We start from the raw sequence: 274,435 nt of genomic DNA on the forward strand, positions 1-274,435 counted from the left end.
AACTCTCTATGATACCTACTCGATCCTCTTTGTATAAACTGAAAGAGACTGATATACAGATCTTGTAAGTAATAGCCAGACTTTTGAGATCATAATAAACAACTTTTTTTATGGGACCAATGCTGAAATTGGTGGTGGAAAAAATATTTGGTTCACGTTAGTCGAAATGTATAAAGTCAAATGCAAAGTCTACCTACACGATCTTCAATTAGTACCATTACCTCCATTTACTCTAGTAACAACATTTTTATGAAAATTATATGACAGGTAATATTAAAAACGGGGCTGTTTGTTTGTCCGCCTTTCACGGCAAAACGGAGCGACGAATTGACGTGATTTTTTTAAGTGGACATAATTGAAGCAATGGAGAGATAGATAGATAGGCCATTTTTTTTTGTTTTCTATCCTCCCCACTTCCCTAAAATGAAAGTGGAAATTTGTAAAGAGCATTCCGCAATTTTCAAATTTAACTCGAGCGGAGCCGCGGGAAAAAGCTAGTAAATTATAAAAGTGATGCCATGATGACGTCACATACCCCTCATCTACGGGTTTCTACAATCTATGTGTAACAGCAACACGCATAAGTGACTATAGATAGACTGTGTATCAAAGGAATACGGTTCAAATAGGTGTGTTAAATGGTACACCATTTTGGCTGTTCTTTTGATGGTTGTCAACTTTAGCGTATTGATTTTAGGTTCTTGAGCTCTAAGGGGAGGCTTAAGCATTGAAATCTGAGCAGTAGGAACAGTATATTGCTTAAAATCAAGAACGATTTAATACTGGACTGGCAATGCCCATATAAAAAACCGTACCCCTGAAATACACCGTGTTTCACTTAACACTAAAAACCTGAAAACTGTCTGTTCAGAATCGAGAGTAGAATCGATTGAGCTATATCTTGATGGGGGTAATATTTTTATTTAAATTGGTATGATTAGTTATTTTTTACGTGCCTATTCTATTGTATTCGTAATACAACATTGTGTATATCGCATTGCTAGAGGTTATATACCTTTTTCCGTATTTAGGGGTATTAATACTGGCTGGTTACTTGGGCGATTATTTTTTCCGCTACGAGTTTGACGTTGTTTGTCAGTTTAATCTTAATGTTTATCATAAGTCATAACAAATCGAACTCGTACCTAATTACAACCTTGTCATTCTGAATATTGGGTTTAAATTTGCTTACTGCGATTACCTGTCCAATTTGAAGTTTACTGTGACAAAGCTTTAAAGTGTTTTACAATGACATCTTAGCTGTCTATTGGTAAACCTTATGTCGTTGCAGTAACGTACACAAATAAATAGTTTTATGGTTTATTATGGTAGTTAGCAATTATTTTATTGAGTGTAGAGCTAAAAGTCAAGTAGAGCTGTACAAAAATCTAAAAATTCAATTTAAAAAAAAAGTAACCATCAGATTAAAAGATGAATACTCTAGATGAATTTAAAAAAATAAAAATCTGTTGGGGTGTCTGAGGTTTTGAGTGATACCGGAAACACGTTGTATATGGGCCTTTTTGGCTCAAAACTAGATGGCGCTGTTCGCAGCCTGGAAGTGGCCAAAATCATATTTTCCCCAAATATTTTTGCGTGTTTTTATGTTTTATAAGAACAAATGACATATTTCTTTATTTTAAATGATATCACGTCAACACACATTTTGAAAAAAAAATTGTAAGCATCATCAGTGTACATCGAGGTATGAAATTTGCAAATTATACACGGTGTTTCCGGTATCACTCAAAAGCTCAGACACCCCAACTGATTTTTATTTTTTTAAACGTATCTAGAATGTTCATTTTTTAATCTGATGATTATTATTTTTTAAATTGAGTTTTAAATTTTCTGTGCAGCTCTACTCGGCTTTTAACTCTACACTCAATAAAATAATTGCTAGCTACCATCATATACCTTCAAACTGTTTAATTGTGTACGTTACTGCAACGACATAAGGTTTACCAATAGACAGCTATGTCAATGTAAAGCACTTTAACCTGTGTCACAGTAAACTTCAAATTGGACAGGTGACTCAGTAAGCAAATTTAAACCTAAAATTCAAAATGACAAGGTTGTAATTAGGTACGAGTTCAATTTGTTATGACTTATGATAAACTTTAAAATTAAACTGACGCACAACGTCTATCTCGTAGCGGAAAAAATAATCGTCCAAGTAACCAGCCAGTATTAATACCCTTAAATACTGAAAAAGGTATACAACCTCTAACAATATGATATGCACAATGTTGTATTACAAATTTGTAGAATGGGCACGTAAACAATAACTAATAATACAAATTAAAACAAAAAATATTACCCCCATCAAGATATAGCTCAATCGATTCTACTCTCGATTCTGAACAAACAGTTTTCAGGTTTTTAGTGTTAAGTGAAACACGGTGTATATACCTAAAGAATCCTTGCTTAAAATATTATAAATATGTTCAAGTCTCACGGGAGTTTTATAGTTAAAATACGTGGACTATAGTTTAGTGCTGATTTAATTCAAGTACTTAATATGGGACTCGAGCCTTCCTGAGTATTCGAATAAGGTTGCAAAAAGAAAGGCATGGGAAGAGATAAATGAAATATTTGATATTCAGAATTTGGACAAAAAACAAATAAAGAAAGGGATGCTTGCGGTAACTTATTTATTTAATGAAATAAATTATCACAATGATAATTTCCAAAGTCATCTAATTTCGAAAGTAACATAAAAATCACCATTATTTCCATCATGTAAGTATCAAGTTTTCCCTTTCGAAATAACCCGAGCATTTCTGTGATTCGAAATTACCCCACTGCACCTTATACATTATCTTTCTATTATTCTATATATCGCTGTTTGTTCTTCTTGTTTTGACCTCTAGCGGCCCACCATACAAAAAATTGCCAAACTTTGAATCACTGGTAGGTGGATAACAGGGCTGAACTTCTTTTGTTTGAAAATCGAACGTATCAAAACAAAAAGCTAGCTTTTAAGTTTAGTCTTAGTTTCTTATATAATTGACAACGTTTCAAAATTTTCAATGTCCCTAAATCGAAAACCATTTCGAGATATACGCTTGTAGATCACATAAATAATTTATTGAATTTTTTTTTCCGTATTTTTAGTATAAAAAATCTTAAAAATAGTTTAAAGGGGAAGTGACGTCAAATAGCTGATTTAGGGCTGCCACTATAACAAAAAAAATCTTCCAGCTGGAATGTCACTTGAGTTTGACAGTGACACTTATCACAGTTCGTAGCAAAGATATTAAAAATTTCATGGCTTAGTCTATGGTTGGTATGGTTTGGTTGACAGTGAAACTTGACAGTCAGGCATAGTGACTGTTTAAGCTGACTGTTAAAACTTTTGTTTTAGAAATGATTTTGTCGTTTTCTTAGGTGTATGAAACAACACATGTGACGTCATAAAGCTGTGTCTTGACGTTTGTAACTTACGCTCTTTCTGCTAGAAGTAGTAGGTAATAAGAAGGGATTTTCTCATTAATATAGCAGTTTTTGGAAAAATATAAAAAATACGTGTATCTTTTATTAGTTCTTTCGAACCAAACAATAAAAAGTAGTACTCAAAAATATGAAATGTTGTCAATTATGTAAATAAAGAATTATCAACAAAAAAAAAGCAACTCAATTCCATTTAACATAGATTCAAATTTCATCGTAGGTATTTTGTCTTAGTATTAGGACATTGAACTCCAGTAAGATAAATAGTATTATGGTATTAACATTTTCATCAAAAAATCCTTCACTAACGCAAAAATCAAGTTTCTCCAGAATACATTACCATAGTTTTCCCTAACCCGATTTAAGGTTCGTTGAGTTCCTTGGTACTTAGTATTTCGTGAAACGGATACTTCCGAACACTTAGCGAGGTATTGGACTTACCTGTATGTGTTGGGTAGGGTGTATCGATAAATTTACTACTTATCGATATCGATATTTTAATTTATTGGCGATACCTTACACAGATCAACTTAGCCCCAAACTAAGCAAAGCTTGTACTATGGGGGCTTGTACATCGTTAATGAGGAGTTTGAAATTAAAACACCATAAATCAACGGGGTACAAATTACCATCAGCATTTTCAATGAAACTGTTTATAAAAGGGAACTTGCATGTACTTAAAATAAAATATTTTAAACCATGCATGAAATAAACCATAACATGATTATAAGAAATATATGGACAAAAGGAATTATTTGTGAATCTATTTTTTTTGTAATTCTAATCTATTTGTAACATGAATTCACATTAACTCCAAATTAGCAAATCGCTCAAATTCATTTGGACAGGTCTTAAAAAGAAGCTAATTTCACTAAGAGGAAAATAAGCCTATTATGTTGAAACCAAGAGGTCTTCGAACCAGTGTTCTCATCTCAGCTGTTTCTTAAAGTAAACGTACTAATTTTATCTTTATTACTGAACCAGTGAGCTACAACTCGGCCTTGTCGTCACTTTCCATGGTGCGACTAAGGTCATTCACTGGCCAGTTTATAATAAAAAAAAAATATCGATATAATTCACAAATCTCTGTATTGTCGCATCCCTACAGGGCCGGATTCGAGCTCATAAATAAAATATAGATCGTCAGCTGTCCGCTCCCACACCACACGGACGCGCGGACACGGCGCGGACACAGGCACGAATTAGACGAGCGAGTGTTAGATATTTTAGTATGTTGAAATTTTAGTCAAATATTAGGTATTTTCCCGGGATTTGAATTAACCGTGTATTAAGATACTAGCGGTACATATTCAAGTAATGGAATAGTTAAGATCGACAAATAGGTACTGTAATTAATAGTCGATTATTAAGTAAGGGATATAAAATATAAAGTACTTGGCGACTTTGGCGCTGAAATATTTTTGGTCCTGAAATGATGTCTCGTAATTGAAATGAAATATAATTTTTAACTACTCGAGTTCATTTTAATTGCTATAACTATAATATTTTTGAATGATTGTATTTTTAGCCATCCTGGAAAAAATAAGCATCTTACTTACATTATTTCCCAAATTTTGTTATTGTATACATCCACTTTTGCCGAGAGTGGCACTGAAACTTAGTAGTTCATGTGCTCTGCCTACCCCTTTATGGGATACAGGCGTGATTATAGCAAGCGTTTGTACATACATACATACATATAATCACGCCTGTATCCCATAAAGGGGCAGGCAGAGCACATAAACTACTAAGTTTTAGTGCCACTCTTGGCAAAAAGGGGTTGAAAGAAATCCAAATTGTGACATTGCAGTGACAGGTTGCCAGCCTCTCGCCTACGCCACAATTTAACCCATATCCCACAGTCGACTTCTACGACGACACCCACGGGAAGAAAGCAAGCGTTTATGCATTTGGCAAAGTACCTACCCAGGGTATCTAGCCAACATTACAACCGTTTATTGCCGCGAGCCAGCAACGATAACTATCAGCGATGACGTTGGCTAGGTAAGTACTGTAAGTAAGGTACCCTACTCCAAAGTAAGCGAAAAATCTAACCCGTATCTATTCAGTCTCAAGTACCGTATAGTATATTTAGCTCCGAGTGAAGAATTTACGAGATCCACGCCTGATCTCAGTCACGGTAAACGGGGGTCTATTCCGGAAGCCCTAGTAATGCAATTCGATATTTCCACTAGAATAGTTACTATGAGTTCAGAATATCGATAGCGAGAAAGGAGAATGGGCACTTTTGTATGGGAGGTGTCCCATGGCTGTATAAAGATTAGACATAACATCAGAACCAGCTACATAACAAGTATTTTGTAAAACAACAGATTTTATGTGCCATACTTTTTTTTAAATAACTCGGTCTCTGCAAGTGATCCAAAGTTGGTGTCATACAACAAAATAAGTAATGCTATTAATAAGCCCTTTCAAACGAGCCATGTCCCACCTGTATACAGTCATGGGACAAAATGCCCATTCTATGGAAAATTGTATGGAGAAAGTGAACAACACTCCTACTCTTACTTGAACAAAATATTACATTACATTTGCCTTGAGGTTCTCGCTGTCTAGTAATATACGTACTTAGTTTGTTCAGAAACTGTGGTGTGGTTAAATTGTGCCGTAGGCGAGAGGCTGGCAACCTGTCACAAAAATGCCACAATTTGGATTTCTTTCAACTTTCAAGAGTGGCACTGAAATTTAGTAGTTCATGTGCTCTGCCTACCCCTTTATGGGATACAGGCGTGATTATATGTATGTATGTATGTATGTATGTTTAGAAAGAGAAGAGTCGTGAAATGTATGGGGTGTCATACATTCCACGACTCTTCACTTTCCAAACAGACTATATGACCTCATCGGCCTTATTCGACATTCACCACTGTCAGATTTCGCATCCACGTCAAATTAACACTTGATTCCATCATAAAAGCGTCGATTCGATCAACACATGACACACTTCACACATTGATACACACAATATGGATAATCAAACTTGTCTGTTTAAGCATGTTGAATAAAGACATAAGAGGCAAGTTACTAACGGAGAAAGATACGCAATTGCATATCATTCGCCGAAGCGTTAGCGATTGGTCACTTTTCTACGCAAGTTTTCTCTCTATCGCTCATATATGTCGACTGTTTTGGCGATAGGCCGCCTATTTTGTTCCGGGGGTTTATCCTTGTTTTGCTCTTTACTGCCTTTGGTTTTGGATCAAGATATTTTTAAGAAGCTTATTGGAGATGGATTGATGTTTATGTTATCTGGTTGAGGAAAAGAAATTAATAGTGGACATCTTTCTTGATAATCTTGATGTCTTAAAATGTTGTCGTATAACATATTTTTCCGTCAAAAGGATAGGGGAAATGTGTTCAAATTGATCCCTCGATGTTAAATGATTCCCCATCTTTTTCGAGCAACTACTAACGCCATCTATCTAATTATGCAATAAACTCTTAGGGAGAAATGATAACTTTTCGTCGGTATACTTACATTTCTGTATCATGCAAGTCGTTCCCATGCATTCGTCATTAAATTTTGTGAAAGAGATCTGTATAAAGGGACTCAAGTACCTACTTAAAAAAAATGTACCATCGGCAACACTGTTAGCTGTAACCCTTATTACATCCCGTATTTGTAATCCTTATTACAAGGAAATAAAGTCTACCGATGGTTAGTTAAGGGTGTTGCTGTTTGTACTGTACCCACCTAGTAAATAATAATATTTATTGGAAAACGTATTTAATAACAAAATAGCAAATTCGATTACAAAATATCACTAAGTAGATCACAAAATATCACACTTTTTAACTGTTGAAACTTGAAAAACTCAGGTACTTATTTAAACCTGATTACTGTAGAAAATTAATGTCTAATTCCTAATAACAAGCTAGCAAGTAATAAATAATTTAACGTAAATACATAATTGGTACTTTGTAGCCTCTAAACAACAAACAAACATTTACCTATACTTAACTTGGTTGAACAAGTTATGAATTCCAAGCGATAGCATAAATCTATAGGTACAGTAATAAAACTTGAGTCATCCCTATCTTCTTCTTCTTTTGTCGTTCTCTCGATGCTAAAGATCTTGACATCATGTCATTCTGTTGAAGACTAGGTCCCTCCATAGTCATCCTTTTAGCAAAGACCTAATGTACCTACATCATATACTTACATACATAATTATTATACCAACTTTATACATTCTGCTCAGATTTACGTTTCCAATCTTCCAAAACGAAAGCCACTCCTCGCTCGCCGATCATAATCGAAGGAACATTCGTGTTGCCCCTCACCACCTGCGGCATTATCGACGCATCTATCACTCTCAACCCCGACACCCCGTACACCCGCAACCTGGGGTCCACCACCGCTGTGGGGTCATCCCCCGGACCCATCTTACATGACCCCACAGGGTGGTAAGGGCTAGATGTATATGACCTCGCCAAACACTCGAAATACGCGTCAGTCCCCCAAGAAAACTGCTGACATGCTTTCAACGGCTCCCTAACGAAGCGAGCACCTCTAGACCTAAAAGCGTGACTACTTTCCAAAGACAAAACCTCTTTCACACCCCTTATTAGCACTTCTACGTCACTCGGATCTGTCAAATATCCGGACCAAATCAACGGATGTCCGTAAGGATCACTAGCGTTCAGCAGCAAGCGGCCTCTACTCTTCGGGACAAGGTTCATCACTCTTGGAATCACTCCATCATAGAACGCAGTCGGGAAGATAGTTAGACCATCATAAACTGACGGCTCACTAATATATTCTTTCCAGCTTACACTATCTACTTGTACTTGGATGTCGGGAGCTGGCAAGCCGAATTGTGTTACATAAAAAGACACACTGTTGACTGGACCATTGCCAGATAGAGGGCCTCTTTTGACTTCCATCTCCTTGTAGTCATATATGTCCTGAATCATCTCATCCTGACTGACAGTTGTAGCACTTTCCTTTGACAATGCTACAACAAGTCCATTAAAAGTTACGTGATCATGTAGATTTTCACCAACCGGTAAATCAGCTATCACTGGTATGTCCAAATCTTCTAAATGTTCTTTAGGCCCGATTCCGGAAAGCATTAAAATTTGTGGAGAATTAATAGCTCCGCCGCTGACTATAACTTCTTTCGTTGCGTAAGCCGTGTATATGAGACCGTCTTTTATAAATTGGACACCTGAAGCTTTTTTCTGTTCATCGAACAGTATTTTGATAACTTCGGCTTCTGTTCTGATGCTGAGATTGTTCCTTTTGTATCTGATGGGTTTGATGAACTCCCTGTTGGTGGATGCTCTCTGGCCCTCCTCGGAGATGGCTTGGGCCTGCATGGTTCCGTACTGGATGGCGGCATTGTAGTCGTTCAGGGGTAACCCCCTCTCGGCGAAGGCCTCAGTGATCATGATGGAAGGGTCGTCTACGTAAGGAAACCTGGAGACAGCCTGCTCTCCGTGCACACCGTGGTATATTCGATTGAGCCCTTCGATATTCAGATTCCTTTCTGATTTCTTGAAATATGGTAATACCTGGGTAACAGAAAAAATCGTACTTAAGAGTCACTTCAGACTAAGTTGTCATCTGCAATGGGACTTTACAGCCATAGGAAAAGATGCGCCGTACTTCCGATCTCTGTCGGCGCACATACCTCGTGAAAGTCGCTGCAAAAATCATCTGTTAAAGATGCTGTGTGTGGCCTATGATATCCAAAAAGGCAACATTTAACATGATAATTTTTAACAGATTTGGTACTAACGAGAAGACAGCTAGACTAATAGAACCTGGTCCGGTCACGTCTATTTATGAACAGCATCATCAGGCATGTTACAGTGGTAGACTGATAGTGGCTGACTTCCAGACGTAGATAACAAAGAATGAAAGAAAAATACAAGTAAAAAGGTTGATGTTTGATCAAACCTCCTCGTAGCTCCATCCTGTGTTCCCACGCCGCGCCCATCCGTCGTAGTCTAGTCTGTTCCCGCGAATATACACGAAAGAGTTGATGGAACTGGAGCCGCCCATCATTTTACCCCTGAAATGTTAATCCTTAGTAAATGTCCGCAAAGTTCTGTCGCCCAAGTTTGAGGGCAAATTACCAGGAAAAGTCCTACCAAGGGAAAGATAATGGGAGTCATGTAAAGAGTCAATTTTAATGAGAAAAAGTTTAAGAGAAATCCAATGACAAGATTGATGGCTGCTTGCAGACTACGCCAGAGTTATATTATACGCATGGCTCTCGAAGTTTCCTACAACTGGTGATATCTACTGCGGCTGGCTGTTCTTTATTGTTTAAAAAACCTGGGGTTTTGGATTAGACTAGCCTAACCTGGGCCATCTGCACTGCTGATTCTCAAAGGCTAAACAGGAGTAGTCACTGGGCATGGTCTTGAACTGCCAATCGATGTTGGAGTTGAGGAGAGCTGTGGACAGACCAGGCACCGACGTGATCTCTGGTTCTTCGGGACCAGCTTCTAGGAGTAGGACCTGAAAGTTTGGGAATACTTATTTTTAAAAGCTTCTATTTACCTGTCCCGTTATGTCTGTAATCAAATCTTGCAAGTTAAATTTGACCCACTTCCTGGTTTCCGATTGAGCTAAAATTTTGCACACATATTTATATATGTCACCATCCTGTCCTCCATATGTCTACCATATGTCCTCCATCACGTGTCAATGCAATTTTATGGTATCATGGAGCTGATCTGATGATGAAGCAGAAAGGTGGCCATAGGAACTCTGTACTGAAATGTCGTAACCTCATCGAGTAAAAGGTTTTTAGAAACGTCTCGGAGAGTAGTAGATGTATGTTGAAAGAAAAGTACAGTCAGCCAAAAAAGGTTAAATTGTGGCGTAGGCGAGAGGCTGGCAACCTGTCACTCCAATGTCACAATTTCGTCTTCACGAGTAGCACTGAAACTTGAGTGGTTTCATGTGCTCTGCCTACCCTGTTATGGGATACGATTGTATGTATGTATAAAACACGTGAACTTAATTAAACATATTTAAAAAAAAACCGTTTATAAAGTACGAAACTACCGGCAGATGCTGTTTTGATTTAACGCAATAAAGGGAATTACTGTGAATCTATTATAATCTAATTGTGAGGCAATAAATAATGAAACGTAATAATTAACCGATAGCACCAATTTCATATATTTTATGGTTCGTTGACTTTATTATCTGTTCGCGAGTTAACACATCTTTGCTTGATGTTTTTTTTTTTAATTTGTGAAACTTGATATTAGGTAATTAATTCATATTAAAATTTATACTTCTTCATATACGCTGCTGCTGTTTTAGCGATAAGACCGCCTGTTGTTACCTACCACGTTGTATCTGTTCTGAATTGTGTTTCTTTTTCTTCTGTAGTGTGCAATAAAGTATTTTATTATTATTATTATACATTTAATGCTTTTCTAATTTAGATTAAATATGCGTTTTTTTAAAGTCATAAGACCAAAGTTTAAATCACAAAAAAAAAATACTCGTAAGCGCTACTAGCGCTAGTGGCCTAGTAGATAGCGGTAAGGACGAGCGACTTTCAATCCGATGGTCGCTGGTTCGAACCCCGGCTCGTCCCGATGAGTTTTTCGAAACTTTTGCGAAATGTCATTTGATATTTTCCAATCGCTTTTAGGTGACAGAAAACATCGTGAGGAAACCGGACTAATCCCAATATGGCCTAGTTACCCATCGGGTTGGAAGGTCAGACGGCAGTCGTTTTCGTAAAAATTAGATTAGTTAGTTGTCAAAGCGGACCCCAGTGGCCTATTTCAAAATAAATAAATAAATATTGAGGACACCTTACACATATAGGTATATTACACAGACAATATTGACGCTGAGTAACAATTATTTTTTTATTCGTATAATAATGACTTTCTGCTACCAGGGCACCTTGCCAATGTCAAGTAAATTACAGAGATATATAAAATAGTATAAGTAGTTTTTTTTGCAAACGAGGCCTACGCGATGCACTGGAGGATAGCTGGAGCAGCAGTATAAAGGCGTCCGGGACCACGAACTGCCGAGTGATGTCCGTAGAATTGGTTATTCGTATCTCCAAAAGAATTCTTCATTATTATGCACTCTTTGCACAGGCTATTCACTGCATAATATCCTATCAAACTTATACATTAAACAGCAGAATGCAAAAAATAAAAAAATATATCGGAGGACGATCCGCCATGTTCCATGGGTCAATCGAAAGTCGAGTAACAATATTAGAATCAACTCAGAAATAGGCACAGAATTGTCAATGTCACAATGGTGAAATAGCCCACAGGCTCCCATGAACCGTGGCAAATGGCGGGCGCAAGGAGGATGATAAAATTACTCGTAATATTGAACAGAACAGGCATTTTCAGATAACGAGCTAGTTTTCTCGCTCATTAACCGTAACCTTGCAGATCGGATAGAAAATACATAATTACTCGGACAAGGCTTGCTACACCTGACAAAACGCGAATATGTAAGGAACGCCTATATGCTTTATATAGCCTATGTATACATTCACACAATACATACACACAATCACGCCTGTATCCCATAAAGGAGTAGGCAGAGCACAGGAAACTATTCAAGTTTCAATGCCACTCTTGGCAAATAAGGGGTTGAAAGAAAGCGAAACTGTGACATTGCAGTGACAGGTTGCCAGCCTCTCACCTACGCCACAATTTAACCCATATCCCACAGTCGCCTTCTACGACACCCACGGGAAGAAAGGGGCTGGTGAAATTCTTAACCCGTCACCACACGGCTGTCACAGCGATATATATAACATACAAATACTTATTTATATACATAGAAAACATCCATGACTCAGGAACAAATATCTGTACTCATCACACAAATAAATGCCCTTACCGGGATTCGAACCCGGGACCGCGGTGAAGCAGGTAGGGTCACTACACGCTAGGCCAGACCGGTCTAGTACATTAGGATACAAGTGCGGAAAATAGCCTATTCGTAAGTGTATCGTACGATATTTCTCAGTGGGTACATTTAATGCTTCGATCTTAGAAGAAATGTCCTACTTTGCGAACTAGTATCATATCCTACGCGAGATGTCGCTGTTCTATGTAGTCAAAATCCTGAATCGCGCTATTGATATTTTTCTTTAGTTCATGACTCCAGGTTATTTAGTTTAGAAATCCCACGCTAGATGTCGCTGTTCCGTGTAGTCAAAATCCTGATTCTCGCTATTCAATTTTTTCTTAAGATGGTGACCCCAGGCAAATTCCCGATGAACTACAGTATGGGGTCCTTCAAAAAAGGAGTGTACAAGTTTCTAATGGGTCGGCAACGCGCACGTGACACCCCTTGAGTTGCGGGCGTCCATAGGTTACGGTGACCGCTTTCCATCAGGCGGGCCGTATACCTGTTTGGTATAAAAAAAAATATGTTTAGTCCGCAAAATGAAAGATAGATGTCCCTGTTCCATATAGAAAACTTACTGAATCACGCTTTTTCCTGTGCTGCTAGTCTGCTACAGATATTTTGAATTCTTGAATCTGTAGTGCACCGTGCACCAAAACGAGTAACAGATTGGCAAAGAAAAGAAATACTTATGTTGGTTTGCACTTATACACATTGCAAGATTTGCAAATGTCCATAGGTTTCGGTGTCTGCTTACCGTCAGACCGGTACCGACGTAGTATAAAAATCCTCAAGTACCTTCCATTCTTCGATGGCGCTGAGCCTGTTGGCCACCACAGAACCTGCTGCGCCGGCGCCTACCACGATGAAGTCGTACGTTTCTGAAATACAAAATAAATCTTTAAGGGGGGAATATTCGCGGGAATTAAAAGAAATAATAGAGGCGCCACCGTCTATGTCAACCGTTTTGCATGTGGCAACTATTTTGACACTTTTCTATGGGAACCACATGGGAACAGTTAAGTGTTGCTATGATAAATAAACAATATCATACATGTTCATGATTTCTTTTGCTTACCTAATTAGCTTACATATTTTTAGGGTTCCGTACCAAAATGGTATAAAAGGAATCCTTATGGCGCCGCTCTGACCGTATGTCTGTCTGTCCGTCTGTCACATTGCTAAATATCTCGAGAACTATTTATGCTACAGATTTGAAATTTGAAATAGGTAGTTATGAACATTGTTAACCTCTATAAATTGAAGTTATTTTTTTTTTGGGGCAAACTGTAAATGTCAAGTTACCTACTAGGTCAAGTGGGGCACAGATGTACCTAGTGCAAAAAAGGTTTCCTTCGGAAACGTTCGTATTTGTCATGTCATGCTAGTTCAGTAAATGTCAGTACATCTTGTATTGACACTGACTGAAATAGCATGACACGTTCGTACATTTCCGTAACAATATGAAGGCAAATCTGTTCGCACTACATCTGTATGAAAAACTTAGATCAAATCAAATTATTTTCATATGAAAATAATTTGATTGCAGCTCGGAACACTCGGAGGCCTTGGTCACTTTTTCTTTGTATATCACATTTATTTAATATTTAAGTGGGGTATCGTTAGAAAGAGCTCAAATTGTACATATCAAAACTATTGTTTATAATTTTTTTGTTGTGGAAAAAAAATAATTTTGAAGGAAAATGTAAAAAAACACCGAGAGATGGCGTTGTACACAATAATACTCATCATTATATAATACATACTGTATACAGTCTTTAGAGTTATCTGAGAAATTTGAGATTTTAACTATTGAAAATTTGTACGGAACCCTCGGTGGGCGAGTCTGACTCGCACTTGGCCGGTTTTTTTTTGTTAGTATGTTAACAATCTTTATATTCAGTAATGAACCTCCAGGTCTTATATTATCCTAGGTAATTACTTAGTAGTTTAGTACCTACATTGTAGTACACCAACTCATTTGTTTATGTGACTGTTTGTGTTCTAAATAAATTAAAAAAAAATTAGTTCCATTTGCTACTCTTTTTTTCTCAAGCTGTACTTATTTATCTTACAAGGGGGCATCTTTCTTTTTATTCTAATCATTTGTGCCAATATTTATACCCGCACGCGAAAGATTCCAATAAGAAACTAGGAGCGTAGCGAGTGCTCCAAAAGTGGAATCTTGAACGTTACGAGGGTTTCAAGGCACGAAAGTTAAACAAATTTTGCCACTAAGTGAAACATACAAGTTTTCACACACAGCACGAGGCGGTGAGATTCTTACGATGCATACAGCTTGTACTATAGGTTAAGCAAGCAGTCTAATATTTGAGCCTCAATGGTTTTTTATGATTGGCGGGAAGCAGACACAGTTGTGTCTATGAGAGATTTTTATAGACACCATTTGGTATAAAGACACTTATGCCTTTGCCTACCTTCATCCAGTGGTTCAGGTAAATCGTCCGACGCTGAGCCAAACCTTCACCAGCAAGTTGAGGTACATGAACGCTAAAGGGGTACAGGTGAGATTCGTGTACAGACAGACGAAGTAGGCAGTCTTGCGCCGTGGCTTGGGTAGACGATGGTCGCGCGACCGTCACCGCCGCGTCGCATCGCATCGCCTATCATCGATAGTTCACCGATGTCGCCCACCTAAGACACTTCCATAGAAATCGAAGGTTTGATTTCATCGCGTCCCATCGCAGTCGCGCGATCGTCGCGCGCCCGTCGTCCACGCAAGCCACGGTGTCAAGAACTGAGCGTTAAGGAGTATTTTATAACTTCTTGGCGGAAATTAGACACAGTTGTGTCTATGAGAGATTATGCAACGGTACGTCAACGGTATTACAAAGATTTTACCTCCGTCCAATGGGTCAGGTGCATCGTCCGACGCTGAGCCAAACAGCTTCACCAGCAAGTCTAGGTACATCAACGCGAAAGGGGTACACGCTGTGAGATTCGTGTACGCCGGACACAGCTCGTAGAGATTAGGTGGCTGCCACACGTTCACCATGGTTCTACGAGAGGAACGATAATAAAAGTAGACATTTAATCAAAAAGTAGGTAATCAGTAAAGGTAAGTAGGGTAAACTCGCCTCATTCAGTGACACGCCTAATTCGGTGATACAAGCTTTGAAGCACTATTCTGAAAGACGATTTTTGGTTGTTTCACCGAATGAGGCGAGTTTACCCTTATAGTCAGTCAGTTGCGGATGAAAAAAACGCACCAATAGTATCTGACATCCAGAATAACTTTTGTAAATATAAATAAATTTGCTGTCAGAAGAATATTCCATGCATATACAATGACAGATGTTGTGCGAAAAGATTTGCCTTCGTATTGTTACGGAAACGTACGAACGTGTCATGCTATTTCAGTCAGTGTCAGTACAAGATGTACTGACATTGACTGAACTAGCATGACAAATACGAACGTCTCCGAAGGAAACCCTTTTCGCACTACATCTGTACATATAATACATACACATATATCTTTTTTTATTAAATGGTAGACACAGGCATTATTTGATCAGCTACTTTGATGCTGTCCGTACATTATTGTTTTTATTAGAGCGTTAAATTTCATGATACTTGCAATATTCAATTCAGTTTTTATTACCTCGTTTTTACGCACACAGCGACTGCACTGTCATACTCGCCTTCCGGTTCATTTCTTAAAAAAACACGCATGTTCCTCTCAATGCTCTCATTATGCACCAGTCACATAATAGTATTTTATGCAACAGGCGTTTAAAGGAGGTCAAAAAAGACGAGTGGCGTGGGTAACAATTTGAGGCGAAGCCGAAAATTGTTATTAAGACGCCACGAGCGAGTATTTTTTGACTCACTTAAATACCGTTGCATACAATACTTTTTCTACGACCATGCACTTACTTTTGAATAGTTTTCTAGAATAACTTTCGTGAAATTCGCACTGTTTCCTATAAGTATTTTGACTTATCCTCTGCAATGTTTCTGCACTCACCCTGTCGCTCGCACTCCCCCGCGCCGCCGTCCGCCCCCGGCCGGCGCCCCGCGGCCCGCTATATCCCTTAAGGCTACTAACAATTAGTCGGGTAGCGATAGCTTTTGAGGTTTCGATAATATTCACGTTGCTTCTTTTTTGCATATAGTTTTTAGACTATTGATCAAATTACATACATTTTATTAAATAGTTTTGTTACCATATTTCAATAAATGAATCTGTCCATGTTTTATTTATTTAATAACAATATGGTGCAACAAATAAATAATAAGTACGTACATATTTACAATAATATACCTTTTAACTTATCTCGATTTGTAACGTGAAATCTCAATGTTTTAAACTCTTACTTTTACGATTACGAAATGGTTTTTTTTATTGACATGAACATAAGATTTTAGGTTTACACGTATAATACTTAACTATTTAATACTAGTTTTAAAACATAATACAAATAAAAAAAAAAAAAAAAACCTGATCAAATATAAAAATAATATTTTGGGTCGTCCTAGGTACCTGCTTAGCTCGAAATTTAGGTATTTCTATTTTTAAGCAGTGTTCAGTCAAAGAAATATTCGAGAAGAAATTATTTGTATCTATATAAAAACAATGTGGTTGCCGATGTACATATGCATTTTGGGTCATTTTCATCCATGGGTTTAATGATATTTTAAAAATGTCTAATATTGGCCCTAAAACACCTAACAAAATATTAGAGTTGGTAAGTGAAGTCTTATACCATTCAGGACATTATTATATATATATTTTCTTAAAGTGTGTCACATTTTATCCATTGCTTATATATAAAAATTTTTTTTTTAATAAAAACCCTGTCAAAGCCTGAAAAAAAAATTCATGTTAATAAGTTGACGTCTATATTATTATAAAATGATATCAAGTCATCATTTTTAATTTGGGTCACTTTCATCCATGGGTTTTCAATATTTGGCAGAATAAAACGCAACGCAATAGAGTAGTATTTTAAATTTTTGCGCTGTGTGGCGCGCAACCGATAGCCAATCAGGTTGGCGCATGCCGCTGGCGCGACGCCGCGCTGTGACACGAGGCGTAGGTACCTACTTCTCGTGCGCAGTCATACATAATTTAAGATTGCCAGAGGGTCGGGCTTTGGCGGGATTCTCCCGATTTTTTTGTAAGTCTTCCCAATTAAAACTTATACATAGTAGGTAACCTTAAGAACTTTATTACATTAGTAACGAAAACAGACCAATTATAAATGTCGAAAACACGTAAAGGTCTACTATCTAAAATAAACGAAGTAAACTAGCTAAACTATCGTAAATTTTTATTATGGTGCATTAGGGTAATTCCGAATGACAAAAATGCTCTGGTAATTCCGAAGAGGGAATCTTGATATGATGGAAATAATGGTGATTTTTATGTGACTTTCGTAATTAGACGACTTTCGGAATTACCCTAATGCACTATTATTTTACATTTCCCTACGAAATCCTCGAAACTCCAGAACCTTTTGTCCCGATATTGAAGTACCTAATTCGATCCGGCGCTCCTATTCATACACCGTGATTATATTATTGTAACTATTGATTTCAGTTTTTAGTTCCACAATACAGGGTGTAATTTTTATGACGGGAAATATTTATGGATGCAAATGGATACAAAACCCAAAAACAATAAATTGTAACTTGAATATTATTTCCTATATTTTCCTTAATTTTCATTTATAATGAACACGAAGCGCACGGCGGCATAATATATCTGTACACCTTATAAAACAAAGTCCCCCGCCGCGTGTGTCTCTGTGCGCGCGCGTGTGTGCAAACACAGGTGGTGAGACTGCGGTAGCCATTATTGTAATTATTCTCATTATATGGCATTAGTATCCTTTTTACAGATTTTCGACATTACCTCAATTGGTTTCGAATTTAACCCTACCTTAGAAAAATGGTAATCAAAATACGTATGTATTTTTTTTACTTACATTTATCTGTCCATACTAATATTATAAATGCGAAAGTATGTCTGTTTGTTTCTCCGTCTTTCACGGAAAAACGGAGCGACGAATTGACGTGATTTTTTTAAGTGGAGATAGTTGAAAGGATGGAGAGTGACATAGGCTACTTTTTGTCTCTTTCTAACGCGAGCGACGCCGCGTGCAAAAGCTAGTGTAATATAAAGCTGCAACACGACTGACATTTTTCAAAAAACAGCCAGAAGGAGGTTCCGCCGGTGGCAGTGTTTGGTGTGGCCGTATAGAGGTTTGTCCTGCAACCCTGTAAAAATCCGACCGTCGGTCTACCTGTTCCAGGTAAAAAAATGTTGGACGGCCTGACCAAACGGCGGGAAATAGCCAAGGGGTGTTCGACCAAATGTCATAGAGGACCCTGGGTTGTTTTTGACGCTGCCATTTTTTTTTTCAAAATGACCGTCTTTTTTAGACGATTTTTCAAGTTTGTCGTAGAGCACTCTAATTTTGGTCGTAGAATCTCCAAGCAGCCTTGATTAGAATGAAATAAAAAAAATTGAAAAATGCGACAAATGTGAGAAAACTGGCTACTTTTGTTTTGTATGGCAACTTTTAAATCGTAAGAGATAGCCGGGGGTGCTCGACCAAATGTCATACAGATCTCGGAGTAGAAAAAAGTTGTATTAAAAAAAATTCAAAATGGCCGACTTTTTTTTAAATTTCAAAATGGTCCTAGCGCGCTGAGATTTGGCACACGAGTGGACGGCCGACGGATTAGTATTCAAAAAGAATATTATTGAAAAATTTCAAATGGCGGCCTTTGTGGGCAAATTGAAATTTGTATGGAAGATTTTTTTTAATAACCATATCTCCGTAACGGTAGGAAAAAGGTCAAAAAAGCTTGAACTACACAATTTCAAAATGACCGACTTTGATTTTGGGAAATTTGACTTTGTCCCCTCTCGCCGCCGTTTTTGACTTTTCCAAAAAAAAAATTCTCATTCCTATTTTAGGCCCCCGTTTTTACCACGTGCCAAATTTTACCGCGCTCGGACCGAAGATAAAAAAAAATTCAAAGTCGGCCATTTTGAAATTTTGTAAATGCCATTCGATGGACCTAAGATAACTGTACAACATTAGTTCAAGCACTTTAACCTTTTTCCTACCGTTACGGAGCTATGGCGATTAAAAAAACCTCCATACAAATTTCAATTGGCGTTCAAAGGCAGCCATTTTGAATTTTTAGAAATTTTCTTTTTGTATACTAATCTTGGGGCGGCTATCCACCCGTGTTGCGACGTACAGACTTGCAATTTTGAGTTTTAAGTATGTTATTATAGCTTACTAGACGACGAAAATTTCTGCGTTCCGGTCTTATCCAGAGGTTCTCAAATAGGGGCCTGAAAATGCGGCGAAATGGTTCCAGTAAAGGATGGTACGGCAGTGTTGGCTTCGTGCTCGACTTGGCGGGGGTACTGCCGTGCCCCCAGATTAAATTATAAGATAGTTAAGTTTAATGAAAATGTTTATCTATTTGTATTCTTTTGCAGCAGCGTCTCAGCGAATCACAATGAGTTGTCTTGCCTTCGGCCGACCAATCGTATTAGTCTCTCGTATCTAAGTACTATTTAACGAGAGCTGTGATAGGCCTGTTTAAAATTATGGATATATATTAAAATCATAGTTCAAAACGATGGTTTTTGCCATACCTTTAACAGGCTTTAACACTGGCGTGTTTATTTTTGATAGGGGATGATTTTATTATTTCATAGTATAATTCCTCAATAAGGAAATGATGTATCTATTATTTTCGAGATACCTACAGTATCAACCATTTCAAAAGCTTTAACTGTTGTTTTGTGAAAACTTTTTATATAGTACTTTGGAGACTAGTTTCGAAGTCGTGACAGTTTTCAGACGTCCGTGACTGGCATCGCCTCGGCCATTTTGTACAACCGCGTTAAGAGCAAACGTCACCCAGCGTAAAAATCAACAAAACAAATCATGCAGTGATATCATAAAGAGATACCCAAAAACGCTGGCTACGCTAACAGGACTCAGGGTTCAGCATGAGCTAAATCTTAGGTACTACTTTCCCAAGCGCTTATCATGATGAGTCGTACCAAAACAGCGTGTCTTTATATAATCTCTATATTGTACCAAACCTGAGTTCTACTAGGTACAGCCGAGCCAGTGTCAGCTCAGTGTCAGCTCTATCTTGGATACTGCTCACCCACGAACTCACCGTGACGATTTCTTTAATTACGATGATAATTTGTTTGTTATTTTTCGAAATACATTAACTTTAATGACAATTGGCGTTCATTAATTTTTAATGGTTAATGACAATTAAACTTTTGACTGTGTAATTTTTGTTAATTACCGTTCGGCCAATACTCCTAGGCATTTCTTGCAGCCAATCAATAAATAATATCCTAAAACATCTGGACGAGCGAGCTTCGCTCGGTTCTATTTTATTATATCACGTCTTTAGAAAAAAAACTTATAAATACAAGAACAAAAAAAAAAAAAAAAAAAAAAAAAATTAAAACTTAATTTCTGGCCGGGATTCGAAACCCTGACACCTGCAATCTGTCTGCGAACATTAGACCGACCTCGTACGACTAAGCTAAGCGCAGCCGATGTGCGCGGGGCGAAATTAACGACCATATTTAACGTTTACTAACGCGAAAGAAAAACTCATTAAAACTCCATAATTCGCCGTTTTCCGGGACCTAAGGCTACGCTAGATCGATTTTCCAACCCCGAGAACCCCTACATAACAAATTTCAGCGAAGCTAATCTTCGGGTGGCCGTCCACCCGTGTGACAAATCTCAGCGCGCTAGGACCATTTTGAAATTTTTCAAAAAAAAAAGTCAGCCATATTGATTTTTTTAATGAAACTTTTTTCTACTTAAAACCCTGTATGACATTTGGTCGAGCAGCCCCGGCTATCTCTTACCGTTTAAAAGTTGCCATACAAAACAAAAGTGGCCAGTTTTCTCACATTTGTAGTATTTTTCAATTTTTTTATTTCATTCCAATCAAGGCCTCTTGGAGATTCTACAACAAAAATTTGAGCACTCTACGACAAACTTGAAAAATCTTCAAAAAAAAGTCGGCCATTTTTAAAAAAAAGAATGGCGGCGTCAAAAACTGCCCAGGGTCCTCTATGACATTTTAGTCGAGCACCCCCCGGCTATCTCCTGCCGTTTGGCCAGACCGTTCAACATTTTTTGACCCGGAACCGGTAGACCGACGGTCGGATTTTTCCGGGGTCGCAAGATCAACCTCTATACTACCACAGCCACACCAAATACTGCCACCTGCAAAATCTCCTGGCTATTTTTGGAAAAATGTCAGTCGGGTTGCAGCTTTATATTATATAGAAAAATAGAATAGAATATAGAATTGATAAATAAATGAATATACAAGAATTGCTCATTTAAAAGTATATGATATTCTTAAAGAAAATATATAAGTTATATTTAACCAAATTAACATGCAAAGAACTAAGTTATTTTATTTCATCTTTGTTTAAACGACAGGTAGGATAAGATTGGCTTAATAGTAATTTGAGGAAAGATTTCGTGTAGGGTTCCGTAGTTTTTCGTATTTTTCTCAAAAACTACTGAACCTATCAAGTTCAAAACAATTTTCCTAGAAAGTCTTTATAAAAATTTTTTTTCATATTTTTTAAACATATGGTTCAAAAGTTAGAGGGGGGGACGCACTTTTTTTTCCTTTAGGAGCGATTATTTCCGAAAATATTAATATTATCAAAAAACGATCTTAGTAAACTCTTATTCATTTTTAAATACCTATCCAACAATATATCACACGTTGGGGTTGGAATGAAAAAAAAATATCAACCCCCACTTTACATGTAGGGGGGGGGGGGCCTAACAAAACATTTTTTTCCATTTTTTATTTTTGCACTTTGTTGGCGTGATTGATATACATATTGGTACCAAATTTCAGCTTTCTAGCGCTTACGGTTACTGAGATTATCCGCGGACGGACGGACGGACAGACAGACATGGCGAAACTATAAGGGTTCCTAGTTGACTACGGAACCCTAAAAACACTACGTAACGTCACGCGAGGCAAGTCCATTGGGCGTTTAGTGTTTTGTATTCGATATCAGTTATATGACTTCACCACGTTAAATATTGCCGGTTATAAAAAGTACATCCTGTATTTTGCTTTATAATCCTGTACTTTCTACGTATAAATTCCTCACCATTTTACGATATAATATGATCTCGTACCAACGTCGATCCCCACATGTACTTCAAAATAAAATATGAATAATCGGCGGCGCGTGTGTTAGCTCATTGAATTATATATATTTTATGTATGTGGATTCATATTGAAAGATAAGCGCTCAGCTACCTGCATAGTGAGTGACACGCTTAAATATAAGTCTAAAGTACTTAGATGATAAATCGCATTATTTTATTTGGCAGTAGTAGTAGTAGATTCCACGATGTATACTAAATTTATTATTTATAAATTAAATTATTTACTGACGCATGTGGAAAATAGGTATATTAAGTTAAAATTGTTACTCTAGTAGTCTTATCAAATACAACCCTTTCAGGCTTAGCATTAAATAGCGTGATGCGCACAGTTGAAATAAATTTTGGCGTTTTGTACACAACGTGCGGTTTGTCGAATGTCGAGAGAGGTCATTGCCCTTCCCCGCTGCCGCGCCACGGCCGCGCGGTCGGTATCATAATACCTACACTACCCGCGTCACTGCGCTCGCTTGACTTGATCGAACGCAAATATTAATACCGTATTATTTTTCGAAGCATTCTATTAAACTTACCCAAATTCACGTATCTTATTTATCTTGTCTTTTTAGTTAATAAGATAAGAACTCTAGTAACTTTAATATTTTTTTGGAATGGTAAAAACCTATTTTTGCTAAATTATCGCAAATTTTATCAATCACTGGAGTAGGAAAACACAATTTCAGTTTATTGATATATTTAAAGGAGGCAATGCGACGTTTCTTATTTTTTTTAACATGAATATTTTTTTGTGTCTGTTTCGCTAGGTATGACAAATTGTCATATAGCACTCGAGTAAATTGACCCAAACTACGTATACACGCTAAAAATATCATTCTAAATGCAATACAGTTACATTTTTTCTCTCGAATATTTTTTTTACCACATTAGGTCAAATTAAAAATTATAACCACAAATTACCAAATTACTAAAAAAGCACCCTAGGAATGTGACCCAAAACGAAATGTTAAATTTATATGTTATCAATGTATTTATAAACGAAAACAAAATCGACTTTAATATTTTTTTAACTTAGGGCCCAAAATATAGCCAGCGCCGCAGGACTAATGCTTTAAGAGCTATATCGTATGCGCGGGTGCGCGGGGCGCCGCGCCGGCCGGGGGCGGGCATCTTTTATGTAGGGTTTAAACGATCTATGCACGACACGGTAAATGACGAATAACAACACGGGAGTAGAAAAATAACTATAATAATACAAGGATATAAACAAACAAGAGCTACAGCCTGGCACAAAAGAATAGGGGCGCCACCGTTTATGTAACCAGTTTTGCATATGGCAACTATTTTGACACTTTTCAAAGAGAACAGTTAAGTGTTGCCATAATAAACAATTTTAGTTCCATTTCTACTCTTTATAAGCTGTAAGCAAATTTTACAAATTATGAAATAAATCAGAATCCACCGTTATTCACACTTCGCTGCGTTACGCGGTCATGCGTTTAAATGAATCGCTTCCAACATATTACGATATATGTTACTAATTATGTTGTCCAATCCAAGTATTGAATATAGATGCGGAGTAAGTGCCAAAAGTATGTATTCAGAACCTTACCGCATAAGCAAATAAGTCGTGTATTCTGTGCACTTTATCCGCATATATTTTATGACTTCATTTAATCGATAAATGATAATTTTATCAATTATTTTTTTAAAGTTATAATACGTACCTTTGCAAGTAAGTACCATACCTACCTAATTGGCGTGACGAATTTTAACTGAGGTAATTATTTTTGTGTAACAAATGTTTCGGTTTATATGTAAGTTGACTTGGTTCATTTTCATTTGTACATTATGTTTTTCGTAATATTTTTTTTGTATTTAGGGTTCCGTATCAAAAAAGTACAAACAATCTTAAGATGCGCTTATGGTAGGTAGTTATGGTGCTACACTGTTCGTCTATATCTGTTTGTCACAAACCCATCAGTGTCTCATGAACTTCCTAAGTTATCGATTAGTGCAGAAAAATACAGAAATAATATTATCATATTTAAAAAAAAATTCATGACTTAACTGAAGTAATTAGGTAACAAATAAATTATTAATTAAAATATTTTTGCTTGTGTTTATTTTACTAGATTCTTTATGAAATTACACGAAAGATATTTGTTATTAAATAAACAATAAAAAATGTTCGATTCACATGATTGAGATTCATCATCATCATAATCATGATTGAGATTATCGGCGACAAATTAGAATAAGAAGGCAAATTACGTCTCGCACTTGTCTCGCATTTAAAAAAAATACGAGAAAGTAAAGGCGTTAAATAAAAAAAAATGTAATGCAAACTTTTATCACTGATAGTAGGTACTTATTACCTACTTATAGACGGCCAAGCAAGTTTTGTCACAAAGAAAAAGCGCGAACTTCAAATTTTTTTATGGGACCAAAAACCTTCCCCCCTAGGTACATTTCGTCGTCATAAAACTCATAACCCTACCTACCTGTTCGCACTCCAGGGTCCCAAGATGCCTGCCTGAGCCCAGATGTAGGCAGGTATACTCTGTCAAACAAGTCTGTCAGTAAATAAGAACAAAGAAAACTATATGCATCCTTTTCTTTAGGGTGCTAGAGAAAAGGATACCTATAGTTTTCTTTGTTCTTATTTACTGACAAACTTGTTTGACAGAGTATACCAATATGTTCATTTCGTGTTTGCCAATCAAATAAATAAACTTTAACTTATTTGTTCATTTTTATGAAATGGGCAGCAACTGAGCAGACGAGCCGCCTAAGTCATCGCCGGCCATGGATATATGCAACATCAGGGGAGTCACTTATGCGTTGCCGACCTTTGAAAACCCTAAATACATACCTGCTTCTTGAAGAACCCCATGTCATAGCGCAAGGAAACACCTCAGGAGGTAGCTCAGTCCACAACTTGCATGTTCTGGGCAAAAACTTACTGCCTTTTCTTACAAGATTTGTTTGGCCATCTTAAAAAAATCATGGATATTTCAGCGGCAGGAGATAAAGTGCGCGCGCAAAACATGACAGCACAGTACCTAACTGTAGTTAGGTAACGCAGGATCCAAATGTTTTTAAACACTTTAAAGGTTAACCTTGCTTCATATCATGGTAAAGAACTAGACTCACGGTAATACATAGTACATATTAGTGACTAAGTTTGAGAAATAGTTTTTTTTATTTTTCATTTTGACAATACTTTTTATCACTGATATTTACTTTTATTACGATCAAGCAAATCTTGACACTAAAAAAGGCGCAAAATTCAAATTGTCTATGGGACCATAAACCTTCGCGCCTACATTTTTCCGTTTCCCTGCTTTACATAGCTGGCTGAATAGTGAATACGCCAGGAGCGCGATGCCATTAAAAAAAATTGTTGACGGCCAGCAATTTTTTTAAAGAAAAAATACCTGGATATGCCTGGATATTTCAGCGGCAGGAGGTAAAGTGCGCGCGCTAACGCGACAGCGCACTCACTGTATTTAGGTAACGCATGGTCTACTGTTTAAACACTTTAAAGGTTCAGTTAACCTTGCTTCGTCATCACGGTGCAGGCAAAGTATTAAGTACATGCGGACAAAGTGCCAAAAATATGTATCCACAACTTTAATGTATAAGTAATAACGTCGTGTATACATATCTTTGGCATTTTGTCCGAATCTGTATTTATTACTTTGAATGTACAAGCTATCAAGAACTAAAGACACGGTAATAGTGTTAGCGGCTAGGTTAAAAAAAAAGATTACAATTTTTAATTTTTAACAAAACTATTGTATAATCACTTGTAGGAGAAAAAGATAAGCAAATAAAAAGCAAGTGCGATTTTTTGCTATTTATTCATATTTACTATCAATTGGCATAAAAAAAGTTTCCCAAAATGTATCTTTTTTTCGCACCCAGTACGTTTTTGACAATATCTTTAAACGCTAAGTAATTTTAATAAATTCTGAATCAAGGGCCGGTTTTCTATAAATACCGTTCCGTCTAGACTGCCCTTCACTGACCCATATAGGAAATCCACCATGTTTTTTTCTTTTTGACATATATTTTTTTATTGTGTTTGTCATTCGTCATAGACCCGTAGAAAAAATGATAACTTCATTGTTGCAGTAGCTTATTCATTAGGTGCGATTAATTTGCGGAACTACATGGTAATTAACTACAAAAGTATTTTTATGTCATTCCAATGTAAATAGATATTGCTTCATTAATAGATAGGAGAGGTTATGTGGGTATCCAATTATATAATTAATTTACAAATGTAACGGTATTAAACGATATGCATCGAATGTGTTACACTTTATGAACCTATTTAACACATAACGAACGTAAAATAATTATTTTCTGTGGGACGATAAATATTCGCGCCTACATCTTTTGAATTCGCCGCTTTTTTGTGACGGCAATGCCTTGCCACGCTTGATTTTTTTTTAACTTATACAGAGCATTGGCAACACGGCCATCAGCTCAAACACAGACAAAACAAAAAATACATAAACAAATTAGTAATTGCTACGCTTGATTTTAGAAACGCTATAAGGCCGGCAACAGACAGTCTTAGGCTTCCCACAGACAGTCTTAAAAATTCATACTCTTAAAAAAAAATTGTATGCAAATTGCCACTGACAGATCTGTCAGTGCCTTGTCAGTGTCAGTTTGAACTGTCAGATTGCATACAAGTTTTTTTTACGATTATGAATTTTTAAGACTGTCTGTGGGAAGCCATAAATGTCATAATCTTAAAAAATCATAATCTTATGAAATCAGATCGAGTGCACGGATTCCCATACAATTTCGCAACTGTCCACACACAGTCTTATTTTTTAAGATTATGATTTTTTTCAGATTGATCTGACAGATTGCGAATAATTTGAATTTTAAGAATGTGTGTGGCAAGGCAGTCAATCTTATTTTATAAGATTATGATTTTTTTAGATTATGAAAATTAAGACTGTCTGTTGCCGGCCTAAATGCTGGGGATGTGACGTCATCATTACCATTTTATACTAAATGTAAAATATAATAAAACATGTGCAAGCATCATACCACGACATCAGTGCAGTGTAATAGTCTGTTACCAACGTAATGAATAAGGCCGGCAACAGACGAGTCTTAATTTTCATAATCTTAAAAAAAAATTGTATGCAAACTGACACTGACAGATCTGTCAGTGTCAGTTTGAACTGTCAATTTGCATACAATTTTTTTTTAAATTATGAATTTTTAAGACTGTCTGTTGCCGGCCTAAGGCTCCCACAGACAGTCTTAAAAATTCATAATCTTAAAAAAAACCATAGATTTAGAATTATTAAACTAGATTGTTTAATTAGGTCAAAAAGTGTGTCCACATGAGAGGTAATTGTTTGGGCTGGTGTCCCTCTCGCACTTGCTGACAATGTCAACATTATTCAGTGACGTCATCACTGTCGTAAATTGGGGATACCAGTCAATTTTCAAAGTTACTACTAAATCTACTAACACCCAATTGAAATTATTTTTTAATTATACAAATCTTTGATTTACTGGCATCAAAATAATTACATTATAATTATTTTCAAATTTTTTGAAATATATCGAAACCCTAGTTTGAATATAACATTAAAATAAAATAAGAAGTTATAAAGTCAGGTAATATACAGATAAAAATACTACTAATATGGGAACCTCATTAACATTGGCAACACGTGCGAGAGGGACACCAGCCCAAACAATGCCCTCTCATGTGGACCCTTTTCGCTAGTCTGATACGATCGACTTTCTGTTTCAGTAATAAGGTTTAATTTCGTATGGCAAAAAATGTGATTGAGCTGTCCCGTGTAAAGGTCTTTGAAAAAAACTTGTATGCAATCTGACAGTTCAAACTGACACTGACAAGACACTGACAGATTTGAACTGTCAGATTGCATACAAGTTTTTTTTAAGATTATGAATTTTTAAGACTGTATGGCTCCCCACAGACAGTCTTAAAAATTCATAATCTTAAAAAAAACTTGTATGCAATCTGACAGTTCAGATCTGTCAGTGTCTTGTCAGTGTCAGTTTGAACTGTCAGATTGCATACAAGTTTTTTTTAAGATTATGAATTTTTAAGACTGTCTGTGGGGAGCCTCTGTGGGAAGCCTAAAGCTAGGAACATACTATGCGGACGTCCGTCGTAAATCGACCGCGGACGGGAATCTGGACAATGAAATTACACATAACCGTGCAAACTATCGGTCGACGGACGTGGACGTGGCCTTGAGCGCATGGACGTCCGATCGAAATCTGGCTCGCTGGATGTTTTGTTCTGTGCACACTGATCGGTCGCGGTCGCGGTCGATTTACGACGGACGTCCGCGTAGTATGTTCCTAGCTTTATGTTGGTTGATTATGATTTTGATTAATTAAATATCAGTTACTTCAATTGGTTTTAAGTCTAAATATTAACCTTTTCCTTATTATTTTTGTAAAATAAATAATACTAGACAAAATATTTTGATGCCAATTTGATGGCCGCTGTACGCATGTGGCCAACGGTTCCACCAACCCTTGGTGGAACCCCTTGGCCAAGTGTGTAGAAGGCTACTTGGCCATATGTTGGCAGTTGGCGCTTGCGCTGGCCGGCCAACTTACGGCCAAGTAGCCCTCTACACGCTTGGCCAAGGGGGTTGGTGGAACCGTTGGCCATATGTGTACAGCGGCCAAAAGGATCTTGGCGCCAATGGCCAACTGCGTTTACACGTTGGCGCTTCATTCAGTTTGTTGTCAGCCGTCAGAGAGGACAGTAGTGAAATATTTACGAAAATAATGTCGGTGCAGAGGCCTGGTTCCAAGGTTTCTAACTCTCATGTCGGCCAAAGGTATGTGATTCTAGCCAGCGATAAATAAAAAGAGACAGAATTTAAGTACTTACTTTTATTATCCTTGCGTCAACAACACAACTCACCGTTAAGTACTAGTTTTTCAGATTATTAGTATTCAATATTATTATCGTTAGTGTTCTATGGTTAAAACAAGCCTGTCTGTTCGCCATTACTGAAGTGCGCCCACGCTCAACCTTCGCCAGCCAAGCGTCCTCCTTGTCAGCCAATGAGAGCATCGCCGGTGATCCGGCGGTGCTGTCATTGGTCGACGTTATCGACTACAGACCTGTTTCAATCATTACACTTACTATTAATTAAATTAAATTGTTATAAAAGTACAAACGTATGTAAAATAATGTGTCAATAATTATATGAAGCTAACAGTCGGCCATCAACTCGATGAAACGACCTCGTGAATCTAACATATTGCACACGTATCTAACATAATCATTTAAGTTCACACTCAGTAGTCAACATAAAGTATACCTACATGTTACTTTTAAATTAAAATTCAGAACCTACCTATAGGTTGAGTAGAATCAATCAGTTAACAGTTAACACTAACATACATATTTTCCTTAGGATATCTAATATAACATTGCCATCAAATTATAACAAATTACTATTCGTAGGAACTATTGACACAGCACTAAGTTAATGAACTAAATATACAGTGTAGTTATGGTACATTAAAGTTAAATTGATCAGCTAACACTGACATTATTTCTCTTAGAATATCTATCACAATGTTGCTATCAAACTAGAACAAATTACTATTAGTAGGAACTAACGACACATCACTAAATTACTGAACTAAATACACATTGTAGTTATGGCACATCAAAGATAATACAGTCAATTGACATAGTCATATGCAACAACCATTTTGGTAATATAAGGCACGAACATGTGTTATTGCGTGGGTTATATTTTCATATGAATAGGCACTTTTTATAGCCTAATAGTGTTAAAAAATAAGGCAGACATTGTTTCATGGTCCGCAATTTCAAATATGATCATTATTTTTAAAGGCATTTTTTTCATGGCCTTTGCGATCCTGAAACATACACATAATTAATTTATTATAATTAAACTGTAATAATTACACACTAATTATTTTCAGTTGGATTATCGACCTCATCGTCTTCTCCAGAAGAGACGTCATGGGGTCTTGTATAATTCAACCAAGGCCTAATTTTATCGACGGCCACTACCGCGGAGTAATTTTTAGATCCCTTTTTTGTCATAGGGGTGTCCTCAATTAGGTACCTATCATAATCAAGGACTTTACTTATTCTATACGGTCCCTGAAATTTAGGTATCAGCTTTTTACTACTTCCGGTAGCTTGAACTTGTCTTTCCACACGTATCAAGTTACCAACGTCGTATTTTCCTGGATTACTACGTTTTGCATCATAATGTAGCTTTTGGTATTCTTGTGACGCCTGAATATGGGAATTTACATTCTCTCTAATCTTATCAACATTTTGACAGTTTGTGCTAGTGATGTCGCCGGTTAACTCTGACATGATACGACTTTCACTAGGTCCTATCAACCTCACACCAAATAGAACCTCTGCCGGTGTACAATTAATACCTTTATTGAACGTGTTATTGAGCCCCCATTGGATATCGGGCAAGTGGTCGTCCCATTTTGTTTCGACTGAACCAACGCATTTCGCTGTCAGAGCGTCTACCAGAGTTTTATTATAACGCTCCACCTGCCCGTTAGCCCTGGGTGTGGAGACAGCATTCAACACATGCTTAATATTTTTTTCATTTAAAAACAACTTGAAAGATTCGCTAGTAAAGGACGTACCACGGTCAGTAACAATTCGGCGTGGTACACCAAAAATTCCAAAGTACTCGCGAAACGTATTAATAGATGTTTGAGACTTAGTGTTCCTAACAGCCTTCAGGAATATGTACTTTGTGAACGAGTCTATTATGACCAGTATGTACACGTTGCCCCTCTTACTCCTAACAAATGGTCCAACGTGATCAGCGTGAAGTGTATCGAACGGAATGTCGACCTTCTGAATAGGATGTAGATATCCTGGCTTCTTACCTCCGCTCGACTTAGAGTATGCGCATTCAAGACAAGACTTGACATATTTTGTGACAAAACCACGCATTTTGGGAAACCAATATGAGGATCTAACCTTTTCGAGGGTTTTATCTACGCTGAAGTGTCCTATATCGTCGTGATTCTGCTTTACTATTTGCCAGCGTACCCCTTTTGGAACTACCCACCGGTCCCCGTCGCGAGTAACGCGGAATAATTTATTGTTTTTTATTTTATAGTTGGCTTTTATATCAACAACATTATCTAGCTCTGGGTCTTTAAGGATACCCATAATTCTTTGAACTTCACTGTCTGCATTCTGAACGGTAGCTAACCAATCCGACTCTACTATATTAAAAACATTAAATGATTCGCTGACTGACGGCGATGAACCGGGAACAGGATTGCGACTAAGCGCGTCAACGTGAGTCATTACTTTACCGGGCCTATACTCGATGTTGAAGTTATATTCTTGCATTTGCTCCCACCATCTAGCAACGCGTGGTAGCATGTCTCTTTTTTGAAAGGTAGCTCTAAGCGAATTACAATCAGTAACGATTTTGAAAACTATTCCTATTAAGTACACCCTAAACTTATGCAAGGAAGCCACCACAGCGAGCGTTTCGAGATCATAGGATGAATAATTTTGCTCTTCTGGTGTGGTTTGCCTACTAAAATAAGCCACCGGCTTAAGGTTACCCTCCTTATCTTTTTGGAGTAAAATGCCAGCGATGCCTATTTTACAGGCGTCAGTGTGAAGCTCGGTGCTAGCTTTATGGTCGTATAATGCTAAAGTTGGCTTTTGTGCCAGCTCATGTTGCAGCGCTCTGAAAGCGTTTTCTTGATCTGGTCCCCAGACCCACTTGACGTCATTTTTCAACAATAGTGTTAAGGGTTTGGCTATAATTGAGAACTTAGGTACAAATCGACGAAAGAAACTAGCAAGGCCTAGGAATTGGCGGACATTGTGCTGGTTTTCCGGAACCGGGAAACGTTCTACCGCTTCTATCTTTTTTGACCCTGGGCGTATCCCATTTTCAGATACCTCAAATCCGAGATAATCAACAGAGCGACCGAAAAAGAAACATTTTGAGAGTTTTAGAGTGAGGCCCGCATTACGAAACAAGTCTAAAACCGTTCTTAACCTGGACATTCCCTCGGCAATGTCCTTCGATGGTATTATGATGTCATCTAGGTAGGCCAACGCTTCTTTATGACGTATCGAGCCCAGCACTTGGTTCATGATACGCTGAAACGTTGCCGGCGCATTGGCAAGGCCAAAGGGCATCCGGTTGAATTCGTAATGCCCGTCAGGTGTTACGAATCCAGTCTTATGCCTGTCCTCTTCCCGTATAGGAACTTGATAGTACCCTGAGGCTAAATCCAAGGTAGTATAAAATTGGTTGCCTGCTAACACATCAAGTTGATCGTCGATAAGCGGCATAGGAAAAGTTTCTTTTACCGTCTTTTTGTTAAGAGCTCTAAAATCAATACATAAGCGAAGTTCCCCAGTTTTTTTTCTTACAATAACAACTGGGCTGGCATAGGGTGAAGTAGAATGACGTATAATATCGTTTTCCAAAAGCTCCGAGATCATGTCCCTTACTTTTTCCTTCTCGGTTGCGGCTAATCTGTAAGGTCTATACATAACAGGGTCATCATCTTGAAGCCGTATGGACATATGCCCTACTGACGTAGTACCGAGTTCTGATAAATCGAAAGCAAAGCATGTCCTATATTCATTAAGTAAATCTAACAGTTGTTTCCTATCTTGCAAACTTAAATCTTCACCACAACGTAAGTTAAAATCCGATACGCCAGATTCTTTCTCTGTATTATTTGTCCTAATATTCATAACATGCTGTATACAGGTCTCTTCTTGAGCTACCCGGGCCCGTGCGACTAAGGTGTCTTTGGCTAATGAACATATCCCCGGAGCTGGACAGTCTGCCATGATTTGCCCTATTCCACCAACTCCTACCCGAAACACACCGGACGATATAGTGTAGTTAATTCCATTATTTACTCTTAAGCCTCCTTCAATAAAAACATCGCCTTCGTAAACCGGATCAGTGCGTACAGTTAAAACGGTCGGGCCTGATACTTGTATATCACTATCGCAATGTAGTTTAATCTTATTATTTGCTGTCACTAACTGATCAACTTGAAATTTATCTAAATGACTGCAAGTTACATTGTTTACAGTAGTAGACAGGCCAACCTGTGGTGTATCCATGTGGCCAATGCTGTTATTAAGCTTACCGACTACTTCATCACTCCGAATTATTTTTAATTGACTGTTGGTCTTAATTATTATGATGTGAGGTTGTTCTGTATAAGTTTGCCCTACTATCATTCCAAACGGACTGCTACTATCAGGAACAACCAGTAAGTCTACATCAGCTGTTACCCCGTCTAATGATAATTGAACATTATGCCTTCCTAACGTCTGCACAGCCCCATTTCCATAGCCCCTGAGCACTGGCAATGGTAACGCAGAAGTCGAGTCTATTTCTAAATCATTTTTGATATTGAACAACCTTTTAAACTCCGTAAGATTAATCATTGAACTTTCACTACCCAAGTCAACAAAGCAATCAATAGGTACATTATTTAGCAAGGCAGTTTTAAAATATTTATCGTTAGTTCTTTGCTCCAGGGGCTCTACAGAAACTGGAGCTGCACAAAGGCTACTCTCGGTAACACGCATTGTTATCTTTTCACTAGGTAGCTTCGCGTAACACTGTTCAGTTTCGTGTCCTACTCTCAAACACCTACCACACTTCTTCAACGGTAACGTACATTGAGAGGTAGTATGACCGTCTTTTTTACAATTAGAACAACGTAGAGGTTTTTGATTCGTACGTATCTGACCCTCTGGAGTCTTTGCAGGTAGGTTTCTAGTAAATTTACGTTCTACATTTGGTCTTGTGTTTCTAGCATTTCGTAGATATGGCAACAGTTTATTTGGATCGTCATATTGTGCTGCTTCGGCGCCTAATCTTACAGAGCGATCATCAATGCCATGCAAAATGCACTCTACTGCACGTTTACCGAAAATGCCGCACCTACTTATTAATGCCACCTTCCCATAGTAATATTCTTCCAGGGAGTCAGAGAATCTGGCCCTTTTAGATAACATATCAGTAAGCATGGTACCATAATTTTCCTCGGACGGAAAAGCTAACAGAAGTTTTTCCTGCCATTCAGCCCATGAAAAGAGAACAGACGGGAGACTTTCGTACCATCTCTGCGCAATGCCTTTTAACTTTGGTAATGCAAAGTGCACAACCTGCTTCTCCGTCCAGTTGTAAATACTGGCACACTCGTTTACCTTATGTAGCCACATCGTCATAGTCTGTTCTTTTTTACATGGATCGAATTCAGGTACGGTATTATTTAAGGAGAGTTTGCCTAAGCCGTCATTAGGGACCTTAAATGACTTTAAGGCAGATACTAACTCAGCGATGGAATTGTCAGTAAACACCTCACCCGTATTCTGTGCTCGTTGCTCGTTGCGGTTACTTGTCCCCTGCTCGCTAGAGTTGCTTCGCCGGGGTGTCAAGCGGCGCGATCGGTGGCTGCGCCGGCTCTGCGACCGCCTTGTCCGGCTTCGCGAGCGGTGACTCGACGACATCAGAGCGATGTGCAGGTTGCCGTCTCCGCTACTCTGGCGAGCGCCGGTGACCCAGCCATTGCCACTGCGCACGCGGCCCCGCTGTGCGACGTTGTCCCGGTTGTTGCTGACATGGCCTCGCCAAGCGCCGCTGTCCCGGTCGATGCTCACACGGCCCCGCTGAGCGCAGTCATTCCGGTTGCTGCTCGCATGGCCCCGCTGAGTGCCGTTGTCCCGGTTGCTGCTCGCATGACCCCGCTGAGTGTGGTTGTCCCGGTTGCTGCTCGCATGGGCCCGCTGAGCGCCGTTGTCTGCACTGCCGCGCGCGTGGCTCTGCATCCGACGGGTGCGCGACCGTTGACTGCTAGGGCGGCGGCTCTGTCTCTGGCCCCGCTGAGGTTGGTCTTCGTCCGGAGAGCAGCGACTGACACGACCCCGCGAGCGCCTACTAGTACGGCTGCGCGACCGCCGTGGTGCCCGGCTGCTCGTCCGCCGCCTGTCTCTACTGCGCGACCGTTGGTGGGTCGAACGTGTACGGCTCGTGGGAGTGTAGAGTACTCGACCATGAGACCCAGTGTCCATAGTGACCTGAAACATTATACGCGAGAGTGTATATAATATATTTCATTACAAAGTGCAACATTCAGAACAAAATGTTAGTTATTATTATTTTATTTTATTATTATTATTATTTTTGTCTTCCTTTCTTTTATACGGAATCTGAGTTAAAAATACACGTATTGGTTAGTAAAGTCATGCGACTTTTAAGGGTTAGGTAATCCTGCAAGTATAGTGAGTATCATCGTGCGATCTGTTTCATTAAATCATGATTAATGTTTTCATAACCTCTCTTTAACAAAATCACTATAGAAAAGAACGAATATAATTTACTACAAGCACTTATGATCAGAGTTGATTCAATTGTTTGGGAAAAAACGACAGTACTAGGGTCAATGTGCTATTATCCGTTTATCGTTAATTTGATGAAAGAATATAAATCTTCTTTTCCACATTAATTGCAATGCTTATGGTAGTTCAAGAAAACTTCTGTCTATACATAATAAATTATTCGCATGGTATCTCATGTGAAGCTGCGATTGTTATTCCATGTGTATACACTAACTAGCACAGTGACTCTACCATAAATTTACACTGGTACAACACCAATCAACTCTTTCCAAGGTGGATACATACATAAAACATAATTATGAAATCCCAGCATGACACATACCTTTGTTAGATTTGCAAACCGATTGGTTAGTGTTTGATATTTATTCCAAAATACTGTTAGTGGGCGTAGTGGTTAGAAGAAGCCAAATAATAAAGTAAAAGTGGAGAGAAAAAAAAACTCACTCATTACTTTAATTGTTCGCATATATCCCACTGACTGAGATGTCGGTGCAGAGGCCTGGTTCCAAGGTTTCTAACTCTCATGTCGGCCAAAGGTATGTGATTCTAGCCAGCGATAAATAAAAAGAGACAGAATTTAAGTACTTACTTTTATTATCCTTGCGTCAACAACACAACTCACCGTTAAGTACTAGTTTTTCAGATTATTAGTATTCAATATTATTATCGTTAGTGTTCTATGGTTAAAACAAGCCTGTCTGTTCGCCATTACTGAAGTGCGCCCACGCTCAACCTTCGCCAGCCAAGCGTCCTCCTTGTCAGCCAATGAGAGCATCGCCGGTGATCCGGCGGTGCTGTCATTGGTCGACGTTATCGACTACAGACCTGTTTCAATCATTACACTTACTATTAATTAAATTAAATTGTTATAAAAGTACAAACGTATGTAAAATAATGTGTCAATAATTATATGAAGCTAACAATAATAAGTTTATCTATGCCAATAATAGTGTTGATTTTAGGAAATAAAATAACCTTGCAAATGTTTGATGTATTGCCTAAAAAAGATAAATGTGCTTATCAGAATATTCAAAAAAATTTTAATATTTCAATTAATTTAATTTTACTACGGGGTTATTATTTTTTAATCAAATTTTGCTGACAACGTAAATGACCTAGAATTACCTAGCCTTTTCCATTCCACGTCCATCTTTCACGAAGAGCCAATGCCAAGTGACTGATTGGTTCGAGAATGTGTAAACTGTAAACAGCGGCTCTTATCTTGGCCAAGGGGTTCCACAAAGCGTTGGTGGAACCGTTGGCCACATGTGTACAGCGGCCATGAAACGCATCTCATTCTCATGTGGCAATAGTATAGACATGGCAACATTCAACGTAAAATTTCAATTTCAAACGGTTTTCGATTGTGTAGTGTTTTAGGGTCGTTTGTCAATTTGTGAAACATTTTTAAAGTGTATTTTTATTACAATTATGTCCGTATTTGATGAAATACTGTGTAAACTTAGTGAAATATCTAACAGTTATGTTCGCTCTCTCAACGACGATGTAAAGGTACAGGGAAATTGTGTATAAAAATACGTTGTGAAAATGGTGGCTTACCGTGTATTCGTTTAGCCGTTTAAAAGCGATTTGTAATTGAAAGTGTCGTTTTAATATAGTTTTGTCATACGTTTAGCTCATTTAATATGAGGAAATGCTCTGTATTGAGCATGAGATGTGTGTCAAGTGTGGAAATATCTCGTCAAAACTTCGAATTCGAACTTTCGTTGCTCGACGCTTTTCCGCCTAAAATCTCAATAAAGTGTTCAATTATTAAGTGAAATGCAGTGTCAGTGATTACAACAATGTGTTTTGCAGGTCGCTTTCGACTGTATAGATAAGTTTGCTGAAGAATATCGCAATGGACGCGGGAAACGTGATCAGAATCAGAAGAAAGCCCTTGTGAACACGCTTATGAGCATAAATGAAGACGAAGGTACGCCATTTTAAATAATATTACCTATTTACAATTTGTACGTCACAAATGTTTGTTTTGGTTGTCTGGAACACAAACTGAACTGACCATGTCCAATCATTTATCTATCTCCAAGGCCCTCAAACATGTATTAGCTTCATCTTTGAAGGTTTGTAGAAACATTTAAAAGTACCAATAGATGTAGCTTTACTTGTAAACTCTGAATGTGGCTCTAAATATAGAAATGTCAATTGGTAAAGAATATATCAAAACAATGCAACTTCAGTCGATACCTCAATACAGAGGACAGTGATATCATACCCTGTTCCTGTCTAAAACCAGCTACTTCCATAAGCATTCCAGATCACGATAGATCAGGAATGTTTGCAGTGATATAGGCTCTATGAAGCCTCATGTAGTTTTAATATCATCAATGCAGTTATTTGAGCACTCCTAGCCTAGCAAGAGAGGACAGGTTTTGAAACTTCTACAGTTGCGGTCTTATCGCTAAAGAGTGATCTCTACCAGACAACCTTTGGGTAGCGGAAATAAAAAAAACATACTCAAAAAAAGTAGGTGCTTTGAAATAAAAAATCATAATTATTCTAATTTCCAACACACAAATTGAGTAAACATACACATATAAGAGAATATAAATAGACTTACATAAACATACTTAAATAGTAATATACAACAAGCCAGATATATAGTAACAAACCAAAAATATACAGTAATCATACCAACCACAGAGTAAAAATAGCAATATGATCACTAAGGGAGAGATAGATAATGTTCTTTAAGCATTTTTAAAAGTTTTAGGCTAAATTTTAAAAGTTTTTAAAAAACAGAGAATGCTGGGAAGATAATTATTTAGCCTAAAACTTCAGTTTAATTCTCAAAGTTGATTAATCTAGCCCTTGAAATGAAATATTTATTTTCCAAGTAGGCATATTACAACGCGCTTATGAACGTCAAATAAAGCTTGGAATGGTGGTGACAAGTTGTCAACCTTCCACATAATTATGAATAATTATGTCAATCAATTAAAATAAATCCCATGCCTCTCAGAGTCTTGAAAAGGCTTTTAATCTTTCAGTACAATTTAATTTTGACAAATTTTACTATACCTCTCCCCAGAATTCTTCACATTGGAGCAAATAACTAAAGCAAACATAATAAAATTCCAGATGAGAACTCCCCCAAAGATGTCCACAAGTCGGCAGATGGCGAGAAACGACTCTCAAACAAGCGGAGTAAGGAGCAGGTGGACGACATGGCAAGCCCTGAGCAGGAGAAGAGGCCTAAGAGAAATGCATCGGTTAAGGCTCAGAATAATATTACCAAACAGGTATGTAAATTTGTTACAAATGAAGTGGTTTCACACAGAACAAGGCAGTTCCCTTGTCCAATACCTATCTAGATTTCCAGTGATTCCTATATTCAAGTGTCTTATCAAAGGCATTATATTCAATAATATTTAAGAATATTTCAAGCGGGTCACTCGCGTATTAAGTCGATATAATGCTTGACATGTTGTGCTCCATTTCCGAATAGCTTTTTTAAGAGTAACGACCCCGTCTCTACATGGTGAAAGTGCGGCGCATACTAAAATATCTAAAATATTTTTTAAATATTGAGTCTCACGGGAGTTTTATAGTTAAATTATATTCAAACATATATGTCACTACTTTGAAAAAATCTCGTATCTCACTCTGCTCCTCAAAGTCAAAACGCAGTAAGTCTATATGCATTCCATACATACTTACTACAATTTTCTTTTCATTGACAGACGAAGATACAAGTTATTTTGTAAGTAGTGCCGATGTTTATAATTATAACGATTGTATCAACATACACAGAAAATCATCCCATTATTTCTTGCGCAGAAACAACCATTGGAGTCTCTAAATCAGAACATTTTACTCCTAAGTGACGATGAAGATGTGGTAATCTCAATTGTGTTTTTCACCTTTTTAGAATGTAGACTGTATAGATAATTCAACATCACACAATAGTCTAGTTCCTGTAGTTAAGACTCATAATTTCTCAATATTTAATACTATATATATAAAAAAAGAGTGGAAGGGTCAGTTGGAAATGGAAGACTTAGGCAAACTTTTCTCAACCAAATCGGGGGAAATATTGCGAAAAGACCAGGTCAGAAATACTCGAAAACGACGAGCGTGTATGAGAAACGTTAAGAAAGTGTGAAGCGAAAGTGGTGGAAAGAATATTAAGCTGATACACATTATTTGTGTCGCTTAACTTCAAAACTGGGTAAATCCATTCTGTTATAAGGTTAATTATCTTTCAGATCATATTATATTTTTTATATATTCAACCTTAAAGCAGATTGGATTTACCCAGGTTTGAAGTTAAGCGACACATTCATATGGTCTTACACTCTTACATATTTGTTAAAAGTAACAGCTATGATGACCAAGAAAGTGCAATCATTCAGTACCATGCAACTTATTGCATTCCATACCAAAGTAGAATACATTTTGGATTACTCAGTCAGTATATAGTCAACCCATTTGTTTGAGTTTTCCTCTTAGATTTACTCTAGAACTGGATAATGATCTGGAGGTCGCGGGTTCGAACCCCGGCTTGTACCAATGAGTTTTTGAGCGAGTTTGACATCGCATCGTGAGGAAACCAGACTAATTCCAATAAGGCCTAATTACCCTTTGTGTTGGAAGGTCAGATGGCAAGTAAGTAAGTAAGTAAGTAAGTAGTTGTAAGTATTAGTTGTCAGAGCGGACCCCAGGCTCCCATGAGCAGTGGCAAATGCCGGGATAATGCAAGGAGGATGATTTACTATTTTCATAATAAACATATAATATATGCATAAAATTGGGATATGGGTTAAATTGTGGTGTAGGCGAGAGGCTGGCAACCTGTCACTGCAATGTCACAGTTTCGTTTTCTTTCAACCCCTTATTTGCCAAGAGTGGCACTGAAGCTTTAGTAGTTTCATGTGTTCTGCCTACCCCTTTATGGGATACAGGCGTGATTGTATGTATGTTGCATGTGTACATATAACCCGCAGGTGAACGTGAATTTGACTCAGAAGCTACGACGCGACGACACGGAGAAGACAAGGCGACGTAAGGACGACGACAAAGAGAACACGCTGCCTCTAATACAAGGTAATTATGGAAATACTAGCTTTTGCCCGCGGCTTCGCTCGCGTTAGAAAGAGACAAAACGTAGCCTATGTCACTCTCCATCCCTTCAACTATCTCCACCTAAAAAATCACGTCAATTCGTCGCTCCGTATTGCCGTGAAAAACGGACAAACAAACAGACACACACACTTTCCCATTTATAATATTAGTATGGATCTGCTGTGTTTGGTGGCGTCTTGGTAGCACAGATGGTAGAGCACTGGGCTAGCGACTGGTGATTGTGGGTTCAAGTGCCACCAAAAATAGAATTATTCCACTTTTGTTTTAGGCACTGTACTGCACGGGAAGCATGGTCGCGCGATAGACGATAAAATAGCAGGCCATCCCTATCGCACTATTTGTAAGTGCGGTAGGGACGGCCTGATATTTTTATCGTCTATCGCGCGACCATGCTTCCCGTGCTGGTCTCTCGATGGGGGAGGCCTTGACCCAAAAAGGGTCTAATGCACCTGGCACCAGCATAATTAAATAAAAATTAATTAATCTCGACACAAGCACACCTCGGACACTGGCGATTAAATATATGAAAGAGGCGCGTTCCTAGCACACAGTCTAAGCTCGTGTAGGTGAACGCGTACTATGCTTGTATGAGTGACATATGACAGGTCGACTGTTCGCGTTTTTGACAGACGGTAACTGTGAGGTAACCGAGAGGGGGTGGGCGGCACTTTCAGCGGGGAGCGGGAGTGGCCATACTGTATGATAATACTCTTTATTATACTGTGACACAAGCTTAAAACTTTTGAACCTCAGTGTTGACAATTTGGCCCATATTGTTAGCTTGATATGTGTTAAAATGTCAAACATTAATATAAGTGCCATCTAGCCGAGCGTTCCCCAAAAGTTTAACGCCATCTAGGCCACCGCACCTTTCTCTCTAGGGCTTTGAGGTACGTTTTTTTCTTAGACTTTATCTGTCTATACGGAGTTACATATGTTTTTGATAGTAGGTAAGCTATGAGCGTTAGAAGCGAAGAAAAGATAGTCGCTCCCGTGTAAATAAAAGAGAGAGCGAACGCGACGAACTATTCGCTAGCGATATCATCGCGTCTCTTATTTACACGGGAGCCTCTCTTCCTCCACCAGGGACCAGGTGGGACCATTGAACAGAGTTAGCACATACTTTACTAAGAGCATAACGTAACATAGCCTTTATTTCCATGACTTTTTTTTTTTATGCTACGTCGGTGGCAAACAAGCATACGGCCCGCCTGATGTAAAGCGGTCACCAAAACCTATGGACGCCTGCAACTCAAAGAGTGTCACATGCGCGTTGCCACCCCATTAGAAACTTGTACATTCCCTTTTGCTGTGTTAAGTACACAGCAAAAAGGAGTGTACAAGTTCTAAGGAGGGTTCGGGTTGCCGACGAGTCAAAGGACAATAGATGGAACAAGTTAGTTCCGTAAGTCTTCCCGTCATCAGCACATCGCACCGTCGTTGAGCTCTGGCTGCGGTCTTCTGTAAGGCGGAGGTACTACCCCAGTTGGGCTCTGCTCTAGATTCGAGCGAGACGATATCCGCTGTGCTGTGCCCTACCACACAAAGCGGAATATCATTCGCTATGCCCTACCTCCTACAAAAACATACAACAAACTTAAAATAAGATTTAACAATCTATAAATAGTTCAATCTAAAAACATGGCCCCTGTTCGGGTATAATTAGGTCTCCTCTAGAGATGGGCCGAATATTCGGTAAATATTCGCTATTCGGCATATTCGGCAAGTTTTTCAATGTTCGTATTCGGCCGAATAATTCGGTTGCTTTGCCGAATATTTACCGAATAAACAAAAAAAAAATGAAGATCTTACGTATTCCTTTGGATAATAAGCTCCTATTTTAGTAGCTTTCTAAGCCAGCATTCCCACTTAAGCGTTGCGTGTCTCGGGGCGCGCGTAAAGTCCATATTCGGCCCATCTCTAGTCTCCTCCAGCTGCCTCCAATTACTTCTTTTTTGTGCCTTTTCCATCCAGTCTGTCCCTGCTATGTTTTTGATTTCATTGACCCAACGGTCTTTTGGTTTTCCTGATCTCCTTTTCCCGCTTGGACCCAACCATTTTGTGACACATTTTGTCCATCTGTTATCTGTGACCCTGGCAAGATGTCCAGCCCATTTCCACATTAGCCTTTGAGTGTGTTGTACTGCATCTATTATATTTGTTTTCCTGCGTATTTCATCATTTCTTTGTTTGTCTATAAGTTTTAGTCCTAGGATGCTTCGTTCCATAGCATGCTGGCCGGATCGTATTTTGTTTTTTATTTTATATGTAAGTCTTACTACTTTACTTACTACTTTTTTCTTTACTAAGAGTTTTAATGAATAATATTGTAAATGTTTATATATTTTTAGTGAAACAGGAGAAGATATCACTACCACCGGAGCCCATGGAGACGGAAGCAGCGCTAGAAATACCGCTGGTGGCGGTGAAGCAAGAGCCTAATAAGGATGACACGGCTATGCCGCCGCCGACCGCGCCCGTACCCAGTAAGGCTGGTTTGTAACCCCCGACGCAAAAACGACGGGGTGTTATAAGTTTGACGTGTGTTTGTCTGTCTGTGTGTGTGTGTCTGTCTGTCTGTGGCGTCGTAGCGAACGAATGAACCGATTTAGATTTTAGTTTTTTTGTCTGAAAGCTGAGTTAGTCGGTCTACTATGTCGCAGTCATGGGTTTTTTCAAAATTTTAATTTTGTGGTTAGGTTAGTTGTGTCAGAGCGATCGATTTCTGATGCGATAATTGACTGGTAGACAATGCCTTAAGGCAGTGGTGGGTAAACTGAGGTACGGTTCGAAAGGATTTTATCCCGTCCCTCAAGATAGTGTGTGACATAGTCAGCACTGTAGTAAAAGTGCATTTTTGGTGTAAAAACCCGAAGCCAACACGTAGAGGCCCTTTTGACACTTTAATGAAATTTCGAGAGTGTAAGGACTATTTGAGAGTTAATGGAATCTAAAAAGACCTGGGGTATTGAATGAAAGTGATGGACTAAATACAAGGCTATGGGATAAAAACCGGACGCCTGCCTAATAAAACGGTATGCAATTTTAACAAATGGTATTATTATTAATCTTATAGAGTCGCGAAAACTACCGCCAAAGGAGAAATCAACAGACAGTGAAGATGAACCATCGGGCAAACGTACTACGCGCACAAGGAAGAATACCGATACCATGCCACCACCACCTGGTATGTTTTTACTGTGGCATTTGGGCCATTTTTTTTCAAAGTTGTCTATCCCACTTTTTTTAATTTGGAAATTTGTATGTGGTTTCCACTCAGAATCGTGAGCTCTTTCAATTTTAATACGAGAAAAAAGTGTTCTAAGGTTTTTCCCATTCTGTTACCATTTTTTCATATATTTTGTATGGCGGTAACCAAGAATCTTATATACATGGATGTTGCACGCCGAACATTACTTTGAAGCCAGAAAATTTGACCTTGAATTACGTCACGCCGGTCTTGCATCTCTTTCTTTAGGGTGTCCATGATTAAGCATACATTAGGGACATCCCGCGGAATTTGACTTATTACATCTCTCGACACAGGCTTAAAACCTTTGAACCTCCGTTTTGACAATATTCTCAGCTTGATATGATATTGATGTGTTAAAATGTCAAATATTAATATTAGCGCCATCTATCTGAGCGTACCTACTCCAAAGGTGTATCGCCATCTAGCTCACCGTACCTTTTTCTGTATGGTTTTGAGGTACGTTTTTTTCTTAGACTTTATCTGTCTATACGGAGTTACATAAGTATTTGTCTTTTACTAACTGACACCTGTGTTTATTAAAGCATGCAATGGAATATATATTTTAGTGTTTTGGTCACTTTAAACCATCACAATAATATTTTGGTAGTAACTACTGGGAAAACTAATCCCAGTAGCTATCAACCCCCGATGTGGTAATTAACAATGTGGGGGAAATCCCAGTAGTTAGGACAGGTAAAAACTTGGTGGTAACTAGTGGGAATAGCCACAAAAATATAAGGGAAGTATTTGTCAATGGGGAAATAATGAAATACTAGGACGTTTTAAAACAGTATCTTTATTTTTAAGCGCCGCCCCAATCTCAAGGAAGGTGGTTCTCAATTCGTACGTATTTCAATTCTCTTCGCATGTATATATGTATCTCAATTTAATGTTTATGCCACGATATATCCGTCGTTACTGGACTGATTTTTAAAATTTCTTTCTGTGTCATAATCTTCAGGCTTAAAGTGCAAATCTGCAAATTGTCAAACGCTCTGAAACATTTCCTTTTATCGGTACAATCGACAGCCAACAGCCAGTGCTGCCTCCTTCCTTCATCTTTTGGAACACTAAAAAGTTTAATATTATTCATGTTAATTGTAAAGACATAAATTATAAAAAGTTGGTATTATTATACTGTGATATGAACTATGAACATAGAAACCGTACCAAGTTGATAGATTTAGCTCCATTCAATAAGAGTAAATACTATGCAAGATAAAAGATTGGTCACCCTAGTCGTAAAACCACACATAGCATTATTTTTCTTTAAAGGTCATATTTATCGTTCTAAACCTATTCGTGGGAATTTTGATATAATTTGAGACAATGAAAACAATATAATGATAAGAACTAACCAAGATTACAAGCAAAATAGAAGAAAATTTATTGCCAGTGAGGTTTATGAACATTTTGGTAAAATAAGTACTTACTTGTGAAATTTTACGTCGGATTTCGGTTTCCATTTACTTCCACAATGGTTCACTATGCAATACATAGCTCAGAACTTAAGTAAATCGTCGAAAAACGTTTATTTTGCAAAATAAATCTCTGAATCGGTGAATGAATTTTGACAATTCTGACATATCGGGCATATTTTTTTATTATTAGTGTTCCCATAGTACGCAGGAGGTAAATACCGGAGAAATAAGGTTTTTGATTGAGTTTTTTTTTGTATAATACCAAATACTATATAAACTCTAGAGTTAATACGTGCAGCTTCTGACGTTTCCCATACAATTGAGCGGCAACAATTTTACTAGCGCCATCTAGCGGTTCGAGTTGATCAAAGTAGTTGTTCAGACTTTTATTTGAGTAAATTAAAATAGAAAATGCTATTACTTGATCTACTTTAACATTTTTAGACGGAATAAAACAAAAAAATAAGAATTTGTAATTTTTTTTAAATTTTATGCTGTATGAAACTAAACTATTTTGATCAACTCATGCCGCTAGGAGCGCTAGTGTGCATGTTGCCAACTTTGGCACCGAGCTGCACGTATTAACTCGTAGAGTTTACATAGTATTTGATAATATAAAGAAAAGTAAGTCAATTTGATTGAAGAATGTTTTATACGTTTTTTTTATTAACTTATCTGGCAATACATCACAGTGTTGGAATGAGATAGAACATAGGAGTAAAGGTGAATGAGCCTGGCTTCAACTCATTGGTCGGCACGCACTATCCAGAGATATATATAAAATTCTTGGGCGGTAACGGAAAGGAAGGTTCGAAAAAATGTATGGAATTCTTGGAACATTTTTTTCTCCTATCAGGATCGAAAGAGTTCGCGCGAGCTGATATAACCCTGGGTGTCGTAGAAGTTTACTGTGAGATATGGATTAAATTGTGGTGTAGGTGAGAGGCTGGCGACATTGTCACTGTAATGTTACAATTTAGATTTCTTTCAACCTCTTTGCTAAGAGTGGCACCGAAACTTGGTAGTTCATGTGTTCGGCTTATCTCTTTATGGGATACAGGCGTGATCATATGTGTGTATGTGTAGTCTTTTTTTAACCCCGACGTAAAAATGACGGGGCAAAGTTTGACGTGCCTGTCTGTTCGTCAGTGGCATCGTAGCTCCCGAGCGGATGAACCGATTTAGATTTAGTTTTTTTGTTTGAAAGTTGAGTCAGTCGGGAGTGTTCTTAGCCACGTTTCATGAAAATCGATCCACTATGTCGCGGTCGGGGTTTTTCCAAAATTTGAATATCGAGCAAAAGTTGAGCAAACTGATTTTTGAAATTCGAACTATGTGCAATTTCTACAGTGTTGTTATTTCAAAAACAAATTATTTCGATTTATCGGGTTTTACCGGGAACCCCTCGATTATGGTGTGTATTATGTTTGTTTACCCATCGTGTTTAGTCATGTTCTACAGACAATAAATGAATGATGTATTGTTGTAGCGCCGGCGCCGGCGCCCGTGGAGAGAGCGGCGCGCGGGTCGCGGCGCGGCGCGGCGCGGCCCGAGCCCGAGCTGCCCCCGCCCCCTCCCCCGCCGCCGGAGCCGCGCCCCAAGCGCACGCGCGCCAAGAAGGTACAACTACTCTTCCCACTTGCTGCTCGGTGAACGAACCGCTTGATAAAAACTAATCTGTCATTTCGGCAATAAATAGTAATAAGGTCGATACGCATAAATGTGTCACGAGGGGAAGTCACGAATCATTTATTCAGCGAATAGGCCACAGAGGCACTTTTACGCGTCGATATACAAGTTGAACTGCGATTACAATTGATAATACTAATTCATAAGTTCTAACTAAAGTATTACGCTGCTACAATGATTAGAGATGTATAAGATTTCTAAACGTCAATATTCAACTAAAAACTACACATAATAATATAGAAAACTACAAATACAAAAAAAAGAAGTCTAAAATTACTTTAGAGATGCAAATGACTCTAAATGTCACAACTAAAAGTCACAATAAAGATAACATGTATACTTAATCTAATTATCGTGAGAGATGTATAGGGTCTCCAAGAATCTAAATCGTATAGGTAATCAAAATATTAACTAAAAGAAAAGAAACAAACGAAAACCGAACAAAGTGTCCTAATAAAATATAAATCAGAATGAATGTTACTTATTAAGTATAATAACCCTGTAAGCTTAAACAGACCGGTCTTCACAGACAGCACCCGTTCACGAGTATGGTGCGTATCTCAACCATCACCTCCGCGAAGCGTATCCAGTCTCCGCGTTTGGCCGTTTTACTCATTGTTACAGTACACACGATTATTGGTTAACGTATTGAACGCTCAATAAGCAATAATCATTGTTGAAACGTGCGAAATGTGAACACCGGATACGCTTCTCCTTATGACACACTTACCCGTATTGACCTTAATAGTAAAGGATTGTTAGGTAAAAGTAATTCAGGCAAAATTACAAGTGAAATGGATTATCAAACGGGAAAGCTAGACATAGTACAATTTAACACACTACAACATAATATGTGAGTGTGTTTAGTAAAACGTCCCACTTTGTCGGTTACCATTAAGGCGAGGTTTACTTGTATCTTTATATGAATAAACTGACAGTGGCTTTATAGCAATCGACAAAGTGGGACGTTTTCCCGTGCACACTCACATATACTTACTATGTTGTTTCCTGTATTGAGGTTTGCAATAAAGAGTATTTGTATTGTATAACCGACTCTCCCTAGTAAAACAAATTCACATAATCACGTTTAATAGCTAATACATATGTTCCTTTTATTTTCAGAAAGTATCAGAATCATCTTCGGCGGACACAGAAAATACGCAACCATCCATAGAAAATGGAATCGGTAAGTAATCCAAAATATTTAACAAACAAATCACTCAAAGAAATATTTTTTTTAATAAATAATCACGTTATTTTAATAAATTTGCTAAGATTTTATGCTTAGTATGAAATTATTAATTTCTGTAAATAAAATTAAACACCGTTTATACAGGTACGCCTGAGAAACCACGACCAAAGAGGACCAGACGAGGGAAAAAAGCAGCGTAAGTATAAGTATAGTATAAATATGTCTTATAAAAGTTTCGCCCCTGTATAAAAATCTCGTAACACAGACAAAGGACTAACAAGGACCAAATTTGACGACCAGTCTAACTTAGAGCATAGTGACCGTGCCTGCTAAGTCGCGGTTCTGGATTCAAGTCCCGGTATGGGTATTTGTTAGTGTTACGAGCACAGATATTTGTTCCTCAATGATGCATGTTTTCTATGTATAGAAGTGTTTGTATATTATAAGTATTATAACCGAGTGTCCACACACTATTTAATAATGTAAAACATTAAAAAAAAAAAATAATGGACCAGTTACATTTACCCCCCAGTCGAGATTTGCCCCGCTGTACCTTACTAATATCGTTGTCCGAGTTCCCACAACACAGGCCTTGAGCTTCCGTGGAACTAAGTCAATCTGTCTAAAAATGTCCATAATATTTATTTTATTAATTAATCATTTTCAGGGACGAAGAACCGCCTAAAGCAAAAGAACCAACCCCCGAACCAGAAATAATAATCCCCAAACAGGAAAGAACATCAATCCTGGACACCCAATCACCGGCCATACCCCAAAAGACCGTCAAAAAGACCAACTCCACTCTCATGACCTCAGACGACTCCATACAATCTAAGAAGGGGTCTAAGAAGAAGGGAAAGAAAGATCAGCAAGGTAAGGACACAGTATAACAAAGATAGATTTAGAGATATTAAAATAGATTGAGTAGTTAGGCCAAAAAGTGTGTCCACATGAGAGGGCATTGTTTGGGCTGGTGACCCTCTCTCACTTAAGTAGCATAATTTTGCATAAAACCAGCGTGACTCAGAGGACCGTAACCATGGCAATAACAGGCAAGAAAAAGTTGATTCACACATTTAATTTCTATACTTGTTAATTTTTCTGTGGCAATAAAGAAATTTCAATTTCCAGCTAGTTTGGAAGAGACTCAGGTGGTAAGCCATATGAATACCACGGTGACCATTAGTATGGATAAGACGGTGGTGCTGACGAATGGGGCATGTGACCATGCTGATGGAAAGATGACGGTAAGTCCTTAATGTTATACTTTGTAAAAAAAACCGGCCAAGAGCGTGTCGGGCCACGCTCAGTGTAGGGTTCCGTAGTTTTCCGTATTTTTCTCAAAAACTACTGAACCTATCAAGTTCAAAACAATTTTCCTAGAAAGTCTTTATAAAGTTCTACATTTGTGATTTTTTTCATATTTTTTAAACATACGGTTCAAAAGTTAGAGGGGGGGGGGACGCACTTTTTTTTCCTTTAGGAGCGATTATTTCCGAAAATATTACTATTATCAAAAAACGATCTTAGTAAACCCTTATTCATTTTTAAATACCTATCCAACAATATGTCACACGTTGGGGTTAGAATGAAAAAAAATATCAGCCCCCACTTTACATGTATGGGGGGGGTACCCTAATAAAACATTTTTTTCCATTTTTTATTTTTGCACTTTGTTGGCGTGATTGATATACATATTGGTACCAAATTTCAGCTTTCTAGTGCTAACGTGTGTGTGTGGATTGAGTGAGCACCTTCCGAAAATAAAAAAAAATATGCTGATCATTTAGTAAAAGTTCTAAAACAATTGTAAAACGAATCTCTGAATTTGTAAAAAGATAAATCAAAAGATACAGCCATTAACATGTGCTCACTCAGTTCTCACAAACTACCAACGAAAACAGTGAATATATTCATTTAACATATAATATTTATATACTAACATTTAGTAAAAAATAGGCCAACCTACTCCTATAAATATTAGATCACCTAGTGACGTATTAAATTTTTTACAAATAGTTTCTTATGCTCACTCAATCCACACACTTTTGAAAAGCCAAATTTTGATGAAAAACATAAGATTTAGACCGCTATTATATGTGTATAGTTTAGTAAAAGTGAAATGGGAATTTGTAAAATACAAAACGAACCACTAACGTGTCAGGTTTTTTTATAATAAATTTTTGTAAGTGCTCACTCAGTCCACACGTTTTGAGAAAGTTAAAAATGTAAATATCTTACGATTTGTAGCACCTAAGACACTCGAAAGTACTTCAACATTTAGTAAAAATTTTTACTTAATATCCACCATCTAATATTTTATATTCGTTGTCTGGTTTTAAAGATATTCAGACATAACTTTTCTCATACAAATGTATCAAGTAGGGTGACCACACTATGTCGGCTCCTGATTTTCCCCACCTTCCCATTGTCATATTGAGATTGGGGAGTTTCGTTCGTTCAATTTTGATAATATTAAACTAATACCATATTAATTCTCCATCTGCAAACTGTTTTTAGGTTATGTTCTTGGCCTAGTGATGATGTGTATTGTGTAATTTTTATCGACGTCAGGATAATAACCATATCGACATGCATGCATTAAAAAGGACATGAATAATAATTGGTAAGAAACAAAGAATATAATACTTCACTAGTAAGAAACCAGAACCTGGTAATCTAATCGCGCTAACAGATGAGCGTACCGGATTTGTAAGTGGGAGCGAGAAATAGTTATTCTTTTCTCGCTCCCACTTACAAATCCGGTAAACTATTATCAAAATTGAACGAAACTCCCCAATCTCAATATGACAATGGGAAGGTGGGGAAAATCAGGAGCCGACATAGTGTGGTCACCCTACTTGATACATTTGTATGAGAAAAGTTATGTCTGAATATCTTTAAAACCAGACAACGAATATAAAATATTAGATGGTGGATATTTAGTAAAAATTTTTACTAAATGTTGAAGTACTTTCGAGTGTCTTAGGTGCTACAAATCGTAAGATATTTACATTTTTAACTTTCTCAAAACGTGTGGACTGAGTGAGCACTTACAAAAATTTATTATAAAAAAACCTGACACGTTAGTGGTTCGTTTTGTATTTTACAAATTCCCATTTCACTTTTACTAAACTATACACATATAATAGCGGTCTAAATCTTATGTTTTTCATCAAAATTCGGCTTTTCAAAAGTGTGTGGATTGAGTGAGCATAAGAAACTATTTGTAAAAAATTAAATACGTCACTAGGTGATCTAATATTTATAGAGGTAGGTTGGCCTATTTTTTACTAAATGTTAGTATATAAATATTATATGTTAAATGAATATATTCACTGTTTTCGTTGGTAGTTTGTGAGAACTGAGTGAGCACATGTTAATGGCTGTATCTTTTGATTTATCTTTTTACAAATTCAGAGATTCGTTTTACAATTGTTTTAGAACTTTTACTAAATGATCAGCATATTTTTTTTTATTTTCGGAAGGTGCTCACTCAATCCACACACACACGTGCTAACGGTTACTGAGATTATCCGCGGACGGACGGACAGACAGACATGGCGAAACTATAAGGGTTCCGTAGACTACGGAACCCTAAAAACTGTATCTAGAAAGGAGATAAATTTAAAGTTGAAAATGCTACTGATAATATTATAGTTTACTATCATTTTCCCGCGGCTTTGCTCGCGTTAGAAAGAGACAAAAAGTAGCCCATGTCACTCTCCATCCTTTCAACTATCTCCACTTAAAAAATCACGACGATTCGTCGCTCCGTTTTGCCATAACAAACATTTTTCCATTTATAATATTAGTATGGATTTTTACTTGGCTGTCTAAAAGCGACCTTACCGGTGCTGGTCTGGGTAACAACTACTCATGCTACCTTGACTAATCAGACGCTGGTTCGATTCCAGTCCTGGCAGGCAATTATGGTCTCGCGATAAATGATAAAACATCTGGCCGTCCCTATCGCACTTACAAATAGTGCGATAGAGACGGCCTGATGTTTTATCGTTTATCGCGCGACCATACTTGCCTGCCTGGACTTTTTTATTGGTATATAAACATTTACTTCAGACTTTGGAGAAACTGAGGGTAAGTTCCTTGCTTGATATACTAATAGCGAGCTTAATTAAAAATGCTTGAATGCACTCTCGAAACATAAAACAAACAAATGTGATTGTGTTTAGTAAAACGTCCCACTTTGTCGGTTACCATTAGGGCGAAATTTACTTGTGTCTTTGTATGAACAAACTAATAGAGCTTTATAGCAATCGAGAAAGTAGGACGTCTTCCCGTGCACACTCACAAATATTGAAAACAATTTTACAGTAGACGGCCATAATGATTGCACATCTGTTTTTAACCCCCAACGCAAAACGACGGGGTGTTATAAGTTTGACGTGTCTGTCTGTCTGGGGCATCGTAGCTCCCGAACGGATGAACCGATTTAGTTTTTTTTGTTTGAAAACTGAGTTAGTCGGGAGTGTTCTTAGCCATGTTTCATGAAAATCGATCCAGTCGCGGTCGGGGGTTTTTTCAAAATTTTAATTTTGTGGTTAGGTTATTCCTCTTTGTAGAGCGTTGTCTCTTTCATGCTTATGAGACATTAGTTATCTCTTTTCAAAGACCAATGTGCATTCTTTATGGCCGTTTACTGTAAAAAGTTACTTGAGGTAATAAATAATAATTAATGTTTATTTTGCAGATTGCAATGAATGAGACAGTTGTGTTAGACAAAATCAACCGAGACACCATGGTTTTGGACAAACCACAAGCCAAGATTATGGACGCCACAGTTGTTATAGAGAAAGGTAATGATTGAAATTGAAAGGTTGAAGTCACATCGAGCCGCATTTTATGTATGAGAAATCGCTAAATACGCTTACGCATTGGAAAGCAGCAAGTATGCGTACGCATGTTCATGGTAACGAACTATTTCTCATACATGAAGCTCTATGCTGATAGATGTGACTTCACTGTCATAAGAGCCTTCTTAAAGTTCGACGAGGACTTTAGTCGCTTATAAAAGATTATTAAATACATTTTTCCCCTCACTAGCTCGGAAACACGTGTTTTGTCCTTTAATGCCAGCGGGTAAAAACGCATTTTATCCACTAGTGGATAAAGTAATTTGACCTTGAATAGAGGCAAATTTTTTGCTTTAAAATTGATAAGAGTGGGTTAATCTAGTGATCAAGATGTTTTACCACCTATGGAACTACTGGAAGCAGTGATAAACGCCTTTTTTGTGTCATACTTTCCTCGCTATAGTGAGGGGAAAAGTTTTGTGTTACACACGAGTGCAAATGTATTTTACTTCTCGTGTGTTGAAAAACTCGCAAGTTCAGGATTCTATTCTGGAACCACTCGCTTCGCTCGTGGTTCAACTATAGAATCCTTTCGCTTGCTCGTTTTTCAATTCCACACTCGGCGTTAAAATACAACTTTGCACTCTTGTATAACAAATAACTATTGTTTGCTAGGAAAATGTGGCTAACGACGTCTAAATGCTATGTCTTGTCTACGCCCATTGATAATTTATCGTCAAGACAAGGATTGCTTTTAGTTTCTACAATTCTCGTTTCTTCTTTTAATACTACATTAGAAACGCGCACAAATAAAAATGCCTTAATTGTCCGTTATAGATGGTGCGACGCCCAACATGACAGACGACCTGTCCCTATTGACTGACGACAACAGCGAAGAATACAGCACACCCACCAAGGACGACCAACCACCTGAACCCACGTGAGTCTCTTCCTTGATTGGAGCCTTTCCTGTTTGGCAAACATTTATCATTTCATTTCATTTATTTAAATCAAGCAACATGGCTCGTACATTAGTGACAAAATACTCAATAAAATAACTATACAATTTAAAAAATTAAAATAATATTTTCGGCTTTCATACTCAGTCATAGCCATCATCCTCCTTGCGTTATCCCGGCATTTTTGGCACGGTCCATAGTAGCCTGGGGTTTGTTTTAAAAACTAATCCAAATCTTTGGCGTAGGCACTAGTTTTAGTTTTGATGATGATGATGATTACGAAAGCGACTGCTATCTGACCTTCCAACCCAAAGGATTCCTCACAATATTTTCCTTCACCGAAAAGCGACTAGCAAATATCAAATGACATTTCGCACATAAGTTCCGAAAAACTGACTGGTACGAGCCGGGGTTCGAACCCGCGACCTCCGGATTGAAAGTCTCACGCTCTTACCGCTAGGCCACCAGCGCTTTTTATTCATATTGTTCTTAAAATATTACATGACAACATCAGATAATAAATTTTGGCCTCTAAACGTATTTTGGCCTCCTTTGGCAACCTTGTCAAAAATGTTGTTATAATTAGTTTTTTTTTTCTTTTTTGCAGATCCGCTGTAAAAGCCAAAGTACAACAGTTTGAAGAGATGGCCGCCAGAACCACTAGGACAAAAACGAGAGCTATGGCCAAAAAGGTAAATCCCCTTTAAACAAAATTAGTACCACTTTCACGACAAAACGAAGCGACGAATTGTCGCGATTTTGTAAGTGGAGATAGTTGAAGAGATAGATGGAGAGTGACATGGACTACTTTTTGTCCCTTTCTAACGCTCTTGCTTAAAATGGGAGGTGGGAGTTTTAATGGAGCATTTCACAACGAATTTTTAGTTTTATTTATTACTAGCTTTTGCTCGCGGCTTCGCTCGCATTAAAAAGAGACAAAAAGTAGCCTATGTCACTCTCTATCCCTTCAACTATCTCCACTTAAAAAATCACGTCAGTTCGTCGCTCCGTTTTGCCGTGAAAGACGGACAAACAAACAGACACACTCACTTTCCCATTTATAACATTAGTATGGATTCCTTATTACTACACTGAGAGAAATTTGCATTGTGAATTTAACAAGTTCTACTTGTTGCGGTTTATCCGTTTGAATCAGCCAAACGTATGTTTAAAACAAAATGTGTCAGGTTGTTTTTATAAAATCGACTTGTTGATTCAAATATATTGCCGATTCAAATGACAAGTAGCTTGTTGTTTGAACCAAAGAGCACGTAGGCGCTATTTTAACCAAAAAACTTGTGGAACGAACATGAAAACTGGTTGTATTTTCTCTCAGTGTAATAAACTATTCTTATTCTTACTTATAGTTAATCTAAAAACTATGTAATTTTGTCAGGACGCAGAGACAGAAAGCAGTACGCCGCCTGACAAGATAATATCGAAGCAGGTTCTCTCCGCGGATACTCTTGCTAAGATGAACAGCATGATTTTCAACGGCAAAACCACACAGGTGAGCGTTTTTTATACCAGTACTTAAAAGTGTGGTCCATCCAGTTTTGTAAGTTTTAGTTTAAATATTTTGATGTATTTTGTGAATTTTGTCACACGAACCCGTCGCCAAAAGCCATGTACACAAAACCAAGTGAAGTTGTGCTCTCGTTTTTAAATGTAATGTATTATTTAAAATCATAATTGTGTTCTTTGAAACAACGCCAACGTAGCTACTTACAAGTCGATCTAGCCAAGATCACATATCGCTTTGACAGTGAAACGCTTTGTCTCATTTTCGAATTATTGCGACAGTCACAGTTTCGTTCCGATCGCTACTGAGCTTATGCATCAGTGGCGACGCGTGAAGATTTTCGTTGGTAAACGGAGGGATTTTAGGGATCTGTTTTGTACGGACTTCTACCGACACTGCAGAATTTTAGGGAAGCCGTTGGGAATCGAGTTGTATCGACGCTACGCTACTCTTATGCGTATACGTAATTTGTCGAGGTAGCTATTAGAACGATTCGACATTGTTTTGTTAATAACCACGATGAAGTATCTTCATATCTATCGTATAGATTGCTAAAAATGTAATAAAACTAAAACATAAAACCAAATTGTTCAGATATCAAGTTCAGCCACAAAGCCGACCGCGAAGCTCCCGCCAGTGAAGAGCATGCCCGCTTCAGCCTCTAAAGTGTGCGCCATCAACAAGGCGCGCGAGGAAATGCTCAGCAAGGACGACGCCAGGAAGAAGAAGGAAGCCATGCTGGAAGCTAAGAAGGAACTGCAGAAACGGTGAGACTATTTTATTTTTATTCATAATAATTAACAAAGCATGACAGATAAACCAAAGCACTGTGAAAATACATATATGATCCCTATATATACATAACGGGAAAAAGTTAATATACAATAAACACTAGACACTAGTATAACATGCCAGTAAGCGCCATGCCATGCCACAGGGGGACCGTTTTTTTCAAAGTTGTCCACCCCACTTTTTTTGTAGCATGGGTATTTTTTATGCGATTCATTACTCAGCCTCGCGAGGTCTTTCGATCCTAATAGAAGAAAAAAAATGTCCCAAGATTTCCATACATATTTTCAAACCTTCGATTCCGTTACCGCCATACAAAATGTATGAAAAAATGGTAACGGAATGGGGAAAAAACTTTGGGACACTATTTCTCGTATTAGAATTGAAAGAGCTCGCGATTCTGAGTGGAAACCGCATAAAAAAATCCAAATCCAAAAAAAGTGGGGTGGACAACTTTGAAAAAATGGCCCAGGGGTGGTTGACGGAAGCGAAAGCTAGGTGGCGTTAAAGTAAGATATGGCATCGAGTCGGCAAAAGTGTGATTTGAGACTTTTTTGACTAGTAATTATAACAAACCGCGGATGGATATTTTTTTATTTACGACTAAATTAAATAAACATTTTATTTTTATTTTTTTTAGAAAACGTGAAGAGAAAATGGCGGCCGCCGCGGCCGCGCGGGAAGCCGCCGAGAAGGAGCGCCGCGCCGCGCTGCAGGCGCAAGCACGGGACAGGTACTCTGTTTATACTCATCACTCATCAGCACCGATACCATGCTCGCGCGATAAACGGTAAAACATCAGGCCGTCCCTATTGCGCTTATAAACAGTGCGAAAAGGACGGGCTGACGTTATATCGGTTGACCACGCTTGCCTAGGTCACAGGCACAGATGCGATAGTGTTTAAAACTAGTGTGCTACACCCGCAGAACTTGATTATTGCTGGGTCATACACAGGGTGTCCCTAAAATCGACGCCTAAACGAAAAGGGGTGATAGGACATCACATTAGTTAGCATTAGCTTGGCTAAGGGAAGGAGATATCAGTATGGAAAAAAAAGTGCCAATATGTCGAAAACTCGGTCAAGTTCGCTTAATGTGATAGCTAATGAACTGTCCTACCAGCCCTTTTAATTTTTCCAACCCAATCCCAAAAACGTTTGGAACATGCATGCAAAAAAAAAATTGATCTATACATAGTTTGGAACTGAAAAATCGATTCTAAAGTGTTTATGAATTACAATTACTATTTAATTTGAGTAAAAATAATATTATTTATTTCTTTTGAGTCTTATAGCACTTAATTTTTCTCTTATGTGCAATTTTCTGTTATTAGGATGGAAAAACAAGCTCATGCCGATCAAGGAAAACTAGAAAAAATGAAGGAAGTAGAAAAGGTAAGCAAAATGTTTGATATTAACGATTGAAATTATTGACAAGCTCAAAACAATCTGAGAATAAATAAATATTTCGGTATCTAGAGTAGACAACACTCTACCTAGCAACGGGAAATGTTGCTAGGCAGAGTGATGGCAGGTAGACTAAAATGTTAACGGAATGGTGGCCGCTTAAGTAAGAAATGCCTGACATCCGTTCGCTCGTTGGGTCGACGACATCTAGAAAATAGCAGGTTACAATTGGATGAGACTAGCCCAGGACCGGGAGAAGTGGCGTACTAGAAGAGAGGCCTATACTCAGCAGTGGGCGATAAAGGGCTGATATGATGATGATATGTCGTTCGCAAATGGTACCACATCGTCACTGAAGCATAAGGTCGTCGGTAAGTGGTCCTGGTAAATAGCCGGGTCCACACAGAGCTAGGCACGCCGCGAATCAAGGTGCTAACGCGACAACCGCCCAATGCGCGCATGGCTCGGCCGAGGCACGTCTACACAGCACGTTGCTTCGAGGCGTGCCTCCCTCTATGTGGACCCGGCTAATGGTAAATTGCAATGTGGTGGTACTTTTTTCTATAAAACGTCATATGTTGACTTATATCGGCCGGGATATAAGCCGTGTACACCTTTTTGATTTTTATTGAGGTCCCGATATTTCGACGCAGTTGCATGCATCATGATCACGAGAAACTGAAGACGGCGGGTGGATGTCAAAGTTGCGTAGACAGCGCGCGATCTACCCTCATTCGCGCGCGTCGGCTGCGTTCACTTTCAGGCGTTAACACTGGTCGCGTTCACACTCGTTGGTTTGTCCAAACACGCCGTGTAGTGATCATGATGCATGCAACTGCGTCGAGATATCGGGACCTCAATAAGAATCAAAAAGGTAATCACGGTTTATATCCAGGTCAATATAAATCTTATGCAACTAATCGTCATATATTGGTATTTAAAGAAAAAATATATGTAATAATGTTGTAGAAAAAGCAAGAGCTGGCGCGTAAAGTGGCGGAGACAGAAGAGCGGCGCCGCGCGGAGGAACAAGCGCGCCTGGCCAGGCTCGCTGAAGAGCAGAGAAAGGCTGATCTGGCTAGAAAGAAGCAGCAAGAGGAAAGCGAGGCGTGAGTGCCACTTTTATTACTTTTTTTTTCTACTCCCATAGTGTTATTCGTCATTTACAGGGTCGTGCATAGATTTTTAAAACCCTACATAAAATTATCATCTATTACCCAAAAACACATTCGTAGCAGCGTGTTTTTGAGTTTTATTTTTTGAGGTGACAACCTCATTCTCCTACTTTATATTATAATGAGTAGTAACGTGTTTTAGCTATGGGCATATATGGGTTAAATATATCGTCACTACTTTGAAAAATTCTCGTATCTCACGCTGCTCCTCAAAGTTAAAACGCAGTAAGTCTATATGCATTCCATACACACTTACTATAATTTTCTTTGCTTTGTCAGACGAAGATACAAGTTTTTTTTAAAGTAGTGACGATATCATTACGACCGTACGTAAAACTATAGCTGACTTCGCAACAGGTCCTGAGGTATTATAACCTAAAATAGATAGGATTCCCCATAAAGATAAATTATATTTGATTTCAGTATGAAGAAAGAGGCTGCCATGATGGCCAAAGAAATCGAGAGGAGACAGAAGGAATATCTTGAAAAACAAAAGATGAAGCAAAGGATGGAGGACAAAAGTAAGTAACACCAAAATGTTTTGAGGCCGTGATTACCTTCTTGATTTTTATCGAGCTCCCGATATTTCGACGCAGTTGCATGCATCATGATCACGGAAACTGACGTAGGCGGGTGGATGTCAACGTTGCGTAGACAGCGCGCGATCTACCCTCCTTCCTTCGCGCGCGTCGGCTGCGTTCACTTTAAGCGTTACCACTGGTCGCATTCACACTCGATGGTCTGTCCAAACACACTACACTCACAGTGTCACTACGTTTGATCAATTCTGACTTCACCGGTTTTTTACACAAACAAATCACTGGATTCCATACATTTTTGATACTAAGCCATCCTCGCGATTGAAATTTTTATATTTGTGAATCTCAATGGCTTTTCTTATCAATCACGGTCTATATCCCGGTCAAATATAAGTCTGATGAAAATAGCCGTGAATCATTCAAGACTCTCCGTAAGTTAGTTGTAAAAGTAGGAACCAAAATGTTTTGCTCTTTTTCGTTCATCCCTAAAAACTATATTTTCAATTTTTTTTTTTTTTTTTTTCACCACACCAACTGGTAAAGGCTCTCTTTGCTATTCGAAAACAGATAAATCCACAAGAATTATTACAAGAATTGCATTATATCCACAAGAGTGCAAAGTAATTTACAAATTTTAACCTGATTTTGAATCATAAATATCGAATAAATTGATGGATTTAATGTTTTATTGTCAGTTTTTTTTTGGTGTGGGTTTGGTGAAAAAATTTGAGTTTCGGTGGCAAAGTTTGTTTAACCTTCGTACCTTGAAACACTCGCAACGCTCGCGGTTCAATATTTGAATCTTTCGCTTGTAAACAATATTTTTGCCTCCTTCAGGGTGTCCACTACTAAACCCAAAAAAAATTCCCTGACTTTTCCCTGACTTTCCATGACCATTTAAGAAAATTTCCCTGACCAAATTTTTCATTTTTACCACTTTTGCTTAAGGTTGCAAAAAAAAACGGTTTTTTTTCTCTGTCTTGAAAAAAAAACCTAAAAAAAATAAGTTTTTTAGGGTTCCGTACCTTAAAAAGGAAAAACGGAACCATTATAGGATCACTCGTGCGTCTGTCTGTCCGTCTGTCAATCTAATTTTTTTTCTGGAATATGTTTGTTTTCTACTTTGAGGGCGCTACGAGCGCGACACGTAAACATACGCTCCGTTTTATAGTCAATTTAAAATAGAAAACACAGTTATATAGACTCAAAAGTGAACTAAAAGTGTTGAAAACATTACAAATATCGTGTACAAATGTTATCTCGTCGTAAACATACAAACTTAAGATTTAAGAAGTGAATTAGTGTACCAAAATACGGACGTACTAAACAATTTGTGCATCCTTAAAAACTTAGTTTTAAGTCATAAAAATAGACCAAAATACATTTAAACCTGTGAATTTGAGAGTGATTTAACAATAATAGTGCCTAGATAATATTTTTTGAATTGAACTGCAAAAATAACCTCATTCTAAATAAGCTTTTATTTGAAATCGTAACTGCCGCCATAACCGACGCTAACTTTGACACATGGTAAACAGATTTCCCGCCATTAATGAATAAGCTACTCGCCACTAGAGGGCGCGGAAACAAATATATCAGGTAGGAACTACCATGAAAGCTATTCATCACTAGAGGGCGCTGTTTACAATATTGCAGCATAATACCAGACTTCGTCAAGAGAGGGCGTTATTATCAAAAATGCTCTCAGATTGCGAAATGGAGACCAAATGCAGTAAATGTGATAATACTATTGCAAATAAATATCGCCTACTATGTGTAAGTTGTAAAAAGCCTTTCCACATGGACTGTACACATGTAACTTTAAGTCGTTTTATACTGATGGAAAAGGATAAGAAAACATTTACATGCCCAAGCTGTATGTCTAGCCCAAAAGTAGACTTTTCGTCTCCAAACTTTCCGCGCGAGAATATTACATTTAGAAAGAAAATCAAAGTTAATATTCCGACCGAAAATTCTTTCTCTGGATTGTCAGAAATGTCAGAAGACGAATTTGATGATGCATCTACTTCGAGAACACCAGTATTTCATAGCAACTATCGTGATATACGATTAAATAGCAGTTACACACATCAAGAAATGTCAAATGAAATTACCGAACTGAAAGAAAAACTGCATTCTGCTGACACGGAAATTGAGAAATTGTTAGCTGAAAATAAATCGTTAACTAAGAGGCTTACTGAATGTGAGTTACAATTAAAAAAGTTAACACCGGTTTGCAGTCCTATATCTAACATGGATAAAAGTAGCAACAATAAGGGGAAAAAAGGAAAAAAGACTAAGTTAAATTTCTCAACTGAAAAAAGTGCAGAGAATATGGAAGAAAATTTGAATAAAACTGAAACTTCTGTAGTAGAGCGCCCACCAGTTGCTGCCGCTTCCTCAGCGCCACCTGTCGTGCAAATTGAGGAAAATACATCTGAATCCACCCAAGCAATGAACTTATCTAGCAGCAACGCCAGCAACATGCAGACTCCAATGAAAATGAACCACAATAGTAATAGAATGAAATTTTCGCAAACCTCCAATAGATCTGATATATATAAAAACCAATTTCAAGATGATTACGAAAACAGAATCAAGCTTCACTTGCCAAAAAGAAAAATTGTTGTACTAGCTGATCAGCAAGGAAGAAATCTTGGCTCATCTCTAAATAGCATGTACGGTTCCTACTTCGATATAATATGCTATTCAAACCCCGGGGCTGACACTATCGACGTTCTGCGCGCATTACCAGAAAATGGACCACAGTTGACCAAGGATGATTTTTTGATTATCATTACTGGCACCAACGACTGCAACCCTAGCAAACTATTTGCGAACTTATACCATTTCATACAACAAGCATCCCAAACAAATGTTATTGTAACACAGGTAGCTTACAATAAATCCTTAAATGAAACTCCACTAAACAACATGCTAAAATATATTGTTGAGCAATTCCATAATTGTACTTTTCTGACACGTGAGTACAAGCCGTTTAATAACCACAGTAAGTTCACAACATTGAAATATTTTACAACAAGCATTTATCACCAAATAGCATGTTCACTATATACTGATTCTTACCAATTGCAACTCTTACAACGTAACATCATGAGACCTAAAATCTCACACCCTGACCGTAAATGCAGCCCCACCCCTATGACAACTCAACACGTTGACAAGTGTAACTTAGGCGAAACTGATAAACATCGCTCAACAGTCAATAAGTTTTTTCGTCGCTTCTCAGTCTGATAACATTGTAACTCAGCAAAAACGTAGTTATAATGACAGTAGTAGAAATCTGGATAAATTTATGATATTTCACCAAAATATATGTGGATTGTTAAATAAACTTGATACTTTAGAAATAACACTTAATGAATTTCAAAACAACTTTCGGAGCAAGCATTGATGTTATCTGTCTAAGTGAAACATTTGTCAAAAAAGGCTCTGAAAAGAATATAAAATTAAATGACTTTAAATTAGCTGCTTCATATTGTAGAGATAAATGTAGAGGAGGCACAGCAATACTTGTTAGGAAGTCACTGGAAGTTCAATCAATTGACATTATGCCTAAGTTAGCGTCTAACTTTTATTTTGAATGCTGTGGTATTTTAGTTACTAGCATAAATTTAATAATAATAACGATTTATAGAATACCACAACAGTCAAAATCTCATTATGGTGTATTCTTACATAAGCTTGAGAATTTGTTACAATATCTAGCCCTTAAGTACAAAAAGAAAAAAATTGTGGTCTGCGGAGATTGGAATATAGATACCCTAAAAGATAATGCCGTTACGAAAGATTTAACTAGTATTTTAAAAAACTATAACTTTACTATGCACATAAAGACTGCTACTAGAATTAACAGCTGTATTGATCAAATGGCCAGTAACATGCGTGGTGTACAATCGGACAATCTCAAACTTGACTTATCTGATCACGATAGAGCTCAATGTCTCTTTTTAAACATTAATAAAATAAAGTCTTATACGACATGGTTTGAAATTAAGAGGGATTATTGTCGTGATAATATCCAAAAATTTATAGACAGTTTAAAGGCTCTTTCATTCAGTGATGTTTTAAATTGTAATAACGCCCGTGAAGCCTTCAACATGTTCTATGACTTACTTACACTGTTTTATGACTTATGTTTCCCATCCATTAAAGTCAAAATTATTAGTAGGCAAAGCAAACTTCAATGGCTATCTAAAGGTATCCGTAAGTCGTGTCACGTCAAACGACAGATGCTTTTCCAAATTAGAAATAGCGGAAACAAGTTAGCCAGTGATTTTTCATTTAAGAGATACAGTAGATTATTAAGTAAATGCATTAATAAATCAAAACAGATCATCCATAGTAAATACATATCTAGACACCAAAATAAATGTAAGGCAACTTGGAATATCATAGCATCACAAGTGTCAAACACTAACAGTGCAACTGATATTGATCAATTAAAAATCAATGACAAGTGTTACAACAATCCACAAGATATTTGCAAAATTTTTAACGACTATTTTATTGACTTGAGTAAAGGTAACAAAAATCAGGGGCGTATCAATGTTGAAATCAGTCAACCTACAATGTTTTTAATGCCTGTAGATTCAAACGAAATACTTAAAATTATTATGTCCTTAAACAACAGTAACACTTCTGGCATTGACGATATAACAACTAAAATAGTAAAATTGACCGGATCACTTTTAAGCATACCTCTAGCACATTTGATTAACTTGTCCTTTAGTCAGGGTTATTTTCCAGAACAGTTAAAATTATCTATTGTGAAACCACTATTCAAAAAGGGATCTCGTGAAGACCCTAGTAACTACAGACCAATCACTATTGTGCCCATATTGTCAAAGATAGTAGAAAAAGCCTTTTGCATAAGATTACAAAATTTTTTAACCAAACATAATCTCTTACACCCAAATCAATATGGCTTTAGAAAAGGTCTCAATACAGAGGCGGCATGTTTTGAGTTTATTAAATACTTAACTGAATCCATTAATGACAAATCTCCGGTAATGTCAATATTCCTCGATATGGCCAAAGCTTTTGACCTAGTTGATCACTCTAAACTACTTAAAAAATTAGATGCTTATGGAGTTAGAGGCCATTCGAACGATTGGGTAAGATCATATTTAGATAATAGAAGTCAATGCACGGAAATCTCTAAATTTGTAGAAATTAAAAATCAAATACACAAATCTGTATATAGATCGCCTATTCGAAATATAGTTTCAGGAGTACCTCAGGGCAGTAATTTGGGTCCACTGCTATTTTTAATATTTATCAACGATCTTCCAAAAGCCACACAGCAAAAATCCATACTTTTTGCTGATGACACAACTATAATAATAAAGAAGAGGAGCCAAGAACCAAGTACTTATGAAGCAGATGTAAATGAAGCCTTGACAGATATTAATAACTGGATAGCTAATAATGACCTTCTTATAAACTTATCTAAAACTCAGTACATGCAATTCTATTCATATGGTGCAACCCCTCCTCATCTTAACATCAATATTAACAGTACTTCTCTTCAGAAAACCGATACAATAAAGTTTTTGGGATTACATATCGACACACATCTTAACTGGAAAGTACATATTGCATCAATATGTTCAAGGCTCGACCGCTTTGTATTTGCATTAAGAAAGTTACGCGAGACTATATCACCTGAAGCTGCACTTACAGCCTACCATGGTCATGTATCATCCATTCTTAACTATGGCCTAATCTTATGGGGCAATTCTGTGGATGTTGAAAAGGCATTCAAGCTACAAAAGAAATGTATTCGCGTAATCGCAAATGCTCCTGCAGGCAGTAGTTGTAGACCCTTGTTCAAGCAGCTTAACATCTTGCCATTGGCATGCTCTTACATATTAAAAATTTGTACTTTTGTTAAACAGTATCCAAATTATTACGTTAAGCGGTCAGAATTGTTTTGTCCTAACCCAAGGCTGCAGTATAAAAATCTCCTCAATCAGCCACGTTGTATGTCAAACATATATAAAATAAATGCTTTTAATATGAGTATTGTAATATTTAACAAGTTGCCAGTTCAAATTAAAGTACTAGAAGGCAATGAATTCAGAAAAACCTTAAGAAATTGGCTTCTTGAACGGTGCTTCTATAGTAATAAAGAATTTTTAAATAATACAGAGTAGAAATGTATATATAATGTTGTATTTATTGATAACGACTGTAAATATAATGTATAATGTCTCATTATAATATAATGATAAGTTGTCCATTTTAGTCATAAACTTTGTGTAATTACTATTTTAAGACACTTTCACAGTTTTCACATATTTGCATGCTGTTTGTACACGGCTAAAAAAGGTGAAACCAACGACTGTTTACTTCGTATAAGATCTGTAAACTATACCCTTTTTTGCAAATAAATTATTGTTTGTTTGTTTGTTTAAAGTACGAAATATTAAAATTTGCAAGGCAGTTCATACTTTTGTACCTAAGGTTAACTATTAAACTTTAATTTCTGGTTTTATAAAACTAACGTAAACGAAATCTGTAGTTGGTAGTTATCGCCATTTACTTTTGGCTATACCAGTGCCGGCCCGTGCATCATTCAGGGTAGAGAGAGTTTGAGTTTCGGCGCCTTTAGATATCCTACACCAGAAAAAAATATCTCGCGAGCGCAGCGAGCGCGAAAATTTTTCACCTTTTATACGTCCCTGGGGCTGATAGTAGTTATTATGTACATAACATAGGAAACAAAATGGAGTACCTAGTCTATCAGAGCAGAGTGGTTATGTGCAAGATTCAGATTCAGATTCAGATCTTTATTCATAAAACACAATATTTTACATGTCAATAATATACATAGCAATTTATAAATTAACTTAGTATTATGTAAGCAAGCGACATACAGTTTGGTATAATGTTATTAATTACATATTATTTTTATTTAAAGTTACGGAATGATTCTAAAAAAATCTTAAATTTTATGAAAAATTCGCGAAACTTCCACGAAAACAAAGGGAATTTAAATTTATAAAACGAAAAATGGTAAACGCGAGCGAAGCGAGCGCGAAATTTTTTCTTTGTTGTCAGCGTCAGGATGCCCATTTAGGTGTTTTGGCACTACATGCCTTTAGGTTTCCAAGCGTTTGAAGTTCTCTCATCGTCACGCTTATTATCCTCCTATGCTCCTTTGACTCATACAAATTGCGCCTCTATGTGACGTTTTGCTTTTACCATTATCTTTATGAGGAACTCCGCTTTGGATTGTCGGATAGATACTTAGAATTTGGACAGCGACGTAACTTTGTCTTTTTCACATCGTCCTAACAGAAGCACCTACCTTATGAATGTTGTACATGGTGACATTGTGGTGCAACTTTCTAGTTAATCTGAATCACAATAACTGAATTTATTCCCGACCCCCTTCGCCATTTTGGAATATGTGGGTAGGGCACGCAATGTGTAAAAAAAATGTAGATTTTTCCGCATTTACGATTTTGGGCCGGATAAATTAAGATCAGCTAGAGCATGAAGATATCTCTCATTAGCAATCACTGGGATGGAGGCCAGGTACTATACTTGTCATGAAAAGTCTAAAGAGACAATTTTAAGTGGCCTTAAAATCACTACCGGGAATCCATTTTTGCTGTCATGGATGTGGCCAACCCAAGAAATCATATTATTTTTTCAATACTTTTTGATTTTTTTTTCTTGGTGTCAAGTTTTTCCCTGACCTCCAAATCATTTCCCTGACTTTCCCTGACTTTCCATGACCACTATGAGCTTCCCTGACTTTTCCCTGACTTTCCCTGACTTTCCAGAAAGTGGACACCCTGCTCCTTGTAAAACAAATAAAATACTACTTTTTCAGTGCACACACCGCTGAAGAACGGCACCAAAGCGCCCCCTATGGAGCCGGTGTACATGCAGGACGGCTTCCAGCACCTCAACTCGGACGATGATGATGATGAAGCGCCGTCCAAGTTCCCCACCCCCGCCTGGTGCAAGGTATACTCATTGTTCCACTCTTTGGATTAGCCAGCCATACACGTACGGATTTCTCAGTCGGATCTGCCTGGCTGATGTGTCTGTTGACCACAGATTTGTCTGCCTGGGGCCTATTGCATAACAATTTACAACTCATATTACAAGCGGTAGTCCCCCTCCAATTCATTTTATAAGAAAGAGAGTTCCACTTGTAATACAAGTTGTAAATTGTTATGCAATAGGCCCCTGGTATCTGTCCGCTGACCTCGCTCAAAACCAACGGATCCGATGTGTCCGCTACTCCTTACACAAATCCGTACGTGTATGGCTAGCTATTACTTTTAATATTCTTACTTCAAGACTTGAACAGCTCAGGGTACGTACCCGAATGGCACAAACGCTCACGAAACGCTCGTAGACATCTATCTCTATCGCTCTTGCGTATTGGTGCGACAGAGCCAGACTACCTTTCGCGGCGTTTCGTTTTCGTTTCGCCATGCATTCTGCTGCGGCACCTGGTTCGTGTGATCAAAGACTTATATAACTCCGTATAGACCGATAAAGTCTAAGAGAAAAACGTACCTCAAAACCATACACATACAGAAAAAGGTACGGTGAGCTAGATGGCGATACACCTTTGGGGTACGCTCGGCTAGATGGCGCTAATATTAATATTTGACATTTTAACACATATCAAGCTAAGAATATGGGCCAAATTGTAAAACGGAGGTTCAAAAGTTTTAAGCCTGTGTCGAGAGATGGCAGTCTATGCACTGTGATTACACGTTTTACTTTGACAGTAATTCTCTATAACACTCGATCCTCTTTGGTGTGGTGTGATCCATAATCATACTTACAATTTACTTTTTAAAATCTCTTTCTCGTCCACATTAATATTTTGAGTACAAGTCATCATCCTTATTGATCTTATTATTGTTATTGTACCATCATCCTGTCTGCAGCAGTCTATACTAATCTAACCACAAAATTAAAATTTTGAAAAAAAGAAAAAACTACGACCTCGACATACAATATACTAATATCAATATAACTGATTGATAAAAAGATGATCAGGCAGGCAAGTATGGTCGCGCGATTAATGATAAAACATCTGGCCGTCCCTATCGCACTTAGTAATAGTGCGATAGGGACGGCTTGATATTTTATCGTCTATCGCGCGACCATGCTACCCGTGCTGAATACTTAGAGGTAAACTTTCGGCTGACTCGAAATTGCGTACGCAGCAATTGAGGATTTAAACCAGATACGCAACTGAGTTCCTGCGTGCGTAGCCGAATGAAAAAACGCTCACGAAACGACTCTATCTCTATCGCTCTTGCGTATTGGCGCGACCGGGCCAGACTACCTTTCGCGTCGTAGAAATGCCATTCGGCTACGGGGCGGGTAATGACATTCCACAACAATGAGCCTGTTTGTTTTCCTTTCAGTCGCGGCATCGTCAACTAGCCCTCCAACACTTGCTGCCCAACGGTCTCGTGGACTCTCTGTTCTCGGTGCGCGTGCACAACGTGGACCTCCGAGCCATCTTCCCGGCCGTGGAGCGCGCGGCGCTGAAGAGAACGTCTTCGGCCGTGTGGCGCACGCCGCCCGCTCTACACCTGTCCAGGGTTCACGAGTCTCCGGTAAGTCCACTGAACTACACTTTAATTAGGTAAAAAGTTCCTGTTGGACATGGAAAGAGCGCACACCCATCTTAGGCCGGCAACGCACCTCCAACACTTCTGGCGTTTCGGGTGTACATGGGCGGCAGTGATCGCTTACCATCAGGCGCTGTTCGTTTGCGTCCCAATAAAAAAATGTAAGTTGAATCAGACAGATATTCCGATCGATCTTAAGGGTCTCCCCAAATCTATCGACGCGAAATTGGCTTTCGTCGATCAAAAATATCTCTGCTTTCCGACGCGTAATACTGACAAACGATTTTTGATCGGCTAAAACCGATTCCGCGTCGATAGGTTTGGGGAGACCCTACGTCTGATTTCCAAAGTTGCAATTTTCATGGCACTGACGTACTCTGGCTCGTAAAGGGTTGAACAAAATTATTCTTAGATATTTCATATAATCCATATCATTGGGCCGTGCCTGCCAATTACATATTTTTGCCATTTCACTCATTTCATAATCTATTGCTAATCTATCCAAAAATAAATCGCACTTAACATTTTAATCTTACTAGATAACTGAAAATGTAGGTATAATTCTATGTATAGATAAATCGAATACCAATAGTTGGTTATTTTCGTCGACTCAGTACCCGCCTCGGTGGCGCAGTAGGCAGCGCGTAAGTCTCATAATCTTAAGGTCGTGAGTTCGAGCCTCACCCGGGGCATAGTTTTTTGCATTTATTTATATCACAAATGAGTTTTGAATTTTAATATTTATTTTCTTCTACTATTTTTAATATTAAATAGTGTAAATAACATTTTTTTTATAATTTAGAATATAAAATTATTTTTTACATAAGATTGTCTTCTTTTATCGGAAAAATTTATAATATACCATAAAAAAATTTTTTTGCTTAATTTTATTTTTTTATTTTTCAGGTATAACGTCGATTTGGGAACTGTCGCGGGCGATCATTGTAAATAGTATTATGTAATTTGTATGTTATCGTTAATTATATATGATATATATAATGCCACACTGCAAAGACCGGATCACACCCAAAACAATACTTATATTTTTCTCTCTTCCAAGAGTAAAATATGTCAATAAGATGCAAAATTATGACCAGTTGATTCAAAGTATATCTCTTTATGGAACTCATTCCACTTAATCTATATCTTATCTAACTTACGATCATTATACATTTAAAATTAATCTTATATTGCAAAGTGATTATTGTATATTTTCAAAAAATAATACTTTTGGGAGAGGTAGATCTAATCTGCACTATACTGTCAAGAAATAAATTTTCACCACACCAACTGGTAGACTGCCTTGGTAAGTAAAGCTGAGGAGATGAGAAAGTTGCTCTCAATTATCTATTTTGAATTTCTTTGGTCTAATTTTGTTTGATACTATAAAGTCGCCGTCAATAGAACTTATGAACAATTTAAACAAACCTTGCAGTCAAAATGTCTTTAATTTTCAATGTAACTCATCAGCAGAGGTCGGACGGATTTGCGACATTCTTAGTGACTTACGTCATTTTAATGACTTTTAGTATGAGATGACGCACAAAAATCCGATCTCTGCTAATCAGATACTGGCTAAATCCATGTGTTATAATAAATTTATATCACATTATGATCCTCAACCTTTAAAGAAATAAAATTGTGCTAGAATATTGATATGTTATAAAATGGTTTGTTTACATTGTTGACAATTTCTATTGACGGCGATTTTACACTATACTTTTCTTGCGGGGGTGTGGTGAAAAACTTTTTATTGTTATAGATAAATCATGTTTCTTAGGCGAATGGATACTATATAGGTGTTTCGTGTTAGCGTATTTTTAGATTTTGTTAAAACATTATGTTTTAAAATTGACGTCATAAGAATTAGAGCTAAGTTACGACTAGTGGGTACTGCATTCAATTTTAATAGACAATTTTAAGGAACTTTTGATTTTGAACTGACTCGTAGATACTAGGCTATCTGTTGCATGTACAGGTTGACAAAATGTGTGCGATTTTTTACATTGAATTTATGAATTTGCTTATTCTAAATTCAAATCTTGTCTTCTATGGTTAGATTCATTTTTAAAGAATGTATTAAATTAAAACTACGACCAACACTGATAAAGTCAGTTTTTTGGCTGCGTGCGACGGTTCCCTATTGTAAACCACAATGTCAAATCTTAGAGCACAGTATCTTAGTGACAACGCTAAGCTTTCATTTCTATTGCTACCTAAAATATGTAGTTAGATACGTATACATTCTTACTGCAAAGTTACCGTGGTCAATCTAAGGTTCGTAATTTTGCCACAGAGGGCGTTGTCGCGGTTTACAGTTCCCTCATTACGCATTTTGCACATAACCAATAGATTTAGTAGGAAAACTTGAAATCTTATTATAGCTTTATATAAACTTGAATGCAGCCGTTTCCTTGACGTACATTAGAATTTTAAATAATATATGAAGTTGTAATTGTATGTAATGTAATGATTTGTCGCTGTGCAATTGAAACGTTTTATAAAACAGCGTGAATCTAAATGAGTTTTCTTTTGTTTTTCATATTCCTTTCGGTACAAGTCAATTCACAAGAGCTGGCACGAATGAAAATATGCTGCATAGAGAGCGCTCGCTCGGCGATAAACTGCGCTATCATTGCGTCTCTTTTATTTACACGGGAGCAACTATCTTTTGTTCGTTTCTAGCTAGATAGCTCATCGCTCGTAGACCCTGATTGGGATTAACCCCGTAATTTAAAGCCTAAATTTCTGATTATATTGTAGTTAGCACCTATGGCAAAAGCTACTAAAAGCGGCTTTTTTAATTTTATGATCTTTAAAAATAATCAGAGGGTTAATAAAATTAGGCGATTGGTCCTCTTTGGACGTTTTATTACAAAGACTGGTTTTACAATGTAAGTTTTAAATAAAAATACGAAATAAATCTAAACGATACTTTATTTTAAACCACCACTTCACTGTAGATCCAACCACGATCGACGTATAACCTCATCTAATAGTGTCCAAAAATATTCACAAAAAGGTCTTAAAGCCAGTGAAGTATGTAAATGCGTGTTTTTCATAAATAAATGTGAACACCATCCGACAATGTCAGTAATATGGTACATTTTTCTATTGATTACATTTTTTAAACGGCAGTATAATATAAATAATATGATTTTTACTTTGACAACGAATTCCAAACTTTTCTGGCCCTACTCTTTCATTCTAGATGATTATACCCGCTTGGCAAAAAACCATTGTAATTTCTGTCAAATCATCTCTCAAAGGACAGTAGACGAATTTCATTCCCCATCTTTTCTATTTAAAGACAGCAGAATTTTTCCTCAGGACTGACATATTTTTTTTAGCAATCCAAATTTATCCACTGTCAGAAAGATTTTTATCTGTTCTTATGCCCAGGATACTAAAATGAATACCAATTTATTACCAAAACGACCGGATTCGAACAAAAATTTTTAAAAATACTAGTATCCAAGACAAAATCAAATTAGTATCCATTTTGTACCAAACCAACAAATTGATCGTAAAAATGGGTAAAAACACTAGTATCCAGGATACAAAATGAAATTAGTAACAATTTTGGACCAAAACGATAGAATTGGAACTAATATTGGCAAAAATCCTAGTATCCAGAACACGAAAACTTTTTTTTTTCAATTCTCCCTTGAATCCGTTGTCGTCGCGTCTCGTTTACTCCAAGGCGGCGGCGCCGGAGATGATCTCGATGAGCTCGCGCGTGATGACGGCCTGGCGCGTGCGGTTGAAGGTGAGCGTGAGCTTGTCGATCATCTCGCCCGCGTTCTTCGACGCGTTGTCCATGGCCGTCATGCGCGACGACTGCTCCGAGCACGCGCCCTCCTGGATAAACGATTAGGGGGTTCATTTCTAAATTAAACGAAAAATGGAAAAATTCACACCTCCGAGGCCAAAGCCGAGGGCGAGGCCGAAGCCGAGGGCGAGGCCGAAGGTCGCAGGTTCGAATCCTTCAGGTGTGAATTTTTCCTTTAATTTACAAATATGTAATATCGCTCGCAGACGTTTCTGCATGATAAAAAACAAATTCGGTTAATTGTTGTTAGTAGGGGAAATTGCCATCCTATACTAAAAATCAATTTTCTTCACATATAAATAGAGTTAATTTTTACATACGATTTCTATTACTGGTCCCCTTTCAGTAACTGGCCACGTTATGCTAAAATGAATTCTGTTTATGAGTTCATTTTTAGTACAAGGTGGCCAGTTACTGGAAGGTGGTCAGTTACTTACCAGTAACTTTAGCCTAGTTAAACGTAAGTTCGAAATCAAAATCTAGGGGGAAATTTCCACGTTTTTATAAAATAGTTTTAGTATTTTATGGAATAAGATCAATTTGAACTTTTAGACTACGTTACTCTATTATAAGGTAAACGTGAAGGACGTGTTTTCAGTAACATTTACTTAATCTCGATTTCTGAATTCTTTAGCAAAAACTCTGAGATAAATGTATCACATATTTGCTTAATGCGTCTTTGAAGATGCCTCCGCGTCTATGATAGAAGGCTGTCATCTATCAAGCATTATGTGTCGAACATCATGCCTTGCCTTTATTTACTTATTAAATGTAATATATTTATGTATATGTACGTATTTAAGGTGGCTCGCTTTCCATACAAAAAACATCTACCATTTATTTAGTCACCGCACACTACAACTAAATAAAAATATGCGCATACATCTACTATACATTATCCATCGTCGCAGTATTGAACGAAATACATTGTTTCATACAGAAATCATGGACAAATCCATGTGAATTTTTATTAATTTTACGAAAATGTGTGTGCCAAATTTTGTGTACAGACACAGAGCCGTCATATTTCGCGCATTTTTAGTTGACATTGTCATCAGTGACACTTGGCTCTTGACAAGTAATTATTTAAAGATATTGGTTTACTTAACTCGAGCAGACTCAGAAATAATGACGCATTTTGTCAATAAAGACAATAAAGATACATATCGTGTATTTCGACACTGCTAGTGTAAATCGAAATGGCGTCTCGGTCAAATGCATTGACTATGAAACAAGAGATCTCGAGTTCGATTCCGGGCTCTTTTTTAATAATTTGAACTTTTTTTGGATTTATTAAGTTTTATTTTTATTTTTTAATAGAATAAATATTCTATTAAAAAAGACTCTTACTATATTTCTTTCCTATTTTTTATTTTCATACAAAAATACATTACAATCTTTATTATGCCTTTGTTGATAAAATAAAATATTACACGTCAGGTCAGGTACATAGGTCATAGTGTGGCATAGTATTAGTATTAGTAATGTGCTGACTTCCTTACATTTACTGAGCTAGTTGACCTATGTTATTGTTGTGTGAATGTTTTTCTTCAACAACTAAATAGTTATATATATGAATATGAATGTAGGTATGTGGGTAGCTTTTGCACATTGTAATTTTTCCTCAGTCACCCGCTGAGCTCAGAGACCACGAACGCTGTAGTGTTCGAAACGTCGGGATAAATTGTAAATTCATTATACACGATTTAATCCGTTTTCATAGTTTTTATTTCATGAGTAACTATCGCGGTAACTGAAGACAATATTAACTAAATGGTTACAAATAATAATTATCATCAATATAATCTGGTCCAGGCAGGCAATTATGGTCGCGCGATAAATGATAAAACATCTGGCCGTCCCTATAATCGCACTTACTAATAGTGCGACAGGGACGGCCCGATATTTTATCGTCTATCGCGCGACCAACGACCATGCTACCCGTGCTGTACTAGCTTTTGCCCGCGGCTTCGCTTGCGTTAGAAAGAGACAAAAGTAGCATATGTCACTCTCCATCCCTTCAACTATCTCCACTTAAAAAACATGTCAATCCGTCGCTCCGTTTGGCCGTGAAAGACGGACAAACAAACAAACACAAATTATCTTTGGTGAAACAACGAATTCTTCCACTTCAGATTATAGAGTAACCAGCTTTTCCCATTTATAATAAACTAGCTTTTGACCGCGGCTTCGCTCGCGTAAGAAAGAGACAAAAAGTAGCCTATGTCACTCTCCATCCCTTCAACTAAATCCCCTTAAATAATCACGTCAATTCGTCGCTCCGGTTTTGCCGTGAAAGACGGACAAACAAACAGACACACACCCTTTCCCATTTGTAATATTAGTATGGATTTGACATTATTATTTATATTTAAATAATTATATATGTATAGCCCAATTTCGTCGGTAACAGCGTGTTATGTAATGGCGTCGTTGGGGAACAATCGTCTGTCACGCCGTGAAGGTGCGTTCGATTCCCAGGATTATATAAACTTTTTGTATTTTTTTGGATATAAATTTCGTTTTTTTTATTGACTGAGCAAGAATGGAGAGCCGAAGGTATCAATTTTGTCTTAGAGAACATATTGATTTTTTTATTGTCATTTTGATTTTCTAATTATTAAGTTGAGATATAAAACACAACTTTTAATACCCTCGCTAAATATAATATTTTATCGAAATCACTCCTTAGATAAAAAAAGTCCACTTGAGTTTTTAAAGCATTACGTTACTCAGTTAACTATTGCATTTTCATTTACTAATTTAAGATTTCAAAAGCGATTTGAATACCCTTGCTCCATCAAAAATAAACAATTAGAAAAAAAAAATCATTCGTATCGTAGTTTAGAAACTAAAATTTATCTATACTTTTTGGATTTTTTTAAAAATATCAGATTAGGATAATTATGTTAGAAATTCTGAGTTCGACGAACAAAAAATAGTGTCACATAGTGTTGTGTTCCTGCCGGTGAGTAAGGCTGCCAGAGCTCAACGAGGGTGCGGGGTGCTGACGACGGGAGGACTTACGGAACTAATTTGTTCCGTCTATTGTCCTTTGAGTCGTCGGCAACCCAAACCCTCCTTTGAACTTGTACACTCCTTTTTGCTGTGCATACGCAGCAAAGGGGAGTGTACAAGTTTCTAATGGGGCGGCAACGCGCAAGCGACACTCTTCGAGTTGCAGGCGTCCATAGGTTACGGTGACCGCTTTCCATCAGGCGGACCATATGCTTGTTTGCCACCGACGTAGTATAAAAAAAAAAAAAGAGAAAAAGTCCTGGATTCGAACCCAGTACTTCCATGCAAATCATGCGATGGCACGTATTTACCGCAAGGCTATTTAAACAAGCTGTCGCCGCGTGAAATTATCGACTAGAAGGAATACAAAAACACTGTTTGTATGTGTGAGTGGTACTTAAAAATAGTGTAAAATAGTAAATTTATTTACATTAAGGGGATTAACGTTACAATGAGAAGTTGAATGTTTGTTGTAATACGTCAATTTTAATATTAAATGTTCGCGAAGCATAATTGAAAGTATATAAATGCCTGTACGACTCCACAAAAAAAATAAGACTGGTAATTTGCAGATTAACGCCATCTAACGCAGCCTGAGCTTCGGGTAACCTAGGCGAGCCACCTTAAGTAGGTATATAGTATTTATATATTATACAGGTATTCTCAGTATTTATTTTCATTCTCTAGGCTACTAGGTTTTTTACAATATGTATATAAAAATAAAATATAAAAACATTTACAAAACAATATAAAAACATATAAACATATTATAAAAAACCTAACCTAGGGTGCCGCCAGCAGCGGGGCAGGGCCCAAGCTGCCGGTGGTTAGGGCTGCAGAGAGAGGAACCGTCGGACTATCCGCGCCGTGTCCAAGATCACCGCCGCACGCATCTGGCCCTTGATCCAGCCACCTAGCGAGAGTCTCTTAAGATGTTGGTCGAGACTCTTCGCTATGAGACCGTTCGCTGAAACGACTATCGGAACAATGATCGTTGAATCAACATCCCACATGGCGGTTATCTCGTGAGCCAAGTCTAGGTACTTACATACAGGTATTTATTATTATATATCTTTATGTGTGTATTTATGTACTATATTATATATAATACTTTATTCATTGTAATTTATATATATATCGGCACTACCCGTTTAATGATCTATATTCATTGTTTCCTGCTACCTAAAGGTTGTCTGGTAGAGATCGCTTCTTAGCGATAAGACCGCCTGTTGTTACCTAGTTATTAAGCGTGATCCATCTTGTGTATTTTTTTTTTCTGTATGGTGCACAATAAAGAATATTATTATTATTATTATTATCATGTTACTCCTACGTTATGTATGTGATGTAAATTAATTCAAAATAATTTAGGATATGTTCACAAACCTTGAGAGCGTAGAAGAGCATGGAAGCGAGCGAGAATTCCATGTAGGACTGCAGCACTTCGGAGTCCAGAGAGTCGTACACAGCCAGCTTTGGGGCCGCCTGTGAAACAGAAAAGTTTCATTTTTAGTGTTGGAAGAGAGAACGAGATTTGTTTACAGTTTCATATGAAACATCCTTTGTCTCATAGAAACCTTCGAGAGTGATTTATAAAATGTTTACCTTGTATTATATTGACATAATGCATAAATTCTCCAAAATGCAGCTCTGAAGAATCTTAGGTGAAACTGTTATAAGGTGCATTAGGGTAATTCTGAAAGTCGTCTAATTAAGAAAGTCGCATAAAAATCACCATTATTTCCATCATATCAAAATTCCCCTTTCGGAATTATCCGAGCATTTCTGTCATTCGGAATTACTCTAATTCGGAATAACTCACCTAAATATAATCATTTCAACAGAGTTGCTATGGACAAGTCGCACATTGAGAGATAAATAAATAAATATTATACAGACACGGACACTCTTACACAAATTGAACAAGTCCCACGGTAAGCTAAAGGATATGGATTCGAGTCCGCGATTTCAGCTTTAACGGCTCAGCCACGACATTGGTCTAAGCGCGACAGCGGTGAGCGGCGGCCATACATTGGAGCGAGACACAGCGATGGGACTTTTCATTCGCACGTATGGCTGCCGCTCACCGCTGTCGCGCTTAGACCAATGTCGTGGCTGGGCCGTAAGATTTGAACTCTCCAATATCGCCAGCGCTCTTAACACATTCCACAGCTTTGTAACAAAATCTGCCATGACTCATTTGTGGGGGCACTAGACAGTGAATCAATAACTTTCTTCTTCTTCAGTCGTTCCCTAAATGCTAAAGAATATGACATCATGTCATTCTGTTGAAGACTAGGTGCCTCCATAGGCCGCAGTTCCTCGCCAAGAAGGCTTCGTGTAGTTTTAACCCTTTGTGTTTGATAAGGATTCTAACATATTATGTGTCACTAATAATTTATGTCAAAGTTAATTTTTTAAGCCCCGACGCACTCTGTCTGTGTGTGTCTGTCTGTGGCATCGTAACTCTCGAACGGATTAACCGATTTTGATTTAGTTTTTTTTGTCTGACAGCTGAGTTAGTCGGGAGTGTTCTTAGCCATGTTTCATGAAAATCGGTCCACTATGTCGCGGTCGGGGGTTTTTTCAAAATTTTAATTTTGTGGTTAGGTTATTTATGACAATTCTTTGACAGAAACAGACGACGGGTTAATCGCATCGCATGTGTGCAGTAATCAATAAGTACCTCAACAGCCTTCCTGCTGAACAGGGGCAGGTCAGCCTGCGCGTAGGACACCACGGAGCGGAACTTGTTGTAGATGATCTTGCCGGATCCGAACTCGTAGCCGGATGTCAGGATGCCGGATGCAAGCTGGGCTGCGTCCAGGAAGGTGGGGGGCAGGCGGCCGATCTGAAAAGGTTATCCATGCGTTATGGACATTTCTGAATAGGTTATGTGTTAATGGTTAGATCTTGATATGATAGTCAAGATCAGAGTGAGTTGAGTGTGAGTTGGTTTCCTGCCGTAGTTTCTTGATAAGACACCCAGAACCTGATATGAATAGCCCCTAGACACTTAATATGGCACCTGAAATTCCTGGGACTCACCTAAATTAAATTTATCGGTGAGACCCTCCATTTTAAGACAATTGCTAGGTTTTTGGGCCCCTAGGTCTGGTTTTTGTGGGACTAAGGGGAAATCTGGCCCTGTTGAACAACTTGTTACACATAGAGATGATAATTATGTTTCCCATATAGTCGGATAGGATCGCGCGTGACTTGTCTCCGATTCAGATGACCTTGACGACTTGCAACTTACCTCGTTGGCGACAGAGATTATTTGCTTGCCGTACAGACGAGAGGATCGCGCGCGACTTGTCACTGACGCAAACGACCTTGACAGTTGGTAACTTACCTCGTTGGCCATAGAGATGATGTGCTTGCCGTACAGACGGGAAGATCGCGCACGACTTATCGGCGACGCAGATGACCTTGACACTCCTGCCCTTGACAGTTAGAATCTCACCTCGTTGGCCACAGAGATGATGTGCTTGCCGTACAGACGGGACAGGATCGCGCGCGACTTGTCGCCGACGCAGATGACCTTGACACTCCTACCCTTGACAGTTAGAATCTCACCTCGTTGGCCACAGAGATGATGTGCTTGCCGTACAGACGGGACAGGATCGCGCGCGACTTGTCGCCGACGCAGATGACGTTGACACTCCTGCCCTTGACAGTTAGAATCTCACCTCGTTGGCCACAGAGATGATGTGCTTGCCGTACAGACGGGACAGGATCGCGCGCGACTTGTCGCCGACGCAGATGACCTTGACACTCCTGCCCTTGACAGTTAGAATCTCACCTCGTTGGCCACAGAGATGATGTGCTTGCCGTACAGACGGGACAGGATCGCGCGCGACTTGTCGCCGACGCAGATGACCTTGACACTCCTGCCCTTGACAGTTAGAATCTCACCTCGTTGGCCACAGAGATGATGTGCTTGCCGTACAGACGGGACAGGATCGCGCGCGACTTGTCGCCGACGCAGATGACCTTGATGTTCTCCGCGCCAGGCTCGGCCAGGCGCAGACGGATCACCTTGGAGACGCCGGTGTGGACGGCGCCACACAGACCTGGGGAAGTACGACAGCAGGCGTATTATGGGTAACTTTACACATAAAATGTGTGTGCACGGGAAAACGTCCCACTTTGTCGATTGCTATAAAGCGGCTTTGACAGTTTATTCATATAAAGATCCAAGATAATCTTGCCTTACACAAGTTGCACTCACAAATGTCTCTTTTTAACGCCAGGTATTGAATAATGCATACATTGCATACTGTATTGCCATCATCCATACAGTATAGGTACTGAGGGTTTACTGGTGAAGCCCGATAAGTTGAGCAATCTGGTTTTTGAAATTCGACCTATGTGCAATTTCCACAATGTTGTTATTTGAAGGACAAATTATCTCGATTTATGGTAAATTAAATTTAACATACTATTAATATTAGCATATTCATATAATAAATGTGAAAGTGTCTGTCTGTTTGTTTGTCTGTCATTCAAGGCAAAACGAAGCAACGTGTTAACGAGATTTTTTAAGTGGAGATAGTTGAAATGCGCATTGGGGACTTCACATACACCTATCTATAAATTCTACTTGTATTTTGAAGATTGTGTTGATCACTTACCTCTGTCAGAGGTCATGGCAATGTAGAGCTGCTTGGGCTCATCCTCAGGTGCCTGAACCTGTAGAAATAAATATGTTTGAATGCCTAATCTTCATACTGGACCTTTACAGACTTTCTACATTTTAAGAACTCTAGTTCAGTAAAATGAACCCATTTGATTTTAATTGTTTGTCCAAAGAAAAGATATATTCCTAAATATGTGACGTTATCTGGGTAAAGGGACCTTATTGTTGATGGCGCTTAGCTTACGGCGTTTTGAGCGATGTTCAAATACGACGCCACGGGCCGTAAGCGCTATCTATTAGGTCCCTTTACCCAGATAATGTCTCATATATTTTCAGGTTGAAAATAAATTTAGGAATATGTCTTCCTTGAGGGTTTCCGAACGGTCGCCGAGCTGTCAAGTTGACTCTGTGACCAGCTGATTTCAAATATTGAAATTTAATTATATTTTTAGCTTTAAAGAGGACTTCTACTCATTGTTAGTTAATTTAAGTAGTAAAGTATTATCAGTGATACAGTTTTGGTGAAATTGACAACGTTACACCGAGTATTTATTGGACTTTGAGGCAGGACTACCCAACTGTCAACGATCAGCCGTTGGAACCTGCGTTTGAAACGGGGAGAGTATTCCGTTTTATTTATCATTTATTTCTACACTCAAACAAAGCTCATTGCTGCGGCCGTGAGCAACGTCAAACAAACAACATTGGCACCGTGCAGTTTCCCTTTGCTTGACGAACTAGTGGAAGCACAAGACGAGACAAGACACATTCGCCACAGACACTGCCGACTACTGACACACTGCACACTATTCATTCCTACAGCTCTCATCTCTGTCGTCATCTTGGCAAATCTTTCAATCTCTGTTGAGATAAGTACTCATCCTTTTTTATTACATCTTTCAGAAAGCCAGACGAGTGACAATGGACACCAATATTGCGACCGAAACTCGCAAGGCAACGGCACGCCAACTAGAGATGCAGCTAAAAACAACAGCACAGGACCTACAAGAGTCGAGGGCCTTGTCGAAGCAGTTGTTGGAGGAAAGGGAGGAAAGCGAAGTGGAGCTCCAGAAAGTAATCAACAAAAACTCAGAATTGAAAAGGGAGCTGGCGGACAATGATGTGCAGCTGACTGATGCCCGCGGAGAAGTGGACCGTTTGCAAGGCACAATAGACACCTTCAACCAGTGCGCTTCGACACATGAAGTGGCCTTGGCCCGCATCACACAGTTAGAAGAAGAACTGGGTGCGGCTAATGAGGAACTTAATTTGTTTAGGAAAGAGCGGGAGCACTATGATGCTTCGCAGTTACAGAATGTGTACCAAGAGTTGGTAAGCGGTGAAACACAATTGAGTAGGGACTCCAAACACATAGTATTCTTTAATAGTAGTAATAAGTTAAAAAAGTACATTAAGATTAATAGGTATATTAGGAGAACCCAAAAGCTGATCAAAGGCCAGGCATGTATTAAAAAATATAGTAAATTAAAACATACATTAACAGTTATGAAAAATAGGGTTCAAGACTGTCATTCAGAGCTGGAAGTCAAGGAATCAAATTTTCTGAAATTAAATGCCGACATTAACAGGCTGAAAGATGAGCTTTTGGCAGTATCCACCATGTATGAGACTACTAAAAAACAAGTTGAGGAGCACATACAGGCTTTTAATAAATTGCTGCTAGAAAATAGAAATTTGGAGGAGCGGTGTAAGGCATTATTAAATGGAAAACATTGTAATTGTGGCCAAATGCCACCAGCAAAGATTATTCAAGCCGATGTGGCCCACGACACAACTAGGCATGCGGCAGTAGTTAAACAGCCCCTAGAGCAGTCAGTAAGACTGTTGTTTTTTCAGATCAGATTGGGTTAGGAATGGGCCCATTATTAAGCTACCAGTTAGAGCAACAAGTGACAAATTACTGTTATCAAAACATTACTTTGTCTCATTTATGTGACCTTATTTCAAAGGGATGTTATGATAGCAGTACTACATTAGTAATTTTATTAGGAAATAGTCTTAATGTAGATAAGCTTAGCATAGATAAATTGATGTCCACACTAAATGTTATTGAAAAATCTGGTGTGGGGAAAATTATATTATGTGCACTACCTTATGCAGAAAATGTATCATATGACTATAATTGTAAGATAGCTTACTATAATTCTTTAATGTACCATGCCATAGCTGTTAATAAAAAGTACCATTTCTTTGACTTAAATAAATTCATTGAGCGCTTCATGCTAGCTCCACGGAAGGTATTTTTGCCAAAGAAATTATTTGTATATTTAGTGGAGTTATTGGCCTTCAATATTGAGCCAAATAGATGTAATAGTGTTATATATAAGTCTCAGTCAGCTGACAAAGCCAAGGACCCCATGCCTCATTTAAACTAGATTGTAAGACAGCGGAAAAACACCTGAATATGAACGTTGTTCACCAGAATATTCAGGGTTTTTCCAGCAAAGAATTAGAAGTAGGATTATTTTTAGATAGTAATAATGTTGAAGTTATGTGTATTACTGAACATTGGTTGAAACAAGAACAGTTGATATTTGATTATGTTAATTTTAAATTAGCTAGTTTTTTTGCCAGAAAATCTGCTGCTCATGGTGGCTCCCTTATTATTGTTAAAAATTGTATGAAGTGTAAAGAGCGCAAAGATGTTGTAAAATATTCCATAGAAAGAACTATAGAAATTTCATGTGTTGAATTAGACAGATATATTATTGTATGTGTTTATAGACCACCATCAGCTGACTTCAGCATATTTGAATCTACAATGGAAAATGTTCTGAATTTAGTATGCAAGGGCCAAAAACATGTTATTGTATGTGGAGATTTTAATGTTAACTTGCTCGAGTCATCTAGTAATACTGTTAAAATGTTCTGTTTGTTTAAATCATTTAATTTATTTAATTTATTTCTTGAACCTACCCGGGTAGGTGTGACTAGTGCAACATGCCTAGATAATATTTTTTGTAACTGTGAATGTATAGATAAGAAATTATTTAACTGTTTTCATTCCGATCACAGCGGCCAAAGGGCAGCTTTCTTAAACGTTATTCATGATACTCCACAAACAATAACATATAGACCCATTACTGGATCTCGCTTGGAATCATTCAAAAATGAAATTCTACATAGTTTGTCTATAATACCATTTTCGCATTATGACTGTAATCATTTGTATCAAGATGTTTTCAATGTAATTCTTAATCAATTTAATAACAATTTCAAAGTGAAATCTATTAGTGGGTCAAAAGTTAAAACAAAGTTTAGTGAATGGGCTACTGTAGGTATTCACAAAAGTAGAAAAAGACTTTATGAACTTTATGGTGAGAGAGAGCTGAACAAGAATTCAGAATTCCTGGACTATGTAAGAAACTACTCAAGAATCTTCAAGAAAGTGTGTTTAACTGCCAAGAAAAACTTTATTAGTTCTAAATTGAAAGTGTCGGACAACAAAGTGAAAACAACTTGGAGTATTATAAATAAAGAAGCTGGTAAATGTAAATCACGCGATTGTCAAGTCAACATTGTATCAGATAATCAACAAATAGTGTCGAACAGCGATGTTGCCTCGGCATTCGAAGATTATTTCTCAAATATAGCCGTTAACACCACAAAATGTTTACATTCTTCTGCGGCTCAAGCCCATTCATTACTTTGTGCTAATGTTAAGAAATGTAATAATTCATTTGAATTTAGTCAAGTAGACTCTGTAAATATTGTTAAAACATTCAAGTCACTCAATTTAAAGAAAACGGAAGACTTATGGGGAACATCAGTTAAAGTAATTAGTCATGTCATAGATATAATAGCACCTTACTTGGCCGTAATATATAATATTTCAATTTCACAAGGCACCTTTCCAGATCTTATGAAATGTAGCAAAGTCATACCGCTTTTTGAAATCGGGTGATTCGAGTGATATAAATGCCAATTTCCGTCCCATATCAATACTTCCTGTACTAAGTAAAGTCTTTGAGAAGCTAATGTTACGCCGTGTAGTAATCAATAGTAGATCTGTGTAAACATGTCCCATGGTATTTATTTTATTCATGATATCTACGGTCGCGCGATTCCGTCGCGCGACCGTCGCCGTCTCGCGTCTCATACTTCCATATCGATAAGGTTTGATTTCGTATGCGTCGCATCGCCGTCGCGCGACCATCGTGCGACCGTCGCCCACGCAAGCCACGGCGTTAAATGATCTACTGGGACACTTCAACAGACATAGATTACTTACAAGCAAACAGTTCGGTTTCACAAGGGGCCGTTCCACGACCGATGCTGCTTCGGTACTCATTAAACATATATATAATTTTTGGGAAAATTCTTGTGATGCAATTGGCATATTTTGTGATCTTTCAAAAGCCTTTGATTGTGTGGATCATGGAACGCTCATTTTGAAATTAGAACATTATGGTTTGTCTATAAATGCCCTAAACTTTATGTCTTCTTACCTTAGCAATAGAACACAAACAGTAGTTGTTAACAAAACTCGCTCTAGCGGGACTGTAGTCCAATTAGGAGTGCCACAAGGCTCAATTTTAGGTCCATTCCTGTTTTTGGTTTATATAAATGATCTGCCATGTATAGTGAAAAACTTTTGTGAAATAGTACTTTTTGCTGATGATACATCACTGCTTTTTAATGTTGACCGAAAATCTACGGATTACAATGTAATTAATAGCACGTTAGCTGATGTACTGCAGTGGTTTACTGTCAACAATTTACTTCTTAATTCTAAGAAAACCAAATGTATTCGATTTTCTCTGCCGAATGTTAAACCAATCGATACAAAAATACTTTTGAATGATGAATGCTTAGAGATGGTAGATACAACACTGTTTCTTGGTTTAACATTGGACAAAAATCTACAATGGAGTCCTCATATAAAGAAACTAGCAAGCAAATTAAGTTCAGCCGCATACGCCGTTAGGAGAATCAGGCAACTGACTAATGTTGAGACAGCTCGCCTAGTGTATCATAGTTATTTTCACAGTGTAATGTCATACGGTATTCTGGTTTGGGGCAAAGCAGCTGACATACAGACTATCTTTGTATTACAAAAGAGAGCCATTCGTTCTATTTACAACTTAGGAACACGTGAATCAGTAAGAGAACTCTTCAAAGAAATTAATATCTTAACTGTAGCTTCCCAATACATTTATGATAGTATAATTTATGTTGTTAAGAATTTAGACTGTTTCACTAAGAATTCTGATATCCATAATTATAACACTAGAAACAAAAATAAGCTTGCCATAAAGAAGTTTCGTGTCCGTAAAGTACAGAAGTCATTTGTTGGGCAATGCATTCATTTTTATAATAAGTTACCTGACACTGCTTTGAGATTACCCCTCCCAGCTCTTAAGAACTACTTAAAAAAATCATTGATGTTAAAGGCTTATTACAGAGTCGAGGACTATTTGACAGACAAACATGCATGGCCCGAACCAGAAACTACAAAAAACGAATAGCAATTAAAATAATTGTATTATGTATAGAGGACACAGTTCAGATAAGAAAGCACATCAAATATTTTATATTTTATGTTGTGTAGGTAAATTACATATTTAATGATATTGAGATTCATATTATCTTTTTCTTCTATGACAATTTGATATGTTTTCTCTGAAGAAGAACGACGTATTATTAAGCAATAATATAATTTATTGAAATTGATTTCCATAGAGTACCTAGTCTGTTCATATTCTTTGATGAATACTTTTGCATGTTAAATTGTATGTTGTTATTTAATGCATGTTAATTATAAGATGTAATGTTTTGAAAAGAAGTTGCCCGCCGAGTTTCTTGCCGGTCCCATAGTGGATACCCCCCTCCCAACTGAGGGGGGACTGAAATCTTCTCGAGGCTGAGGCGTAGGGTTAGAGCCGGCGTAGCTTTATTTGACGTTCATATGCGCATTGTAATATGCCTACTTGAAAAATAAATATTTCATTTTCATTTTCATTTTCATTTTCATTGTTTTCATTGCTCTATTGTAGATGACAGGTAAAAAGCATTCATCTTCAAAGACATGGACAGTATTTACCTCAGCTCTCTCATAGAACTGGACAGCACCCTCTCCGTAGGGGCGGGCGGCCTTCAAGTCACGCTCGGCACGGGTGTACCTGCAACACAGAGGTTTATTTGAAATTGGCTATTAACATCCATTTCAGACAAGCTATCCTTTGAAACTTTTGAAATAAATTACAAGAATGAAATAAAATTCCTTTGGAAAAAGTATTGTTTCCATGAGGGATATTTAAATTTAGGAACTTACCAACAGGAAATCAGTTTATAGCCATTTTTAAAAACTTGACTGTAGACATAATAGTTAATTTGCAACTCATATGTGTGTGATGAGTTGTGCCTATAAGTTTATTATACTGAAGTTTTGTTTTATAACAGATTCATTATTGATATTTTCAATCATCAACTATTTGACTATCGCTACTACTTTTCCTACTTTTTGATAATGACAATTACGAGTATTACGACAGTACCAAGAAAACACTAAACAAAAATGAATTTATTTTGCCTGTGTGGTGACGGGTTAAGAATTTCACCACCCCCTTTCTTCCCGTGGGTGTCGTAGAAGGCGACTATGGGATATGGGTTAAATTGTGGCGTAGGCGAGAGGCTGGCAACCTGTCACTGCAATGTCACAGTTTCGTTTTCTTTCAACCCCTTATTTGCCAAGAGTGGCACTGAAGCTTTAGTAGTTTCATGTGTTCTGCCTACCCCTTTATGGGATACAGGCGTGATTGTATGTATGTTGTATGTATGTAAAAATGAATTCATTCTGTATTAGGAGGGTATACCAGAAACTGAACAGAATCAGAAAGAGTATTTTAATGATAATATAATAATACCTATTGCATTTGTTTTCAAACTTAAGTCATGCTTAAAACCTAATTAAGTTAGTGCCATAGTAACATTTGGCTGCCTTACCAGTTTGTCACACATTCAGGTTCATCCAAATTTTATGTTCAATGAATGAGCTTCTATACACTGCTTTGTCCATGTACTAAGTCTGCACTAGAACTCCTTGTTCACATTACTACTTACTTGGCAGCGGACACCATCTTCATGGATTGGGTGATCTTCTGAATGTTCTTTACGGACTTCAGGCGGATGGAAATGGCCTTCAGAGTGGCCATATTCCTGTTCTGCTGGTGACTGACCACCGCCGTCACCTGGGCGACACCAGGCGCGATACGTCCCAACATTTTTACGGCTCTGAAAACAAAATCAGATGATGGAAATGCAGGTTAGGTGCAGTTATGTAAGAATTTGACACCCTGATCCGCCGACATTGAAACAAGTTCAACGGTTTATAAGCACTCAATATTTGCACCGATGTATTTAACACGAATTTGGAATGGAAAATGTGCACTTTTAATTGGTATTATACTAACTTTTATTGGTTCTTTTTGGTCAAGTACACCAGCCGACGATAATGTCGCTGGTTGGAAACGTCGTTCGTGGTTAGCCACAGAAAAAAAAGATGGTATCCGGAGCGATGTCGGAACGCAACCATTCAGAATAAATGTAAGAAAATATATTTGGCCACTTTATACTTTGTGAAGCTTTAATATACTATTAATATCTAAAAAAGCTATATCTTAAATATTAAAAGTGCTTTTAATTTATATCAGCAGAATACAATTAAAACCTCATCAGCTGTCAAAGTGCGTAAATAGGAGCGTTAATCCCGATAACGACGACGTAAACCGACCAATTTAAGACGCTTCAATTCTCTTTATAACAACACTTAATAGTCTTCAACGTTATTTATACAAGTTATACTTTATGAGCAATTGATAGGTGTGTGCTTTTCTACAAGTTCTTTTGTTTTTATTATAATTACTCATCGGAATCTCTTGTTTCTAAAATGCCTGAACCGGAGAAGACCCACCCAGTGAACCCTGAACAAATTCAGGAGCAGCCGACTCGAGAAATAAGCCAGACTGATCATTTGAACAAGAAGTTGTTGACTTCCCTGTTCAAGAGATTGGACGAGGAAGATTCCACTGCCTCAAAAATGTTGGAAACGGAGAATACCACAGAAGATGACGAATGGAAGGACTAGCGTAGCAGTATTATTTTTACGATATTAATTAAGGGTAATTTGTATAATATAAATGTGAAAACCAGCTTTGTTTTTGTTATTGTCTCAATCACAGTACCTACAGAACCTTTGGGTGACTAGACTAGGCTAGGAGCGGCCTAAATGAGTCAACACATTTGTTATGGTGCCTTTTTAGCTTATTACATGGATAACATCTTTTTTCCATTCCGTCCAGTGGCCACCCAGCCACTATGTACCTAATGTACCCGTAGTACGGGTACCGGTCCCGTACCAAGCCCCAAATTGTCTGGTGGATGTTATCTCTGAAAGACGGTGCCTTATACCAAGTGTTCTCTCTATACACCCTCTCTAAATGAAAGTTCTTATGATTTGTAGACTCCATTTTTTCAAGTTTTAGATAATGTCAGACTCTGAATGATGATAATGATGAGATGACGAGTGATAGACGTTTATGGAAGAGAAAGACATGCTGCACCGACCCCAAGTGACTGGGATAAGGGCAAGAGAATGATGAGATATGTCAGACTCTCTTCTTCAAGGCAGGGCTGCATTTGAATTGAAGTAATAGTCACAAAAGCATAATCATTAAAATAATAGTGTCATGATGAATCCATACTAATGTTATAAATGGGGGTGCGAATGGGAATCCATACTAATATTATAAGTGTGTGTCTGTTTGTTTGTCCGTCCTTCACGGCAAAACGGAGCGGCGAATTGACGTGATTTTTTAGGTGGAGATAGTTGAAGGGATGGAGAGTAACATAGGCTACTTTTTGTCTCTTTCTAATGCGAGCGAAGCCGCGGGTAAAAGCTAGTCAGTAAATAAAACGCACACAAACAGTAACTTGAATAATAATTTTTATTTTATTATGTACTACACAAGTTATGACGAGGAATGTTCTTATTTACATAGTTTTTTTCCATTTCATTAACTCCAATATAAATATCTGTTGAACATTTATTATACAGAATCAAACGGATGATATGCCACTAGACTACGAACGCAACTCACATAATACTGAACAAAATATTGTTGCGCTTGGAACATAGCAAAGCTAAACACTTCCAAATACCTTATTTATATAACAAACTTACAATAATAACATAATAGAAAACATACTTAACAAATGTCAGTTATAATAGACAAAAAAAAGTTACTGTTTTTTTTTACTGACAGGCCACTATACCAAATAAAAGGCACAGAAAATTGGCCTGATTTTCAAAATGTTACTATTGTAAGAACAACTTCAAAACTTTAAAACCTGCCTTTGAAATGTAAAATAAAATAAAAACTGTACATGGTAAAAATATATCGCAAATGATTTTATTCATACAGGCATTCATATATATTTTGTCGGTTGATAAATATTCTATTTAAAAATATAATTATTGTACAATTTTTTTAACAGATTGCAACTATTTTTTGCGGGCCGCAAGCCGGGCGACATGGCGTAATTTTACCTGCAAAAAAAATATTAATATTAAAAGGTAATAATACATTTCGCCTACTTTCAGAGCTATTACCAATTGAAAAAAAAAACTTTTTTTCTAAATGTTACTCGGTACAAAAGGCCTTTTTAAACTGGTTTAACCTTTTTAAGTGGTTTATTATATGTCAGGTCGAAACTTCGGAGGGCCATCTGTACTGAAAAACGTCGTACGATACACGCGAGAAAAGGAAATTCGTAACTCGTGTCGATGAACTATTTATTTGGCAGTTTCCGTTTCGCTGCCACAAAGTGTTGGAATGATTTGCCACCACCAGTACGTAATTCTAAAACCGTGTCCACATTCAAAATTCATCTTCGCAAATTCATACTGGCTAAGCACAAAAGCAACACTTAGGCAACCGTGCACACTCACACAAATTTACATGTACATACATTACACACAAACATTCTAAGACTTTTTATGTTATTTAGTTTCTCAGTGTCGTCTAAATTGTACATAGTCCATTTACTTAGTGCCACCTAGTCCATCTTCTAGGCCTTACAGAAAACCAGCGTTGCGGAGTGTGCCATGTGGCGCATACCGTGACACCAGGCTGAGTAAGGACCATTTAGCGCAACTTATAATTTTTTGGTTTGTAACTAGTTTTAGATAGTTATTGATATGTATTTTGTGCTAATAAATGCTTTTTCTTTCTTTCTTTCTTTCTTCTTTCTTTATTTCTTTTAGCCTCAGAAATGCGTAGTTAAAACTATTCGGTTTCCTCATCAGCACTGTGTATATGTCTGTTGGTACGTACCTAGCTAGGGCCTAGGCCTTCTCAATCATGTCGACGTTGACCTTGTAGAACACGTACGGGAAGTACTCCGACTGCCCGAAGCCCAGGCCCGCGAGCTCCGCAGTCTGTGACATATTCAAAATTAAGAATAAATATAAACATTTGCTAGTTTTTATCAAGCAGGAACGACTGCGAACGATACTTTTTTTAATGCTAAATGATAAATGAAAAAAAAAATACAAGGTACAGCGGGGCAAATCCCGACTGAGGGACAGTGACTGAACCTGCTACCATCTGCTCTGACCAACTGAATCCATGCACTCACTGGGTGAACTGACCGAGTTTAGGGGTATAAAGGTTTCCTTTAATTTCAAAATGCGTATTATATAGTCGCCATCAAATATATCAGACCGGTCAAAGCACTCAATAATATCTGCACACAAGTCAAGGCGTTTAGTTCAGATTCTTTTGAGTACTTCGGCATTTCGCGCCTTGCATGGAGTGGTCGAGATGCTTCGACACGTCTCGCAGTATGCTGCGGTCACGTCTGACCGCGTCTAGTCTGGCCGCGTGTACTCACGTCTTGCGCGTTAGGCCTTTGACGTTCTGACCCGTCTGGATAGTTATTTGTTTTTTTTTTATGAAATAGGCAGCAAACGAGCTGATGGGAAGCAATCACTGCCCATGGACATAAGCAACATCAGGGGAGTCACTTATGCGTTGCCGACTTTTGAGAAAGTACCTGCTTCTTGAAGAACCCCATATCATAGCGCAAGGGAAACACCTCAGGAGGTAGCTCATTCCTCAATTTGTCAGTCGGATCTGCCTGACAAATATATTATGTGTCTGGCGGACACATCCGTTAATGTGTGGCGAGGAATAGTCGCGTGACCGGGTCTAGCCTGACCTCAGAGGAAAAAATTCTATAGAGAGGACAAGCCGCGCGCGGCCTGGTCGCAGATGTAGGCCCATTGGGCCTACACCGCCGCCAGTTCGCCGTCCGCTGTCATCGAGTGTACACGCGCGCTGTTCACCGACGAAAAACGAGTTTTATCAAAAATGCCGAAGTGTGCAATAATAACTTGCAAACATCGCAGTGACCTGAATAATTTCCAAGCCGATAGGATAACATTTCATAGGTAAATACTATTTATTTCACATAAAACACGAATTCAACGTAATACTCCGAGTTGTACCATGTAACCTTACGTTTGCTTGTGCTTTAAAACGTTCATTATACATTGCGGCTACACAAGGAACATATTGTAAACAGTGTAGTGTTTTGCGCCGCAATGAACGGTGTACAAAACGATTCACTCAGTGAGACATTTTTCTCGGAAACGAGGCGAGGCGTTCCCGCTATTTATCATTGTGTGCGTGCGCGATCGCGCTCGCTTATCGTTCGCGTGTACACATACATTGAAATGATGCGCGTGTATTGCGCAATAGGAGCGTCCAGCTACAAGTGTGTGTGGATTAGGTGTGTGCGTGCATTATCTTTACAATTACTGGTGCTTTGTGTGGGTTGCGCAGACCTTGCGACAGGCGTATTCTATACAAATCGCCCGGCATGACCTATCTCCCGAAATCTGTGAGCCTGACCGCGTGTACTCACGTCTTGCGCGTTGGCCCCGTGGCTCTGCGCGGAGTGGTCGAGGTGCGCGTACAGTTGTTGGAGCACGTCGCGCAGTTTCTTCATGCTCTTGCGGGAGGGGACCATCACTACGGCTTGGAAGTTCACGGGGAGGCCGTATCTGCGGAGAAAATAGTCATTTACCATATAACAAGTGCGGAAAATAGGTAAAATCTAAACTAGTAAATGAAAATATTCCTATACGCAATGTATTGTACCGAGCTTTATAGAACATGTATTATATATTATGTGCCGTTCTCGAGATAAACCTACCACTTTGTCGCATAAGCATAAGGACGCACAGGTTATTCGAGCAAAGATAAGACCAAATCGCACTTATGTTAAAAGACAAAGTTGTACATTTTACTTGAAAACGTCACATCCCTTTGACCCTTAAATGCATGACCTTGACAAAGATTTATTCAAATTTATCACTGCATTTAAGGGCTAAATTTTATACAATAGATATATGTACGCAGCACGGAAAGGGCTCTCTCAAAATTACATCTTGTATTAAGCTGAATTTAAATCTCAAGTTATTGCTGCGAGTTTTGAAACAAAGGTATACGCAAGAAAGAGATCAGCATATTTGCCACTCACTCATTCTTACCCATAGTTCCGTCTCAAAACTTGCAGGTTTAAATTTAGCTTTAGAATCAAAGGTCCCATTAGAACTGGTGTACAGAATACCAACCTTAGTACGGACTCCACGAACACACGTAGAGCCTTGACGTGTATCCATGCACAGAAACACTCGGAGAAGTTCACCTTCAACCATCGGACCAAGGGACCCTGGACAAGAGAAAATAATTATATGAACTTAAACATCTATGTTATTTGTGGTCATGGTTCGTAATATTACCCAGCTTTTGCACATTGTAATTTTTCCTCAGTCACCCGTTGACCACGAATGCTGTAAAGTGTTCGAAACGTCGGGATGAATTATAAATTCATAACACGCGATTTAATCCGTTTCCATAGTTTTATTTCATGAGTAGCTATCGCGGTAACCGAAGACAATATTATATGAACTTGTTATTTAAGTGTATTGGGGCGAATTATTTAGCCCCTAGTGACAGTTTTAAAGAGCGACAATGACTTGGTTTAGGAGGAAATGACGTGGCGGTGAATAAGGAGGTAATGAGGGTGTTTGAGAAGGCAATGAGGGTGTTTGGGAGGACAATGGTGGTGTTTAGGAAGCAATGTCGGTGTTTAGAAAACAGAAAGACAATGAGGGTGTTTAGGAGGCAATGTCGGTGCTTAGGAAAACAATGAGGGTGTTTAGGAGGTCCCGACGACATTTAGGAGGAAAATAACGGAAAGGAGGAGAATGACCAGATGTAAACAATAATTAACATACGAATTGCTTCTTCTTGTCGGTGACGAGCTTGGTGATCTCGTTCTTGCCGGCGGAGAGGTCGCTCTCATTGTATGAGAACTCGCGCACGATGAATTTGCGCTCGCGGGCGTGCAGTTTGAACTCGTCCGCCACCTGGAAAAAAAAATATTTAAAAAAATCTACATTTAAAAATAAATAAAAAAGGTTGAAAAATTCACACCTCCGGCAGGAGTCGAACCTGCGACCTCTAGTTTTGCCGGAGCCAGCCTCGCTCCTGACTGCGCCTCCATGGCCTACTGGATGCGTGCCAATTTATTCATGCCTTCCCTCAATCGGCCCGGCTTACGGCAAAGCCACGACATTGGTCTAAGCGCGACAGCGGTGAGCGGCAGCCATACGTGCGAATGAAAAGTCCCATCGCTGTGTCTCGCTCCAATGTATGGCCGCCGCTCACCGCTGTCGCGCTTAGACCAATGTTGTGGCTGAGCCGTTAGGGTGGCGTACAGGAACATTTACCCGTAAGAATACATCTTAACAGGCACTGGAGTCTCAAGTTACATTGAAAATTCGCCAGTAACAATGTGCTAACCCATACTAAATTCCCAGAATTTAGGATGTAATATCGCTGCAGACGTTTCTGCGTGATTGATAAAAAACAAATTCAAAAAATCTGTTAAGAACGTCTTTCCCACAACATCGCGGTTACATTTCGCGCGAAATCACTTGCTAACCTACCTTTCTGCATCGTTTAGATTTTAACATTTGGATGGTACATTTATAATAGGCGTTTTTCGGGAATTCTGGAACAGATTAATCCGTGAGCTGCGTTCCGTCCGGCCGCCCCTTAGAAAACCTGTTGAAATCCTTTGCGTTCGCGTTATACTCGAGATCTGTACACTTTATTGGATTACACGTTATAAATCGGTGTGCACTGTAAAGAGGGCTTTCGTGTGAAAAACAGTGAAATCGCAACCGAGCGCTTGATCATACCGTGTGTGGTATCAAATTAAAGGGCTTTGCGAGTAGTTTACAAATATATATCAAATTATAGGACTTTTTCTTCTTGGTCTAACAAAATATGAGGAAATGTCCAAAAGTGGTAATAATTGTACCGGTGAAAGCTCGTTTTCAAAAAAATGCCAAAAATAAATAATAGCAATTTAAAATCACTAAGGCATAACAGCAATTTAAGTAAACGTTGCAGATTAATTAATAACAAAAATTACTTCGATGTGATGTATATTTTCAAAGAAATTGTCACTTAATTTTAGGTAATTTCTGAAAAAAATTGAATTTGTCTTAACCTCGTTTACTCTTTTTCAAAACCTTATAATAAAAATGTAGTCTGAGAAGATTGTAGTACAGGATATACGAATTATAAATTTACCTGTTTTTGTATTCAAAATTGTCCAAATTCTACAAATAAGATCGACTAATTCAGCTCTATAAGTGAGTTTTTGTAAACGTGCATTAGAGAAAAATTCATATAATACTAGCTGCCCGCCCCGGCTTCGCCCGTGGTACTTAAATGTATTATACATATAAACCTTCTTTAAGAATCAGTCTATATATTTAAAAAAACCGCATCAAAATCCGTTGCGTAGTTTTAAAGATCTAAGCATACATAGGGACAGACAGCGAAAGCGACTTTGTTTTATACTATGTATTTATATTATATTATAAGTAGTTATATTATATCAATGATTATTGCCAAAGTAAAAATAATAAAAGATGATTCTATAACCAAGTGTTTTAATCATATAATACCCTATTTTTCTCAAATCTGCAATGTTTTATTTTGTCAAACTGGTAATGACGTCAATTTTGGGAGAAGGGGGGGGTCATTAAGATATGACGATAGGATGATTATAGGGGGGGGGGTCTAAAATCTGAAAAAATCGATGACGTAATTTATGGACAGCCCCTAATTAATTTAGTGAGTTAGTTTTCAAAAATCCAGTCTTATAAAAATCAATATAATAAGATGCTCTAACTGAAACTTGAATTAAATAAATCTATTGGATAACGGAAAGTGTAGTTTCACCGACTAAAACTAGCAATTTTACATTTTTTTGACGTTTTTTTTAAAGCACCCTTAACCCTTCGAGGCATAATGTGCCTAGACGCCTAACGTCTTGGTCCGAAGACCACAGTCCTAAAGTTTCCATTGTAAGGGGAAGTAAGGGGTTAGAAAAGTAGCCTGATGTCAATCTCCATTTCCTCAACTATCCCAACTTAAAAAACCACGCCAATTCGTTTTGCCGTGTAAGACGGACAAACAAACAGATAAAAACCAGAACACTTTCCTATTTATAATATTATTATGGATTTAGTATTTAAATATGAAAAACAGGTACCTTCTTGAAGAGCGTGACGGTAAACAGCCCATAGTCGTTGTCCTGATGAACAAGTTGAGACGAGCGCGGCACGATCATGTCTCGTAGTTAACTGTTAGAAAGAGACGCCATGTCTCGAAGCTGTGTGTTAGAAAGAGACGTACCTTCTTGAAGAGCGTGACGGTGAACAGTCCATAGTCGTTGTCCTGATGAACAAGTTGAGACGAGCGCGGCACGATCATGTCTCGTAGTTAACTGTATGTGTTAGAAAGAGACACCATGTCTTGAAGCTGTGTTAGAAAGAGATGCCATGTCGAGACAGCTTCGAGAAGCTGTGTTAGAAAGAGACGCACCTTCTTGAAGAGCGTGACGGTGAACAGTCCATAGTCGTTGTCCTGGTGAACAAGTTGAGACGAGCGCGGCACGATCATGTCTCGTAGCTAACTGTATGTGTTAGAAAGAGACGCCATGTCTCGAAGCTGTGTTAGAAAGAGACGCACCTTCTTGAAGAGCGTGACGGTCTGACGGTGAACAGTCCATAGTCGTTGTCCTGGTGAACAAGTTGAGACGAGCGCGGCACGATCATGTCTCGTAGTTAACTGTATGTGTTAGAAAGAGACGCCATGTCTCGAAGCTGTGTTAGAAAGAGACGCACCTTCTTGAAGAGCGTGACGGTGAACAGTCCTTAGTCGTTGTCCTGGTGAACAAGTTGAGAGGAGCGCGGCACGATCATGTCTCGTAGTTAACTGTATGTGTTAGAAAGAGACACCATGTCTCGAAGCTGTGTTAGAAAGAGACGCCATGTCGAGACAGCTTCGAGAAGCTGTGTTAGAAAGAGACGCCATGTCTCGAAGCTGTGTTATAAAGAGAGGCACCTTCTTGAAGAGCGTGACGGTGTACAGCCCATAGTCGTTGTCCTGGTGAACAAGTTGAGACGAGCGCGGCACGATCATGTCCGTGATCTTCTCGTAGTTGGCGTTCCAGTCGTTGAACATGGCCCTTTGAAATAAGAACATAATTTTAAATGCTATTGAAGGCAGTAAATGTAAACCAGTGTTGGCAGTGTGTGACGAGCAGAGACATATCGTCACTACTTAAAAAAAAACTTGTATCTTCGTCTGTCAATGAAAAGAAAATTGTAGTAAGTAAGTATGTATGGAATACATACTGCGTTTTTACTTTGAGGAGCAGCGTGAGATACGAGATTTTTTCAAAGTAGTGACGATATGTAACTCCGTATAGACAGCTACAGTCTAAGAAAAAAACGTACCTCAGAACCATATAGGAAAAGGTACGGCGGCCTAGATGGCGTTAGACCATTGGGGGACGCTCGGCTAGATGGCGCTAATATTATCGCGGCGCTATTATATCAAGCTAAGAATATGGGCCAAATAGTAAAAAAAAACTGAGGTTTAAAAGTTTTAAGCCTGTGTCGAGAGATGGCAGTCTATGGACTGTGATTACACATTTTACTTTGACAGTAACTCTCTATATACTTGATCCTCTTTGGTAACAGGTTAAGAATTTTACCAGCCGAAAAGTCCACTGTGAGATATGAGGTAAATGAGGAGGCACACTCAAAAGTTACGACAGATGGCGCCACCCTATAAGTCCATAATTGAGAGCGGGAAGTTAATATGTTTTTTCTCTCTCTCACATATGAATGACAGTGACATGCCTAGACACTTGCACAGGCGTCGCCTAGCGGGATAAAAATGCCAGTGTGTCATCATTAATATCATCATCCTCCTTGCGTTATCCCGGCATTTGCCACGGCTCATGGGAGCCTGGGGTCCACTTTGACAACTAATCCCAAGATTTGGCGTAGGCACCAGTTTTTGCGAAAGCGGCTGCCATCTGACCTTCCAACCCGAAGGGTAAACTAGACCTTAATGGAATTAGTCCGGTTTCCTCACAATGTTTTCCTTCACCGAAAAGCGACTGGCAAATATCAAATGACATTTCGCACATAAGCTCCGAAAAGTCATTGGTGCGAGCCGGGGTTCGAACCCGCGACCTCCGGAACGAAAGTCGCACGCACTTACCGCAAGGCTACCAGCGCTTGATGATGCGCGCTCTATGATTTTGAATGAATATACATATTTATTTATGTGCATGATTATATACTCACTTGGGCACAATGACGAGGAGCGTGACCAGGTACTCGCTGTCGAGAATGAAGTGCTCTTTCTTGACCAGGTCCGACAGGTTACGGGTTAGGAGACTGCCGCTGTAACACACATCACACATATAATAGTACATTACGATACAAGTGCGTAAAAAAGGAAGTCAAGTGGCGATAAATTAACACACGACCGTAGGGAGTGTTTTAAATCGACACGAGTTACGAATTTCCTTTTCGCACGTGTATCGTACGACGTTTTTCAGTACAGATGAGCCTCCGAAGTTTCGACCAGGCATATAATGAACCACTTCTCGAACTAGTGCGTAAAAAAGCGACCATCTGTACTGAAAAACTGTTTAAACTTTCACGATTATTACACAGAATTATTTTTTAAATAAGAGGCCTTACTCCTAAAGACGAGCGTTTTTTGCAAAATGGAACCTTTTTCATTCAAAATTATAAAGAAACTATAAATGATTATTAAAAAAATTATAATTTTCCTAAAAGTACATATCTTAAGCTAGAAAGTCAATTGGTACTACTTTAAAATATGTCTTTTTATACTTCCGAAAAATCAGTTTTTTCGGAAGACGTTTTCAAATTTCGTAGTGGGATAGCTCGTTTAGAATCGTGATTGTGCTGTTAAAAATGTTATTTGGGGTAATAAATGATCACAATCCTATTTGTTATATCCTGTACGAGTTAGCTAATACTTTGACATTTTAAGATTTACTTGAAATGGTGGATAAATAACCTTCCGTATCCTCCCCATTTTTTCGATAAAAAGAGGTTTACATTATGTAAGTTTCCTGCGATTCCTGCATTTTTTGTAACTCTTAAATAATATTATCCTAAACTAGAACTTCTTATTGACCTATAAGAAAAAAATCATACATATAAGACATACCTTTCTGTCGATAGATATGTTTTTAAAACACCTAAAATTCGAATAAAAGACACTGTGCTAACGCGAGCCCGCTCAGTCTGCGCCGAGCGCTCGAAGACAACGGACCTGCGTTTGATCGTCCGGCGCACCTAGCTTTCGTAAGCAGCTCGATAGTTCCGAGAAGTGCCGTAAACTGCGACTAAACAAATCTTGATCCTTTTTACACCTTATGCAATTTTAGCATTCGAGATGCTTTTCATATGATTTTGGATTTTAAGTTATACGTGAAGTTTGTTGAGAGTTTGAATTATTATTATATTTTGGGACCAGGATGAGGTTCTGGTTCTCATGATGATGGAGTCAGGCAGGAGATGTTCAACAGAACTGCTATTCTACTTATCATAACTCCACCATGTTTGGGCTCATTAGATTTGGGCTGATGAGCACCATCGATCTAGATGAGGTCCAAGGTCTCATGATGGAGTCAGGAGGTGGTCAACAGAACTGCTATTCTCCTCATCATAACCCCATTATGTTTGGGCTCATTAGATTTGGGCTGACGAGCACCATCGAACTAGATGAGGTCCAAGGTCTCATGATGGAGTCAGAGGTGGTCAACAGAACAGCTATTCTCCTCATCATAACCCCATCATGTTTGGACTCATTACATTTGGGCTGACGAGCACCATCGAACTAGATGAGGTCCAAGGTCTTATGATGGAGTCAGGAGGTGGTCAACAGAACTGCTATTCTCCCCATCATAACCCCATCATGTTTGGGCTCATTAGATTTGGGCTGACGAGCACCATCGAACTAGATGAGGTCCAGGGTCTCATGATGGAGTCAGGAGGTGGCCAACAGAAATGCTATTCTCCTCATCATAACCCCATCATGTTCGGGCTCATTAGATTTGGGCTGACGAGCACCATTGAACTAGATGAGGTCCAAGGTCTTATGATGGAGTCAGGAGGTGGTCAACAGAACTGCTATTCTCCTCATCATAACCCCATCATGTTTGGGCTCATTAGATTTGGGCTGACGAGCACCATCGAACTAGATGAGGTCCAGGGTCTCATGATGGAGTCAGGAGGTGGCCAACAGAACTGCTATTCTCCTCATCATAACCCTATCATGTTCGGGCTCATTACATTTGGGCTGACGAGCACCATGGAACTAGATGAGGTCCAAGGTCTTATGATGGAGTCAGGAGGTGGTCAACAGAACTGCTATTCTCCTCATCATAACCCCATCATGTTTGGGCTCATTAGATTTGGGCTGACGAGCACCATCGAACTAGATGAGGTCCAGGGTCTCATGATGGAGTCAGGAGGTGGCCAACAGAACTGCTATTCTCCTCATCATAACCCCATCATGTTCGGGCTCATTAGATTTGGGCTGACGAGCACCATTGAACTAGACGAGGTCCAAGTTCTCATGATGGAGTCAGGAAGTGGTCAACAGAACTGCTATTTTCCTCATCATAACCCCATCATATTTGGGCTCATTATAAATATGTGGAAGGTCGTTAATAATAATAATAAATGGAAAAAATGTTTTATTAGGGTACCCCTACATATAAAGAGGGGGCAGATATTTTTTTTCATTTCAACCCCAACGTGTGATATATTGTTAGATAGGTATTTAAAAATGAATTAGGTTTTACTAAGATCGATTTTTGATAATTTTCATATTTTCGGAAATAATCGCTCCTAAAGGAAAAAAAGTGCGCCCCCCCCCCTATAACTTTTGAACCATATGTTTAAAAATATGAAGAAAATCACAAAAGTAGAACTTTACAAAGACTTTCTTTGAAAATTGTTTTGAACTTTATAGGTTAGTTTTTGAGAAAAATACGGAAAACTACGGAACCCTACACTGAGCGTGGCCCGACACGCTTTTGGCCGGTTTTTATGTTATTTTAATACTTTTCTGTGCTATTCATACATTGTCACCCTAGGGGATTCAGTATTGACAGCTTCTTTTTTTCTTTCTGCATATATTTCTTTCCGCTTGTAAGTTTATTGTAAATAAGACTGCTTGCACTTACATTGACATTATAATTACATAATGCTATTAAATTAAATCTAATGAAGCGTTGTTTTATTTCCTAAATCTCAAAACCCTCTAAATCGAATATGTATAGTAATGAGCAAAAATTTTACCGCAGGCTTTCCAAACCGACGATGTTTGATCAGCTACTTTTAGATCGAACATGTACATATTTTGATTTTCACCCTTTAAATTTTAAAAACATTTTAAAGTTTAAAATGTTTCTAAGACGCAATGTTTTGCAAATTTGGTCACGCCATGCACAGTTAAACTGTGGAATGAATTGTCGCCAGCGGTATTTCCGGACCAATGCGACCTTCAAACCTTCAAGAAAAGAGCGTACATCCATCTTAAAGGCCGGCAACGCACCTCCAACACTTCTGGTGCTTCTGGTGTCCATGGGCGGCAGTCATCGCTTACCATCAGGCAGCCTATCTGCTCGTTTGCCTCCTATCCCATAAAAAAACGTTTAATATTTTTTAAGAAAAAAAAAACCGCCGCCTTTCGGGTTCTGGTGAAAGCTACTTGCGAATGTTGGATTATGTAGAAATGTGTAGGTATTTTTTAAAACTGCTTTTAATGCTTTAATTATTTGATGGCAACACAAATCAATATACGTATAACGCTAAGGTTTGAGGAGTTTCTCAATTCCTCATGAATCCGATTATAAGAAATCGAAGCTTGACAAACTTTGACTTGAAAACTCAATATGCTTAACAAACATAACTAAATAAATGTCACTGTTCTGAACTTAAATGCATGTTTTTCTTACAAAAATACCAAAGTCACTATGAGTGTGCCGTTCAGATTTGAGGAGTTCGGTTCTGACCATCATCAGCAGTTCCACTGCACCAAATGTCACTGTTCTGGACGTAAGTGCATGCTGTTCTTATAAAAATACCAAAGTCACTATAAGCGTGCCGTTCAGATTTGAGGAGTTTGGTTCTGAGTGTTCTGACCATCATCAGCAGTTCCACTGCACCAAATATCACTGTTCTGGACTGGACGTAAGTGCATGATGTTCTTATAAGAATACCAAAGTCACTATAAGTGTTCCGTTCAGATTTGAGAAGATCGGTTCTGACCATCATCAGCAGTTCCACTGCACCAAATGTCACTGTTCTGGACGAAAGTGCATGCTGTTCTTATAAAAATACCAAAGTCACTATAAGCGTGCCGTTCAGATTTGAGAAGTTCCGTTCTGGCCATCATCAGCAGTTCCACTGCACCAAATGTCACTGTTCCGTACCTAAATGCATGCTGTTCCTTTAAAAACACAAAAATCACCATACGTATGCCTTTCAGATTCGAGGAGTTCCCTCGATTACTCCAGGATCCCATCATCAGAACTGGGTTCTGAGAAAAATGGGACCAATCTGTATTCATATACATTCAATTTTTTTTTTTTAATCGGTCCAGTAACAACGGAGATATCGAGGAACAAACATAAAAAAATGAAAAAAAAATAAACATACAGACGAATTGAGAACCTCGCCTCAAATCTCTCAGATTTGAGGCGACGGTTAAAAAGTTACACATCATGAGCAGTTCCAATGAACCAAATGTCACTGTTCTGGACGTAAGTGCATGCTGTTCTTATAAAAATATGAAAGTCACTATAACTGTGATAATTTCCGAAAATATTAATATTATCAAAAAAACCGGCCAAGAGCGTGTCGGGCCACGCTCAATGTAGGGTTCCGTAGTTTTCCCTATTTTTCTCAAAAACTACTGAACCTATCAAGTTCAAAATAATTTTCCTAGAAAGTCTTTATAAAGTTCTACTTTTGTGATTTTTTTCATATTTTTTAAACATATGGTTCAAAAGTTAGAGGGGGGGGACGCACTTTTTTTTTCCTTTAGGAGCGATTATTTCCGAAAATATTAATATCATCAAAAAACGATCTTAGTAAACCCTTATTGATTTTTAAATACCTATCCAACAATATATCATACGTTGGGGTTGGAATGAATAAAATTATCAGCCTCCACTTTACATGTAGGGGGGGTACCCTAATAAAACATTTTTTTGCATTTTTTATTTTTGCACTTTGTTGGCGTGATTGATATACATATTGGTACCAAATTTCAGCTTTCTAGTGCTTACGGTTACTGAGATTATCCGCGGACGGACGGACGGACAGACAGACATGGCGAAACTATAAGGGTTCCTAGTTGACTACGGAACCCTAAAAACGATCTTAGTAAACCCTTATTCATTTTTAAATACCTATCCAACAATATATCACACGTTGGGGTTGGAATGAAAAAAAAATCAGCCCCCACTTTACATGTAGGGGGGGGGTACCCTAATAAAACATTTTTTTCCATTTTTTATTTTTGCACTTTGTTGGCGTGATTGATATACATATTGTTACTAAATTTCAGCTTTCTAGTGCTTACGGTTACTGAGATTATCCGCGGACGGACGGACGGACGGACGGACGGACGGACGGACAGACAGACATGGCGAAACTATAGGGGTTCCTAGTTGACTACGGAACCCTAAAAAACAGAAATCACTATTAAACTATTCTCTAATTTCAAGTTCCTAACTAAAATTTTCCTAATAAAAAAAAAACAAATTGATCCCGCTACAAAATTTCACTCCCTTTTTCCCTCTACTAGGGGTGTAAATTTTCATAATCGATTCTTATCTCTTCGAAATTTTGTTAATGCAATCTATACAAATTTCGACTTTCTAGCTTTCGTAGTTTCGGCTCAGCGGTGTTGGTTGTTGAATCAATCAATTAGGAAACCTGTATTTATATATGTATATGTAGACTACTATACTTTTACTACATTCATACACCTTATTTACTACTACCATACCATGAACAGGAAATTCCCCGTATAAAATTGAAAATTATGTTATTACCAATTTAATTCAAAACTATCAAGATTATTTGTGTCGGCGTTGAAACGCGCGTTGAGTTGCAGGTGCTCGCGTACCGAGCGCCAACGCCATCTATCGATGGCCGTTTCGTGAAATTGATGAGCGCTCTAAGGAATAAGGAGTCTTAATTGCGTATGACTACATATTAAACTGACCTCCAAAGTTTCAGGGACGGCGTTGTCCCCGTGGTCTCGGAGAAGACTGGCTTGAAATGACATCAACACCTGACAGCCGCGCGAGTTTTTCGAACTACCCGCACTTGGTTTTGATTATCAACTTTGATATGTAGTCATACGCGATTAAGTCCCGATTTTAAAAATGATTACATATAAAACTGTTTAGAATAGTTTTCAAATGTTATGGAGGGTAGGTAACAATAAACTGAGTCATCAACTCTTTATTTGCGCTTTAGTAGTTCTCTAGGAGTCTTTCGAATATTACTTGAGAATAAGTAAGGCAGCATAAAACTGCAGTGTTTTCATTTATTTTTAACCCCCGACGCAAAAACGAAGGGGTGTTATAAGTTTGACGCGTCTGTCTGTCTGTGTGTGTGTCTGTCTGTGGCATCGTAGCTCCCGAACGGATAAACCGACTTAGATTTAGTTTTTTTTTTTCTGAAAGCTGAGTTAGTCGGGAGTGTTCTTAGCCATGTTTCATGAAAAATTTTTCAAAATTTTAATTTTGTTGATAAGTTATTAATTACAATTATTGAGTGAAGGATAGTAAAATAATTAAATTTCACTACATTATCTTCAAAATCAATGCAGCCCCAAAGGTCGCGATTATTTGACCATATGCGTAAGGCCTGAGTGCAGCGTAGTGGTAGTGCACCGTATGCAGCGTCGACTCAGGACAGTTGTATGAGCGTCAATTGTTTGGCATGTACGCCGCGGGCCCCGCCCTGCTGCACGCTCAAGACGCTGACAGCACCCAATGGCCTTGACGCTAGCGTACACACTACACTGTCTAATCGTATGGGAGTAAGTGAGAGCGCGATGTCACTAAAAGAGGGCGGATAGTAGGGTGTTTCATATTTGTATGGGAAAAATAAAATTGTGATATTTTTTCTGATTTCGCTCGGCTTTCGGTTCTAGCTTATCTTAAACGCCTATATACCAAATTTCAAGTGATTTGGACGTTGTTTAGAGGTCGCACAATGAACAGTTTGAAAAAAAGTCGCTAAAAAGTAATGTTACTCAATTTTCTTTTCAAATAAAACAATAGAGTAGTTGTAACTTATTTGAAAGTAAAAGTAAACTTAAAATACAACAGTTGTAACATCCATTCTTCATAAAATAAGTCATCATCATCATTTAGCTTACATGTGTAAGCCGCAACCTTATCTTTTGTTCGCAAGTAGTAACGCATTTTCTGTGATGTTCGACGACTTTCAGCGAGAACCGTTTTGCTCTTCATCTTTGACTGGAGCGTTAATTTTTATTATTAAATATATAGGTATACTTACTCTTCTTTGCGGTATGATAGACTATTGTTAGACTATCGACCAAGTCTGGTGTTAGGGCTACAATAATCGCTAACATCCTGAACATTAAATAGTTCTAAGACAAAAATCAAAAATGTAAGTAGGGTCTATATCCCGGTCAATATACTTAAGTCAAAGAACGATCTTGTTTTCTTCTTTGTCGTCACACTCTTGGCAGAGTGGTCGTGGTCGTCACATCAGGGGTGGTAGCAAGCTTAACAATGCATCGACATTCCTTACGCATTCGTAGAGTGGGCCACTAAGTGCAGCCTTGACTTGGCTGGTCCATCGTATCTGAACCTTCTGCAGGATACTCTTAGCTTTCTTCTGCAGCACCACATTTCTAGGAAATCTATCTTCTTTTCCCTTGAAGTCCACGTCTCAGCACCGTAAATAAATATGGGAAAATTGGGAGATACTAATGCCCTGACAAGTCGCATTTTAGTGACATTTGTGATGAAGATTCTCCATATTTTGCCGAGCCGGTCCATGGCGGACCTGGTGATAGCCAATGTACCGCTTGATATCATCCACCTATCCTGTTATCAGTGCCCCGAGAGGGCCGAGAGACCACTGCTTCATGCCAAAAACAGGACAAAAAACCAAAAAAACTTGTTCCTTAGAAGGAAGTCGAGCGTCCAAAAAAATACCATAAGAAACCTTGCCTAGAAACTAAATGCCACGTCAACTAGTAATTTTTTTAAAAGAACTTGCTTCAATATAAAAACTTTTCATTAAAATCACTTTTATACCACCTACTACAAAAAGTTACATAAATTTTGTTTCTAGCCTTTCCTGCGCCCATACTAACTTCTTCAGACAAAAGTTGCCACAGTGTGCGACCTCTAAATATTGTCCGATTTCCCTGATTTTTGGTATATGGGCTCTGTATAGGTGTAGAAACAAGAAGAAAAGCGAAGTCAAAGATAAATCAAAATTTTGGAAAAATGAAACACCCTAGCGGATAGGTACGAAAAGCGCGGAAAAATATTAAAATAAAATAGAAAGATGCATTATTTGTGCAAAATGTTTCGTTAAGTGTTTTAGATTTGTATATTTTTTTATTGTAGTATTAATTAAAGACAATTAAGTGAATAATTGAACGACACAGAACCGTTTGACGAACTCGAGACCAATCTTTGCAATTCTTTCTATCGAGCCGATTTCATTAAATCGTGTATCGAGTACGGCCGTGTTCGTTGAAATATAATGAATAATAACATATACGCCTTACTAATACTAATAGTTTGTCTTAAAAAACAGAGCAAGTAACATCAATTTTACGCAATTGGGTGTTGTCAGCGATTTCTAAATATGAACGCGTTTAAACTAGGCCTCACAGTTGATGTACAGTCCACCAATTACAATCCTAGGCCAGTCAAGAACCCTGTCGTATTGACACCGCGCTTTATTTGCTATAGAAGTCAGTTTTGATCATAATCTTTATTGTTTGTTTTACTGTGAAAGAGTTCTACAGTGGCCTAGGCTAGGATTCTGATTGGTTGACCGTTAATTTGTGAGCACTCACGTCTGTTTCTTCTCGAGGTTCTGCAGGTTGCCCTTGAGCGCGTTGTAGGCGCCCGACTTCACCTTCAGATCCGCGTCGATCTGACCCACCTGCATCAAATTACAACGTTGAAGACTCAAGAGGAAAAAAAAATTCTCCATAAAAAAGCACTTTTTTCAAGCTTGAGCAATATTTTTTTAATACAGATTAAGATTATAAATATCTACATACATACAATCACGCCTGTATGCCATAAAGGGGTAGGCAGAGCACATGAACTACTCAAGTTTCAGTTTATAAATATCTGTGTCTGACAAATTAGGCTTTTTGATACTTTTATTCTTAAATCCGTTAAAGCCTTTCAAATATGGCCAAATTCGGTCTAATTGTATTTATGAATTTCAAATTTCATTCAATTCAATTCATAACATACAACATACAATCACGCCTGTATCCCATAAAGGGGTAGGCAGAACACATGAAACTACAAAAGCTTCAGTGCCACTCTTGGCAAATAAGGGGTTGAAAGAAAACGAAACTGTGACATTCAATTCAAATAATAAAATAAGCTAAATTGTCCGAGACAGATTATCTATTTATCTCTTTTCAGATTTCTAAATTCCGTTACGATTTGTTATGTTATGGAGGAAATTTTGAAACAGTCGAGAAGAATCTTTTTTTTTTTGTGGATTTGCAAAGTAACATTTCTTATCTAGTTAGTATGCCACCGAACACCTGCCTCCATCCATTGTAATATTAATATCAATAGAATCAGATCCTGACATCATTAATTTTTTAAATCGCTAATAAAATACCTGTTTGCTAATAATATCAGCGATGTTGCGCAGGCTCTGTTTGATGGGATACTTGGCCATGTCCCACTGGAAGCGAGTCAGGTAAGTGGGCAGGTCAGCTGTAAACACACATCCGTTTTACACTTGTGTACCAATTTGGGCGAACATCCCCTTTTTGAGCGGGGAGGAACTAGCTTATACCCCCCTGGAGTTTGTGTGTAAAACTAAATATCGATTCATCTAGCACCTATTTAATTTAGTCTGCATTTCTTGAAAGTAGCTTCACTCTTTATTATATACAAAAGAAATAAAAAAAAACTTGGGAACAACGTGCAAACATATTGTGAGAAAAATATTCCCATTGCGCTTTGCATACAAATGTAAACCTTTTTAAAAGGTTTTATTTTTGCTTCGTGTAATCTCCAGGTGAGTATAGTAGGTTCTCGATTTTTATTGTCTTAATTTTTTTTAACTATAGGATACTTCTCATTTTAGGTTAACGATTTTTCTGAGTGTCAAGGTTATTTATGGCGATCAACTTTAGACAATAGACAAATCTTTGTTGTGGTAACAGTTAATGTCGTAGCGTAGATATGTAGTACACATGTTGCATGTTTTTCTCTTATTTTTTTTTAGGAAAATGACGCTTGGAAATAGTAAAAAATAGAATACTGTTGATCTATGATGATTGTGAAAATGAGTGAATCAACTTTTTCTTGCCTGTTATTGCCAATGGTTACGGTCCCCTGAGTCACGCTGGTTTTATGCAAAATTATGCTACTTAAACTATGCAATCATGATTTTTTCTGGTGTTAACAAGCCCTTTCTTTAATTTGTCACCTACAAACATGGACTACATGCATGATTGCATAATTTCAGTAGCACAATTTTGCATAAAACCAGCGTGACCCAGGGGACGGTAACCATGGCAATAACAGGCAATAAAAAGTTGATTCACCCAAATAATGCTTTCTGAATAATGTTACTTCTTGTAATGAAAAGGTTGGGTGAGTGCTTTTCATGCGCTATGTCCAAAAACTAAAGTTATAACTAATACTTGACGATTTAAAACATCCAGTTTTAGGGCTACGCGGCTTTAATTTTAAAAGTATATAACGTGTAGTAATAAACAATATACACGACCTACTTCTAAAATCTGCTAAACAAATTTGATATTTAACTAAAACTAAAATATTTTTCCTTTCAATCCATGCAACATGTACAAAACAATTTTAACGCCCAACCCAACGCAAAAAGTACACAAGTGTAAAATTCCATTTTTCAAGTCGTCTTCACAAGTGCGAAAAAAAACTTAAAATAAAAGGCATCTCGAAAACGCTAGCAATAACACATTTCATGCGTTATACCTACATGATACCAAACTAACTTAACACCAAAACTACTGCATGCAACACAGGAATTCATGCTTTCATACAAACGCCTACAATAAATGCAAAGCTTCACATACAAACTATACATATTTATTCATATCAAAAACTTTTAGGAATCGAGATACGTATATTAATTATCTCTAAAAACACACTCACTACTTTGAAAAAAAAATATATCTCACACACACACTGCTAATGTTGAAACGCAGTAACTCCTTATCCACCCCTTACATAGTTACAACATTTGACTTTTCATTGACAGAAGAAGATACGAGTTTTTTTTTTAAAGTAGTGACCTTGTGATGATATTATATTGACTATGACCTTCGAAGCCAATTCATTTAGAATACTGTCACTGTCACTTAAATTTTAGGTCCAAGTGACATTTTTTATACAAATATATGTTGAACAATTAAAAGCGATTAGAAGGCAATAAACATGGTTTATCACCTAACTTTTATTTGGTAGGTATGCAACGTTGTGAAAACAAATTCACAGATTTTCCTTAAACCTTTTTCAAGTGATTTTTGATCTCAAAAGTTTATCTTCATAGTTTGCTGTGTATTATATTTGTTTTTTTTTTATACAAGTGTTTATGGAATAAAAGGGGTTTACCTTCGCTAAATGTAAAGTTACGACGGAAAATAAGTGGTTCATTAATGTTTTTATACTATTTATATTATTTTTGTATTTAAATTATCACTAAGTATTTTGAAATTATAATTTAATTTAAATATAAAGTTGAGTAAAGTGATAATTAAATTAGAACAAAATAAAAATATAACTTTTATTTTGATACATAGAAATTGCAACTTAAAAAGTATTTTTAAAATATACATCTCAATACAAAATCATAAGTACGATTATTTTACATATACATATATATAAAATACAAGCAAATACACGATATCTTTCATCCAGCGTATTCTGATTGGATTTCAAACCAAAATTGTTCATCTGTAGAAGTGCAGTAACCCAAAAAATTACATTTTCCCCTCACTAGCTCGGAAACACGTGTTTTGTCCTTTAATACCAGCGGGTAAAAACGCATTTTATCCACTAGTGGGTAAGTAATTTGACCTTGAATAAAGTCAAATTAACTGCTTTAAAATTGATAAAAGGAGGTGAATCTAGTAATAAAGATGATTTACCACCCGTGGAACTACTGGAAGCAGTGATAAACGCATTTTTTGTAGTTTCCTCGTTATAGTGAGGGGAAAAGTTTTGTGTTACACTCGGGTGCAAATGTATTTTACTTCTCGTGTGTTAAAAAACTCGCAAGTTCAGGATTCTATTCTCGAACCACTCGCTTCGCTCGTGGTTCAACTATAACATCCTTTCACTTGCTCGTTTTTCAATTCCACACTCGGCGTTAAAATACAACTTTGCCCCCTTGTATAACAAATAACTATTTTCATGTAGGAACAAAAAATCTTAATAAGCTACCAGTGGCGGCGCGCTCATACAATCCAATTCCCACCGAGTTGCCCTAGATGTTCCGCAACAAATACCAAAGTTACAAACCACCATTGAAATAAAAAAAACATACTTATAATTAAAACATTACGTATTGCCTCACAAATAATAACACCATTTGCTTAAATTCAAATATGTACCTAAAATTATCGGGCGCGCGAACGCGAAGTGAAGCTACTTATGCCTAAGCTTTCATATTCATTCATGGTCACTCCACACAGATACAAAAATCACGCACACGCTGATAAAGACAGCCCGCTCAACTAAACTCCAAAGCAACTCGGCTTCTTATCGAGTTATTCATTTGAATAAAAACCGTAAACAATGCGTTATAAGGTTTATATTTGAAAACACGCACATACACATTCACAAAGTCCGCGCGTGTGAGTGTTTGCCTATCGCGAACTCCTATGTACGTAATTTGGGCGCAACTATCTCTTTTACTCTACTCATAGCAGGATTGAGATGACAGAGAAGGGTAGGTAACGGCCATTTGCGAACACATAAATAGCCAAGCGCACAACATTCGATGGCTCGCACTTGTTCATTTGAATTTAAAGCTTCGAGTGAAACAAATAAGATTGATATCACAGTGTAATAATTGCATGCTAAATATTGCCATACTAAAATTATAAATGTATTAATGGGTAAAATTTTATTGTGTTTTGTTATCGCACATATATTTATTTTAAATAAAAGCCTTTAAATATTGATAGTTTCTATTAAAAAACCGAGAATCTTATTTAATTTAAGTTTAGTAATGTGATAATGAACGTTTCTTCATCAGATATACTTTGTATGAAAAGGTTTTTAAATTCGTGGGTGAAAATGGAATAATATCACTGCAACACTTGCGTCCCGCTTGTTACCGAGGTTTCGTGTGCTTTCAAATGTTTTGTGTTATTCTCTCAGTTTTTTTATTAACTTGCTCATTACGTGCAATATATCAGTGAAATTTAAATGATTTGGAGTGTTTCGGTGTCGTGTTTTAGTGACAGTGCAAGCCAGAGTTTCAAGGTTAGATACTACCTGTTTTTAAGAGATAGTTAGGACTTTCTTTGGTTTGTTTAGTAATGGCAGCGTTAATTCATTTTGGCTGTTGTATAATAGATTACTTACTAAATGAATCAACACGTTTTTCGACGCAAACATTTGAAATAAAGAAATGTATTGTCACGCGAGGCCGTGATCGTCCAGAGTTAAAATATAAGTTATAAGCGGAGAGATGGCTTTTTTAAGCGCTTTCATAGCGGACTGTATGATAAATGCACTTGGATGGGCGCCTATGGTACCTAATTTTTTAGGGTTCCGTAGTCAACTAGGAACTCTTATAGTTTCGCCATGTCTGTCCGTCCGTCCGTCCGCGGATAATCTCAGTAACCGTTAGCACTAGAAAGCTGAAATTTGATACCAATATGTATATCAATCACGCCAACAAAGTGCAAAAATAAAAAATGGAAAAAAATGTTTTATTAGGGTACCCCCCCTACATGTAAAGTGGGGGCTGATATTTTTTTTTTCATTCCAACCCCAACGTGTGATATATTGTTGGATAGGTATTTAAAAATGAATAAGGGTTTACTAAGATCGTTTTTTGATAATATTAATATTTTCGGAAATAATCGCTCCTAAAGGAAAAAATGTGCGCCTCCCCCTCTAACCTTTGAACCATATGTTTAAAAAATATGAAAAATATCATAAAAGTAGAACTTTATAAAGACTTTCTAGGAAGATTGTTTTGAACTTGATAGGTTCAGTAGTTTTTGAGACAAAAACGGAAAACTACGGAACCCTACACTGAGCGTGGCCCGACACGCTCTTGGCCGGTTTTAATTTTTTGCTCTGTGTTGCCTTCCAAATATATTCACGCGCCGCCACTGTAAGCTACTTACATATTTTTTACCGATAAAAAAAATAAATATAGACACTACAAAATAAAAATTGAACTTAAAAACAACAAAAGCTAAAAAAAAACATTTGTGTTTAGCCGTTTTAAGGGGTAAAAATTCCACTTAAATCTACATGTTAAATAGGGACTTAAATATAGCAATTACACTGAGAGAAAATACAACCAGTTTTCATGTTCGTTCAACAAGTTTTTTGGTTAAAATAGCGCCTACGTGCTCTTTGGTTCAAACAACAAGCTACTTGTCATTTGAATCGGCAATATATTTGAATCAACAAGTCGATTTTATAAAAACAACCTGACACATATTGTTTTAAACATACGTTTGGCTGATTCAAACGGATAAACCGCAACAAGTCGAACTTGTTAAATTCACAATGCAAATTTCTCTCAGTGTATACTTAAAAGCGACACAAAGAAGTGACAATCAAGATTCAAGACATACAATTTGCGGATTATACTAGCCATTGTCAGAGCGTCAATCTAAACATGTAGTTCTAAAAACGCTTACATATATTTTTTGCAGACTTTCAAAAAATATTTTAACTGACAAACTTGCCGCCTTATGTTTTGATGTCACTTTGATGAAAGGAGCATTTCTTCTAGAAAAAGCGTGATTTACCGATTGTCCTGAAAAATCTTCTCCCGAGTTACGAAGTTATCATTTTTTACGCCCGAAATGAGGAGGACTCTTCAAATGTTATCAACATCGGACGAAACAACATATTAAATGTCGATCCAAAGACCGAAAACCACTTTATACTAATAATTGACTTGATTTGTCTTTGAATATTTTGGTTATCAAAGTCAACACTAGTTTCAAATGATTTATTAAGGTAAACACTGAAGCATCGCGACAGAAATATATTTTTATTTCATATCTAAGAAATATTACTTCACGATTGGTTGTAAACAGAAAAATGAAGCTCGTTTTACAAATTTAGAATGGCGCTCGACACTTAATATTACGGCCAGCGCCAACTGCTTAATCAGCAAATAAAAATCCTAGATAGTCTAGTCTAGATACCTATTATTTACGCAATCACTGCCTTCACATCAGACTAAAACCGCAGGCAGCGCTGTTCGTAGAGGAAAACCTACGGGGACTGAGCAAAAAGGGCCTAACGGATAAGGAAGGACATTGAGTCATTGATGCTGAGAAAATAGTCCACCATTTTAACTTTCTTTATCATCTGGCAGTGTAAGTACCTATATTACATTTCTTCAAGCTTAAACTACAAGGTAGATAAGTAGCTTAGGTAATAAGGACTAGCATTTCATTTGCTTCGTCACCTGTCGCGAGTGCGTGAGCTCTTCCTTTCCTGCTAAGTCTGTAGTAGACGGTGCGCGCAAATTTGCAAACACCTTCAACACAAAAGTATATTATAATACGACTTACGAAGAATTAGGGCGGCTGATCGGGTTAGGATTTCAAGTGCTGTTTCTATGCGCTGGTTAAAAGTTGATCAGTGCTTGGACTATTCTCCAGCATCAAAGACGAGGATCTCGGGACCTAAACCTTGTGAGAGCACGTGATGCGGCCTCTCCTCTTCTTCCTCGTCATCCCAGCGCGGCGAGCTGCGGCCGCTGGAGGCCTGCGACTGCTCGCGGGAGTCGCGCGGCTCGCAGGAGTCGCGGTGCTCGCACGGCCAGCAGCCGTGGTGCTCGGAATACGCCGAGTCACACACCGGCGACGTCGGCGTGCCCGGCGGCTCCCCCCCGCCCGGGTCGCCGTACGAGTCCATGCCTGGCGGCAGTTGTCGCGGATTCAAGAGCATAATCATGCAGAAACCTCGGTACCTTCTATGGATACTGAAGAGCTCCCGCGTTCTCAACGAGAAACTCTCTGAAGTCTATTTTTCGCCCCTTGTAAGACTCAGTGTGATTTGTCCACAGGCCATCAGTAATATTGGCCTTGCCACTTGAATCTTTTATCTATTTTTTTGAGAAACAAACGGTCATTTACAAAAATGTGTACAAAGAAACTTGTCTATACTAAAGACCTAAAAATTCCTTAAATTATAAATAAAAGAAATAATCTTCAACATGCCACATTTGCCTGTACCTATTTCAGTCATTAAATATTTATGACATTTTATAGCATGGACAGTACCACCCTTTCAAGGTACTGTCATAAATAGTATTATGAATATTAAATTGAACATCAGTCCATTCCCATGGAACGTATAAGCCCAGTGAATATAATATTTGTATAATTGTATCACAAGGAAACTATTATTTATGTATTTTGGACTTCGAATATTATTTCTAAATGGTTTGCGTTATAGAGGGATGCTCTTATATCCGCGACAACAGATGGTGCCCCGTCCCCTTTCGTGTTGGAACATGTTAAGAGTGCTATAAAAGTTTCCCATGAATTAATACAACTTTTTAAGTTTTAACCTATTTGAGTATAATATGAGTCAATGGGTATTTAACAAACTGTTTGTTGGTATCTACTCTTTTGATTTACAATTTGGAAATTCTTTCCATTTTCAAATCTCTTAACACGCTCCCTCACAGAAGGCATCGCCCATGAAATCTCCGCTGCTATAGTTAGGTAGAAGACTCGTAACGTGTTATTGTTATAAATTATTCATCGTTTACGATGTTATAAAGCTTTTATTCGCCCATAAAACGCTCTTCAGCGTCAGATTTTGAACTTGAGTTTTATTGAAAATAAAATAAAAATAGGATTTTAGTGGGATAGGAGCAAAATATAACAAATAAATTTAAGGAAAAATAAACTAAAAATATCTGGGCGACCGAGCTTCGCTCGGTTCTATTTTAATATATCACGTCTTTAGATAAAAAAAAACTTATAAATACAAAAACAAAAAAAAAGACAAAAAACAAAAACTTAATTTCTGGCCGGGATTCGAAACCCTGATAGTCTAGAGCCAATTTGGCCACAAGTCGTCTCCTTCACGATTTTCGTCGACATCTCTTCTAAATACCTAAAACAGGTATGGATATGTTCCTCGTTCTCTCCAGATTACGAATTGACATGTTTTAGTTTAAGGAGGGGGGGACGGGTCGAGAAAAAGGGGGGGAAAGATGGCGACCGACCATCAGAGATATTTATTCACATCTCGAGTCCTATGGCACCAATCTGTTCGTGCGAGGTGTCATTTGAAAGCTTATTAAACTTACTTTAATTGTTTTTAAATAACTATACTCATAAAAGTAACCGTTTACGAAATATTTGAAAATATGTGTTTTTTTATCGCGCATGAATTGCACAAGTACTAGTAAAAAATGCGTCTAACTCAATAAACAATAACTTTACCGCAATTGATGTTATTATATTTTTTTTGCGTCTATTCATGCTCTTTCTAAAAATATAATTTTCATTGATATATGATAATATATAACCATGTAATTAAGAATTTTGTTTGGCAGGGGTTATCCTCCAGGTCGCATAAACGGGCGCTGACCGTAGTTAAGTATTTAATATTTCTGAGGTCTTATATTACGGATCCATATGTGAGAGGTATCGTTTGAAAGATAATTAAACCTACTATAATTGTTTACACATAACTATAGTATTAAAGGTAGCTGTTTACATAATATTTGAAAATATGTGTTTTTTATCGAGCATGAATCGCACAAGTACTGGTAAAAAATGCTTCTAAGTCAATAAACAATAACGTTACCGCAATTGATGTTATTATAAAATTTACGCGACTATTCATGAGCTTTCTAAAATTATAAGTTTTATTGGTAAGTGATAATATAACCATTAAATTACGAATTTTGTTTCGTAGTGGTCACTCCGCCGGTCGCATAAAAATGAGCGCTGACCGTAGTAAAGTATTCAATATTTTTAAGTCCTTATTTTACGGATCCATATGTAAGAGGTATCATTTGAAAGCAAATTAAACCTACTATAATTATTTTTGAATAACTATAGTTATAAAGGTAGCTGTTTACAAAATATTTGAAAACATGAGTTTTTTTTTCGAGCACGAGTTGCACATATACAGATAAAAAATGCTTCTAACTTAATAAACCATAACTTTACCGCAATTAATGTTATTATAAAATTTACGCGAAATTTCATGCGCTTTCTAAAAATATAAGTTTTATTGGTGTATGTTAATATATGACCAAGTAATTACGAATTTGGTTTAGCAGGGGTCACTGCGCCCTGTCACGATATTGGGTGCTGACTGACCGTCGCCAAATTTTCTACGTTGCTCAGATCCTATTTTACTGATAAATTTGTGAGAGGTATCATTTGAAAGCATATTATGCGTACTATCTTTATTTCTAATATTTCAAGTCGAAACTGTAGAAGTTTACAAAATATTTGATTAGTAATATGTGTATTTTACTGTGCATGAATAGCATTGGCATTGATAAGACACGCTTCTAGCTCAATAAATTATAGTTTTCCGCAATTGAAATAATAACAAAATAAACGGAAAATGTATGACTTACACAAAAAATAAGTTTGGTTTGTATTGCATACACAATTAATTTGAATTTGTTCAGCTCACCTACTGCGCACCATCATATAAATGGATGTCCACCGTCGTTGCCTTTTTTCATGATTTTTCAGATTTTGTTTCACTAATCGTATATTCATAATAAATATAATCTATCACGTATCGAATTTACTTATATACTTAATTGATCAATAAAATAAAATCTGTAACATGATGAAAAAATTAAGGCAACGGCGGTGGACATCCGTTTATATGACGATTGACCGTGCGCAGTGGGTATGGTGGACAAATTAACATTAATTGTTTAAGCAAAACTAACAAAACTAATTTTTTTGTAAAGGCCATACATTTTGCGGTTCATTTCGTTATTATATCAATTGCGGAAAAATATAATTTATTGAGCTAGAAGCATGTTTCACTCGTATCAGTGCGAATGCTATTCATATACAGTAAAAATACACATATTGTCAAATATTTTGTAAACTTCTACAATTACGACTAAAATTATTAAAAAGTAACGATAGTACGCATAATATGCTTTCAAATGATACCTCTCACAAATTGATCGCTAAAATAGGATTTGAGAAATACATAAAATTAGGCGACGGTTAGCACCTATTTACGTCACGGGGGTGCAGTGACACCTGCTAAACCAAATTCGTAATTACTTGGTTGTATAATATCATACATCAATAAAACTTATATTTTTAGAAAGCATATGAAATGTCCTGTAAATCTTATCATAACATTATTTGCGGTAAAGTTATTGTTTATTGGTCATGCAATCTTAAAAATTATGAAAACGGCAACGAAAATGGTCATCCATGTATATGACGGTGCGCAGTGAGTATGATGGATAAATTAACATTAATTGTTTATGCAATACTGACAAAACTTATTATTTGAAAAGGTCATACATTTCGCCGTTTATTTTGTTATTATATGAATTGCGGAAAAAATATAATTAATTGAGCTAGAAGCATGTTTTACTCACATCGGTTCCAATGCATGTTTTCAAATATTTTGTTAGCTACTACATTTACAACTAAAATTATTGAGAACTAATGATAGTACGCATAATATGCTTTCAAAAGATTCCTGTTAAATAAAACAGGATCTGAAAAATATAGAAAATTTGGCGACGGTCAGCATCCATACGTGACCGGGCGCTGTGGCCCCTACTTAACCAAATTTTGTAATTACTTGGTTATATAATATCATACACCAATAAAACTTATGTTATTAGAAAGCGCACGAAATTCCGCGTAAATCTTATACTAACATCAATTCCGGAAAAGTTGTTGTTTATTGATTAAGAAGCATTTTTTACCAGTAGGTACTTGTGCGACTCATGGTCTATAAAACACATATTCTCAAATATTTTCTAAACAGCTACCTTTATGACTATAGTTGTTTATAAAAAAATATAGTAGGTTTAATTAGCTTTGAAACGATACCTCTCGCATACGGATCCGTAAAATAGGACCTCAAAAATATTGAATACTTTACTACGGTCAGCGCCCATTTCTGCGACCGAGCAGAGTGACTCCTGCTAAACCAAATTCGTAATTACATGGTTATATATTATCATATACCAATGAAACTTATATTTTTAGAAAGATCATGAATAGACGCGAAAATTTTATAATAACATCAATTGCGGTAAAGTTATTGTTTATTGAGTTAGACGCATTTTTTCTAGTACTTGTGCAATTCATGCGCGATAAAAAAACACATATTTTCAAATATTTCGTAAACGGTTACTTTTATGAGTATAGTTATTTAAAAACAATTAAAGTAGGTTTAATAAGCTTTCAAACGACATCTTGCACGAACAGATTGGTGCCATAGGACTCGAGATGTGAATAAATATCTATGATGGTCGGCCGCCATCTTTCTCCCCCTTTTTCTCAACCCGTCCCCCCATCCTTAAACTAAAACAGGTCAATTCGTAATCTGGAGATAACGAGGAACACATCCATACCTGTTTTAGGTATTTAGAAGAGATGTCGACGACTTTTTGTAAAAGAGGTCGGTTGGTCCCTGACTATGACACCTACGATCTATCTGCGTACATTAGACCGACCTCGTGCGACTGAGCTACGCGGAATCGATGCGCGCGCGGCGAAATTAAGGACCATATTTTACGTTTACAAATGCGAAAGAAAAACTCAAGAAAACTCGAAAATTCGCGTTTTCCGGGATCTAAGGCTACGCTAGATCGATTTTTCACCCCCGAAAACCCCCACAAAACAAATTTCAGCGAAATCGTTAGAGCGGTTTCCGAGATCGTCGGTATATATAAATAAATAAATAAATAAATAAATAAATAAATAAATAAATATACAAGAATTGCTCGTTTAATAGTATAAGATTGAATAATAACAAGAAGCGCAAAGCATAGACGGTATGTAGAAGCTCGTTATGGCTAAGCTATGAATGTCTTGTGAGGCAGTGATTGCGATATCTAATCTATGGTATGACGACATAGTTACTACGTATATCTTATATCGAGACACTTGTGCATGTAGTTATCATAAACGCCGGTCGTGGAGCCAAATATAGATAAATATGGATTAAGGAACCTCTTCTCGTAGTGGTAAATGTAAGGGCGCTTACCACAGTATTCGATCGTTTCACAATCTCTGTGTCAGACAATATTTTAGATCGACTGGTCACCTGATCGAACGATTGGAATGGAAAGACCTTATTTAGTTAGGAGAAAAAACAGCAGCGGTATTGATGTCACTGGCTTGTTTCAAATTGACAAATAAAATTGTGCGTCACCCTTGAAATTTTACCTTGATTTGCCACTATATAGAAAAGCCTCCGATTTTATCCACGTTTATCACAGTTCTAAACACTTATTATAATTATAAAATATTTTAATCAACAATTACTTATTTCATACAGTAACGTCACATTTGACAAGTAACCTAAAACACGCATTTAAATTTCTAAAATAAAACCGTAACAACATTACGTACCTACACAAAACTTTTAAATTAGCTAAAATAAACACAAAATGACATTATTAAAAAAATGGTTTGATTAAACATTTAATTATTTATTACCTAAACGAATTAATATTAATCAAAATAAAATTAACTATAAATCCATAACTTTCATTTTCAACAAAAAATAAGACATATTCCACAAAGCGACGAACATGCAAAAGTAAAATTTCCATTAATAAAATTGACCTATTTATTAAAACATAATATTATATTTCAAACGTCCTAACTTGAGAATATCAGATAACGAATACAAGAACGCATATACTTACTTTAGGCGTAAATACATATATCATACACGATACGTGGAATACATGTATATCCTCAAAGCATCAAAAGCAGTATTTGCGAAGCTCTTACATATACTACTAAATAGTTACTCACTGCCAAAAAACTTTTTCCATTTCTCAGACACTGAAATGCAATTCCAAATACTAATTTGCAATCATCTACAATAAGAATATTTTAAAACAGGCCATTAACCTTTGTTGATATATTTAAATACATAAAAGAAGCATCGAAAATATAAAAAAGTGACTTACGGTAACATCGTAATATGATATAATAAAATAAAAACGAAAATTACGAAGTACATTTCTGATAATAATGTATTCTCGAAAATAATTATTATACATGTAAAAAAACACTCACCAACTATTATAACTTTATCCACCGCGTAATGTTTCTAGAAGTTGGCCCTAAAATAGAATAGTCAAAAGCGCCAACCTTTAAAAGTAGTTTGATGTTCTTTTTCTACGACGGAGTCCGAGTATAAAACATCAATTTCAATTTTTCAAACATCAAATATCCTACGCAACAATATTAAAACAACTATAGTATAATACAAAGTGAAACTGTAATGCAACGTGCTAGAGGTCAGAATAGCTGTAAGTAGACGAGCCTCTTTCTAAAACAATGAAACATTCGTAACAAACACTGTCCACGCAACATTCTTAGCCATTTTACAACGTGAGTCATCAACGAACCTTATACGAAAAGCCCCAAACTTATAGTATTCTCAAATTAAAATATAACTAGATGAAAAGGTTGGGATAAAATCAGTGACAGTTGATTTGAATAAGTTACATAAATTCAGCATATGTTATTGCATCATTTGTCACCATTGTCACCTTATTTTTTTTTTAATTAACATATTACGTTTCTCCTATAGTCGAATTATTGTGGTAGAAGTAATGGTTTTTGGCTTTAAGTAAAGATTCGTTGTCATTTTAACTAAAATCACATTAACGTGAATTAATTCAATATTAATATATAAAAAGATTAAACTTTATACAAGTGACATGAGATGTGTACATGAAAATGTTGTGTTTAATAAAATAAGTATGTACAAACATTCTTATATACAGTGCAATTTTATATTGCAAATAAAATTTAAAAAAGAATTCAGAAAGATAAAGTTATTGACTGTGGTTCAAGAATTAAATAATTAATAAATATTAGTGTTCGTCAAAAAAAGAAAAATACATGCAAAATATACACAAGTTGAAACATAATTAACGGAAATCAAATAGGAAGTATAAAAAATCAAAAAAATAATATAACCATCGAGATCCAGCGACGCATGCTAAAAATGTTCGCACTACTCTGTGCTTTTATTTCTTTTTTCTACATCAGTTCATTCTTGTCTATGAATTAGTTTTACATGCTGGCAACTGTCCTGCATTTAAACAGCCTATGTCCTGTCTAGCCCAAAAACATGCCATCGTTCAATTCTAAAACTTTACATGCAAAATTTTCGTCTTTTTAATATAAAAATTTATTTAACTTTCTAAGACGCTATGTTTAACTTCTGTTTTATTTCATTTGTTTATTTTTTCAACCAAATGGCACCAAACAAAGTACCGTAATTGTTTTTTTTTAATTCGAAATTGATTAAAATAGTTTAAAATAGATTTGTAATAAAACAAAAACAAATAAAATGTTTAGTGCCACACGGAAAGTAAATTTACTTGCCCCAAAAAATGAAAAAAGTGACTTACTGTTGTTTGCCATCAGGTTTTCGTGGAGCTTGTCGCGTTGGTCTTCCAGTACCTGTCGGATTTTATTTCATTGTTTTTAATTCAATTATTTATAAGTAAATAATGCAAAATAAGTGCTAATGCTTTGAAAATTGTATTTCTTTTATACAATGAAGACGCAAAATAAGGGAAGCCTCACATCGCAATTCTGTCTAATTATTTATGACAATGATATATTAAGGCATAATTTTGTTTGGCCTGTGACAACGTTACGTTACGTTAAAAGTAAAAAAAAATATAAAAAAACAAGCGAAAATTTAAAATTATAAATTACATTATTATTATGCTAATTCAAAAACACATTTGCACTAACTTATTGCATAGCATAACTTGCAATTGAATACAGACCTGTTTTTTAAACAAACTTTTTTTTTTTACCCTCTTGGCGCCCAATGTACTTTCTGAAGTACATTTGGTTTCAATGGAATTTCAACTTTCATGTAAACAAATAAACATAATTTCTTTTGTTTCTAAAATTTTTCGAACAAATGAAATTGAATTCAATCTCAAGTACAATAAGAATCAAAATTCCCTAGCAAAAATTTTGTATGGTGGGCGCTACGAGGGTAGTAGCCAAACAATCAGACACATCGTATAAAGTTTACTTGGTAAGCAGTTATTGTCGCCCATGGCACAGCATTATCACCAGAAGAGTTGAAAGTATAGAGCTGGATTTCAAGACAATACAGGATGACGTAGCCAAATGCACAAACGCTTGAGTACGCTGAGTACAATATTTAATATCGTTATCGTAGCTATCTCTATTGATCTTCCGTAAATGACAACATTTCAAAATTTTCAATGTCCCTAAATCGAAAACCATTTCGAGATATACGCCTGTAGATCACAAAAATATATTTTTTAATATTTTTTTTCCTTATTTTTAGTACAAAAATCTTAAAAATAGTTAAAAGGGGAAGTGACGTTACGTAGCTGAGTCAGACTATTCAGAGCTGCCACTATAACCAAAAAACTCTTCCGGTTGGGATGTCACTTGAGTTTGACTGTGACATTTATCATCGCTAGTAGTATGGAGATTAGAGGTAAGGAGCGGAAGCTTTAAGTTTCAGAAGTGCAGATATAAAACCAGGTGACGCTTCAATTGCAGGTACATAAGGGTTTGACACGTCATTTTCGACTGGTCTACTTTACAGCTACTTCCGTAATTGGTGCGACAGAGCCAGATTGCGTTTCGAACGGCGTCTAGCGTCAGCAATTGTGTCGCTTAACTTCAAACCTGGGTAAATCCATTCTGCTTTAAGGTTGAATATATAAAAAATATAATGTGATCTGAAAGATAATCAACCTTATAGCAGAATGGATTTACCCAGTTTTGAAGTTAACCGACACAATTGTCATTTCAGCAGGGGCGGCTTACTCGGCGATTCTATTGCCGCGCTACAAGTACATGCCGGCGGCCGCAAGTTCGCGGCCCATTCAGTGGTGCCGACCTTCGTGCGGTCCGTTTGTTAGTAGGTAAGAATTTAAGAACGGCGGCATTTTGTGAACATCAAAAGAATGAACCTTCTGTACTTGTACTATTATTATATTCTGTGATTTCAGCTAGGCCGGTTGACCTTTCTTGATGCTATCTTCCCTGCTGTAAGCAGTAAGGACTCACCTCGCCAAGGTACTGGGCCACTTTCCTGGTGACTCCCTCGACGAAGGTGTCCAGCTTACCGAGGTCATCAGACAGACCCACCAACTGATCCAGCGTTCCCACCTGAAGAAAACAGTTGAATAAAATAAAGACAATACACAATGTTTCTTTTGTTTTCCTTTAAATTCGAAGCGTCGTCAAGCTAATTAACAGGAACTACCTGGAGGTTTTTGTTAAATCCGAAAAAATGTTTTTTTTTTTTTCGTTTAAATAAAAAATATAATAAATGACTTAAAAGTGTGAGAATCTTAAGAATATATATACAAGATAGTGTCAAGTATCTGATGGCATATGTCAAAATAGTATTGAGTTTTCATTAATAATTTGTATACATATAGTCCATTTACTGAGTGCTACCTAGTCCAACTCCTGATCCTTGTCCTTACTGAAAATCAGTGTCGCGGAGCGGGCCCTGTGGCTCACGCCGAGACACCCAGCTGAGTAAAGACCTTTTAACGCAATCCACTATTATGTACAATTAGATTAAGCTAGTTATAAGTATGTGTATTTTGTGCTAATAAACGTCTTTTCTTTCTTTCTTTCTAAAGGTTGTTATACACTAAACTTGTTAACGGACATCAATAAAAACAGGTTGTAGGTGAAATAGAGCACTGAATTATTTTAATGAAATTAACAACCCGAAAATTCCTAAGGTTAAAGTAGTCTTTCCAATGTACGTACCTTCAGGTCGGGAATGGGGAATTTGTAGTTGACGCTAAGGTTGCCCGATTTGGTGGCATTGTTGAGAGTGTCCCAGGTCTGTTGGCACGTCTTGTCGCCCGGGGCGCTGATCACCCAGTACTCCGACATCTTCACTGGAACGGGAAAATGGTGTTATTAAAATACTCAAACTACCAAGCCTAACCCAAACCCAGTGGCTTCAACTATCTCCATTTAAAAAATCATGTCAATTCATAGCTCCGTTTGGTAGTGAAAGACAGACAAACAAACAGACACACACACTTTCCCATTTATAATATTAGTATGGATACAGCAAAAAAACAACATAGCAGCAGCGGGTGGTTCATACAAGCGGATTCCCATCGGCTTGCCTAAAATTGATTACTAGTGAAGTACCTAATGTTAAGGTAGGTTTCTTTTGTGCTCAGTGTTGCCTAGTAGAAATTTTCACCAGCCGCCACTGCAACATAGACAAATTGAATTCAGTATTCAGTCACATATCATAGGGCGGAAACTAGACTAAACAGTGGTAGATTAAAAGAAAAACACCCTACGACACCAACTTTTTTTTCTCAGAGATTGTAGGACCACAGGTAAGCAATAAAGCTTGTTTTCGTGTATTTTTTTATAGTTCCTGTTGAGTACCTACAGATCCTGACTGACATGTGAATGTGTAGTCCAGATTGTCTATAATAGGCACTCCAATATGTATTTGTTTTTTTTTTTTAGTTTTAAATAAATAAAATAAAAAATACTGATAGATAAACCAAAATTAAAGAATGTTAATGTAGGGTTTTGAAGTAAGTGTCATATGACTATATGAAGAATACTGCATCAACACACACTACTGCATAACTTTATTTTCTTATTAGACACTGTGATGTGATGTGATATAATATACTGCAGTGACAAAAACCACCAACTAAACTCAGGGCAAATTAGCGATCTATCAGGCTCTAGAATATGGTTCGATCAGGGTTCATTTCACACACGAATAATACAATATAAGTACTTAAAACTCAGAACATCACGCAAATGTTAAAATTATTGAAGAATGAGGACTGACCTTGAGTGAGAATTAAACTTCTATAATAACTGTAACAGGCCAGAGCCCGAACACATACGCAGCGGATTTCATGTTGAGAAACATAAATAGTAGTCCTTGTCGAAAAAAACGATTAAGCTCCGAGAAATTTGGAGACGTCCTGTTTAACGCGAATGTGGACAACGAAGTGGTGTTTTGCGCGGTCTGACGCGGTGGGATTGGGAATCGATACTCGCCCCGTCCGTCCGGCGCCCCGTTAGCGCTCAGACATCCAGGCGCCACAATTACTAACACCAATTCACCCCAAACCACCCCATAGTACACCCGTCACTATTTTGACACTTTCAGGTCCCGCGCAAAAGCATTTTAAAAGCACACCCCGCACGTAATAAGCCTAAATACATTACTGTACTCACCTAGAACTTAAAAATTAATGCTGTTTAACAGTAAATATTAGAAACAGCTATAATTTCGTGAAATCACAAGACGTCGGGACTAGCCCTGCTTCAGCGCCATGAAAATTCACGTGACGCTGTGCTGCCACCTACAACGACTGATATCAGACAGCTGATTTACGTCAATTGTCTATGGTGTACTATGTTTTTGGTGAATAAAAAAATAAAGAATTTTTTACTTTCTCCTCTTTAAAGTTACAGTTTATCCGTGTCTTGCGACAATTTAGATAGTAAATAGAAATAAAAATTTGTAATGCTTGCTACTTAAATACATTACAGAAGAATTTAGAATTTTGACAGTGACATATTGATTTTTTTGTCTATACTTGTGAACTTAACTGTCAATAATACCTTTTATCCCTTTTATCAATCATAGGTCAAAGGTTTTATACCTTCTGGAATGTAATTTTATAACTCTTTGAAAATGATATTGTAAGATTTTATTTTTTCTGCCCGTATAATAAATTAATTTACCGTAATTTTGATAACAATGAGCGTTTTATTCAACGTGAAACGAAACGTTTTTGAATTGCCAGTTGAAATAAAAACGGAATAATAAAAAACTAAAGTTTTTAATTGATTGCTTTAATTATTAACTGTGAAACAAACCATTCTATACGATACGTTTATTTTATAACTTTATTTATAAGTAAATATTTTATTAAAAGTCACTACTGTGCTGCCGAGATTGGCAAGATCTAAAACGATTGTAGTGTTTTCCATGACTTTTATTAGAAAACTTATAGCAATACTTTCGATACCAGCACCTGTCAAATGTCACACTGTCAATTACTGTCAGTGTCAGAAATTAGTAAAATTTGTTGTGTTATGTTCTAGGTTAATTACGGAACAAAATGCGAATAATAAGCTTCCTAGCTAAAAAAGTCGGTGATCTCACCGTGAAATACTCTAATTTACCAGAGTCCTACGTAAAAAGAAGTTATGAGCAGGTATTTCAATCAAAAAACGTATATTTTGCTAGTTGGTAGTACATAACCTCTAAAGTTTAAATGTTTATTTTCAGGTGTATTGGAAGAACCCTACGGGGTACCCTCAGTATCCGAAGGCGCAGATAGCCCGTAAGAAGTATCGTTTCACTATGAACCGTCCATGGTCGGGTCAGTTCCGCATGCAGAATGAACGAAATGTGCATAGGAAGAAAGTGTTCTTGGAGCCTGTTGGCGAATGGAGTTTCTTTAGGTAAAACATTACTGAGAACTATTGTTTAATACTGAGCCAATCATATTTATATGGACCTCAACCGCATTTCATACATACTTGGTAACTATTTATCCTTGTGTATCTTACATAATAATCTTACTAGCTTTTCTCTCCATCCCTTCAACTATCTCCACTTAAAATATCACGTCAATTTGTCGCTCCATTTTGCCGTGAAGGACTAACAAAAAACAGGATACACACATTCCCATTTATAATAGGCTAGCTTTCATTCTAGCCAAATCAGCTTCTTTTTAAGAACTGTCAAAATGATTTGCTAATATGGAATTAGGTACTATGAAATACTGAGGGGTGACATCATGGTCAATTCATTTTCTTTATATCTTTCTCTTTGACTTACATACATACATACAATCACGCCTGTATCCCATAAAGGGGTAGGCAGAGCACATGAAACTACTAAAGCTTCAGTGCCACTCTTGGCAAATAAGGGGTTGAAAGAAAACGAAACTGTGACATTGCAGTGACAGGTTGCCAGCCTCTCTCTCTCTCTCTTCTCTTCTCTCTCTCTTCGTCTCTTTGACTTATTAAATATAAATTATGTTTAAAGATAAGTACTGTCCATATTCTTCTTCTAATTATATATTATGCTTTATTTCATGCACTGCATAAAATATTTTATTTTAAGTAAAGGAAACTAGCCTATATTAAGTATGGATAGAGGAGTGGTGTCTCTTGACACATGTATTTTATACTTAAAAAGAGTTACCAACTTGATTGTTGTTAAAATATATGTGCTACTGAATGAATAGTTTTTTTCTTATGTAAAATATTCTTGCACTGGCACTGGCACAAAAGTATGTTTTTATAAGATAAAATTCCTAAATATGGGATTTAATCAACTTAATTTCTGCATTTTGTCTTTGAATGAAGAAATATACAAATTGTTTTATTTGAGATTGGTTACTAAGTTCCTTTTTAATTAACCCCCAATGCAAAATCGACGGGGTGTTATAAGTTTGACGTGTCTGTCTGTCTGTGGCATCGTAGCTCCCGAACAGATGATCCGATTTAGATTTAGTTTTTTTTTCTGAAAGTTTTTTTGGGAGTGTTCTTAGCCATGTTTCATGAGAATCGGTCTACTATGTTGCGGTCGGGGGTTGTTTCAAAATTTTAATTTTGTGCTTAGGTTAGTTAATTTATCTTTTACGATTTTCCAGGGGCGACCGAGTGGAGGTGATGGTGGGAAAAGACAAGGGCAAGCAAGGCATAGTGGTGCAGGTTATTCAGGAGCGCAACTGGGTTGTTGTGGAGGGGCTCAACACACATCTTAGAACAGTAAGTATTGTTCATTTGGCACATCTGTTATTACACTAAGTTTCTGTGTTGCCATAGATTAAATATAAGATCATACCAACCCATACATTAAAATGCGACCGCCTAAGAACGCGCATGCACTACACCACACATAGATGGCGCCACAAAAAAAAATGTCTTGTAGCTTTCGATTATACTCGTAGATGGCGTTAAGTGTCACTTTTGACATAGATTTATTGCTCGAAAGTGACACTTAACGCCAGTCTTCAAATAATAGATGGCAAAAAGGTATTTTTTGTGGCGCCATCTATCTGTATTTAGTTGTTTGTAGATAAGTGTTTAGTTGTAAGTTTTTTACTATATTGTAATTAATGAATTGGTTTTGAATAAATTTTAATGAAGTGGCAAAAAAAAAATTTAATGATATAGAGGTAGGTATACAATAATTTAGTATAAAGCAAATTGCTTAATACTTTCAGACTAAAATAGTCAGATTTTATGTAGAAAAGAACACCGATATATTTTTTACCCTATTTCACCATTCACCAAGCTAAGTGTTAATATACAAAAAGAAAAAAAGCACTTATACTTACAACAATCACAGTGCAGTGCAAGCTATATTGAAAACTAGTGTAGTTTGTGAACAACTAAATCTGTGCATCTATAATAGTTTTATTCCCCGTGCTATGTACCTCTACAATAAAGAGTTTAATGACACAGACCTCTTTAACACAACTCTTCGAGGCTTAAAAAACAGAGTTAAAAATAAGTTCACAGGTGTCGACTGTTAGTTTTATTTTTTATTTGTACCAGTAACACGCTTAGCTTAGTTTAAATAGTTTAATCATTATGTATTTCCAGCATGGAGGTAAACGTCTTAGTGCTTGACATACCTACATAAAATGATAAAAAAGGTCAGCGCTAGGACGTCCTTCCTCTCTTTCCTTTATCCGTAATATCCGTATACATTAAGTTAGATAAGTTACCAACTCAGGTCCGTTGCAACAAAAATATGTATTTATAATTCTACAACGATTTCGGCACTGTTTTGTCTATTTTCATATGTAATACAACTCAATGTAAGTCTTCTGTAATGACTGTTTGTGCCAAAATAAAGAGAAAAAAAAAAAATATGATGATGATGATGTCCTCCCAGACGTATCCGTCGACGGCGACACCTGGACAATTCAGGTATTTTATAAGTTCTGACGTGCATGGGCTCGAACGTGACTTGCGAAGCCGAGTTTTGTTTTAAACTTCCGGTCGCAAGTCATGCAGTAAAGCTCACCATTTGCGTCATAGGTGTATGTGTAGGAGGGCTTGGGCCGAGATTTTCGGATCTGGCGTTTAGCGTCAAGATCTTCGAGGCGTGCACTTTCGAAGTCGTTGAGACCACTGTTGATCGCAGTTCGCCAGTCCGATCTCTGAGTTGCAAGCTCCTCCCATGATTCACACGATATACCGATGGCCGACAGGTGGCGCTTTAGGACATCCTTGTACCTCAGATATTGCCCACCAGCCTTGCGTTTACCCGATGATAATGATATCCAATCTCTAAAAATGTTTTGGCTGCAGTTTCACTTGGCAAACATGTGGCTATAATTTCAGTTTAGTTTTACAATTGGTCGGTATAAAATGAAGATGTTTATTTATTTTATTTTTACAAAAGAGTTACAAAATTCACCCCTTGACCACAAACGCTGTAAAGTGTTCGAAACATGGGATGTATTGTAATTGTGGTATTCATTATAGGTATGCAATACAATCCGTTTCCATAGTTTTATTTCATGAATAACCTAACCACAAAATTAAAATTTTGAAAAAACCCCCGACCGCGACATAGTGGACCGATTTTCATGAAACATGGCTAAGAACACTCCCGACTAACTCAGCTTTCAGACAAAAAAAAACTAAATCCGAATCGGTTCATCCGTTTGGGAGCTACGATGCCACATACAGACACACACACACAGACAGACAGACAGACAAACAGACATACAGACAGACACACACACACAGACAGACACATCAAACTTATGACACCCCGTCGTTTTTGCGTCGGGGGTTAAAAATTAATCAAGGGGTGTTATAAGTTTGACGTGTCTGTCTGTCTGTCTGTCCGTCTGTCTGTCTGTCTGTCTGTTTGTCTGTCTGTGTGTGTGTCTGTCTGTGGCATCGTAGCTCCCGAACGGATGAACCGATTTTGATTTAGTTTTTTTTTCTGAAAGCTGAGTTAGTCGGGAGTGTTCTTAGCCATGTTTCATGAAAATCGGTCCACTATATCACGATCGGGGGTTTTTTCAAAATTTTAATTTTATGTAAATTATTGCCTGTAACTGGAGCAAAATCTAATCCTCGGTTTTGCAAAATCCAAATGTACCTGATAATAATTCTTTTTTTTATGTTTCCAGGTAGGCAGAGACAAGGAGTTCCCGGGAGTCACAATAAGGTCAGAAGCACCCCTGCTGGTCACCACGGACGTCAAGCTAGTCGACCCCGAGACTCTCAAGCCGACTGAAGTGGAGTGGCGGTTCACTGAGGAAGGAGAGAAGGTAGGATATTCTGGCCTTGGGCTCCTAGAAGACTACCTATTTATGATTGACAGGAAAGGGGTCGTTAGCATAAAAAAAAACCGTTACATGGTTTAAAACATTTTTTTAAAGTCACCATTCGACGACCGGTCTGGCTCAGTCGGTAGTGACCCTGCCTGCTGAGCCGCGGGTCCTGGGTTCGAATCTCGGTAAGGGCATTTATTTGTGTGATGAGCACAGATATTTGTTCCTGACTCATGGATATTTTACAAGCAGGGGCGGCTCATTCCGCGATTCTATCGCCGCGCTTAAAGTACATGTCGGCGGCCGCGAGTTCGCGGCCCATTCAGTGGTAGCGGCCCTTCGCGCGGCGCAATAGAATTCAATGTCGGCTGCTCGTGTGCGGTCCGTTTTAGACATATTTTAGAATATTATCTCATAATTACCTAGCTTAAGATATGTTCCTTTAGGAACATTATCAGTTTTTTAATAATCATTTACAGTTTCTTTATAATTTTGAATGAAAAAGGTTACATTTTGCAAAAAACGCTCGTCTTTAGGGATAAGGCCTCTTAATGTAGGTAAGACTTTAAAATGGCGGCATTTTGTGAACATCAAAGGAGTGAGCCTTCTGTACTTGTACTATTATATATTCTGTGGTACAAGCTTTGCTTAGTTTGGAGCTTAGTTGATCTGTGTAAGGTGTCCCCAATATTTAAATTTAAATTTTTTTAAATTTGTCTAATCCAGGTTCGAGTGTCGACCGCCAGCAGCCGAATCATTCCCATACCCAAAGCGGCAGAAGAGACTATAGATTACAAGAGCAAGGAACTTTATCTGGAAAACGAAGAAAAGGACACTAAGGCTGCTGACGTCACCAAGGTTAGATATCTCAAAACTGTGGAGTGGAGCGAATATTCCGCTTTGTGTGGTAGGGCACAGCACAGCGGATATCATCTCGCCCGAATCTAGAGCAGAGCCCAACTGGGGTAGTACCTCCGCCTTACAGAAGACCGCAGCCAAATAGCACTAGACCCTACTCATAGTGCTGTGTTCCTGCCGGTGAGTAAGGCTGCCAGAACTCAACGAGGGTGCGGTGTGCTGGTGACGGAAGGATCTACGGAACTATTAATTTGTTCCGTCTGTTGTCCCTTGAGTCGTCGGCAACCCAAACCCTCCTTGGAGCTTGTACGCTCTTTTTTGCTGTGTACTTAACACAGTAAAAGGGAGTGTACAAGTTTCTAAAGGGTTGGCAACGCGCATGTGACACTCCTTGAGTTGCAGGCGTCCATAGGTTACGGTGACCGCTTTCCATCAGGCGGACCATATGCACCTACGTAGTATAAAAAAAAACGAAAACTGTAGTTCAAAACAATTTATCAGCGGAACGAGTTGAAAATATAGTTCGAATGGGAATTGACAGATCTTTAGCTAGATAGGTAGTTTTTGTTATTGCATAAAGCCAATACCTAAGGCAGCGGAGGAGATCATAGAGGCATAGACTACAAGAGCAAGGAACTTTATCGGGAAAACGAAAAAAAAGACACTTAGGCTGTTGAACGTCACGAAGGTCAGTCTTCTCAAACAAGCTAGTTCAAAACCTGAAGGAATCTTGCGAAAAATGCTTCCGTAAGTGCCAGCCCGTCCATACTCCACAGTCGACATCTAGCGTCAAGTAGCGGATTTTTTTAGCTCTGCCACTTGACGATAGATGTCGCGAGTGGCGCTACAAATGAAGTGTAGTTTTAAACTAATATTCATACATCGGAGTTTTGGGAGCGGGAATGATTAACACTAGCCCAAAAACGGTGAAAACGATAAACAACAGACATTACTTTAACATTTCTAGGTACATTTGGAGCCAGTTACATAGTTTAATCTATATTTCAGTAATACAAGTTACTATAAACAGAGTTATAAATACGCGAATTCATTCCCGCTCCCAAGACCCCGATGTATGCTAATATTACAAGCAAAAGGATCTAGAAATAGAGTTCGAAAGGAGTTTTCTGCTGCTAACACTGCTACTATTTATTAGGTAGGTAGTTTTAATTAGAACAATCATCAGCATAAACAACCACTTTGCCCTCTTGTAAAAAAAATATCTATAAACTTATATTGACTGCCTGTGTGGTGACGGGTTAAGAATTTCACCACCCCATGTCTTCCCGTGGGTGTCGTAGAAGTCGACTGTGGGATTTGGGTGAAATTGTGGCGTAGGCGAGAGGCTGGCAACCTGTCACTGCAATGTCACAATTTTTCGTTTTCTTTCAACCCCTTAATTGCCAAGAGTGGCACTGAGACTTTAGCAGTTTCATGTGCTCTGCCTACCCCTTTATGGGATACAGGCGTGATTGTATGTTGTTGATTGTATGTATGTTATATTGACTGCTGCATGTAACTGCGTCGAATTATAAATCGCCGTCTATATCCCGGTCAATCTAAGTCTAATGAAACTAACCTTACACATCTCTAATCATTGTAGTAGCGTTATACTTCATTCCAAAGACGATGTACCGGCACCACACAATAAAATCACTGCAATCATCTGCTAAGATGTCGTGGCCAATGATGATGATACATTAGTTAGAACTTAGAATTATCATTTGTAATTTCACTTCAACTTTAAATGTTTTGTATATATGACGTGTAATATAGTGTAATAAAGGGCCCCTGTGGCCTATTTGCTGAATAAATGATTTGTAATTCGTGAATCATGCAAAACTCAAATATCTATAGTTTTTATTAGGGTTCCGTAGTCAAGTAGGAATCCGTCCGTCCGTCCGTTCGTTCGTCCGTCCGCGGATAATCTCAGTAACCGTTAGCAATAGAAAACTGAAATTTGGTACCAAATTTGGTTTGGTGGTTTGGTAGTTTGGAACCGCCAAGGAGTGGAATGCCCTGCCTGAGTCTGTGTTCCCAGATGAGTACAATCCAGGTCTCTAAAGCAAGAGTAGGTATCTCATAGGTAAGCGTGATCCACCGTAGACCGCATCATCACTTACCATCAGGTGTGATCGTGGTCAAACGTCTACCTATTCATACAAAAAAAAAATGTATATCAATCACGCCAACAAAGTGGTAAAATAAAAAGTGGAAAAAAAATGTTTTGTTAGGGTACCCCCCCCCCCCCCCTACATGAAAAGTGGGGACTGATTTTTTTTTTCATTCCAACCCCAACGTGTGATATATTGTTGGATAGATATATAAAAATTAATAAGGGTTTACTAAAATCGTTTTTTGATAATATTAATATTTTCGGAAATAATCGCTCCTAAAGGAAAAAAAAGTGTGTCCCCCCCCTCTAACTTTTGAACCATATGTTTAAAAAATATGAAAAAAATCACAAAAGTAGAACTTTATAAAGACTTTCTAAGAAAATTGTTTTGAACATGATAGCTTCAGTAGTTTTTGAGAAAAATACGGAAAACTACGGAACCCTACACTGAGCGTGGCCCGACACGCTCTTGGCCGGTTTTTATTTTATTTTATTTCGAGTAATATTAATACCGTCTCTTTTGTTGCAGATCACGTTCCAGCCCAAGCTAGCCACATTTGAGATGGACATCATGGAATCCATGGGCATCAAGGAAGATCGGATCCCAGCCAAGACTTACTGGTATTAGCGTCAGTCAAATTTGTAGTGTTAATGTATAGAAAATATAATGTATTATGTGATGTTCAATAAAAATAGAAATGCCATATTTTAGTTTAATTTAGTTTGACCAAGGATTATTTATATTATATTTACATACTTCATACAGTTCATACTAAGAATCGTACCTCGATTTTTTAGCGCCACCTATTAAATACTATCATAACTACACTGATGATGCCTACAATTTTTTTTTTCAAAATGTGTATTGACGTGATATGATGATTTTAAAATAAAGAAATATGTCATTTGTTGTTATAAAACATAAAAACACGCTATATGATTTTGGTCACCTCCTGGCGCTACGAAGAGCGCCATCTAGTTTTAAGCCTAAAAGGCCCATACATCTCAGGGGTACGCTTTTTTGTATGGGCTTCGTCAGTCCAGTATAAATCGTATCGTATTTGTATTGTATAAAGAGTATAATATCACTCACAACTTTCACTGCTTGTATTATCTAGAGGTAGATGTAATGTGTGTGTCTTTCGATAATAATTGATTCTGAAATCACACTCGAATAGAGTGAAAGAAGATTTCTTTCACCACAAATGTATTGATTGTAAAACTGTTAGTGCGTTTTCACATTATCCGATCCAAAATCGGATGTAGGACAGACCCATACATTACAGTCGCCATCTTGGATTTTTTCCATTGAAAACCTTCCGACATCAAATATCGGATCTTATAATGTGAAAACGTACAAGTCCAAGTATGGAGGTTTAATCACACACTGCTGAACCACACCTCGGACAGTGGTGATCAAATATATGAAAGAGGCGCGTTCCTACTAATACGCACACAGTCTAAGCTCGTGTAAGTGAACGCGTACCATGCTTGTATGAGTGAGATAAGACAGGTCGACTGGTCGCGGTGACAGGCGGTAACTGTAAGGTGACCGAGAGCGGGTGGGCGGCACTTTTAGCGGGAAGCAGGGAGTGGCCATACTGTACGATAGTACCTACTCTTTAGTAGTAGTAAAACACTTTATTGTACCAGAAAATAATACAACACACAGGAAAAAGAGCTTATTATAAGTACAAAGGCGAACTTATCCCTTTAAGGGATCTCTTCCAGTTAACCTTTGAGCAATTGAGGGAGAATTGGAGATGGTAGGCATACAGTACAAACGGCGCAGGAAACGGATTCTAGGTAATAATAAATTATAACTTACACTAACATGCAATATATACGAATAAATACATAATATACAACTATACAAAGAGCAAATGACATAAATATATAATATATAAATTAAATATATATTTACATAATAAAAGCTACAACTACAAAACCGCATACATCCAATACCTTAGTCTTCATCAGAGAGCCAAAGCTTTTTTAGATTAGCCTTCAGCGACGCGACCGACTGACACTGTCGAAGAGATAAAGGCAAGGAGTTCCACAATTTAACTGCGTAGATTGTAAACGATTTATTATAGGACCTATGTTGGTGGGGCGGGATACTCAAAGTGAGATTCACACTGGAACGGAGCCGGTGCCCGCTACCGTCAGCCAAGTATTTAAATCGATCTGAAAGAAGGGGAAGTAGGAGAAAATAAAACATTATACAGGAGAGAAACCACGTGCATGTCTCTACGGCGACGGATGGGCAGCCACTCCAGCTGGGAGCGGAAATGAGAGATGTGGTCAAATTTTCTTAAATTAAAAATGTATCTGATGCACACATTTTGCAAACGTTCGAGCTTGTCAAGTAGCTCCTCGGTAAGGTCCAAAAATGCGATATCCGCATAATCCAGAAGTGGAATCAAAAGCGACTGCGCAAGGACAACCTTTGTACGGAACGGAAGGAAGCTTTGGAGACGCTCTTTATTATACTGTGCCTGAGCAATTGAGCATTAGGCCTCTCTTCGTGCACGCCACTTAAAGAGAACACTATGTGGGCATTGTCTGAGGCTCTGAGCAATGAAATGGTAAATAAGAAATAGTTTATACTATGAAAAAACCTAGTATTTGAAAAGCTGGATCCGTCCCGTCGGAGTGGAATTCTTTGCCGACGGCTGTATTTCCGAACTCATATAACCCGGCAACTTTCAAATCTAGAGTCACAGACATCTTTTGGGCGAACTCACTCTATCGTAGGCCACGTCTTTGCCTTTGGCTAGTCTGTGGCCAAGAATAAGTTCATTTATAATTTAAAAAAAAGCCTGGTTATTGCGCCGAATTTATAAGGCTCAATAATAAAACTAATATCAGCGAGTTGTTATGGAAACCCTTAATATCGCTACATGGGCAGATACCTAATCATGTTATTGCAGAACCGACCGATTAACATCAAAACAGTGTGACGTCACTTGTTTTTAACTTTAACCTTTTATCTAGTGGTTATCGCGTAGATAACTGCTTGATAATAACTGATAACACTTCGCGGGGGGGCATGATAGGTCTTAGCGATTCTTTGATTATGTTATTGAAAACAAAGTGTTATTTTAAGTATTTAATCCTTTTAACACGGAGCCTACTTCATTGTACGAAGTGCGACATCGTACGACTTCATTTCACAAACTTTTGAGAGAGCGATATTCAACATCACATCAAAACAATACCAAAATCGAAGTCTGAACTGTCTGAAGCAGTTTCAACTTTCAAGACACTCTCACTGTCCCGTCTCGTTCTCACATTACACCATTTTTGAACCGTAATAATTTATTAAACATGGCTTCAAGACGAAACTTACATTTTGCATCATTGCTTTTTGGAGTAATTCGTGATAAACAACCGTCTTATCTATTTGACAAACTCACCTTTTCAAAAGTTCTTATACGTGGTGCTCTCAGACTTAACGGTACACAACACAGAACGTCCGCTTTCCGTGGCAGCTTTCGTTATGCCGCAACGAAGTGTTGGAATAATTTACCGCCACCAATAAGAAACTCTAAGTCGATAAACTCTTTTAGGTGTAACTTTAAAAAGTATTTACTTGAAATCCAACAACAATAGGACTAAGCGGCCACATTCATAACTAAATTATCTATTATTACTATCTTTCTCTCTTTCTTTATGAATGAGTCCTGATACTTGATTTTTCTTCTCTCTCTGTTATTGATCTGTATGTTCCATGTATGGTCTGTTTTGATCTTGTCATAAGTAGTTTTAAGTTTAGTTTTAATTATGGGTGCCCTGAAAATCAGTGCCGTGTCTCTTAGACATGGTCTACGCTGAGCGGCATCCTATTTGGTATACCGGTTCACTCTATTTGTATTGTGTTGTACCTATACTGTTCTTATACCAAATAAATATTTTTTCTTTCTTTCTTTTCTTTCTAAATAGTTATTTGTTTTACAAGAGGGCAAAGTTGTTGTTTAACCGCACGTGCCAAAATTGATACCCGAGCAAGCGAAATATTCCAAGGCACGTAGGTTAATAGTTATTTGTTATACAAGGGGGCAAAGTTGTATTTTAACGCCGAGTGTGGAATTGAAAAACGAGCAAGTGAAAGGATTCTATAGTTGAACCACGAGCGAAGCGAGTGGTTCGAAAATAGAATCCTGAACTTGCGAGTTTTTTAACACACGAGAAGTAAAATACATTTGCACCCGAGTGTAACGCAAAACTTTTCCCCTCAGTATAGCGAGGAAACTACAACGCAAAAAATGCGTTTATCACAGCTTCCAGTAGTTCCACAGGTGGTAAATCATCTTTATTACTAGATTCACCTACTTTTATCAATTTTAAAGCAGTTCATTTGACTTTATTCAAGGTCAAATTACTTTACCCACTAGTGGATAAAATGCGTTTGTACCCGCTGGTATTAAAGGACAAAACACGTGTTTCCGAGCTAGTGAGGGGAAAAAAAATTGCAAGCGAGTGAAACACAAAAATTTTCACCACATACACTGTAATATATCAAACTAAATCAAATCCATCAATTAATTAAATATTTATGATTCAAAATCATCATTTATGCGTGAATTCCTATAGGCAGCTTTGAACATCAAGTTAAAATTTGTATGAAATTACTTTGCACCCTTGTGGATAAAATGCAATTTTACTATCTGTTTTCGAATATCTCGAATATTTCGAATTTCTCCTCTTACTTACTGCGGTACAGCATTAAATTATGGGGAAACAGTTACCTATATAACACTCAAAGTGCTTTCTTGGTGCAGAAAAGGGCCATACGAATTATTGTCAGAATACCGCAGTGGGAATCGTGCAAGCCGCATTTTAAAAAACTTAAAATATTGACTGTGCCTTGCCTATACATCTTGGTTCTCCTATCAGGGCTTGTCAAAAATTTATAGGAAACTGAAAGTGATTATGACAGAGCATTGAGATTTGCAACGAGAAGAAAAGACCTTAAAAATAGTTTAGTGCCTAAATTAAAAATTGTGCAACATTCAGCAAGCTACCAGGCAGTTCATCTTTTTAACAAACTACCAATTGAGTTTAAGCAGATCTCTGATTGTAAACTGTTCAAGCGCAAGTTAAAGGCTTTTCTAGTAGAAAAATGTTATTACTCAATTAATGATTTTCTAAATGACATGTTTTAATTGGTTTGTGATAATTACTTATTTATTTTATTTATGTTTTCTTTGGTAATTGTATACAATGTAAATAACGTGGTTATAAATTGTTACTTCTGTTTTATTTTTACTTTTATTGCTATAGTTATGGACATTTAGTGTAGTAAATACTAGTAGGATGAATATTTTTGTAGTAGTTTTAGTATTGTGTTGTATGTAATTATTATATGCATGAATGAATATTCGACACAATGTTTATTGTTAAGAATAAATAAAAATAAATAAATAAATAAATATATTTTAAATAGACGGCAAGCGGTTGTTCTCGGCGGGTGTAGGTCAGATTTTGTGGATGTCCCCTCAGGTGTCCCCCAGGGCTCACACCTTGGTCCCTTGCTTTACAATGCGTATCTCTATGATATTTACACTGTTTTTAAGCATTGAAGATTTTTAATGTATGCTGATGATAAAAAAATTTTTTTGGACGTTAGCAAGGTGAGCGATTGTCAACTATTACAAGAAGACCTGGATCGTGTATATGAATACTATACTGACAATCGAATAAATGTAAATATAAAAAAATGTGCACAAATCTCTTTCACGCGAAGTCCTCGTCCAATTAATGTTCAGTATTATATAGGTGGTGAGGCGATCGAACGTGTATGTTCAATACGGGATCTCGGTGTGACGCTGGACTCAAAACTGTCCTACGATGAACATGTATCTGACATCGTTAACCGCGCTTACAAGAATTTAGGCTTTTTGTTCCGTGTTTGCAACCAGTTCAATGATGCTATGTGCATAAAAGTTGTGTATTTTGCGTATGTCCAAAGTATCCTTGAATACCTATGCTAGTTCTATTTGGTCCCCCCAATATGTAATATATAAGGAAAAAATTGAAAAAATTCAGCGTTCTTTCCTTCGATATCTTAACTTTCGCACTAAGAGTTGGGACACTGATTATAGAAGTAGGTGCATTCGCTACCGCATGTTAAGTCTTGAAGACAGGCGACTATTACTGGATATCTCTGTACTCTTTGATATTATTTCAGCGCGTTTAGATAGGTCTTTACTCTTGGCGGAAATAAAACTCTCGGTGCCATCAATCAGAACCCGTCACTCAGAACGCTGGCTCTTTAGTCTGAATAAAGTTCGCACTAAATATGCTCAAAACTCACCAATAAATCGTATATTAAAGCTTTATAATACTAAATTTACTAGTATCGATCTGTTCGACTGCACAAAGTGCACACTAAAGAACCGTATGCGACTTTTATTAATGCAAGATAGACCGACAGCTAACTAACTAATATATGTATGCATTATTACATATTTATCTACCTACCCTTCATCCACTCACTCACACATAAACACACATGACACACGAATACCTCTCACACATTCAATACACTCTCACCGTTTTACGCGTGCTAGTTGTTAGTTTTTGGTTTTAGCTTCTCTTGCTATTTATGGTTAAGTATATTGTTATATTCACATTTCCTTCCACCTAGTATTAAGTATTCATTGTATTCTTGTGGACATCTTTTATTGGCTTACTGTATTTTAACATAAGCATTTGTATTTCTTGTATTGCTATTGATGCCCCCAAAAAAAAAATAGCAAAGTAAGCCTTTACCAGTTGGTGTGGTGAAAAAGTTTTTGTTCACTGTTTATATTCCCACGGGCAACTAATACGAGTAGGTACCTAATCAAGACAATTCCAAAAATGCCAAACATGGTTAGGTTGCGTTGTTGTATCAATCACAGAGTTCCTGTGGCTTCTGTGTCCATCATCAGATCAGCTACATGATACCATAATATTGAATATTGTCACCGGGCTACAAAAGGGGCAGGCATAGTACATGAAACATAGTCAGATATTGCTAGGTGCTAGCCCATCGCCCACACCACAATTGAAACCATATCCGACAGTCGACTTTTACGACACTCACTAGAGGAAAGGGGGGTAACAAAACTCTAAACCCTTCCCTCTAAACCACATTTGCTTACATAAAAGAACCCTAAAATTGACTTTATGGGTTTTCTTCTAAACTACCTAATTCGAGGGTTTACTGGTAAAACCATTTTTTTCATCCAAATTATTCTTGATTACATTACCTACTAGTTTTAAGGAAGAGCGGTACCCCTTACCACAGGTATTTGTTTACTTAAAAAGGGGTATCCACAATTAAAATTATGTAAGTAATTTTTTCTCTGTTATCACTTGTCAGCGTCGGGATGCCCATTTAGGTGTTTTGCCACTACATGCCTTTAGGTTTCCAAGTGCTTCATCGTCACGCTTATTATCCTCCTATGCTCCTTTGACTAATACAAAATTGCGCCTCTATGTGACGTTTTGGGCCATTGGCTTTATGAGGAATTCCGAATGAATAAATAATTTTTATTTATTTTTTAATTTAAAACCCGATAAATCGAGATAATTTGTCCTTGAAATAACAACATTGTGAAAATTACACATTTAGAATTTCAAAAACCAGCTTATGCTCAACTTATCGGGTTTCACCTTCTTTCACATCACCTTACATCATGTAAACAGTGATTTATGAAATAAATAATTTTAATTTTAATTTAAAAATTCACCAGTAAACCCTTGCTATCATTTCTTCAATTCATGCCTAAATCAATCAAGATATTTATCTTAATCCCAATAAGTATAAATAAATTAAATCTATTAATCTACAACATGAATCTCCATCACGCATGCGACCGTGGACATTGGCTGATCATCACGCATGCGGCACGTGGTGATGAGTGATAAGACTGATAAGACGTCGATAAGTGATAAAAGTGCATTCGCTTTGGTGATAAATAGACGACCAGTGACAGTTTATAGAAAATACTAGTTTTTGCCCGCGGCTTTGCTCGTGTTAGAAAGAGACAAAAAGTAGCCTATGTCACTCTCCATCCCTTCAACTATCTCCAGTTAAAAAAAATCACGTCAATTCGTCGCTCCGTTTTGCCGTGAAAGACAGACAAATAAACAGACACACACATCACTTTCCCATTTATAATAATATGAGTATGAACTACTTAGTTAAAACCTTAATACCTATTGAAAATGTTGTGTCAGTTTTTGTCCAACTTTTTCATCTGAATATTTTAATTTCATCTCGTCACTTTTTAGGGTTCCGTACCAAAAAGGTACAAACAGGAACCCTTATGGTGCGACTCTGTCCGTCTGTCTGTCCGTCTGTCACATTCCTAAATATCTCGAGAACTACTAATGCTATCAACTTGAAATTTGGAATAGTTATGAACATTGTAAACCTCTACAAATAGAAAATATAATTTTTTTTTAATTTATGAATTTTAATTGTAGAAAATGGCCAAAATGAATGGGGGGCAAACTGTAAATTTCAAGTTACTAGATCAAGTGGGATATCGTTAGAAAGAGCGCAAATTGAATGTAATATTTTTTATAATTTTTTTGTTGTGGAAAAAAAAAGAATTTTGAAGGAAAATGTAAAAAAAAATACCGTCCCCCCCCCCTTATCTCCGAAGTTTACCAACTAAAAATTATGAAAATTTTAGGAAACATTGGTTTTATGCTAAATATTACAGGAAAAATATAATCGTGTTTGTATCTTGGAAACTTTTTTTTTAATTCACAATAAACTTTTCATATTTTTACTTTCAAGTTACCCACCCTTGCGAATGTATATCGTACTTCAAATTAATACGAGATGTTACGTAAACCGTTTTCCTTCCAATAAAGTAAAAACTGTTTAAATCGGTTAACATTATAAAGAATTATCCCTGAAAAACCAACATAGTATATAGGTCGCGCAAATTAGTTAGCGAATTCACGAAGAGATGGCGCTATACACAATAATGCTCATTAGTACCTAAACTTTTGTCTTCTAGTCAAGTCATTAGAGTTATATGAAAACATGAGATTATTTTGACTAGGTAGTTTGAAAGAAAGTTTGTACGGGACCCTCGGTGGGCGAGTCCGACTCGCACTTGGCCGGTTTTTTTTTAACTTAAGACTTCATTTCAATTTCAAACACTGTAACATATTCTTTACGTTGTTAAGAAAAAAAAACCTACGTAAACGCATTTTTTATGGCGTTAGTAGCGTTCATTGTCATTATTTTGCATACATTGTGGCATGGCGCCCAAATGATATAGAAGATCACCATTATTTCTATCTTCTATCATATCAAGATTCCCCTTTCGAAATTACCCTAGCATTTCTTTGCTTCGAAATGAAGTTTTGCAATTTGTGGGGTAAATTAGAAACATACCAGTCATTAGAAACATTTGAATCTCCAAGAAAGTTGATTTCAATGTCATCTTTACAAAAAATCATGCATCAAATCTGTCATCTTCAGTCTCTTAACGGCGGTCCAAGGACACTTGAAATTGATTACAGATAAAAGTGCAATATCTGGGCTGGGTTTCATTTTATAATACCACGTCTTTAGATCAAATAACTCTTATAAATACAAAAAAAAACTTTATTTCTGGTCGGGATTCGAATCCCTGACTCCTGCCATGTGCTTGCGTACCTACATTAGACAGACCTCTTATGACTGAGCTACGCCCAGCCGATGCGCGGTTGGCGAAATGAACGATCATATGTTGCGTTTACTAACGTGAAAGAAAAACGCATGAAAACTCGAAAATTCGCGTTTTCCGGGATCTAAGGCTAAGCTAGATCGATTTTTCACCCCCGAAAACCCCTACATAACAAATTTCAGCGAAATCGTTAGAGCGGTTTCAGAGATCGTCGGTATATAAATATATAAATAAATAAATACAAGAATTGTTCGTTTAAATGTATAAGATCTTTGTTCCAAGTTTTGGATACTTTTCGTAAAAAAAACATACCATAAACATTCAAGGAATCAGAAGTAAGTGCTTGTTGATAAAAACAAGCATCGTGGTGTAAGTCACGCAACCCATGGTAATGACCTAGGTTCTAGTAAAACTAAAAGTTATTCACTCAACGATAGAACACCATACTTAGTAATCCAAAATAACTCAAGAGCTCTTGCTACAAACTATTACTAAACACGTACAGGTCAAATTATAGTGGAGTAGTGACACTAGCGTAACAAGAAAACCAGTTAGATAATAATATAGGGCCAGGTAGCCTTATGTGACTTTGCCAATGTATTTACGTATATGGACAGTTATGGCACACGTTTTTGCAATTTTATACACAGACAATTTTATTGTTTCCTACAAATTACGTTTGTCACGTATGCGTGACAAGTAGGTACTTTTACCGAATGCCACGGTGATGGTAGAAGCTTGTGGTAAAATTGGTAAATGCTAAATAGGCGTCGTGCCGTGACCTAAGCACCTATATGGAAGATAATAGGTAACTTTGTAAAACTACAAAGTCCTATAGGTATGTTTAACATTAATAATATTCAGGTAACGACGGGTATTTATGAGGTGGGTAAAGTCTCGGAACGCTTGCAGAAGGATTGCGGTCTTCATTGTGTTAGGTATATTATTATTGTAAGTGACTATACTTCTAGCTATCCCATCTATCCGAATGAATCTGCTAGATGAAAGCTAATATCTCATATTTGCCTTCAGTACGTACGATAACAATATTCACATTGGGCTAAGCACAAATCTGAATAAAAATCTTCTATAGCGACATTATCAAAATGCACTTTCTTGTACCACAAAAGCCCTTAAGAAACTGGGCAGCAACACAAAAACATACATCCATTACTTGCTCAACACGAAAATCACAAGCAATAGCATAGTAACGCGGCAATGAACTTGAAAATTTCAAGATAACCAATCAATGTAATCTCCATTGGTCGACATCAAGTACATATATGTTAGCAGGTCTATTTACTTTTCAGTCATTCATTCGCGAGGTCTCAGAGAGAGTGGTCGTGTTTTATATATTTAAGTAGAAATATATTCGCGAGTGAAAATGGGCAGTTTGTTGAATACCGTGATTGTTTTCCTGCTTGTTGGTTTGACCCAGTCTTCGAGGGTAAGTGTTTATATTTTAATTTTTTTGTATCATTTGGTGAAACAAGAATAAAAAATAAACTTAAATAATTGTTGAAAACAAACAAAACTTTAGGTTTTTTAAATAATTGAGTTACATTTGCATTTTTAAAATTATTCATTTGAAACACAGTAAATTTTAAATTTTCGCAAAAAATGCCTTAAAAATTCTATGGGTTGTATAATTTACGTATTTAATTTCATGTTTCTCAGAAAGCAAGCTCAACTAGAAATCTAACAAAATTCATACTTAGTATTTTTGTCCAACAATTAAAAGAGGGTAGACGTTAAAAATGCACTTGCTGATTACGAATACCATGTAATTAATTTGTGTAAACTAAATGTTACCCCAGTCTGATTTATTTGAAAACTATAATATAAATAAATATACTCGTACATAGTACAAAAAATAGAGTACAAATTGGGATGTTGACGCATGTGTGATCACGTACGCTTATTTCGATACACTTACAATACAATACAATACATTATCGTCAATGTCTTTCTTCTCATAGTGAAGAGCGTGACTTCGACGGGCCACAGGGAATTATGGATAAATAGACTCGTTTGATCGTAGTAATTATATTCAGAGATGCCACTCAGAAAGGCATAAAAGCCATAGAAAAAACGTGTTTTTAATGCCTAATTTTGAATGAATTATTTTATCAGTACTTACCCTCAAATAAGTTTTTTAAATTTGTTTTTTATCATGCAGAAACGTCTGCGAGCGATATTACATATTTTTAAATTAAAGGAAAAATGGACAAATTCACACCTCCGGTAGGACTCGAACCTGCGACCTTTAGCCTTGCCGGGGCCATTTTTCCTTTAATTTAAAAATACAGGGTGTAACAAAAATGGTGGTGATCCGTTTAAGGGCGTATTCAGTATCGTATTCTCATCAGGAAAAAGTAGGATAAAAATTTTTTTTCGCAAAAAATTTTTTTATCTTTGTATGGAGATTGGAGATTCAACCGATTCGCGCGGCCCGGCTCATACAAAAGTGAAAATTTTTTTAGCGAAAAAAAAATTTTCTTCTACTTTTTCCTGATAAGAATACGATACTGAGTACGCCCTTAAACGGATCACCACCACCACCACACTTTGTATGTAAGTTATTTAGTTTTCTTGCCGCTAACAAAGGATTTTTTTTAAGGTTTGATATAATATGGTACTCATGCAAATTTTAGTTTTGTATATTGTATAGTAAATGTCATAACATTTACTTATATATTGTATATCGTTAGATTAGTTCTCTAAACCTAATATAATTTGCAGGACACCTACAGGGCTGGGGTCGCGAGCAGTCAACTTGGTTTTGATGCGTACGCGCACCTCGTTCAGAATGCGGCTAAAGCTGTGAGTACCTACTCTCTATTGCACTCCCCCCACTCTCATATTACCAAAACTTCAAACCTGTGATCGCGAGATATCCAAAGTTTGGATAATTTTAACATTATTTTTTTATTCTACTAAATAACTGGTTTAAATAAATAAATAATAAATAAATATTATAGGACATTCTTACACAGATTGACTGAGGCCCACGGTAAGCTCAAGAAGGCTTGTGTTGTGGGTACTCAGACAACGATATACATAATATATAAATACTTATATACATAGAAAACATCCATGACTCAAGAACAAATATCTGTGCTCATCACACAAATAAATGCCCTTACCGGGATTCGAACCCGGGACCGCGGCGTAGCAGGCAGGGTCACTACCGACTGCGCCAGACCGGTCGTCACTCTATAAACGTCACGTCAGTTTATAAACTATTAGAAAAATGTAATGTAATTTTTTATTCAAAATTACAGTAGTATTTTCATAATTACCAATTTCACAAGGCATATTTTTTCACGAATAATATAAAAACTCAAATAACTTGAAAACCGATGAGTTTTGACCCCTCGTTTACTGGACTTTGCAAATGACCATAGCATATATTTATATTTGCATAGAATAATAACCCTTGGAAGGAATAGGTTGAAGTACGTACTAGTCATCCTGTACAACATGCACTAAATTCTACCATCGGACTCTTAGACGCACGGCCGGTTTCCATCCCATCCTTATACTTGGTAGATATTCCGCGAATTCGAACGAAGCGCTTTGCTTCTTCTTTTCTTATGCGCACGGCCAAGGAGTGGAATTCGTTGCCGGCGGCTATATTTCCGAGCTCATATAACCCGGCCACCTTCAAATCAAGAGTGAACAGGCATCTTCTGGGCGAGCTCACTCCATCGTAGGCCACGTCTGTGCCTTAGGCAGCTTAGGCTGGTCTGTGGCCAAGAGTAAGCCCATTTTTAGTAATAAAAAAAATGCTCTTAGCGACGCGACGGAAAGACTAATAATAGCACTATTGTAAGTACATAAACAATAAATAACTGAAGGGTTATGTACAATTAACTCTTCACCTCAAGTTAAGTACAGCCAAGTACAGCTATTAAATGTTGTTACAGCAAATAGTGTGAAAGGTCAAACGCTGGTTACGTATGTTTTAATATGGGTGACCGATATCTTCATCGATTATAATTATTACCTATGTTTACCGAGATGCAGATTTTATCAGAATTATTAGAATAAAACTATGGAAACGGACTATATCTTACGTTATTATTTTATTTTTCCCCTCACTAAGTAGCTCGGAAACACGTGTTTTGTCCTTTAATACCAGCGGGTAAAACCGCATTTTATACACTAGTGGGTAAAGTAATTTGACCTTGAATAAAGTCAAATTAACTGATTTAAAATTGATAAAAGTATGTGAATCTAGTATTTAAAGATGATTTACCACCTGTCGAACTAATGGAAGCAGTGATAAACGCATTTTTTGCGTTATAGTTTCCTCGGTATAGTGAGGGGAAAAGTTTTGTGTTACACTCAGGTGCAAATGTATTTTACTTCTCGTGTGTTAAAAAACTCTCACTCCTTTCACACTCGGCGTTAAAATACAACTTTGCCCCCTTGTATAACAAATAACTATTATGAGTACCTATCGCGCTAACCGAAGACAATACATATTAGAATATTTAGAATTATTACAGTTAGGATCAAGCTACTTTTTTTTAAGAGGAAACATCATGAATTCGTAGTTTGAAGTTTAACACTTGTGTAGTATGAGTATCACTTGATCGTGTGGTGTGGTGACGGGTTAAGAATTGCACCACCCCTTATCCCCCCGTGGGTGTCGTAGAAGTCGACCGTGAAATATGAGTTCAGGGCGATGGACCAGGTGTCACTGCAATACCACGATTTCATTTCCTTTCAATCACTTAGTTGTTAATAATAGTTTTGTCTACATGACTATAAAATAAACATAAACAAAGAAATTTAACAGGCGGTTGCCGCTACTAATATAAATTATAAATACATTTTATTACTTGCCTAATCAGTCAATAGCCCGAATGACTTGGTTTGTTTATACTTTTATTTTATTTATTGCCCGATTAAATTTTTTGCTATTCGATCAGGTCACGATCATAGATTAGTATCACATCGAAAACAGAGAAAATATTTAAAATCCGAATAGGGCAGTTAGACTTGGTTTTTCTCATCTAAAAATAGGGTAAATGTTGGTGTTACTGAATCTATCGTATTCTATTCTGTACGACGAATTACTTTTGGACAAGTAATAGCTAAATCTATTTTTGTTTTTTGCAGAATGTTGATATACTAGTGCTGCCTGTCCCTGAAGATACATCAGCTCTAAAAGTCAATTTTGATGAGGTAAGCATTTATTTACAAAAAAAAAAACGCATATATCAAGTAGGTATTGTATTATTCCTGAAGTTTTGTGTATTTTAGCGTGGCGATGTTAAGAAAGAATTAACGTTCTTATGTTATTTTATTTATTTTACGTGAATAATATTTTTTAAATTTATAATTTATTCGATATTTCATGCGCCATACTAATTCGTTTTTGTTATTTTTTTAATTGACTTTGGGTTAAGTTAGGATCAGAATCATTTATTTGTTTCGCTGGCAGTAATAAAACTGTATTAGCGAGTTGCATAAACCAGTACCTACTAGTAAGTTACGCACATGCTAGTCGAGAATATGTAGTATGTACTATCAGCTGCAAAAGTGCATGGCGAATTTTTTAATAAATAAATAAATAATAAATAATAAATGATAAATGATAAATGATAAATGATAAATGATAAATGATAAATGATAAATGATAAATGATAAATGATAAATGATAAATGATAAATAATAAATAATAAATAATAAATAATAAATAATAAATAATAAATAATAAATAATAAATAATAAATAATAAATAATAAATAATAAATAATAAATAATAAATAATAAATAATAAATAATAAATAATAAATAATAAATAATAAATAATAAATAATAAATAATAAATAATAAATAAATATTATAGGACATTCTTACACAGATTGACTCAATCAAGATTGATCAATGAAATCATTCATAATTTCTCCATGCACTTTTGTAGGTGATAGTACCTATTTTAGACTCGTGAATACTAGGCTTAGAATAAATTTAAAAGTGGAAAAGTACTGCTTACGTCTCGTAAATCACCCTGTATAAGAGAATGATAACAAAGTCACTGACACCGCCAATGACAATGATAAATTCCGACTCATGTTCATTCAGTAAAAACATTATTCTAAAGTTTATTAGAAATGTATTTCGTTCTAATAGGCTACTTTCCTCCTATATTAATTATAAGTGCAATTAATAATGCTAATTATGAGTGCAAATCGTGTTAGTCTAAATCAATATACTTTCCTCCTAGTCAAATCAGCTTCTTTTTAAGAACTGTCAAAACGATTTTGAACGACTAGCTAATATGGAATTAATGTGAAATCGAATTGAGTGACGTCACGGTCAACTGATTTACTTTATTTATTTCTATCTGATTTATAAAATATAAATTGGAGTTAAAAAATAACTTTTGTCCCTGTTTTTCTTATAATTATCTGATGCTTTATTTCGTGCATTTTATTTAATGTACGGTCAAGTTGCCTATTCCATTTTGATACATTTTGACAGTTCTCATCAGTATCATGATATTTCATCTCCCGTGCAAGTGTTTACAGCCTTCAGTGGGATAAATTTCACCACAGTGACAATTCTGTGCCTATTTCTGTGTTGATAAGTAACATTGTTACTCAGCGTCAATATTTCCTTGCTGAACAGGCAATGAACGGCGAACTGTCACTGTCGGGTGACATTTATCAATATTGTGAAGTAGTAGGCCACTGTGACCGCTTTTCTAGATTTATTTCTTTCGTGGCCTTACCTGTACCTAGAAAATAGAACTGTTACACGAAAAAAAAAGTATCTTCAGTGAAGACTGAAGACAAATCCTCTTCGTCAAGACAAATATAGTTTCATGTATAGGTGGAAACAATATTGTATTCATCCAAGACAAATATACAGTAAATTGAGTGCCCTAGGGTTTGACAGCGTTTTGCCTGTGAAAGTCATAACAAAAATAGTTAGCTAGGTAAAAATATTCGTCCCGTGTCCAGCAATGGAGCATTTACCACATACTTCATGAGACTATTATAACCACGTTAGGGTCACGTGAAAGATGCCCTGATGACTTCTGCGCAATATATTTAGCAAATATAACTTATCAAGCAGATAACTATATCCATAAATAGTGCTAACGGGCCTGCAAAATTTAAACAAAAACATACCACTAACCTAAAAATAAAAATAGATACAGTTTCTTTATGGTAAACATAATGTACGATTGATGGCAGAATGGAACAGCCGATGCCGATAGATGATAAAAAAAAAGTTATCAGTGTGCGTAGCCGAAATAACGAATGCCCAAACGCTGAAGCGTGAACGATTCGCTCACGATTCGTGAGCGTTTCGTGAAGCGCTTGTGCATTTGGCTACGCACACTGATCGACATCACTGACTTAATCTAATTTATTAACAATCAGATTTTTAGTCCGTCTACTGTCAATTTCATGACATGACATCTTCATGACATCTGCTGGTGTGTGAACGGATGTTTTTTTTACATTTACAGTTGCTATACATTGGATTCCACGAACATAAACAGTTGTGTCCTTTATTTCGGTTGAAATTGCGATGTTAAATGAAAAATCCGAAAATTCAGATTCTGGTTTTAAAATCCGGATTTAGAAACGGATCGCAAAATTAGCGGATTATCCATATTTTCGAACTCCGGATAATCCGGATTGCAATCCCTATCACTGATCCGATCGATGGATCGATGATCGATAAAAACTTGATTTTTTACATTCACTAACAGTCCTGGATATGAAAATGCTTTAAATTATTTTTATTAAGCACAACTGTCTTGAGTTTTTAATTCAAAGCCGAACGCTAGCCCAGTGTTATACCATTTGGAGCTACCAAGGGCTCATCTTTCACCGTATAAAACACTTTTTTTATTAACAGGCAGTGAAAATAATCTCAAGCCTGGCAAATGACAACAAAATGTACGTCGTCTCACATTTGCTAGAGAAGATGCGATGCCAGGGGAAGATGGAAACTGTCAGGAGTAACCTGGTCTTCGACCGGCAGGGATCCGTCATTTCCGTGTAAGATATTTAAGCTTAATAATTTGTTAAATTGCTTTTAAATCCCTGACATACCTAGTGCCCCGACCCCCGACATACTATCAAACAAAAAAAACTAAATCTAAATCGGTTCATCCGTTCGGGAGCTACGATGCCACAGACAGACACACACATACAGACAGACAGACACGTCAAACTTACACCACGTCGCTTTTGCGTGGGGGTTAAGAAATAAGAAATGAAAGCCTGTTATTATTTATTAATTTATATTATTACAATCTTGAGTATCACACCTTTTTTTGCGCCACAATCAAAAAGGCCGTTTTTGGAAATTTTTGATTGGCTCTAGAGTCTTGAAAAAGCAGAATATCAAAAAAATCAAAACGGTCCTACACAGATAAAAATAATAACAATCTGTGTTGAAAAAATTATTGCTCTATCTTCAAAAACCAAGGAGGAAATAGTCGAGAGCGTTTGTATGGAGAATTGACCCCTACCGTATCGTCTTAATGTTCATGTCATTATAATCTATTCATCCATCACAGCTACAGGAAACTCCTGAACCCCTCCACCGTCTGCAACCTCACGACCACCGAAGCCACCTTCCTGACAGACTTCGGTGTGACCTTCGGTGTGCTGATGCCAGAAGATTTGGTGCTGAGCCATCTGCAGGGAAAGAACTTTGTGGTGACAGGAGAGTGGCACTCTGAAATACCGGTGCTCTCAGGTTAGTGTCAAAATATAGTTTTTCTAATCCCGAATTCGTCATTTACAGGGCATAGATCTTTAAAACCCTACATAAAAGTCTATTCCCCAAAGTCAGCGTCCGCAGGCTTTCCCCGCATGCGCACAGTAACGAAAAAATTGAAAACGCATTGTTTGGCTCTGTAACCATGGCAGCGCATTATTATAACGATACTGCGCGCGTGCGCGGGATGACTTGGTCATTAGGTACATATAATTAATAAAAATAAAATGTTGTTGGTCGGATACACAGTAACTGATCGTTTTTTTGTAGGGTAAATGTACTGATTATTGCGGCAGCAGATTAGTACAGCAGCTTTTTATTTAATATTGACCGGTTTCCTCGATTACTCCGCTTTAATTTCGTCTCGTATCTCCAGCTCCTCAATTCTTCAAATCCTGGGCCTTCGCCACCAATGCAAACCTGGTGTCGTCTTCTGGAGTATTCGCCGGGAAGGCTGGAGAAACTGGTCATGGAACTGACATAGTTGTTGCTGAACTGAAAAAGAACGGAGAAGGTAAGTGCGTTTTCACAGTATCCGATCCGATATCGGATGTAGGAAGGATATCAAGGGCAGATGTTAGAGATGGCTCCTTTAATGTTATGTAGGTAAAGGTCACATATCGGCTCGGATAATGTAAAACCGCTTCAATTCTTTATGATAGTGTTTTTCTGTCTTTTTACACGACTGCCAAAAAAAAGAGTGTATGGTTTTCAGCGTTCATGTTTGTATGGGATATGGGTTAAATTGTGGTGTAGGCGAGAGGCTGGCAACCTGTCACTGCAATGCCACAGTTTCGTTTTCTTTTAACCCCTTATTTGCCAAGAGTGGCCCTGAAGCTTTAGTAGTTTCATGTGCTCTGCCTACCCCTTTATGGGATACAGGTGTGATTGTATGTATGTATGTAAGTATGTATGTATGTGAGTTTTTTTGTTCACCCATAACATCGGAATGCCATAACCGATTTAGATGAATGATATATCATTATTATCCATGGAGTTCTAATGATTGCATAATTCTTTAACTGTCTTCGAAGTTACACTGTTTTAATTTCTGGAAACGACTTTTGGTATAAGTAGCGATGTTTCTGAAGAAATAAGATATTTATTTTGTTTCAAATTAAGTACTTACCTATCTGTTTTCTTTCGAATTTATTTTCTCGAGACATATTCGCATTTTTTATTGAATCCTGGACAAATCGAGATATCAAAGTTTCACGTCTTACTATAAAGCTATTTTACTTCTCCTTCCTTCAGGTACCACCAAAGCTCCGTTCGCCACCTCATCTCCGTACGTTCAGGATCTGAGCCAGTTCACGGTGTGCCATGACCAGTTCTGCTGCCACTTCCATGTCAAAACTAGTGCCTCTGGTAAGTTTACTTAAACCACTATAAGTATCTATTATCTATCCTATTTTGCGAAAGCCATGCACTGTCAGTGTCAACTACCGATATATTATCCGGGAAATCCACAAACTTAGATCCCACTAGCGTTATTTAGCATAGCATTCGCCACTGCTCAGGGAACCTCGGGTCCACTTTAATAACTAATCCCAAGATTTTGGCGTAGGCGCTAGCTTTACTAAAGCGAATGCCATCTGACCTTCCAACCCGAAGGGTAAACTAGGCCTTATTGGAATTAATCCGGTTTCTTCACGATGTTTCTTTACCGAAAAGCGACTGGCAAAATATCAAATGACATTTCGCACATAAGTTCCGAAAAACTCATTGGTGCGAGCCGGGGTTCGAACCCGCGACCTATTACTATGTTATTAGAACTTGTAAATGTGTTAACGGTCTCTGTTTTACAATGAGGGCAGTATAATGTTTTAATTACAAATACAAGTTGCATCAAGTGAGATACAGTAAATATTGTTGTTTCTTAGACGTCACGCCAATATTATGTCATGTAAGTGACGCGCTATCATCAATACAATCATACGACACTTGTAACTCTCTTACGAGTTTGCATATTGGTAAAGTAAAACGTATGCCTTTGAAATAAGATTTTCAAATCTCTGTATCTAAGCACCCAAGTTATCGCTTGGTGACGTATTATCGCGCGATTTAGTGATATCTAGGGATTGCAAATCCGCTTATATGTTAGGAAATCCGGATTTTCGGATTATTTGTAGGAAAAATCCGGATTCCGGATTAAATCCGGATTTTTAAGGTTTTTTAGTTACCACCAAAAATAAAACAAAATTCAAGAGTTTAAGAAGTAAACAGTATTTTTAAACATTAGTAAACACACAACAGTACGTATATGCGTGTTTTGCTACGCAAATTTCAAGCGAAAAATGAATTATTTCATTAAACTTATACTAAACTATTCTATTAAACTTACTGGGGCATAGATAGACCGTGACGTGGTTAGGTGGTTACCTTTCTATTTTTTTGTGGAGCTTTTGAACAGTTCCTCGGTCCATATATAATACTTAAGTCTAGTGAAACTAAGCGTGAATCATAACTCTCATTATTTTCAATCAAACAAAACATGTTCCTCTTTTTTACTGATTATAAGCTACGTACGTGGGCAGTTAATCATTCTTTTAACGAGGTAAAGTTTTTTTTACATTCAGGATTATATTACATCCAGTAAACAACGAAATCATGAAAATATTAGCGCGTCAAGTGTAGAGTCAATTTTACGTTCATAGGCACAGCATTCCAACAGAACTAGGAAAATATAAAAATTTTACCTTCCAATAAAATTGTTATTATTTTGCCTGGTATATCCGAGGTCTTATATAGAGAGTACGTCGTAGACGTCGCATCGGACCGATAGATGGCGCCATCGTTCGTTGTAAGTCGCTCCGGCGTCACACCGCCGCGATGTTGGTAGTCCCGTTTTCCCCACCTGCAACATAAGGCTCCTACGCGCCCCGGCCCGCCACCAGCCACCCTCATTGTTGAGGAGAAGTGCCGACGGTATATTAAGCCTACCAGGAAGGCATCACTCAGACCTCGGATATACCAGGCAAAATAATAACAATTTTATTGGAAGGTAAAATTTTTATATTATTTGTGCCGTTTGTATATCCGAGGTCTTATATAGAGACCTGTTTATTATCTCCTGGTGGCGAGTCAGCTGGCGCGCAAGCCTTTGGTAGCCCTATTGGCATAGCATAGAAGAATAAGTGAATCGGTTGTTGAACCGATTTGACAGATGTATCAGTCGAAATCGCCTTCGATCCGCGAATATCTCGGTGCCAGAAACGCCTAAAGAGATTTTCGTGATGACGTTTAGCTTTAGTCAGCGAATAGTTAGAGAAATGACATTATTATACATTGTAGGCGAGGCTGACTTGAACAAGATACAAAAAACCTTAGATACACTTTTATTATTAACAGACACGTTATTTTATCAGGTTATTATAAACCCAATTTCAGACACAAAGTGTGGAAATTAACTGTAAAAGTAGTGTAACTATCTGTACTGTAGCAGGGTAACGTAATTGATACTGCTTTTGTCAACCCTTCGTAAAAATTATCTAAATCAATATTAGCTTTGATATGACTATTTAAAGTCCAACGTCTTACGTCCATATCAAACACAGAAAAAGGTCATCACTCACGCGCCCGAGGGCTATTTGTTACGATACTGGTATTTTCGATCAGACTATTTCGCGTCAAGCGAGCGCGGTTACAAGCGAGACTCCTGAACTCTGAACTCTTTTTAGTGAGGGCATTTGAGGATACTGATCGCTCGGTAAAACTAGCCTAGAAGATGAAAAGTACGAGCGCTGTCGATTGCTACTACACTGGACGGAGGTATCAGTCGATTTCTTCAAGTCAGTCATTGACTCTTAGGGTGTGTGAGAAATCTAGCAGACTTCAAATATAATAGGACTCACCTGATGTGGTTCTGAATGCCAGCTTCCAGGGGGCCCCCAATCCTTCGATATTTTAGACATATGTCCACAGGCTGTGTGGCACGTAGAAATCTCCTTGTGATTCGTGGCTGCAGCGTATTTTATAATAATTATAGGCTCAAGCTTCCGAGGAGCGAGCTAGCGGCGGTTAGGTTTAGTTTAGAAGAAGTGTGTGTGTTAACACTGAGCTTCAGTGTTGCTCGCTTTGATAAAAGCGTTCTGTTTTAGGTTTGTCCCGTTTTGAAATCTGCTATTCGACTAAGTTTTAATCGATTTAAAATTAAGACATAAAAAAAATGTAATACTTGTGCGTACTCATAAAAATACGGAACATATACCGCCGACCATAAAATAATGCGTTATTTTATCTAAAAACTAAAAAAAACTATGCTAACTTAGGGCTAAAACATGTAATGCTCTACCTAAGTAATGCCTATTCAACAGGCAAAGGGCAGACCTTAACGACAGGTCGCTTAGTAAGAGTATTACCGATGCGTACAGTTACGACTCTGGTAATACCGTCGGCGCCGGGATGCAATTGATGCACGCGCGCGAGACGCCATTGCAATGGTGGTAGTGTGTTATCTATCAACACGACTACAGAACCCTCTCGGAGGGACGTGTTAGTATTGTCGTGGAACCATTTACCTCTTGGTTGTAGCTGGTGTAAATATTCTACGCTCCAGCGTTTCCAGAAATGTTGAACGGCTTGTTGAATAACCTGCCATCTCGCGAGGCGGTTTGGATTGTCGTTAGACAAGTCAAATTCAGGTAAAGACGTTAATGGTTCCCCGATGAGGAAATGTCCAGGAGTAAGGGGTAATGGATCAGTGGGATCATTACTAAGTTGACACAGGGGTCTTGAGTTCAAGACGGCTTCAATTTGACAAAGTAGAGTGTTAAATTCGTCCTGTGTCAGTTTCAGTGTGCCTATGACACGATGTAAGTGTCGTTTCAGACTACCTACGGCTCGTTCGACGAGGCCGGCAAAGTGCGACGCATACGGAGGGTTAAATTGCCAGGTGATTTGCATGTTAGTCAGCTGGTTATTTATAGTAGTCTGATTGGACTCGTTTCGTAGAAACGTATAGAGTTCAGATAGATACCTGTCACAACCTACAAAGTTCCGTCCGCAATCGGAACGAATAGTTTTACAATGCCCGCGTCGGGATATGAACCTACGCAATGCGTTTAGAAAGGATTCGGTTGATAAATCAGGGACTAGCTCCAAATGGGTTGCCTTCGTCGATTGGCAAACGAATACACACACGTATGATTTGAAAATTTTCGCGTTGCGAAGTTTACTTGATTTAAGGAAGAAGTGTCCCGCGAAATCAACTGATGTATTTAAGAAGGGACGAAGTGATCGAACCCTAGTACTAGGCAATTGAGCCATTGACGGCTGTGGCGCAACAGGTCGAGCGCGAATACATGATATACAGCGTCGCGTACGCATACGTACTGCATCGCGAGCACACAGGATCCAGTAGGTCTGTGCGAGGGCAAACTGCAAAGTTTGAGGTCCCACATGTAACTGTGTTTTATGATAGAAATCTATAAGCAGATTTGTAAAATGATGTTTCTTAGGAAGCAGAATCTGATGTTTGGCATCATACGGTACATTAGCCCGATTTATTCTACCGCCGACCCTGAGGAGTCCGGCATCGTCCAAGAAAGGCTTCAGTTTTTGAAGACGTTTGGTACATCGGTCGTCGTCTTTAAGACGAGAGATGTCTTCAGGAAAGGAATCACTTTGGACAAGTGATATTATTCGACTGAGAGCTTGTTTCGTCTCAGGAACAGTTACATGTTTAGTCGTAGGATTCTCATTTTTACGACATTTGTTTATGAATCGTAATACATAAGCAGTGACGCGTAGTAACCTTGGAAGCGATGAGAATCGCTCAATGAACTCTAAGCTATTAGGTTCATTGATTTGAGTGAGAAGAACATGCTTGCGACGTTCTTCGTCGGTGTGGCATATGACGTTAGTCTTAGGCCACTCGGACTCATTTTTACTGAGCCAAGCAGGTCCCGTGAACCATAGTTGATGGTTCAGCTGAGATGGGAGAACACCACGAGACGCGGGGTCTGCCGGGTTATCTGCGGACTGAACGTGGTGCCACTGTGAGGCAGGCACGTTGCTTGTTGTCTCCGCTATGCGGTTAGACACGTATGTCCGCCATTTGTCTGGAGACGAACGCAGCCAGGCAAGAGTTATAGTGAAATCGGACCAAGCGTAGACTTGGTCGAACGATATTCTACTGCTGTAAGCAGTGATGACCTTTTTTATCAATTTTGATAAGAGATGAGCTCCGCATAGCTCTAATCGAGGTATTGTTAGGCGTTTCAGAGGCGCAACTTTAGTTTTACCTATGAGTAGGTGTGTGCTAATAGCACCGTTTGGATCGACAACACGAATGTAGACGCAGGCAGCATATGCCTTTTTCAGATGCGTCTGAAAAGCCATGAAGTGACACTTGATGTGTGCTGGGAAGCACATGACGAGGTAACGCGATGTCTTGTAATAACGGCAGTTCGTCGATGAACCGAAACCACAAGTCGCTGATATTCTGTGGAGGAACAGCATCCCATCCTGAGCCTGATGCCCATAGAAGTTGGATTAAATGCTTTACGAAAACAGTCACTGGACTGAGAAACCCGAGAGGATCGTAAATCTTAGCGATTTCCGCTAACATTATACGTTTCGTACATTTGCGTGAGCCGTTAGCTACTTTATCCGTTTGGTAGGTAAAAGTATCAGATTTAGGGTTCCATTTAAGCCCTAAGACTTTGACCGAAGTGTCAGTGTCAAGTGCTGACAAAATAAGAGCATCATCGTGATTGGAAGCATCATCGTTAAGATGCGACAGAAACTCGGAACTGTTACTGGTCCATTTGCGGAGTTCGAACGTCCCTGCTTTACAAATGGAGGTCAGCTGATGCTGAAGAGTGAGAGCATCTTCAACCGTATCAGCTCCAGTAACGATGTCATCAACGAATACTTCGTTGAGAAGTACTTGCGAGGCAAGTGGAAAGTTAGCAGCTTCATCAATTGCTAATTGACGAAGTGTGCGTAAGGCCAGAAAATGGATGTAGCGATACATCATTTTGAGATCAGCCGTAAAAACGACTTTGTGAAGTCTATACCTCAGAAGAATATCAGAAATGTCTTGATGTAATTTCTGACCAGTGAGGAGATTATCGTTTAGAGAACGACCAGACGTAGTCTTGCATGACGCATCGTAAACGATACGATATTTCGTAGTAGTAGAAGACTTAACGATAATATGATGAGGCAGGTAGTAGGGAGAAGTGCCAGGACTCGCTAAGTCTAGTAAGTCGCTGACTGGTTCCATATGTCCCAAGTCTAAATATTCTTGGATACATTTATTATAGTTCTCACGTAAGGCAGGGTCGCGAGACAGGCGTGCCTCTAGTTTAGTTAAACGTGAGAGAGCTATAGCACGAGAATCGCCCAAAGGCGGAGCGTTTTCCTTGAAAGGTAGGGAGACTGTATATTTCCCATTTTCATCTCGTGTGTGAGTTTCGACGAAAATCGACTCACAGCGCAACTCATCTTTCGTAAGATGTGGGTACTCTGGTATGGATTCCAATTCCCAGAATCGTTGCAGTTTCGTGTCAAGTTGACAAGTGCTCAAATTGACACTAAGGCTTTTCATACTGTCATATGAAATTCTACCACCTATCACATAACCAAAAACAGTGTTGATGGCTACGGGTGTGCCCGGAGGACCTATAATATTATCTCGTAGCAGTATGCTATCCAGATGATCATTCCCCAGTATCAGTTCAACGGGTCGCGTTGAGCGCAGCTCTGGGTCCGCTAAATTAAGATTTTGTAAGTGTTCGAACCTCTGTATATTCCCAATTGATTGAGGAATATTAGCAGTGTAGCGTGTTAGGCTCGGTAGAATAAAAGCTTCGATTTGAAGTTTAGGTTCGGATTTGTTGTGGGGTGTAACCTCGCACAACACGTAACCACGAGGATGAACATCGCCAGCAATGCTGGTGAGCGTAGTGCCAGTCACAGAGTACCGTGGCAGGCCAAGACGCTGGACGCACGACTCAGAAATGAGCGTGGTCTGCGCTCCTTGATCCACAAGGGCGCGAACGGACCGCGGCGTGTAAGGCCCCTGGTTCAGGGGTCGTAAATTTACAAGCGCAGTCGTGAGTAAGACTGTGCAGTTCTTACCAGAAGGTTGCCCCGTAGCTCCATGTAATGGAGTGGGCGTGGAGGATTCCGCTACTGAGCGCAACTCAGGGGAAGAAGGTGACTCCGTAGTCAGTAAGACGTTTGGAGTAGGCACGTCTTCATGTAATGAAGAGTGGTGCTTTTGAGCGCAAACGCGGCAAGCATGGCGCGACTTGCAGTCATTAGGCTCGTGGCCAGAAAATAAACAATTGGTACAAAGTTTATTTTGTTCTACGAAATGTTTTCGTTCATTTAAAGTGAGCAAATTAAACTTCTCACATTTATATATAGGATGTGAATTATACTTACAATATACGCATTTAAATTTATTTAAATAATCCGTTGCACTAGTAGCATGTACGCTCATAGTACGCAAATTACGCGCAAACGACGAATTAGTATTTCGCGGCGCATTATATTGCACGTCAGAGTGCGATCGAGTAAGCGACATTGCTTGTTTCCCCGCCATCGCATGGCGTGATGACGTCACCGCCGCCGGGCGGGCCGAGCCGGCCGCTCCGCCAGCGGCCGCGAGCGAGGGCGCCGGCGCCGCGCGCGACGCGGGCCCCGCGGAGGTACTCGACGTACGCGCGGACGCGGTCATCACTTCGGATGCCGCAAACTCCTTATCGAGAAAATCGAGTAATTCAGACACGTTGGGAATGTCATTTGAAGTTTTTAATGATAATTCAAAACGTCTACGAATATTAGGTGTAATTTTGCGTAGCAAAATATTTAAAAGTACAAAACTCCAGTCGTCAACTGGCAGCCCTAAAGATTTCAAGGCCGTTATGTTTTCATGATAGCAATTCATTAAGTTACGTAAACTTAATTGTACATTTTTCTCATTTACCGATTCACAGTCGAAAATATTATCGAAATGTTTTGTTGAAATAATTCGCTTATTTTCATAACGCGAAATTAAGACCTGTAAGGCATTCTCATAATTCACGTCCGTAACAGGAATAGACTTGATAAGATTATACGGTTCATCTTTTAAAAACAATAACAAATACCTAAAACGTTCGACATTTGATAAAGTTGTATTCTCATGAACAAGTGATTTAAATAAATCATAAAACGCATTCCATTCAGTCAAAACACCTGTGAATGTTTGCAGTGATAAGCGCGGTAAACGAATATGTGATTGCGTTGATTGCTGAGTGCAGCAACTCGCATGTGAAACCCCATTAAATCCGCCGCAGACGGACGTAAGGCTTTGTTTACGCTCTTCTTTAAACGTATCTAAGGCAACTTGAACCTTAAAGTACAAGGAATCAAATTGATTTCTCACAGCTAAATTATCATCGCGGTTGAATGACTCATTCTTTGCCGATAACTTTTCAATTTTCGTTTGAACTTGGAAAAATGATTTTTTAATTGCCGCTAATTCTTTAACTCGAACTCGAAATTCGGCAACATTATCTGAACAGTCTACAATTTTTTGAATATTATTAATTGCTAAATCGCGTTCGAAAGTTAATTGTTCAATCTCCATTGCGGTCATTTTATTATTGTACTGTGAGAAATAATAAAGTTGTCACGAAATAAAATATGACTAAACTTGTAAATATGTTGTTTATGTTAAGTATTAAGATCTCTAAAATGGCTAGGTACTAGCACAATGTTAGTTAGTTAATTAGTAAAATGTGTAATAATATAATTTGTCGCAAATTGAAAGTAAGTAAATTACAAAGATAAGATTTCCGGTCGGTAGAACCCGAGCAACAGAAATTTGAACCCTGTGCCGTACGTAATACGAGCGACAGTTTTACTCGATACTGTATTGTGATAGCACCGATTAACTTGGTTTTCTGATACGTTATATCAGAACCATAAAATTACAATTTAGTACGCAAATACTAAATGCTATATAATGTACGTTGTACAAAATGAAAGAAAGGAATTGCGACAAAATATATTTTAATTAGACCTAATAGGTATGCAATGGGCGATTCGACGCGCGCACACCTACCGCCCGCTCGACGGAAATATAAACGAATGTAATTTCGCAAAAAATGCTCAAAACCCTATCAAACTATATATAATTAGAATCGTCTCGTTGAGATCTAACTATACGTATCGGTATTTTTGAGAAATATCGTCCGACGCGATCGGAAACTCGATATTTGTATTTGTAAGTGGAGGTAGATTCTCGCTAACTTACGGAACAAAGAAATTGGAAATTTTACTACAAGTTCGCACAAATATCACAAGAAAATTAATAAAATGCCAGATACCAGAGTGGTATCCGGCTCGAAAACTAATTATGTGTGAGAAATCTAGCAGACTTCAAATATAATAGGACTCACCTGATGTGGTTCTGAATGCCAGCTTCCAGGGGGCCCCCAATCCTTCGATATTTTAGACATATGTCCACAGGCTGTGTGGCACGTAGAAATCTCCTTGTGATTCGTGGCTGCAGCGTATTTTATAATAATTATAGGCTCAAGCTTCCGAGGAGCGAGCTAGCGGCGGTTAGGTTTAGTTTAGAAGAAGTGTGTGTGTTAACACTGAGCTTCAGTGTTGCTCGCTTTGATAAAAGCGTTCTGTTTTAGGTTTGTCCCGTTTTGAAATCTGCTATTCGACTAAGTTTTAATCGATTTAAAATTAAGACATAAAAAAAATGTAATACTTGTGCGTACTCATAAAAATACGGAACATAGGGTAATCCATTACCTAATCCAAAACCCGATGCGACGGATTTCTACTTCGTGCAATGAAGGTCGACAGTGTAGACTGAGAGGTGACGTCCGTGTCGCATCGCTGGTGGTTGCTGAACACGTCGTGGTAGCAGGTCAAGGGGTGAATTAAAACACCGCCACACATGCGCGCTTTGAGAGCGTAGGCGGAGCGCAATAATGGCGGTGCACCGCACAAACGCTGGCGTTGCGCCCAGTGGGCACTAGCGGGAACTAACGAGCGCGGATTGCGAGCGCAACGCGCGCGGGACGCGAGCGGAATGCGCGCGCATTCAGCGCGCTGATAGCGTAGCGTTAGCGAAGCGGAATGCGCTTTATGTGTGGCGGAGGCTTAATACGTACCGTTGTACGGCGTAATGCAGGGCTCTCGCAGACGAAGAGGTACGATGACGGGCGAAGCAGAAGAAGGCGAGGTCACCGAAGGTCACTTACTTGGCTCCCAGGGGGTGCATACTGACCTCGTACGACAGTCTGTTGGAGTCAGCAGTTACTGTCGTAGTTACTCGTAACCGAAGAGATGTAGTCCTGCCATCGTACAGCATAACATAACATACAACCGAACTGTGCATAGCATATAGTGCTATGCGAACCTTAATCCGGCTGCATGTCACTTCAGTCGCCAGCGCCACCGCCTGTTGAAGATTATTTTCCATCGGAAGAGCTTTACTTTGTACAATATTCCGATTATTTAAGGTCTTATCGGGCTGCAAATGCAAGCAAAACAGGAGCGATTGGCCTACAGCTATCGGCAGCTGTACGAGGTAATGCTGGAAACCAACCTCCCTCTGTAGACTACGAAAGTTGTGAAATTTATGAAATCAGGTTCTACGATCGAATCAAGCTCTATATTAATTCAGTATAGTCGAGCCAGATGATAACTACTGAAGTCCTCCTGAGTTCCTGGCCCCTTTCGCTTTGAGCTGGAATCTCAAGTTCACTAAGGCGAAGCGGGTTTATTTTTCCCAATTTGTTTATTAGAGGCTCGGCGAATAAGTTAATCTCTCGAATGGACAGGGGGCGCCACAAGCCTCCGGGAAATCGTCGTGTACTTGGAACCCCCGCGGCCAGATTACCGATCGGTTTTGGTGTCCGCCCGGTAAACAGACGCACGCTCAGGATGCAGCACGCTGGCTCGAATTCAGATCTGGACATTCTGAGAGAGTTTTTTTTTTTTAATTCCGCAAACCTTTACGATGTCTTTGACCTACACAATGAGCGACGTACAGGAATCACAGGGTCGTCTCGCGAGGCGCCTCTCCGATTAGATAGCTCGCGAACATCGTCAGGACACCCTCGCAGCAGTGCGGCTCCTCGTCCGGTTATTGACGTCTTACCTCGTTCAACTATGGGTGGCCAAGCCACGTTAGGACGTAGCATCTTTAGAATTTATCTGTTCTCACTTCGGCGACGGAGGAGTCATTGGTCAAAATAGAGTGTAAATACTGTCGAAGTACTTCACGGGAACTGGAAAGAGAAGAGTGGATACCATAGTGTACGGGATGTCAGCTGATAGCGGCGCCCGGCGTCACATTGGAGGGCAGTATCAGCCTGGTCAGCAACAGAGTCTGCAACGATATCGTAGCAGACGGAGCCCGGATATGGTCGTGGCACCATTGTAGGGGAAGACAGTGCTCGCGGTGAGCGTGACATCTTAGGCGCGACGGGCGTTATCAGCGTGGCGGCTAGCAGTACCAAGGGACCACATCAGCAATCTTACCAGCTTGTCACTGCAGCAGACGATGTTACGTTCGGCGGTGAGATTGAGACGGCCGTCGTCAGCTCGAAAGGCGTCTTCGATGCCCCTGTCGCGTCACGCAGTATCGTGCTCGGTGGCCCTCTCGAGGTCGCCGCCGTCAGCGCGGGAGGCACCGGCGCCAGCATGACAGTCAGCTACATCGGTGAACAGCATCAACAGAGTTCGCGGCGTCGTCACGGCAGACGCGGCAGGAAAATTAGCGACGCCTTCGCGGCAGCCGCAGTATTGCGCTCGGTGGCGCGATGAAGGTCGCCGCGTCTGCAATCTTACCTCGTGCGATCGAGGCGACATCAAGGCGCCAGCATCAGCGTGTCGGCCGACGACGCCGGTGGAAAACTTCAAGTAGCTTGCGGCGATGTCACGGCAGACGCAGCAGAAGGATTGCGACGCCTGTGCAGCGGTTAACAGTATTACGCTCCGCATCACCACTGAGGCTTGTCACGGCAGACGAACGCTCTGCATCACCATCGAGGCGCCAGCATAAGCGTGGCGGCCAGCGATACTGGTGGACAGCTTCAGCAGGGTCGCGGCGTTTTCACGGCAGATGAGCGCGCTGCATCACCATCGAGGCGCCAGCATAAGCGTGGCGGCCAGCGATACTGGTGGACAGCTTCAGCAGGATCGCGGCGTTGTCACGGCAGATGAGCTCGCTGCATCACCATCGAGGCGCCAGCATAAGCGTGGCGGCCAGCGATACTGGTGGACAGCTACAGCAGGATCGCGGCGTTGTCAGGGCTGACGCACGCTCTGCATTACCATCGAGGCGCCAGCATAACCGTGGCGGCCAGCGATACTGGTGGACAGTCAGCAGGATCGCGGCGTTGTCACGGCAGACGAACGCTCTGCATCACCATCGAGGCGCCAGCATAAGCGTGGCGGCCAGCGATATTGGTGGACAGCTTCAGCAGGCTCGCGGCGTTGTCAAGGCAGACGCACGCTCTGCATCACCATCGAGGCGCCAGCATAAGCGTGGCGGCCAGCGATACTGGTGGACAGCTTCAGCAGGATCGCGGCGTTGTCATGGCAGACGAACGCTCTGCATCACCATCGAGGCGCCAGCATAAGCGTGGCGGCCAGCGATATTGGTGGACAGCTTCAGCAGGCTCTCGGCGTTGTCAAGGCAGACGCACGCTCTGCATCACCATCGAGGCGCCAGCATAAGCGTGGCGGCCAGCGATACTGGTGGACAGCTTCAGCAGGATCGCGGCGTTGTCACGGCAGACGAACGCTCTGCATCACCATCGAGGCGCCAGCATAAGCGTGGCGGCCAGCGATATTGGTGGACAGCTTCAGCAGGCTCGCGGCGTTGTAGGCGGGGGCAGAAGGTGGCCGCGCTGGTAGCCTGCATATTGACGACAGATCACTAACGGCGCGGCGCTCGCGTCGGGGCAGCAGCAGACATACTTACAGCGTCGCACGCGACGCCTATGTGGCGGCCACAACGTTGTTCGGCGGCACCGCAGAGATGGCCATCGTTAACGAGGAGGCAACTTCTACGCAACTTCGGTGGCGCCGACGCGGCGGACAACACTGCCGCGGTCAGTGGCGCTATCGCAGCGCTACAGTAAGTTCCGGCGCCGACACGTGGTTTGGGGCCTCCGCACCGAATCGGAAACCGAACATGTTCTTTCTAAAATAATATGAATCTGCTCACCCATTCGTCGGAGAAATTCAAACCTCCTTGGAGCGCGGTATTCCTCCACCGCGCCCTCCGCCGCCGCCGCCGCCGCCGCAGCCCGCAGGTCGCGCAGCCCGCGGTCGCGAAGCACGTGGTCCCCGGAGCACGTGGTCCCCGGCGGAGCAACTTACCTACGTTACCGCTTATATTCTCGCGCGAAACTTTTAATACGCGGATAACACTTCCTACTTTAGTCTCGGAAATGCGAATAGTTTAAAAAGAAAACTGATTAACGGTAACGATTTTTGCAGCATGGAACTTTCTTACAAAAAAGTGGGTAGAATCAAAAGCACCGCTCGTTCAATTCTATCGTGAGAACCCCGAAAGACGAATAATGATCGCTAGCGAGGCATAATATATCTCATTATTCAAGAAGAACGAGCGTAAATTAAAAGGGAAGAAAGAATTGACGGTGAAAATTGAAATTGAAAAATTTCATAATTCCGAAACGTTATAAGCCACTTTTTAAATAAAAACACGAATAACTCTGGTTTGACCAGGAGTAACAAGGAAATAGAAACTAAAAGATTAATTTCGAGACACCATGCTGTAAAAATGTTCGAACGGAATACGCGACAACCGGTCACTTCGGCGTTCGACGAAACAATGAGGGTGGCTGGTGGCGGGCCGGGGCGCGTAGGAGCCTTATGTTGCAGGTGGGGAAAACGGGACTACCAACATCGCGGCGGTGTGACGCCGGAGCGACTTACAACGAACGATGGCGCCATCTATCGGTCCGATGCGACGTCTACGACGTACTCTCTATATAAGACCTCGGATATACAAACGGCACAAATAATATTGATTTAAGTGGTTAAGAGCGCGGAATTTAATTACGACTTTCACTCAGTTTTAAACTAAATCAAGACTTATTCGAGTAACACTAACACATCGTGTATATTTAGCCCGTCGTTTCCAACGTGACAATTTCTCGTATTTTGCCGTTATTTTACTATTGAGACGTCATTTTTGCACAATCTATCTATATTGCCGTAATTAACAATACGCATTGAATAATTCTACATTGTGTATTAAGATTGAGGGCGGAAAGTGAAGCCTTCAGCCGCCCGTGATATACACAACGTTTTTCATCACACTCGCGAAGTAATAACCAAATTTTAAACTATTGTATTGAAATATCTACGCTGACATTTTGAACATTCGTCCGCCATCTTGTAATTTTTGACAGGTCGTGGATGGTCGTGGGCGGTAAAATAGTTCATTAAGTATCAGTATGTAATAACACCGTTTTCGAGAGAGTGTGATGAAAAGCATATTATAAAATATGTTTTACGACAGTTATAGTGTTTCCGAATATGAAGGCAGCAAGCAATTTAGTATTCATTTATCTTATAAACATGACAATTTAGTCAAATTTCTACATTAACATTGGACAACTTTTGTTGAGGTCGCAGTTCAAACTTAGCCTAATCGACTTTGACAGCATAATTATAGTATGTATTGAAGTGCATCAGTTCTAACATATAACCAACTTTGATGACAGTGTTGTTGTGTTATGATTGTAATTCTACTTAATATAATTCATTAACAACAGGATTTTTGGTTCGTCTACTAATAATATAAGCATTTAGTGCAAACCATGGTATACAAAGTGGTTTACATAAGTATAGATACCAGGAATCACATTACACCCTGTTGTATGGACATTTTTCGTATACTATTTAAACTTAAATTTGCCTGCACTCTCATGACATCTGATGACGTGTAAACGGACGTTTTTTTTTTATTTACAGTTGCTTATACATTGGATTCCACGTACATAAACACTTGTCTTAGAATAAATTTAAAAGTGGAAAATGTCTGCCTTGGGTGAGACTTGAACTCACATTTTCCACTTTTAAATTTATTCTAAGCTTAGTGGCATTGATTGCAGACGTTTCTGCCAGTCATAAGTGAAAAATAAACACTTGTGTCCTTTATTTCGGTTGAAATTGCGATGTTAAAGTAAAAATCCGAAAATCCGGATTTCGGTTTTAAAATCCGGATTTAGAAACGGATCGCAAAATCAGCGGATTATCCGGATTTTCGGACTCCGGATAATCCGGATTGCAATCTCTAGTGATATCTATATAAGAGTGCACAACAATGACACAAATAATTGATTAAAAATATGTTGCAATTACAATACCACAGTATAATAAAGAGTACTATCGCCACTCCCGCGACTCCCGCTCCCCGCTGAAAGTGGCGCCCACCCCCTCTTGGTTACCTCATAGTTACCGCCTGTCAAAAACGCGAACAGTCGACCTGTCATATCTCACTCCTACAAGCAAAGTACGCGTTAACCTACACGAGCTTAGACTGTGTGCTAGGAACGCGCCTCTTTCATTATATTTGATCGGTGTCCGAGGTGTGAAAATACCATGAATAATATATGGAAAATATGATTGTTAGGAAAGTGATAAAATTAGGTGGAAATTGATAAACTACCCTATGATACGTATGAGTCAGGACACCTGTTCATTATAAATTATAATCTACACTTGTTATTGAACAATTATAAATTAAATTGCCACATAGATAATGAAATAGTGAGTTATTTCATCTGTGAAATATTGTTAGATTAAATAGGAAATTTCTAAATAAGATTGCCTATGCGAGATATACTATTATAATTAATTATTGTTGTAATAGTATTATGAATATTATGATCATGATAGTAAAACCTTAATACTTTTCCAAAAGATAAAAGAAGAATTAAATCTTAATATAATGTTGGTGAATTATTGTATTAGAAACAGTATAATTAAATGTACAAATTACTGCTGCTGAAAATGCCCAGTTTAACAAGTGCCGCAAATATGCATTTTTAAAAAACAACTACATATTTGCGGCACTTGCATTTGAAACATTTGGACCATGGTCATCAGACACCAAGCAGTTCGTGAAGGAGGTTTCCACCAAACATGTCTGGGTGTCTGGTGACCTACGGACGCCCAATTTCCTTGCGCAACGGCTGAGCCTAGCCACACAGCGAGGAAACGCGGCAAGTGTCCTAGGGACGATGCCCCGGGCAAACGTAGAATTTATATAAGCTATATTTTAATAGGGGGATCTGTCGCGATGTGATAATTGGCGTGGGATTACACTACTCCCAGCTGCTGCCAAAGTCTTGGCAAAAGTTTTGCTTAATCGCATCGCGCCAAAAGTAGCTGACACTCTACGCGAAGAGCAGGCAGGATTTCGCCCGGGTCGCTCCTGCACAGACCACACCAACACCCTACGCATCCTTATAGAACAATGTGTCGAATGGCAAACGGAGCTGTTCTTAGCTTTCGTTGACTTTGAAAAGGCCTTTGACACGGTGAAGTGGACCGCGCTGTGGGCAAGTTTGGGTAGGAGGGGTATCCCTGCCTGCATCATACGGATAATACGCTCTTTATACGAAGATAGCACATGCAGGGTAGTACATGAGAAAGAGCTCGGAGCGCCTATACACATTACAGGTAGTCAAAAATCAAAAAGGTAATCACGGTCTATATCCCGGTCAATATAAGTCTAATGAAAATAACCGTGAATCATTCAAAACTGAAATTGGTAATTGACACATAGGACAGGAATTACAGAGACAGAACGATGACCATAGATATCTAGACATTTATACATGTTGGTGAATTATCAAAGTTCCTTCATTTATCAATATTAAATAAATATTATGCCTAAGCCTGTGAGCTAAATGCGCTATAAACCACGAAAACCTTACGAAATCGATCAAATTTTATGTTCACATAATTTCACAAGTATCGGTTGAGAAATAGTACTTGTAATAGATGAAATGAAAGAATTGTTGCCAAGGCCAACTGAAACAGAGAGACCCTTACCTTACCCGACCGAAGAACAAAATGGGCGGGACAAATTTTGTATAAACTTTTTTATTTTCAGGAAACCAAGACCTAAACTTTGGTCTAGCTGCGTTCGAAGGTGTTCGTCATTACGGGGGAGGACAAAACATCGGTACTCAAGAATGTGCTCTGCTACCTTGTGCTGGAGGCTCCAAGAACTCTTGCGATATTGGGTGAGTTAATATTTCAGTACCCTAAGGCCTGAACTTCTGTCTAGTCATGCTCTAACTTCTAAGGCGTTATTGAAGGGGCTAAGAAAAACATCGGCATACAGAGAAGCCCTCTTCTCCCGTGTGCCGGAAGTTTAATTTTGCTATTTTGACAACTCAGGCGCATCAGCAAAATGTTTTTATTGGTTCAATATTTTAATAAATAATCGAAGCCATTATTACTTGCGTTGCTATTAGCAAACTATTAGATATTTTAGCTAACTGTCTGTATACTTTTCACAGATCCATCAACAACACCAACGTAATTTTCAACGAAATCTCCATCACCGCCAACTTCAAGCCCACAGAATCTGCTCAATTCCCGATCATCCTGGCCACCAACACTCTGTCAAACAGCCAATTTCATTTTGACAGTAAGTCAGAAAACAATACGAACCAAGTAACTATCAAACTTTATGACGCACAGAATCTTTTGAACTTCGGCATTTTCGGAAGAGATTTTTCAAAAGACTATGTGAATCATAAAACTGTGATCTATGATAATGATGGATTGACATATAAGATCTATGAGTACATCAATAGTGATGAGGTTCTGGAGTTCTGCGATTATCTCTGGATCAGATTGAGGGTACTTATTTTCGTTGTTTCTATTTACGTTTTGGAAATGATGTAAATGTAAGTTTGTAATTTAGTTTTTGTAAAAATGTCATCGCGCCATATTTTTTGTGAATTTGCATAAGCTTAATATGTTAATGTTTAAACATTGAAACGCAGCCATACTTATGGATTTAAATTAAAAAATCAATTTGCATGCCTATGAATGTTGTTAGAGATTTATATTTTTTTACTTATAAACTTTTGGTCAAAATTCATATGGCTTGCATTTGATTTGTAGTACCATCGGCTACACTGTTAGCTGTATATTTGTAATCCTTATTATATGGGCATAAATTTAAGTCTACCGATGGTTAGTTAAGGGTGTTGCTATTTGTACCTACCTAATTCATAAAATTTCTCGTTTTGCATTTAGTTATATCATCCCAGTTGTATTAATTGCGACGTTTTTCGTTAGTTAAGATCTTGTCAGAAGTTACTCGTTTGTAAAAAAAATCTGTGTACACTCCTATTACCTACCAAAAGTACATTTTTTAAGATTTGGTAATACGACGCGAATATTTTTGGCACAAACGAATTACTACAAAAGATTATCATATTTTTTTATTCGCAAAAAACCGGGGTCAAGTTAAGAAGCAATATTTGCACACATTTTGGGGAATACCGCAAATATAGCTTTGGCATAATTTATTTCTGTAGGTAACTACTGTATTGTTTTGGAGATGATGGCGATGTTATCTTCGTCACGTTTTTCACGTGTAACATTTGAGGAATATGTAATTCAGTGTGTGAAAAAACTATGTACAAAAACTTCATTAACGCAGTCAAAAGTATAAAAATGTCAGTTTATGTAAATATTGTTACCTACGCTATATGTTCAAATTGTCAATTGCGCTATTTTAAGAATTCTTTTTTTAAGTAAGTACCTAACTAACTTGTACTTATCAATGTTATCATAATTAATTCAGTTTTTATTTGGTAACGTTTAAGTTTTTCTCTATACATTTACATTATTCTACATTTTGCATAATGTGAATGTGTTAATTATGCCTCTATGTACTGAATAGAGTAAATCTGAAACACATTAAAACATGTTTCCCCTCACTAGCTCGTAAACACGTGTTTTGTCCTTTAATACCAGCGGGTAAAAACGCATTTTATCTACTGGTGGGTAAAGAAATTTGACCTTGAATAAAGTCAAATTAACTGCTTTAAAATTGATTAAAGTAGGTGAATCTAGTAATAAAGTTAATTTACCACCTGTGGAACTACTGGAAGCAGTGATAAACGCATTTTTTGCGTTGTAGTTTCCTCGCTATAGTGAGGGCAGGGCACAGATCATAGCGAGGGGAAAAGTTTTGTGTTACACACGGGTGCAAATGTATTTTACTTCTCGTGAGTTAAAAAACTCGCAAGTTCAGGATTCTATTCTCGAACCACTCGCTTCGCTCGTGGTTCAACTATAGAATCCTTTCACTTGCTCGTTTTTCAATTCCACACTCGGCGTTGAAATACAACTTTGCCCCCTTGTATAACAAATAACTATTTCACCACACCAACTGTTAAGGGCTTACTTTGCTATTCGAAAACAGATAGCAAAATTTCATTTTATCTACATGAGTGCAAAGTAGTTTCATACAAATTTTAACTTGATGTCTTAAGCTGGCTGGTGGAATTTACCTATAAATGATGATTTTGAATCATAAATATTGGATAAATTGAAGGATTTGATTTAGTTTGATGTTTTATGGTCAGTATTTTGTTCGTGTTGGTGTGGTGAAAATGTTGTGTTTCACTCGTAGCAATGTTTGTTAAACCTTTGTGCCTTGAAACCCGCGCAACGCTCAAGATTCCACTTTTTGAACCACTCGCTACGCTCGCGGTATTGGAATCTTTCACTTGCTCGGGTATCAATTGGCACGTGCGGTTAAACAACAACTTTGCCCCCTTGTAAAACAAATAACTAATGTACGAGCATATTCGTTAGATGGTTCTAAAAATTCTGCAAAAAATATATCAACGTTTGGTTTGTGGCGGGGTCAGTTAATGGGTATTTTATCCCATATTTTTTATACTTATGTGAAAAATATTAATTTAAGTCACCTATGTTGTAAATGTTAGTGTTTTCTTTTATGGTAAACGACTGAATACTGTGATATTAGATTATTAGATCCTACGCATGGGAAAATAAAGATCGTTTAACTTTTATGTTCACTTTTATTCACATCTGTACCTACCTACTAATTACAGGTGACCTAGGGGACATTCAATATAGAGAAGATGATTACTTATCAAGAAGTTTCTTGGTTACTAAATTAATCTTAATCTATACTAAACTTATCTTACAAAAAAATATTTGATCAAAATATTCAGTGCAGTGTGATTTTAATTAATGATTAAACTACGACAAAACATCGTTAGTTACACAGACAAAAAAACCTTATTTATAAGAATTGTAAGTATTAATGACAAAAATATATTATTTAAAAAATAAATTCTGAGGCAAGATAGGTATAGACCGTCAACCAAATCTTGTCACTAGAAAAAGGCGGCAAATTTGAAAAATCGCGGGCTAGCAACACTAGTTTTGAAAATCGGTGGATATTCGCGTGTCATTTGTATCTTATCTGTGGAAACCTCCACCCTACGAAAAAGAGAAATAACTAGCATATGTCCGTCCCTTTTTAATACATTATCTAATTCGTAAGGAAGTAAAGGATGAGTATACGCGTTTCATATGCTTTTTTTATTAGGGAGGCATTCCAATGCTGCAGGCCCAATGAGCCCCTTGAAAAAAAAATATCTGTGGCTGTTCGACGTACATTGCTGGTTTTTGTTCGTTTTATAGGGATACCATACTTTAGTTCGATGAACATTGCTACTGCCAAAGACATATTATGTAACTCCGTATAGACAGCTACAGTCTAAGAAAAAAACGTAACTCAGACTCATATAGAAATAGGAACGGTGGCCTAGATGGCGTTACACCTTCGGGGGACGCTCGGCTAGATGGCGCTAATATTAATATTTGACATTTTAACTCATATCAAGCTAAGAATATGGGCCAAATTGTCAAAACTGAGGTTTAAAAGTTTTAAGCTTGTGTCGAGAGATGGCAGTCTATGCACTGTGATTACATATTTTACTTTGACAGTAACTCTCTGTAATACTTGATCCTCTTTGCTACTGCCAAACTTTGGTTGACAGGCTAGTGTCACTTAACTTCAAATTCTAATAAAATACATAAATAATGTATTCGATCACCTCAAAAGTTATTCGTGGCTACCACCTTTTACATGATAGTAATTAAATACTAATACTAAATATTAGTAGTTATCATAATTGTCAAATCTGACAGGGATTTAAAGAGTTTGAAGTACTGATGTGCCGACGTAAAGTTTCCAAATTTCTGAAATTTTCACATAGGAAAACTTCGGAAACTTTCCATTCTTTGTATGGACAATTGTATTGATGGAAACTTTCCATTTCATAAATTAAAATTCCCTTTATTTTTCGTGAAACTTTCGTGAATTTTTCATGAAATTTAAGATTTTTTTGGAAAGTTTCCGCAACTTGCACATCACTAGTTTGAAGTGTGAAATCTCATTTGGGGTTAGGTTTGTTTTATGACAATCCTGAAAAAAAAACGCGTGTCTGAGAAAAACGAAATTACTTATGATTAACGAAAATTCGGACAAACAATGACATTATGACCACAGAATATATAATAGTACAAGTACAGAAGGCCCACTGCTTTGATGTTTCCGAAATGCCGCCTTTTTAAATACCTACAACATTCTTACAAAGAAACGAGCCGCACGTGCGCGGCGTCCGGTGATAGGGTTACCAATGGATCCAAACGAATTAATACTCACATTAAATGTTATATTATTATATTCAAGTCTTGAGTACTTTCTAGGTACCTATATACGCTGTATTTATATATTTTTGTTCAAGGTTCCAACATCACAAGCCTTATTGAACTTTTCCGTGGGACTTAATCAGTAGTAGATCTGTATAAGAATGTCTTTTGGTATTTATTTTATTCAATATGTCTATTTAACTAAGTATTATTAGCCATTCCACCCGCGGACATCGCTTAAAAAACCTCGCGACGTAAAGTAACAATAGAAAGTGCGAACGTGCATTCCGTGAGAATGTGCGCCACCCCTGAGTAGGCCGCGAACTCGCGGCCGCCAGGATATACTTGTAGCGCGGCGATAGGATCGCGGAGTGAGCCGCCCCTGTTATGACTCAAAACTTTACGGAAAACAATAGAGACCTTCTAAGTGTAATCCGCTCATATTGAGCGTGCAGCGGAGCGCGCGGCGTACATGTCAAACAATTGAAGCTCATACAACTGTCCTGACTCGACGCTGCATAGTTTGTACGCACGCTGCCGCCCCGCCGCAGCGTTCGGCACGCTCCACATGAGCATGAACTCAGGCCTTACACATGCTTATACCAAGGAATATTTATACAGGGTTTACATACTTCATACTAAGAATCGTATCTCGGTTTTTTAGCGCCACCTATTAAATACTATCATAACCGGGATACCGCCAATTGCCTTATGAGGGCAGTGTACTGATGATGCCTACAAATTTATTTTTTTCAAAATGTGTATTGACGTGATTTTAAAATAAAGAAAAATATGTCATTTGTTCTTACAAAACATAAAAACACGCAAAAATATTTGGGGAAAATATGATTTTGGCCACTTCCAGCCTGCGAACAGCGCCATCTAGTTTGAGGGGTACGCTTTTATGTATGGGCTTTGTCAGTCCAGTATTAAATCGTTCTTGCTTAGGTATACTTAGTCTATTGATTTAACGAAATGGTTGAAGTCAATTGAAGCTTATTAAACAACTCAGCTCCGGTGCCTGTTGGTCCTCCTCCGCCCGTTTTCCTCCATCTTCTTATTGACGAACCTCCAGTGGTCCTCGTCATCATCGCCGAGGGTCTTCTCTATCCAGCCCATGAACGCTTCCACCTGGAAAACAATATAACAAATTCATGGAACAGTTTGAGTCTAATTGTAAAGAGTGGAGTTCGCCTAGGTCTTCCACTTCCAACTGACCCTCAGTTGGAAGTGGAAGACCTAGGCGAACTTTATCAAATCGGGGAAATGTTGCAAAAAGGCCAGAAGTACTCGAAACCGACGAGCGTGTGTGAGAAACGTTATGAAAGTGTGTGAAGCGAAAGTGGTTTGTCAGGATCGCTGTGAATAGAAATCCGTGATATCTGCCTACCCCTCTGGGAAACAGGCGTGATTGTATGTATGTATGTATGTGTGTAAAACTACAGCATGTTTCAGGGTGGCTAGCCGAATGGCACAATCGCTCACGAAACGCTCACGAAACGAAGCGCTAGTAGATATCTATCTCTATCGCGCTTGCGTATTGGCGCGACAGAGCCAGTGGCGTATCGCTTTCGTTTGGCGTCGGAGAAATGCCATTCGGCTACGGGGCCAGAGCATGTTGCAGCGGGCGAAGCATCGAGCGGCACGTTCAGTCCACGGAGTTTAGCCGCCGCGTGAACTCCTATAAAGTCGCCATCAATGGTACTTGTGAACAATGTAAACAAACCTTGTAGTCACAATGTTTTTAATTTTCATTCTTACTCATCAGATACTGGCTAAATCCATGTGTTATGTAACCAATTCATATCCCATTATGATCCTCACCTTTAATAGTTATTTGTTTTACAAGGGGGCAAAGTAGTTGATTAACCGCACGTGCCAATATTGATACCTGAGCAAGCGAAAGATTCCAATATTGAACCGCGTGGAATCTTGAGCGTTGCGAGGGTATCAAGGCACGAAGGTCAAACAAACTTTGCCACCGAGTGAAACACAAAATATTTCACCACACCAACACGAACAAAATACTGACTATAAAACATCAAAATAAATCAAATTTGACAATTTATTCAATATTTATGATTCAAAATCATCATTTATAGGTAAATTCTACCAGCCAGCTTAAGACATCGAGTTAAAATTTGTATGAAATTACTTTGCCCCCTTGTGGATAAAATGCAATTTTGCTATCTGTTTTCGAATAGCAAAGAAAGCCTTTACCAGTTGGTATGGTGAAAAATAATAAAATTGTGCTAGAATATTGATATTTTATAGAACGGTTTGTTTACACTGTTGACAATTTCTATTGACAGCGATTTTATGCCTGAAGAGGGGCCTCCAAATTGGGTCGAAACATGTCGCAGCCAAAGACCTTTACCGCTTATACGCACTAAAGAACGAAGTTATCTAGTGTTACCTTAGTGTAAACGTCAGGCTTGCCCCTGGCACAAGGAATGCCCCACGAAACGACACCGATCTGCCGACCCTCGCGGACCAAGGGTCCTCCAGAGTCACCCTGAAAACAACACAAAAATAATTTGTATTATGTACTTAGTTCTGCGATTAGTAGTAACCTACTTAAACACAACCGACCAAAAGCGTGTCGGGCCAATCTCAGTGTAGGGTTCCGTAGTTTCCCGTATTTTATTCAAAAACTGTCAAACCTATCAAGTTCAAAATAATTTTCCTAGAAAGTATTTATAAAGTTCTACTTTTGTGATTTTTTTTATATTCTATTCTTGAATTTCCTAGTTTTTAACCGACTTCTATACTGAAAATAAAGAAGAAGGAGGTTATATATTCGGGTTCATTTTATGTATGTTACCTGATTACTCCGAGACCCGTGGTCCGATTTCAATAATTTTGTTTTTGTTTGAAAGGAGCTACCTCCAAGGTGGTCCCATATTAATCTGGAGCTGTTCTGATGATGGGATCCATGGAGAGTTGAGGGAACTCCTCAAATTTTAAAGGCACATGTATGGTGATTTCGGTGTTTTCTTAAGTAACTCGAGTAGTTTCTCTCGAAAACTAGCACTTTCATAAAGTGAACCTCATGATGATGATTGTTCTTTTTGAAGTCGGTTGTATTTTTTTGTAAAAAGTTTTTATTATTTAAAATAGAAAACGAAGTAAACTTGTGGAACTCACATGACAAGCCCCCTCTCCCCTCTTAGTCAGCGCGCAGATCTGAGTCTCGTACACGGCGTTGATGTTCTCATGGGCTTTCTTGCAATCTTCGTATGTGATGGCTTTCAGTTCCAGCTGCATGAGGTCGTTGGGCAGGCGGCCAGGATACTAAAGGAGAGTTATCAAACATGGAAGAAAAGAAGAAAGTAACATATCTAATCGTCTAAAAAAAATGTCACTTTAAGTGGATTGAAAACAGGCTATTGTACTGACGCTTCTAATATAAATTTACATTAACAGTAATTGGGAAGGGTTTTGCTAAAAGAAGGTCATCTTTGGTGTTCTACTATAAATAAGGTGTCAAAAAATTTATATCCTTAACCGCCTTACAAGAACCCACCAAGATATAAAACGCCGATTATGCTGTGAGAAGCTATCACTTTTCATATCCCAAAGCCGTGCCACATGAAAAGCACACGAAAGGGAGTCCAAAATTATGGACGCTTCTTCTTTTACCTAAGGGCTTTCGTCATCTAAATACAAAATAATTAGACACATAGGTAGGTATACACATTATGATATAAGCACTTGTATTACTTTTACTTACAGAAGTTGTTCCCCATCCAGTCAAAATAAGATCCTCGCCCTTTTCCACAGGCTCATCGTTTAGCTCAATGGCGTCCACCGTGCTGCTGAACTCAATCTCCTCCTGAAAGATGAAGGCACTTAAATGAGGAAACCGAATGCGTATTCCTGATGGTGATGGTGATCCCCGTGTGGTGATGAGTTCAGTATTTCACCAACCCCTTTCTTCCCGTGGGTGTTGTAGAAGTCGACTGTGGGGTAGGGGGTAGGGGTTAAATGGGGTTAAAAGGGGGCGTAGACGAGCTGACGAGAGGCTGTCACTGCGATGTCTCAATTTCGTTTCCTTTCAACCTCTTAATTGCCAAAACTAAAAGCGGAACTGAAACTTAAGCAGTTTCATACGCTCTGCCTACCGCTTTTAGTAATACAGGCGTGAGTTTATGTAACAACTACTGAAGGTTCTTTGCACGTTAGGAATACCAGCTTTAGATGTTTCCTGCTTGTGAATTCATGGGGCAAGTAACTTTTGGTGAGTCGAGCAAATTTTTTTTATATTAGGTAAGTATTAAGGTATTTCAATTTTCAATATGTAACCTGAGTGAAAACGATGGCTATATCGTTGACAATCTCGTAGTTGTCGTACTTCTCGTGGTAGACGATCTTGCGGACTCCGTACTGGGTCCCGCCGGCGAGGAGTTGGTTGGTGCCGACCACCACTTTCAGGTATTGGGGGCGCATGCTGAAATGAATGGAACATGTTTTCACTACGTCGGTGGAAAGAAAAAAATTAAAACACAACGTTATGAGCAGGATCATCTGAATCGAATAAACTGAACTGCTGTTTTTTAAACAGTTAGGTGCCTAACTTTCCTTTTAACATTATAAAGATAACAACATATTTACCTACCGTTTTCTCAAATATGCCGCTGTAAGTATGACCATAGGGACACAGAATAATAAAGAGTACTATCGTACAGTATGGCCACTACCGCTCTCGCTTACCTCATAGTTACCGCCTGTTAAAAACGCGAACGTCGATCTGTCATATTCATATTTCACTCATACAAGCATAGTACGCGTTCACTTACACGAGCTTATACTGTGTGCTAGGAACGCGCTCTTTCATATATTTGATCGCCAATGTCCGAGGTGTGCTAGGGGCTAGGGGTCAAGGTGAAGGCCCCTTAGAAGTGCCGCTGTAGAGCTTAAAGTGCCTGCGGTTCTTCCCCGAGCAACTAATAGGTAAATTATCTTAGGATTAGAGTACCGTTCCACGCAATGTGCCGCTGTGAGTAACTATGACTGTAGCGGTCAGGATTGAGGCCTCAAAGAAGTGCCACACGCCGTAAACACGCAAGGAAGCTTGGTAGGTGTAGGAGCCGTTAGCGGTCTTAGTGCCCACGATTCTCTCCCAGTCAACAAACAATAGTATTAGAGTACCATTCCACACAATGTGCCTCTGTAACGACGACCCTAGGAGTTAAAATCGAAGCCCCACAGAAGTGCCACACTCCATAGACCCGCAGTGCAGGCTTGGTAGGGGTAGGACCCGTTGGCGGCCTTAGTGCCGTCCACGATTCTCTCCAAGCCAACTGTTTCTAAAAGGATTATAGTACCGTTCCACGCAATGTGCCGCTGTGAGGATGACCCTAGGAGTCAATATCGAAGCCCCACAGAAGTGCCACACTCCATAGACCCGCAGTGAAGCTTGGTAGGGGTAGGAACCGTTAGCGGCCTTAGTGCCACCCACGATTCTCTCCCAGTCAGCTTGCTTCTCTGATGAGTAGAACTCGGAGGACACTGGGTAAAAAAGTTTATTTTAAATATTTTCTTTCATTTAAGTTTTTTTTAGGTTTAATTATTATTTCTTTAATACCTATGCCTACCAAATTATTTTTTGTAACGTATGTTTTCATTCTTTCATGTTGAGTAAAATGTGGTAAAATAAATATATTTGTATAGTACATACATACACAAAATTAAGACACTCAAAAGCCTTTAACAGTCAAAAACGTATTCTATTTTCGAAGTATAGGTTAATTTTTTGTCTACAATACTTAGAAATGAAATAGGTAATGAGGATACGTTTTTGGTTCATAAAATTCTACTACTAGGTACATATTAACCCCACCGTCCCCTGTTTTTACTGACCTAAGTGGCATAAAAGTAAACTAAATCATTTATGAACCGTAGTTTAAAATGGTATACCAAAAACATTGAACTTTATATTATAAATAAATATAATATTATAATGGGCAGATTTTAATTTTCTTGTCAGTTTTCCTTTTTTCGTCAAATGCAGGAATTTTTGTACTTTTTCTGCTCAGAATCATGAGCTTTTTCGATTTCGCATGAGAAAAAACATGTCTCACATTTTTATTTCCACTGAGTTACAATTTCTTGTAAAACTTGTTTGATCGTAACTCAGAGGAAGGCAAAAAATGTATGGAATTTTGGGACATTTTTTGTCTCCTATTAGAATCGATAGAGCTCATGATTCTGAGTGGAAAAAGTGCAAAAATTTCCAGATATAAAAAAAGTGAAATCGACAACAAAATAAAAATATGCCCTAATATGTAGAGATTGGCTTTATTATTAAAGTTCTACATATTTTACATAATTATGTTACGGTATAATACTATACCTACCTACCTATTATTATTTTCATTGGCTCTAAAAAAATAATCGGGACAATTTAAAAGCATTGGTTTGACACATTTAAAACAAAACAATACTTAATTAATTCGGTGATAAATAAAAATAATGCAAAAGAAAAAAAAACAAAAGGTTTGTCAGAAGTGGGATTCGAACCCACGCCCACAGAAGTGGACTGCGACCTGAACGCAGCGCCTTAGACCGCTCGGCCATCCTGACATATCTAAGCAGGGCGAAATTTGCTGTCAGTTGCCTTTGCGATTCAATTGGCTGTTTGAGTCACTGGAATGTGTGTTACGTCATCTTATGACGTCACGATGACAATTGATAGAAGAAATATAGGACAAGTATTATCTAATATTATTGTAATTAGCTCTGTATGTCTTTCCCATCACGGAACAATGGTATTCCGGACCTTTGGGAGGCGTGCGCGGGGCCGAAGCCAACACGTAGAGGCCCTTTCGACACTTTAATGAAATGTAAGGGGTACACCGAGCGGATGTTGCCCTTGCCCGTATCATGGGACACACGCAGAGGCAACACCCGCCAGGGTGTAAGGACTATTTGAGAGTTAATGGAATCTAAAATGAACTGGTCTATTTTGATGAAAGTGCTGGACTAAATACTGGGCTATGGATAAAAAACCGGACGCCTGCCTAATAAAACGGTATCCAATTTTATTTCCGGCAGACGGTGACTCGTCCCTACAAGATGGGCCCCCACAAAAAGCGACATCCAAGATGGCTCAAGGGCAACACCGGTGTGAGAACTCAAGGGTGTCGAGAGGTGTACACCGCTTTCTGCCCAGTGGCTGTGAAGCCACTGCACCAACTCGCGTCTTATGCAAATTTTCACTTCCACCCCTGGGGCATGTAGCCCTAACGACTCCACTCTGGACGGCCAGCCAAGGCAAGCCAGAGGTAGAGAGTACTGTCCCACCCACCCGCCTTACGGGTAACAGAACTCCCCAGGAGCACTCGGGTACGTGGGGTCGCTGTTCCCCAACAGCTCGCCACAAGCTGCCCTGCGTTGACTGATTGCACTGGTAAAACCAATGGGCGATGGGGTCGTCACATCCCTACGCCTAGCTATAATTAGCTCTTATTATTAGTTCCTAGCCTTACTAATATGTACCTAGTAACTTAGGCAGCCTAATTTTAGCATGAGCAACTCTGATTTGTATCAGAATATAAATATATGTACCTATTAGATACTTACATTATGTAGAGATTGTTCGGAAAGTGAAGAGTCGTGGAATGTATAGGACTCTTCACTTTCCGAACAGACACTATAAGGCCCACTTGCACCAACCACTTAACTTCTGGTTAGTGGGTTGTCAACTGTCAAATTCTATGGTGGGTTAATTTAGGGTAAGTAATTTTTTAATAAAGTTTACGTTATTTAATTCTCTAAAAGTAGGTACCTAACTACCTAATTATGGAGAAAAAATATTCTATTTTTACAAAAAACTTTTTGTTTCATCTTACCTAATAAAGGGAATATCCCAAACACAAGCAATAACCAAGTCGCCATGTTGCCAGTAAAAAAAAAACACTAAATAAACCCCCCACATACTTCTTATATACTTTCCTATTCCATACCGAAATTGTTGGTATGTAAATGTAGATTTTGCATGCAATATAGTATTGAGCTAAATATTTATGCATATTTTTACCCCTATGCGATTGCTTACTGAAGGATTATTCGTAGTAATGAAATCATTACTACATTAGATAGGTATATATGTCGCAGTAAGATAGATAAAGCCGTTATATAGTTATAACCCTAGGGATATAATTATATGTCGTAACATAGTTAAACGAAAGCGATTAATTGCTATCTTACTAGGAATATAACTATAATACGCTACTAGTTTAGTGATATAATTATATGACTGGATTCAGTTTAGTGAAATTATTGTAGCCATGGATTACGGCGGTGCGGCGGAGGTATAGTTATAACCCTAGTTATATAATTATATCACTGGATTAAACTTAGTCTAGGGATATAATTATAATACGTCTCTATTTAAGTAATATAGTTATATTACTGGATTAAGTTCAGTAGTATAATTGTAGCAGTGTAGTGCGGGGGTGCAGTGGAGACGGGGGCGGGAGCTTACCCGCTACCACAAGGAAGTCGTTCGGCATCAGGCCCCGTAGCCGAATGGCATTTCTCCGACGCCAAACGAAAGCGATACGCCGCTGGCTCTGTCGCGCCAATACGCAAGCGCGATAGAGATAGATATCTACTAGCGCTTCGTTTCGTGAGCGTTTCGTGAGCGATTGTGCCATTCGGCTAGCCACCCTGTTGTCGTTCCCGTCACGGTTGAGTTTTCGTGCATAATTATTTATTGAATTTTAGCCACTTTTTCTGTGATATCGTTATGTTACGGCATATAATTATATCCCTAGGGTTATAACTATACCTCCGCCGCACGGCCGCACTCCTGCCTACAATCATTTCACTAAACTGAATCCAGTCATATAATTATATCACTAAACTAGTAACGTATTATAGTTATATTCCTAGTAAGATAGCAATTAATCGCTTTCGTTTAACTATGTTACGACATATAATTATATCCCTAGGGTTATAACTATATAACGGCTTTATCTATCTTACTGCGACATATACATACCTACTTATAGTGCACAGTGAAAAAAAAAGACCATTCAAATTTTGCATAGTGACTTTTGAGGTTATAATGAGCAAGATTTGTTATGGAACCAATGCCGAAATCGAAAAAAAAAATCGCTGTTCCATACATTTGGACTGTCATGATACTTATGATGCCACTAATTTCTATGGAAAAGCCAATTTTGCGATTCCAGCATTGGTCCCATAATAAAAGTTGTTCATTATGACCTCAAAAGTCACTATGGAAAGTTTGAACGGTCCTTTTTATTTCACCATTACAGAAAAAAAAATTACTTGAAGCAAGTAATATTATTTGAGTCAAGATCTTTTGGGATTTCGATATAAGGAAAATGGAGAATTACTTAGATTGAGATATAAAATGTTTCGCATTATAGTTCTTAGACCAAGAACTACTTTTTTGTATCAACATTTTAAATATCTCTTCCACTAAAAGCTAATAACTGTTGTTTCAAGAGAGAAAGCATTTTGACATAATTATTCCTTTTCTTAATTTAACATTGAAAGGCTCTTTAACGAAGATTGAATGTATTTTGTTTATAATAGTATTAAAAATTGGCTCAAAAGCGTTAGTTCTTATTGTAAAATAGCACATATTCTCTTCAAATGATGTAAGGCTCTTTTTTCAAAAGCTAAATTGTTTAACCCAAGAACGAAAATATTTAAAACAAGATATTTTCGTTCTTGGGTCAAACAATTTAGCTTTTAAAAAGAGCCGTACATCATTCTCTTCAAATGATGTAAGGCTCTTTTTTTAAAAGCTAAATTGTTTGACCCAAGAACGAAAATATCTTGATCTAAATAGCTGATTAATTTACTCAAGAGCGTTTTGTTCTTGTTGTCAAATGGCCCATATTCCGGTCAAATGATGTAAGGCTCTTTTTTTAAAAGCTAAATTGTTTGACCCAAGAACGAAAATATCTTGTTCTAAGTAACCGAGATAATTTACTCAAAAGCATTAATTGTTCTTGCAAAATAGTTCCTTTCTTGTTGTAAAATGGAACTTATTCGAATCAAATGAAGTAAAGCTCTTCTTTTAAGAGTGTTTAATTCTTCTTATAAAAAGTGTCATTCTTGTCGTAAAATGGAACGTATTCCAATCAAATGAAGTAAAGCTCTTCTTTTAAGAGTGTTTAATTCTTCTTATAAAAAGTGTCATTCTTGTCGTAAAATGGAACGTATTCCAATCAAATGAAGTGAAGCTCTTCTTTTAAGAGTGTTTAATTCTTCTTATAAAAAGTGTCATTCTTGTCGTAAAATGGAACGTATTCCAATCAAATGAAGTGAAGCTCTTCTTTTAAGAGTGTTTAATTCTTCTTATAGAAAGTGTCATTCTTGTCGTAAAATGGAACGTATTCCAATCAAATGAAGTAAAGCTCTTCTTTTAAGAGTGTTTAATTATTTTTATAAAAAGTGTCATTCTTGTCGTAAAATGGAACGTATTCCATTCAAATTAGGTAAATCTCTTCTTAATCACGACTATAAGGTGTGCCGTTCTCGAGAATGTTCTCCGTTTACTATGGGCTTTGAGCGAGAACGTTTCCTATACAAAATGGAGAACATTCTCGAGAACGGCACAACATGAGCTACAACACTTTTCATACGGACGTTTGTGTATTTGGCGCGTTTACAAAATTTACCATTTTATTTTTGTTTTATTCTTATCATTTTAATGTCTCAAATGAAATACTTATGATGTATTTTTTTATCTATTTAACATCTTTAGTTTTGTTTGCCTACCTTTATAATAATTATGGTCATTTCATCACTATAGACTTTGCGACAATTATGACTTGATTAAATTACCTACCTTAATAAAACAATAATAAAATGGTATATTTTGTAACTAGGATAAATACACAAATTTCCACTTTTAAAGAAGAGGTTTAAATTTTGATGGAGTGCGTGTCCCTTTACAACAAGAACCAGAAATACAAACTTAAAAGAAAAGCTTAATGTAAGTATGTAATTAGAATACGTTCTATTTTACAACTAGAATGAACATGTTACAAGAAGAATTATCTTAACCCACAGAAGTGCTAATCAACTCAAGCTTTAACTTTTTACAAAAAGACTTGTGCCGTTTTAAGTATGAATGAGTTTTGACAGTATTCCAGTCTAATTTATACAAGCCAAATTAGTTTTGAAACACATTTATACCTATTCGGAAATAATGGAATGAAAGTGAAATGTAAGTTTCTCATTTATTTTATGCACCAGTTAAAGAAAGTAATTACAAATTCAGAACCTATGAGTATCACTATACAGTATTAAAATTGAATTTAGAACGGAAAACATTTTGACTTATAAGCATATAGGTACATAAATGTGTGAGCTACCAAGATTGATTAGAGCTACAAAGTACCAAGATTCTCTACAAGTCAAACTTAGAATAAATCACGTCAATTGTAAATAGATGGTGCAAATACTTAAGTAGGTACATAAGACCAAATGTCATAGATACAATTTCTGTAGCTTAGTATATTTTTACATTTCAAGAACTTTATAGTCTAAGATCCGTACTAAGCTCGATCTTCACCGACGTGTTAACCAGGTGAAAATAATATTTTATTAAGTAAAATAAGTTTCTGAACATGTCTTACTATGGTAACCTCAATAAAAATGGTCAAGATTATATAAAAAAAAATTCAAAGATTTTTAAAAAATAATCTTGACCATTCATTTTTATTGAGGAGACATGTTCAGAAACTTATTTTCATCTGGTTAACACGTTGGTGAAGATCGAGCTTAGTACGGATCCTATACTATAATAAAATTAAAACGTCTAAGTTTAAAACGTCAACTATATACGGTGGTACCTACTGTATCATACACCGTATGGATTTGATACACTTTTTTTGAATAATTACGTGGAGGTGCTCACACACTTGGGGATACTTGGCGTGAAAAACGTGGTAAATCTTAAACAACAAGTCGAACGTCTTTGCAGCTGAATGCACGTGGTATTTGATATCATGAATAACGATGTATATCTGGGCGAAGTTTTGTAGCGGTCGCTGTATGAGCACGGAGGGTTGCACGGTATCCTTCCGGGCTGCAGCCTTAGCTTTCTGGGCTGCGATTACGCTGTCGATATCTCCGGCGTCCTGCATTAAAAACATAATTTAAAAGTAATGCCATAGTTCCCAGGAATATCCCACTGCTCAGCAGAGGCTCCACTACAAAAATATAAGTTCTTTTTTCTTCATTAAAATATGTACAGCAGAGACTTAGTCATATAGAAAATGGAATTTTAAGGTACACAATAGTTAGTTGTTTTACAAGGGGCAAAGTTGTTGTTTAACCGCACGTGCCAATATTGAAACCTGAGCAACCGAAAGATTCCAATATTGAACCACTCGCGAGCGTAGTGAGTGGTTCGAAAAGTGGAATCTTGTGCGTTGCGAGGGTTTCAAGGGACGAAGGTTAAACAAACTTTGCCGCCGAGTGAAACACAAAAATGTTCACCACACCAACACGAAGAAAACACTGACTATAAAACATCAAACTAAATCAAAACTATCAATTTATTCAATAATTATGATTCAAAATAGTCATATATATTTCGGTAATTTCCACCAGGAAGCTAAAATTAAAGATATCAAGTGAAATTTTGTTTGAAATTATTTGGCACTCTAGTGGATAAAATGCAATTTTGCTATCTGTTTTTGAATAGCAAAGTAAGCCTTTACCAGTTGGTGTGGTGAAAAGTTTTTAATTTTTCCCTTAATTATTGTAATTAAATAAAGAAGTAACAAATACCAAAACATGGTAAGTAAAATATGACTTCATTATGGTGGCTCTATGGCAACTTTGCATGCCTTACAGTTTACACACGTAGAGTGTGTTTAGTAAAACGTCCCACTTTGTCGGTTACCATTAAGGCGAGGTTTACTTGTATCTTTATATGAATAAACTGACAAAGCGGCTTTATAGCAATCGACAAAGTGGGACGTTGTCCCATGCACACTCACTAGTAATGATTTTCATAAAAAATGAGTGGGAAATATTAAATGGAATACTACTTTATTATGTTCTGGGAACATATTTACCAAAATGAAATATATTGAACTCGCTTGACTCGAAGAGTAAAATAGTAAAACATTAACTGAACAGTTACACAACTTTTATAGTTAATAATATAAATGTATATTAATAATAAAATAAATAGAATAAAACCCTTAAATTTGGATTGGATGCATCTAATACTTACATCTATCTGAACTAATAAGCCCTGGATTGATTCAGTGGTTGAGAATTTGACTTTCCTAGATTTCCGGCCTTTGGGTGGTATTAAAAAATATAGCAGGTAAATCTGCACCGGAATTATTTTGTCTGAAATTAAAAAAAAATTATATGAGACATTAGACTCACACATATTTTCATAAAATGATCAATTATGAATGCATTGTAATTAATTACGTTTTAACGGCCTCTGTATCTTTCTTCGTGGGTAGTGACTCTGCCTATGAAGTACAAGGTCCTGGGTTGAACTTGAATCCCATTTGAATTTGAACATTTTCAAGTTGTCATCCAACAAACTGAATGCTAATGGCTGAATGTGATCTGCTTGTGTGCTCTTTTTCTTTTCGTTCGTTTTTTTGCGTCGTTGTCATTGCTGTGAAAAATAAATTGGTGATTGCGATGGCAAGTATACCTACTAAAATAAATATAAGACGCTTTGATTAAGAGAAGTGTTCTAAAGGAAATACGGCGTTTATTTTTAATGTATTTAGTGTAGTAACTGGCCACAGTGGCCACCTTACACCAAAATCATTTTTGGTGTAATGAATTCTGTGACCTATGAAATAAGCTTTGTTCATAGGTCACAGAATTCATTTTAGTATAACATGGCCAGTAATAAAAATCTTATGCTAAAATCAATTCTATTTATATATGTATGAAATTTATCTGTAATATTCATATTCATATATTCATATTCATTTATTCATAAAATTAACAATTTTACATGTCAAAGTTAAAGTTAAATTATCATAATTAGGGTACAATACAATATTACATTTTAAAAATAGAAAATACTCTCAAATAAATTCAATAATTAATTTAAAAAAGAAATAGATGTTGAACAATAATTACAAAAAATAATAATAATAGTATGTGATCGTATTGAACATTAAATTGCATTATTATTATAATATTCTGAGATGTCATAAAAAGCATTAATATAAATTGTATACATATATAAATAGAATTGAGGTGGCTAGTTATTTTGAGGAATGTCTTACCAGAGTATCTACTTTGCTGTCTTTTCAAATGGCCCAGGTTTCAAGAAAATCATGTACAGTTTCAATTGTTTGTGTCTTAATTCAAAGGTGTTATTCCACCTTTCACAAACTTGGTCCCATAGCTCATTATATTTCAGCCAAATAGCGTCGTCATTTGAAGCAGTCCCTGAAATAAAACAAAAAAAAAATTATCGAAACTTCGCTATACTTGTGAAATCAAAAGGAAAAAAGACAACAGACAGACAGAGTTACTATTGCATTTATATTATTAGTAGGTACGAATATAAGTATGGATTTTACCTTGATTATTTTCCACAGACTCTACATCTGTATCCGAATCCCTATTAGAGCAAGTGGGTTTAAGCCCCTGCACTTTTCTCCTGATATGTACAGGAGATTTCGAACCTTGTCCACTAATTTGCCTTTAGCGGGCACATATTTTCTTGAAGCAGATTTGCATGTTGGCACAGCTTTCATATAGTAGGTATATATACTTTCAGTTGGGAAAAGTGAAACTATTTTTGCAGCTAGCAAATTGAATTCTTCTGGTTTGATGTTGCTGAGGAAAAAAATATTTTGAATAATCTTCATTCATATTTAAGTATTAATACTAATTTTATTATAGAAACCAGACAGAAAACCATCACAACTACCCTTGACGTAAATGCATAATTTTGCTCCCTTGTGAAAGAATATCTAACTCGCACTAGTCGTCAATCCATCTGGATTGACATGCAAGTACAGTCACCTGTAACCTGTAATAATATCTTACGCAATAAAGGCTGCAAAAATATCTGCCACTAATACCTTATGAGACATTGTAAGAGTGTGTAAGATATTTTTGAGGCCTTCGTTGTGTAAGACATTATTGCAGGTGACTGTACCAAGCCTGAAACTACTGCTGTCTGGTCTCCTATAATCCATTAGCTAAGTACTTACTTGTTAACAATAAATGTGTAGTGATATTTCACCAAAACATCAACAATGATGCTTCTTTTTTGCGAGTTCAATTGTTTGTATTTTTGATAATAATTTAGAACACTATTTACTTGTGGAGTACATTGGCGGATACTCTTCAATTCAAATTATGGCAGTGAAAGCCTACTTGGTACACTTAAGTAGGAATCCAAATCCAAAGTAATGTCTGTCAGAATAACTGACTGATCTTGATCAACTTGCATCACTTCTATACAGTTTGTTTTCGCTTTAATAACCATTAAATCTTCATTGAAGAAGTATGCAGTTTCAGTATCAGTAACTGAGTCTAAGTAATCTTGTAGTTTACTTTTTAGTTTAATTCGGTGCACAATGTGTTTGCAAAGCTCTTTCAAGTATCATTTAAAACCAAATATTTGAACTGTTCCTTGCTTATATCATTTTCTGTAAAAAAAAATAACTTAAATAATTGGATATCAATGATGAATATCTTATATTGAAGCATATTTGATAGCTATCGCGGAACTCTCCTATGTATATTGAAATGGGAAATGAACGAAATATGTGGATCAAAAACGAATAAATATCTGTAATAACTAAAAATAGCACAAAACTACAATATCATTAAGTCTTGCGGTTGGAGACAGGCTGAATCAAAGTCTTCCACTGCGACATGGTGACAAAATATATTTGAAATTTAAAAACTTCAGAAGACAAATGAACATCTTGATCGACCCCGGAGATGTATGGCAGTTGCAAAATAAATGATTAAGAAGCTTTCGTTATTTTGATTTAAAATTTCACGATTTTCACACATTATTTGAACAAAATGGGACTTCGAGTATTAATATAACTTGTTTTATTTACATCCACGTGTCAAAATGCCCATTGTCTCGTTTTGATAAGATAATACTTAAGTTCTTAATAGTTTAGTAACATACAAATATATCTAGCAAATGAGTAAAAATGTAAATGATGTACTTAGGTAATTTTGTTTAACCTAACATTTAATATGTATCTTGGTAAAACAAAAATGCTTACTTTACGCTTTAAAGAGAAACTATTTTATCTGCCATACCTTTTGATCTGCCAGCGATATTCTAGAAAATACACAACTTACTTTTAAAGTTCTCGACGACTACTGACGGCAAATCCCAGGATACCAATTTGTTTTCTGTGTCTTCTTCCATTATTTTAGTAGGTATACTTGCGATTGCAATCACCAAGTTAATTTTACCACCATAACACTTTCACAGCAATGACAACGACGCAAAAAAACGAGCGAAAAGAGCACAGAACAGTACACGAGCAGATCACATTCGGCCGTTAGCTTGGTTTGTTGGATGACAACTTGAGAATGTTGCCAGTATCAGTTTTTTTTTACCCAATAAATACATCAGTAATCACAAGTCCAACCTAGATAATGTAACTATAGATGGTTAAGCAAAGCATGAGAGTAAAAAATGGCGGCAAATTTGAATAATGTGCTCATACATTGTCGTCCCATAGAAAATTTGAATTTTGTTCTCACGATTTGCTTGACCGTCTATATACAGTCTGGCAAAAAAGAGTAGAAAATAATAGGGGCACCACTGTCTATGTAAAACGTCTTGCATATGGCAACTATTGAATCACTTTGACGTCTCTTTTGTATGAAAACAGTAAGTGTAGCCATGATAAAAAAAATAGTTCAATTTCTACTCTTTTTTGCCAAGCTGTCACATGGGAAAGAGGCCCGAAGTTTAGTCTCTTTCCGTCTTAATGCTATTGCACGGCGCGATACGTCGCACAGTGGATCGAAACGGGAAACATTCGGTGTTTTTTGGATAAACTATTTTTAAAAATGCTACCCGACGGCAAATTATGTAAGAAATAAAAGTTGTCATGTAGTATTTTTCAAAATAATGCGTATTTGAGGCAAAATTTAATAAAATCTGTTTTTGTTTTATATGCAACCATAAAATAGGTACCTTATTTCAAGAAAATCTTGGGCGATCCCGCCTTCTAACCTATTGGGCTTTATTTTCCTACTTGTCAAAAGTATAAAATCATGCACCAGTTACTTCTGGAGGGGGCCTATTTTTAAGGAAGGCAAAGATCATTGAAAAAAATATTTTTCTTCTTAAGTAATAAAGTGCAGGTACGACAAATGATCGACATTTCTATAAAAAAAACGACATTTTTAACCTGTAAGCAAATTCCAAAAACGTTTAATTTAGAAATAGTACGTTTTATGAGTAAACATACGTAACTTCATGATAGATAATCAGTATGTAATCTATGTGATTGCACTTGTATGGTTTGTAACGTGTCTTTCTTGGTAGGTACATACCTACACTTGAAAATGCCACGCGTTAAGGCTTAACTTTTTTATATCTAAATGTCAATTGTTCGTTGTATGGTTATTTTTAAAACTGTATGTTTTAAATTATGCGAAAAATACAATAAATTATAGACGATCAAGCAAATCGTGAGAGTAAAAAAACAAGCGAAATTAAAATTTTCCATGGGACGTAAAACCCGCGCCCTTGCAGTTTTCAAATTTGCCGCCATTTTTTATTCTCACTTTTTGCTTGACTGTCTATACTAAGAAATAAACATTTTTTTTATTTACATCTCGTTTGCCTCCTATTAAACAATAATAAAAAAAACTTCTAAAAGTAACTGGTGCATGATTTTAATCAAACTTAAAAATAATGCGTATTTCATTATTTTGATAAACACTAGAAAGGAATTTTCGAAATGTATAAGTACCTATGCAAAACTAAGTAGCAACACGCTAAGTAGCTCTATGCCTTTGTTGTTTTATGAAACGGTTTATTTTTTTATGCCTTTTACAATTATTTCAAAAACATATCAAAAGCGTGGTAGATTGTGTGAAGATTGTTCGCTAAACCATTCTCCAAGATTATCGGGTAAAAAATGAATACAGCAACACTGCTCATAGCAAAAAATGCAACTTCTTGAGACAAGATTTGTAAATTTTGTTGCAAGAACTAGCAAGAAATAATATCTTGGAGCAATAATGCTTTTGCTTTCGAAGGTCTTGATTTAAGATTCAAATATTTCGACTGTCTTGAGACAAAAACGATTTTTTCCGTAACATAGGTAAGTATATATAGGTATACAATACAATTACATGCAAACAGACGAAGTATTTAATCCTCGCTATGGTTTGTACAACGCATATAAGCCAATATTTAGGTATATAGATTGCGGTGCCGGTACAATCTTCAGTACCAGACTAAAATGTCCGGTACCTGCGTCGTACCGGGAATTCCCGCTACTTCGATACTTTTCAGTACCTACTAATTGTTTTTCCAGCAAACATTACTAAAACCCGTGACAAATGCTTTGCTTGCTTCTTATCATACAAATTTATAGTCTATAGTAATACTGAGTGTGGGTGTTGTTGTCTATAGTAGTATTTGTAGTCCTTAGTCATATTATATATTATTACATTCTTCATTGTTAATTTAACTGAATCTTGAGTGAAACTAGTAATATCTTCTACCGAGAAATATATTAGGTACTTGCTTTTAGGATTTCTGATTCTTGATTGTTAATTTAGCCGAATCTTGATTGAACTAGTAATATCTTCCACCGAGAAATTTATTATTTCCTTTTAAAATGTCTAAATTCTTGATTGTTAATTTAACTGAATCTTGAATAAAACTAGTAATATCTTTTACCGAGAAGTATATTATTTGTTTTGAGATAATCTTAATTCTTGATTGTTAATTTAAGTGAATCTTGAATAAAACTAGTAATATCTTCTACCGAGAAATATATTACTTGCTTTTAGAATGTCTAAATTCTTGTTTGTTAATTTAATTGAATCTTGAATGAAATTAGTAATATCTTTTAATACCGAGAAATATATTACTTTCTTTTAGATTGTCTTAATTCTTGGTTATTAATTTAACTGAATCTTGAATGAAACTAGTAATATCTTCTACCGAGAAATATATTACTTGCTTTTAGATTGTCTTAATTCTTGACTGTTAATTTAACCGAATCTTGAATGAAACTAGTAATATCTTTTACCGAGAAATATATTACTTGCTTTAAGATTTTTTAAATTCTTGATTGTAAATTTAACTGGATCTTGAATGAAACTAGTAATATCTTTTACCAAGAAATATATTACTTTCTTTTAGATTGTTTTAATTCTTGATTGTTAATTTAACAGAATCTTGAATGAAACTAGTAATATCTTTTACCGAGAAATATATTACTTGCTTTAAGATTTTTTAAATTCTTGATTGTAAATTTAACTAGATCTTGAATGAAACTAGTAATATCTTTTACCAAGAAATATATTACTTGCTTTAAGATTTTGTAAATTCTTGATTGTAAATATAACTAGATCTTGAATGAAACTAGTAAAATCTTTTACCAAGAAATACATTACTTGATTTTAGAATGTCTACATACTTGGCTGAATATTTCAATAATTCTTGGGTGAACTAAATAATATCTCCTATCAAGTAATATATTACTTGCTTGAATACTTTTCAGTTGTTCATTTGAGATTTAAATGTAATCTTGAGCTAAGTTTGACTCTATATTGGCACAAGAATGAATTCTTAAATCAAATCTGTTTAATCATTCTTCAGGTGAGAAATAAATTAGTTTTGATTTGAGATATAAATTTTGACTCAAATAATATTTGCTTTCATCCAAGATTTTCGGTCTTGAATATGAAGAATTTTAAATTTTTGAAACGTTAGTGAGATTATCTTATTTCAAGATATATATATTTGAGATCAAGAAATATTAGGTGAAACACATCTGGTTCTTGTTTCAAAAAACCATTTTTTTCTGTGTACGTGCAACAATTTAGACGGAAGCCATACTAGAGGTGCAGCGGCATATCGTTAATTTTTTGTTCTAATATTTGCGTTTGTACTTAAAAGCTAAAGGAGGATATTTTGAAGACGATTCGATTTATTTGGTCAAAAATTACATAAGTTTCACATTTTAATTTTTTTAGGACAATCATTGTAAGGACAGAAAAATAATTATAAAAATAAATAAAAATAAAAATCATTTATTTCGGACCACAAAATCCATACAAGGTTAATACTTACACCTAATACTACCACTATGTTAGTTGCCTTAGTACCTAATTACAACATATTTAATATATACTATTTTTCAAAATTGGCTAGGGAGAGGTGCAGGTTCGACCAGTGTTGCATATGGCGACTATCAAGCCTGCCCGCTATCGCACCCAGGATACCGTTGCTGCTGCCAAACACTGCTACGCGTTGCTGCGGCACGCTTTCAAGGCTGCTTTCAAAAAAAACGTCAAAAGAATGTAAAATTGATAGTTTTAGTCGGTGAAATACTACACTTTCCTTTATCCAATAGATTTATTTAATTCAAGTTCCAGTTAGAGCATCTTATTATCTTGATTTTTATAGGACTGGATTTTTGAAAACTAACTTACTAAATTAATTATGAATTTTTCTCTAATGCACGTTTAGAAAAACGCACGTATATAGCTGAATGAGTCGGTCTTATTTGTAAAATTTGGACAATTTTGAATATTAAAACGGGTAAATTTATAATTCGTATATCCTGTACCACAATCATTTCAGACTAGATTTTTATTTAAAGTTTTTGAAAAAGAGTAAACTAGCCTAAGGCGAATTCAATTTTTTCAGAAATTACCTAAAATTAAGTGACAATTTCTTTGAAAATCTACAACACATCGAAGTAAGTTTTGTACTAAATTAATCTGCAACGTTTACTTAAATTGCTGTTATGCCTTAGTGATTATAAATTGCTATTATTGATTTTTGCCAATTTTTTGAAAACGAGCCTTCACCGGTACAATTATTACCACTTTTGGACATTTTCTCATATTTTGTTAGACCAAGTAGAAAAAGTCCTATAATGTGATATATATTTATAAACTACTCGCAAAGCCCTTTAATTTGATACCACACACGGTATGATAGAGCGCTCGGTTGCGATTTCACTATTTTTAAAACGAAAGCCCTCTTAATGTGGCATAGAAACCGTCTACTTGAGCGTCCGCAAACATACCCGACGCGCTACAGAAGCGTGGCAGCCGCAACAGCATTATACAAACGTTTGTCAACGTATTTTTGGTTCACCCTGTAATATGTATTGTATATGTGTAAGTAATGAAATTGTGCCAATTTCCTTTAGCAGGTCACAGACTCCCAGTTGAGTATGGGATGACAATATTGATATAAAAGACTACAGACTATTACTTTTCGTTTTCGTTTGGCATTTGTCGATGTACTGGGTGGCTAGCCGAATGGCACAATCGCTCACGAAACGCTCACGAAACGAAGGCACAGACAGGTATTGAGCCTCAAAAGCTGGCCAAAATCCATTTTTTTTATTTACGCCGTACCCCTTCTTAACCATTGTTTCTTAAAACTAGGATAACCCCTCCACCTAGTAAAAAAAAATACCACGTGCTAAAGTCATCTATCACCCGTGTAGGCTTAGTCGAAAATTACCGTTCGCCTAAAGCGTCTGCGTGATTGTTCGATGCACTCGAATTTCATTGTTTTCAAAAATTTGTTATTCCTTGATTGGCCCGTTTTGTGTTGGTTTCTAATATGGATTGCGAAGAACTAGGTATGTACTTTATTTAACACTAAATTTTACTTAAATATTAATTGATTTTCTTCATTAATACCCTTGAGAAGTGAGTACCGGGAAATTTTAAATAAAAAGATAAGTTTTTCAAGAACATTGGAATTTTTAATAAGTTACCAAGCATTATCCAGCAAACATTTGAATGACATGTTGAAGAATAGACTTTCCTTTATAATATAAAGTGCAGAATAGCTACCCCAATGCACCCGCCTATTTTTGGTGATTTTTTTTCCGTAAGCACATTCGTTACTCGGTACATGAGATTTTACTTATTTTTATGTTTTTGGTTCTTCTGGAATCCGGGTATTATATAGGAATGATTTATTTGCTATTATTGAACGCTCAGACAGCTCAACTTTTAACAAAAAGTTGCAATTTTTGGAGCAAGTATTACTGAATCTATATACGGAAAATGACCACAATATTGCTGACATAAAGCTGAAACTGTCTCGCATCAAGCATTAGTTTAAACAAAAATGGACAGCTGCTCTTAATACAAGTGCCAGATTCCTAGATAGCAGCATCGAGTAGCTCAAAGGATGCATATCTCTACCAAAAGCAGGAGTCAGTTCTGGTCGTCCTGAAAAGACTTTCTTAGAGTTGAGCGACAGGAGCAAGAGACATAAAACAGAAATGTCCTGGAAGAAAGCTAATGTAAGCTTTGAAGAAAATAACTAATAAAAGTTGAAATATAATATTTAATGTCTTTCAACTTTCAATTTGTCAACTAGGAACCCTTATAGTTTCGCCATGTCTGTCTGTCCGTCCGTCCGTCCGCGGATAATGTCAGTAACCGGTAGCACTAGAAAGCTGAAATTTGGTACCAATATATATATCAACCACGCCGGCAAAATGGTAAAATAAAAAGTGGAAAAAAATGTTTTGTTAGGGTACCCCCCCCCTACATGTAAAGTTGGGACAAAATTTTTTATTTCATTCCAACCACAACGTGTGATATATTGTTGGATAGGTATTTAAAAATGAATAAGGGTTTACTAAAATCGTTGTTTGGTAATATTAATATTTTCGGAAATAATCGCTCATAAAGGAAAAAAAAGTGTCCCCCCCTCTAACTTTTGAACCATATGTGTAAAAAATATGAAAAAAATCACAAAAGTAGAACTTAATAAAAACTTTCTAGAAAAATTATTTTGAACTTGATAGGTTCAGTAGTTTTAAAAAAAAATACGGAAAACTACGGAACCCTACACTGAGCGTGGCCCGACACGCACTTGGCCGGTTTATTTTACCTTCTTGACCCTTAAATCTTAATAACAAATGGTTAGGAGGCCATTGGAACTTTAAAATAATTTTGGCCAACTTTTTCAAATACCAGGGTCAAATACCAGTCTGTGCAATGTTATAACATTGCTATGATAGGAGTCAACTGTGAAATTTACTGCACAAGTAACACACTGATATTTTATGAATGAAGCTATCAAAATACAATCCAATCGCATATCATCACGCGTCTCTTACAATTCCATCGACACCGCAAAGAGGAAACGGCCAATTTCGATCACTTGCACTTCAGACTACGTATGTTACCATTATTAGGGATGGGCCGAATATGAACTTTGCCGAATACGAATATTCGCGTAAAACTTACGTTTATATTTAACCCGACGTTTCGGACATGACATTACGTCCCTGGTCACGGGTAGACCCCTTACCTAGAGTCACGGACCACGGACGTAATGTCATGTCCGAAACGTCGGGTTAAATATAAACGTAAGTTTTAAACGATTAAGTCCCGTTTTAATTTAATAATATGAGTGAAGATCGTGTTAGTTTAAATCAATATACGAAAATTCGGCCGAACATCGGGACCGAACATTCGGTTGAGCCATATTTTAAATCCTGGCTTAGAGTTAAAAACGTTTCAATGATTGGTAATGGGTACACATTTATCTTACTAAGGCTCTTAATGTTCCTATAATTCAGTACATAAGAAAATTTTGGTTTTTGTTTCTTAAGATACGTTATTTTGCCTTTTTTACAAAATTATTGTCATCAGCATCATCATCCTCCTTGCGTTATCCTGGCATTCGCCGCGGCTCATGGGAGCCTGGGTTCCGCTTTGACAACTAATCCTAAGATTTGGCAAAGGTACTAGTTTTACGAAAGCAACTGCCATCTGACCTTCCAACCCGAAGGGTAACTAGGCCACAAAACTACTACAAACTAGGTTACGAAATTATTGTGTTTTATATTTTAACGCATTTTTAACTCCCTTTGGTAGTTCCTTAGAATGCTGAAATAGCATGTCATTATCCGATGAATTACGAAACAACTTACGCTATTTACTTACTTTGTTTATTCGGTAAATATTCGGCAATGTAACCGAATTAATCGGCCGAATACGAACATTGAAAAATTTGCCGACTTTGCTAAATACCGAATATTCGGCCCATCTCTAGTTACCATCTTATAACAATAATCAACCCTATTACGAGACTCTACATACAGTGCATATATTATATGTTTATATAGTGTGTAGTTTGTGTCGACATGCTCTATTGTAATTGCAGATGAATTGAAAGTTTATAGGTTAGGGTTTAGTGTTATGAATAAATGGCACAGATTACTAACAAATTACTCAGTTATATAAGTAGTAACAGTACATGGGCGACTCGAAAACTCGAAAATTCGCGTTTCCCTTAAACTATAAGCTAGATAGATTTTTCACTTCCGCAAATCCCCGCATAACAAATATCGGATGTTATGAATTTATTGTGAAACTATTTTATAGAATTTAGTCCGACTTCAAAAAAGTTAAGTTCTTTCGAAATTGTTGGAATATTAGTTTCTCTTCACAGTGTTGGTTCTACCTATTGTATTTCTTATAGGACTTAATATCATCATTTTTTATTTCGAACTAACAAAAAACATGTATACGTTCTCTCTAGTTCATATTATATCTGCTTTCCCAGCAGATTCATTGAAAAAGAGGAAATCGAAGTATGTAATACTAATGCATTGCAACAAGGCTTGTTTTTCCCCTGTGGGCCGATTTTTGAGTCTCACACGTTCGAATTCAGAAAATTATCACTGAAAATAATAACCAAGTCATCGTTTTCAACCGGTATTTTAGTGACAAAATCCCGTATGCGAGATTCAAAAATCGCCCCCCTGGTTTGGAAAGCCAATCGCTCTCATAAAATATAAAGATATCCTATGGCAATTTTTGGGATTAGTTGCCAAGTAGATCCTACTTTTAATTTAAGTCGAGGGCGCCGTTGAAAAATAGCCAGTTTTCGAAAATACTCTTACTCTGCCTACCCTTGAGTACTTGCCTAACATTTTGAGAATATCCTCCTTTGAAGTCGGTTAAAACATTGTCATGCATCTCTCGTGCCTGGTTTACAATAAGCGACCTACCACTTGTCCCGTTATAATCACAATGCAACTTGCATAACGCGGGCACGTATGATGAAATTGCATAGCGCCATACAAAACATAAATGCAGGCTATAATGCTATGTATGTATCCGGTGATGATAATAAACTGTGCGGTTCTACACTAAACTATGTAGTGACGTTCACTTGGATAGCCTCACCCTCCAAATGAATTATTTCTTGTGGTATTGTGTTAGTTAATATAAAGGGGGTATCATAAATAAAATACAAAAGACACACCATACATGTTAAAGTAACATATTTAATTATAAGTTAAGAAACAAACAAGAGGTAGCACAAAAACCATAAGAGAGATCGTTCACATGAATAGCCTCATAAAATCAAAAGGTGTCCAACGCTGAAGAAAATTTATTTTAGTATTTTGTAGATCTTCCATTGCATCGTATAACTTCAAAAACACGATTAGGAATTGAATCATATAAAGAACAAATGTATTCAGTCGGCATATAATTCCATGAAGTTTGGATTGCTTGAAACAATTCTTCAGGGCTGTTAAACTGGCGTCCATTGCTATAAATCTTGCGTGTCAACCATCCCCAGACATTCTCTATAATGTTTAAGTCTGGAGAATAGGATGGCCAATCTAAGACTTCAATATTATTATCAGCTAACCAACTTATCACATCGCGTGAAGTATGTATGGAAGCGTTGTCATGTTGCAAAATCCATTTGCGCCCTGATGTAATTTTACAAATTTTTTGTCTCTCATTTTTTATCAATTCTAAATACTTTTGCGCATTTTGTTTTCCCTTCATTATAACAATATCGACAGCACCAAAATAGGAAATCGCCCCCCAAACCATCACAGAACCAACCCTTGAATGATGACGTGATAATAGCTTGGTTTCTTTTCTCAGGTCGTGAAAGTAATAGCAAAAACCATCAGGTCCATCCAAATTGAACTTTTTTTCATCGGTAAAAATAACATTTTGCCACTGTGTTGTCCAGGACATGTACTTTTTCGCAAAAGATATTCTGGCTATGATGTGATTGGCGCGCAAAGGAGTTTTAAGTTTTAACTTCTTTCGTTTGAGGTGCGAAGCAGATCTTATAATACGTCGAACTGTTGCGATAGATGCTGTAGTATTTAGTTCACTCGCTATTTGCCTGGCAGTCTTCGTAGAGTTAGAAGCAGCACGTAATATATGTCGACGTTCACGAAGAGTTGTGGCGAATTTTGTTCGGCCCTTATAAAGTTGGCCGTAATTTTCTTTATTTTTCATATAGTTATTTATAACTTTAGGACTACGACCAATTTTCTTAGCTATCTCACGGTTAGACAGCTTTTGAGATGCATAAAAATTTATTTTTTCTATTTCTAAGTCAGAAAGTTTTTTACCGCGACCCATGTCGATATAGCACAATTTTAAGTTACTGTAATCGGTGTAATAAACTATACCAGATCTGTGTTATCAGAGACACTAATTAAAAAAGCACATGATTCACACGATCAGTTATTTCAACGGACGAAACGAGACTGAGGCTATTCATGTGAGCGGCGCGCGCGACCGCTGACTGGCGTAAACCAACCTGTATGAACAAGTTTGTTCCTGTTTGTCTCCCGTTCGATCACAGATAAAATTTTAAATTCAAACGTTACATAAAATTACATTGCTGTTTGAGGTAATCGTAAAACATTAATATAATTCAGGTGAGGCTATTCAAGTGACCGGCACTTACATACTTTGATTTTAGGTATTGGGCTTTTAGGCTTTTATAAGCATAAACTCGCGGTGCCTTTCACTCGGCTCTGTAAAATAAAAAAAGTCATTCATGGGTAATTGTGTTCCATTTTATAATAAACTTCCGAATCATATTACTGAATTGTCAATTAATAAATTTAAGAATTATCTAGATCGTGCAGTACTCATTTCCAAATCTTATTATACAACACAAGACAACATGAATGATAAAAAAACGTGGGATTCATTACTCGTATTGTTTATGTTTTTATTATTGTTGAAGAAATTAATATTGTTTTCTTTTGACATTGGATTTTACCTAGAAATATCCTAGACATGTATTTTTATACATATACATACATATACCTAATCATATATTTTTTGTTCAAGGATTATTTTTACTTATATGAAATTGTATATTATAGACTCAATATAATTATGAACAATAATTACAACAATAAATTGCTCTGATAATTAGGTTAGATTAAGATCATAATATATATGTAATTAACTATTCATAAGAGCTTGTAATTAGGCCTACCTACATGAATAAAGATATTTTGAATTTGAATTTAGGTAGGAAATTAAACAAATAATTTGTTCGGGTACTTACAACATTTATCGGATAAATACAAAAATCAAGCGGATCCATGAGCGACCGGTCTTTAATTTTCTTCTTCTTCTTCTTTCTTTTAATGGCGGTCTGGCCAAACCATTTGGCACGATTATCAAGTTTAGAATGGTGCAGTTAGAAGAACCAAGGATAATGTTAATGACACTGCGCGTTTTGTTGTAGCCATATAGAGCAGAGTTGAGTGAAGGAAACGTAGACGTAAAACGTAATGAACTAATACTGCCACTTGAAAACCACATGTGCAGCTATTCGAGTACTAGGGTAATGTTGTTTTTCTTGAAGAACCTAGCCAAGAAACGTAACAGTTTTTAGTTTTTAGTTTGGCAAAGCAAGAAGGTAGATTCCTGTCTTTAACTACTGACATAAGAAGCCTTTTGAGGGTAGATTTTGTTTAGATTTATTTAAATACGTACCTAAAGATACATACTATAATTGTAATGAAAGTCTGTCCATAGTAAAAAGCGTCTCAAAAATATAGGCGCAAATGTTTATCGTGCCGTACTTACCCCAAATTACGGTACATAATTATGTAGTTGGATATGGATTCATCAAGGCTATATGTACAAGGATGGCCTTGTACATAAGTATATTGTTTTGTTTGTCATAAGATGAAGAGTATTCTTTTCGATACATTCATATGAATGCACCAACGCCAGATACGTCAGAAAAAGAAGATTCACGCGACGTCAGATACCTGGTATTAGTGTTTACCAATAGCCGCTCGAGCAATCTGAGGTTCGGAAAACAACAAACATGGTCACTTTCTTCAGTTTTCACGTCATTTGTTGCAAAGAGACAGTTGCGATCTTAGGCTGATGTGGCGGTTGGTGGCTTTAGGTATTCTTTGGGGTAAGTCCTAATTTAACGTTATTGTTCTTAACCACTGTACAAAATTAAAATTTTAAAAACACCGACCGATTTCCATCCCGATTCCCGACTAATTCAGCTTAAAAAAAACTAAATCCAAATCGGTTCTTCCGTTCGGGAGCTATGATGCCACAGATAGACACACACACAGACAGACAGGCGACCTGTCTGCTCGTGGACCGCCCCTGGACACCCGAAACACCAGAAGGGTTGAAGGTGCTTTGCCGGCCATTAAAGATGGGTACGCTCTTTTCTTGATGGCTTGAAGGTCGTATCGGACTGGAAATACCGCAGGGTACGCCGGCGACAGTTTATTCCACGGTGGTCAAACCTTTTTGGGAGGTGAGGTGGGAAATGAAAACGAAACGCCGCAAAAGGTAGTCTGGCTCTCCAATACACACGAGCGATAGAGATAGATATCTACGAGCTTTTAATTTCGTGAGCGTTTGTACCATTCGGCTACGTACCCAGAACAGAATTCTATTTCGTGGGAACAGGATTCAAGTTTATATTGTTTCTCAGGTTCCGTGTGGAGTCAGTTCTTCGACTGCCACGACGACCCGAGCTATGACCCCGAAGAAGGGCAGGTCACAGAGCTGCAATACTCTTGGTTGGGCGCCCTGCAGTATATACATGGTACGCCATCACACATGCCAATATACCTCTTACAAATCGGTTAACTGGAGTTCTGTTAACCCAAGATAAAAGAAAAGGTGTAAGTACTTGATGTCGATTGTGCTTGGTCAAAGAAGGATAGTTCTTCTAGGATGGCATAATTAACGGACAAATTGGGACCGGTTACGATGTGACACAGTGGCTTTGTTGTGTGGAGTTTTTAGCTTTAAAAAGGTCGTTTTCAATCCGATTTCAGTGGAGGTCTTCGTTACTTCTTTAATTTATGACATCTATTCAGTTTACGAAGTGAAGTTGTTTTATCTGGTTTCTTATTCCACAGTCAAGAACGGAACTCCTCACTACTTCAGGGTGCCCCGTGTGGTCCTAATCAGTCGGCAGTTTGTGTTAAGCACTGCAGTGGATGCTGCCGTTGTTCCTCATGGATATGCTTTGTAAGTTGACAAGCTTCAACCATTTATGCTTGTGATTACCAGAAAATAAGATCAAGTGTGCCTACATCATGGTGCTTGCTGCAGTGCCCTGACCTTTACATTATAACATTCCTTCTTCTTCTACTTCTTCTGCACTTTCCTTTTTTGTGACATATCCCGTTAGAATTAGATATTGTAATGGTGACAACAAGAGTATTATGTAGTATTCCTAAATAGCTACTTACAAACATTACTTGAAAGGGTCTCGTTCATTAATTTTGTTCTATCTAAACATTTTCCCTGTCCCAGCATGTCTGAAAGCTACACCCCTCTTTCCTCTTGCAGAGGAAACGTGATCTTCGGTGACTACGAGCGAGATGAAGTAGAATGCGAGACAACAGTCGAAGCCCTCGCTAACATGAAGGCAGAGTGCGAACCAGCCATCCTGCTGATGCCTGTAGCTGATGTGCTGATCCATCCGGAGTTTAAGCACTTTGGGGCCAGAAGTAGCGTGGCGCTATTGAAGCTTATCACCACTGTTAAATCCAGTAAGATTCCACGAAACCCTACTTCGGCGTTACTCTATAGATCTTCTTTTACTATTTGACATGGCTGCCTCCATTTCGAATCCTTTCTCTAAAAAGGTACTAACTGTAGATGATCCAAGTAAATTCAATCAGTCATTGGCATGTACAGTCAGTGTAGATGCAGGTTGTAGATTATCACTTCCATATAACTTACCTGCTTTTTAATTGCTGCAAATATCAACTGTAAAGATACCGAGTAAAATAATGATGATGATGATGCAAAAGAGCTGAACAAGAAACTACTTAAGGATATTTTTGCAGGATACGTGCTGCCAGTGTGCCTGCCCTTCAGGAACTTTCTCGAGCGTAGCACTGGCAAGCAGATGGAAGAAAGGCTTTACCACATTGACTTTGCCAGCGGTAAGTGGGTTACCTAGCCATTTAATTTGATATTTTCTTATTTTACATAAGTTGCCAATTCTTAGACGCTTGGCATGGCACTGCATGAGGTCTGATGACTTTTTGATAGACCAGCTCCATGGACTTATCTTAGCAACATTTTGTTACATGAAAATATTTTTGATGTGATAAATTATCTTGATCCCTTGTGGATTTCTAATACAAATATTAATTGCAGATGTCCCCCGAGATTTTGTAGAGGAAGAGAAAGAAGTGATGAGAATCAGCTTGCTGCCACGCGAGCTCTGCTACATATACGACTTGCCAGAAGTATGGTTATCAACTTTCTTTCTTGGTTTTTAGTGTTTACTGCCATTGCTCCACTGGTGGTGTGATGGTCATGGCAATCATGACCTTCCTGGGGTCAATAATTGGAGTCAGTAGGAGCATTCCATGAAAATAAATAGTTTACCGTTGTCCCGTACAAACGCTAGAGTATTGGGTTCTCTCTCAAGGCATTGTCTAGAATTATGAACAGAAAAACAATCGCCTTCTTTACACGCTGAAAAAACTTACAACACACAAAATGTTATGCGTTTGTACGGGCGGTATTCGTTAAAAGTGCTGCCATGGATTAAATAAATACTCTGAAGATTAATATTTACGCGTACTTTAATACTCTGAAGATAATTACGCGTACTTTTGATTTCAGAACAACACCCACCTGAAGAAGGAACGCATTGCCTGCACGACTGGTTGTGGGTTCCGCTCTGGCGCCCCGAGCCTAGTTCACGAGCACACTGGACACTGGTCTGTTGTCTCTCTCGCACATGGTGAGACATACTAATGTTAGAACGAGACAGAAGGAGTACATTGTACGACTGGCTGTGGGTACTGCTCGTGCGCCCCGAGCCTAGTTCACAAACACACTGGACATTGGTCTGTTGTCGCTCTCGCACATGGTGAGATATACTAATGTTAGAACGAGACAGAGGGAGCTCATTGTACGACTGGCTGTGGGTTCCATTCTGGCGCCCTGGTTCACGAACACAATGGACACTGGTCTTTTGTGGCACTTGCACGTGGTGAGATATTATATAACTGGCTCTGCTACGCAAGGAGAATTTCTGATGTCTCTGACACAAGATTACGTCACTAGCCAATTCACGTCAGATGATTCGAGGGTGTACCGGTTTTTCAACTCACCCAGCCCTATCTGCGAAGCCAAAACCACAAGGCACTAAGTACTAGCTGATATCAGTAAAGACTAGAAGACAGCGAGCTTGTTAGAAGAGAGGATTTAGTTAAAAAAGTGCTGTTTGGAATATTCAGTTGACCTGTTTCCCAGGTGGGACACCTTGCCCTGATCCTCTGCGGTCCCACCGACCGCCAGCTCCCCCTCGCCACACCGTGCTCTACCCGTACGTCCCCTGGATAACAGCCGCCATCACTGGAAAACCCCTGGGAGCTTTCTCTAAGGACGATCCGTTTGGTGAGTTCATGAGCCTCAAGAGTGGTGGTAGTACCTCTTAGCTGGATGATAGAATTTAATTTAGTAAATTGAGCAGATCTACTTGCCATTTGCCAAGTATAATGATTTATGAACATACCTTTGGATTTTAAGAGGCAAAACTAAAATTGAAATACATTGATATTGAGTTTAACCCTTAACACGGCAAGACATGAAGTAATGTAACCATGTATCTTTTTGCATGTTTTTAGGTATAGTTATGGGTCAAAACGAACCATTTTTCAGAAAAAATAAATGAAAGTATTTTGAAAGTAGGATTTTCAGGACGTCCGTTAAAACGGACATTGCCAGGAATCCCACTGAGTGATGGCCCCAAAGGTAGTCTTAAAAAACGGACAACGCCGTCATAAGGTGTCCAAGAACAAAAATTAAATTACGTATTATAAAGTGAAAAAACCTTAAATTATTAAAATAACACACTACTAAATAATTAAAAACACTTAAACAATCATCAGAAGATTAAAAAAGACACATGACAATCCAAAAAACTATTAAGTATATAAATGTTATTATGGTATACAATCAAAACATATTTATCTCTTAGCCTAAACCCCAATGTTCTTATCTAATTTATAATTTCTATGGACCAGAGCATTATTCTTCTCGTTTAGTTTACTTACAAATGAGTTTCAATATTATAACTATTGAAAAAGTAAGGTAGGTAGTTAATACGTACCTTCCCTTCCTGAAATACACGTTTTTTATTTGGTGATTCAAAATGCCACCTTTTATGAAAATGTTAACTAAAACATAATTATTTTTACGCTGTTATGCCGATAGTAATATAGTAATTCACATTTAAGACATATTATGTATATCGGTAGGTATACGGAATTAAAAATAATCTCGTTTCGAACTCTGTACAACATCTGTCTGAACAAGAAATTATGCTTTCACGTCTGTCCCAATTGTAACGTGTAAAACTACCCACATTCAAAAATATTTAATAAATCTGTAAGTTTCTAAGCTACGGCTAGTTATAAATTACAATTATTGTAAGTATTAAGACTAAATACGTAAATATTCAAACCATTCATTGTGGTCTCACAGTCTTGACTTTCTTGTTTCTTTATTAGATTGACGACTGAATTCTGAGCACAGGAAAAGTTAACTTTCACATTAAAAATTACATATTTCTTGATCATATTGGCATCTGGCAACATAGTGGGATCATATTGATTATCCTTAGCCAGAAATAGAAGCTGATATATAATTTTATTGCGTATCTCCATAACATACTCCATGACTGCAGACTCTTGGTCCTTGGTGTTTGACATTAGGTATAGAAAGTTTTGCCAGAATATAAATGATTTCCTTTGTCTCTACACATAAGAAACTTAACTTTTTTAAGTCTGTTCTGAATTTTGTGGTGAGTCATCCAGCATTTTAAAGACCTAAAGGATCATAATATCTTTTTCATCAGCTTGAAGAGGTTTCATGAGTGAAAATTGTTTATACTGCTATTTAAAGGCGGATTTTGCATTTGCTAACCCATACAACCATTTCAGTCGCAAAATCTTCAAATCAGTAACTAACTGTCAAATGTGACATAACGCGTGGTAACGTCGTGCAAACAATGCGACCGTATTGATACAATAACAAAATGTAGTCGTCGTGTGCACTCGTTACGGTAACAAAATGTGTACGAATTTGTGGCTGTCAATGTCACTGTCAGAATGACTTTTAACGACACTTTATTAGTCGACGTTTGCACACATAACGGTAACAACATGTGGACGAATTTGTGGCTGTCATTGTCACTGTCAGAACGGTTTCTGACAGTGACATTGACAGAATTTGTACACACATGTGTAGGTCTGATTACCGAACTGCTCCTAAACCACTGTATCCGCAAATGACAATCTGAAATACGAAGGTTTCTCAAACTGTCTTGTGAAGTTGTGGACTGGTTGCTTTGAATCATTTAAATATGAGCGAATTAAATAATAATATACAACGACGACCATTTAAGCACTCTTCGACATTTTATAGAAATGTGGGAAAGTTAAGAAAAGTGCAGAATGATTATACAAATAGATAAGCACTTTATAGTTACTTAATGTATTAAATATATAATTTTAAATTCTTATTGATAAAAATGAAGTGTAGTGTTGCTTTACACAATAAAAGTAGGAATCAAATGAAATAGAGTATTTACTGTGATATTAATAGAATTTCTGTTGCGCAATGATAGTTTTTTTCAGTACAGATGCTGCTTTTTTTAACGCAGTAGTGCGAGCAAATCAAGCAATGATTCATTTCTTGTCTGGTCGAAACTCTTAGCTTAGATTTAGGTACCTACTGAAAATCGTCGTACGATACACGTGCGAAAAGGACATTCACAACTCGTGTCGATTTAAAACACTCCCTTCGTTCGTGTATTAATTTATCGCTACTTGTATCGATTTTCCTCTTTTCCGCACTCGTATCTACAAGTATTTTGTTTGGGTTACAAAAAAAACACATTATTTACTCTACTACGTTTTATTTATGTCTCTTTAACATTACAAATTTGTGGACACTTATATATACAAAAATCTTGACAAAAGAAGTACAGAACGCTGAAATTAATGTTGCTAGTAATATTAATGACGACTACTTCAACAAGTCAAGTGTCAATTGTGAAATGCCGCAAAATACTAGTTGCTCTATAGAAGACCATAATAATATGATCCCCGATCCTTTACAACCCAGCAGCTCGGTACGCACGTTACAATTTTTTTTTAATCTTCTTTAGTGAGGACAACTGAGTACGACGGCATATTTAATTGTTTATAAAGTTTGAGGATACCTGGAAAAAATGAATACATTAGCCATTTTGAAAATCCAATAAATATTCACTGCTTTCGGTCACGCGTGTACGCTGCGACCATTTTGCGACCGTTTGACGACCGTTTGGCGACTGTTTTTTACATGGAATATTACCGTCTTAATCAATATTTTAACAACTTTATTGGTTTTCTAGGCATTATTTTTATTATTTCAGTATAGTATATGCACCGGAGCACTAAAACTTCACCAATAAATATACATAACACGCAAACACCGAGTAGTCAATAATATTATTACTGGTTAAACTGAGGTAAATTGATGGCGCGTTGATAAATTTAGACTTATTTTATGAAATCACTCGAGCAATTTAATTGGCCATGGTAATTAGCCCACATTATATTACAAATGCAAACAATATTTATCTTTAACAAATTCTTACGCCATTACATTTTAATGTCAAATGATTTTATTTCTTTTTTACTTTGACGTCTCTGACAGTCGCCATTTGAAAAGAATGAAATGAACGAATGATTTTGGGAAAGTAGTCGCCAAACGGTAACAATGTGTGCACGCGTAGTGCACACTTCTGTCACTTCTGTGACCATTTGTGCCTGTTACCAATCGTCCCCATTTGGGTCGCCGCGACTAAACGTCGACCGTACTGCGACTAAGCATTGAGACCCGAAGACCTGTGTGTACACAAAATAGGAGGATTTGCGTAGGAACGGCGACCGATTATGGTTATATGGGAATGAAAACCCACGTTATGTAAATTTAGTATTAAAGCATAGTTTGTATTTAGGCCCAGTAATTATAAAAACAATTAAGAATTTAATAAAAAACCTGTTTAACCCATTTATGGCAATGTCCGTTTTCTGTCACTATTTTGATTGCCCATAAGTCGGCACTGTCCGTTTTTTAGGACATGCTAGATGGTTACTTGGTTACCAGTAATATCGGCAATGTCACAAAATTGTGACACGAAATATTTCACAATTTCTGAATATGAAAAAATAAATTATTGCATCAACTTTATACACGAAACTGAAGTTTAACTCGTCTAGTAACAAAATCAACAGAAAAAGTACACCTGGATGAATTAGTTTATATTTTATGACGTCACAAATGCACTTCGCCGCATATTCCGAAAATTCGAAATTTCAACTGTCGCTTGCGCATAAACCGAATGTTGCCTAGTCATGCTATAAGCTCAAAGACGTAGTGTTTTTCTTCCACTTTCATGAACGTATAGCCTTTTCTAGCTAGCACTTAGTGTTTAAACTCTAGGTCACATTAAGTGACTGTACTAAAAAAGTGACAGGAAAGCTTTAAGGGTTAATAATTATAGGGATATAATAATCAGGGAATACCTATATCAATATGAGTGAACTCATGCAATGGGAGGTCCAATCAGTTTGGTTTATGATATCATCGGATCTGATTATGAACCTGTCCTGTGTTATTAACTTGGAGGTTGCAGTGGAGTATTCCCGAAGATGGCTTAGGGATCATCCATAAATTACGTCACACTAAAAATCGTGATTTTTGACTCCTCCCCCCTCCTTGTCACAGCTGGTCACATTTGTTAGACTCCCCCCTCCATAGTGTGACGTCACATATTTTTCAAATTTACACGTAGACATTATTGAATGAAAACAGCGGGTAGAAATCAATCAATCAATTCAAAAATGAATGACAAAGTTTCATTTTATCTACAAGAGTGCAAAGTAATTTCATAGAAATTTTAACTTTATGTCCACAACTAGCTGTGGCTGGTAGAATAAACGTTTAAATGATGATTTTGACTCTTAAATGTTAAAAAAAATATGAATCAAACTACATTTGATGGTTTTGCAGTTAATATTTTCCATGTGTTGGTGTGTGAGTGACAAATTTATTTAACCTACGTGCCTTGAAACCCCCGCAACGCTCAAGATTCCACATTCTGAATCGGTCGACAAAATAATTGGTATCTTATATTTATAACCAGATGCAAAGTCGAGAATAGGTGATATTCTAGGCCATTTACAACATTTTTAGCTATACATGGCTTAGACAAATTTTAGTTTTATTTCGACCTAAGAAAGTAATCGCTCAAATAATTTTTTTATGTTATTCAATTTTCAAATTGCTGTAGTTTAATTTTCTTTAGACACAGATATGTCTAATTTATTTTATGGTATACGATAGACATTTTACAATACGAAATAAAACCAAAACAACTATCTACAGTAACAAGAGTACGCTTATCGATTTAGTCTGAAATTTTGGAGTATATACCGAGAAGTTTAAAAAAAATCCTAAAAACGACGAATCAAATTTTGTCCAAGACATAAGAATGTTCTAAATGGCCTAGACTATCGCCTACTCTTGGCTTTTCATCCGGTTACCGAACATTCTGTATTTGTATATATTACATATATGTATGTTTATGAGGTTTTCATAAAGAAAGTTTATAGTTCGTGTTTTAACCCTTAGATTATGATAGATTTTGAAATGTGACGTCACGAAATTTAGGACCCCTCCCTCCCCCTTGTCACACATTGTCACACTTCGTCGACCCCCTCCCTCCCCCTTAACGTGTGATGTAATTTATGGATGATCCCTTAGATGGCTTAAGTGGCTTAAGCCTGTGAAATAAATAAGGTTAAGAGCAAATATCTCCAGTTCCTTTCACTGAATCAATGCTTAGGGTCATTTCTCAAAATTTTGCCACCCCCACCTGTCAGTACGTTTATGTTAGAACTTTTTTTTTAGTATACAATATCTTCATAAATAAATTATCAATACATATTAAAAGACAGTTTTTACATAGAGGCCTGATGCTTTGAAATCGATTTATTTTATATTAATGAAATAAATAATAATTGTAACTAAGTTTTGTCGTTCACCTTCCGTGTCCCAACGCGGAGTACTCATGTTTCGAGTTGTTAAAAGTACACAAATTATTAACTTTACTTACCTTTATTGCTGTATTTTATTTGCATATATCCTTAACTTTTAAAACTAGACTATCTGATAATAATATTACACTTATGTTCCAAGTTATTTGGCTTTAAAGTTTGTCCACGGCCGTTTTTGTCGTTGACCTGTCGAGACAAACTCGCAAGCACTGTGCGATCCCTACTCCACCTCTGCCACCCCACCCCGCATGAATCGCAGCCGCCAGTATCGGCCATCACCTGCAAGCAACGGCACGTGCTCACTACGCCTTGATTAGAAAATAGAAAATTTTAATTACCTCGAACGGGAGTTTGTAACGGGTAAGTAGTCGTTATTCTGTCAATCATAATTTCGTTATTGTTTGAGATACTGCATTAACTGTCACATATGTTTCGTATTTTGTAGCTCAGTTTTAGGCACCTAAATATTTAGTTCGTTCGGCAAATACTTTTTGAGTTTTGGCGAAATAACTGGCATTTTGTCGGTCACCTGTGCATCGTTCACCTGGCTAAAATAGGCAAGTGAACGACATTTTGGGACAGGGTGACGACAATAATGATAAATTTACCAATCGTAATAATACTTTTTTACACCTTCAATATTTGTTTTGTGCGTTAAATGAGAAAAGTATTACTGTTATATCGGTTTCGGCTGCATTTCTCAAAGGATTGTTGCTTTTTTGCGGTGTGTGTCCTTCACCTGTGCGATAAAGCCAGGTGAACGACTCAGTGACAGGAAACCGACACGTCGATCACTTGTCATTAAGCCAGATGAACCATTACGAGGGGCGATCAATCGGATCAATAAGTAATGATAATGGGTATTAAAACATAATCTAGAATATGAGTATCCTTATATTTTTATAATTAAAAGTAACTCTTTTGTGATTTATTTACATATTTTAATTTTTTCATTTGTTTTTGCCCCCTTTAAAAAATGAAATCTTAATTATAGTCTAAATACCATGTCAGTAAGCAAGTGCTTGCTTGAAGTGAAGTCACTTCATTATACTTCAGAGTAGCTATTATATTACAATTTTATTTAAAGGTCGGGTATAAAATATTAATGGCCCTTATATTGCCTTCAATGTGAGGTATGTCACTTGTAGCTTTAAATACACCAATTAAGCAGCACCCTCGGCAATTTGAGGGTTCGGCCAATTTTTATTTGATTATTTTAACTAATCAATTTTTTTATAAAAAAAAAAGGAGTTATATTCTTCTTTAATACTAACGTAATTTTGTTTCCAATATATATCCTCAATTTTCGTGATAATCTGTAAAAATGGTGAAAGAAAAAAAAATTAAAATGTATAAAAAAATAAAAATCATTATATAGCCTATATAGTATAGCCTTTAAGATTTGAGGAGATTTCCCTTTTCAGAAGCCCATCAGAACTGGGTTCTGATAAAAATGGGACCAATCTGTATATATGTACATATGGGCCTGAATAGTCGATATATATATATAGTTATGGTGTTTTTTTGACGTGCATAATAAATATTAATTTTTATAAATATAAAATATACATTCAATAAAAACAAAATATTCAAAATCGGTCCAGTAACGACGGAGATATCGAGTAACAAACATAAAAAATAATAATAATAATAAAATACTGACGAATTGAGAACCCCCTTCCTTGAGATTTGGGAGGCGGTTAAAAACTATTATAATTCTGATGGGCAGGTGAATGACGTCCATATCAGGTGAATGACCACCTAACTACAGGTGATCGACTACGGACGCAGGTTAGCGACGCTTGTCGTTAACTTGTCAAATGTGTCATACAAATTTGTACCAATTTGTCGTTAACCTGCTGCTGTTGTCGATAACCTGTGTATATTTATCCTTCACCTGATCATGATGTCGTTCACCTGAATTTTAATCGATCATAACTTCTAAAATAATTAATTGATATCGGTGCCTTTGACATTTTTGAAATGTTTGAGACGCATTCAAACGATACCTACAAAAAAAAATTTAAAAATGCGACATTTAAAAAAACACAAATCTTTCACCTGTCGGTGCCAAAATTTTGAGAAATGGCCTTAGCGAGTTGCTTAATAAAACTCTTCAATTCCAGGGTTCGTGATGCCCCGCGCATCTCCCTATGATCAGGTCGGTCACGCGTGGGTCGGCCATTGGTGGATGGGCGGCGTGCGATGTTACGACAGGGGAGATGCTGCTTTAGACATCTTCAGGTTTTACCACGAAATCTTCAGGGTCAAGCCTATTTCGATGTCCAGGGTTAACTATCATTTAGAGGTAAAAAACTGAAACAAAAGCTGGTAAATCTTAGTGACGTGGCTTCAAGTATAAGTAGATCACAAATAGATACATCACTAGTGCCTAGACATACAGATGGCGTGCGATATTACGATGAAAGGGGTGCGGCTTTAGACACCTTCAGGTTTTACGCCCCTCTAGCACAACTTGCCTTCTCGTGCGCGAGTCCATACAAGGCAAGTTGTGCTAAAGGGTCAGGAGTTAAGGAGCTCAAGGCTACAATACAATACAAATGCACACACACCTCAATATAGGAAACAACATAGTAAGTATAAACAACAACTTAGGTAAAGGAGGAGGAGGAGGTAAAACAAGAGGCGGTCTTATCGCTAAAGAGCGATCTCTTCCAGACAACCTAGGCCATTTTGCTGTCCAGGATTAACTATCATTTAGAGATAAGAAACTGGTACAAACGCTGGGAGCCTAAGTGAAATGGCTTCGAGTATACTGATGACTAGAAGACAGGTGACATACGATGTCTTCAGGGTCAATTATCATTTAGAGATAAGAAACTAAAGTTGAATGTGGCTTCAAGTAGAGGCAGATCTTTCCTAGATGTATCAATGGTAGTGTGGCATTCTGGCGTTTGATGTTACGACACAGCTTTAGAAATCTTTAGGGTCAAACCCATTGCATTGTCAACGGTCACAACGCCGGCCCAAGCAACCAATCAGGGTGGAGCGAAATGGAGTTATGGAGCCTAATAAAATAATATATACACACATACACATACAACATACATACAATCACGCCTGTATCCCATAAAGGGGTAGGCAGAACACATGAAACTACTAAAGCTTCAGTGCCACTCTTGGCAAATAAGGGGTTAAAAGAAAACGAAACTGTGACATTGCAGTGACAGGTTGCCAGCCTCTCGCCTACGCCACAATTTAACCCATATCCCATAGTCGCCTTCTACGACACCCACGGGAAGAAAGGGGAAATAATATATAGTCATTTAAATAAAACAATTTGTGATTTCTTGTATTCGTTTTCAGATCGTGTGTCCCAGGGAAGCAATCATTATCTGCGTGAAGGTCGGCATGCCGTTTCAAATCGGTAATCCCAAGGTCAACGATTTAGACTCCCCTGAGGTCTCGGTAAGGTTCTCAGAAAACACGCGCTCTCACAAATTAGCAATCCACTTGACCATATTTAAATAAACAGCTGTAGGTACTCACGTTAGTTTCGAGTCATTTAGGAGACCCGTCATCAGCCATGAATGCTCGCGGAGGCTAGACTCCGTGACTTGAGCCTGTAAAGTCGGGCGCAGCCTGATATTCATTGTTATTACATTCAGCTATGCATTTTGACCCTGTAGGATCGGGCACAGCCTGAAATTCAGGAGCGCGAAGCGTGTTCTTACCTACAGAAATATACTTGATAATGTACTGTATGCAGAGTCAGACACAGCCTGTCATAGAAGACTGACCATCTGAATGCTTCTGGCTTCCAGCTCTACGCGAAGTTCGGCCTTCGGTCATTACTTTTTGACACCCTACTACTATTCTGTTTGAACACTGACTTGATGACTTATATCTCAGCCACCGGCGATCTCACTTAGTTCACACCACGTTTTACTAATGCAGCGTTGGCGGGGCGTGCAGCGGGGTGAACTAGTCCACGTCCACCCTACGCAGCGTCGACTCAGGACATTTGTATGAGCTTCAATTGTCTCGCTGCGCGCCCAATATGAGTGGCTTAGGTACACCAGCAGCGGCTGGTCCATACAAGCCGATTCCCGCCGGCTTGCCTAAAATTGATTACTAGTAAAGTTGTTGTTGTTGTATGTCCTAAGGCACCCCATAGGTGCATAGGGCCTCCACAAGATCCTTCCACGCCTTTCTATCTTGAACTAGTAAAGTACCTAATGTAAAAGGTTTCTTTTTGCTTTAGTGTTGCCTAGCAGAAATTTTCAGCAGCCGCCACTGAGGTACACTTACTTTTTTAATATTGATTGCAGGTGAATATTCCTTTAATGAAGTTCAAAAGCCAGTACAGTTTCGAGGTAGAGGCGTGGGGCTACAACCAAACCGAGTCCCAGTCTTCTGAAAGTGGGGCCGACGACTCCGACTATCAGGACTAAAGTTTTATACAAAATATATGGTTATTCTGAACTGCTTTTATTTTCTTTACACAGCATCTACTTTATCTACCCGGGGTAGCAATGAACGAAAGAGATTCCAAAATTGCGAATGTTCTGATTGGAAAGTTCTAGGTTTTGTTTTGTCAATTTTTAGGGTCAATTTTTGTGACAGTTGATAATAAACGCCGGTGTGCTAATTAAAAACATGCCGCGCTGGTTCAACACAATAAAGAAGGTCACGCGCGTTGGGCTCCAGGGATCCTTTAGGAAGGCAAAAGATCGGCCTGAGTGGAGAGCACTGCAACGTATAGCGACTTATGGTGGTCACGACCCTCAGTCATGAGGTTTCCACGAAGAAGAAGAAGAATTAAAAACATGTTCTGTGGCGAATGATACACAACTGTCTGTGTCTCTGTGTGTCTGTGTCATTGTTCAATTTATTTAATACAATATAAAAATGTAACATTATTATTATGTATTATGAAAGAGCGATAGACAGAATTGAATATCTTTCTCCACAGAGCGCAAACAACGTTACAATTGTTCAGGCATTTTGGTCTTGTAGCCAAGAGTTCAAAGATTTGTGGCAGCGATTCAGTTGCTGTATGTAGGTAGGTTCTTCATGATATCTAATTCAGTTCCAAGCATTTTAAAAGCTGATTCGTATAGGTAGTTCTCAAAACGCAAGACTAAGAAATTGTAGCACCAATCACATTAAATATTAAAGACCCCCAAGTATGGCGTCGTGGAATTAAAACGTGTTGTTTGTCGTTAACGATCCGCGATCACTCACGAGAATAACCTGTCATTACATATAAAGAAAGGGCCGACGGGATAAGGAATGTACAGTCGGCAACGGGAAAAGAAAAGGAACAACTATCAACTCTAAAGGTAGTACAGGTATTGGCGTGTAAGGTAAAGCGTTCAAAAGAATTTTACCACTCTCTTTCCCACCGTAGAATGTCGTATCGTAGAATTCGATTGTAGGATATGGGATATATGATACATAATACAAAATTTGACACAAATAATATGTTTCGCCTCTGTATGAGGCATTCTCAGGAAATGCTGGAGATGTTGAGTGTAAAAGGCAGGCAACATCTTTAGTTCCAGCTTCAGTTGATATTTTATGAAGGTACCAAGACCAGGATGGTATTTTATAATTCAATATCTGGGCGACCGAGCTTTGCTCGGTTCTATTCTATTATAGTCAAGTATAGTCTTTAGATATTTTTTTTATTATAAATACAAAAAAAACAAAAACTTTATTTCTATGTGATGTGCTTGCGAACATTAGACCGACCTCTTACGACTGAGCTACGCCCAGCCGATGCGCGGTCGGCGAAATTAACCACTATATTTTGCGTTTAGGTACTAACGCGAAAGAAAAACGCATAAAACGCGTTTTCCGGTATCTAAGGCTACGCTAGATCGATTTTTCACCACCGAAAACTCCCAAATAACACAGCGAAATCGTTAGAGCGGTTTGCGGAAAGTTGGAGAGCATTGACGAACACTTTCACTTTATTTCAGAAGACTTAAAGATCAGCCACTGATATATTAAAATTTTTATTTGCCACAAATTAAATGTATAATATACATAATAGTTTTGACTGTACATGCACATAAAAGCGTGAATGCCTTTATTGCATTTGTTTGTATCTTCATTTCGATTATCAATTCTGCAATATTGCCAGAGCATTTCAGTGCAAATTGAACTCTACTTGTAAAAGAGAGAGCCCCATTTTAAATAATAATTGCTATTGTGTTGGTTATGAGGAAGCTTACTAAAGCATGATTTGTTAAGGCGAAGTTGTTTTATGAAAGAAATAAATGGGTATTTATCAACAATATGTATAACAAACTTAAACAAATATATGCACGTTGACAGAGAAAGTTACGGAAGAGTGGTGAGGGGCATACTCGGATGCCCCTTTACTGGCGGTTGATTTGTCTGAAGGAGCTTAATAGCCGTTTGCTGGGGGGCATGGTAGTGTACGTACACCTGTATTTCCCATGTCCTCCAAAACAGCATCGAGGTAAGACGGGGGGGTTGTTGCCGTGTGGCAGTGGGTAGACTGGGTTTCAAGGAGTCCCACATAACCACTCGGGTGCATCCCCGTACCCGAGTGGTATGCGTAATGCATTTTTGCCCTCCTAAAAAAAAGGTTAGGTAAAGAGAAGGTTACCCAAACTGCCCAAGACAGACCTTGAGTAAATGGAGAAATATGATTCGAGCCCCACACTCCAGCAGAGGGTATTTAACACGATGTAAAGAAAAAGAGAAGATGTTGACAGAAGAAAAGGCATAGGTAATTAATTATTAATGACATGTGGCACGAGCATCAAGAGAAAAGTGGACAAAGAAAGTTTCTACATGGTCGGGCCCAATCAACTACAGGAGCAGAGGTCGCCCAAAACTTGCCCAACTACAGGGGCAGAGGTGGGCTGACGATATAGAAAGAACAGCAGGACCGGATCGGAAAACAGTGGCAGGAGACCGAAAAACCTGGCAATTATTGGATGAGGCCTATACCCATGGGGCCTTAGCTTAAATAAAACTTATATACCTAAAATAACTACATATAAAAATGTTATTTTTTTTGTAAGTTAAGGAAATAAAGGCTTATTATGTTATGTCCTTTATTTATCTTTTCTCTTATTATATTATGATGATTATTAATGATCTAAGGAAAATAAAGTGTTTTGCATTTTGACGCCTTTTTCTAGCCAGGTTGATCTCCTTTTCTGATAGAATCTGATGTATGTTTGGAAAGTGAAAATAGAATATGGTATTGAATGTCACATTTCACGACTATTTTATTTCCGCACAAACTCTAATAATAGCAAATTAGTAAGCATTTTATACCGGTGAGTACTGAGTAGTGACACTGATGGCTGAGACAAAAAATATGGTGTAATTATTGCAAAAAATAACAGATTTTTTATGATACCTGATGGATAAAAAAATTGCTATCAAAATCATACCTACTTTAAGCTTTTCCCTTTTCACAATTCACCCGGTATTACGAGAACGAATTAAAAAAAAAACGAATATAATACTAATATGGAAAAGCGTAGCATTACTATTCCCCTTAAAACTATTCTTGCGGACCGGTCCCTTGTTAGTAGACACGCCTCCTGTATCGCGGCACCGATATATCAACGCCACTTCGTAAAATATACAACGATTCCCGACTCAATATGCCATCAGAGAAGGCTTGATAACTTTTCATTCTTCTCGATCCTGGGCTTCAACTGACCAGTCAAAAAGGATTCCAAGTTATCCCGCCATTGTTGGTGAGGTCTGCCGGATCTTCGGGTTGACTCCGTGTGTTTATCTTGGTCCATAGGTCATTCGCAATGCGGCAGACATGTCCAGACCAGTCCCACTTTAACTTGATAATAGCTTTATTTGTTTTTGTAATAAATACTGATAACCGATGATGTGCGTAGCCCTACGATCGGTATAGAAAATGGTTATGGTCGCACCTCTAGTGGATTTTGACAGAAGAGCATCGCCCGCCTTTTGGGCGTTCCATTGTATTTTTCCAAGCTTTCCAAGTTGTGTCTGTTTCTCGTGGTTTATTGTATTAAATCCTTGTATTTGATGATGGTTGGTATTTTAGTTTAACAGTACATGAAAATATAATAATTTATACAATAAGAGGTCCGAGGAATGTTTTCACACTCTTTCTATTCACATTCAGTCAGAATTTGTGCAAATTTTGTTGCGAATTACCAATTCTGTATATAATATATGTATAGTAAACTCAATTTTAATGTTACTCGCATCTGTTTAACAATAACGAATGTGTTTTGTTTAAGTATAAAATTGCAGGGAATATTTGTTAGCTATGTAGTTGTTTTCGTTTGTTAAATAAGGTGTTTCTTTCACATAAACAGGGAATTAAAACGTTAGCAGTCTTCAGTTCCAAAGATCACAGGAAACCAATATAATATAATAACTAGTTTCAGTATTAAAATGTTATATGTAAAAAGAAAAATGTCGTCCTTTTTGTCTTTTTGTTCACCACAATGTTATTTAAGATAAAGATAACAAGATAAAGTTTGGACAAATTAGCTTTTTGTAACACTATACGGCTTTTGTGAGCTTTTCTCTTCTACAAACAATTAGGCATTAAAAGCTTGAAGCGGATTCCGTTGAAGCGATTTGATAATTGTGGATGTGCTGTTTTGATACGACAGCGTTGACAATCGTCATACTAATATTATAAATGGGAAAGTGTGTGTGTCTGTTTGTTTGTCCGTCTTTCACGGCAAGACGGAGCGACGTATTGATGGGATTGGATGGAGAGTGACATAGGCTACTTTTTGTCTCTTTCTAACCCCCCACTTCCCTAAAATGGGGGGTGGAAGTTTGTATGGAGCATTCAGCAATTTTCGAATTTAACGCAAGCGAAGCCGCGGGAAAAAGCTAGTTTACTATTGGTGCGAGAAAAATGCCTCATGTCGTTGTCTGAGTACCCACGAGAAGCCGTCTTGAGCTTACCGTGGGGCCGCAGAATTATAATTAAGTACAAGTGGTGGGGCACAGTCAATCAGTGTAAGAATCCATACTTAATATTATAAATGGGAAAGTGTGTGTCTGTTTGTCCGTCTTTCACGGCAAAACGGAGCGATGAATTGGCATGATTTTTTAAGTGGATATAGTTGAAGGGATGGAAAGTGACATAGGCTACTTTTTGTCTCTTTCTAACCCCCTACTTCCCTAAAATGGGGGGTGGAAATTTGTATAGAGCATTTCGCAATTTTCGAATTCTATATTTTTTCTATTCTGTTCTATAATATTTATCTATTTACTGTCAAGGTTGTATCAAAACAAGAGCAACCCCACATCAAATTGGCACAGCAGAATCGGCCTGCTTATTTTTAATTTAAGTGCGTAAGAACAAAGCTCTTTGTTAAAACACCGAAGCTAATATTTCAAAGGTTTGGCCACTTTAGTGGTTTCGAACACTTCAAGCTTCGTTAGCTAAATAATGCGCCGTGATAGTATGTTTAGAATACGTTTCTATATAGGGAGAACGGTAGCCTAGCGGTAAGTGCATGCGACTTCCAATCCGGAGGTCGCGGGTTCGAACCGCGGCTCGCACCAATGAGTTTTTCGGAACTTATGTGCGAAATGTCATTTGATATTTGCCAGTCGCTTTTCGGTGAAGGAAAACATCGAGAGGAAACCGGGCTAATCCCAATAATAAGGCCTAGTTATCCTTCGGGTTGGAAGGTCAGATGGCAGTCGCTTTCGTATAACTAGTGCCTACGCCAAATCTTGGGATTAGTTGTCAAAAGCGGACCCCAGGCGGGCTCATGGGATGAGCCGTGGCAAATGCCGGGATAACGCAAGGAGGATGATGATAGGGAGAACGGCATGGAAAATGTATGAAAATATTGACATAGTCCCTAAACGTTTGCTTACTAGAACCATAATGATGGTATTTATCGTCTGAATACATCACTCAGCTAAAATGGGACTGGGCTGGTCATGTCTGCCGGATGCCGAACGAGTTGTGGGGCAGAATCACCACGGAGTGGGAGCCCGAAAACTCGATCCGGGGATCTGGCAGACCCCGTCAGCGATGGCGGAACGAACTCGACTCCTTTTTGAAGGAATGGCCAGACACGGATTTGAATAGAGATAAGTGGAAAGATTCGGGGGAGGCCTTTGCTCAGCAGTGGGTCACGACGGGCTCCAAATCCATACTAATATAAATGGAAAAGTGTGTGTCTGTTTGTTTGTCCATCTTTCACGGCAAAATAAAGCGACGAATTGACGTGATTTTTTAAGTGGAGATAGTTGAAAGGATGGAGACTTGGAGAGTGACATAGGCTACTTTTTGTCTCTTTCTAACCCCCAAATTTCCTAAAATGGGGGGTGGACGTTTGTATGAAGTATTCCGCAATTTTCGAATTTAACGCGAGCGAAGCCGCGGGAGAAAGCTAGTTATAATATAAATATAATAAACATCACACACATCAATATCAAAATGTACTTACCTAAGGAGTTAAAATTACCAAAACGTTCTAAATAAACGTTTAAAAATAGCTTAACTAGAAACACAAACAGGCAATTGAATCTCAGTAGACTGACCAAAAGATGATTAGGTGCAGTCGCGAATAAAAAACACAAATATTACTAACTCTTAATCTAGCAATTCGCAACACACTAAAATTAACAATAACTTTCTAATAATAAAATCAGCAATTCATTCCAAGCAGAGATTATCGTTTTTTGCGCAGTATACTAAAAGAGCAACACTCCATTTCACAATTAGACACCCCACCGCAAACCTAATATAATTCTGTTACGACGTATGTGTCATATAAACTCTATAGCACATACGACCTTCTTGTACTAATGGAACATGTTACCATACTATGCTAAAGGACTTAAGTGTATTGATAACTCTATAGTATATATGACCTTTTAGTTCTGGTGTTCACATATTGAACGTGATTGACCTACCCTAATCGTAGGGTGAGTATTCATTCATAGTTTGTTACAATTGGTAGCTTATTTGTTTTTTTTTTACGAGCAGTGAAAATGTTTAGTGTTGATTTAGTGTGCCAATTTTTTTCTCAGTTTTGTGCCAAACGCTGCCAATTTTTTTTTTAATATTCTTATCTGGACTATCTAAGGAGATGACGATGATGACATCCTGTTATCCCTCGTCAGGGACATAGGGCTCTCAGAAGGGACTTCCATTCTTCGCGGTCCAGCGTGGCTTTCTCCATCTTCTTCCAGTGACGAAAATGACGAGCACCACCAGTGGTGAAATGAAATGAAATGAAATATTTATTTTTCAAGTAGGCATATTACAATGCGCATATGAACGTCAAATAAAGCTACGCCGGCTCTAACCCTATGCCTCAGCCTCGAGAAGATTTCAGTCCCCCCTCAGTTGGGAAGCGGGTATCCACTATGGGACCGGCAAGAAACTCGGCGGGCAACTTCTTTTCAAAACATTACATCTTATAATTAACATACATTAAATAACAAGATACAATTTAACATTTTAAATTTTAAAGTATTCATCAAAGAATATGAACAGATTAGGTATTCTATGGAAATTAATTTCAATAAATTATATTATTGCTTAATAATACGTCGTTCTTCTTCAGAGAAAACATATCAAATTGTCACAGAAGGAAAAGATAATATGAATCTCAATATCATTAAATATGTAATTTACCTACACAACATAAAATATAAAATATTTGATGTGTTTTCTTATCTGAACTGTGTCCTCTATACATAATACAATTATTTAAATTGCTATTCGTTTTTTATAGTTTCTGGTTCGGGCCATGCATGTTTGTCTGTCAAATAGTCCTCGACTCTGTAATAAGCCTTTAACATCAATGATTTTTTAAGTAGTTCTTAAGAGCTGGGAGGGGTAATCTCAAAGCAGTGTCAGGTAACTTATTATAATGCCGAGGTGAAGGCCGGATTCGAACCGGCGTCTTTAGCAATCCGGGCTAACGCCATGAACCCCTAGAGTGAGGCCACTTCGCCACAGCGGAAGCCGTCGAAATTTCTCTTCTATATATGTCATCTCTGTAAGACTAGGTAATATGTTTATATAAATTCGACCCTATAAACTGGGTGTTTGGCAATCGGATGCAAAACCTAAAGTTTTGTGATAGTCTAGACCATTTAGAACATTTGACCTATAGCTCATTGTCTTAGGCATATTTAACTAGTGTTTCCCCTCACTAGCTCGGAAACACGTGTTTTGTCATTTAATACCAGCGGGTAAAAACGCATTTTATCCACTAGTGGGTAAAGTAATTTGACCTTGAATAAAGTCAAATTAACTGCTTTAAAATTGATAAAAGTAGTTCAATCTAGTAATAAAGATGATTTCCCACCTGTGGAACTACTGGAAGCAGTGATAAACGCATTTTTTGCGTTGTAGTTTCCTCGCTATAGTTAGGGGAAAAGTTTTGTGTTACACTCGGGTGCAAATGTATTTTACTTCTCGTGTGTTAAAAAACTCGCAAGTTCAGGATTCTATTCTCGAACCACTCGCTTCGCTCGTGGTTCAACTATATAATCCTTTCACTTGCTCGTTTTTCAATTCCACACTCGGCGTTAAAATACAACTTTGTCCCCTTGTAAAACAAATAACTATTTTTTAATTTAAGTTTCAAGATTTTCTCTATGAAATTTCAATATCAGTACGATGTCATCCTAGTCCAGTTGTAGAAACTAGTTTTCAAAACATAAAAAAATCGCCTGATTTATATATTTTTTTGGATTTTCTACTTCGCATTGTTACACATTAGAAACATTTGAATAGGCATTTGGCTTAATCCCCTAGACGCCAAACAGCCCCTGTTTAAAGAAAATAAATAAATATTATCGCTGCATTGTAAATATTGCTTCAATGATTATACGTGCGTGATGTGGGTTTACGAGCAATGGTTCCGTATCTATAATATACTAACTTTTGCCCGCGGCTTCGCTCGAGTTAAATTCGAATATTGCGGAATGCTCCATGCAAACTTCCACCCCCCATTCTAGCGAAGTGGGAGGTTAGTAAGAGACAGAAAGTAACATGTGACTCTAGATTCATAAGTTCAACTATTTTTACTTAGAAAATCACGTCAATTTATCGCTTCGTTTTGCCGTGAAATACAGACAAAGAAACAGACACACACATTTTCCCATTTATAATTTTAAAATAAAGTATAGATACTCATAACTCACAATCATCATTACACACAGACATAGTCAAGGGCAAAGTGATCATAGACTTGTAAATTATAGTACCTATGTATATTATTTAAAATAATTAAAATTAAAAATTGGACGGTAGGTTTGCTGCTCGGTCTTCCCACGAGTTAATATCTATGTTAAAAGCTACCATATCGCGCTTTACACAGTCCTTAAAGCGGAGGAGTGGGCGTCCTACATTGCGCTTGCCTGATGCGATTTGGCACAGCATAGTCCGTCTGGGCAATACGCATACAAATTGGACGGTAGGTAGGTATATTTTTGGTACATAACTCAGTCTTTGTTTCAATATTTAAATTTTCTCGTGTAATTTTGACAACCTCTTAACAATTAGTAAGATAGAATAAGGGACCCGTGCCATTGTGCCCGCGGACCCCTGCGTGCGCATGCGCACGCGCAAGCCAGGTGCAGCAATCGGCGCACGATTGTTGTGAGTGAATGCATCTTGAATTACTGCAGGAGATAGGGTATGCAAAAACCGGTTAACTTAAAAATAACCGGTTAATAACCGAGACTTTTCCTTCAAAACCGGTTAACCGGTTATTAACCGGTTTTGAAGATTTTTAGTAAATGGCCGTACTACGCAATAATTACCATTACCTTTAAGAATTCTGATGTTTTGATATTTTTAGTAAATGGCAGTAGCAGGTATTACTTGCACGATGAAGATCATTTTTATCCAGTTTTTGGAAATTTGGTAAATGCGGAAATTGCTAAAAAAGGCTTGTGTGGTTTGAATGTGATTCGTCAGTTTTGCGTTTTCTAGGCATGTCGCGAAGGTCTACAGCTCCCAGAGCCCCTAGTAATACAAGCAATTGATGTAAGAAAACCAAGATCTCCATTTTACCTTTCTTTTAAAAAATATAGTTTGAAATATACGGTAGACTCCGGTTACAACGACGCTCAAGGGACCGCTGATATTACGTCGTACTAACCGGATGTCGTACAAAACGAATTTCATTTCTTTTAATTAAAAGTAATATCTACATCTCTATTACTAAAACATTTCAATCAATAGGTTTATTTACAGGGTATTATTATCATCATAGTATTAATACCTTATTTTATTGTGACTTGTTTAGTTAGAAAAGTCCTTTTTAGTATGCGTGCTTGCTCATCATTTGTAAGTAAAGCTAGTTTATACGCAATCGAAAAATACAAATTGGGTTCTATTTAGCTTATAAGATTAGACCCGAGGCGAACAAATTGTTAAAATTTTAAAAGCAATACTCCAAAAAGTTACATGGCCACAATGTAATCTTGCTACTTGTTGTAGGCAAGACAGGGGGCCGTGCTCGGGTGGAAGTAGCTTTGTTTCCTCAATTTACTAGTAAAACTAAAAACGTTGTCGCTCGTCGTTGCAACCGGACTTGACGGACGGATTCTGTGTAAAATGTGTCGTAAAAAGCGGCTGGTCGTTAAAATCGGAGTCGTAATAAACGGATGTATACTTTCATACTATCACATACGAAAACCAAATAAATACCTGTGCTTATGTCGTTGTAAGAGGTTGGACGTTAGGTCTATGCGGAGTCGTAATATACTAACCGGACTCTACTGTATTGTATAAAATGTATAATTGAGTAGACTCGGGACTAATTTTTAAAATAAAATCATTACAGATAATAATGTTGTCAATGAAAAGTAATGAATAAATCTTTATTATTACAAAACATTAAATAATTACGTATTTTTGAACCTTTTAATGCCTAATTTTCCAAATTTTGAGAAATAAATACAGTTTCGGTTATTAACCGGTTAGAGACTATAAAAACCGGTTTTTAACAGAGGCCAAAAAGTCTCGGTTAACCGGTTTTTCGGTTAACCGGTTAACCGGTTTGCACACCGAAAACTATACAAGATACTAAAAAACTTACTAAGAGGCGTCAAAAAAAATTTTTGTCAAAAATGCCCTTTTTCTTGCACCCTGTGTTTTTTCCAAAATCTATAAAAATCAAAATCATTTTCGCGTATGACCATGGAATCTCATAGCTGCCCTTACTGACCCGCTATGAAAATACAACCTGTATATCTCTTTGGAAAAAGAAATGGGTACTTACAGTGTTGTACTACACACAAAGTACTTACATTTGATGCGATTTATCCGCTACTACTGGTAGTGACTGTACGACCTATCTATCAAACTAGCACGTGAGACAGCTATCACCTACTCTGATTCATATGGGAAACGTAACAAGGTTACACATATTACGACATTTCGGGTTACCCTCTTAAGCCACCATGCAAAAACGAATTCGAACCTAACAGTTTAAAGTCCAAATTAGTCTGGATGAGCAGAGATAGGGGGTTATCAAGTGTCAACTCGAATTTGCGGCCCACTTTCTCTGTTCCGCTCGAAATGAGAGCGATCGCTTGTTAATGTTCGGATAACGTGATTTTCAGTAGTGTCGCGAGGGAGGTATGGTTGCGGGATCTTTCTCGGGATATCGCTGAAATGTAGTACTGTCATTACATAGAAAACATGCGTCATAGCTTAGGACCCTGAGGACGATAACAATCCATCAATCAAATGCCAGACGAATGAAAATATGTCATGAAAACTAAAAGTGTAACAAGTCTAATTACATAATGTGTGTATGGCATTTTATATCAATGATTGTTCCATGTGTCCTGGAAAACTAGTTCAAAAAGCTTCAATACAAAATATTTTCGTGTTTTAGATAATTAGTTGCTCATTAATTTACATGAGAAGGTAAAAGTAGAGGTATATTAATTTAGATTTTGATAGTAGACCGATAAAATAGTGTGAACTGTTATTCCAAGATTCCAAAATGTTAGTTCATTAGGCATTATTAGGCCAATTTTTCTTGGTTTTCATACCAATTTTGTACTGAGATGGCTGCGAGAAAAGATTATCGGTACCCGCAGACGTGTCTCCAGACTCTTCTCTTGTGTATCCCCTCGTTCTCATAATATGAGTCAAGTGGACTGTCTGCATAATGCAGGGACAGTGATAACACAACACAATATGTGGCAAACAAGCTACACACCCTATCTACCGTCCTATCCGTCCCTAATTGTTGGAATTGAAAGTTGGATATGAAAGTTTTGTTTTATCATCCTCAGATGTATTCTAAGATCACGACACTCGTGTGTACCCCCTCGTTCTCACAATATGGGTCAAGTGGACTGTCTGCATAATGCAGGGGCAGCGATAACACAACTTAGGCGGTTATCGCACTGAGGCTTCCGGATGCGGCGGGGGCTGATGTGATAACTGCCGTAATCTATTGTATTTCTAATTCTCTTTATTTATTCATTTGAACTCTTAGCTTTTTTATAATACGAAAAGTTAAATACAAAACCACTTACAAAAGAAGAGAAATATTATAAAAACCTAACCCGTGCAGGGTGCCGCCAGCAGCGGGGCAGGGCCCAAGCTGCCGGTGGTTAGGGCTGCAGAGAGAGGAACCGTCGGACTATCCGCGCCGTGTCCAAGATCACCGCCTTCTGGATCTGGCCCTTGATCCAGCCACCTAGCGAGAGTCTCTCAAGGTGTTGGTTGAGATTATTCGCTATGAAACCGTTTGCTGAAACGACTATCCGGACGTACGTCATTAATACAGGGTGTAAATTACACTGTAGGTGCTCTTCAAACTCAACATCATTTTGTTCATCTACTTGAAAAATTAGAGTAGGTACAAAAAGTTACCATTTTAGGATTACAATACAATTTAATGTATAGTCTAAAGAATAGGTATTCAATAGTGTTAGGATCGTGGTAAATTGGTTGTATTTACCTGTATCCATAATTAATATTATAAATGGGAAAGTGTGTGTCTGTTTGTTTGTCCGTTTTTTGCGAACGAATTGATGTGATTATTTAGGTGGAGATAGTTGAAGGGATGGAAAGTGATATAGGCTGCTTTTTGTGTCTTTCTAACCCCCCACTTCCCTGACATTGGGGGTGGAAGTTTGTATGGAGCATACTGTAATTTTAGAATTTAGCGCGAGCGAAGCCGCGGGCAAAAGCTAGTAATAAATATAGCTACTATACCTACGATATTTTTTCAATACCCGCAACACGTGAAGAAGCACGTCTCCTTTTTATAGCCATTTCCACAAGTGTGTACACAAAGGATTAACTTTTTAAAGTCACGTTTGCCATCAGCGTTGCAAGACAAACACATTAACCTTTCCTTTTCCCGTCCCGCGCAGATTTATAGGTCTGCACCCTTAGCACAGGATTGGCAGGACAATATGTCGCCGTGAGATAATCACACGTCTTCTTCTAATTATATTAATGACATACGGACGGCTAGTCTATCTCGCGGCAACATACTCTCGCGGCAATCGTGTGCTAATCCTGCTGGTTTCCTAGGATAAAAGTACCGTCATACAGCGGCCGTCTCCATGCTACTAAACCCACGCTTATATAAGAGTTACAACGATATTTTTTTGGTTCGTTGGAGCCGGAAAACTGCAACTTCGTTGAATGCAAGTTGCATTGATGCTTCAGGGCCGGAGAACATAAAATACATATAAATCAATGTTTTCCACAATCCCCACCGCGGCCACGGCTTCAGCCCGACGGCCCTGCATAAGGGAGGTCTGTGATGTGAACGTCTTTTCTTGACGATAACTAGAGTATGTTTCCACGACTCTTCTCTTTCCGAACAGGCTCTATTTAGATTAATATCTTTACAGGTAAATCTAGACATAGTTTAGTGGCACTAGGCATAGGAGTGATGGGCACCCCTATTTATTCATCAGTCATTTGCTCTCGGAAAACGAAGCTCACTAAAATGGTGACATGAGACTACTGACGAAGACTGGGGCCCATATCTCGAAGCTACAAGTTACAATTTACAAGTGGTTGTTAATGTCTAATATGACAAGTTGGAAAGGGACTTCCGCTTGTAACTTGTAACTTTCAGTTTTGAGAAATGGGCCCCTGAAAATTTTCTCATTTTGAACTGTGTACGAATAAAATGGTTTACTCTGTCATAGCATTTAGTACATTTTCCCCTCACTAGCTCGGAAACACGTGTTTTGTCCTTTAATACCGGCGGGTAAAAACGCATTTTATCCACTAGTGGGTAAAGTAATTTGACCTTGAATAAAGTCAAATTAACTGCTTTAAAATTAATTAAAGTAGGTGAATCTAGTAATAAAGATGATTTACCACCTGTGGCACTACTGGAAGCAGTGATAAACGCATTTTTTGCGTTGTAGTTTTCTCGCTATAGTGAGGGGAAAAGTTTTGTGTTACACTCGGGTGCAAATGTATTTTACTTCTCGTGTGTTAAGAAACTCGCAAGTTCAGGATTCTATTCTCGAACCACTCGCTTCGCTCGTGGTTCAACTATAGAATCCTTTCACTTCCTCGTTTTTCAATTCCACACTCGGCGTTAAAATACAACTTTGCCCCCTTGTATAACAAATAACTATTTACCTATAGCCAACAACAAAATAGGTTTTAAAAGTCTGAAGCTGAAGGCACGTTCCTAATCAGCGTTGCTAGGCAAACACATAACCTCCCTCGCCGTGCGCGGGTATGAAAGCCAGAACCGCTAAACCGATAACAGACAAAGTATGGTTTGAGACACGGGAGATGTGTTATTATTATCTTTTTCTACTCGTCGACTTTAATCTGTCAATTAGGACACCACAGACTAAACTATAAGTGGTCAATTTTCAGTGTTGGATAGTCTTTGACAGTTGTCTTAGTCCCAGACCCAAACAACAAAGGGCGTGGGACACCCTGGCATCCGTTGCCACCCTGAACACACTCGTGGCCTCTTCATCAGGCAAAGGCCTCACGAGGCTTTTAGCTGTGTCCAAATCGGAATCTGGTCACTGGCTTCACGCCTATCCCTCGCTTAATACCGGTACTTTAATTTACTCAACTACCTTACGCATAGCCGTGGTGGGTGTCCGGCTTGGAGTTAGACATATGCACCACTCTTGTGCTTCTTGTCCCCAGTAGATCGGCTGGGCTACCACGGCCTTTCCTGCTCCTCGGGCGCAGCTTAGAAGGGCTCTCGTCAGCGCTAACGTCCCTGCAGCTCTGGAGCCCCAGATCGCACGGGACGATGGCAAGCGCCCGGACGGGATGTCGTTAATCCCTTGGAGAAAGGGCCGTGCGCTGGTGTGGGACGCTACCTGCGCTGACACGTTCCAACTGACCAGCAACAAGGGTAGAGCGGCGGCTGACGCCCGGGAGCGGTTTAAGGCCAACAAATATAGCTGTCGCCACCAACGACGAGTTCGTAGCGTTTGGTGTCGAGACACTCGGACCGTGGTGTAAGGGAGCGCGTGGGCTTCTCAGGGAGTTGGGGAAACGGTTAAGGGAGGCAACAGGTGACCCTCGCGCCGGCAAGAATTGGTATTGCAATACAGCGCGGGAATGCTGCCTGCGTGATGGACACCTTTCCGAGAAGCCCGGGCTTAGGCTTTTAGGAATTTTAGGTATTTTTATTTTTTAGATAGGTTTAGATTTAGTCTAGTATAATTTTAATAGTGTATCCTATACTAAGTAATTTCTGTGCGTTTCTCCAGATACTTCCTGCCCCGCACAGCTAAACTGTGGAATGAATTGTCGCCTGCGGTATTTCCAGACCGATACGACCTTCAAACCTTCAAGAAAAGAGCGTACACCCATCTTAAAGGCCGGCAACGCACACTACACTTTTGCTGTTTCTGTGTCCATGGGCGGTAGACATCGCTTACCATTAGGCGACCTGTCTGCTCGTTTGACTCCTATCCCTTAAAAAATGTATCATCCTAAATTCATGAAAAATCAATTCTACCAACCAACGTGCAAGCAGAAAGGAATTCCAAATTATCTACCCGATTACTTTGCTATATGGATAAATGCAACTTTCTCAATAACAACTTACTGTAAATTGGATTGAACGTAACTGCGACAGAATTGCGGCAGCAGCCTGTGTCTTGCACCGAAATTGATATGTTTGTTTAGGCGGCGCGCACGTTTGACAAATCGCTCCCCCGCCGCGATATTTATCGCTGTTTTTGTCGAAACCTAATCTTTTAATAAATATTTTGCTTTGGAAATGGCGTCCTGCGTCCTCTCATTTACCCATTTCGTGGGAGGTGGCGGTTTCAGAAGCATATGCTCTTTCGGACTGAAATATGTATTCTTTAAAATGGATTTTGCTCTTGTCGTCTGTTTTTTTATGGCTCGAACCGCCTACGTCTGTGATCCAAGGTAATCTTGATTTAACCATCTTTGATTTCTGCCTTTGAAATCCTTTCTACATCCGATATCGGATCGCGACGCTCCAACGGTGAGAAATCACAGATTCACAGTCACTGTAAGTGCGTTTTCACATCATCCGACCCGATATCGGATGTCGGACCGATATCCCATACATTACAGGCGCCTTCTTGGATTTTTTCCATTGAAATCCTTCCGACATCCGATATCGGATCGGATAATGTGAAAACGGACTAATACGGACGCCTGAAATGCAACTTCACAGCTGTTCCTTTAATCTTACCTCCAGCATCCTTACTTTTTGTCGCCAGAAACATATTTAAGTACAACACCAACAGTAGTATGAAGTAATAGAGTCTAATGTTATATGTCTTTGACCGCGTTTTTCTATAAGGTACAGTACATCCCGAATTGGGCGCTGTTCTAGATCTGGTTTGACATCCGCTGTGCCCTAACACAAAGCAATGTGACATTCTACAATGCCCATATCTAACCCTAATTTTTCAAGTATATGATATGTATGAACAAAATGATGGTGAGTTTGAAAAGTACCTTCAGGCTACAGTTAAATTTTTTTCTCCACACCCGTTTAATAATATTTCTCTTGATTAGTCTCAGTATCCTAAAAACTCTTACCCAGCAGGTTCCCGGAAGAAAGCCCATTCGCTCCGTATCTCGAAAACAATGGGAATCCCACACTACAACTCACGGTTTGCACATGTGAACATTCACACACCAAACAGCATGAAACTCGCACAAGTACATTCGAAATTCGAAACTTAAACACACGCGATACGACTTCAATTACAGTAGTTAACAACTTCATAGCACACATGTCATTTTTAAATTTGGAATGCGTTAAGTCAGCGCCAGCGCGTTCGATTTTCAAACTTAAAATGCTCTTTATACAGTTAAAATGAAATGTATGAATGGGTCTCCTTAGAGCTGATTGGTTGTAAAAATGATGTGAATAACTTCCGTATATGGATTCTTGGAATGGCGACAGCATGTCTGAGTTGGTTTGGTTTAATTTCTTAGAAAAATAGACAAGTTGTGGAACAACTTATTTTTTTTACTTTACTTTTTACTATTTACACACTTTATTGGAACATGCACATTTATTATACATTATTATAATAATAATATACCTATTATTACCAACGTTGTATGAGCGTGAGAAGGATCTTGCGCAATCAATAAAATATCAAAAAACTTAATGAGTTACTTTAGTTTGTTATTTTAAGGTCCTGTACTGAAATAGTACTCGTGTCGATTTAAAACACTCCCTTCGGTCGTGTTTTAATTTATCGCCACTCTTTTCTAACTTCCTTTTCGCACGTGTATTGTACGACGTTTTTCAGTACAGATGGCCCTCAGAAGTTTCGACCTGACATAAAATATAATTATAATGAACCACTTCTGGCACTAGTGCGTACTGAAAACATTTTAAACAGATGTTCAGAGTTTTCTAATAGAGAAAGATGCTAGGCATTTGCGAATTTTGATTTTCTTGGTTATTTGCCCTGTTTATGTAAACTTTTTTACCACTATCTTTGCAAAATTTATCTTGCAAGAAAGAAACAATAAGTACTACATCAGAAAGCTTTTTAGTAATGTACATAGATGTATCTGTATACTTTCATGCCTGAGGCACCATGGAACTTGACCGACACACAATTGGCATTGAACTTGTTATCAGTCGAACTACTTTAGTTTGCAGTTCGAAGAATTGACATTGTTGTTACTACGATCATAGATTACATGAGCCAGTTTGATAACCAGTATCTGTTAGGAGAATTATTTGTCAGTGTCACTACCTACATAATACGTAATAAGAATAATTATGATTTTTTATTTCGAAGCACTTACTCTTTTTAGGGTTCCGTAGTCAACTAGGAACCCTTATAGTTTCGCCATGTCTGTCTGTCCGTCCGTCCGTCCGTCCGTCCGTCCGTCCGTCCGTCCGTCCGTCCGCGGATAATCTCAATAACCGTAAACACTAGAAAGCTGAAATTTGGTACTAATATGTATATCAATCACGCCAACAAAGTGCAAAAATAAAAAATAAAAAAAAATGTTTTATTAGGGTACCCCCCCTACATGTAAAGTGGGGGCGGATATTTATTTTCATTCCAACCCCAACGTGTGATATATTGTTGGATAGGTATTTAAAAATGAAGAAGGGTTTACTAAGATCGTTTTTTGATAATATTAATATTTTCGGAAATAATCGCTTCTAAAGGAAAAAAAAGTGCGTCCCCCCCCTCTAACTTTTGAACCCTATGTTCCAAAAATATGAAAAAAATGACAATAGTAGATCTTTATAAAAACTTTCTAGGAAAATTGTTTTGAACTTGATAGGTTCAGTAGTTTTTGAGAAAAATACGGAAAACTACGGAACCCTACACAGAAGCGTGGCCCGACACGCTCTTGGCCGGTTTTTTGATTATGTTTTATTATTTCCGCTACCCAAGGTTTGTTAGTTTAGGTAGAGATCGTTTCTTAGCGATAAAACCGCCTGTTGTCTGCCTCTATTTATAATCATTTGTTTTGTCTCCACTGTATATTTTTTTCTGTATCTTTTGCTGAGGTGTGCCAATAAAGAGTATTCTATCTATCTATTTATCTATATCTACGTAAATATCTAGTAGAAGATAAGAAAATTCAGCTAAACTGTTTAAATAGGTACTTACAGCTTGCCGTAAATTCTAATAACTCTGAAATCCAAAGGTTTACATTTAGCAAACACCAACATTTTAAATACCTACTTGATAATTTAAAAATGTATAAATAATATTAAGTAGTTAAGAAAAGCATGAAATCTTTCACGTAGTTTTTAGACTAACAAATAAATCCATATCGCATTTAAAATAAGTTATCTTAAGATTCGAATCGCGCCCACAAATCAAGTTAGGTAAGTTTCTTAAAATTTAAATATCACTTTTATAAGCCTTTGCTGTAGGTATTAAAAGGTGGATTAAAACCTCAAGTAATTTCAAGCATGAAATTAACAAATTAAGCTGTAGTCTGTAATACAAGCTATAAAAGGTTTTCTTTATAAAACTTGAGTGGTTTCATTCAACGACTGACATTAATGCGATTCAGAAAATGATAATACGAAATGAGTGATACAATTTATGCTGATAATTAAAGTTAATTTTATCGTGGCCTTTTTTTAAGCGGCCCGATGCGATTTTATAAAAAATATCTCTAGATACTATATTGTTATTTCATTTGTTATGATTTTTACCGCCTTTTTGCACTGTAAGATTTTACTTATGTGCAATAAAAACTAAATGAATAAACATATTGATCGGATATATCAGCGTCAAAAATTAACGTCTTAAACGAAATGTCACTTTTGACATTTTCATATCCGGCCCATGTCGTAACTAGAGCTAATTATTGACAATGAATTAAAGTTCTAAAATAATTAGGCAAGACAGTGCTGGCTTTTTTTTAAATGTTTTGTTTTATGCAAACATTTTACAACAGTTGAACATATTCCCATTGTTTTGGTACAAAACTGAGTGTGTTTCACCGAAAATATAAAAATGGAAAGAATTATGTCTTTTAGCGACAATTAAGTAATATGTAGACAGCTAAGGTTTCTTTGAAGACGTTAAACTTTTGGGTTTCTTTACAGATAAGAATCGAACCGTTTCGGGGAATGATGCTTTTCATATTTCTTTGTGTTAAAATCGCAAATGAGTAATGAATGCGTAAGAATATGTTTATTTAATTACACTCAAGAAAGAGAATATTGTTAATAAGTTTAGTTACAAAAGATAATCGTTGTTTTCATACAACGATTGCATTCACTAGTTTAATAAAACGATCTACCTATTTCCTAAATGATATTCCCACGAAATACTTCAGACGGTGCAGCCCGAGGTTCGGGCAGACCAAAAAGGCGATGGCGGGATAACCTGGACGCATTCTACCCAAAACGCCGACGACAGGGTCGAGTGGAAAAAGCCAGGACAGTCCTGGAGGTGGAACACTAAAAGAGGATAATAAAAGAGAAAGAAGGGTTATTTCCATCTGTTTTTCCTGTCCTTTCATACAACTTCATATGAATAAACGCTATAATTCTTCAAAAATTTACTGGACCACCTAAACATCGCGATTCTGGTGGTCCTTCAATTATTAAAACAAGCTTTCACGCGAAGCGTGCGATTTAAATTTAAATGTACCCTAAAAGCAATGATTATGGCAAATTAGGGCCCCAGGGCGCGAAATGTGTGGTCTTTATTAAGGCATTTAAAATATGAAATCTGTATTTTCTCCAGTTTGTTGAGGATCTACCGCGAATACCAATTAAGATTGGAATAATACATACATACAATCACGCCTGTATCCCATAAAGGGGTAGGCAGAGCACATGAAACTACTAAAGCTTCAGTGCCACTCTTGGCAAATAAGGGGTTGAAAGAAAACTAAACTGTGGCATTGGGAGATTGGAATAATTTAGGGAAATAACTATACTGTCCCTTAATTAGTGACAGAAGAAACTTTACAATGCCTTAGGTATTTTTTCTTGTGTCCGCCATTTATTCAATTCAATTCAATTCAATAATTGAATTGAATTGAATAAATTGAAATTAAAAAAAATAATCGCGAATTTATGCGAAAGTAACTTTGTCCGTGTATTAATTAGGATGTCGGCTGGTATACTTCTTTAAATCCGCTGAGAAATTAAATTCTGAAACGAATGACGTGAAATTGTGATAATACAGATATTTTCACTGCAGGGGTGTTACATGTACAATTGTAAATTGCTGATGCTTTGTTTTATATGTACATAGTATAGTGTGAAGTATGATTTCATACCTAACTGTTAGTATTTCAGGTCAGGCCTTGATTATTTAATCAATGACGCCATCTTTTCGCTGTAACAGAGCATCTGTAATCTTTGGAACTGGAATATCATCGTAAGAAGACTGGGCTTCCCCGCGTGAATAACGCGTAGGAATTGAGAAATTTGGAACAATGCGTACTTAGGGAAATAGTCTTAGAGCGATTTCACATTATCCTAATCGATATCGGATGATTCGGATGTAGGTAGTTCGGATCGGATAATGTGAAAATGCCCTTACGGTAAATAAAATTGGAGGAGCATCGATTTCAGACTAACTGCCAATAATTAGACGAGACCTTTAAATGTAGAAGTTCAGTTAAAACATCAACTACTCATAAAGGTATACGATTCATAATTATCAATAATCAATCCTCGAATCAATTCGTAAATTGTATAAATACCTGCATGAGTCCACAATCCCCCCACGTGCAATGACACCATCGTACGTGTGTTTGAAGTGCCGCTGGTAATGCCAGTATCGGGACAATGGATCTTTGTGAATATTTAAATTAGATTTTTGGAACTTGGCTATGGTTTTCATGGGAAGTTTTAGTCACTAGCTTCCAGTAAGGATTCGTCATATTCAAGGTTATAGTTATTGTACCTATAGAAGAAACATTGGTACCTACGTACCTTCAAATTGCGTGTGGTGACTGTTAAGAATTTTACCACCCCCTTTTTTCCTATGGGTGTCGTACAAGTCGACTATGGGATACGGGCGAGAGCCTGGCAATCTGTCACTGCAATGTCACAGTTTTCGTTTTCTTGTAACCCCTTAAGTATTTGCCAAGAGTGGCACTGAAACTTGAGTAGTTTCATGTGCTCTGCCTAGTGCCCTTTATGGCGTGATTTATTTAATCTTTATTGGAAAAAGGAAAAATCTTGCAGTACAAAAAGGCGGACTTAACGCTTTAAAGCATTATCTACCAGATTGAGATTGTATGTATGCATAATTGTTTGCGTTTTCAACCGTATTTCCTGACATGAGCAATTGAGCGATTAACAACGTACTTTTAATAATTAATGAACATACCATAGCAAAGCATACTCATATAAATATAATTGCGTACGTTCTAAAAATCCGTAGCATATTTTTGCCTTGCGTAATATTCTTGAAAGCGTTTTCGCATCATTTCCTGTGTTTACCATTCAATTCCCAATAAATAAATAATAAATAAATACCTTACACAGACCAATCTAGCCCCAAACTAAGCAAAGCTTAGTAGGTAACGAGAAAATTAGTAATACAAATCGAATCACCCGTGGGTCGTTCCGAATCCGTCGGTTCAGTTCCGAATGTGTGCCAAGTCTTCCGTGAAATGATGTAATTTGTAGTAACATCATAAATAAAGATAATGTGTTAAAATTGAGGAAATTCACCCGCGGTTGAATGCCTTTCCTGTATTGTATGTAAATTAGTGAATAAATAATGGATAAAGTTGTTAAAGTAATTGTAATAACTAAAATATTATGAAATAAATTAAAAAAATATGTGTAATATTAAATAATCAAAAAATAAAATAGCAAAAACGCGTGCGTTGGCCGGGAATCGAACCCGGATCAACTGCTTGGAAGGCAACTATGCTGACCATTACACCACCAACGCCGGTGATATCGGCGGCGAATTATGTGAACACGTTCCGTGCCCGTTCGCCGCGCGACGTCATTGTGACGTCACGAGGTTATTAACTCTTGTATCGTTGAAACGTGACTAGATGAATGTTTTACGCGAAATAAGAGCTCTTACGATCGAAGGGGCTTAAGTAATTGAAAATCGATAATCTAATATCACCTTTATCTGTCAAACATAAGGTATAATTCTATATCATTTGAGATATTTTTGTTTTCCTCTTGACCTAAATGAAAATATTGAATATCAGCAATTTGGAATTTTGGACATTTTAAGTGACAATTAAGCGAAGCGTGACTATAAACACGTGATCACTCATCATAGAAGTGTTTATAGGTTATTATTAACAGATTTTTTTATAGTAGGTAAATGACTGGTGTTCAGGAGCCTACATTATTTATGTTCACTAGCAAAATACTCAATAGGAAATAATTCAATTTAGGTATAATAACCTAACCACAAAACTAAAATTTTGAAAAAACCCCCGACCGCGACATAGTAGACCGATTTTCATGAAACATGGCTAAGAACACTCCCGACTTACTCAGCTTTCAGACAAAAAAAAACTAATTCAAAATCGGTTTCAAAATCAGACAGACAGACAGACGTACACACAGACAGACACGTCAAACTTATAACACCCCGTCGTTTTTGCGTCGGGGGTTAATAAATGGACACAGCTGTGGCAATCGCGTGAAAGCTATGTTACTATTCTGTCGACGATTACGCCGTGTCTTGCGTGGGCGACGGTCGCGCGACCGTCGCCGTCGCGTCTCATACTTCCATATCGATAAGGTTTGATTTCGTATGCGTCGCATCGCCGTCGCGCGACCATCGCGCGACCGTCGCCCACGCAAGACACGGCGTTAGGGTTACTTGCGATTTGCGAGCGAGTTGAAAGCGAAGCGACACGCAGCGAGTTCGCCGTGGGTGCGAGTTCGCTCAATCATAGCATGTCATGTGATACTCCTATAATATTTACGTGTTGATGTTGCAGTGCTTGACTCTACTTCAATCCAATATTTGCCACCTTAATTAGTTCCTAGGAACAGAGACACAGGATGTCAACTATTGGAACTAGCCTAACTCTTGGACGCCATTTTAACACAACTCGACGTGTGTGTACACATACTAATTGTACGGTATGGAAAACCCATTGTTTAATGAACCATGACGAAATTTTTCTTAGAACTTTTTTGGTCACATAAGATAATAATCAAAATGCTTTGAAAACGGATAGGTAAGTTTACAATCCGCAGTAGCTCTAGACATTTCAGTAATGACAGTGATGACATTTACACACTTAGTCCTACCACATCTCGAGCGCTGGCGATCAAATATATGAAAGAGGCGCGTTCTTAGCACGCAGTCTATAAGCTCGTGTAGATGAACGCGTACCATGCTTGTATGAGTGAAATATGACAGGTCGACTGTTCGCGTTTTTGATAGGCGGTGACTGTGAGGTATCCGAGAGGGGGTGGATGGCACTTTCAGCGGGGAGCAGGAGTGGCCATACTGCATGATAGTACTCTTTATTATACATACTGTGGTCCTGCTCTAACACTTTCACAATCTGTATCATTTCTTTATTTTCGTTACACTCAACCGACTCCATGAAATACTGTTTAAACACTTGGACCTTCTTAATCATTCTCTCCGCTTCCAAAAAGACTTAAAAACCCAAAATAAAAACCGACATAAACCCTTTTAAAGATAATCTTATAATTACGATCACCGCACAAGCGAAAGGTCCTAAAAGCCCATAAAATGGAACCCACATAAGCCCTTTTACAGAACTATAATTATGACCACCACCTTTTCAAAGATAACCCTATGAAAAGTTGCATCTCACAACCGAAAGGTCTTAAAAGTCCATAAACTAGAATCCACATAATTCTTTACAGAAGTCTAATTATGAGCACCTGTCTAAGGTTCCGTCTGGCCACGTCTTGTGGGAACTGAGGGGGGGAATCAACCCTGGAGAAGGGTGCTTTCTTTGACCTTGTAGGGTTGAATAACTTGAGGGTTCCTTGACTTCAAGTTTTGTTTTGTTTTAAAAATGTCTGAACATGGATAAAGTTATGTATTGTTTATTTTAAGCATGTACTTTGAGTTATTAGGTAAGTGTATGTTTATTTTTATTAAACTAAATTTTGTATTGAGCTAAATCGGACAAGTGTTTTGCTGTTGCTACCTACCTTACACAGTAGACGATAAGGAAATAATAGTGAGTGCTTGCATTCGCCAACTGTCATACAGTTTGGCGAAAATACTATAATTAGAATAATACTGTGTAACCTTTTTGGAGTAAATAAAAAAAAATATTCCACGGAGCTAAATTTCTTTTATTTTTCCTTCACTTAATAAAACTAATAAAAAACGTTAAACTTTATAATTAGTTAAACGCTGTACATATTTGTTCAATATAGTTCCTATGACCACCTTTCTGCTCCATCATCAGATCAGCTCCATTATAACATAATATTGCATTGTCGCGTGATTTACATATTCTAATAAACTGGGCCATGAAAACTTGATTGATTTTTTTAACCGACTTCAAAAAAAGGAGGAGGTTCTCAATTAGACAGTTTTTTTTACATATGTGTGCAAAATTTCAGATCAATCAGAAACCGGGAAGGGTATAATTTAGCTTCTACGTTTTGACCCAAACTAACATACTTACAAGGCAAGTTAAATAAAAGCTTGTAAAAATAGGAATACAACACCCATTTCTCGCAGACTGTAATAAAAAGAGCAACTTATGCTTAGTAGTTATAGTGTTACATAAAAAAAAGGCACGTATTTAACCGGGCGACTAAATAACCATAGAAATGGGTATCAAATATAATAGTTTGGCGACTAAAATGGGGCCTCAAATTATTTCAATATGAGGTATTAAATAAAAGCTTGTAAAAATAGGAATACAACACCCATTTCTCGCAGACTGTAATAAAAAGAGCAACTTATGCTTAGTAGTTATAGTGTTACATAAAAAAAAGGCACGTATTTAACCGGGCGACTAAATAACCATAGAAATGGGTATCAAATATAATAGTTTGGCGACTAAAATGGGGCCTCAAATTATTTCAATATGAGGTAGCATTTTAATGTCATTACGGCTACGGTTTATTCAGACGCGAGTACCAACTATTTATTTGGCAACTGAATTATCATATTGGAAACAATTTAAGAGAGACATTTTAATAGGAAAACGGCTATCTATTAATATAAAATATACAGTTCTTTTAAAATATTTATATAGCAAATTAACATAAAAAGTACATTTAAAATTTATACATCGGCACTCATCACCTGAGCGGTCATTTTAATAAAAAAAAGGATTATTATAAAATATAATGGTCGACAAAATATTGTACTTATGGGTATGAAATTAGGTGTTTGGGAGTGCTGGCAACTTCGTCTCTATACAATGAATTTAACTTTTCATGACGTTTACTCTATCGAATCTAAGGCCGGTCTTACGTAGTCTTAACGTCACTCTGACAGATTCATTTTTTTGGCAGGAAAACCTTACTCAGAATATGCCTTGGCATAAACCGTTCCGCAGATTTTATAATATCCAATCTTATGCTGGCATAATGTTAATGAGCAAAATAATCTTCTAAATTAAGAGTACTTCCGTAGATTTTTGTTTGCATAATATTTAGGCAGTAAAAAGTTGTCCATCTTCTTCCTATTTCTGTTTTGATAGCGAGTCTTGTGTTGGGGATGCAAGATACCTAACACTCCTCCTCGCTTCGCTCGTCGTCGTACCTAACGGTGCCTCTGGGACTGTATTTCATTTTTGTTCATACAAAGTACCTAAGAATTATGCCATAGTATTTGGTAGGACTTATATTCTACTAAAAAAATAACCTAACACTAACCACTTTTCTGCTAGCAGAAAATAATTCTGCTCCTATACCTCTAATATATGAGCTACTCTAATACTATACGATTAACACGCTACTTTTTTTTAAATGCCATGTCGATGGTAAACAAGCATACGATCGGCCTGATGGAAAGTAGTCACCGTAACCTATGGACGCCTGCACATTTTTCCGCATTTTTTTGCGCATTTTTTTGCGCATTTTTTTCCTTTAATATAAAAATGTATGGACGCCTGCTACTCAAGGGGTATCATATGCGCGTTACCGACCCATTAGAAGCTTATACACTCCTTTTTGCTGTGTATTTATTATAAAATGATTTGGTACGCGTTCCCTTATAGAGATATTTAAATACTACTCGTGGTTTACGGGTTGCAAATACGATGTTTGAATAGAATAAGTAGAATAGAATAGAATAAACATTTATTCGTGAACACAGGCAAGACAAAATACACATAATAACAACAAGACGGAAAGGAATGAAGTGCCACGAAATGGCCTCATCTCAGCGTGTTGCTGGTGACTTCCAGCGCTGATTTTCCGATGGATCGTTTCCATAAAGAAACGATTTTATATGTTTTTTTAAAAAAACCTACTTCCCAGTATTTTTTTTAGTTGCCTCCGCAATTTAAATACTACTTACTTTAAACGATGAGCTAAGTATAATTATTTAGGTGCTAACATCTATATGACTACAAATATTAAAAATCTTACGCTTTACAATACTAGGTGCCAGTTATTATTTTAGTCGCCAAAGTATTGTTTAATGTTCCTCGGCAATATTTTTGTCGCTTGAAATTTGCTGCCGTTTTTTCAATAATAATGATGCTTAATATTTGAGGCTCATATTTTTTTTTTGTCGCCACAATATTAAAACACAGCCAAATTATATTATTGTATGCAAGACTTACCTTCCCGTTTAATATTTTAGTTGCCCGGTTAATTATATGCCGAAAAAAAAATATTAAAAAACCATAAATTGAAAAAAAAAAATAAAGAAACGATCAACGCCTATAGCACAGGTCTGGCAAAGGAAAAAAATATATAAAATATTTTTTGGGACAAATGTAACTGGTCCATTTTTTCCATGTTTTACAATTGCATTATTAAACAGAGTGTCCACCGGTTAAATATATTATATGGTAGGCGTGTTCAGTGAATACACGTAGAACTCAACATCATATTGTAATAATGGAAAAAATGGATTAGTTACAATTTCCCCCCAGTCGAGATTTGACCCGTTGTACCTTAATCATATTTTTTCTAAAATCTATAAGATTATCTACGGATCCCCACACTCTAAATTGCATAACAGACGACCATCTGTCATCGTATAATCATAAAAGATAAAACAACGGCACCTACCTTTGTCTCGGATCGGGATAAGATACCTTTGATAACGGTAAAATGTACACCAAAGTATCTATACAATTTTGAACTTTACACCATTTTGAAAACAGTCGAGTATTTTTATATTGTTTTTAAAATTGACGGCGCCTTTTTGATGAAAAAATACGCAAAGGTTTTGTGGTAACAATAAGTCAATAACAATTGAATTGTTGGCATTATTTTGCGTCTAGTTGGTCCTTAAAGGTCTGTAACAGGTAGGTTACACGTTGAAACTGGTACAGTAATAATTATAACAATAGTAATATAAAGTTAGCGAAAAGGTGTCTTCAGACATCTGGCTGGGCTTATTATTATAGGCGTTACTTTATAAGCCTTTCTTTTTTGTTTTTGTTTTAATTGCGTATATTGCAACTTGTGGCATCTTCTTTGGTTCTTGTATAGGCTACTTGCCTCCTAGTCAAATCAGCTTCTTTTTAAGAACTGTCAAAACGAATTTGAACGACTTGCTAATATGAAATTTATATGAAATTGAATTGAGTGACGTCACGGTCAACTGAGTTACTTTATATATTTCTACCTGACTTATTAAATAGAAATTGGAATTAAAAATAACTTCTGTCCATGTTTTTCTTATAATTATCTGATGCTTTATTTCGTGCATGGCATAAAATATTTTACTTTATATACAGTCAAATTCCCTATTAACTGACAATATTATTTTAAAAGATGAATTCTATCCTTTGTGCCCTAATGAACATTAGAATACAATAGAATAGAATAAACATTTATTCGTGAACACAGGCAAGACAAAATACACATAATAACAACAAGACAGAAAGCAATGAAGTGCCACTAAATGGCCTCATCTCAGCGTATTGCTGGTGACTTCCAGCGCTGATCTTCCGATGAGACCTTCAAGTGAGAAAGATTCACGGAGGGTAACAGTCAGAAGAAATACAATACATTAAAACACTTACACACTACTTAACTTACAGCAAAAAGGAGTGTACAAGTTTCTAATGGGTTGGCAACGCGCATGTGACACTCCTTGAGTTTCAGGCGTCCATAGGTTACGGTGACCGCTTTCCATCAGGCGGACCGTATGCTTGTTTGCCACAGACGTAGTATTAAATAAATTAATAGTTTAAAAAACACTATAAAACACGCTTTTATAAATGCACGTAAAAGCCAAAAATAAATTATGGATCGTTCAAGTTGTCTCTATTTGTGAGCTGAAGTTTAAAAACTATGTGCTTTTAATTATAATATTTGATTGTAAAAGCGTGGGGCGCTGGAACAGGAAAGACGTTTTGTATAACTTGCTGATAAATCAAATTATGCTATGCTACGGGAAGGAGGTTACACAGATTGACGCGCTAACTGGAGTTGCAGCATGACTAGTAGGTTCTACATTAAACAGTCAAATTAATTAAAAGTCAGTGTTCAGAGTAGGTACCAGTTTGTCGAACTCAGACAAAATATGCGCTAGTAGCGAGGAGAGTCGACAGTCACCGACACTTAGAACGCCGCTTTTTTCCGGTAATCAAAGTACAAAAGGGGAAAGTGTCTACAGTGACAGGATGCAGAGTTCTTGTTCGTGGACGAGATATCTTTGGTTCTTTTTGGTAACCCTTAGGCGGCATATGTAAACGTTATGTTCTTATGCAACTTCATTCGCCAGGAAGTTCGGATTAGTATTTGTTTACAAGAAAGTCTTTCCTGTTCCAGCGCCCCACGCTTTTACAATCAAATATTATAATTAAAAGCACATAGTTTTTAAACTTCAGCTCACAAATAGAGACAACTTGAACGATCCATAATTTATTTTTGGCTTTTACGTGCATTTATAAAAGCGTGTTTTATAGTGTTTTTTAAACTATTAATTTATTTTATACTTTTTAGTCATTAATAATGAAATACTTTTAACATTTATACATAAATTTATTTCAAGTAGGCGGATTTTACATGCCATTTGTGGCTTAACGTGTACTTATTGCTAATTACTACTTAATAATAACTAGCGGCTACCTTATTATTACGGTATTATCATATAAATGTTTTTACCTAGTAAGTTATCCGTAAAAGATAGACCCCTTTATTTGCTCTTAAGGGTCACAGGAAAACCATTACCCAACTTATTTTAAATACAACGTTGATCTTTCTTTTATGCGTGGGGTTCGCCCCCGAGTCCCCTTTGTTTGCTCTGAAAGGTCACAAGAAAACGCTAACCCAACTTATTTTAAATACTACGTTAATCTTTCTTTTATGCGGGGGCTTCGCCCCCGAGCCCCCTTTGTTTACTCTTAAAGGTCACAAGAAAACGCTAACCCAACTTATTCTAAATACTACGTTGATCTTTCTTTCATGCGGGGGGCTTCGCCCCCCGAGGCCCCCTTTTCTTTACTCTTAAGGATCACAAGAAAACTTTTTTTTGTTTTTGTTTTTTTTTCGTGGGGAATGCGTTTACGCATACCGCCGGGTCTGAGGTGGTGGGCGACCCGGTCGGTTATGTGGGGCTCGAGGCTGTAAAGAGTCCCCCCTACCCACTAAACCCCACGGTGTCCATCCGCGGCCCCGCAGCGGCCATCCTGGATCAGAATCCCTCGCAGGCCGGGCCATGAGCCGACCGGTCCTCACTGTGGTAGCGCTTCCTGGACACAAGGGTTGCACTCTCCAACTCGAGAGCCAGCGTATTGGGCGGGGGCGCTCTCATGCATCCCTCGCCCGCTGGCTGTCTTTAGGGTGGCAGGTTCCGCTCGTGAGCGGCACGTCTGCGACCTATGCATCACAAGAAAACCTTAACCCAACTTATTTTAAATACAACGTTGACCTTTCTTTTATGCGGGGGGCTTCGCCCCCCGAGCCCCCCTTTGTTTGCTCTTAAAGGTCACAAGAAAACGCTAACCCAACTTATTCTAAATACTTCGTTGATCTTTCTTTCATGCGAGGGGCTTCGCCCCCGAGGCCCCTTTTCTTTACTCTTAAGGATCACAAGAAAACTTAACCCAACTTATTTTAAATACAACGTTGATCTTTCTTTTATGCGGGGGCCTCGCCCCCGAGCCCCCTTTGTATGCTCTTAAAGGTCACAAGAAAACGCTAACCCAACTTATTCTAAATACTACGTTGATCTTTCTTTCATGCAGGGGCTTCGCCCCCGAGGCCCCCTTTTCTTTACTCTTAAGTATCACAAGAAAACTTTTTTTTTTTTTTGTTTTTTTCGTGGGGAATGCGTTTACGCATACCGCCGGGTCTGAGATGGTGGGCGACCCGGTCGGTTATGTGGGGCTCGAGGCTGTAAAGTGTCCCCCCTACCCACTAAACCCCACGGTGTCCATCCGCGGCCCCGCAGCGGCCATCCTGGATCAGAATCCCTCGCAGGTCGGGCCATGAGCCGACCGGTCCTCACTGTGGGAGCGCTTCCTGGACACAAGGGTCGCACTCTCAAACTCGAGAGCCAGCGTATTGGGCGGGGGCGCTCTCATGCATCCCTCGCCCGCTGGCTGTCTTTAGGGTGGCAGGTTCCGCTCGTGAGCGGCACATCTGCGACTTAACCCAACTTATTTTAAATACAACGTTGATCTTTTTTTATGCGGGGGGCTTCGCCCCCCGAGCCCCCCTTTGTTTGCTCTGAAAGGTCACAAGAAAACGCTATCTCAACTTATTTTAAATACTACGTTAATCTTTCTTTTATGCGGGGGCTTCGCCCCCGAGCCCCCTTTATTTGCTCTGAAAGGTCACAAGAAAACGCTAAACCAATTTATTCTAAATACTACGTTGATCTTTCTTTCATGCGGGGGGCTTCGCCCCCCGAGCCCCCCTTTGTTTGCTCTTAAAAGTCACAAGAAAACGCTAACCCAACTTATTTTAAATACAACGTTTTCTTTCTTTCATGCGGGGGGCTTCGCCCCACGAGCCCCCCTTTGTTTGCTCTTAAAGGTCACAAGAAAACCTTAACCCAACTTATTTTAAATACAACGTTGATCTTTCTTTTATGCGGGGGCTTCGCCCCCCGAGCCCCCCTTTGTTTGCTCTGAAATGTCACAAGAAAACGCTAACCCAACTTATTTTAAATACTACGTTAATCTTTCTTTTATGCGGGGGCTTCGCCCCCGAGCCCCCTTTGTTTGCTCTTAAAGGTCACAAGAAAACGCTAACCCAACTGATCTAAAATACTACATTGATCTTTCTTTCATGCGGGGGCTTCGCCCCCGAGCCCCCCTTGTTTGCTCTTAAAGCTCACAAGAAAACGCTAACCCAACTGATCTTAAATACTATGTTGATCTTTCTTTCATGCGGGGCTTCGCCCCCGAGCCCCCTTTGTTTGCTCTGAAAGGTCACAAGAAAACGCTATCCCAACTTATTTTAAACACTACGTTAATCTTTCTTTTATGCGGGGGCTTCGCCCCCGAGCCCCCTTTTGTTTGCTCTTAAAGGTCACAAGAAAACGCTAACCCAACTGATCTAAAATACTACATTGATCTTTCTTTCATGCGGGGGGCTTCGCCCCCCGAGCCCCCCCTTGTTTGCTCTTAAAGCTCACAAGAAAACGCTAACCCAACTGATCTTAAATACTACGTTGATCTTTCTTTCATGCGGGGGCTTCGCCCCCGAGCCCCCTTTGTTTGCTCTGAAAGGTCACAAGAAAACGCTATCCCAACTTATTTTAAATACTACGTTAATCTTTCTTTTATGCGGGGGGCTTCGCCCCCCGAGCCCCCCTTTGTTTGCTCTGAAAGGTCACAAGAAAACGCTAAACCAATTTATTCTAAATACTACGTTGATCTTTCTTTCATGCGGGGGCTTCGCCCCCGAGCCCCCCTTTGTTTGCTCTTAAAAGTCACAAGAAAACCTTAACCCAACTTATTTTAAATACAACGTTGATCTTTCTTTTATGCGGGGGCTTCGCCCCCGAGCCCCCTTTGTTTGCTCTTAAAGGTCACAAGAAAACGCTAACCCAACTGATCTAAAATACTACATTGATCTTTCTTTCATGCGGGGGCTTCGCCCCCGAGCCCCCCTTGTTTGCTCTTAAAGCTCACAAGAAAACGCTAACCCAACTGATCTTAAATACTACGTTAATCTTTCTTTTATGCGGGGGGCTTCGCCCCCGAGCCCCCCTTTGTTTGCTCTGAAAGGTCACAAGAAAACGCTAAACCAATTTATTCTAAATACTACGTTGATCTTTCTTTCATGCGGGGGCTTCGCCCCCGAGCCCCCTTTGTTTGCTCTTAAAAGTCACAAGAAAACGCTAACCCAACTTATTTTAAATACAACGTTTTCTTTCTTTCATGCGGGGGCTTCGCCCCACGAGCCCCCTTTGTTTGCTCTTAAAGGTCACAAGAAAACCTTAACCCAACTTATTTTAAATACAACGTTGATCTTTCTTTTATGCGGGGGGCTTCGCCCCGAGCCCCCCTTTGTTTGCTCTTAAAGGTCACAAGAAAACGCTAACCCAACTGATCTAAAATACTACATTGATCTTTCTTTCATGCGGGGGCTTCGCCCCCGAGCCCCCCTTGTTTGCTCTTAAAGCTCACAAGAAAACGCTAACCCAACTGATCTTAAATACTACGTTGATCTTTCTTTCATGCGGGGGGCTTCGCCCCCCGAGCCCCCCTTTGTTTGCTCTGAAAGGTCACAAGAAAACGCTATCCCAACTTATTTTAAATACTACGTTAATCTTTCTTTTATGCGGGGGCTTCGCCCCCGAGCCCCCTTTGTTTGCTCTGAAAGGTCACAAGAAAACGCTAAACCAATTTATTCTAAATACTACGTTGATCTTTCTTTCATGCGGGGGCTTCGCCCCCGAGCCCCCTTTGTTTGCTCTTAAAAGTCACAAGAAAACGCTAACCCAACTTATTTTAAATACAACGTTTTCTTTCTTTCATGCGGGGGCTTCGCCCCACGAGCCCCCTTTGTTTGCTCTTAAAGGTCACAAGAAAACCTTAACCCAACTTATTTTAAATACAACGTTGATCTTTCTTTTATGCGGGGGGCTTCGCCCCCCGAGCCCCCCTTTGTTTGCTCTGAAATGTCACAAGAAAACGCTAACCCAACTTATTTTAAATACTACGTTAATCTTTCTTTTATGCGAGGGCTTCGCCCCCGAGCCCCCCTTTGTTTGCTCTTAAAGGTCACAAGAAAACGCTAACCCAACTGATCTAAAATACTACATTGATCTTTCTTTCATGCGGGGGCTTCGCCCCCGAGCCCCCCTTGTTTGCTCTTAAAGCTCACAAGAAAACGCTAACCCAACTGATCTTAAATACTACGTTGATCTTTCTTTCATGCGGGGGCTTCGCCCCCGAGCCCCCTTTGTTTGCTCTGAAAGGTCACAAGAAAACGCTATCCCAACTTATTTTAAATACTACGTTAATCTTTCTTTTATGCGGGGGCTTCGCCCCCGAGCCCCCTTTGTTTGCTCTGAAAGGTCACAAGAAAACGCTAAACCAATTTATTCTAAATACTACGTTGATCTTTCTTTCATGCGGGGGCTTCGCCCCCCGAGCCCCCCTTTGTTTGCTCTTAAAAGTCACAAGAAAACGCTAACCCAACTTATTTTAAATACAACGTTTTCTTTCTTTCATGCGGGGGGCTTCGCCCCACGAGCCCCCCTTTGTTTGCTCTTAAAGGTCACAAGAAAACCTTAACCCAACTTATTTTAAATACAACGTTGATCTTTCTTTTATGCGGGGGCTTCGCCCCCCGAGCCCCCCTTTGTTTGCTCTGAAATGTCACAAGAAAACGCTAACCCAACTTATTTTAAATACTACGTTAATCTTTCTTTTATGCGAGGGGCTTCGCCCCCCGAGCCCCCCTTTGTTTGCTCTTAAAGGTCACAAGAAAACGCTAACCCAACTGATCTAAAATACTACATTGATCTTTCTTTCATGCGGGGGCTTCGCCCCCCGAGCCCCCCCTTGTTTGCTCTTAAAGCTCACAAGAAAACGCTAACCCAACTGATCTTAAATACTACGTTGATCTTTCTTTCATGCGGGGGCTTCGCCCCCCGAGCCCCCCTTTGTTTGCTCTGAAAGGTCACAAGAAAACGCTAACCCAACTTATCTTAAATACTACGTTGATCTTTCTTTCATGCGGGGGGCTTCGCCCCCCGAGCCCCCCTTTGTTTGCTCTGAAAGGTCACAAGAAAACGCTATCCCTACTTATTCTAAATACTACGTTGTTCTTTCTTTCATGCGGGGGCTTCGCCCCCCCGAGCCCCCCTTTTCTTTGCTCTTAAGGATCACAAGAAAACGCTAACCCAACTTATCTTAAATACTACGTTGATCTTTCTTTCATGCGGGGGGCTACGCCCCCCGAGCCCCCCTTTGTTTGCTCTGAAAGGTCACAAGAAAACACTAACCCAACTTTTTTTAAATACTACGTTTATCTTTCTTTCATACTTCCCCCTCGAGCCCCCCCCCCCCCCCTTTTTTTCTGTTCTTATCTTCCGGCTCCATCATCAGACCTTGAAACCTAATCGTAGTCAAAGTTCATTACAAGACTTTTCTAAGAAGCCCAAAAACAGCTATGATACGATGTTCCATCATGTAGTTCCAGTTCATATCTTCCGGCTCCATCATCAGACCTTGAAACCTAATCGTAGTCAAAGTTCATTACAAGACTTTTCTAAGAAGCCCAAAAACAGCTATGACACGATGTTCCATCATGTAGTTCCAGCTCATATCTTCCGGCTCCATCATCAGACCTTGAAACCTAATTTTAGTCAAAGTTCATTACAAGACTTTTCTAAGAAGCCCAAAAACAGCTATGACACGATGTTCCATCATGTAGTTCCAGCTCATATCTTCCGGCTCCATCATCAGACCTTGAAACCTAATTTTAGTCAAAGTTCATTACAAGACTTTCCTAAGAAGCCCAAAAACAGCTATGATACGATGTTCCATCATGTAGTTCCAGTTCATATCTTCCGGCTTCATCATCAGACCTTGAAACTAGTTGAAACCTAATCGTAGTCAAAGTTCATTACAAGACTTTTCTAAGAAACCCAAAAACAGCTATGATACGATGTTCCATCATGTAGTTCCAGTTCATATCTTTCGGCTTCATCATCAGACCTTGAAACCTAATTGTAGTCAATGTTCATTACAAGACTTTTCTAAGAAACCCAAAAACGGCTATGATACGATGTTCCATCATGTAGTTCCAGTTCATATCTTCTGACTCCATCATCAGATCAGCTCAACAGTACCATATTATTGTATTGTCATCGGAACTACATATAGCTGCCAATTTTCATTACGCTACGACTCCTGGAAGATGGTTAAATTAGCTTCCTTAGATTCCATTACATACATAGTTACATACACGACGACCTAATAAAAGCGTGTTAAAAAAACATTGGACAGTCGGGTATTACTGGTGTATCATAGTAAAAGAGGCATAAATATTAATAACGAGCAGGCGTAACATAACCTTTTATATCAGTGAAATACTTATCGTCCATGGATACTGAATAGTCCATACCAGAAAGGTTACAAGCGCGTTGCCGGCCTTAATAAATACGCACACTCTTGAAGGTTTGAGGGTAACTCACGACCTCAGAATTGAAAGTCCCACGTACCCCCCCTCTTACCGCTAGGCCACCAGCGCTCTCCAGAACCCGGAAGATAAAGATCAGATTTATGAATGCGACCGCCAAGGAAGACCATGACCTAGACAGACTCACAAGGTTTACATTACAAGTGTTATGATAGATCACTTATATTTCGATTCAAGGTGCGAACAGAGACGAGAGAATCATAATTACTATCAATGTTTACGCGTTAGTTGATCCAACTGAGATCGACTTGTTTAAAAATCCATGAGACTTGCAGAAAACTGTCTGTAGGAGTTTGTACTAAACAAAAATAAAACTTATATTCATCGGGAAATAAACCGTGATTACCTTTTTGATTTTTGTCGAGCTTCCGATATTTCGACGCAGTTGCATGCATCATGATCACGGAAAACTGAAGAAGGCGGGTGGATGTCAAAGTTGCGTAGACAGCGCGCGATCTACCCTCCTTCGCGTGCGTCGGCTGTGTTTACTTTCAGCGTTACCACTGTAATTATAAGTGTAATGAAAATAACCGCGAATCATTCAAAACTCTAAACAGAAATGTTGTGTGGAGTGTTGTGTAGGTACGTAATGTAAGGTAAGTAAAGGTTCTCGAGCTTTTGTGGTTATAAATACTGATGTGTCCACTTGTCCAGCTGCTAAATGACGGCAATTGTCTTACCAAAACCAAAATATGTACCAAAATGCGGAACTTTTGTACACTAAGATTAGATATAATTCATAAGTAGTCAATAATTTTCAAAAACACCTGTGTTCAATGAGATCCTTGCGACGAGTTAGGGTTGGCCCCAAGGCCCGCATCCTTATACCACAAATGAAGTTCATTTTAAACCATATTATATTCTCGATCTCACTATTCTCACACTCACATCACACACATCAGCTATAAGCTGATAGGTACGCAATAATGAGTCATCTTCGTCCCACATGCATATTGCAATAAAATGTCAACTTAAAAATTTGACGATTAGAGTTCACATTTTATTGCAAAATGTATGTGGGATGGCACATTATCGCCTATCAGCCCTCTTTATTCCTGCCACGTAGATGGTTTGTTGCTGTATTGGCAGTCTTTATTATCATCGTCTCTGTGACGATCACGTTCCATGACCACTGGTTGCAGATTGCCGAGTTATTATATAATCAGAGCGATCGTTCACGTGCAAGTCTTGCAAGGGGAAGACAATACTATTGATGGATCAAAACATGGGAAACGTGCATAAAACACTATTAAAATATACAACGGTTTATTATGAAAATATTACATATATAGGTAAATGATCTATTCTCTAAAAAACAATAGATTCTGCGCCGGTGCCTCTTCTTAAGACGATACAGGAGGGGTCAATTCTCCATACAAACGCTCTCGACTATTTCCTTCCTGGTTTTTGAAGATAGAGCAACGATTTTTTCAACACAGATTGTTATTATTTTTATCCCAGTCGGACCGTTTTGATTTTATTTGATATTTTTATTTTTGAAGACGCTAGAGCCAATCAAAAATTTCCAAAAACGACCTTTTTCAATTTGGTGCAAAAAAAGGTGTGATACTCAAGATTGGTAACAATTAGCCAAAAAAACTAAACTGTCCGACACAGATTATTTCATTGTTATTAAGATTCTCAAATTTCGTTCCGATTGATCAAGTTTTGGAGGAGGAAATAGTCGAAAGCGGAACCTCGATTTTAAAGTTTTTTTCGCAATATCTTTTTAACTGAGTTGTTCTTTATGGACAATTTTTTTCGATAAATCTGGTTAATAACACTAGTATCTATATTTAACTAAAATTCCCAAATTTAAAGGTGTACATGTAAAATCTTCGCTGGCCTCAGGTCTTCGTAGTGTTGATGAAATAATAAGCGGACTCTACTGTTGAGCTGGTTTTAATCCGAATTGTAAAAGACAAAGAAAGTGATTCAGTGTCGTTGGAGAGCGGAATAACCGAACAGTAACCGTAAGTTTCTGAAAAGCTCTAAAAGCTGTCAGAACTTGAATTTGAATATTGCCATTTGTGAATAAGCAGTGATTCGAAATATGATTTCAGTTATACATTCCAATGAATATTTTATTTAAAAAATATGCAAGTAGTATAAATGAATTATAGAATTCTTTCCATTTTAGCATTTTTGCTCCTGTATCATCTTAAGTGAGTAAAACATGATCCCTTCTTATATCCTGTCATCCAGATTTGCATCTATTTCATCTAGATTTTAAGTAACTAGGATTTCCGCAAAGAAACACCTGATTTCATCAATTATGGGGAAAACAATTAAAAATAGCCAGTTATTATTGAAATCTATTTCTTATTTATACGTATGGCAATACATTATGATTATGACCTACAGTTTTTTTACATATTTATGTCTAGAATCTTCACCCACTTGCATTTCGTAACGTTATGTATGGCTAGTATTTTAAATTATTGTATTTTTAAACAAAATAGGAATCGAAACGTTTCTCTGAAAATAAAAAAAGCTAATTTTTATCATACTTAATACAGGTAAGGCTGTTATGGATCCATGTTCGTTTTCCTCTACCTATATAGAGAAAGTCTTCAAACTGACCTGTTTTATAGAAATAAGGAGAACTTTAGAAAAAAAATCAATAAGATCTTTTATACGGAGATTTTAAAAATCTTTTAGTTTTTTTATTCCGCTTTGCGAACCTTCAAAAAGCAAAGTAAAAAAAAGTTTAATAGTCAATTTCTCAATCATACCGATCTGATTTGCCCATACATATTTACCGCCACTAACACTTAACCCGGAAAAGTGCAAGTGTTAAAACAATGTCAACAGTCAATAAATGAACGGGACGTTTGACGGGTTCAAGGAACCCGCTTTCTTGAGAAGGAAGGGTTAGGCAACTGTGTCAGTGTTGACTATAAGCGAGAAGCAATTAGGCGACTTAAACCATTGTTTAAGTCGCCTAATTGCTTCTCGCTTATAGTCCTCGCCCATTGGCAATGGCACAATATCACTTGTGACATTGCTTCGTTTGAGTCTGAGTAGGTATTAGGTACCCACAACACAAGCCTTCTTGTAGCTTTTGAGCTTATCGAAGGATTCAGTCAATCTGTGTAAGAATGTCCTATAATAGCATGGAAGAAGAGGAATCAACTGTTGCACTTTGTTTTAGTGTAAAGGTAAGGCATAGGTCACCAGGTCATAAGTCTAGAAACAGTTGCAAAGTTCAGTCTTAAAAGACTGGTTCAAACTGGAAAAGAACATTGAACACACTGCTCTGAACTTCAGAGTGGTGTCCGCTGCCGTGGTTTAACTTTGTACTGTACAATCTCGATTTGTATGCAAATGAGCATTTTCTTTTTTCGCCACTTTTATGAAATGTGATATTTTTGAAAAAAAAAAAATGCTATTTCTTTCTACTCAGAATCACTAGCTTTCTCAATCCTAGTAGTTAAAAAAATTGTCCCATACGATTTTTTCTTATTTTGTTACCATTTTCCGTACATGTTGTGTGGGGTAACAAAAGAGGAAAGTAACAAAATGTATGGAAATTCTGGGACACTTTTTTTCTCTCAGTGAGATTGAAAGTACTCGTGATTCTGAGTGCAATTGACCTAAAATTCCCTAAAAAAATCAAAATAAAAAAAATGGCAAAAAAATTAAAAATGCTCAAATATGACATACTGGTTCTGCCTCTTGGTGCGAAGGTGCGAATGAAATGACGATTCAAGCCTTTGGAAGACGGTGCGCCCCGCAGGGTATGCCATTCTGTGTTCCATAACATTGCACAATTCGTCAAATATTGGTGCTCTACTTCAGGAGAGCAATTACCATCGACCAAGAACACCACCCGTTGCAAGTGAATGGCATAACGGTTTTTTCGTTACAAGCAAGAACGATTTAATACTGGACTGACAAAGCCCATACAAAAGGGCGTACCCCCGAAATGTATGGGACTTTTAAGCTTAAAACTAGATGACGCTGATGGCGCAGCCTGGAAGTGGCCAAAATCATATTTTCAGATATATTTATTTATTTTAAAATCATAATATCATGTCAATACACATTTAAAAAAATACATATTGTAGGTAGTATCATCATCAGTGTAGTTGAGAAATTCTTTTTTTTTATTGCCAATAAAAAAAATTTGATTGTTTTAGGGAATTTAAGGTCAATTGTACTCAGAATCATTACTTTCAATCTCACTGGGAGACAAAAAGTGTCCCATAATTTCCATACATTTTTGTTACTTTCCTCTTTTGTTACCCCATACAACATGTATGGAAAATGGTAACAAAATAAGAAAAAAATCGTATGGGACAATTTTTGGAACAGCGAGGATTGAAAAAGCTAATAGTAATTGTAAGTAGAAATAGCATTTTCTTTTCAAAAATATCACACCTCATAAAAATGTCAAAAAAAAGAAATGCTCAGTTATGATAGTATTTAATAGGTGGCGCTAAAAATCGAAGTACAACTCTTAGGGCCGGTTGCACCAAACCGTCTGTCACCGTTAAGAGGGCTTTCGTGTTAAAAATAGTGAAATCGCAACCGAGCGCTTGATCATACCGTGTGTAGTATCAAATTAAAGGGCTTTGCGAGTAGTTTATAAATATATATCACATTATAGGACTTTTTCTACTTGGTCTAACAAAATATGAGAAAATGTCCAAAAGTGGTAATAATTGTACCGGTGAAGGCTCGTTTTCAAAAAATTGGCAAAAATCAATAATAGAAATTTATAATCACTAAGGCATAACAGCAATTTAAGTTAACGTTGCAGATTAATTTAGTACAAAACTTACTTCGATGTGATGTAGATTTTCAAAGAAATTGTCACTTAATTTTGGGTAATTTCTGAAAAAAAATTGCATTCGCCGTAGGCTAGTTTACTCTTTTTCAAAAACTTAAAATAAAAATCTAGTCTGAAATGATTGTGGTACAGGATATACGAATTATAAATTTACCCGTTTTAATATTCAAAATTGTCCAAATTTTACAAATAAGATCGACTGATTCAGCTCTATACGTGCGTTTTTCTAAACGTGCATTAGAGAAAAATTCATAATTAATTTAGTGAGTTAGTTTTCAAAAATCCAGTCTTATAAAAATCAAGATAATAAGATGCTCTAACTGGAACTTGAATTAAATAAATCTATTGGATAACGGAAAGTGTAGTATTTCACCGACTAAAACTATCAATTTTACATTCTTTTGACGTTTTTTTTGAAAGCAGCCTTAAAGGGTTCGTTAAATTTTATTGTATGGGAAGTTCCATAGACGTCTGCTACGTGAGGATGATGTGTCTGTCAAATATGGTTGATGCAAGTGATGCAACTGGCCCTTAGTATGAAGTATGTAAATTCTATATAATTCATAATTCATTTATTGCATTTGTAATCATGTGTTACTCAAGGTCTTACAATAGGCTATTTACAGCAAAAGATCACATGAACCCTGTTAGGGTATACAGCAATATACTTACTTAACTAAGACTAAAACTATAATTATTTATATAAAATGGATTTTTTCTCAAACATGCAATGAAATATTGTCTTTACGTTCCTTAAAATGGGCTGGGAAGTATCGCTTTTTGGGCGCAACAACTCGAGAGGACTGTAAAGGGATTTCATATTATTTTTCAGGCCTAGGCCTGCATAGTAACTTTTTCTTATAAAATATTGTCCTTTAGAGCATTTTTTTTTATTTCATTGTATGTTTGAGAAAAGCACTATACATGCCTCGGCGCGAAAACGGATTCCCGGCCTCGTATCCCTATCCGTATATACCCACTTGGCCGGAAATCCTCATTTTCCCGGCCTCTGATGTAATGTACTATTAAATCACATGCATTTTAAGCAACATTACACGGACATGTAGTGGCAAAATTTATTTTGAAATTGATAAAATTTATTGGTATACATTTTAATTCAATTTAATTTATAAACATTTCCATTTTTAGGTTTTACTTAATTAATACTAATAAATAATACTTCATTAATGATATAAATGTCAACAATAAATAACTAAATTGAAATGCAATAATAAAAAACCTAATTGTATGCAATAATAAATTAGAAATCAATTGGATTATTAAAATTATAAATTTACTGATATATTATTTAATTCTTTCTATTATATATTATTTTACATGTCTAAGATTGTATCATTGAAAAACTCATCTATAGAATAATAACATTTTTTAATTAATAACTCTTTTATCTAGGTTGTCTGGAAGAGATCGCTCTTTAGCGATAAGACCGCCTCTTGTTTTACCTCTTAAGTTGTTGTTTATACTTGCTATGTTGTTTCGCGTATTGAGGTGTGCAATAAAGAGTATTTGTATTGTATTGTATTGTATTGTATTGTATTGTATTGTATTGTATTGTATATAAACAATAATCCTTGGTTACAAGACTTACAAGTATGAAATTGCAAGCTCTCGAGAATTTGAATTGGCTACATAACTAATCGTTTTCCCGCCGCCTGTGGAACAGACGCCTTATTGACCTTTTACCACTTGACCAAGGTGTCAAGAGCGTAGTGTCAAGTGTCAATCTTTTCGGATGTAAACTAGATTGTTACCCGTCTAGTATTGCCTATGTAGCCATAGACGTAAACATATTCATTACCCTTTTAAAACTATTTACTTTAGTACATTTAGGCGTTTGCCCAGCAATGGTACACAATAGGTTCATAATTTTTTTTTTTTTTTTTATTATAAATGGGCTTACTCTTGACCACAGACTAGCCAAAGGCAAAGACGTGGCCTACGATGGAGTGAGCTCGCCCAGAAGATGCCTGTTCAGTCTTGATTTGAAGGTTGCCGGGAATTGTAATAATAATCCCTTGCCTTTATATTAAAGTGTCTAAAAGGGCCTCTGTGCTGTTGGCTTCGGCCCCACAGCATCACACATGCCTCCCAAAAGTCCGGGACCCCATGGTCCCGAGATATGGTAAGACATACAAATAATAATAACATTACGATACAAGTGCGAAAAAGAGGAAAGTCGAAACGAGTGGCGATAAATCGACATAAGTTACGAATTTCCTCTACGCGCCTGTATTTTACGATATTTTTCAGTACATATAGCTCTTGGTTTCGACATAACAAGTAATGAGCCACACTTTGCGCACGAGTGCGGAAATAAAGCACCATGTGTACTGAAAAATATGTACCTATCAATAAATTTGTGGGGTCGGGCCCAAACCCGTTTTTTTCCGGAACCAAAATAGAAGATCCGCTTTCTGGGAAAGCATGGTTTTTAGCAGAAACCTACAGAAAACGAAGCAAAATTGTACTCGTGATGCTTCGTAAATTAATTTTAATTGATATCGGGTTTTGACCGAACTTTAACTAGCAATATCCACTAACATATGTAACATAATACCTACGTGAGAATCCTACTAATGTACCATTTTATCACACCCTTATCATTTCTCCTTTAAGGGCCTTAACATTCCCTGGCTATCACCTCATAACTAGAAACCCACATCTCATTTGACGGGTTATCTAAAACCTCACCAAATTTTATGATAGGTTGTTTTTGGTATTCCTTACAAAGTTATATTTGAATTTAAAACTCAACGTTGGCGCCACTTAGTATGAGAATTATAAGGAAATATTTAAGTCTGAAATTTAAGCGCCGCCGGCAAAATATAAGTTTGTATTTCACATTTGTGAAAAATACAAAGTTATATCTGCGGTTGAGTGTGTCGTTAGCGTCGCGCGTTTTGTAAAATTAGTATGAGATTATGTTAGTTACTAATTATGACCACCGGTAATAATAACTTTGTAGAGAAACAAATTTAGTTTTGCCGTCAGTGTCGCTACAGGTCTATAGCCAGTACACATTTTTGTAAGGAACGAAGCGTGTTATAATTTTAGCCGTTGATAAAAATAAGTTCGTGCTATTAAAATGACAGCTTTCTTTAGTTTTTTCGTGTAACCTGAGATTTAGAGGATCAGAGTCAAGTTTGACCCTGTGGGGGATAAAGATAACAGACATATTGACCTGTTCTGAGGTTTTTATTTCATATTCGTATCTTAATGTATACTTGACTAGGTTACTGGGTAACATATTTTTGTCTTCTGAAGTTGAAGAATCTTTTTATTGGTTCTGTGTCACGGGAAAGAGGGTTACCCATAGAGTATATTGAATAAAATGGTCGGGTTACCTATTTCGAAAACTTGGAAGATAGTTTTGATAAATAAATATTTGACAAATACCTCTTGATAAACTACATAAAGCTTCTGATTTAGTAGATATTAGATATTTTCAAAGTCATCCGTTGTGGAAATTACTCTAATGGTAAATGTCGGTGGTAGAAATTTTATTTATTTACCTATTTAAAGAAAGTTTACTAAAAACATTACAATTATACAATTTAAGCGACATAAAAGCTTTAAGCCCACTTCTAGCGTCTCGCGAGCGTAGCGTCGGGCATACCGTGTGGCAAAGCCTGACGCTAGTGACGCCGCGTCGGCGCGACGTCGACGCGGCGTAGTTTTCCATACAGTTGGCGTTTGGCCCGACGCTTCGCTCGCGAGACGCTAGATTAGGGGGCTCAATTGTTCTTCATTCATTCAAGATAATCAAGCCAAATTATACACAGCGGTACAAAATCCAAATCAATGGTTTCCTTACGTTATGAGGTAGTTTCATAGAGATCCGTTGCAGAATTATTTTGTATGAATAAAATTTGAATTTTAATTATTTGCATTTCTATGTCCTATACTGACCACCGTTAAGAGATTTACTCGAATTAGATTTACCTGGCTATAGCTAAGTCGTCATCGTCAGCCTCGGTGCATATGCAAATATCATGTAACTCAGCAGTTCTCAAAAAGTTTGTATAAATATAGCCACGTCAGCTTTTAATTGATCCTATTTTGTTACCAACATTTAGTGATATAAGTCGACTTTCGTAAGATATATGCAGGACAATTGTTATAATTAAGAAAATATAGATACTAGAGAACCTTAACCACCAAATAAAACTTCATCTCCATCATGAAATAAATCTTGGTAACAAAAAAGGAATAAAAAAAAACAAATTTAACTTTTTCCTTAATTTTTGTACAAACTTTTCGAGAACTACTGAACTTATTTTTTAACGTCAAACATCGATTAAATTATGAAATTTGCTTAACCCTTACACAGCTTGTCGTGTTAAAAATTAATGCTTGTTTTCCATTCTATGAATTTGAGAAAATCGGCACCACTCCACACACCTCGCCAATACACGGAACCCTTTCCCCACAGTCCTTTCCTACATGTCCAGTTTTTATGAAGCAATATCAAAGGCGCCGCTACTAATCGAATAGAAATATGTGTCCACGGAGTGATTGATGTAGTTTTGTAAAAAACGCCTATTTAATGGGTTTCTAGGAGTTCGTTATCCGTTTGGAAGGGTTTTGTATTAAATTTGGTCGCCATTTAAATGTTTTTTGATTGTTTTTATTGAAGGAGGCAAGAGTCCTTTGAGAAACCATCTCTAAAAGTAAAAATACGCCTGATAATCTAGAGTTGGTCCAGCTTGTAAATAATACAATAACATAGTAGGTACCTGCCTAACTTTAAAATCTGTCAAAATAGAATGCCCTAAAGTCGTCGTCAATAGAATTTGTGAACAATGTAAACAAACCTTGTAGTCAAAATGTCTTTAATTTCCATTTTAACTCGTCAGATACTGGCTAAATCCATATGTTATTTAATCAATTTATCTCACATTATGATACTCAACCTTTAAAATAATAAAATTGTGCTAAAATGTTGATATTTTATATAATAATTTGTTTACATTGTTGAAAATTTCTGTTGCGGCGATTTTATAAGTCTTGTTTGCTTTGGATTCGATTTCTTAAATTACAAATACATATTCCAATCTTGGACAGTTTTGATTTGACTCCATTAGATAATGTTGTGCTGAAATCAATTGAAAAAGTTGTATTAGCAGAATAGTTATTTCAAGAAAGAACCCTCGAGTCATCGGCCCTACTTACTACGAGCACTTACCTGCCGATCTGAGAAATGAGCCATGTGACGAAGCATTTAAGCGCAAATTGAGAAACCTTTTGTTAGATAACCCCCTGTACTCTGTAAATGAGTACATAGATTTGAATTTTTAATGACCGATGATATTATGATACCTATATTTCTCTGTTATATAATATTTTCTTATAGATTGCATTTCCGCGGCGTTTGGCGTTGCAAAAATGCCACTCGGCTACAGGGCCTGGCCTTACCTATGCGGATATCTAGATTCTAGAACTAATAAAAATTAAAGAAACCGTGCGAAGAGAAAATTCAACTGGCAAAGACCGATAAACGATGTCTCCTTTTACATTTATTTAAAAAAATCCTATCTTGACCCAACATTATTTGCAATACCACTCATAATTCATGGGTAATAAAAGCCATATTCGCATCTGGTGATTGTGTTTGATAGGAATTTGATAAAGTTCTATTGGCAGCGTTAAAAAACATTTCCTGGAAGACCAGATTGAAATAGACACCGCAAGAATTCTATAGGAGCATAAAGATCATCTTAAATAAATACCATCATCATCCTCCTTGCGTTTATCCCTCATAGGAGCTTGGGGGCGCTTTGAAAACTAATCAAAAAATTTAGCGAAGACACTAGTTTTCCAAAAGCGACTGCCTTAATCTTAATCTTACCATTGTTACCTAAATAGATACCTGAAAATGTGTGGTAGTAAAAATTAGGGCTGGTTCAGAACAGATGAGATGAGCATCGGGATGTATAAATAAATTAGGTAATCCACAATCTTATTTCTTTATTTTTCGTTGATTTCAGGTTTCTAATCTATCTGAGAGTATGAATGGATAGCTCAGTATCCAACAAAATGATAATCCTTTGCAGATAAAGAAAACAAAACGCTACTATTATCCCAACCAATAGAAATATGTGTTGGTGCGTTTTCTGCAAACGTTTGGTTGTTATCTTGGCCATCCAGTCAAGTTTTGTGAATGCAATACCAAACTCAAGTTTATATGTAAAAAAAATATATGTACCTAAAAAAAATACACGTATATCCTGTACTACAATCTTCATTCTACATTTTTATTAAACGGTTTTGAAAATGAGTTAACCAGGCTAATGGTTTATATGTATGTATAGGGGTTAAAGTACCTACCCAGTCCTGTGCAACTGAGACGTCTATTTAAGCATATGGTCTATGCCTTTCCTTTTAGATGACACTTACTAAGTTGTACCAGTATGGGGACCGGTTAGAAACGTTACTTGTGAATGGAAATGACAGGTTATATGAGACTGTCATTTACATGCGTTAGCAATGTTACCATTGTACTTGAGTGTTAATAAAATTGTACTTTTACGTGTTAGCATTGTGACGTGTTAATAATTGTACTTTACTTTTTGACGCAGTGACAATGAGTGATAAGTAAGATTCCTGATTTTATGAACACCATAAAACCCTACGTACGGAACTAATTTGTTCTGTCTAATGTCCTTTGAGTCGTCGGCAACCCGAACCCTCCTTAGAACTTGTACACTCCTTTTTGCTGTGTACTTAATACAGCAAAAGGGAGTGTACAAGTTTCTAATGGGTTGGCAACGCGCATGTGACACTCATTGAGTTACAGGCGTTCATAGGTTACGGTGACTGCTTTTCATCAGGTGGACCGTATGCTTGTTTGCCACCGACGTAGTATAAAAAAAACCATTACAGGTTGTAGAGGATTTCATAATATATATATGTATAAATACTTAAATAGTCCAGTGCCTTAAAATAGTGCAGTGGATTAATCCCTACCGCTTCTTTCCGCCATCGCCCTACGCGATTTACTTAGATAGCTGGTAGTCCACTGCTGTGCGTTTCTCCAGAAACTTCCTGCCCGGCACAGCTGAACTGTGGAATGAATTTTCGCCACTCGCCAGCGGTATTTCCGGACCGATATGGCCTTCAAACATTCAAGAAAAGAGCGTACACCCATCTAAAAGGCTGGCAACGCACCTCCAATACTTCTCAGTGATCGCTTACCATCGGCGACTTGTCTGCTCGTTTGCCTCCTTTTTCATTAAAAAAAGTGCCATACATATTTTTTAAAGTTCAAAACCAAGGTCCAGGAATTTCAAATCGCCTGCGGGTTTAGGGGTATTTTTTTGAAACATATATGTAGTATATGTTTTAATTAAAAGCTATTCTATTAAAGCAATAATATGCCAAACATCGACATCTTAGCTTTATTAGTTAACGCGCATGTGCCCCTGTGGTTTTTTTTTTTTTTTTTTTTTTCTTTCATGGCTTTTACTCCTCGCTAATTTAAGCGGGGTGAATTCTGCCAATGTCGAGGTGAAGACTTTTGACTTTGTTTTTTATTTTTTAACGAGAGTGTTCGGTGAAATTTTGATAATGTTTTTGGAAGGATAGGTTGGGAACCTAAAACGAAAAAAAAACAACGTTATGGACGACACAGACAAAAACAAAACATATTACATAACACATATGACACTGTACCAACATTAGTGAAAAAGAGCGGGAAGCGGATGACAGTTTGTTAAAGCAAGCAACATAGCGGATGAAATAGAGGAAGAAAAAACATAGAAATATATATTATATAAATTATATATGATATTTTTAACAATGACTAAGACTGAAGTTTACAGTTTTATGTTATGTACGTGTATATACTTAATTAGAATTGCCGTTAAGGGAGGATCCATAAGAGCGAGAAGTGTATTGAAATTAACAGGACGCGGAATAGTAACAGGTAAAACGTCATACAAAGAGTAATTGAATCTCGAACAAGAAAAGAAAATGTGATCTACCGTGCCTTCGTCCAACCCACATTCGCACAATGAAGTATCCCGGACATGTATCTTAGCAAGGAACACAGGCGTACAAACTGGTCCTAGGCGTAACCGACATATTGTTGAGGTAACCCATTTTGGCTGAGTACGAAATCTGAAAAACCATGGCTTACGAGTAATCTTCTGTTGAATGCGCCCATAATGTTTTCCTACTACCAGTCTGGAAGAATTCCAACGGTTTTGCCATGTGGTGACTAAATCAGTTTGAGCATTGCTAAGAAGGTCAGAACTATATATACTGTTGTAGCCTGGTGATCCCAACTCAATAGCTTTCTTTGCCCATGAGTCTGCAGATTCATTACCGTCAATACCACAATGGCTGGGTATCCATGCAAGAGTAATTTTTAATCCCTTTGTGTCACATTTTCTTAACAAAGCCTTTATTTGCAGAATCAATGGGTACTTTGTCTTCATTTTGAACTGATTGCCCATAATAGCTTGAAGGCAACTCCTGCTATCAGAGAAAATGATCACTTTTTGTATATTATGGGAGTCAGCATATGCTACAGCCTCTAAGATAGCAACAGCTTCACCTGTAAATATCGAGGACTGTGGAGGGCACTTGAACATTAAGACAATGTTATATTTGGGAATCACTACTGCTGATCCAACACAATTTGCGGAATCTATTTTGGAAGCGTCAGTAAACACTGGTAAGTATCCTGGCCATTTTTTTAAGAGGTTGTTGAATTTACTCTGCGCTCCTGGGTCATCCTTGTATATTCCCAGATCCAAAATGATATGAGGGGAGAAAATTAAAGTTTCAAATTTTGATTCATACATGGGGTTTGTTCCTGAGCTGTACATTATAAAAGGGTTTATGTTATTTATTTTAGAAAAACTTATTATGATGTTAGGGAATGGCTTATGCATCCAATATGGGTTTTCAGTGACCGTTAAAGCAAGAGACCGCAAGCGTGGGATCAGCAGGTGATTGGAGTTGGAGAGAGCCTTTATGAGGAACCTATCGGCAAGATACTGTCTACGAAGTGCAAGTGGAGGCTCGACACATTCCACCTGCATGGCGTTCTTTGCAGTTGACTTCATAGCACCAAGTATGATTCTTAGGCATTTAGCCTGTATGAGGTCTAACTTTTCCAGGGGTTTCTTGTTACATGGTTCTAGAATGAATGAGCCGTAGTCCATGTGGCTGCGTATTATTGCATTGTAGAGCAGTTTTTGACAATAAGGATGAGAACCCCACCAAACTCCTGATAGTGCTCGCAAAACGTTCACCCCTTTCTCACATTTGTCTCTTATATGTTTAAGGTGTGGTTCTCCTGACATTTTGCGGTCCAAGATGATGCCTAGGAATTTGGTTGACTCATAGTTGGGAATGACTTCATCACCATAACGGACATCCACAATGGGCATTGCCCTTCTGCGGCTGAAGGTCACTACACAGCTCTTAGAAGGTGACAAAGACAGGCCATGCTCTTCCAGCCAATCTTTTAAGTAGCTAAGGCCCATATTCAGTCTTGAAGAAGCTGTATCTTCAGATTTTGCCGACGCATAAAGTACAAGGTCATCTGCATATTGAAGAATTTCACAGAAGGGCAACACAGACTGCTCCAAATCGTATGTGTAAATGCTGTAGAGCAAAGGGCTGAGAACTGATCCCTGAGGGAGGCCCTGCCACAGTGTACGTGGAGGGAGATAAGAGTTGCCACTACGTATCTTGATGGACCTTCCCATGAATAAGTTGGAGACAAATTGTACCACCTTCACGGGAATGCTCAGGTGTAGCATCTTTGCTCTGAGCACCGGAAGATGGACATTGTCATAAGCAGCCGAGATGTCAAGAAAACATCCTACTAGTAGATCATTGTTGGAAAGTGCTAGTCTGATGTCTGTAGTAAGAATATTCAAGCTGTCCATGGTGCTCTTACCCTTACGGAATCCAAATTGGGTGTTAGCCAGCAGTCCTCTGCTCTCAACATACCATTCTAGCCTATTTTTAACCAGATGCTCAAGAATCTTGCCCATAGTTGCAGAGAGTGCAATCGGTCGGTACGAGCTGGCATCTTCTGGGTTCTTAGCAGGTTTCAATAACGGGATGATAATTTGGGTCTTCCAATCTTCCGGGATCTCACCTGTATCAAACACCTGATTTAAAATACCCAAAAAGTATTCCAGTGATTGTGAGCTTAATTTTGTCAAAAAGCTGTATGGGATACCATCTTCACCTGGCGAGGTGTTGCGCAGTCCTTCCAAAGCCAACTTGAGCTCAGCATACGAAAATGGTTCATCAAGACTACTCGTCGAAGGGGGAATCGGAGGAATAAAAATACACGACAATTCTGGAACAGTTGACGGGGCCAGTCTGTCAGCAAAGTCTGGTAGCCACAATGAGCTGTCAGCCGAGGATACAGCATCTGGTCTAAAGGATCCTCTGAACCGCTTTATACTTCTCCAAAGCAGGGATGGAGGAGTTCTAGGGGACAAACTCTCACAGAATCCCTTCCATCCCCTTTTCTTTGTTTTAGATAAGAGGCGTTTGGTGCGTGATGATATTTTTTTAAAAGTGATGAAATCCATGATGTCACCAGATGTATTAAACCTCCGCTCCGCGTCATCTCGTTCCTTTACCGCTTTCGTACAGTCAGCATTCCACCATGGTGGAGAAGGGATTTTATCCCTTCTGGGTTTCTTCTGAGGGATATACATGTCCGCTGCTTCCAAAAGTAAGTTTTTGAATTTTGCATATTTTTCTGAAATTATATTCAAATTTGAGTATTCTTTAATCCTTTCTTCGACAAATAGAGAAAATTTCGGCCAGTCCGCTGACTGTAACTTATATTTCAGAAGCGGTTCAGGGGCCGGAGATGGGAGCACAGATGAAGGCTTAGAAATAATAATGGGGAAGTGATCGCTGCCAAAGGACTGACGAAGTACAGTCCAAGATAGTAACGACGCCAAATTAGGAGAGCAGGCGGTCAAGTCCGGGACGGATTGTGGATTTTGTCCTGGATATACTCGATGAGTGGGAGAGCCGTCATTTATCACGCAAACGTTGAGGTCATCAAAAACCTCCAACAGAGATAACGAAAACCTGTCCGAATGGTACGATCCCCAAGAAACATTGTGCGAGTTAAAATCACCTAAAATTATATGAGGAGGCGGGATAGAGGATAGTATAGAAGACAGTTCCGGGATAAGATCGAGGTCTGGATGAGGTATATAGATAGAGACGAAACTAATGCCCATGACCTTAGCGGCAACGACATTATGCATTTCAATGTTTGGAAAAAGTTTTAACTAATTATTCCCACCCAACCGTAATAGTCGGTGATTTTAACTTGTATTCCGCCTCAGTTAGTATAAGAAATGCATTTGAAAGTTTTATTTGCCATTGTAACTTAGTACAGCGCAACAATATTTTTAATTCTCATAACCGGTTATTGGACCTAGTGCTAACAGATAAAACCACTCAAGTAACGGTTACCGAAACTGTATCTGCTTTAGTCTCGTCCGAACAACACCATAATCCACTTAATATCGAAATGTCAATTCCCACCCTATTTAGTAATAAGTTTACCGATCGACCAGTATCAGGTGAGACCCTGGCCCAAGAGAGAAACTACCGTAAAGCAAATTATCCTCTTCTTTATGAGAGAATTGCTAACTCAGACTGGACTTTATTACAGGATATATACGATGTAAACGACTGTACCCAATGTTTTTATAGTATTCTAGACAAGTATTTTAACGAATGCGTCCCCTTTAAACAACCCACAAAAAGTAAAACCAGCCAGCAGTACCCCGAATGGTTCACTCGTGATCTTATTTATTTAAATAAATTAAAAAACGCGTACCATAAAATGTATAAGCAAACCGGGGACCAATTATATTACGCTTTTTTTACATATTATCGTAAAATAGTAAACAATAAAACCGAAGCAGATAAGAGCTCATACATTCAAAGGTTACAAATAAAAATTGTGAGTGATCCATCCTCGTTTTGGTCATATATAAAGCGGCAACGTAAAGATAACCAGCCAGAAACGTTCGGCAACATGTCGGCACAAGAGGTCGCGGATTCTTTCGCCGACTTTTTCAAAAACGTATTCTTGCAAAATATCCCCAAACTCGATGCAATAGCAGCGTCAGAGACTGCTGCAGCTGAATCACCAATGCCTAACACACGACACGTCACGATTGATGATATTAGTGAGGCAGATGTCCGAACGGCCATAAACCGTCTGCGACCAAAGCATACTCAAGGTCCCGATGGAATACCACAATTCATTATTAAAGACTGTCGCGAAGCACTTATACAGCCATTGAAATATATATTTAACATAGCATTAAAAAATAGAACATACCCAACGGTTTGGAAAACATCTAAAGTTCTGCCAATACATAAATCGGGATCCAAATCCGACGTCCACAACTATAGGCCAATAGCCGTGCTATCGATCTTCGGAAAAATATTTGAAACAATAATTTACGCCAAAGTTTTTAAGCAGTTGAATGGCTGGTTCTGTGAAGAGCAGCATGGATTTCTACCGAAGCGCTCAACCACGTCAAATCTACTTAATGTCGTTTCCATCATATCGAACAGCCTCGATCAACGTAGGCAAGTAGATATTGCCTACTTTGACTTTCAGAAGGCTTTCGATAGAGTTGATAACGATGTGCTGCTTAAGAAGCTATCGGTTGCGGGTTTTGGTGCTGATCTACTTGAGTTTGTGGCCAGCTATCTCTCGGAAAGACACCAATATGTTCAGTACCAGGACGCGCGATCTACACCATTTTTGGTAACATCGGGCATCGGACAGGGAAGTAGTCTCGGGCCCCTTCTGTTTCTAATCCTAATTAACGACCTACCAACGGCACTTAGTCATTCATCATGCCTCCTTTTCGCGGATGATCTCAAATTAGCTAAGCCAATTAACAGCCTCCAAGACTTTTCCTTATTGCAACTCGACATAGATAGCGTTTGCGCCTGGGCGCGCGACAATAGCTTATCCCTCAACAATGAAAAATGCTCAGTTATCACATACACGCGTGCTCGGTTCCCTACAACCCACCCATATGTCATAGAGGGCAAACCGTTAAAACGCACTGAGATTATCAAGGATTTAGGAACGTGGTTTGATTCTCAGCTCACATTTAATCAGCACATTACAAAAACATGTAACGAGGCCCGTAGATGCCTGGGATTTGTCATGCGCCAAGCAAAACAATTTAACAATAAACATGCCATGACTACTCTCTATAACGCATTCGTTCGAAGTAAACTGGAAACTAATGCTGTTGTCTGGAATCCCCACGAAAAACACTACACGGTTCTATTAGAGAGAGTACAAAAGACTTTTATAAGGTTCCTCTATAAGAAGTTATACGGCTTTTACCCCCTTCTCTATCCCACCCTATTTGTTTTAGGTATGGTAGATTATACATCTTTAGAGTCACGCAGAAATATGTACTTAGTAAAATATATTTTTCAATTGATTCGCGGAAAAGTAACGAACCCATCTTTACTGGTACAAATATCACTGCGAGTCCCCCGTCTCACCGCAAAACAGCTACGGCCTCGTAGCCGTGGTCTGTTTGCCGTGCCTGCGGGCCGCACGCGCCTGCTCGCCGCCTCCCCTCTCCACCTGGCACTGACGTTACTAAACGCCATCCTGGACAGCGACAGAGAACTAGATATATTTTTAACGACGGAAGCTAAATTCCTAGCCGCATCAAATTGTTACATCGAAACAACGGTTACCACTAGTTCCATTACCTGAATTGTTTTAAATAAAATTAAGTTTTAAAATTTGACTTCTTTAAATTATTAGGACCCATTTTCGCTATTTTGACATAATTTGAATTAACTTTTGCTTTTATTTTATATGTTTCTCAATTATTTTTATTTGAACATTTTGACTTTTCCGAACGATATTGTATTGCTATGAATTTAATAAATTTATTTCACTTCCCTCACATTTATATCAATGATCAATTTTATTCTCACAACCTGTTTAATGTACCTAAATGACATCTAAATTTGAATGTACCTAATGTAATGTGTTCTATTTAAATTTAATTTAATATTTGTTTCATTAATGAACAATGAACTGTTTCACTTCACTGTACTTGATATTGTATATTGCATGTTAGATCCTAAGAAATACAAAACTAATTAGCACGTAAGGTTTAACTGTCAGTGTTAATTTTATGCAATAAATTGAAATTGAAATTAATTCCATCCCCATGGGGTGGAAGAGGAATTTGACAGAAGGGGTAACATTGCTTAACAATCAACGCACACCCAGCGCGCCCGTCATTACGGTCCTCCCGAAGACATGAGAACCCCGGTACCCTAAAAAGAGCCCCAGGACGTAACCATGTCTCCGAAATGGCCGCAACGGACACCGCTTGGTCATTGATCATCTGAGTAAGTTCAGGTTTCTTTGGGATTATACTCCGACTATTCCATTGTAAAAAATTGACCTGGTGACCTATTGTGAAAGGTGAGTCGCTCTGCAAGTGTGACCATTAAAGGCGCAACGTCGTTCGGTAGTATGTCGCTCCATTTCGCGATGATATTTGTAAGGAGCTTCAAGCACAGCTCCATTAGGTCCTCCTGAGGGGTGACTCTATTGTAAGCACCATTCAGGGCCTGGCCATTGGGGAGCTGTGGTGGGGGAGTTCGGACAATATTATTGTGAGCCTCTCTGTCATAACCCGGGGAAAGAGAGACCCTCGGCCGGGGTGCCCGATATACTGTCTTGCGATAAGAAGTTGTAGACGGAGGTGACGGCATAAATACATTAGGATGGCAGGGTGACTCAGACGACCTAGAGGGGTCTGGAACCTGTTCGAACATGACTCTTGCCACGTCTGAGTATGGCCGACGAACTGCTGAGAACTGAGCGGCTGCCTCTGCATAAGAAATATTCTGTTCGGACATAGCAAGTTTGATAGCTTTCTGCTGACCAAATTCGTTGCATGTTTTATCTGTAGCATAATGTCTGCCCGAACAAAATAGACATCTCACATGTTCCGGAGCAATGTTACATCCATCACCAGGGTGCTTTTGTGAACACTTGTAACACCTAGCATCAGACCGGCACTGTGCTTGGATGTGACCAAACCTGAGGCACTTCCTACATTGGATGATTGGCAGCTGATACACTTCCACAACTAATGAGGTGTAATATGCGAAGATCTTAGACGGCAAGCTTTGTCCCTCAAAAGTCATGACTACCGATTGGGTTGGCACCCAGGATGGGGAGCCATCATCTTTTAACACCTTCCGTTGAAGCCGACGAGCTTTAAGGATTTTCCCTTTACCTTCTCTGATGGTTGTCCCGTTGACCAATTCCTCCATGGACCAATCTGAAGGAACCCCTCGTACCACTCCCATTCGAGATACATGATATGAAGGGATATCAGCGGTAAACTTATTTTTACTTAGAAGCGGGTGTTTCAGGAAGTTATTTGCATCTGCCGCTGTGGAGAAAGTGACTGCTACTCTGTTGCGACCTACTGATTTAATGCCACCGTCCCTTTGGATGTTATTAACATTTGCCTGAGTTAGTAAGAGGCCTACATTTATGGGTTTTAGAGTGGCACTGGAAGCAGGGGCGTCCTCCC

General features: G+C 37.8%; 9 protein-coding genes, 1 long non-coding RNA gene and 3 other non-coding genes across 17 annotated transcripts; 5 read left to right on the forward strand and 8 right to left on the reverse strand.

The window, feature by feature from the left end:
• Positions 1-7,567: 7,567 nt before the first annotated feature.
• On the reverse strand, positions 7,568-16,367 carry LOC125242246 (glucose dehydrogenase [FAD, quinone]-like). The gene is made up of 6 exons (XM_048150990.1): positions 16,329-16,367; positions 15,203-15,360; positions 13,139-13,221; positions 9,789-9,946; positions 9,380-9,494; positions 7,568-8,991 (listed from the first exon to the last, which is right to left on the reverse strand). Exons 2-6 carry the CDS (start codon positions 15,354-15,356, stop codon positions 7,660-7,662), a joined length of 1,842 nt encoding a protein of 613 aa, XP_048006947.1. The 5' UTR covers positions 15,357-15,360; positions 16,329-16,367; the 3' UTR covers positions 7,568-7,659.
• A 16,423-nt stretch (positions 16,368-32,790) lies between these two features.
• On the reverse strand, positions 32,791-36,868 carry LOC125239506 (serine/arginine-rich splicing factor 4-like). The gene is made up of 3 exons (XM_048147122.1): positions 36,621-36,868; positions 34,808-35,677; positions 32,791-32,850 (listed from the first exon to the last, which is right to left on the reverse strand). The coding sequence occupies exons 2-3, from the start codon at positions 35,669-35,671 to the stop codon at positions 32,791-32,793; spliced, it is 924 nt and encodes a 307-aa protein (XP_048003079.1). The 5' UTR covers positions 35,672-35,677; positions 36,621-36,868.
• A 511-nt stretch (positions 36,869-37,379) lies between these two features.
• LOC125237576 (inner centromere protein B) lies at positions 37,380-71,050 on the forward strand. 3 transcript variants are annotated; one of them, XM_048144708.1, is made up of 23 exons: positions 37,380-37,510; positions 37,817-37,934; positions 39,101-39,261; positions 40,966-41,065; positions 43,456-43,599; positions 44,181-44,291; positions 47,268-47,398; positions 48,590-48,653; positions 48,804-48,855; positions 49,327-49,532; positions 49,791-49,906; positions 53,371-53,476; positions 54,311-54,413; positions 55,040-55,124; positions 55,829-55,942; positions 56,549-56,721; positions 57,384-57,476; positions 58,077-58,137; positions 59,119-59,258; positions 59,748-59,845; positions 67,731-67,867; positions 69,295-69,489; positions 70,411-71,050. In XM_048144708.1, the coding sequence occupies exons 1-23, from the start codon at positions 37,430-37,432 to the stop codon at positions 70,414-70,416; spliced, it is 2,595 nt and encodes an 864-aa protein (XP_048000665.1). In that variant the 5' UTR covers positions 37,380-37,429; the 3' UTR covers positions 70,417-71,050. The 3 variants fall into 3 exon arrangements, with proteins under 3 accessions (XP_048000665.1, XP_048000674.1, XP_048000683.1); XM_048144717.1 differs by having other exon boundaries at positions 37,393-37,510; positions 43,456-43,590; XM_048144726.1 differs by lacking the exon at positions 43,456-43,599 and having other exon boundaries at positions 37,393-37,510.
• Positions 70,124-70,196, forward strand: Trnam-cau. Its single transcript has one exon. It is a non-coding gene; the product is annotated as a tRNA-Met (tRNA).
• Positions 71,051-72,423: 1,373 nt separating the features above from the next.
• LOC125237592 (ATP synthase subunit gamma, mitochondrial) lies at positions 72,424-88,588 on the reverse strand. The gene is made up of 8 exons (XM_048144734.1): positions 88,430-88,588; positions 88,080-88,250; positions 87,061-87,139; positions 80,992-81,049; positions 80,273-80,430; positions 79,041-79,205; positions 77,741-77,839; positions 72,424-73,365 (listed from the first exon to the last, which is right to left on the reverse strand). Exons 2-8 carry the CDS (start codon positions 88,238-88,240, stop codon positions 73,198-73,200), a joined length of 888 nt encoding a protein of 295 aa, XP_048000691.1. The 5' UTR covers positions 88,241-88,250; positions 88,430-88,588; the 3' UTR covers positions 72,424-73,197.
• A 1,351-nt stretch (positions 88,589-89,939) lies between these two features.
• Positions 89,940-126,614, reverse strand: LOC125240322 (V-type proton ATPase subunit C). Of its 3 annotated transcripts, none has more exons than XM_048148209.1 (13): positions 126,458-126,614; positions 124,997-125,130; positions 124,277-124,378; positions 122,617-122,668; positions 108,400-108,497; positions 107,606-107,694; positions 98,770-98,868; positions 97,514-97,637; positions 94,324-94,455; positions 93,658-93,755; positions 92,946-93,084; positions 91,352-91,455; positions 89,940-90,564 (listed from the first exon to the last, which is right to left on the reverse strand). In XM_048148209.1, the coding sequence occupies exons 2-12, from the start codon at positions 125,123-125,125 to the stop codon at positions 91,363-91,365; spliced, it is 1,155 nt and encodes a 384-aa protein (XP_048004166.1). In that variant the 5' UTR covers positions 125,126-125,130; positions 126,458-126,614; the 3' UTR covers positions 89,940-90,564; positions 91,352-91,362. The 3 variants fall into 3 exon arrangements, with proteins under 3 accessions (XP_048004166.1, XP_048004173.1, XP_048004182.1); XM_048148216.1 differs by lacking the exon at positions 126,458-126,614 and adding an exon at positions 126,063-126,211; XM_048148225.1 differs by lacking the exon at positions 126,458-126,614 and adding an exon at positions 125,393-125,427.
• Positions 126,615-127,126: 512 nt separating this feature from the next.
• Positions 127,127-135,225, forward strand: LOC125240916 (probable 39S ribosomal protein L24, mitochondrial). The gene is made up of 7 exons (XM_048149100.1): positions 127,127-127,145; positions 127,334-127,446; positions 127,521-127,696; positions 128,896-129,013; positions 131,404-131,544; positions 132,274-132,405; positions 135,051-135,225. Exons 2-7 carry the CDS (start codon positions 127,351-127,353, stop codon positions 135,147-135,149), a joined length of 762 nt encoding a protein of 253 aa, XP_048005057.1. The 5' UTR covers positions 127,127-127,145; positions 127,334-127,350; the 3' UTR covers positions 135,150-135,225.
• Positions 135,226-145,522: 10,297 nt separating this feature from the next.
• LOC125239914 (vanin-like protein 2) lies at positions 145,523-172,640 on the forward strand. The gene is made up of 9 exons (XM_048147689.1): positions 145,523-145,651; positions 146,947-147,027; positions 149,335-149,400; positions 152,095-152,237; positions 152,762-152,943; positions 153,341-153,478; positions 154,219-154,332; positions 171,092-171,224; positions 171,504-172,640. The coding sequence occupies exons 1-9, from the start codon at positions 145,589-145,591 to the stop codon at positions 171,892-171,894; spliced, it is 1,311 nt and encodes a 436-aa protein (XP_048003646.1). The 5' UTR covers positions 145,523-145,588; the 3' UTR covers positions 171,895-172,640.
• A 3,987-nt stretch (positions 172,641-176,627) lies between these two features.
• Positions 176,628-184,214, reverse strand: LOC125239516 (chymotrypsin-1-like). Its single transcript, XM_048147134.1, has 7 exons — positions 184,187-184,214; positions 181,026-181,209; positions 180,004-180,148; positions 179,432-179,533; positions 178,846-178,992; positions 178,115-178,213; positions 176,628-176,829 (listed from the first exon to the last, which is right to left on the reverse strand). The coding sequence occupies exons 1-7, from the start codon at positions 184,212-184,214 to the stop codon at positions 176,707-176,709; spliced, it is 828 nt and encodes a 275-aa protein (XP_048003091.1). The 3' UTR covers positions 176,628-176,706.
• Positions 182,200-182,283, reverse strand: Trnal-cag. Its single transcript has one exon. It is a non-coding gene; the product is annotated as a tRNA-Leu (tRNA).
• A 2,700-nt stretch (positions 184,215-186,914) lies between the features above and the next one.
• On the reverse strand, positions 186,915-192,667 carry LOC125241761. Its single transcript, XR_007178762.1, has 7 exons — positions 192,025-192,667; positions 190,908-191,348; positions 190,269-190,527; positions 189,969-190,134; positions 189,145-189,340; positions 188,936-189,057; positions 186,915-187,829 (listed from the first exon to the last, which is right to left on the reverse strand). It is a non-coding gene; the product is annotated as an uncharacterized LOC125241761 (long non-coding RNA).
• Positions 192,668-204,388: 11,721 nt separating this feature from the next.
• LOC125239527 lies at positions 204,389-217,744 on the forward strand. The gene is made up of 11 exons (XM_048147145.1): positions 204,389-204,392; positions 204,674-204,787; positions 205,107-205,218; positions 205,543-205,745; positions 206,046-206,144; positions 206,362-206,453; positions 206,836-206,956; positions 207,472-207,615; positions 215,456-215,637; positions 216,657-216,758; positions 217,622-217,744. The coding sequence occupies exons 1-11, from the start codon at positions 204,389-204,391 to the stop codon at positions 217,742-217,744; spliced, it is 1,296 nt and encodes a 431-aa protein (XP_048003102.1).
• Positions 217,745-240,101: 22,357 nt separating this feature from the next.
• Positions 240,102-240,173, reverse strand: Trnag-ucc. The gene has a single exon. It is a non-coding gene; the product is annotated as a tRNA-Gly (tRNA).
• Between the last annotated feature and the right edge of the window lie 34,262 nt (positions 240,174-274,435).

The sequence above is a fragment of the Leguminivora glycinivorella genome, chromosome 2 (genome assembly GCF_023078275.1).
Source record: "Leguminivora glycinivorella isolate SPB_JAAS2020 chromosome 2, LegGlyc_1.1, whole genome shotgun sequence".
Lineage (NCBI taxonomy): Eukaryota > Metazoa > Arthropoda > Insecta > Lepidoptera > Tortricidae > Leguminivora > Leguminivora glycinivorella.

Excerpts from the sequence above, each read along its gene's own strand:
- LOC125237592 (XM_048144734.1), bottom strand. The coding sequence starts at position 88,240 with ATGTTGGGACGTATCGCGCCTGGTGTCGCCCAGGTGACGGCGGTGGTC. Across the intron at positions 81,050-87,060 it reads AGTTCTATGAGAGAGCTGAG|GTTCAGGCACCTGAGGATGA; the intron begins GTAAATACTGTC and ends TTATTTCTACAG. Across the intron at positions 79,206-80,272 it reads TCATCTCTGTGGCCAACGAG|ATCGGCCGCCTGCCCCCCAC; the intron begins GTGAGATTCTAA and ends TAACCTTTTCAG.
- LOC125240322 (XM_048148209.1), bottom strand. The coding sequence starts at position 125,125 with ATGTCGGAGTACTGGGTGATCAGCGCCCCGGGCGACAAGACGTGCCAA. Across the intron at positions 98,869-107,605 it reads AACCTCGAGAAGAAACAGAC|CGGCAGTCTCCTAACCCGTA; the intron begins GTGAGTGCTCAC and ends TGTGTGTTACAG. Across the intron at positions 93,756-94,323 it reads CCGACAAGAAGAAGCAATTC|GGTCCCTTGGTCCGATGGTT; the intron begins GTATGTTAATTA and ends TCTCTTGTCCAG.
- LOC125239516 (XM_048147134.1), bottom strand. The coding sequence starts at position 184,214 with ATGCCGAACGACTTCCTTGTGGTAGCGG. Across the intron at positions 180,149-181,025 it reads GCGGCACATTGCGTGGAACG|CATGCGCCCCCAATACCTGA; the intron begins GTACTATAATCC and ends CATTCATTTCAG. Across the intron at positions 178,993-179,431 it reads CTGGATGGGGAACAACTTCT|TATCCTGGCCGCCTGCCCAA; the intron begins GTAAGTAAAAGT and ends ACTCTCCTTTAG.
- LOC125239506 (XM_048147122.1), bottom strand. The coding sequence starts at position 35,671 with ATGGACACTGGGTCTCATGGTCGAGTACTCTACACTCCCACGAGCCGT. Across the intron at positions 32,851-34,807 it reads TGACGATGTGGCTACATAAG|CCTCAGGGTACTATCAAGTT; the intron begins GTAAACGAGTGT and ends CCTTGGATTTAG.
- LOC125240916 (XM_048149100.1), top strand. The coding sequence starts at position 127,351 with ATGCGAATAATAAGCTTCCTAGCTAAAAAAGTCGGTGATCTCACCGTG. Across the intron at positions 127,447-127,520 it reads TAAAAAGAAGTTATGAGCAG|GTGTATTGGAAGAACCCTAC; the intron begins GTATTTCAATCA and ends GTTTATTTTCAG. Across the intron at positions 127,697-128,895 it reads GGCGAATGGAGTTTCTTTAG|GGGCGACCGAGTGGAGGTGA; the intron begins GTAAAACATTAC and ends ACGATTTTCCAG.
- LOC125242246 (XM_048150990.1), bottom strand. The coding sequence starts at position 15,356 with ATGGTGAACGTGTGGCAGCCACCTAATCTCTACGAGCTGTGTCCGGCG. Across the intron at positions 13,222-15,202 it reads ACCTGACCCATTGGACGGAG|AAACGTACGACTTCATCGTG; the intron begins GTAAAATCTTTG and ends TTTGTATTTCAG. Across the intron at positions 9,947-13,138 it reads GCGCCATCGAAGAATGGAAG|GTCCTACTCCTAGAAGCTGG; the intron begins GTACTTGAGGAT and ends CCAAACTTTCAG.
- LOC125239914 (XM_048147689.1), top strand. The coding sequence starts at position 145,589 with ATGGGCAGTTTGTTGAATACCGTGATTGTTTTCCTGCTTGTTGGTTTG. Across the intron at positions 152,944-153,340 it reads TGAAATACCGGTGCTCTCAG|CTCCTCAATTCTTCAAATCC; the intron begins GTTAGTGTCAAA and ends TCGTATCTCCAG. Across the intron at positions 153,479-154,218 it reads ACTGAAAAAGAACGGAGAAG|GTACCACCAAAGCTCCGTTC; the intron begins GTAAGTGCGTTT and ends TCCTTCCTTCAG.
- LOC125239527 (XM_048147145.1), top strand. Across the intron at positions 204,788-205,106 it reads CGCCCTGCAGTATATACATG|TCAAGAACGGAACTCCTCAC; the intron begins GTACGCCATCAC and ends CTTATTCCACAG. Across the intron at positions 207,616-215,455 it reads CTCTAAGGACGATCCGTTTG|GGTTCGTGATGCCCCGCGCA; the intron begins GTGAGTTCATGA and ends CTTCAATTCCAG.
- LOC125237576 (XM_048144708.1), top strand. The coding sequence starts at position 37,430 with ATGTCCGTATTTGATGAAATACTGTGTAAACTTAGTGAAATATCTAAC. Across the intron at positions 39,262-40,965 it reads AGAATAATATTACCAAACAG|GTGAACGTGAATTTGACTCA; the intron begins GTATGTAAATTT and ends TATAACCCGCAG. Across the intron at positions 54,414-55,039 it reads GACCAACCACCTGAACCCAC|ATCCGCTGTAAAAGCCAAAG; the intron begins GTGAGTCTCTTC and ends TCTTTTTTGCAG.